The sequence below is a fragment of the Nipponia nippon genome, unplaced genomic scaffold (genome assembly GCF_047370975.1).
Source record: "Nipponia nippon isolate SJK-2023a ecotype South Korea unplaced genomic scaffold, ASM4737097v1 scaffold_1, whole genome shotgun sequence".
Taxonomy (NCBI): domain Eukaryota; kingdom Metazoa; phylum Chordata; class Aves; order Pelecaniformes; family Threskiornithidae; genus Nipponia; species Nipponia nippon.
This window is the reverse complement of record NW_028262290.1, coordinates 101,777,813-102,066,170: the sequence shown is the minus strand read 5'-3', so window position 1 is coordinate 102,066,170 and position 288,358 is coordinate 101,777,813. Positions and strand designations below refer to the sequence as shown.

Sequence of the window (288,358 nt, the reverse complement as noted above, 5' to 3'; positions counted from 1 at the left end):
CTAGAATTTACGGTGAAAATAATGGAAGTTTTGAATGGTGAAGTAAAAGAGCAAGCAAATCCTAATTCTGCAAAAGTTTACAGAGTGCTAAACAAGTACTGAATTAAACACATATTCAAAGCTTTCTACCATCTCATCACGCTCTTTAGATAAACTGAGCATTGAAGACAGTAAGATAGCTCCCTTCTCTGGACCTAACACTATATGGATATAAGGGAGCAGAATCTCAGATTTCCCTGTGTCTTGAAGTCTACATGCCTGTATTTAGCAAGGAACCATCACAGATTCATTTTTCCAAAGAAAATGCTGTTGAAGAGTGAAATCCCATGCACATCGTAAAAGACATTTGACATCAATATTTAATTTTATTAGTTATACTACAGGTACTCTAGGGAACCTGATGGAAAGCCTTCTTAGTATTGATTAGAATTCAACAATCCCACTGCACACTGTTCAAAAAATTATTCAATTACAATTAATTTTTCAATTCTGAATAATTTAAAATTTATCATGAGAAGTTAATAAAAGTACCTAAGTTTGGAACACACTGGGATTTATAATTCTGAGATGGAAATACTAAGTGGAAATTACTATGATTTTTAATTTGCATAATCAATGTTTTTAATTCCTTCTATTTGCCTGTACAAGATTACAGTAATTGTGTGTTTTTAATGTTTTGTGAAAACTTCAGAAATACCACTTTCATGTGTACAATGGTGAAAGATGACCATTAGTGATACTGTGCTTTCTCATTTTCACACAAAATAGATTTAAAAGCAACAGTAATGAACAAATTGCTAATCAAAATGCAATGAATACATAAGAGTCAATATGTCTAACTTTGGGAAAAAAAAAAACAAACATTCTATCAGCTTTTTCATGTCAGAAGCCTCTAGACATCTATCTTCCCTGTGGCATGCAGTGGGTTCCTTTGGGCTATCCTCAATTTATAAATGTTATTTACTTAATTATTTTCAGTACACTATGGTTTCAATAAGGAATAACCTAGAATGAAAGTATCTATGAAGGGATTAGGGTTCAAAACAGATAACAACGTTCATTTTAAAAGTCTCATGAAATCACAAGTAGAACAAATTACAAATTCTTTTAAGAGCAATGATATTAAAGTTCACAGTTACCTGGATTTAACCTAGTTGTGTGAAAATATTTGATGCTTTCTTGCAACATGCAATGCTGGAGTGACAGATTTAGAGCACTGAGTATAACAATAATCACTGGCATTCAAGTATTCAGCGTTGGAAATAGTTGTTTGCTTTTTCTTATAGAAAACTCAGAGAAACAGATTATTTCTATATTGCTAGCAGTAGAAAACCATATCAAGTCTTACTCTTCCCACCTATTTCAGGCAGCTCAGACAACAGATCAAGTGAGAGATCATGCCGAGTAAAAAATTGGAAAGAAGCAGGCGAGTTTTGCAGACTTCCAAAAAGAAAAGCTAGCAGGAGTTAAGAGACTCCTACTGGACACCTGTAATTTTAAATTTCTCCTTATTAATCCTGCGGTCCTACATGAAAGATGCACATCGCCCCGTGACAACATCAGCATTAGGGTAATTGTCTGAGATTTCTCCCTTCAGATCCTGCCCTGTCTCACTGCTCAGCCCTCCTGGGAGGAAGAGGAACTGCTCTTGTAAAACAGGAAAGAACTAAACTAAAATTTTGTGCAGCCAAAGTAGCTGGTCCAAGACAAATGACATAACAGAAAACGATGACCATGTAAAGCCTGTGGAATTTCATCCTGGCCATGAAGGCAGGCTGTATGCTAATTTGCAATATTTGACCAAGATATTTGGAAAATTTGGATTACCATAGTTGGTAATTCACCTTCTTTAGGCAGCTCTGGTATTTCTTTTCACTTTATTTTCAAAAGTGCTGAGTTGTAGCCTGCAAGAAGTGAAAGCAAGAGAGTGAAAGATCAGCAACTTTCAAGGAGGTAGTCAGTTACAAATAACAGATTTAAGAGAAGTACATGAACAAAGAATTTTACTTTAGTAAAATTTGCAGCAGGTAGTGAAGAACCATTGGCTCATCTGCATATTTTATTACAGCAGTTTGAGGTTTTAGGCTTATACTTTTTTCATAACTATACATCAATTTCAAATAATATAACTTTTATTTTAAAACACAAAATTTAGTTGACAATGTCTTAGGGAATAAAAAAAATCCTAAAACCTGCATTTTCCAAATACTTTAAAGTAATTTGATTAAGATCTAGTCTAAATTAAATAAAATTATTACCAGATAATGTGAAGGATTCTACTGTTGTTTTAAGCATACCCTTTAAAGATTCAGTAATTAATTGGCAGCTGAAAAGAAAGTTAGCAAATGTAGACGGGAAATTGATTCACTTTTAAGTCAGGGTTGGCAAATTGTTAGGAGGGGGCTCTTCGGGGAGTGGGGTGGTGATGTTTGAGGTCTTCTCTTTTTTTTTTTTAATTTACCTAAAGTGAACATGTGTGAAAAGTTTTTTCAAAGCAATGTTTTGGATGAAGAATTTGCATAAACCTGCTAAGCAAGTAAACCCTGGCAAGTAGGTAAAAATCTGACAGAATGTTTAAAAAGGTAGTCTTGCATATCTGGATATAATATAATGTAGACAAAAGCGCATATCAAATAGCGCAGTGGGGCAAGGATTTCATAGTGCTATTCTTGCTGTGCACTGGGCAGGGACTTTTCATTTCACACATCATCATTCACAGTTTGCTGCAGTGACTCAACACAGTCAGAACATGTCAACAACACAAAAAGTGAAATATTTCAGTGTGGTTTTCTTTTGGAAAATGAGGGACATGGGATTTTGATTTCAATTACCTTATGTTACAGTGGAAAAAGTAGGAAAAGAGAGAATCATGTTTTCTGGTTTGGCAATGACCAACCATATTACAAGCATGTTCTAAAACCTACTGTCAGCCAGGATAGACATAAGTATTTAAGGGTAGAAACAACATACATAATTAGACAGAGATATGAAAGTTGCTGGCCAGCCTTACTCCTTTTCTGATATCCACCAATACACTGGGTTAAAAAAAAAAAATGTTACTGTCCCATAATAAAAAGCAATTTCTGAGCTGACAGCAATAAGCAGGTTACATCTTGCCATTTTCACCCAGGACAATACAAGTGTTGTTTAGAGGAAGGAAAATTACAATTGCGTGAAAAAAGGTAAAAATAACCTCTAGTCAGACAAAATACAGTTTGTGTATTCTGAGTCTGAGTTCTCTCCCTTCTCACCCCCAATCCATCTCAGTCAATACCTGGTATTTCCAAGAGTGATAGTCATTGCTGTAGCACATGGAAGAACAGCAACAAATTTTTTGCAGCATGAATAGCGAGACCAAGGCAAAGGACATTACACTATGGTGATGAAAACCAGGTGAATGCACAGGCTTTGAATAAGAAAACTTCTGGCAGAGCCCATATTTGAACTGGTGTTTCAATTTTAGTATGTTTTTTAGTGAACCATTCGTATTAGTTTGTGTCTGTAGCTGACTCCAGTACCTTTGTGGCTCTTCATGCCAAAAGCTACTTAACATGCACCATGTTCATAACAACACACATTTAAACCATTGCAGATGGAAGATTATAGCAGCCTAAAAAACCCAAAATGCAAATCCAGAGCAAATTCTGGATATTTTTTTAATTTACATTAAATAAATTCTGGAAATATTAAAAATTAGAAAAGAAACCACAATGTGCCAACCTCTAGCTTGATTTAAAACTGAAGTCTCAGAAACCGTATCGTAAGAGTACAGGGAGATTCAGACACCAGAGCACACTGAATGACAATTTCTACAGAGTAAAGTATTCTGGGCATACTTTTCAGATAATTATCAATGACAGTTCAAGGAATATTGTTCTTAACCACGATATGAATCTCCTCCGGATTTTTTTCATATGGCAAGGAGGTTTTTCAAAGCATTTCAAATATTACTAATTAATCTTCACCCCTGTGGGTAAACACTAAAAAAGCTTACATACAGTGAGCTTGTTCCAATCTAGACACAGTCATAGCAAATTTAAACTCTGGCACTTCTTACTCTCATTGCCATGTTTTAGCCAATAATCTAATCTCCCATCTCTTTAGCATGAGGAATACCAATGAAACTAGCAACTCATTTAGGACTAGAATGATTTTTAAATGCATATTTACTGGACATCTCATAGGATTAGTCCAAAACAGAAATCTAAAAAGTAATCTCTCTTTTACCTTGTTAAAAACCTGAGTCTCTACCCCCTGTCCTACAGTCACTGCTTATCCATGAATCTGGTACTTATTTATTTATCAACATTCTTCAGCTCAGACTGACCATTTGAAAATTAAAAGCAATTCTGTGACGGGATCCTTGGGAAGGAATGTCCAGCCAATTTACACTCCAGCGGAGGACTTATACCAGAGAGGCATAAGTTGATATAACTCAAGAATTAAATGCTACAGTATTATTGTCTCCTGTCTTAACTTACTCTTTTCCTCTTGATAAAATACAACATAGAGTGCAATGGGACAGAATACAATTCATTAGTGTGTGGAATAATACTTTCTAATCCCATACAAGTACTTTAGTGCTACCACATTGTTAGGTAAAAACTTACTACTAATTTGGCAGGGCTGTTAAGGTTAACACTTGGTTTATGGCATTGACGAGAAAAGCTTAAATGCAGTATGACCTATTGGTTTCAAGGAAAACTTTCAAAAACTGTAGACGAATAACATGTTTTCTTTGACCCTTACTGAAAAAAAGTTATTTTTCATATGTAAAACAACTACGCATGAGCTTCCCAGAATATAAAAACATTTGACAGTAAACATGATATTCCCCTACATATGTCTCCAAACCAAAATTTACTTTAATCTGAAAAACAAACAAACACTTGCAATGCAAGGACAGTAGGGTGTGCTTCTTGCTCCTTCCCAGTCAAATTCCGTACAAGTTCACAGAAAGTGTATTCCTCTGTAATTCCAGTAGATTTTAATTTGCATATACTTCCACAGAATAATTGCAAATACACAGAGAGTTCACTTTACGATCTGTATAATTTGAGATGATTCCCTGTAGAGCCCTGCTCAGTGCAGCCCTACAAAACTTTCTATGCATTTAAGACCATAAGCAAGCGAGAGCATGCACTGCGGAGCTGATACCCAGGAATCCTCCTCTTGCTCACCACCGCGAGTTCTCAGCCCCAGACTCCCAGTCACCAAGCAGGAAGGGTGTTACGCATGTGCATTTTGCTAAAGCAGAGCCATAGCGGGACAAATTCATTGTTTCAATCCTTCCTTTTTCTCTAGCAAGCTCAGGGCTGATTTTGCACTGCCCTCTGTCCAAAGGAAGGCAGTGTGGGCATAAGCATTGCTGGGCTGATTTGATAGCACTTTCACTCTCTCTTCAGAGAACTGAGAGATAATCCAGTTTGAGAGAGAGAGGAATTTTTACATCATTTACCAGCTTATTAATTTTAAGCATAGTGTAAGCACATAAACTGGAACTATTCAATAGAATATTTTCTATTATTTCACTACTTACAAGAAAACAGCATTGAAGCTTGAATTTTTTAAGAAACTATTGCTTGCCACGCTACTAGGTGCCAAAGGTTAACAGTACTGTCTGCTCCTTAAAACACCTTGGAGATGTCAGAAAAGCTGAAGCCCTTAGAGATTTCAGATGCTTCCACTTGAAAGTCTATTCAAATAGTGATTAATTACTGGTTATTTCAACAGCGAAAAAAACCTACCTGTAACTTAATAAATGCCTGCTAGCGAAAGACACGCTTTAGCAGTGATGTTCTGAGCTTGTAATTCACATATACCACATACACTTTATTACTACAATCACTAGGGAAAATATTTTTCCTGAAATTAAAAGATCAACTTTGTCTCAGTAGTAAGTGCACATTGTATTCATGGTATGTCAAATATTTTCATTTCTTTGTATTATTTTCCATTGCATAGACCAATTCAGTGTTAAATCTGTTTGTGCTGTGTTTCCAGATTGTAGGAGCTCATTCGCGACTGTTGGTTTTTTTTTTTTTTATTTTAAGAAAAATGGAGAGAATTCCCTTCTCAGAGTCACAACCCCTTTGAGCGCAGCCCTGCTCTTCTAGGTTGATACAATGCTGCCATCACATGGTCTACACCTGGTACAGCTCTTGGGAAGGAGAAGGTTTCCAACCCAACACAGCCGCGCTCCAACCAAATACTCAATTGTACAGACCCTTACTACGCACACAGATACTTAACAGCTAGGTACCAGTGATGCCTATCATAAATCTAATAAGAACTAGTGTTTTCTTGTGTCATTCTCTGGACACATGGGAACCCCAGCTTTCAGAATTTAGAAATTTAGAACGATTTCTGTCTCTTATGACTGCCAAAGGAAAAGTTGATAATATGACAAAACACACACCCCAGCTCCTGAAAGCAGAGCACAGGCAAAAAAAAAAAAAAAAAAAAAAAAAGCTTTTTCTTTTTTAAACCTATACTCAGTAACTTTACACTGACAGTGAGGCAGGGTTAACAAAGTCAGAGGATTATAGACATGATAACAGGCACATCCCTCAATATCAAGCACTCGTAAGGTTATACCTAGCATGAATCTTTTCAAACATATCTTACCTAGTTTAACAGACCATTTAATTTGTCTCAGCATGACCACCCATGCCTTTAGGTAGCATGTCAAATTTTCTTTATTCATCACACAAATAAGAGAGAGATTGAATCAAACTAATCAAACCTTTGTAAAACAACACTAAGTACTGTAAATGTTATTAATCCTGAATTCACAGGAAGATTCCAACCATAAGAAACTAAGGGTGTGTCTATTTGAAACAATGATCCCCAATCCCTCTAAAACCATTTGCAAGACTGCAGGCAACTACATGAGGATGAGAGAAATTATGCAACAGAGCATTTCTCCAGAAGGAAAAATGAAGACTAAAGAAAATCTAGACAATCAGCTCAGGTATCAGAAATGAGTATTTGATCAAATAGATCCCATCCCTCATCTTTAGAAAAACTAATTACAAAGCACATAAAGAGATGATGAAATGTTCCTACTTTGTGCTTCATGTCTGATACTTTCCTTGCTAAAGATAAAATTACCACAAAAGACTTTGTGCCCTTGTAACGCAAGTGAGGAGATACTGCTGCAAGTAAGAAAAGTTGATGTTTGTTAATGGATAGGTAAGTTTGCTACACGCATTGCTAAGTGTACTTTACAGAGAGCAGTATTTTCTGTTACTCAGAGGAAATTGTCTGACGTAAGCCAGGATGGAAATGGAAGAGTTAATAAAGTATTTCTATTTTAAAATAAAATATCATAGCTTCCATGAGCAAAATTCTTGAAACTTTCTCATTTCTTGTGTGTTTTTGTGGCAGCTGCAGAAACAACTGTACAATTGCCACAATATTATGGTAATCCTTCAACTATTCCAGCAAGTTATATGACCTTGTGTTCCCAAATTCACCAACAATTTTATCTTTCCAGGACATACAGCTCCTATTTCACATTAGACAACAGTTAAAGACTTGGTTGAAAGAGACATTTTTCCCCTGTGACCATTGTTGCTGCAAAGCATAGAAATGCCAAGATGTTTCAAACAGCTGTTATTTTGAAGTTGAAAGGAATATAAACCATTGGCTACTTGGTGATTTTCAAGGCAGCAATTAAGCTGCATTAGGAATATCTGAGGGGAAAAAAAGGAAAATCTGCACTAAAATCAAGTGGTCTGTACTTCAACAATGTGCCATCACTTGCTTGCGGTATCAATAACGTTAACTTTCACACACATCACTCTGTCTACGAGTTAATGGAAAATGAGAATTGCCTAGCACACCTATTGGAAACTGCGGCCAGAAATGCTGTAATTGAAGGTCGAGTCGCAATGCTAACAAAAATTTCGTTCACTTTTTCTAATCTGTCACAATAATTTTATCAGCTTCAGAAACATGTTGATGGTCTTACTCCATATCCAGCAGTGAACAGATCAAGAAGATATTTTCAGGGATTATGAGTTGCTTTGTACATTAGGTGAAAGTGCACCTAGGCAGTTTCCAAGTTTTTCACAGGTGATTATGAAGATGGAGGAGAAATGCCAGTGATTGACTACTGCTTCTACTTTCTTCATAATTTCTACTTTCTCCATAAATTGCTCTAAGCTTTCACAGTCTTAAATTTTTGTAATCTGTGCTTACATGTGCTATAATGTATTTGTAAAGCTTAAGTTACAATAAACTACTGATACTTCTTTTTTCTGTTGTAAATGCAACCTATAAAAAGATACCACGATAAAGTAGAACAAATTATCATGGATTTCATTCATATTATACATGTAACTGAGTAGCAAGGAGACTTGGCTGAGATTGTGTGAGAGCTTGCTTCAGGGCTTGTGAATAAGGCAGTGGCCTGCTATTCCCAGATCAATCCCCCAATTTTTTTAGAGTTGGATAACTTATTATGTCTATTCCTACCTCAAACAGAGCAGTGAAAATAACATTTTCTTATGTAAATAGACTGGACAGATTACAGGAATCTTGCTAAACATTGATTCTGTGAAGGCAGAAGTTCAAGACATAGTTGTTTGAATTGTATTAAGTAGTGACTTATACATTGATTTCAAAAAATGAAGGTGTAATGGTATGTGTTAAAATAATATGCTCTATATTAAATAATGATTAGGAGCATAAGATAACTGGATTGTATTTCTGAGGGCAGGTGGAACATATCTTTGAGAGGAAAAATGGATGATATGCTAAGGCAAACACTGCTTCCCTAAAACATTGCTTGAAACAAGTCTTGTCCTGTATTTCCTTCTTCTAAAACAAATGTTACTTACACCAAACATACCAGCAAATCCAAAGAGCGTCACTTAATGCATATTCTAGGTAAAGATCTGTACTCTCACCCATCCCTGTGACCCCATTAGGTGGCCCCCAGAATCCAGACGCATTCACATCGTCCCATTGCTCAGTGCTACATCTTCAGGTCACGTGTCTGCCAAACACCCTATACTAGGGCCCTGGCCCGATGCAGGGAGAAAGGGAATAAATAATCTGTTTCAGTCTTTCAGTGACTGTTCTTCTTTTATCAGATAAGCCCAGCAGCAGGTGCATTGATAAGTGGCCTGGGCCACGCTCCATTCCTGCCTTCCTACTGTGAAGAGAGATAATAGATCCATTTTATTGTAAACTACCCTGCACAGTCTAGCCTTTAATTGCCCAAAAGAAGTAGAGGATCTTGTTTTTCCTCTCTTTCCTTCTCTTTCTCTCTCTCTCTCTTTCGCACACACGCTTTGATCCGATCCCATCTTGTCTTGAAACAGTCATGTAAGTTGGCAGCTTCCTATAATATCAGCTATTGTCATAAACAAAATGTTTTAATCCACAAGATTTTTGTTCATTATCACCATTATTTTAGTACATTTTGAGCAATGTAATTTTGCCATGTGGGATAATAAATCTGGTTTTATCTGTCTGTAAATGAATACTGGAAAACTGTACTTACGTGAATGCACTCTTTTTGGAAAAGAGTTGTGAAAAACATCTTTAGATTTCCTTCCTTGTTATGATGGAAATAAAACTATACAGATAAATGATTCATGAAAATTTGCAAAACTGTTTTAACTACCTGTCTCTCTAAGTGTTGCAGCTCATGCACTTTTCACGGAAGCTGCTGTCCCTGGCTACCACAGCATTACTTACGAAAGCTGTTGCTTTCTTATGTGTATTCTCATCTCTATTATGTCTGTTGTTGTTTTTTGGTAGGTTTAGCTCAAGCCATAATGTTAAAAACTGTTAAGCAATGTTTGGGTGGGGGGTTTTGCGTCTTAATACATACTCCTATCAGGTAAATGCACTTCCCATGATCAAATTCAATGGTTTATAATGACTTTTTATCTTTACATATACAGTCCAGAATATTTTCTAACAGAAACTTTCATCAGTCTTTAATTGTCTTTGTTGAATGCCTTTACCACTTCTATTTTTCCTCAAAGAACCATTTTAGAGGGGTCAGGATACTTGTAGCAGTTGAAGATGACGGAAATGGCAGTATTCAAATTCTCCAGCTCCACTTAGCACTGTAAGCAAAGGTAGCGCCATTTTCACTTTGGTATCCCACAACATCCAGCCTCAAAGAATTGCTTTAAATAAATCTCCAAGAAAAGTCTATCAGTTCTGACTTTCACTAAATCAGCTTGTAAGTCTTTGTGTACTGTCTCCGCTTTAACACAATGCACTACAACAAGCACAGAGACCACCTCCTTTTGACAGTTTTTAAGAAGCCTTTGAAATAATAAGTGATGAAAACCAACGGAGTCATGAGTCATTTGAACAGGAAGCTATACATACCTCTAAAGAGCTCTGTATAAAGCCACTGCTGCCTGTACAGAACTAAAGCATGTCACTTCTGTTCCTGAAAATATTCTGAATGTTAAGCATGTGATAAATGAAAAACTGATAATACGTAACTTAACAGAAGCCTTTCCTTTGGCAGAACACTAGAGAGGAACTCAATCCAGGAGACCTTCCTTCCATCCAAGCATTTGCAGGAAGGGAGTACTGGGTAAATGCTGTGTTCCTTTGTCTCACAACAATGCAGAACAAATACTTTTGTTCTAGGTCACAGTCTTTAGGAGAGTTTTGTGGGAATGTCATGTACTTCCAAGTTTTCTGGGCATTCAAAGTAAGTTTTAGGTATTGCTCTTCTGTTCTTGCCTTTCAGACCCTGTTCTACAGTAACTAGATGCTAAGACACTGGTAACATGCTCTAGCTGAGTTTATAAGGTATTTAGAAAACCAGTTGTAATTGTAGCAGTTTAAAGGCCTTGACTGTTACTATAAGTATCACTCCAACTAAATCTGGTAACACTTTTTTGAAATAAATATTTTGAGAAGGCCCTGCGGTGGAGTGCATCATTCTGATTAATTTATACAATGAGACAGGCTTTTTAATTGATAGTGATTAGTGAACTTTCTAAATCTGTGAAACTTCAGTAGGCTTAAGCTTCCAGTAAATACCAGTCTATTTTTACACCACAGCTTCCATTTAAAAGCAAAGCAAATACATCAGCCTGCAGCTGCTGATGCTGTAAACACCAAAAAAGGGCTTTCATTCCACCTACAGTGCAGTAGGAGTGTGTCCCCACATTTCTTGCTTAAGTCCTTGCTTAAGGACTATATGTTGTAGGCTTTTTTATCTGGCCTGCTCCAACCAGAAAGAGAAAACTAAGATTTTTTTTTTTTTTCATCAGAGCTTTATCTAGAGATCAACTATTTGTCTCTGGCTAAAATCTTGAAACAAACTTATCTAAAGATCAATGATCTCACCAGACAAGAAGTGAGAGAGAGTGAGAAGTAAGTTTTACTTATCCTTTCATTTTACTGTCTGATTATGATCACTGCCTGTTTTGTTACTAAATTTGATTAAATATGGCTTGTGTAAGGTACAGTGACTTTACCCGTTTCCTAACACAAGTTGTGAAAATTTGAAAATTAAATACAAACAAATTATGTGATGCCACTATGCTCTCAGCTGGAGCTCCTCTTTGCTAGGCTGCTGGAGTACACAGAAAGAGCACCAAGCATTGGCAGTCTGAATGGAAAAGTCAGGGGGGAATTGGTATGACATCAACGTAAAAGGCAGGAGGACTAGAGCTTTTTGGTACTTCCATATCCTGACCATATCCTTGTCTTTTCATACCTGCTCCACATCTCTCTCTCTGAGCAAATTTAGGTCATCATCAGCCAGAGAAGCAGGGCTCTCTTCAGAGCTGGATCAGGCTGTTCAGAGCCTCCTGCAGCTGTTTTAAATGGGACTGAGCTCCCAGTCTCCTTGGGCAAATTTTCCCAGTGCATAACCACTCTTAACATGAAGATATTTGAGGTTAAATCCAGGTGGAACTTCTCTAGCTGCAGCTTGTGTCTGCTGCTTGTCCCATCACTGTGCACCTCAGAGAAAAGTCTGGCTCCACCTTCTCTACAACCACCCAAAAGGTCATGTAGGCATCACTAATGTCTTCGATTTGGCACCTTTTCTCCATCCTGAAGAAATTCAGTTCTCCCAGCCTCTGCTTGTATGTTGTGTGCTCCAGCCCTCTGACCACCTCGGTGGCTCCCTCCTGCAGTTTGTCAAAATCCCTCCTGCACTGGGGGGGTCTGAAAGCGGCTATACTCCAAATGCAGCTTCACAAGTGCTAAATTCATGGGAAGCATCACTTTTCTCAACCTGCCAGCCACGCAGGTCCAGATAGCTCCCCAAATCTTTTTCTAAAAAGCTTATTTCCAGCCAGTCAGCTGCCGCTTGTGTTGTTGCATGGGACTATTTTGCCCCAGACGCAAACTTTTGCCTTCATGAGGTTGCCGGCAGCTCATTCCTCCAGCTAATAACAGATAATTTTATTCTAAAATTCGATTTGCTTCCATCCTCTGCTCCAAATTAAAACAAACAAACAAAAAACAACAAAAAAAAATCAACATTTTCATTCTGTCATTAATCATCCAGACTTTTCTGTGAATTTGAATTGTTTGACAATACCAGCCATAGTGAATAAGAAGATCAGAAGAGACTTCATTCATACTAGCAGCATGTACAGATTTGTATGAACAGAGCTATTGAGCATGAAACCAAAACAATAACTTCCTTAATACAGGCTGAATTCTATGATATTTTCATATTCAGTCAGAAACTTCTTTACCTTAGGTAAAATTTTGCTAGAACATGGATTTTGTCTATGCCAGTGGCAGAAGCTGCACAATATTCTACAATAATTTCTATTTTTTACCTACATATTTTTGGCTTGATAATCAGAAAAGGGTTTCTATACCCTTTAATACTGCCTCCAGCCACACTGACAGAAACTTATTTATTTCATGTTATAAAATTCCACATTAAATTCAGATAACTCCTGTTCTGCTTGTGATCCCTGAATATTCCTACAGAAATCATAGCAATGAGTAAATAATAAGAGAACCTCAACACAATGCCACTGTGCACAGCGAGCACTGAGTGGATGCAGCAAGCATTCCTTCTTGCCCAACTAACTCCAGGTTTCACGTCTTGAAGAGTTCGTCTTTTGCAGTCACAGCTACTCTTAATAGGAACAGCTGACTCTTCAAGAAAACCGCAAGACTTTAAAAAAAAAAAAAGCATACAAAACTGTTTAAAATCTAACTCAAATTTCTGAAGCAATTCTTTCTTATAAAGCAGAAACTGAGAAGGCAGCCTTAAAATTAGCAAAAGGATATCCTGGAAACTTATTTTCACATGAGAAGTGGAAGCCTGTAAAGCTATATTCAGGGCAGCACCTGTGACAAGCTAAAGGAATAAACTATGTATACTCAGAGCTATGTTGCTGGAGGTTGTCTATGAAGGCAGAAAATGGATGAAAAGAATCAAGTAACGGCAAGAATAAAGTGCTATCAGAAAAAGTGCTGCAGAAGCTTATGGAAGGAATTGGTGAGTGTCCCAGCTTAAGTCCACTAAGACTGGAAAAGGATACTTTTCCAAGAATAATGCTGGAATCTAAAACTACATTAAAAGCTAGCTTAGGTTTGAGGAAGTTGTCAGGAGTTGCTGGTGAAAGCTGACTGACTTACAAGTACAAGGGGGCAGTGAATGATACAGAAAAAATGCTGCAGGATGGTCGGCTTCTCCAAAGCCTTCCAAAAGCTTGCAAAGTAAAGGTTAAGTGTTAGGAAAGAGAAAATGTGTGTGCGAACCTTTATTGCTTTTGCCTTTCCTTTTGCATGCTATGTACCTTTGGGTGAATGAATAAATAATGCTTTGTTTTGAAGATGCTGTTTTTGACTCATTTGAACCAGCCACTGTCAGAAGTCCCCAGACTAAAAGGGCTTACAGGTGACGAACGCACCTAAGCCTGTCCCCTTAACGCTGCTTGGAAGCAGGGGGACTGTGGGACCCAAATCCAGCCCCAGAGGGATGTGGATATCAGGAGAGAGGCTCACAGAGATGGATCCTCAAACTGGGATAAAGGAGCCTAAAGCACCGCTCACCCCTCAGCTCCCTGATGTGCCCTTGGACCCTGCTGAGCCATAGTTTTGCATTTAGAATTAGAGATATACACCCTTGTGAAGAAGTTTCTTCTCGTTATCCTCAGACAGGGCATTATCTTCAGAGGTTAATGAGCAAGAGAGAACTGTGATGACCAGCCAATATCCTGCCTCACCAGGAAAGCTGAACTAGTCAGCGGCATCGGCATATCATTGTCATAGAAAATATAAAATTCAAGCGGAAAAGTAAGCCATAAAGCCCTGTATATAAAACTGGTTGCTTAGCTAGTACTACAGAAACAACAGCCATAGGAAGCTGTTTTTGGCAAGGGATCCAGCTGCTGGGTTAAAAATAATCTCAATAAAAGATAAAGAAAAAGTAGCGGGTTCCAAAGGAAGAAATCTGATAAAATTAAAGTGTAATAGACACTTCAAACTGTGTGATCTGACCTAATAAGTTATTAATAGGGAACCATTACTCCTCATACATTTTTTATGAGGAAGGCATTGCCTTTTTGTCAAGATTAGTGGATTATAAAATATTTGTGCTACACAATATAAATGACCCTACCTATTAATAAGTCTCTGGAAAGATATGCTTAAATTGAATTACATTAAGAAGAAAAGTGCCAACAGAAAATTAGGCATAATTAATGGAAACACATAAATAAACCAGAGATAGAGGGAAAAGGACGTTCTCTCCATTGATCATTTTGAGGATTAATTGCTGATATGCTCTAATGACATACCAACTATTACTGTTTTTATAAGGACCATTTCACAGAAGATGAAATCCATGTAACTATGAATATGTATTGCAATTTATTGTCAGAAGATAATTACACTGATCACATAACTCTAATTAGACAGTATAGTTTTGAAGGCTAAAAGATACAGCATAAAATGTAATATACAATAAAGGCTCATTAAACTCTTCCAGTAAAATAGATTTTTTTTTTTTTTTTTTTTTGCTGATATTCAAATATTCAGCCTTCCCTGCATGTTTACAAGACAAGCCACACTGAAAGTGAGGACATGGGAAACATCGCTGTTATTTTCCAGATCCTTTCAGAATAGCCATACCTTGGAGATGCAGGAAATTATTTTTCACGTCTCATTCACATAATGGACAAAGTGAATAGAGTTACACAGTGAACGAGCACTCCGGTCTTCTCTATTCGCCAGCATATATAAGGTTTCCTTGGATATCACAGCACTGCCTCCAGTGCGTGCAGCCACATTCTGGTTTTCACAGACTCAGAGAAACTTTCAAGGGCTTTCATTATTAATCAGGAATGTAAATATGAAGCTTTATTGCTCAATCTTTTAAACAATATCTTAGAGATTGTAAATAGAAAAATGATTTTGCTCACAAGTCCTCTACATAAAACAGTAAAAAAAAAAAGTTAAATAAGGCCCTTTTTTCTAAATGAAAGAAAAGAAAGAGGACCCATTCACTAGAAATAATCCACCTGAAACAAAACATCTTACACTAATCCCCTAAAAAACTTATCTACTCTTTGACACTGTTGTAACAAACACTTCCAAAGTACTGTGCCAACATTGCTCATGTGTTCAGTGGATTTTAATTAGAGCTCTGAAAGCTTGGGAAAACTGGCCGAGCGAGCAAGCTTGCTCTTTTCAAATGGCAGCACAACTGTCCTTTTACCCACCTCCCAATCATAGCATATGTTTAATTAAAACCAGTGCAAATAATGGAGACAGAAGAGAAAAATCTCCTTCCCACAAATTAGTGAGGAAAACATGATTAAGAAGGTGCACAGCAAGCTGAAGAAAGCAACCTATGTTGTTCCTTAATTATACTCTGAACTGGATGCCTATGGATAGGTCTTGGGGACCCATTCTTTGTGAATGGTATGAATGGCTTCATGTACGAGCCTCTTTAAATGCTTTAGAGACAGCAGAAATATTTAAGGATGATTAGCAAAAGGAAAACTACAGCAGATAAGGGCGCAGAGAGAAGCATAGAGAGTTCTGACTTGTTCTGCTGTTGGAGTAGTAATCGCCTCAAGTATTTGTCAGATAATATTTATTTTTCTAATTCACCATGAGAAAATGCCTATCCATTTGTCACCTTTACTAAAGCAAACCAATTCCACAGTCCACCTCTCCAAGTGAGTTAGTGGACGGCTCCTGCTCCTACTACGGCATCAGTCTCCCAGCCTAGCAAAAGCTCTCACTTTGCTCTGCTCTTGGATCCACGTGAGGTGTGAGAACAAAACCCACAACAGTTAGGGGAGGAGAGAAAGGGTCCAGCCGTAAGAAAATGCTGCAAGAGCCAAGGGAGGAAAACCCTGGGCCAGTTGTGTTGTGATCACTCCAGCCAGGAAATTCAAGCTCATTAGGAAGAGACATAAGATGAAGATTAACTGGAGCACAGTACAGAAAACACACCAGTGAGTAGAAAGAATATAAGAGAAGGAAGATTATAAGCAAAGGAATAAAAGGAGGGGGAGGTGGTAAAAAGGAAAAAATGAAACCCAAAAGGGAGAAGAGAAGGATGACAGTCACAAGAGCAACCATAAATCAGTCACATCCTATAGGTTACTCTGAAGCCTAGTTATTGAAGCAAGTTAGAAGATTAAAAAGATCAGTAAAAAAACAGGGCTTCTTCACACAGTATTTTATCAGAACTTAAACCTGCACAAGTTAACAATGCTGAGCCTAAAACTGTTGTATTGCTTTTGAAATTAAAAATACGGAAAAGTTGATGTTTCAAGGATATCAACCACATTTATTTTTGATATAATGATTCATATAATTACAAAAATAAGCATTATAGAGAAAAAAAATAAATATCAAAATAAATGTAAAGAGACCTAGACAGTATGTGAAATACTTCTAGAGGACTTTTAATTAGTATTACCAGATGGTTCCTCCTACTAAATCACACTACAAACAACATATACTTAAGAGCTGGGGTCAGGACAGGTAATACTGAGCACCTCCGAATGTTCAAAAAGTTCAACAAATGCTGAACACAAGTGCTAAACATTAAATAACTTTGTGATGAACTACTGTGCAAATGAAGAGAAAAGTCAAGAGAAATCATAATTTCTTTTTATACCTGCTGAAAAGCGCAGATGAGGTCTCTCACTGAGGTACAGAGTGAAATAATAAGTTCTTACAATGTTATTTTTAAACTGATTGCAAGGTACACCCAAACTTCTCTGTTTGTGCATTGTGGTTCTTTGATCTTTCAGCTATATTTAGCAGACTGAAAAGAGAGCAAAATAAAATCTGAGAGATGATGTTGATGCACAGTAGCAATTACTAAAAATCACAGCTCTTCTGAAAGAAAAAAAAAAAAAAGTCTGGAGTCTCCTCTCCTGACCTTAGGGAGTAGCATATTGTAATGCAGATTTTCTACAGAATCTCAAGATTTCTCTCATCTACAGGCTCCACTGAAACTATTAAAAAAAACCCCAAAAAAAACAAAAAACCAAAAAAAAAACCCAACAACACACATACGAAAAGAAAAAACAAAAGGGGAGTGATTTAAATCTGGAGAGGAAAGCTGCCACCTGCAGTTTGCGTGCCTACCAGAGAATAAGTAACAACCTGCATAGGAAGCAAATGTTTCATCAAGTTGTTGGCTATATTAGCAGGTGAAAGATTCTTTTGAAGTGCCTGGAGAGTTCAAAGCCATGTTTTCAAGAGCTGTATTTGGTGAGCTACAGAAACTTTACATGTTATCACTGGATAAGCAGAAATCAAAAACTATTTGCTAACCAATTACTGAAAAGTAGTTGCAGTTTTTGAAATTGTTTTTCAGGTTTCTCACAGAAGCAGGATAGCTGCAGGGAGGTGGCAGATACCACACACACCTCTGGAGGCAGCTATCAAGGAAGAATCAGAAAACTTGTTCACATCCCTAAGAGAGATTACTCTTAAGTTAGTGGTAACTGCTCTTTCACCCACAGTATTGAACTTATAATCATCTATAAACGTAGTTCAGTGTGTCCAAAATGTATTACTTATTTCTCTTTTCAGCTTGTGAGAAGATAGAAAACTTCTGTCCATATAAGACATCTGAAGTCCATCTAAAAAACCCCACAACCTTCATACTACTTATATTACTCTTTACTACTCTACTCTCTGCCTTACTCTTTTAGCTTTCAATACTCACAGCACAAAACTATGTAAAAGGAGGGGTTTTTTCCCTAATACCATGTCCAAATTATTTCTATGTCTTTTGCCCTCTAGTGGCTAGGATAAGAAAAAAACATGAGGCTGTGAAATGCTTCAAAAACTGACTGCTCATACATGAAGCATTGCTGCCCCTACAATACCTTCTTTAAGAAACTGTGTTGCTGAATTGTGATTTGCATGTGAATGTGGCTACAGTTGGTAGGGGAAGCTACTAACCGGGAGAAAAAAGTGCAGAAGTGGTAATCAGTAAGGACACTGCCTCCATTTAACTTTGCTTAGTACAAAAGTTGTGATATTCAAAATGAGCAAAATTCGGATTCTGTTTTTGTACATTGCACAATCAAGAGTAGTTTGTCTCTCACAGATTAGCCCCTTTAGTCATGTCCATATGGATCAGGACCCTGGATTTAGGTGTAGTAGAATAGTTTCCAAAAGTTTGAGCAGTTTCAGGTTTGAATCTTGAGTTGTCCCTGTCTTTAGGACGGAATGACTGCTCACTATTTTTCAGACGCATTTTCGTTTAAAACTGTATGTTTCAAACACAAATAAGTTGTGTTTTAAAAATTCTTATGAGAACTTGCAATGGCAGAGAAAACACATTTTATAAGAAGTATAAGATACCCAGTCTGACAATACCCAATAGACTGTTTTGGTTCTCTAATTTGTGAAAGGCATGGTTGCTTACAACTCTGAACGGCTAAGTTTTGAGATGCAGCTATCCACTCTCTAAATAATGTTCTCTTCTATCCCTACTCATTCAGAAATAATTACCAATGTAATAATTACCAGTGTTAAGAGATTGGGTTGTTTATCATGGAGACTTTTTAAACCCTCCTCATTATCCTCTCGTGTTGTTCTACAACTCCCAAGTCCTGAATTGCATTAGTACTCATTGATCATAAATCACAGTGTCTGTCACAAGCAGCTCTGTTGAAGAAGAGGAGATGCAAAAAGATTAAGACAGACAAAAGGGAACTACAGATAGAAAACTTAATGTTGTTAAAAATGATCAGCCAATTATTACCTGATTTATATCTGGTGGCACCCATCACATGCCTAGCAGGAAAGTGGAATATCATTAAACCAGTCATTTCCAATACCACTAACGAGCAATGTTACTGACAATTTCAAACACAAGAAGTGCCCACTAGATATTAATCCTAGCTAATTCCCAAACACCAAGTCCTTTGCATGGGTTAAGCCTGAGTCACAAAGTCTGTATATATCTTGGTTTTGCTATGCTGACTCCTTACTTCTCACAAGTGTCAATTTGGTTACTGACAAAAGTATGTCACCTATGTAACAGGGTTTTGTATATTTTTTTAAACTTGAAAAGTACCTGCCAATCATTCTACAATTTTTCACATCTCGCTCCCACCAAGGGCTCTTGTCCTCCTAACGCCACCAGCTTCCAGCCTCCATAACCTCAGCCTCAGCAGCACCCAGAGTAAACAAAGCCCCAGAGCTGCAAATGCTGTCATCCAGAAGAAATGGCATAAGGAAGGGGGATTGCTCTAGAATACGTTGTCCTCCTAAACCACATGATGCATTCAGAGAATTAAATTTTCAACAAGTCATTTACTGATAGCCACTCTGTGAGTGCTACTCCACCAGCTTAAGTTTCTTGTGGTTCCACAGGCATTTATAGGACAGGGCTTTATTATGGAAAGATGCTATGCAGAAGCATTTCTGTTTGTCTTTCCCTGCCAATGTTTGTTCTTGCCGAACAAGGTCAGAGTTAACAAAACACAAAAAAATAATTAGTTTAATAACTGCGCCCTTCAGTTTTCATAACAATTATGAAATAGCAACCGCCCTCATCAAGGGGGGTAGGTGATTAACTGAAGTGCATTCACTATTGATGGGCAGCAAGTGTAAATGAAACTGCAGCAGCTCAGTGCTGTGGGATTTTAGAGCATGTTTGTCACTGACCAGGTTTTTTGAGATCGTTATCATTTCTCTGAAGTGAATACTCTTCGGTGGAACATTTCTTGCAATGGAATATATTTACCATGCAAGTGTAACAAGGTGGTATAAGTTCCACCAGGAGGTAATATCATTATCATTTTCCTTTCCGGAGATATCAAGTTTTCCTTTTCCCTTCCTCTTTTTTTTTTTTTTTTCTTCTCTCTCCTCTCTTCTTGTGGAGGGCAGGAGGAGTTGTAAATAGTCACTAAAAGAACAGAGATCCCAGCTAATTGCAGGCTTTAGATCACTGCAATTTTAGCTCAAACTATGCACTCACTCAGATATAGCTAAAATACCTCTCATCTTTTCTCAGCTTTATTGTAGCACAAATCAGGTATTTTCATCTGGGCCCTTCTTTCAGCTGTAACTGTTTATTTAATATCTATAATATAATGAATACATATATATGCATTCACACATTTTTATTTTTTTTAAAATCTTCTCTATCCTTTACACTTTCTGTCTCAAAGTGGGTTAATTACTACTTTGTGAAAGTTGGTACTGAGTCTCAGAGTTCTAGTACTACAAATCAAGGCAATGATCTTTTGTGTTGAGGACTAATCATTCTAAATATTCTTTCCATTCCTGAGACCCCAGGCAAAATCAATGCAGAGCCAGGAGTACAGGCTCTATGACAAGAAGCCATTTATCTAGGTCTTGGGTAGTTTTTATTTGCCTTATTAAACATATAGAAGATCATCTTCTCTCTCTGAATTCTATTATTTTCTTTTAATCCTTCCATGTGTCTTTCCAACTTTGTTCTGCAGCTGTAGCTTAAAACAGGAGCTGGGGTCTGGTAGAGAAAATCCTTGATATTATATTCAAGATTATTCAGGGATTTTAAGTAGCTTCTTTTGCAGAAGCCTGCTCCAGACATCAGTATCAACATTTTTTTTTTCCATCCCTTTTATTGGTTTGGGAACCTCAATAACCTGAGGAATCAGAAAGTCAGCAGGAGTTAAGAGAAATTTATGGAAACTACCAAGCAGAGTGGGATTGACATGTAAAAGAAGACATTAGGGGAGGGACAAAAAAGAAAACATAAGACGACTTCATTTGGAATACAGGATGTAATTAAAAGCAAGCAGATTAAATCACCTCACACCACCAGCTGAGTGTAGGAATTTGCTAAGTATCAGTAATTGAAGTTACATAGCCATGAGACCTATGGAATAATCTTGTGAGGTTCATGAAATGAAACACATCAGGTATGGTTTGTAGAGTGCTAACAGAATTGCCCTGTTGAATCATCCTGAAGTGGGACAGAAATTTGCACTGCTGATTTCCATGATCCCTAAGGGGAATGGAGGTAAAATTCTGCTCTGTGGAGAGGGGTAATTGAAAACATGGTCTTTATTTCTTTCATAATTCAAGTGCTTCACGTAGCACAAACTGGCACAGCGCCGTTCCAGTCATTGAGATTTGCATCAAACAAAGGTTTCGTTGCCTTCACTATTCTCACTCTGTCTCATCCTATGACTGAACCGATGACCCATTTGCGATGAGTATCAGTCACGTTACTTAAGACATTACATTACATTACATTACAATGTGCTCAGATGACAATATAAGAAACAGAAGAGTGGAGAAGAAGAGAATGAGTCTGGCCTGGAAAGAAACTGTGGGTAGCCTCCAAGTTATAGGACACTACTAACTGGAAGAAGCACCCTAACAAGACACGCACAGACTTGGTGTCTCTGAGTTCCTTGATCCCTTTCCTATTATCGCCAATGGTCCTTCTTTATGGCTGAAAACTATGCCAAGTGACAATTACATCTTGAATTGCTGCCTTCTGAAGTGAAAATGAAGAGGCTTTATGCCATCTATAAAACACCTTATGCAGTCCACTTTGTGAAATGTCCCTTGCTTACGCAAGGTCAGGTGCAAAAGGTGCTATTTGACCACACTGGTCCTGCTGTGCAAGATATCCGCCAACAAATGGAGAGGAGACAGTATTGCAATTTTACTAATTATTAAGCATTAATAGAGAGTCCACTTGATTAGAAGTGAGACTCCTTCATTATACATGACCATTACAGTTTATAGAGGGGTTTTTTAGTTCCATCCTTCAACTTGATTTCTCTAACGATATAATACAAATGAGTACTCTGACTGTTCCATGACAGTTACCTTCTTCCCCAATCATCTCCCTGGCCTGACCTTGACCTATATATAGACTTTAGCATTTAGTGATAATGTGGTTTGTGGTAGCAGTAACCGCAAAACAGGATCTTCCCAGTGGCTTCAAGCCAGAGTGTTACTCAGTAGCTAATGGTTGGAATGGAATGATAACAGATATGGGTGAAAAAATCTGAGATTTTGCATTTCTGTTAGTTCAAAATAAAAAGAAAAATCTACATTAGAAGTATCTTTCATCTTGCAAAGTGTCTTTGATTCTGCAAAGCATTCCTTTGAGAAATTATGGTAAAGTGTACTCAAATATTTTGTCCATGTATCTAACATCCATTATTGTCTCAGTTGTGTAAACATGGAAAACATTCTACCTAGAAAAAAACTCCATCATATGTTCTTATTTTTCTTTTTCTTAACACCATTTCATGACAAGAAACCCTTTATGCAAAGCGAGGATTTAAATTTTGCCTTAGGAACTGCAGTAAATTCAGTCATAAAAGCAAAAATCAAGGACAAACTTTAATCTGTTCATACAACACCCTATCTTCTAGCAAGCCAATAAACAAAATATGTACTCAGCTGTCATTGAAATATACTCTTCACTCTGTGTAATACCTTGCATAATTTCCCAGGTAGGAAACTTCACAAGGTTCTGCTACACTTGATCATTTTAACCATGCAAGCACTGATTGTTAATGTGGTGGTGCAACCTGACACTTTTGGTAAGCTTTTGGTGCATGAATGTGGTAATCTTTTTTCCACAGTGGAATTTATGATCTGTTCATAGCTCTCTAATAAACATATTATCAACACTACATAGCTAGCATACAGATGATTTCAGTCCTAGGCCTCAGTCAATTAAGTGAAGTCCATCACTGTTTTAATACACTGAAATGAGTGGTGACAAAATATTAGGCTGATGCTTATCGTGATTGTCTCCATTCTGATGGCCCTGCAAATTCTACTGTTCTTAAACTACTGTTGCCCTTTGTAAGAAAAAACAAAATGCTCAATCCAGCATGTGATAGTGTCTTCCTTTCACAGAAGATCTGCCCAGTCTAAAGCTTCCCACTTTATGACTGGTATACTAGCTCAAAACAAGATTAATTCCCCTTAGTGATATATAACTACACTAATTTTTAACTGTACACTATTTTGAATTTATTTTCTAAGTATTGACATAATGATAAAAAGTTAAATTACCTCCAGGACATGAAAAAAGACTTTGATTAAATATTTTTGAAGGATTTTCATATGCTATAAAAGTTGTTCTTAGGCATTTTCTTTACCCATTATGCAAATATGTCAACTCATTAATAATTCAAAATAGGCAATACATTAATAATTAGGATCCCCCATTACAAATCTGACCTTTAATTGAATTCTATAGAAAGACACTGTGAAAAATGAGCCTCTTGATTTATGCTAAGAATAAAGGTTAAAAAGCGTTTTCCTAGTAGATCTAATTTTTATCATTATTGCCTAAGCAGAAACATTGAGATAAGAAACTTTTTTCCCAGTTCAAACTGTTTTTTTGGAAAGGCTACTTCTAGGAAAAAATATTTAAAAATATTCATTTATGCACAGTTTAGTACAATGTGCCACTGAACAAGTGATATAGCAATCATAGATACTTCAGAGGTTTGAAAAACGTCAACCCTTTTCCTTCATTTCTCTTTGCCAAGTGACCCATGGGTTTCACAATTACGTAATTCTTCACACTTAACTAATTCTTCTTCATAATTCTTCTTGTTAACTTCGTCATAATGTTTAAAGGTAAAAACATTAACTGACTATATAAAAGAATGATTACTTGAAGTTGTAGAAAAACTGACAATTAAACTGATACAGACTGTTGCAATGCTGCAAGAATGCTGCTGCTGCTGTAATTATTTGGCTTTCTGTTCTTAGTCCCTCCTAGAAAAGCTGTGTCTGCAATGCAGTTACAACTTTCCAGACAGATTTATTTATTGTAAATCTCAAGTAAAAACATAATCTAGATAGATTAGAATACCCTTAAGGAAATGGAAGAGGAATGAGGAAAATGCCTAAGAACAAAACAGAGAATGAGTAAGGGTTTGTGGGGTTTTTTTCCCCCAAAAGGACTAGAAGAACATTTTATCTATTTAAAAGAGTAGTAATAAGCTTGGAATAAATCTATTATACGTCCTTGTTGCAGACACCGAGCCTAAATGCATATAGAGGGCCTTTGCCTGAAAGCCATCGTATCATAAGAAGTGTTCGGACTTTTTAGTTCATTTCGTAAAGACCTGAAGTCCAACAAACCCTTGAATGTCCCAGCAGAAAAGGTTACACGTTGGCTGGTACGTTAGCCACTATTTGGTGCTGTACTGCACAGCAGAATCAGTTATTGCTATACAAGATACCACATTGGTACAGTGCCCTTTAAAAAGTGCCACCTTTGAGAAACTATAAATATATCAAATGAATGGACACCATCCATTCGAACAGTTAAAGCAGTTTTGTCACAGACATATGCTTTGAATATAATCAAAAGACCCCAGCTCCTCTAATCCTAAAGGGGATAAGAATAACCAAACACCACATTAACTCCCACTGAGGGTATGCACATCCAGAACTGGAAACCTCACAATCAGCATTTGGCTAACTGTAAACCTTTGTCAATACTCTTTCTAGTAATATTAATTTTTCCAAGTCATCAGTCTGGATACAGAACAAACTACCCCAATCGCGACCACGTTGAACAGCAGCTTCGCAGGCCTTTTGTCAGTCCCCCATATAAAGAGCGAAGGAGACGCACGTGTCTGCATTTTCATAGTACAAATTCAAAATCAACCTGAGTAATACAGTCATCAGCTTAACCCAGAAATACTTACATGCCACAATAACATTAATACCATTATAATTTGTCAGCTCTTAGAAAACACATAGAAAGTAAGCAGCTTTGTGTCCAAAAGGACTGGCACTTCTGAGCTCACCTGCAGTAAAACGCTGCTGCGAGGGCTAACGATCTGCTTGCCTGAAGGGCTGCTAAATTTGTTCTTGCAGTAAAATATACATTATATGGACTTGAACTGCCTATCGCCTGAAAGGCACTACAGCTAGTAGAGATTCAATTATGGTGAAACTGAACTACAACTAATGTTATGAAAGGGACCAGCAGCTCCCTCATTAATGGGCACAGCATGAACCTTCCTACAGAGGATTTAACATCATCACACCCCCAACTGTACCAGAAGAGCTGGAAAGTGAGTGTATGTGTAAGGGCCAAGATGCTCAGAGGTCTTAGCACACACTGCACCTTAGCTGGGTACATTGGTCTTTGTATGGTCATGAAATGAAGAGGACTCCTTGCTTCTTAAAGCCAAGTGCACTCGTGCCACCTTCTTAACAATGGAAAAGTTTGTTGTGTTTATTTTAATTTCCATAAGTGGAACAAATGGCAACGCAGCAGAATTACAGTGTTTCCCCCCTTCACCTCCTTTATTTTATTGGCTAACTACCTGCTTAGGCTTAGGATAAAGTTTATAGGTGGAGCTCATCCATAACTCAGCCTGGAGCACTCCCAGTTTCCAGTGAAATGCCAAGACGCCTGGGTGCCAGCGCTCACACCACGCTCTTCCCTCCTGCAGCCAAGCTCTGCCACAGCCAACTCAGGCAATTAGCAAAGAGCACCTCAGCACAAATTAAAAAGTTTTCTTAGTACTATCTGTCACTATTCACCAACATTAAAAAAAATTTGCTTTTCATATATATGTTCAAAAAAATTGCAAAAATACTCTGTTCTAGCCTGGAAACTGAACTGTGCATGTCCACAAATATGTTGCCACTTACTAGCAATATGGCTAAAGTTTTATGTCTGCTACCATGGGCATATACAGTTATATGCACATAATATTTTAGAGGGTAAACTCCTGAAGTTGTAGTGTGACTTGGAACATACCTCTGCATTCCAAGACATCAGACCAAGATTTTTTCCTACTGTAACAAAACTTATTCTTACTTTTTCACATCTCTGCCACCACTTAAGTTACAGCAAAACTGCAATGAAGACTGTTCCCTACAAGTGCAACAAGTTCTTCATGATGTCAGAAGAAAGACAGCATTAGAGTAATTGATTTCTTTCATGGATTGGAAGAGTGTTTTCAATATATTTTGATTTTTCTCAAGCGATTCCCCCTTTCTATTTGATTGTACCTGTACTAGATACAAGTCGCAGACACCATTTAAAAGGAAAGGGTGGGGGGCTGTAATTGTCATTATTCTGGTCTGTTGCCATCTCTTCCACCTATGGAAGAAAAAAACCTTTTATTTCATTATGAAAAAGGTTGCAGAAGTGCAATTGATTTTGTTAAGAAGTAAAGACTCATTATTGTTCTGAAGACTGGAATTGTGCTCATTCCATCGGACTCTCTATATAACGAAGAAATAAAATTTAACCCAGCAATTCCTCCACCAGCAAAATTACTTGTAGCTAAAGGAGATCATCCTTTAGAAAGACTTCAAACTGAGTTAAAGTCCTTAGCCAATGAAGAATTTTCTATGACTCCTGGAAATTTACCCCATTACTTAGTTACTGCCATTGTTTAAAATGACCATTTTATTACCAGATTGAGAAATATTTGCCCAGGTATTTCTTCATAGACCTAGATGTAATTACTTTATTAAGTATCTGTCCATATTTTTCAAATGAGAACTGGGAAATTAAGTATATCATCAAAATTACAGAAGCAACATGAAAAAACAAAATGATAAAAAAACCTTCAAACTATGCATATCAGTTCCCTATACTGGAATACAAAACATGATTTCAGTAGGATTAGCTATCCAGCTATTCACACATTACTGCCTCCATCATGGAAAAGTTGGGTTTGGTTTTTTTTGCAAATGCTTGCACTTAAAAGGGAACAAAATATTTAAATATTTTGTATTAAAGTGAAGACAGATTGCTTTGTAAAATTGTCCCCCAAAATATTTGAGCAAGTAAGACAATAAGTCTTGTACCCACAAAACAGAAGACACTTAAAATGATTTGTGCCTCTGAGTAGAGTATTTCACTGTTGTTCGTAAGTGAAGTCAATGGTATTAGTCTTTTGAGCAGAACAATTTTTGCTACATACCTTAACATTCCCAGCCTTTCTCCACTATTTAAACATGACGTATTTGAAATTTTAGGACTGCAAGCAAGCACAGGACTGTGTCTGTGATCTGCAGAGAAGGGAAGGATGGAGGGAAGGAGAGATGGATGGGGGGAAGGGAGATAAAAATTTCTCCAGTTACTAGTAACTCTCCTGGCGGGGAGCTGAAACAGGTGGAACAGACCCTGCCCTTGGCTGGCAGGTGCATGTGAGCAGGCACCTCCTTAGCTGAGACGCTGAGGTATTCCCAGCTGGTGCTGTGTGCTGCTGCAGCCTCAGGCTGACAGGCAGCACCTGCAGTGCTCGACCACTCTCCGGTCGCATCGCTCCAAGTCCAGCCAGGCAGCATGGGAATTATAACCACAGCCAGCTGGGAGCTGTTAGATCTGTTTGTTAGACAGGTGATGTTACAGCTTAGGCACTGAAAGAGGGGATCGGTGACCAAATCAAGGGGTGTAAAGGGTCAACGTCAATGAATTGAAATGAGGAACATAATCAGAAAATAAAACTGGTATTTGAAATTTTTAAAAAATTACACTTAGTGCAGTGTTTCATTTAAAGGCTTTTACAGTCAGAATACTCTGCTTCTTTGCCAAGAATATTTACCTTGATTTTGCAAATATCCTGTCATGCCTCCACAAGATAAAACTAGTGAAATAAGTCATACAACAACACTAACAATATTTGTGATGTGTTTTTCAATGCTATTGCGTTGCTTATTTTCAGTAACTTGGCTGTTCAGAGCTATTGCATTGCAGACCTGACATTTTGTAAAACTGCTTCATGATTCTGTTAAATAGAAACAAGTAGAAGCCCAGAAAATTAACTGGCCAATTTAGAATGGGTGGCTGAGATGACAAAAGCAGAGCAAATATTAAAATGGAAACTAACTAAAGCAATTTTCATTACTTCACCAACACAGAGAGACATAGAGGAAACTTCTGTTACCATGACTCAAATAAATTACAGAAATAGCTTCATTTTAAGCCAGCAAGTGTGACTGACCACATGAACAGTTATTAATGGAATTTCTTCCAGACATAGAGCAGTCTGCTTGGAGAATGAAACCCAGAAAACAAGTGGTGATGGAGCTGAAAAGGGTCTTTCAGAAAACAGTTTAAAACACTCCTGTCTTTCTGCATCCATGACACTGCAGTTCCAGGCAGAGGAAAATGCAGCTCTGACAATCCCTAGTGGCAGCCGTGACATGACGAGGGGCAGATCCTGAGCCACTACCCCTTGCACTAAAAGATCCCAGCAGATACATCCAACTAGTTGTCTCTGAACAGGCAATGATGTGACCCATTGACAACAATTTTTTCCTATGCTTTCTGACGTACATGTCATCAATATTAAAATAATAGAGTAGGATGAAGGCAAGAGACCTATTTCATCTCCAACATAATGTTATGGGCAGCTAACTGAATTTTTATGTTGTTCCAACTATTTCCAATATTCTTCCACAAAAATAGTTTGAGCCTATGGTTAGTGAAATACAAAACAAAAACCTTTGATTCTTCACAAAAATCCCAAAACAGGACATTCTTCTCACCACTTTGTGTGAGGTTTTTTTTCCCTATCGGGTTTTATGTTCATTTTCAAACATCTGAAATGTAGCTGAAAGACTTTGGTACCAGAAACAATTTTGTTCTGGTAACAAACTTTGTTCTAAAATGTAAAGAGTGGGCAGAAGTAAACCTTCGCTGGTTAAGGAGCATTAAGAGCATTACAGAAACTTCTAAGAACCTTGCAGGTATGGGAAAAAGCAGAGATACTAGGGACCACACTAGGACCATGGCTGCTGTGTGATTAATTGCTCATAAAGGCTGAAAAGACAGGAGTGGATGAAGACCACAACCGAGACAGAAGCAGCTAAAATACTCAAACCTGGTAGGGAACCTGATAACCTGGTAACACAATTCTGCATGAAGTTACACTCATGCCTCACTGCACTCAGTGCTCAATTCCAGCACTGCTGGGTTTTTTTATTGTTGTAGATTTTATTCCCCACTCTAATTATCATGAATAAGGTAATGATTAATGCTGCAAAGCAAAGACTGATGTTCAGTGCTGACACAACATCAGCATGTGAATCCCTGAATCTGTCAACGAGGAACATGGTAAGATACAAGTGACTGAATAGACTGATATAATAATAATACACTAAAACTAAAAAATGGGATTCAGAACCAAAACCTGTGATACTACATAGATTTATCACACCGTACTTTTGAAGAGCTATTTAGACCTTCTCATGGCTCATCTCTATTCCATAGTTTCATCGAAACGGTTGGGGAGATTTTCATATATGCTGCAGGATCTATATCACTGCATGCATTTCTCAGGATATTGGTAAGTAACAGTTCAGGAACTCCTATATTTGGGGTACGAAGACTCATTTTGATAGAGTTTACTTAAGGCCAGGCTTTGTACACCATCTCTTAATAGCTCCAAAAGATGAGCGTCCCATCGCCAAAATACTGGTTTCTTTACTAAAACCTTTGTGAAGCTTCAAATTAATTTTATCTCTTATCCCCAGATTTACACAGACTTCTTCCCATTCTTTCCCATTCCTTCCAGGGACATTTTTCTGGATGCTAATAAGCATCTCTATTCCCTTTTATTCTTAGGTCACTAGAGTGATCCTTGAATAAAACTCGCTTTCAGGTTGTGTAATTCTAGATCAGTTTTATCATTTCTCAAAACTGGTGGCTACTTTTTCCTGAATTTCCTGAATCATAATTGATGGTTTTATCTTGTTTCATTCATGTATAGGCTCTAAGCTGTTCAATCTCTTCAGAATATGTCTCAACCTGAAATAAAGGTCAATATTGTCTAAATATCTGTTGCAGGCAGTGATGAGCTACGAAGATGTATGTTAGGAAAATTAATGAAACTGTACATAATGGTCTGAAAATCACATCCCAGAAAAACCCTGTAAAATCTTGCATTTTTATTGGAATCTCAACAAAATTCAGCAGCTTACTGAAATCTTAAAAAGAGCTACTACAGCTAGATAATTATATGGCTCTTCACTACCATAAAAAAACCCTCTGTACCATGCCTATTCAAAAAGATTGAAATCCTTCCTTCAACTCTAAGTGACACTAGATCAGGCACAAGCTAGAAAAAATCATATAGCTCACAGTGTTACACACTTTTTCATCCCTCACTGTGAGATGGACTCAACAGAGGGCTTTCATTACAACACTGCTTAAAGCAGAAGCTAGCAACCTTCCCTTTCTCCAGCTGTTAATCTGACCCACAAAAACCTTTTCACAGATGGCCATCCCTCCAGCTGATAATGTACCAGTGAGTCCTCAGAAAGCAGCAACAACTAGGATATAAGCTCAGCTATGAACTCATGCTCCAGTATTTCAGAATGGGCTTTGCACATATGTCATGCTGAAAGAGCTCTCTCTGAGACACATTGGAGAGAAAAAGGCAGTGACTCTTGAAGATCAGTAAGCACTCTGGAAGTATTTCTTCAGTTCAGAAACTTTGCTCGCTTTGTCACCTATCATCCCATTTATTCTAATGCCTTTAATCATGCTGTGAAATGCAGTCTTTCACATGTCACGTTAGCTCTCAGAGAAAACCTAACAGCTCTAAAAGTAGCACTCGAAAAGCCTGTAGCCTATTTTAAATTGTAGCTCTCTTTCCTCCATCTAGACTTCCCTTCCTCTCAGATCAAGCTGTAAACTCTTGGGGAACCCTGTTTGTCCAGTGCCCCAGAGCAACATCCCAGCCCTTAGCACCAGCATTCAGAAATAGCAAAAACCCTTTAAAATACTGCTCTTCCTCCAGGACCATGGTATGCTTTAATTTCTCAAGCTATACGTTTCCGCAACCAGCACATCCTGCAGTTATTACTTTGGTATTCTTTAATGTCATCAGCATTCACAAGCGTTTTTTGAGTAATGCAGCAGTTTGCAAGATGCGTGTGTCATTTCAGTGGCTTGTGACAAGGGAGTCAGGAACTGCTGTAGGTTCTGGGAAAAACAACATGGATATTCATCCTTCCTCCCTTCTCACTGCCCCCCACTATGCATCCCACCCTTCCCCATCCCACACCCTACCCATTCCAGTTACCAGAGGCGCCTTGAGGCACTACTGCGGGCACCAAGTGGACTAGCTGGATCGCACCAGGGAAACTGTCCTGGCCACTGTGCCAGAAGCAGGCCCTGCAGATGCTCTCATTAGCTAACTGATACCGACCCACTTCTAGTGGCGGGGATGGCTGTATTCATATAGCACACTCTGACAAATTGTCATAAAACAAAAACCATGTTTACATAGCACCAAAGACCAGCTAAGGCTGCTTCTATTTCCTCAGCAACAAAAAGCAGACGGGACAGTGGCTATGCAACTCACAAGCAAGGAATCATCTTGAGACTTTATGCGTCTCTGCACAGAAAGCGCCATACAATCAGTGCATAGAGGTAAGCAAAAATATTACTTATGATACCATCACACTTAGATACTGGATTTTTGTAAGTCTCCAGCCAGGGGCAAGCCCTGCTTCTGCAACACTTGCGGTGACAGAAAATTCCTCTGCAGTCGTTAAAGGCCCAATATGTGTGCAATAAAACATACTTCATAACTAGAGAGCTCTGACCTACCTTGAGGCTGTTTTTCAGGAGCAGCTCGTTTGTGACTATATGAGTTTGCACTGGTGATCTGTTAGTGCGGTACATGATTCTAGCTCTTTTTAAGAGAATATTATCAGTTTGTTAACTGAGGAGAAGAAATTTTGTGGGAGGAGGACATCTAGTGATATGCTATATATTTACATGCTTAGCTGTTTCCATGCACAGCTGAGCTAGAAAGCTAGTGAGTTACAGAGGATTGTAAGAGTATTAAAAGTGTGCAGGTGTGCAGCTGACTTTGCTAGAAGATAGTGGACTCGGGGATTTGATAGGACAGCATCCAAAACAACAGCAGCAATTTAACCACATGATTCTGAAATCAACCTTTTCGGAATTAAATGTTGCAAAGATTTAGCAATTATTGCCACACTTCCCACCTACAGTGATGCCATCTCCAAACCCGGATTTATACTGGCACTAATCACCACCTACACAATTCATGCAGAATGACCATTAAAATCACGATACATTTAGTGGCAAAAGCTTCCCATTGAACTACACAGATGCTCAGCGCAGCAGCAACTCTGAAATATCGTGATAGTTCTCTTTTTAATTTCTTTTTTAAATAGGGTGGTTTTTTTTTAATTCTCCTGAAAGCAAGAATTACTACATCTCAAACTGATAAAAATTCAGAGTAGCTATTCTGCATTGTAACTCACCTGAACTAAGGTTTTATCAGTGAAACACTGGAAATTCAAAACTATAGACAGACAAATACAGTAACAATCATAATAGTCATTGTTAGTACATGCTCTTGAACTGAATATTACTTGGAGAAAAAAATGCCATATATCACCAATGTAAAACAAATATCGGTATCAAAGTCATGTGAAACCATTAACATCTGCATTTATACCATTTCCAGAGCGATATCAAAATATCCCTTTCGTATTTTTCAGAATAAAACAAAGATATTATGGTAAAATAATAAAATAATTAAGGAAAAAGAGTCAATTAACCATTTACAAGAAAAAAAAATACTTTATCGCAGATGTTGGTTGAATAAGGACTGATATCTTTTTATAGCCATAGAGAAAGTCTACAAAGACATACATTTGCTTATATATATTTCTTTATTGTTTTGTAATTTAGGGGCTAAAACTAGCTGCACCAGTAAATCTATAGATGCATCTTGAACATGCTGTTTTTTTCTATTGTACTAGCAGTATGAATAGCATGTCCCACAAAATCCACTTCCATGCCTGATACAGAAGGATTGTCTTCAAAGGATATTGCCAAAAATGCACTTGCACTGTAGAGGAAACAAGAGTTGTTCATTGAGATTGCTCCCTTCAATGAGACGTATAAAAAAGAAAGTACCCACAGCTAAGATAGCTTCCGATTTCAGCTTTTGTATGTGTGTGCATGGGAGAATACCTCCATAATTCATATTACTAGCATTACAGAAAGAAATTATGATTAAAAAAATAATCAAAACACCATATTTAGGAAACAGCTCCTGGAAAAGCCATGCCATAGTGGAAATACCAGAACATCTGAGCAGCTGTGCTGCACTGCATGTTGCTACTAGCAAACATCTCTCTAGCCTGGGGATCGCCACCTCATACTCTGTTTTGGAGGGCAGACACATTCTCGGGGTCTTGCCCAAATTCACTCAGGAAGCTCATGACTGAGTAGGAAATAATGAGATAACCACCGAGTCTGTCCAGCCTCTTTATAGTAAGCTGGATTTCTCCTGCACAACTTCAGTTTGGGAAAAAAACCCTGCTGATAGCATACAGTCCTTTGTGAATGTGTTTGCACTAAGCTGGTAACTGTCTGGGTTGCAGTTATGTATGTGTGCTACAGGCAAATACCAATACAAGCAAATCTCAAAGTCACGGGGCACATCCAGAAGGATTAAAACATTTGTTCAAGTCATATTAAGTAATCACAGCCCTGACTCTGGATTGAAACCCAACCATTTGTACTAGAACAAAACCCAAACTCAAAATGGACTTATTTTAAGAATAGCTTATATTGGCAAGTCCGATACAGTATGAACATTATAAACCTAGATATTCATGGATAATATCAGAAGTAATAAAAAGTCATATCAAGGCAAGAAATTACCTGCTATCTACTTTGATAGTTAGCTGATTATTGCTATAGCTATGGACTTACACAAAGACAGTTCTCAGTATTTCAATGCCAACTTAACACTTCCGATAAGCAGCACACGTGGGTTCACTGCTTCAGTCTTCTTCATAAGAATCATAAGCTGATGGAATATTCCTCAGGAGTTTTTCAAAACCTCTTAGAAAAATCTATTTAGTAACCATAGTACTGAAGCTACTGTGGTTTTTATGCAAATAATTCTATATTGCCTGATACAGCTGTGAAAATCTTCGTTATCCATTGAACTAGAAAAAAAAACCCATTATTCATTTCAATTCTTTCCCTTACTTCCTCTATTTCAATTATTCACACACTTTATACACCTTTCTTTCAGGCTCTGAAGGTGCTGACCCAGAACCGGGAACAGAAGATTTGTGGGAAGGCAAGTCCTAACGGGGCTGAGCTGGTTAGATTGCACAGGATTGCACACAGCAGAGCACAAAACTGATGCTGTTATGACAATATGGTAGTATTAATGACTGAATTTGTGAATCAGTTTGTACTGCATACATTTACCATGATGAAAAATAAATTAGGTTTTCAATGAGAAGATATGGAAATGTGAAAACTTTAGAGGTTTAGGGCAATACAATGAATAAATACAAAATAGTTTGCTTTTCAACATGTTATTTATCGAATTTTTTTACTGCTTTTAATTACTGTCTTCATATTCAGAATATCTTCTATTTTCGCTAATAGCAACATTTTAAATGGAACAGAAATATTTGTTGTATTTTATTCCAAGTCATACACTGAAAGAATTAGGAAATATAACTTCAGTAGAAATAAAGTCAGATAGAAAGGAGACCCTTGTTTTATCCCATTGCAGACTGCAAAGCAAGTGTTTTTCTCAATTTATGCTACTGGAGTTTATTAGCCTGGAGACCATCTGAAGACATCCTTAAGGAAATCAGTTGAATCCTGTACTATTGCCTATTGTTGCATTTCCTCAATAATTAATACTGGTATACAAAGCATATGACCATTTTTTATAGAGAGAAAATGACTCTAAATTTAGTCTAAAAGACTAAAATTCTTTCATTTTAGCTGACGTAGCCCACTAAAGTTGGCAGCAGCAAGAATACTGAGCAACTTTTTAAGGTAAAGTAAGGCTGGGTGCCTTTCAGTCTTATTACCATAAATTATTCTTAAACTCCATTGATCACTGAAATAAAAATCCCATTTCCCTTACACACTGACAATTTCTTTCAGGGAGAGGGGAAGTTTCTTTGTCATGCAGAAAATTTTCATTCCAAAGTTTTCCAAACAAAATTGGCATTGACATTGCTGTGATTATTACAGCCAAGCTTCTGATTTTTAATATTTTCAATCTGACAGATTTATTTCTTCTCAAATAAAAAAAAAAATCCTTCTAAGAATAAAAATATATAGCTTCCTTATATTTCCTGATTCTGAAAGGTGCCAGGTGCCAAGCTGTGAACATAAGGAAATTGAAGACCCTTGAGGGTGACCTTAAGAACCACAAAGGTGGGGAATTGTGATATAGTGGTTTAGGCAATTTCATTGCAGCTGCTTGGCGCTAGAAAAATGAGAAATGGGTTTTCTATTACTAAATATAATGAATTCCCTTTCTGTCCTGTCACAAATTGTCAAACTTCATTAATGAGAAGAAAGATGTGGTGCATACATATATAAGGGGTAATATGAATATACATATTTAAAATGGAGAAATGCTGCATATTGATACAGGATTCTTTCTCTCTATCAGATATTGCATAATTCTTTCTAAATAAGATATTTCAAAATTAGCCAACATAGCAATGTAACACAACTTCTATATCTTCAAAGCAATTTGCTATTATTTGCAAAAAACAGCTACATGTTTTTCAGGTGCATCGATGCAGCTCAGTGGCTGCATTTCAGAGTAATATTTAAATCACATTTAACTTTAAAGTTGTGGGTATCCAATGGAACAAGGCAACTGCTTTTAGTCAGAATTAGGTTTAAATATTTTGGTTAATCAGGGCATAAAATACATCATCATTTAATAATAAAATGGCTTGCACTTTTAATTTTCTTTGCAATTACATTAAACTCAGCATGGCTCAGTTGGATTTTGAGGAGAGCAATGGCTGTCTTTTATTCTTTTATGCAATATATGAATAAATGTACTGTCAATAAGAAATGCTCAGATTTCGTTTGATAATCACTGTAAAATACTCATAAATAGCATTAATCACTGTAAAATACTCATAAATAGCATTATTATGACAATAACAAAACTGAAGGAACACACCCCATGCAAATTTCGATTTATCCCCATCCTTAAGCCTAGACTTTTGCTAGTTAGACTATTCTGGGGATGAAGGAGATGATGGGAATCATCCAGGACCCTACATCTACATATTCCATAGAGCTCTATTAACCCAGCAGACACCCTGAGGGACAATATGAGGCTTATGCATATCTTAGAGGCAGGATGAGTTCCCCTGCAACCCACAACCCTTTCTGGCACAAGACCCAACTTACATTTCTCAACTCTATTGAGAACAAATTATATCTCAACTTTCGAGAATGTAAAAGTAATATTTAGATATTTAGTAATAGCAAGACTGCTGCAACTACAGAAATGAAGTATGTCGTACACTTCTATGGTCCTTGTTGGCAAGTAAAACATGGTGGATTTCTTCTGTACAAAACTGTACAAAAAAAAGGGATGCTGGAAGTCATTGAGCAATGAAAACATCTAATGTCATAGTAGAAAAAGTGTTTCACAGCAATTCAAAATATCCTACTGATAGGAAACCTGAAACTGCAAGCTCTGAACCAGAGGCAGCAGAGAAGTCTGACCATCTGGAAAAGAGTTTTTCTTTATGCTTCACTTGGGTAGACTAACATAGCTCATTTGCAGTATGTGCTCAGAAACCCTGCAGCCCCAGGTCTTGTATCACTGTATTCTGGTCACGTCCTCTCCTCCAACAGACCCTGCTCACAAAGTACCAGCTCTTGAGGTTCGCTGAAAGTATCTGAAAGTGAGGACTTCTTTCTCTCTGAGCTGTTCTGCAATCACAGACTCCACAGGAGGTTGTGTCCCTGTATCTAACCTCTTTACTCTACCCAAATCCTCCACAACATTAATTAGATTGATGCTGTATTAGAAAGGATTTTTTTTTTTGTCTTCTCTGCAGTTGCCTCAGAAGTGTCAAAGCTACATCAAACCTGATCACTGGATGTGCTCCATGGCCTCCCTCAGGGCTTCTGAGGTCCATCTGTCCTCAGCCTACACATCCAACCTTTCTTCCAGTGGAAACCAAGGCAGAACAGACGCAGCAGGAGGTTGTTCAAATGCACCCAGCTGTTAGTTGTGTGCAAAGTCAGCGCAGCAGCCTTCCGGTTTAAACATAGCCAAAGGGGTTTTGCAAATTACTTATCAACTTCAGAAATTTTACGTTAGTACTTTTCCCTCTGTTATGCTTAGAGCATTGCTCTGTCCCATTTATGCAGGACATGCTTATTTCTGCTGCTTACTCAGCAATCCTGAATTTGGGAGACAGTCTAGAAAATCTAGTAAAGTTTTAAGTTCTGAAAATTAAAACAGAAACAGAATATTTGCATGCAGTAATAAATAGGAAATCTAAATTTCAGTTCTGCAGAGAAAGATTATTCCATCTTCCTGAAGCATGCAGGAGTCCATTGCTCTTTGTGCCCACCTCCACCTAATGCTCTTTTAAGCAAAGCAGGCTTAATTATCTAAATAAGTGTCAATTATGTTAGAGTGTGTATAATGTCAGGTATTTTTCACATATGCCTAGCCATATTGGAGACATCACACAAACAAATGCAGTTATACAGGTCTGAGAAAGGGAAGACCCGCCCCCCCCCCCCCCCCCAGTAAATCCAGTTCAAGTCACCAGTAACTCCACTAAAATTAACAGAATTGAAAAGTAGTGAAATCAGGATCTATTAAAGGTAAAGGACTTGTTCTTAGACTGAATGTCCTTAGGAAACCAAAGATGCCTCACTATTAATTTTTAAGAGCGGCTATTGTTTGGTCCTTCTGGTTTTCATATACTCATGAAACTGAAATTAGTCCTTTTAACTGAAGATACCAGCCAAGATTCTCACCTGGTACAATACCACAAAAAGCAATCATCAGCCACATTTAAACATTACTACCTGTCAATATTAGGGGAATTGGATCTACTTACATTACGATTATAAAGCAGTAGTACAGCAACTGTCTTGCATGCAGTTGTGTGCATACAAACAGAAACATCAGCAGCCGTTGTCAGTGGCAAAGTTATTTTCAGACGTGTCTCAGTGTTACCTGTAGAGACCTCTAGCGGAGAAAGAGCAGCAAGGCTCCAATTTCTTCCAAAACCACGAAATTGGATGGACTTTTAATTTTTTTAACCAATCTGCTAATCCGTCAGTGCTCTAAACAGATGACTGCTTTTTAGCATAACGCGTTCAAAAGAGCGGTGAAAGAGAAGCACCAGGTGATGAGCAGAAGTCGGCAGTTGGTACTGAGCAGGATGGAAGTCCGCTGGTGGTACACCCATGCGTGCAAGGCGGATCTCCCCAGCAGCCGGGCTCAGATGCTCAGTCTGCCTGGCAGTTGGCCCCCGGATCCCAGTCTCCCCTGTTGCTGGTGCCTGAACATAGGAGACCCCAAGGCCACAGCCCCACTCCAGTTGCTGGTACAGACCGTTTCACCAGCACGCAGGTGTGCGGATGTGCAGACACCCAGAGCTGGCCAGGACTGCAGATGCTATGGGTCTCTCCAGCAGCTGGCTGGGACTCTCCTGGTCCCCAGGAGCCCACTCCACTGTGGTCTCACCTTTAGAGACACTGGCAGCTCCCAGGCCATTTCACCTACTCCCTGGCTGGTCACGCTTGATCTGTGCTAGTGCTCACACACTCACTTGCACATCCATGCTCACTCCAGCCGCTGGCACCAGGGGAAGACACACCCCTGTGGCCCGTGGTCCTGTTCCAGGGGCTGGCACTTGATTTCACTCACAGGGGCAACTCTGACCCCTGGTCTGACTCCAGTCACTACCACTCAGGCTCCCTCGTCCCCCCGTCCCCTCCCCCCCAGCGAATGGAGAGTCCCTCATCCAGGAGAAGTGTTAGAAAGGGATTTAATAAGAAGACAGGACAGACTGCATTGATCAGGCACAGGGCATGGCCAGAGAAGCATACATGCAACAAGCCCTTTTACTCCCTTATGTCTTTGTTTTCCCCACACTTGTTCCTCCCCAAATCATCTAAATCCCTCCTTTTCCTCACCTTTGGTTTCCCCTCTAAGCATCCCATAATAAGTCCTGTGCAATCCCAAAATGCTCTTGCCTTGCATCCCATAATGTGTGTCCCATTTCCTTAGGCAGCAACCTCCCTTAGTCCAAAAGGTGCTCCAGGGTTGATTCATCACGATGGGTGTCACACCTGGGACACCAGGGCTGAGGGTCTCCTGGGACAGCCCTGAGAGGGACCAGACAGGGTGTCCCCTCCTCTGAATCCGCAATTTTCATTCCTGTCTGCCTTTGTGTATCCCTGTGCTTCTCTGGGCTTGTGGAGATGGGCCTTTGATGGACTGATGGCTCCAGTGATGGGCCTGGGAGCAACCCGGATGGGTATTATTTGGGCTCCCCCCACCCAGCATTGTCTCCCTCTGCTCCTTTGTGGCTGTGCACAGGAGCTTTTATTGCATAACCTAAAAGACAATACATTTATACTTGGACTGTATTTAGAATTACTTACAAATATAATGTCTCATCAAAGTCCTTTTAAGAAATATCAAAATAAATGTTGTCAGAATTTTCTTCACTTTTTTCAAAAATGTCTACACTAAAGTAAAATAAAAGTTTATGCTGAATTTGTTAAAAGCAAAAAGTTAAAGTATACCACATTTTCTAAATGGAGTATTTTGCTTGTTTAAAAGTACCTTGTTCAAAACAAATACCGTGTTTGGAACTCATCAGATATGTAAATCTGAAAAAACCCCAAACAATTATATCCATTTTTCCACCCTTTTGCCTTGATTTTTTTCCATTCAAGCAAATAAACCAAGAAGAGACCTTGCAATGTTCCCTGAATATGACTGATCTTGGCTGTATGATATCCTCTCGCAAAAATGAGGCTCCCTATTGGGAAACCAGGACTGAGACCCCACGTCCTGTAAGAGCAGCTCAGGCTCCATCAGCCAGACCATGCCTATCAAGTATAACTACTTCTGTGGGGTAGCAGACAAGCAAGGGGTGGCACTCCTGAGGATCTGCTGCTTCTGAGCTACTGTGATCTATTCAGTGAATTTCAATGATTTTGCTTTCCAGTTCGAATATCCTTTTCCAGTTATACAAAACTGAATAAAAGAAAGAAAGACCATAAACATTTCTCTGCTACACTAAATGTGTGTCTTGGTATTCTTAGAAAGTAGAGAGCTTTCTAGGAATAGGCATATATTTATGCATACTTGTGTTATGCACTATACTCCTATGAACAGCTCAAAGGTCATCTCTAAACGATCTTACAGACTACATCTTCCACTTGGAAACAGAAGTACAGTGAGAAACGACGTTGCTTTACTATAAAGATAAGAGAACATGTTGGGACAGCCTGAAGCAATAAACTCCCCTCCTCCCTGTAAATAACAATGGTGCCAACATAGTAATAACTGTTCAAAACATTAACATGAGAATGTACAGAACAGTTTTGCGTAAGAGTCAAAGGTAACAAGTCAATAAATAATTCACACTGCTACACTTATTTAAATTGTATTTCATGTTTCCTAGGGACACAACATAACTTGGGTAACACTTTCTGACAGATGACAGATTGTCTCCATAGACTTGTGGAAACAGCGGTCTGCCAAATACTGTTCGCTACAGCAAAATTAGTGCTTAAGGTAAAAACCAATGGGTACTTTTTTTTTTTTTTTGTCAAAGTTCTCATGTTAAACCAACCCAATTTGACATAGTTAAAAATGGAGCAAGTAGTGTAAATGCAGAATTATAAATATTGAAGAAATTCTGTATCAAATAGTGTGCTGAAAGGACAAGCACAGAAGACTGATTTTATTTTCTGTGGATTTTCATAGAAATAAAAATTTAAGTTATTTTCATCAAAGCTTGACATAACCCTGGGATATCACAAATAGCAGTTCTATACTACAGAAATTGCATCACATCACTAATAAACTACCTCACTTGGAACTGCCAGGTTGTAGCTCATTTTAGCTGGTACGATAAAGAAACATACAGGGACTTTTAACAGAAGGGGATCTTGCTAACAGTTAAATGTTGCCCAGACCTTGTCCCAGATTTTTATTTTCCTTAACTGTTATTACAGAGTGGTGTATTTCACTGACCAGTTATCACAAACTCACCCCCAGATTACCTTCAGACGCTGTAACAGCTTTCCTCTGCTGTCTCACCTGAGCATCTTCAAGACCTGGGGTTATTTCAGCTGACCCAACAAGTGGATGTTCTTAGCTGCACCAAGAGTATAAAATCATCTTTTGTGAGTGAGAGGCAGTGAGTGGCCAGAAGTAAAGTAGATCCTTATAGGAACAGTCAGCCTCAGGAACAACAAGATTGATGGCCAGTATTAACAGTAAAGATAAACCCAAGGCAGAGTGCCAAGCATTATACAACTTGCATGACACGCAGTTGGTAGCTCTGTCCCAAAGGCCACCTGAGATCTCATATATCTTGCTGTGCTGTGGCTAGACAGCTGCAGTTTTTCTCTTACCACACACCCCCAATGGGCAGAGTTTTTGAACAGGTAATATTTTGTATTTGTTTGCTTGCACTGTCCCATCAAAGAAGCCCAGGAGACAATCAAAATTTCTGGCTAGGAGACATGCCAACCTGAAGTGGAGAGAGTATGGGGATAAACTGGTAAAACTGATGAAAACATCCCAGGTTTACCTGGGCTACCACAGGTTAATATTTAAGAGAGCAGGCAGAAGCATTGCATTCCTTCAGTACCAGGTATATGGATTAAACAGCCTATTCTAGCAAGACCTTAAGGTTGGGCAGGGGTTGTAGTTTGTTTTTAAAAATGAGTGTTACACCACTTAGGAATAATTAAGAGTCCTAACTGTATTTATTTTCTGTGGTCCTAAAACATAACCTGTCCCTGAGAAGCCTGGTGCTACTCACCTTGTTTTTGCTTGTCTCCTGATAATGAATTGCATTCACCTGAGGAGACAGCAAATAATTATTTATTGTCGGTCACAAGAAAACCAGTCATAGCTTACATGCTGAGTATTGAATTCGTATGACATACTTTTCTCTTCACAGTTGTTTCAGAGGATAAACAAGCACATGGAAAACACAGTAAGTTTAAAAAAAAAAGAATAAATTAATCTACCTGTCTTGCTGCTTGGAGCCCTTCACAAAGCAGAAAAAGCCTGAAATATGCAATAAAGTTACTACAAAATGCACCACACACACACACACATCTACTGAATTATATGTTTGTATTATCACAGTACTGCAGTAAGCCCTAATCATGAACCATGACGAGCCACTTCAATCAGCATGGTATAAATGAAAAAAATTACACTATTCCAGTGCAATTACTCTGAGGAACATCTCAGAAGTAGAATGCAACAAGTGCTTATAAGCATCTTCCCCACAGCTTAAATTATAGGATTATAATTTCGCTGCACTTATAAAATTATATTGACCTAGTTTTTAGAAGTCAAATATGAAAATGGTGAGGAACTGGATTATGGTATGTACAAAAAACCATGGGCGACTGAGCCAGCCCTCAAGAATTTCTGATTATTCTATATCGAAAAAGCTAAACCTCTTCTGCTCTTGCAAGTAGAAGCATTTCATTGTGTAGTACTGACACATCTTTGTTTCACGTCCCAGAAGATGGCAGCAGTTCCACAGTATTTCATGGATTTAGAGACACTGTTTGCTCTCAAGCCTAGTTGTGCTTTTTTATAGCTAACTTCCTCTATTTAGCCACTAAAGAAGTAAATATTCCTTATCATCACTTTGCTGCTAACATACAGTTTGTACCTGACAATTTACCACATATTCACACTTTTTTTAATTTCTTTTAAATGAAACTAAAATGAAACTACACCCACTTGTTTTAAAACACTTTATTAATGGCCTCCTAAAAGGACATGCAATACTATTTATTTACTACTTACTGACACTGAGGAGATATTTAAAAATATTAGAAGCTCTGTGCTCATAGAATCATAGAATCATTAAGGTTGGAAAGGACCTCCGAGATCATCGAGTCCAACCTGTTAACGTAACTGTCTAGTCCATCTCTAAACCATGTCCCTAAGCATTACATCCACATGGTTTTTGAATACTTCCAGGGACTGTGATTGTACCACTTCCCCCTGGGCAGTCTGTTCCAATGCCTAACCACTCCCTCTGTGAAGAAATTTTTCCTAATATCTAACATAAATCTCCCCTGGCACAACTTGAGCCCATTTCCTCTCGTCCTATCACTTGTTACTTGGCAGAAGAGACCGACCCCCACCTCGCTACAACCTCCTTTCAGGTAGTTGTAGAGAGCAATAAGGTCTCCCCTCAGCCTCCTCTTCTCCAGGCTAAACAACCCCAGTTCCCTCAGCCGCTCCTCATAAGACTTGTGCTCTAGACCCTTCACCAACTTCGTTGCCCTTCTCTGGACACGCTCCAGCACCTCGATGTCCTTCTTGTAGTGAGGGGCCCAAAACTGAACACAGTACTCGAGGTGCGGCCTCACCAGTGCCAGGTACAGGGGCACTATCACCTCCCTGGTCCTGCTGGCCACACTATTCCTGATGCAAGCCAGGATGCCATTGGCCCTCTTGGCCACCTGGGCACACTGCTGGCTCATGTTCAGGCGGCTGTCAACCAACACCCCCAGGTACTGTTCTGCCGGGCAGCTCTCCAGCCACGAAGCATCTTAAGCATTACATTCTGTTTCTCCAGCTCTTCCACAGAGGTTTCACAGAAGCCTGAGAGAACTATGAATACCTAATAAAAACACATTTTCTCAGATTTGCAATGACAGAGCATGCACTTTGTTTAAACAAAGCTGGTTGGTTATTTTTGTTTAAGGAGGAATAGTTTAGATTAACACAACATCTATATTAAAGCAATTACACTTTTCATATGAAAGAAGGAATAAAATGTTCATACCATGTATGACCTGTAACTAATTATGACAATTTTAGCACTGCTTATATTTCACCAGTGCTAAATGACACATACTGAATGCTATAGAAGAAAAGTGCAATTCTCATGACAATCTGGTGTCCTGAAACACCTTGCTAACAGGCCAGACTGACAACAGAAACTGATGAAGCCCAGGACTGTATATGGGTTTAGTGTTAGAGACTAGAACTGCAACTGCTACCTTTATATTCTTTCATCAATTTTAGGACCACGTCTAGGATCTCTTCTGAAAATCTGTTCCTTGGTTTCATAAGGAGACTTCAGCACATCTTGGGATGCTCTGGGCACGAACTCAAGACTCAGAAAGACTCTTTAACACACTCTGAAAATTATTATTATCTGTAAAAAGTGAATAAAACTAAAAAGGTGAATAAAAAGGTGGAAACAGACAACTTCAATACCTGAAAACTCAGTTCTTACTAACTATCAACTATGAAGAAGTCAGATAGCAATGGTTCCCATTTTTACTATGCAAAAAATGTATTCTCGCAATGTTTTCTTCGTATACACTAAATATTTCAGAGCTTAGAATTTCAGTTTTCAAGGATCTTTTGACTGTTTAAGGAAAGTTCTGGACTAAATAAGTGCAGAGAAGGCTTTGAAAAATGTCTGCCAAAGGTTTAAAAAAGGTATATGGCGACCTCTGCTGTGCTCTGGCATCATAGAATTTTTAGGCAACTTGTTACGTTGGGGGTCTGATTGGCAATTTTGAAAGCTTGAACTTGGCAATGAATGAAGCAATCTGAATTTATGTTTGGGACTGAAACCAGAACTTTAGGGTTTATGGTATTTATCTCCTTTTTCTTTGAATCAGCTTCATTTAGAGAACTTGAAGTGAATATGAAACAACTGATCAAAATCTAACAGACTTCAATGTTTGCTTTCAGTTTCTCCTTTCATTTCATAGCTTCCCATAATACTCCCTCGTGCATCTTTGAGAGCCCTGATTCCTAAAATCTATACTAGATGTGAGGTACACTAAAAATCAATGTTACTTCCTTCCTAGTACTATATTCTTTCCCTTAAATGAACTGGCATCAATGAAAAGTGACAAAACATACCTTGAAACATATTTACAACAAGGCTTTCAAACAAAAAGTAAGCAGGGACTTTTGTGCTTAGTTCAAGTAAGCCAGAAATCAAACATCTGCCAGTATGCCAAGCTGGATCTGCTCCCTGTCCATCAGGGAAGTTTTAGGCAGGGATGGGAGTGCATGACTGGGAGAAATAGAGAAACGAAGAAATGGAGAAATGAAGACATGGAGAACAGAGGAGAACGGAGGAAAGGAAGAGAGGAGAGGAGAGGAGAGGAGAGGGGAGGAGAGGAGAGGAGAGGAGAGGAGAGGAGAGGAGAGGAGAGGAGAGGAGAGGAGAGGAGAGGAGAGGAGAGGAGAGGAGAGGAGAGGAGAGGAGAGGAGAGGAGAGGAGAGGAGAGGAGAGGAGAGGAGAGGAGAGGAGAGGAGAGGAGAGGAGAGGAGAGGAGAGGAGAGGAGAGGAGAGGAGAGGGGAGGGGAGGGGAGGGGAGGGGAGGGGAGGGGAGAGGGAGAGGGGAAATGAGACAGGAGAGGAGAGGGTAGAATTATGAAGCCAACATAGCTGAACTGGTGTGAAAATTGAGTGATTTAAAAATAATGCAAGATTAGCTTCTAAATGAGATCATAATCAAGGTGCTTTAGCTTAATTTTCTCAGACCATATGCTCAGCTGTAAATAAAATAGAGTTATGAAGTTATATGTTTCATATTGTGGATATGGTTTTGAGGAACCTTCTGGGAAGAGACAGTTCACAGGAGCTGCTGTGGGTTTTGATTACCATGGTCCTGCTGTCCCCGGCACCCCTTTTCTCTGCCATGCTTTCACACGGCCTCCTTCTTGTTGGCTCCAGCACTCATCAGCCTGCAGTGAGCCGTTCCAGATCATTAACCCAGCAGAAAACAATTCATTATTCTCTGTAGCTAGATTTACAGTGCTTAGAGATGGAAAAAGAACTGAAATAAGCTTCAAAGCTTTAAGAACAATACTCACAGTTCCATCTCATCCATACCAGAAATCTAATTTTAAACCATCCTTTATAGATCTGCAGAGAAAAACCCACTGCCCTACCTGATTTTAGTCGTTGATAGGCTGCATTCCATAGCACATGCAGAAATAGAGAACTGTTGTGAATACATGATCTCTTCATAACCAAAACCCCTCAAATAAACAGTTAATTTTTCAGCTTAACTACAAACTTCATCACTTATATTAGACTTTATTTCTGAACACTGATAAAATCATTAAGCAACAGAGGCCGAAGAACTGATATCTCCAGGGTGTCAAGAGAAACACAATCACTCAGTAATGATTTCTTATTTATAATTACTATTGGGACTTGTCACTTAATCAGTCCTAAATTCATTAATGCCATGTTGATTTGTATCACTCTCGATAATCGATCAAGATGCCATGCAACACTAAGTCAAATGCCTTACAAGAACAAGTCTGCTACAACAAAAACATAGCCTTTATCAACCAAACTTGCAGTCTCATCAAGAAGTGACTCCACAAACAGCCATTCTATCACTTTGTCCAGGATCAATGTCACAGCTGATGGACTAATCATATTTTATATTATCTTATCCAATCTTGTTGACTATTGGTGCAATACTAGCTTTCTGCCAGCTCAGGGAGCTTCTTGGCCAGCTGTTGGATGAAGCCCTTCTGGAACTGCTGGTTTAAAAATCTCCGTCTTTATTCATCACCCTATTCTGAGTGGCAGTTTAGTTAGAACATATTTATTCTTCTTTTTTCATCAGGAACACATCATCTGTTTGCTTTTTCCCAAATGGAGAACATCAACTTAATGGAAAAATCTAAGCTTCTGAATTGTTCTTGAGAACTCCACAATACCTACCCAACGATAAGCCAATACTACTGGTACATTACATTTTTCTTAATCCTTAGAAGTTTCTTTGCATTGTCCTTAATACTTCTGATATGCATTTTTTTGTTTATCCATTTTCTCATGCCTCAGAAGATCTATGTGGGGCAGTGGCATTATATTTGCCACAGCTGTGAGCAGAGCTAGTTAGTTTACATGCATCGTCAGACACAGATCTGGGGGAAACTAGGCTTCCTTATTTCTTGTAGTCACGCATGAAAACTACAGTTTGTTCAAAAAATATTTCTCGTACTTGATTTGATCATAATTGCTTTCAAAATTGTGAATTGGCCACGAAAAGCACTGAGAATTTGTATTTCCCCCTGCAACGTTTACTAGAAAGTTGCTTATTTAAAACCTAGCAGCTTGGTTATTTTAGCTAAGCTAAGATTTGCATGTAATAAACACTTTGGTAAAATAAGCCAGATCAATCACCCTCAAAAAGTGCCTTTCTTGTGCCTGAATATCAATGAAGCTTAGACAGCTAGCTCAGATCAGACACCTAATTTTTAGATAGCTAAAATCAGTGAGATAAAGCTGGGCAAAAAGCCTGGACTGGATCACTGGAAAGTCCATTGTATGTGTCTGCATACTTTAGCCTAATGACAAAACCATCAGAACCTTAAGAAGGACCAAATTGTTACCCACAGTCCCTCTGTCCCTCTACTAATATTAGGTTTAATAGCTAAATAATTGTTAGGTCTGAATCTAATAGCAGGTCTCCTGCAGGATTTATGAAGTCTTACAGATCAATCAGTCCCATACTGTTCACACCTATCAGTATGCATGGAAGCTCCATACAAAAATAGAGAAAATGATCCTAGCATGCAGGGTAGTGCTCCACCATGAACTCTAAAATACAATACACCTTTCTTTGTCTACGGGATTCAGGCAGGAGTTAAGACATGGACTGGAAATAAAGGGCAGAGCATTATGGACACCAGAGAACAAAAAACAATGGAAACTGGTGTGACTCCTTTCTTTCTACAGTGAGATCTATAGTGAAAAAAAATATTCCATTATAAGTGTAAAGGACATACCTTGATGCAAACAGTTCTCTACCAGAAAAAATACATGCGTCGAACATGTAGGCTGTGCGATTTAACCTATCCCTGACCATAAACAAGGGGTGCTCTATCTGCAGTAAATAGTAGTACAGTAACATAGTATAGTAGTCGTACATTTGTATATATGTATGAGCCATTCAAAAATGGGCAGGCAGTAAAAATGTCGTCTGGATTAGGTCGAAAAACATCCAGTTCTTTCTGTAAACCCAGGAGGCCAAAAATTATAGTTTCCAATTATATAAAACTGGCAGATTGTGGGACTTTTGCCATCCAGAGACAATTCTGGATTTCCTGATGAAAAAAAAATATAATGGCTTATATGACTAAGAAGATTTATGGAAACATACTAGTTGATTAGCCTGTATAGTAGTAAGAATGAATTGGAAAACTAACTATTACCTCTACTGCTATACATCGAGATGTGAAATTGGACCCTACAATTTCAAAGGGATGTTAAGGCCCTTGAATGTGTGCAAGCAAGGAGCCAAAGATGGTGAAGGTGCTGAGAGGTATGTCCTACAAGGAGCAACTGAGGACACTGATTATGTCTGGTTTGGAGAGCCTTCTGCCTTTCAAAACTTGCTCTGCTGTGCTTTTTGGCCAGTGATGCATGAAAAGCACTCTCATGCCTGCCCTGCACTTGTATTGCGTGCAGGGAGAGCTGAAAAGTGGCAGTTCTGGATGGTGCAGCAAGCCTGGCGCGCTTCCAAGCACAGCCTGTTTTGCACAAGTGAGAACCCCTGGGGAAATGGAGCCAAGGGAAAGCAGAGCTCGCTCCCGCTACAAACGTGCAATGGGAAAGAGAGCCCGAGAGAGCCAGGGCACAAGTAGCGCCTTGGAGGTGCAAGAGCAGCAGGCAAGAACCTCACCAAAATGGCCCAGAGGAGCCCTGACAAGGGGCTGTGCTCAATGCTACAGAGGACAAGAAGCAACCCCTGGGGGCCACCCTTGGGGCCCGCGCTGGGGCTCTAGAAAGCTTCCTCCCCCTGGATGCAGGGCACGAGGGCCACCGTCGTGGAGCAGGAGCAGCAGGCACCTGGCCAAAATGGCCCAAAGGAGCCCTGGCAAGGGGCCATGCTCAATGCTGCAGAGGAAGGCAAAAAAAACCCAGCGACACTTGCTAGCCCACCCTGGGGGAAAAAAAGCTTTCCTCCCCACTGCTGCAGGGCACAAGAGGCCATCTTCGTGGTGCATGAGCAGCAGGCAGTAACCTGGCCAAAATGGAGCAGAGGAGCCCTGCCCTGACAAGTCGTCATGCTCAATGCTGCAGAGGAAGGCAAAAAACCCCCAGGGACCAGTGCCAATCTGCCCCGGGGGAAAATTCCTTCCTGACCCCAGAACCAGCAATCGGCTAGTCCCTGAGCATGTGAGCAAGACCTGCCTCCTCGTCCCCGCAGGCTGCTCACGCCTCCCAGGACGTGCCCAACCCCTATTCTCCCTCAGCCTGCAGCCATCTCAGGGGCTTCCCAGAGTGGCCAAATGCCCCTGGCCTGATCCACCTTGGGGGCAAGAATCTTTCCTGCACCTGGCTGGACACCAGTGGGTGCTCCACAGCATTGGGAGCCCTGGCAACGTCTCTGCATCCCATTTCTTATGGCTGCTGCCACTGGCTCCGCAGGGGATGAGGATGGGTGCTGGCCCCGAGGCAGTTCCTGTGCCCAGGGGTCCCAGGGGGCTGTCCCTGCCCTTGGTGGCCATGCACTGGGCACAGCTGCTGCACCTCCCTGACCGTCCTCTGCCACTTGGCATAAGCTTAACTCTCCAGGAGTGTCGAGACAGGTCACCTGGTTTTTAAATGAATTCTGCAGGTATTTAGGGAAGAGGAAAGTTGTTGCTGATCATGCTGCTGTGGGTGAGGAGCTGGCTGGCCAGGTGGCCATCCGACACTAAAAGGCAACTGCCTCTCTTTAAGAGTACCTATGTGCCTGGAAGATAGCTGCCAAGAAGGATGGAGGATTTTGCTTTCTATACGCCCACCTGAAACCACCTGAGAATGGTGGTGTGATGAAATTACTGGTGACGTTGTTCAGATACAAAGGAACTTCTTTTTTTTATTATTAATTAATAAAAGAAACAACAAAAAACCACTCTTCTTGCACACACTTGGCAATGAGTTTGCAAAACTGGTGCAATGAGTGCAGAAGGCTGCCAGACTATGTCTATTCCCTTCAAGAATTTCAACATTTTTATACCAGCTCAGTGTGCGAGACAACAGGCCCTTGCATGTGCCCAGACATGGATCTGGTGGACCAGCAGGCAGAGTGAGGCTAGAGTCGAATTCCCTTGCCAGGAGTGCCCCCTGTCCAGAGGGCATTTAGGAAGAAGACAGTCTTTAAGGAGCAAGGATTTCAAACAACATGGAGTTTGTCTTGTTTGGATAGAAGGAGGCTGAGGGGCGACCTCACTGCTCTCTCCAGCTTCCTGAGGAGGGGATGTGGAGAGGGAGGTGCTGATCTCTTCTCTCTGGGATCCAGTGCCAGGACACGTGGGAATGGCTCAAAGCTGCGTCCCTCAGGAGAGATTCAGACTTGACATGAAGAAACATTTCGTTACCGAGAGGGTGCTCAAACCCAGCAACAGGCTTCCGAGACAGGTGGGCGATGCCCGATGCCGATCGGTGTTGAAGAGGCGTTTGGACAACACCCTTATTAACATGCTTTAACTTTTGGTCAGCCCTGGTCAGGCAGTTGGATTTGATGATCATTGTAGGTCCCTTCCAACTCAACTCTTTGATTTGACTCGATTTGATTCGATTCTTCTTCCTCCCTCCCTCTTTCCCTACCAGTACATGCTGAGGAAATCTTGGATGACATTTTTTCCCAGCCCTGCTCTAGCAGAAGGGATTGAAGGGGTAACCATGTCTCAGCCTAGGCATTGGCTCTGTCATGTTGTGGGAAGGAGGCATGTACCTTCTGATGGGGGTGAGAGCTGTGGATCGTCTCCGGTAATTTGACCACCTGAACAAATTTGCAAAAAGCATGTGGGAAATGTGGTTTTTGAAAGTCTTCTCTGTTTGTCCAGTTTAGCTGGGTTTCCACAGGATAGCAGAAAAACACATCTCTGACACTAGCGAGGCTCAAAGATCAAGGCCTCAGTCTGAAGGAGGAGTACTAGTATATGAAGTATACTAGAGTACTAGTATATGAAGATCTGAAACTACAGACTGATGGAAAAAGTAGAAAAGAAACTAAAAAGATGACAATGAACAATTAAGCTAAAAAAATCTTCAGCCTGTTGTCTGCATTTATACACAGCACCGTTAGCTATATAAATGTTACAGAACTATTCTGGCACTTACAGAATGTCACATAGTATATATGGATAAATGCAATAGGACACTTTCCAAATATGCTGGAAGAGAAATGTGAGAGAGAGATTAAACATTTTCTAGCTTGTGGCAGTAAAACATACAACCTCATTAAATTCATTTTGTGGCCTGAAGTTCATCATTCCTTTTTACTACTCAATGTCGCTGAAAACAGTTGATTTATATACACAGATTTAAATAGACTGGCTTCACTCTGTTTAAAAATTCATAACTAAAAGTTCTGAAATTTTCCATTTATGCAGACTGTAAGAATTCCCCATGCTACGCATCTGGAAAAAGACAAGAAATTCAATGGACTAAGTGGTGAAAGCTAAGCGTGAATTTTACAATGAAATAAAGGAGGAAAGAAATGGGGAGAAAGAAAGGAAGAAAAAGGGAAAAGGGGAGGAAAAAAATATACTTACAAATACCAAATTTCTTTTATCTAGATTAGCATACCATATTTTAGAACACCCTTTGCAAAATACTTTAGACTCCGAGGCATCTGTGAGGTAAAGCTGGTACTCACTGGGAGAGAAAAGACTTGGCTACATCCCACTGGAAATCTGGCCAGCTCCCTTTGCATGGATGTGACACCACTACCAATACCAGCCAGTTCCCAAGGGAAAGAAAAAAATTCCCACTTAATATTTTTTTTATCACTTAGTAAGCTCCTAGTAATTTGACATGTTTTAAGTGAAACATGATCTGTCTCTATTTAATCCCCGTTTATGAATTAAAATTATCAAGCTTTTGCTACTACAATGATAAAAAAAAAATAGTCCCACTCTGCTGAAGCTGATATGACTGTTACTTAGGTACTTCTGCAAGAAACAATTTCCTGTTGTACTACACTGAAGGAGCTCAACAATTTTCTCTTGCTGAATGAACATTACTCATAATTCCAGACCAAAGAGCATATCCAAAGTGGGCTCAATCATACTGTTAGGAAGCAAAAATTTAGATGCCAAATTAGTGAAAAAGGGCTTTAGAGCATAACTATAAAAGTTTGACTATTGCTTAACGCTTATCTAACTATTGTTCAAGATGATTGAAGCGAGGAGTCCTGTAATCTCTCAACAAAGGACAGCTCCTGATAAGAACAGAAACTTATCTCAAGAACCAGTTGAAACCCACCCTGCGGTTTGGACCAGAGCCAAGGAGCAACTGAGTCTGCGCAAGAACAAGGAGTTACTAGCGGTGACGAAGAGGAGTCATCAGCCTTCACCCCCACGACCGGCGCGACCACCACCAGGAGGCGCTGCGCAAGCGCAGCTGGGAGGAGTTTATGGAAACGACTTCCTGGGGCTAATTTTAATACGAGGCGGGGACAGGTTGTGGATATGTATAGGCGTCTTGGGAAACCTTACGTATATGTAACACGTTGCTGCATAAATCCAAGCCAAGCTACCACACGGGTGCGCACGATTTTGGCGGGATGACCCCCCCCCGTGCTGCCCAGCGCTGAATAAGCATACCTACTTCACAGCCCTGCGGGTTGTGGAGTCTGTTTCCGCCCGTCAGTTGGGCGAGCCCGGCAGGAGAGCCTCTGCTCGACCGCGGGATCGACTGCGGAGCGGACGCTCCTAGGCGCGCCCCGAGCACCTTCCTCGGAGGAGCCTCCGCTGCCAGCCGCTCCCCGCGGGAGCAGACAACCACCTCCTGAAGCCGCGGGTTAAGCGGTATGTTTTACAAGAAGGGCCAGTAAGTCGTAGGGGACGCCCACGCTTGGCCGGGGCGGCTGGTAAACCTCACAGAGACGTCTGGCGTACGGCATAGTCCCCGTACGGGAGGAGGGTACCCTGCATGGTAACTGCTGACCGATAGAGCGGCCGCTAGCGATCTTGGGGGTAGATCGAGCAAATCTGAGGTCACCGCTGCATCCCGGTGTCGGGAGCCAGGACGGACCTGCTAATGACTGTGTAAGAAGCAGGAGAAGGGTAAGCGGACCTCTCACAAGGATTATTTGAATCTTTGCAGCTGCTGAAGGGATATCAACTGGAGCGATAATTATCTGTTTCGTTTACCCGGGTATTGTATGTATTGTATGTTGAAAATTTGTGTGTATGTGTGTTTGAGACACAGCATCGCTGTGAAGTGAGTGGGAGTCCCGATTTGCCGTTCCATAACTCCACGAGGAGCAGGGCCAGAGACGGACAAAGCACCTGGAACGTTTATAAAATTTGTAAATCTTTTGATGTGTAAATTGGGCTGCCGTGGTGCTTGGCCATTCTCCTAAGTTATCGGGGAACTGGCTAACCATCAAGGTGGCAGAACGAAGAGAGTCACTCCTTCCATGGTTTGGGCTTGAACTTTGGGAATATTTAAACGAGGGAGGAAATTGGATAAGAAGGGGAAACGAACGCTTTTACTTGAAGGGGGCATATTTAACTCCCGCGGGACAGAAAGTGGCTCTGGATTGGGAACAACCTCTTCCGGACGCTTTCTCAAATCCGCACATCGGCAGGCAAGTAGGGGTAATTCCTTGCTTTGCGCGTGGATTTACCACTAGACTGCATGGCAATTGGCATCCGACTTGGGTGCTGCTAAAATGTAAATCTTGTGGGAAAGGGTGGTATTGTTTATCTAGCAGGTGGAAGGCAGAGTGCCTCAAGTGCCTTCCCCAAACCCCACAGTTTTATGATTGGGAAAGAGCCCATCAAAATCTGAAATAGTGAAGTTTGTGTGTGGAAAGAAACATCTAATCCTGGAAATTTGGGACGTGTGGGAGGGAGACTGGGAGAAAACTACAGAGATCTGCAAGAAAAGGTTTGCGTGGAAGCTGAAACGAAGAACTAGGGTTAACAAGAAGTAATATAAAAGACAGACAGAAAAAGTTAGAGAAATGGGTAACACTCAGGGCGGCATTTTAAAGAAGAGTCCCCTGGGTTGTATATTGGCTCATTAGAAGGACATTGTTGGAACCGGAGGTACAGAGAGCAAGAAAACTCTTATGAAATATTGCAATCAATGGTGGCCGATCTATAAATTGGAAGATGGGGTTAAGTGGCCACTTAATGGGTCAATTGATTATAATACCCTCCTACAATTACTGTTGTTTTTAAGGAAAGAAGGAGAGTGGGATGAAGTATCATATGCAGATATGTTTTTTCACCCTCCGAAACCATCCGGAGTGGCAAAGGGACTGTGGAACGGTGCCGCCACAGGACCCTATGGTACTCGCCCTTGAGCAGGAAAATAACAAAGAACTTAAAGGTAAACTGAGACGGTGTTGCTCGGCGTGTAGTATTGGACAAAGGTGTATGAGAATGAATAAAGTCCATCAAGCACCAGAACAAGATCTAACTGATTTGCTTAAGCCTCCCCCCTCGATCACAGGAACAGAATGCGGACTTGGACGGGACCTCCACTACCCCGGACAGTCCTGTATCCTCCCGTACCAGAAAGAAATCTACTCTAACAGCCTTACAAGCACCTCTTCGAGAGGCGGTAGGGCCTGATGGCGGGACAATGCTAATTCAGGTATCTTTTTCCACCACCGATTTAGAAGCATGGAAAAGGGTTGCAAAGGATTACGGGGATGATCCGGTAAGTGTAACTAAACATTTTCAGTTTATTATAAAACAAGACAACCCCGATTGGAATGATATACAATTATTATTAGAATTCACGACAGAGAAACAATTGATTTTAAAAACGGCAGGGAATTTGGCTGAAGATCATTATAGGACTACAGGAGGGGACGTAAAGGAGTATTTCCCTCTCCAAGATCCAAAGTGGGATGCGAATAGGACTGTGCATATGGAAAGATTGCAGGCATATCAGGAGTGGATTTCAAAGGGGATGGAGAGGGCCATCCCCAAAACCGTAAATTGGTCAGCGTTATATGCAATTAAACAAGGCTCTTCCGAGTCCCCATCTGAATTCCTGGATTGATTGAGGGATGTAATGCGCCGCAGCACACCGCTGGATCCTGGGTCAGAGGTAGGGATACAACAACTAGTTTCCCTGGTTTTGGGCCAGTCCACAAGGGATATTAGGCGCAAACTCCAGAAGTTGCGTCCCACAGAAAGCAGAAACTTGGAAGTGTTACTGGATGAAGCATGGAGGGTGTTTAGTAATAGAGAGGAAGGATACAGACAAGGACAGAGAAGAATGGTGGCGGTTGTCAGGGAAGAGGAAGGAAGGAGACCTAAGCGAGAACCGCCCCGATTAGGCAGGGATCAGTGTGTGCTGTGCAAGAAATTTGGTCATGGGAAAAAGGAATGTCCACAGAACAAGGAGCAGGGATGAACCCACCAGACAGGAAGAATAGTGGCCCATATGAAGGAAAATTGACGGGGACCTGGGGAATGTACCCTAGCGGATCCACTGGTCATAATGAAGCTAGGAAAGGGACAACAACAAGAGGTAGAATTTCTGGTTGACACAGGGGCAATGTACTCGGTTTTCAATCAAGCCTTGATGCCCCCGGGAGATGATTATATCATGGTAAAAGGAGCGACTGGCCAAAGTGAAAAGGCATATTTTTGTAAGCCTCTGAGATATAAATTAGGAAAACAATGGGGCATCCACAAGTTTTTGTATATGCCCAATTCCCCAAAGGCACTTTTGGGAAGAGATTTGTTGGAGCAATTGGGTGCAAAAATTACATTTGAAAAGGGAGAAATTACTCTGGAGGTAAAAGACCAACAATACATCCAAATACTGAGTCTATCCTTAGCTAGTCTTCCCACAGAAGGAAAAATTAACAAGGAAATTCTAAACCAGGTATATCTTGGAGTATGGGCCACCGATATACCTGGAAGGGTGAAGAATGCTTCACCTGTTGAAGTTAAACTTAAAGAGGGCCGACAACTGGTAAGAATTAAACAGTATCCCCTGAGGAAGGAGGATGGGGAAGGAATCCGGCCAGTGACAGAAAAATTTTTACAATTAGGATTATTGAAAGAATGTGAATCTGATTTTAACACCCCTATATTGCCTGTCCGCACACCTGACAGATCATACCAGGTGGTTCAGGACCTACGAGCTATAAATAAGATAACTGAAGACCTCCGAATATGGCGAATCCACATACCTTGTTGACTGTATTGACACCTGAACTAACCTGGTTTACTGTTCTAGACCTGAAAGATGCCTTCTTTTGCCTCCCTCTGCATGAAGCCAGCCAGAAAATATTTGCATTCGAATGGGAAAATCCTAAAAGTGGACGTAAGACTCATCTCACTTGGACGGTGTTGCCACAAGGATTTAAGAACAGCCCTACTATTTTTGGCAGTCAACTTGCAAAGGACTTGGAATCTTGGGAAGCCCCGTCTGAGGAAGGAAAATTGTTACAATATGTGGATGATATCCTGATTGCCACTAAAACAGAGGACGATTGTATGACCTGGACGGTGAGTCTACTAAATTTCTTGGGGCTCCAAGAAATCTAAGAAGAAGGCCCAAGTAATGCAGCGCCAAGTGATTTATCTGGGCTACAAAGTCAGTGCTGGACAAAGGACTTTGGGACAGGCCCGCAAAGAGGCAATATGCCAAACTCAGAGACCGCAAACAGTGAAAGAATTACGGACCGTTCTGGGGATGACTGGGTGGTGCTGACTGTGGATCTATAGTTATGGACTGCTCGTTAAACCACTCTACACACTAACGACCACTGAACAGAAACACCTTAAATGGAACCGAGAGACCACACAGGCCTTTGAACTGTTAAAAAAGGCCTTAATGTCGGCCCCAGCCTTAGGACTCCCAAATGTGAGTAAGCCGTTTCTTCTTTTCTCCCACAAGAAGCATGGGATTGCCCTAGGAATATTAGCACAAGATCTGGGCCCATATCAACGAGCAGTTGTCTGTTTTTCCAAACAATTGGATGCAACTGCAAAGGGTTGGCCTGGATGCTTGCGAGCGGTCGCGGCCGTAGTGCTAAACATACAGGAAGCCCGAAAATTCACCCTGGGCCAGAAAATGACTGTATTGGTGTCCCATACAATATCAGCAGTATTGGAAGCAAAGGGTGGACACTGGCTTTCTTCACAAAGATTCTTGAGATATCAGGCCATACTGGTATAATAAGATGATGTGGAGATCATAGTTACTAACATTGTCAACCCAGCCTCTTTCCTCAGTGGAAACACAGGAGAAGCAGTGCACCATGACTTCCTGGAGACCATCGAAGCAACATAGGCAAGCCGTCTGGACTTGAGAGACAGTCCTATGGAAAACGGGGAAAACTGGTTCACGGATGGAAGTAGCTATGTCTTAAGTGGTAAGAGACATGCGGGATATGCCATTACCACCAGTCAAGAAGTAATAGAGTCAGGACCTCTACCCATGAATACCTCTGCACAGAAGGCAGAAATAATTGCTCTGACCCGCGCTTTGGAATTGGCCCAAGGCAAAACTGTGAATATCTATACAGACTCGAAATACGGCTTTGGGATCGTACACGCGCATGGAGCAATCTGGAAGGAGAGAGGACTATTGAATTCTCAGGGCAAAAATATCAAGCATGCAGAGGAGATCTTGAAACTGCTGGGGGCAGTCCAACTCCCTGAAAAAGTGGCGATTATGCACATTAAGGCACACCAGAAGGTGAGCTCAGAATTGGAAAGAGGAAAGGAGCTGGCGGACAGGGAGGCAAAACAGGTAGCTAAAGCACAGGCAAAAATAGAAGGGGCTTTGGTCCCGGACGGGCGAATTTCTCTAGAAGGTAAGCCAGAATATACCACGGAAGATCAAAAGCTTACCACAGATCTAGAAGGGTCGTATAACAAAGAAGGGTGGGCTTCCACCCCACAAAGGAAACTAATCATTCCCTCTTGTCTAACATGGCATCTGGTAAGTAGAAGAACATAGGAAAAGGCATTGGGGAACAGAGGCTCTATATAAACATGTAGTTAGAGAAATCGTGGCTAGAAATCTATATACCACTGTGAGACAGGTGATGCAACAGTGCAATCTTTGCCTCCAGACTAATCCCAAAAATACCCCCAGACCAGAAATGGGCCAAATCGGGAAAGGCAATGGGCCTGGGCAACAATGGCAGATTGATTTTACAGAACTCCCAAGAAAAGGGGGGTATCGATATTTATTGGTACTAACTGACACCTTTTCAGGTTGGACAGAAGCATTCCCCACCAGGACAGCCAAGGCTCAGGAGGTAACTAGGATATTAATGCAAGAGATAATACCACGTTTTGGAGTTCCAGCAACCATATCCTCTGACAGAGGACCACATTTTATCTCAAAAGTAGTACAACAAATTAGCCGCCATTTGGGTATAGATTGGCAGCTTCACATTCCATATCGCCCTCAGTCGAGTGGCCAAGTAGAAAAAAATGAACCACTTACTTAATCAAACAGCAGACTGTGAAACTGGGACAGGAAACTAACTTGGCCTGGCCTCAGTCTCTCCCTTTGGCTCTCTTGCACATATGAACTAAGCCAAGAGCAAAAGAAGGACTGAACCCTTTTGAAATCTTTTATGGACGACCCTATGGAATACAGAAAGGGATGTCCACACAAGCTGAGGATGAAATTATAACCTCTTACATGGCAGCATTAAGCAAACAACAAAATTGAGAAACATGTGGTCGGGACTCGAAGTAGAGGTTTAGATGGACCTGTACATAACATCCAACCTGGAGATTATGTCTATATAAGGTCTCTTGCAGAAAACCCTGGAGCCACAGTGGGAAGGACCTTTCCAGGTACTCCTTACCTCCTTCACTGCAATCAAGATTAAGGAACAGACACCCTGGATCCACCACGCTAGAGTAAAGAAAGCACCAGGAAAAGTCTGGATTTCTGAAGCCCAGGGACCTTTGAAACTTAAACTGCGGAGGCAGAATGGGGACTAAGACCTTTTTGCTTTTAAGTCCTATGTATTTAATCAGTGCAGCTGTTTGGCAAGAAAATCTTTATATACAATTGACACAAAATGTTAAGCAAGGTTTTTAATTTATCAGATTGTTGGATATGCACAGCTCTTCCCAGAGGCAATATGGAACTACCTCTCCTAGGAATCCCAGTGCCTCACTCCAACTGGAGTTGGCCCTATGATAACTTCAACAACTCCACTCTACCAAATGGGGAAACTATACTTTGGTCATTGAGTACAAGTTCATGTTTACCTGGTTTGGAGGAAACGTGGCTTCCAACCGGTGAGAAGATTTGTTGGGGGTTAGAAACAACTCCTCTTCCCAAGAGCCCAGCAAAAATTCCCAGTTATACCTGTAATACTGGCATTAATGGACCTAAATTTGCACTAGAAGGCTTGGAAGGTGGGAACCCGATTTTCCTAGAGCGGCGATCTGGAGGGCCGAGTGTAGGGAGATTTCAGAATATTAGTGGAACTGTGTGCGAATGTTCAGACTCTTCGTGTCTTAATGACACTAGGAATAAGAAATGTCCGCCTCAAATCTTGCTAGGACTAGCGTATGACCTAGCCTTCGAATGTGCTCCCCAAGGGCTCTGGTGGCTGTGTGGTGATGGACGAGCAAGGAAAGGATTACCTGAGAACTGGGATGGTACCTGTACTATAGGTTACCTAATGCCCCATGCAAAGATATTTAACAACCAGAAGCCATTATCTGGAATCCTGAGAACTCCATGGACTAGGATTAAGCGGACGGCAAACCCCCTAATAATAAGACCCACAGGTTATGACAGTTTTGTGAGATGGTTAATACCATCTTTAGGGGTAAGTGAGTTAGAAAAAGCTATTGTGAACATTTCAGCCACTTTGGAGCAAATTGAAAATGCCACAGTTGAGGCATTAAAGAATTTGCAGACAGAAGTCTCCTCCTTGAGCAAAGTGGTTTTGCAAAACCAATTGGCTTTAGATATATTAACTGCTAAGGATGAAGGTGTGTGCACCATCATTAATATCAGCTGTTGTGCATACATAAATAAAGAAAAGGAGATTGAAACAGATCTTTCCCAAATTTGGGAAAAGACAAAAATCCTACACCAGGTAGCCCAAGATGATACCTCTTGGAGTTTCACTGAACTGCTGGAAAAGTTGACCTCCTGGTTACCAAACTTACCATGGCTAAAGCAGTTGTTTGTCACTATAATAATAATAATCATAGCTTTATCCATAGTCCTTTGTATAGCAGTCCCGTGTGCCTTGTGGTGTTTCCAGAATACGGGGGATTCCTACAATGAATGGAAGAAGAACCAACTTCGACAAAAACTTGAATCTAACAAATATTTTAAGATATTAGACAGAGAAACATTATATTAGAATAGGGTGTAGTAAAAGAATTTACTAACTTTGTAGAAAAGGGGGGCCTGAAAAGGGGCTTTAGAGCATAACTATAAAAGTTTGACTATTGCTTAACGCTTATCTAACTATTGTTCAAGATGACTGAAGCGAGGAGTCCTGTAATCTCTCAACAAAGGACAGTTCCTGATAAGAACAGAAACTTATCTCAAGAACCAGTTGAAACCCACCCTGCGGTTTGAACCAGAGCCAAGGAGCAACTGAGTCTGCGCAAGAACAAGGAGTTACTAGCGGTGACGAAGAGGAGTCATCAGCCTTCACCCCCACGACCGGCGCGACCACCACCAGGAGGCGCTGCGCAAGCGCAGCTGGGAGGAGTTTATGGAAACGACTTCCTGGGGCTAATTTTAATACGAAGCGGGGACAGGTTATGCGTATGTATAGGCGTCTTGGGAAACCTTATGTATATGTAACTCGTTGCTGCATAAATCCAAGACAAGCTACCATACGGGTGCGCACGATTTTGGCGGGATGACCCCCCCCCCGTGCTGCCCAGCGCTGAATAAGCATACCTACTTCACAGCCCTGCGGGTTGTGGAGTCTGTTTCCGCCCGTCATTAGCATATGCACAATGTTTGGCTCAGAACTTGCTCTAACAAAATCCTCTACAATGTACACCAATAAATTAGGTCAGCTTACACTCCTTGCAAGGCACAAAGGGCAACATCAGATGCTTGCTAAATGGTAATATACATCCTTTGGAATGAAGAACCCTACTTTGGTATCGGAAGTTTGAAATAGGTTGAACTTCAAGCAAAAAATTCTTTACACTAATTCCTCAATGTTTAAATAAGAATCCTTAAAATAAAGTGTATGAATCTCTACGACCGGACCCAAAGACACCGCTTGTGTTGAACGAGATGGCTGAGAGGGACAGATGATAATTTACATAGATTCACCTCACGTTACTAGTACAGGCAACAGGAGGAATGCTTCCGACTTCTCAAAACAAAAGAAATGTCACAATAAACAAATTTGAGACCTTCTGTAGGTAACAGAAAATAGAAGAGCTGGAGACTTCTTGCTGCCACAACTGCAAAAACACCTGAGACCAAAAACAGGGTAGGACCTTTTAATTTTGCAAACGTCTCTCAGAACAAATAGTTTACAGACTTAAATAAACCATCAGGAAAAAAACCCACCTGTTTCATTATGTTTCCGGGGAAACTCTCATCCCATTTAAAATGCTACTAGACTTTATATAATATAGAGTACCACACATGGAAACGAGCTCTTTGAAGGGAATCTTCGGAGGTCTGAGGTGTGCAGTCCAGCAGGTTGGTAGTTAAGCTGGGAAATCAACAATGGTAGGAAAAAAATATTAGTGCTGACCTAAAAATAAACTCAGCAAATGAAAATCAGGAAAACAGACAAAACAGATGTAGGGGGTTCCCGGTGGGGGGAGGGGGCCGCAGGGCAGCCCCTGTGAGGAGAGGCTGGGGTTGCCCCGTGTGGGGCACAGCCGGTTCCAGCCGGTTCCAACGAACCGCCGCAGGGCACCGCTGAGGGGAGCTGGCGGCACCTCTGAAGGTGCTTTCCCCAAGTGTTTAAATATCTGCCTTCTTTGTTTCTCAATACCCGAATCAGTAATTATATATTCATGTTAATTGGCAATAAATTAAGTTAAATTCCCAATTCGAGTCTGTTTTGTCCACAACAACAGATACAGCTTTATTTAGATTAAAGATCAGTTAGTTGAATTATGTGGGATTAGGTTTGAATTTTATTTTTTACTCTAATGAGAATTTGTCCTTTAATTTGAGCTGCCTGGAATTGTCAAGATTGCTATTAATATCTTGCATTTCTACAGAGCTTTTCATACTAAAATATCCCAAAATATTTTATAAATTACAGCTACTGGTCATGAAGCTTGCTGTCAATTATAGCATAACCAGTAACAAAGGGTAAAGAAAAATTTTGGCAATGGAAATGACAGACACATTTAATCAAACATATATTTTTCAACTGCCTTTGGAAAAAAACGCCAAAACATCTGACTGCCTTCCAGGAACAAGCATTCATCACCAGAAAATTACCCCTGATGCTTTCTCAAAAGGAACATTTTGTGGAGCCAGTCCATCTAGAAACACTGGCGGGAGCTTTCTTCAACCACAAAACATCAGTCAGATTTTTTTTTTTTTTTAACTTCAGTCCAACAGGAGAAAAAGAAAAAAATTTCCTTAGATTTTCCACTTCTGGGGGAAACATAGTCCAGGCTAGCATATTTTGGGATTACATCTATCTGAAACATCTGTGATAAAAATATCAATATTTCCATCTATTTCAGAAGTGTACGATACACTTCTTAATCGTACATTGCCATGCAAGGTAGAGTTGGTCATAGTACCTGGTGAAAATAAACAAACACTTAAACCTGGTTTTCTTTCACTGGAACAGCATACTACAGAAAGTGGCAGCTGTTTCGAACACAGCGCTGTTTCCTTGAGGATTTTGGGGGTGACATTACTCTCAGATATTTGCTAGAAAAGTATATTCTTTAACAAATTTTTAATATGTGAGAATGAAGTTTTAACAGCTTGTGCCTAGCGAGTTAAGAAACATTGTGATAGAGAAATTTAATTTTCAGTTTGGTTTCAAAAAAATCTAGTTTATTGTACAGCATATGTCATATAAAACAATATATTCTGTTCCTTCTTCAAGTTCTGGACAAGTGAGAATGTAAGGAGGATTTTAGGCAGAACACCTTTTCCTTTTGGCACTCTTGGTCTATTTAAAAGTAGCAAAAAATGCAAAGCCATTGCATGAATAGTTAATACTGAAGTCATCCTGGGCAAGATTTTCAGATGCAGATTTTTCATTAGCTTCATGCTCTGGATGCAAATGTAAATGCCCTTATATGGAATATGTGTCTATGTACGCTGGTTATACGTTCAGTGGTTTCATAGAAACAGAAGCTTTTCAGAGTATTCCTGACTTTGCTAGTTAAAACTGCAGAACCTAATGGTTAAAACCACAAATAGTATTATGCAATTCCGTACCTAAGATTATTATTTTCTGGTCTTTTCACCCTGTGTTCATTATATATATACAAAATATTTGCTATTTTTGCTTCAGCATTTTTCTTGCCCTGCTAAAGTTTCTTGTCCTCTACAGATCTTTTAAAGTGTGACTGCCAAAGGATGCTCAGGCTGATGAAGAATATGTGACTAAAAGAGGAGGTTGCTGGGGGAAGAGGAAAAAAATGTGCCCATTCTCTGCTTTAAATGCTTAAATGCAGTGAGATGTCCATATCAGAATCAGGTTTATGTTTTGACTGGCTTTGAAATATAACCGTTTCTCCTCTACCATAGTTTTCAGGACATTTCTAAAAAGTTTATTACTGGACTTGTTACTATAAGCTGTGAAGTTGCAGGAAAGGAATGCTTCCCACTCCTGCTTTGTTTCCCCAAAGCTGATGACTGATGAATACAGGTTACTGATTTAAGCTATGTTGTTTTCCTCACATACTATGTCTGAATCTCTGTATTTATCTTTGGGTCCTTAAGTAATGTTTGAGTAAATCACACAAAAATTAGAGAAGTCATTTTCAACTAATTTTCAATGTTCATTTAGTTAATAACTAGTGCTTTGATCCTGATTTTCAAATAAATGACTAGGTTGCACATAGCGCTTTAATCATTTGGACAAGTTAATGCATCCTATGGCACTATGTAAATTATTTGTTTCAATTATCTGTTGATAGCCAATTAAGGGAGGAAGGGAGAATCTTTGTCAAATACGACACACTATTTTCTTTAATGATGGAACAGAAAGGCAGAATAATTAATAACTTTGAACAAAGAAATAGTGAACAACGTTCTTCCAACCCCATTAGTATCAATGTTAAATCCCTTGGGTTTAGTATTGCAGATATTTGCACCAGTGCTTCAGAGTATTCGGCTTGACAGTCACAACCATGACGACACAAACACAGCAAACCACAGGTATTTTACTCATATACACCTTTCTAACCGCTTGGCTGGCTTTACCTCCTCACTGTGCCAAAGCTAGGTTGCTCAGTCGCAGCTGGTGCTACTTCAGCTACTTTCAATTTTTTTTGTTACACAATTCTAGCATTTTTACAATCTCGTTACATACACAGACAGATTCAGACTGAGCATGACGCCCTTTACATAGGTATCATGCAGGCACAGGAATGGCCAACGCTTATGTGCAGTATTGATTTACCCCAGGTTTCCTAGTCGTTCACGACCTCTTGTTTCTCCGTCTTGAACTGGTCAGAGTCCTTGATCCAGAATGAGTCCACTGGACACAAATAAATCAAACTCGTTGTTTTAAAATAAGGTATTTGATATGGACCAGTCTCCTGCCGTTCAGAGATGCCACTGGAAAGACAGTGAAAAAGTCTGTGGAAGTACAGAGAATGAACTCACTAGAACAAGTGGCTGCTAAACACTGCGTCACTGAAATGTTTTTTTTCCAAAGATTTACTGCTAGCAGCATTAGGGGACAGGGTTAATTGGAGCGGCTAAAGGCAGAGGGTAGTTAGGTTTATCTTCAAAATTTCGTTCAAAAGAAGGGAAGACCAGAGAGTCTTAGGAATGCTTGACCCATTTTTAAATATTCTTAAAGAGTAATTTAGCTCTGAAAGAGCTCAGGAAAGAGTGGCTCAAATGTTCAAAGTCTGCCAAAATCAAAGACTTACAGTTGAGAGTGATTGCCAGCTTTAAAAATAAATGTTTCCACCTACCTGTAATGATACAAAAGCTACAGAAGAGAAAAAAAGTCAGTAAATCCATAGCTGCTTCTTCAATGTATTAAAAAAATCCTTTTAGATTTTTTGAAATTAAAAGTAAAATCTAGCAGTTGTTTTAGATTTTTGCTTTTCTGGAAGACAATATTTAGCTTTTCTAGTATTTTTATATACTAGAGTATAAGTACTGTAAGTAAGTTCTCCTTAGTGCCATGGAGTACTAAATTAGAAGATCTCTCAAACCATCTCTAAAAAAATAGCAGTGTTGGATGTTTCATAAAATAACCATTGGTGCAATTTATTATCATATACCTAAATTAAAGAAAGCTCCAAGAGAGGACAGGTGAAGCAGTTTATATTTTCCACAAGTTACAAGGTCACATACAAACCATTACTGCAGAGCAGCTGTTTACAGTCACGCTTTTCTAAGAGTAGTTTGGTTATGTACTATATTCTTACTCACCTCAGCCTCAGTAAATATCTCCTAATTGGCTTAGCAGCTCAGGTTTCATGCTTTTATGATGTGGTAATTCTCTTAGATATCCATGCCAGCATTATTTCCTCTGTTCCCTTCAGTACTCACATATTTCATTTCTCTAGCCAGTCAGTCCCATTTTCAGGAGCCATCCTTTTGTATGGCTGAGCTTTTGGAGTTTTCAAATGTCATTGTAAGTTCCTAGTAAGAAACAGTAGCCTAAAAAACCTCACCTTCATCCTGACAATAATTAAACTGTTATTTGTCTGCTGTGTTAGACAAACTAACCGTAGTTCTCCCTTATCTTTCACTTTTCAGACATTTCTTTCACCTTGCTAGTGACCTTCACTGCTGCTTTCTGAAATGTCTCCCATTTCATTAAACCTTTTTTAACAGTTAATTTGACTTTAGATATCTCAGTATCTGACTTCTTGTTGTAAAAGTCCCTGTCTGTAATTACCTTTCTATTCTTTGACTTAAAGCAGCTTTGTCTGTACCCTAAATCAGTGCTGGTGGTTTTTCCTGCAATAAGCTTGATGACATCATGTATAATTGTCATGTATTCCAACACCTTCTTCTTTCCTTGCAATTACTTTCCAGGGTTCTCTCAGTGAATATCTGCCATTTGCATTCTTTCCTTTTCCCTGATTTAAAAAGAAATAAATAAATTTGTCAGACACCCTCTCTGGGCTGCTTCCCAACATCCCTGGGTGAGCCTGGGGCAGTGAGCTAGCATGAATATACCTCCTATTGCCCTGCCGCTTCCCATTTGGATGCAGTAGCTGGCCACCACGAGGCAAAGGCAGTTTTATGTTTAATAACTCTCAGCTGCAAGTTTAATTATCTCACTGCAGTAACCGTAGTCCGCTCTGCTTTGTCCCTGCCATGCTCTCCCACCAGGCTCAGCAGTGAGGGCTCCAGACCGACACAAAAGATGCAGCACGAGCATTTAAGGTGAAGAAAAAAAGGATCAAGCCTCCCGCACCGAGTCTTAGATCTCCTCTCCTCCACGCCGGTTTCTTCTCAAAGGATGCTGTGTTGTTCCTAGACAAAAGGAATCTTTAAAAACTAAGTTAAATGTCTTTTTTTAAGGGGACTTCACTGACTTGCTTCCCCTAGCAGTTCCCCGGGTACAGCTGATGCCAGTTGCAGTTTTCTACTGCAACTGTAGAGAGCAGTCGAGACCAGACAGATCAGAGGATTTTCGGATTTCTTCTTTCAGACTGTCTTCCCACATTTCTTAGGCAAAAGTCTTGATCTGAGCATCTTACTCAAAACAGCAACAGATACCATTTTTCATTATGAAAGTACTTCATATGATTTGACTACTCTTAGTCCTTCAGAAACTTGTTTCTTGAATGACATGGGAGAATCAATAGTTTATTTCAAAACCAAATCAAGGCCAGATCAGAATTCAGTAATTCCCTGAATGACATCTAAACCAGATACTGACTAAGGAATATCCTCACGGAGCAAGGGTATTTTATTCCTTCAGAGATATACTCCTGGGGAGCTTTTGCTATGGTATTTGTATGATGCTAATCTATGTGGGGAGGTACAGGAACGTACACACATTTGGTGCGGTGAACTGGCAATATCTTCTATTGCGCAGGAATGCACAAATGCTCTGCTATTATTGGATACACATACAGAACAACCAAACCCGGTTACTTGATCTAAGTGTGATCAGGAAGGAAAAGGCTACAGAGAAGAGACATCTCATTTTTCTTTATCATATGTTTTGTATGTAGCTTTTTGCTTCATGTTTTATAACGGTAAGACATAACTCATTCCAAATGATTAATTTCAAGCTAGTGTCTCCAGGTATTAAATATCCAGTATTTCCTATGTCATGTAGGTAGTTTAGATTATCCAATTACCCAGAAGCATTGTTTTGGTCTCCATGGTTACTCAGGTGATTATGGCATTTTGCTTCCACACCATTGGTTGCCAAGGTTACTAGTTGTTATAAAATACAGCAGCTACAAGTCAAGATTGCAGGGGCATAGTCCTCCTGCATGCGGCAGTTGTATGTAATAAATCTTCCTTGACGCAGCGTTTGAATCCTGAAGGCATTCTCAGTGGAGTTCTTTGAGTTAACCAAGTTAGTTAAGTTGACTATAAAAGGAGAAAGTGCTCACCAAAGCTGTGAAATGTATATGGCATAACTACATTGCCTGAAATAAAGCACTTGCGTACCTTCTGGCAAAGATCGGAATATCCTGATCCTAACTATATTATTCGCAAATAGAATTCCAACCCGGACCAACGGAAACTGAATCAGAGCAGAATGCTTTCTACATTTAAGGCCAATATTACCTTACCAACAGGGATAATCTCCTGCACGGTACAATAGCTACTCGTTAAAAAGAATCACAAGTATTTGCAAATGTCTGCTGCACTATGTAAACTGACAGAATGAGACAAAACTGCCTGTAAACACAAAAAGGGACAGACTAGGAGGTGCACTTAGCTAGGTTTACAGTTTTCTGCCCACAAAATTGCAGAGACGACCATGCAGACATTCATATGTCTAAGTATCTGAACTGCAGGGACAATACACAGCTGAAACAGTTGAGCTGTATTCAGAAACTGAACCCTTAATGATCTACATCAGATTGCATGTAAAAAATAGATGCTCTTTGTAATTTTTCAGTTCATATATATTAAGAAATAAACCCCTGTACTTTCATTAGAACACAGTGCTCTAAGATCTAAGCTTTTCAGTTCTTTCAAATTGAAAAAATAAAAGAATACCTATACTTTTCAGACATGTGACCCCATAAAAACAACTTACAGAAAATTAATCACTTCTTACTGTGTAAAAGCTCAAAAATTGCTACAGTGTGCTGTAGCACATTATATCATCCTAGTAGCTATAATATTTACTCTTAAGAAGACAAAGCAAAATGTAATTAAAAAAAACCCTTCTGAATACTGTTGCTGTCCAAAATGACAGATCAAATTTCTCAGCCATAATGTGACTCTGAATAAAAAACACCCTTCCTTCCATGAAAAAGAAAGTTTTCTTTTTTTACAGATGTTCATTCTCTGCCTTAAGTTCTAGAAATCCTGAGTGTCAAGTATCTAAAATAAAATCTTGACATGTTTTTATTCTGTCTTGTGATTTTTTGGAACTGTTCTTGTCAACAGATGTTTCTTTTTTTTCCTTTTATAAGACACTATATTTAAATCTGATCACACAGAGACTCTTTTTTAACCTGTACACGAAATTTTTAGTCATTTCTTCATGTTATTAACAACATATTACTGACAGTAACTTTTTTAATGCACAAAATATATGCAATAATTAGAAAAAACAGAAATGGCTTTCATTTCTGAAACATAGACTATCCTTCTAAAGTCAGATAAAGTTAACGGACAGTCTTACCATCTGCTTAGGAACATAATATAAGAATAATTTCCAAACACCCAGAGTTTGCCTTTAAAAATATCACATTGCAATTTTAAATGGTTTACCATTCTTATACTGAGACATTACAGAATCTGTAAGGGGAGTCTGGTTAGCTGCAGAACAAGAAAGGCTGGTTGGGTTTTTTTTATATAATTAGGTATTTCTTTTTCTTCTGTCAAATCACTTACTTTTCTTTTTTTAAACAGATTTTACTGACTTACCTCAAAGTTTGCTTTTTCATTTTGTTAGCTGATTAAGAAATGCTAGTAGCCAGCTGATTAAACAGATCCATGAAGAGATTTACAAATTTATAATCATCATACTTTATTTAGGACCTTCTATTAACCATAGTTGTGGAATGACTTCTTAAGCTACCAGCGTTATAAACCTAAGGCATTAAAATTATGTCTGGAATTCTTTAGGAAGTTGCAAGCTTTATGTGAAAGCTAGTTCCCAAAACACCCTGAACCAAGCAGAAAACGTTCTAGTAACACTGTCAAAAGTGTTGATATAAAGCATGAAGCTAAATCTTTACTATCTTTAGGCTTGTCCTGAACATAAAAATAAGATCTGGATATTTAGCTCCAACATTAGGGAGCTTTTGAGTCCAGGATTTTGATGTGACCCATTATTCAAGAACTGGCTGAAACCACCTTTCTAGAAGAGTTGCACTCTAATCCATGAAATATGCTTCTGTGCATCGGAAAATAGCTGCGTAGACAATGCTGTAGCTCTAGTAACAGAGAAAATATACTGCAGAATTTCAGCAACGCTGAAGAAAATTGTATAAAGCAAGAATATGCTGCACAGTGCACGGTGTGGGTGTTCAGGAAATCAGACTGTTCTGAGACACGACTTTGAAAATTCAACCTCCCTATGCTTTCTATCAGCTACCAAGTTGTGGGAGTTTGAAGCTTTACAGCTTTGCATTTTCTTGCTGACAGATGGTATGGAAACTAAGAGCTAACACAGGTTCAAAAGGAACTTGGGTACTCATGGACTAGAAATACAGAGACACAGAAATACCACAGTCAGCTCACAAACACTGAGCCAAATACAGCTAGATGCTGGGCAGATGTTACGCTATTATGTATATTTTTCCCTAGCTGTCTACTTTTGGCAATGATATGGGACATGGTACTGCACTAGACGGACCTTTGGTTTGACTTTGCTTATGTAAGAGATATTTGACGTGTAACTTTAACAAGCAGCTCTCCAACATAAAAGAGAGTAAGAATGAGTGTTACATGAAAGATTCTGCTCAAGATAAAATTACACTGTGAGATACAAAACCACTTGAAGCTCAGCCTGGCTAATTGCAAATAGCTTGGATTTTCTGTTCCGGACCCTCCATCACTCCATGTAACTATAAACAGTACAGTGATATGGTTATAAAAATGGACCATGATGACACCATTTCTTTTTTCAAAAACCTCTATCCGCTTTATTATCCTTGTTCCAGTTGGCTATTCCTCTTTGGAAGGGTGGCCTCGCAGGGCCATTTCTGGTTGAGTACCTTTGCTAGCGTGGACCGGACGTCATGGAGCCAGCTGAGAAACCAGAAAGGCAGCAGGGCCAGTCATTTTACTCTAATTAAATGTGTGTAAACTACGTCAATGCGTTTAATTCCTCTGTTTCCACAGCTGACTTGTTTTTAAGGACTGATTAATACTATGGGAATCAACTATTGCCGGCAACAGCGACAAACTTTCAAAACACGAGGGAAAGACTGCTGCAGGGACCAGAAGGGAAAAAGCCCCCATCCCAGCTCCTGTGGGCACCGCGCACCCCTCCCACGGCCTTGGGGCCCGAACGCCTGCCCTGGGGGGTGCCAGCCCGGCCTTGCTGAGCAATGCGTCGTGCCCTCCAGCGCACGGTCTGTTGGGGCGGGGGGCTCATCGTGCTCATGCAATAGGTGCCGATGCCATACCGCCATGGGGCGGCTGCACGCCTCTCTGCTGCAGTAGGTCATGGCATGCGAGTACAAATGTGAGATCACCAAGAACATTCGGATTGAGGAGAGGGTTAATCGGTGTGAAGTCACCCTTCCTCTTAGGTCAGGAGCCCTGCTTACCTCCTGGCCTCAACAAGCTGCCCAGGTGTAAAGAAAAGCAACATCTAAATACAGCTCTTCATTATTTTTGGCTTCTTCAAGGGCAACCACGATATAACAATCGCAATAATACTGCCATAATATTTTAAAGGAACTATTCTCAACATGCCCAAAAAGCTTCTCAGCAGTAACACTCAGCTTAGAAACATCAGTGTGAAGTCTCCTGAAAGCTAAGCCAGAAAACTCAGCACTTGATTTATTCAGTTATGTTCCCAAATAACTAAAAGCTCATAAAATCCTAAGATACATATTGCTTTTTACAGAACAGCTCTCAAACATACCAGCAGGAGAAAGAGTATTTGGGGTGGATTTTTTCTTTTAATTTTGGAAAGGTTTTCTGTTTGCTTAGACTCTCAAGGAAATGATGATGATAGACAACAGTGGGGTTTAACCTCGCTCATGGTTTTCCACATTGCCATACTGTGTCTTTTGCACTCCTTTGGCCTGTGTGTTTTTACAAGGACTGAATCTGATGTTAAATTAAATGATTCTCCCCAGTTTAAGTGACTGGGAACATTTCAGTGCTAAGTGAATTGGACTGAACCCGGCAGAAAGAACACTTTTCTTGTACCAATATTCAAGTCTAATACTAACCCTTGCGTAGATGAGAGAACTGGGACTGTGATTTAAATGATACCAGTGGTATGGAATTTGGGAGTCTAATATCAAATCATTAGTGCCATATGATGCAAAAAAGACAGTCTAGTTAAGACTCACAATGTCAGTTCACATTTACTGGCATTTTTAAGGTGTTGCTTCTGTACCAGTTGACTTTAGACTGCAAGAGAGGTTATCTCTCTGTATCAGTAACTCTGCCGGAGCAAGTCTTCCCTGTCCTCCTGCAGCTGGCTGTGAGCGACAACACCAGCACAAGCCACTAAAGCCAGCACAAGCAAATAGTGTTCACACCTTTTGGTTTGCTGCATGCTCTCTTTTTCCTCACTAAGAAGAAACAAACGTCATGAGGTTTGCTTTCACCACTTACATCTCCTTCCCCTCCCTGGCAGTTGCAGCCAAAGGATTCATGGGGAAGGAGAAGCGAGGGGATGGCAATTTAACATTCGCAAGGATCCTGGATAAAGGGAAAGCACAATAAACTCGTGCTTTGTCAAAGAAACATCAGTTTATCTGGCCTCATACATGATGGCTACTTTTGTTTATGTGGGCACCTTCTGGACTATTTTGAAAGATGTGAAAAAGGGTAATGGCTGATGTTGTAGGATAGGTTTTTAATTTGGGGAAGAAAGAAAAGAAAAAGGAAGATTCAGACCTGTGTGTGACTTAGCACAATGCCTAAACTGCGGATCCATCTCTAGCATAGACTAACTGATCCCTCCTTTGATTGGCAGTGTTTCTTAACCTTTGAAATAGTGAGTGAGTGGGGACATAATACTTTTATTAGGAACAAGCAAAGTCATAACACCTTGTAAGGGCCAATTCATTTTTCTAATTATAAAGACAGGCAAGAGGAAGATTATATTCGGTGTAATTAGTGGGTAGTCATTCTTCCAGAATGAGGAAATCATGTGTACAGCTTTTAAAATTCTTCTTGAATGACAGTAAAAGCAATCATATTTTAAAAAATTAAGAGGGCATAAATGCTAAATGTTTTACTGACTATTGAATGCTAAGAAAGCACTACATCTTTAATTAAATACACTTTAAACCACTTAATAAGTACCCAAATTGCTGACAATCAAGAGTCAGAGCCCTTATAACAATTTGCCTCTTACATTGATGTAAAAGGTAAAATAGCTGCTGAATATGGCAACTAAAACTTTTAAGAAAACATCATAAATATTTAAAGGGATAGAAACAGCAAAGTAAAACCAACCAAAATGTTTCTTGGGCTACAACTTATAATTTGATTTCTTTTCCTGATTCAGTGATATATTACGGCATCTATGTATCCCAAAGGACTTATACAAACATGGGAATGTACGAAAATGCAGTAGTTCTATTGATAATCAATGACAACAACGGACCTTGAGGAAATCCTGTACTATCGGAAGCATTATTTTATTAATATTTTGATTCAGATATCAAGAGAAGCAACTTCTTCTGAGGATCCAGGCAACGTTTTAAACACTTCTACATCAAAATATCTTGAAATTACTAAAAGAGAAGAGATATACATAGAACAAAACAAGGAAATGTTAAACATCTGTGGAGGTAAATAATAAATAGATGGATTTAAAAAAAAAAAAAAGGAGGCAAAACCACAGTAACAGCAGAAAATCATGTTATCATGATTAAAAGTATACATCTAAAGAACATTTATGCTCTTAACTATATGGAGTAATCTGAAACCCTAACTAATAAAAATTTATTTTACAATGAGGAGGTACATGGAAGATTAAAGCTATAAATATCACACATCATATAAAGGTTTGGAAGTCAATTTGATACAAGGACAAAGAAGACATCCAAAATTACTAGATCAAAACACAAACATAATTACCTGTATTGTGGCAACAGCTGCAAAACCATAACTACTGTTACAGTTGGTGTACAAAGTAAAATTCCTTGCCCTATAGATCTTAACTGAGAATTTAAAACAATGCAAAGAGTGGAAACAGTCAACAAGGAGAGAATAAAGACGGGAATAATTACACAGAAAGACATGGGTGTGTTTTGATGAGTAAGTTTTGATGATTTTCAGCTGTATCAGCTCAATAGGATTTGAAAAATCTCCAAAAAGGTCTCGTTATCACTTCTTTGTATTTTGGTGTGGGTTTACGCCGTGGCAGGCAATCCAATACAAAATCCTACTGAAGACACAGTGCATGCAGGTGCCGTCTTGAAACACCTTGTGCAGGTAAAACCCAAGCAGGGGTTACAGAGTGACTCCGCTTACCTTCATTAGGGTAAAGGTTTCCAGGTACTGTGTTCACTAAGAGTACAAAAAAGATTAATTAATAAAGATTCATAAATAGCATCTTTCTATTTCTTGGAGACGAGGCATGTTGTGGAACATCAGCTCAGAGAAAACAGAACCCCAGCAACAGAGAAGCCGTCAGCGCAACACTGCCATTTCAGTAACGGCTGAGAAAACAGGAGGCTTAAACAGGAGATGCAGTAGGCAGGAATGTTGCTGAACTACAATTGAAATGAAAGTAATACTGTATCTGCAACAACCCATGGTAAAATCACTAGTGTATCATTGTTTCTGGATTCATGCACACCTGACAAGAAATGGACTTACTAACATAAAGAAATGTTGTAAAACTACAGTTTTGATTAAGGAAAAGGGTAAAAGTATATATCTGCCTCAATGACAGATAACATACTTCAACAAAAGAAAGAAGGAAAGGATTATACCATGTCACTAACCTTTTGCACTCTTACTAGATTTCCTGATACTGTCACTGGTGGGACAGAGAAGCTGATAAAACCTACTCAGACATCATTTGTCAAGGCAGAAGCTTTACCTAGACTGACAGTAGAAATAACATGTGAGTATAACTGACAATGCTGGACAAATACGGCCAAGAAGGGGAACTCACCTCATCGTGGCTTTCAGAAATTCTCACAAGTATTGAGGAATCAGAATAAAATTCTGTCTCAGGTGCCTTGAAGGTGAATGCTACCCTCCTTTTCAGTGTTGGCAGGCACTTCCTTGAACTGACATGGACCAAGTTTTTTTACCTATTTAAGATGGGAGGTGGGGAAAGGGTATTTTCGGAAAAGCACAGTACAATTGGTAACCAAAGTAGCATATCTCCCAGACCTCTTTCTTTTGGAATAGATGTCACATGGGAAACTTCAAAGCAGCTGGTTTAGCAAACCAGGCGAGAGGGGGAAGGAGAGCAGGGCGCACGGTGACAGGGAGGGCTTCGCCAGCCCCCTGGGATGGGAGGAACCTCCCTGCATGTCACAGTAATGTTATGCCTCAGACCAGGGCTTCCCTGTCACGGCACCAAGCTGCAAGAAGGGACATTTGGCAGTGATGGGGGGGGTTGTCAGAGGCAGACTCCAAAATGTCCCTTTGTCTGGCAGTGAGTTAGCTGTCCTGGGTGATGACAGCTTCACAAGGCTTTTGTCTGATCAAATGAATGCACTTACTGTGGGAAGGCAGCTGGAGGTAACCAGATCAACATTTACCTAGAAGGCTACATTTTGAAGTTTTAATGATTTTCAGATAGCATTACAGCATGCTGAGCCTATTATTTCATGTGGATTAAGCCTATTAGTTCATCAACTATATGAAAGGCAAGAATTGGCTCAGCAAGAAAACATCACCTTCGGTTTAGCCATCTGCAGCGAACCTGCTTCCTCGGTCTGTTCCGCCATTTCATAGCGTTTCTGGAGTTTGCAGACTGTAAATAGGCACCAGGTGCTGCTGCTGAGTTTCTCGAATGGGAGCTGTTTGCTCTGATGCCTTTGCGTTTGCATAGGACTAGCTGTGTCTTGTTCATTCAACAGAGAAGGCAATCTGCGTGCAAGAAAGTCAAGGGCACTGGATCAAGCTACTCCTGTGCAGAGAAGGCAAACAGAGGGACAGTTACCGCTCTCATCCTTTTCCCCCTGCTTTCACTAAGATGGTGGGAGGTACCTCCTGACAGGACACACAGAGGACTTGTCTCTCATGCACGGTGCTAAGGAGCCTCTTGCATACCTGCACAGATTATTCAAAAAGCTCTAGCATTGAGTATACAAGTGAATAGTCCTTCCTGCAGAAGAAACAAACAAAAAAAAAATGGTGCCACTATATCTGGTGCTTTTACAGTCAGTGAAATTAGGGTCGCACAACCATGTGAAGCATTGGAGGACAATCCTCTTCCCCCACTGGGTCAGTAAATCAACCCTCAGTGCTGGCAGGAAGGCTGCAAGGCATGAGAAATGGGGCTGCCTCACGAAGGAAAGACAGCCAGGCTTCCTCTCTCTGCACACTCTTCCTCTTCAAGTCAAGTAGCCTTGGTCAACATCGGAAAAAATATAGCAGACTTCTCATTGATCCTTTTGTGTTGTTATTAGAATAATTCTTAGGAATTCACATGATGCTTTTTACTTCAAATAAGCAGGCTTCAGTCTCCATAAGCTGGCCAAAACAGCCCACACATGGAAATCACAGAGACTGAGGAATCAAAACTAGCATAACAACATAGCAAAAAAAATATTTTTAACAATGTCAACAGACAATTCCTTTAGGCTCCTTCATATATATTCACAGGCAATCCACTATGACAGTTCAGAGATTTAATTCCTTGCCTTACAGAGCAAGCACATGAGCTATGGGCTCCCCATACCAAGGAAGATTTAAGTAGCTTCAGGAAATGACATACAGACTATTGTCAAAAAAAGTTGGTAAAAGGTGGGAGTCAGAAGAGGGGGTAAAAAAGGAGGTAAAAGCAGTTTATGCTCAAGAAATTAAATTTTTACATCTTTAGAGCACTTTTTTTTCATCGTCCTGTAGCACCTGCAAAATACCACTTACCCCAAGTCAAGCCTTGGCAATTCATTAAAGACTAAGCAAAACTTGGCAATACGCTAGCATCACTAGCAGGTGGAACACAGAATTTGGGACCTTGACAGGCTGGTGCATGAAACCTTTGCAATTAAAGTTTGAAATTCACAGCTCTCTGCATTTTATTTCACTTCAAAATGAAATTGCTTGCTTAAAATGTTGCTAAGATGGACAAACTCTCAACATTTCTCTATGGAGAGACTACGTGGACTTTGGTGTGGAGTAGAAAAATGCCTCTTCTCAAATAGAAATAGACTGATTATTTTGGAGTGCAATTGTAAAAATCAAAGAAACAAATAAACCATTTCTGCATGCTCTGACTGCAAATATGCCAGAGTCCCTCAGCAGAAAATGTGAACAAGGCAAGAACGAGGACAGAGCAAAATCAAAGACACGGAAAAGCTGAATATTTTATTGAAAAGCTGTGCTGAATAAGCTATGGGTACGCTTACAAAGGCTTCACACAAGAGATACTTGTCATTAGGATGCAGGGCTTGCCAGCTGAGCAGCTCTGGGTCCCTGGCCCAATGGTTTTCAGAAAATGGGAAAGGTAAGAATCAGAAGGAAGGTAGAAAGAGGACACGTAGACTGGGGGGCTTGCCCCCGCACAGCTTATGCCAGACGGGTGCTGGAATCCCGCCGCAGCCCCCATGCAGCCAGTCACTGTGGAAAATCCCTACCAGGAGCACCAGTGTCCCCAAAACATTGCAAGTGGACACAGAGCAGCCAAAAGCCATGCGGGTGGCAAAGGTCTGGAGGCCTTCACGCAGCATGACGATACAAAGGCAGTGGGATCCCGCCTTCGAGGCCACTCGGCAGGCCAACAGGGATACCGCCGTCGCCTTTCAAGCACCGGTGCACAAAGTTGCATGGTGCAGAGGGCTCGGCTACCTTCTCACGAAAGCTTGTTGGTTCAACATCTTAAGACCTTTACTTAAGGTCTTAAGACCTGGGAGGCTCTTGCTGCTTTATCTCCAGCAGCAGCACCGAGGTCGAGTCTCCGGAAAGATAAAACCCCTCTCGGGGTAATCCTGCGCAACGGCTCCACCGCAGCTGCCTCCCAGCGGGTCGCACTGGCCCCACGCGCCGGGGGCGCCATTTCGAGCTCGCAGCCCTGCCGGGGGGCGGCGCCATTTGCTGCCCCCTGCGCTCGGCCTCTTTCCCGCGCCCCCTCCTCAAGATGGAGGCGCGGCGCTTCCCCGCCTTGCTGCCGGCAGGAAGCCCCCGCGCTCCTGCTTGGGACGGAGTCGCACCAACCCCGCGCCCCCGCCGGGGGGCCGCTTCCCACCCCTCTTCTCCTTTCCCCGGCGTCGCTGCCGCTGCCCACAGGTGTGGCTCCCTTCCGCTGCGGTGCGCTCGGCGGCCTCAGCGCTGCGGCGGCGACGGGCGGTGTGTGTTGGGGGAGCGGGGGGGTGTCTCTGGGCAGCGATCCTGCGCGGAACGCGGCGGCCGCCCCCGGGAGGTGTGCGGAGGGACGGCGCCTGCTCCTGAATCAGCAGCGGCGAGGAGGCGGGCGGCACCTCGCCGCCCGGCCCGGCCCCGCCGAGCGCCCCCGGCCCCCCAACACCGTGCCGGCTCCCAGCCCCCGGTGCCGAGCACCCGCGGGAGGAAGGGCGGCCGTGGGGGCCCCGCCGGCTCCTGCCCTCCGCCGCCGCCAGGTAGGCTCCCCGCCGCGGCCTGGGCGCGGCCGCAGGTCCCGGCGCGGGTGGGGAAGAGGTGGGAAACGCAGTCGGCGCTGCCCGACTCCCCGCTTGGGCGGCGGGTGACTGCCTGCCCGAGCTGAGCGCTGGGCGGCTGCCCCCGGCTCCCCGGCCAGGGGCTGGGGTCCGCAGGGAAGCGCAGCCCGGAGCCGCCCCGCAGGCGGGCGCGCCTGCGGTGTGAGGGGCTCCGGGGAGAGGAGCGCTGTGGCGCGGCTGCGGACGGCGTGCTGAAACGGTAACGGGACAGCGGTAGCGGCCATCCGGTCTTCGGGGAGGTCTCCCGCCCTCCCCCGTCTGCGTGTGGCAAAGTGTGTGTCGTGTGCGTGTGCAACCTGTTCGGCCGGGAGCCTGGGGGGAAACCACGGTGGGCTGCGGGGGGGGGAGTGTGTATGTCTCTTGGTATTTAATTTGCAGTTAGACTTCTTTATACACATACGTAAAGATATATGTTCATGTATGAAGGATCAAACAGTTTTAATGGCATGTTTCCTAAGTGTGCATGTGCATTTAACTATATCAGATCTGAGCTCAGAAATCATAGCTTCATGTTGTCCTCCGTGTGTGTGTGTGTATTTGGATGTTTATATATCCAAAGAAGGTAAGAATATTACTCTTGCCAAGTTGCTCTCCAGTCTTCTGTCAAAGTGTGTGTTTGTTACAGCCTAGATATGTATTTATGTGTGACTGGTGAGCAGGGTGCTAATGTGTACTTTGTGAAATGCTTTGTCAGATTGCATTCTGACCAGTGGAGCAGAGCTTAAAACAGAAGAAAATACTATGTGTGATTTTTATATCACTGCAGTTTGGGGCGCTATCTACATTGCGATTGCTATACAAAACCAGAAGACAGTTCATCGTTCCCCTGACCCCCTTCAGATAACCTATGAATTGTCAGATAGTTGAGGGAACAAAATGAGGCACAAACTGTTTCGTCCTCTGTTCCTCCCTATCTGTGTGCTGCAGGAGCACCCTCGCGTTCCTCTTACTGACCACATGACAAGATAGTGGAGTTGATATAGGATATACTGGCTTTTAAACTCTTTGGGGTAGGTTTTGTATCTGCTTTTGCCTTTACAATATCTTGTAGTAGGAGACTGATCCTCAGCCACACAACTCTAATAGACATTTGTTTTGTTTTGTTTAATTATCCACTCCTTGTGTTTGGCAAGGTTGACTGTTACAGTTGATATTTCACAATTAGGCATTGTCTTGAGCCAAATCTGAGTTGTTAAAAAAACTGGCATAATACAAAGTTAATAGGTGATACTATCTGTACTTGTTTTGGTAGCTTAGATGATGGGGGTTGAGCTGCTCAGCATGTTACACATGAAATTGTGTGTCTGAGTGGTGCAGATAAGGTGAGAGTGTATGTGTGCAAGCTTCATGGGCTGATGCTTTTCCCTTAAGCACAAGGCAATGGAAAATGCAGTGTTTATTGAAGCTAATTGGAGTTATGGTCACGGTCTGTGGAGGAGACTGTGGTCAGGGGATGCTTGCCCGGTTTAGTCTTTCCCCACCTTTTCCTTCAGGGACTACTGTGATGGAGGGCTGGAGGTGCACTTCTGTAACTCTTCAAGTTCCACAGAAAACACATGCAAATATTAATCTGTTACATCTTCACTAGTTGCTTATCATTGAGCTGCAATTCTGTTGATTCTAATGAGCTGCATGGAGTGAAGAAGTTTTGGTGACCTGGAGATGCTCTGGTTTAGTTCAGCTTTGCATACAGCTGACCTCTCACCGCTTTGGTTTTGGATGCTGTCTGAGCATGTTGCTAATTTCAGTGGTGTGGAGATGGGGGAGTTTTCATGAACAGGTTTCTGAACCTGCTAGTGAAATCTCCATCAGGAATGCTTTAAAAACAGTTGATTCCCTCTCCTCCCCACGTGCACAGACACGGTATCCATTTCAGGTGGAGCCCTTCAGACCCCTTCTGGCTGTACCTTCTGTGATGTTGAATACAGTAGGCTTGCTGTGGGCTTCTTCACATATTGGTTGTACGGACTTCACTTATAGATCTTTCGTTTAAGAAAGCATATGATGATGCTTTATGTTTGCTAGTTTTGATAGTGGTACTAAATGTATATCCTTAGCAGGAAATTGGTGATTAAAGGTGGAGTTGTGATCAAGTGCTGTATATCCAGCAGTCCCCAATTTCAGTGCTGTAGAGGAAGCACAGAACCACTGTAATGGGTATTGTACCCATAGGGAGAAATCCTTCCTACTGTCAGGCAGTTAGCTTTCAATTTCTATCACAGAGTGTCTTTCCGTACAAATTTATAATCTAATTTAACTGCAGATATAGTTGCTTTTCCATTTAAGTACCTAATCTCTTTCTGAATGGTACCAGGGTATGACTGTTGAGTATTTATCAGGATGATATGACTTTGTACTGAGCAGATAAGAATTCTGTCAATCCAGTTGGAGGCAATATGAATGCGGTTAGCCTGGTACCAGTTTTCAGCTAGTTAACCTTGATGAAGGGGCAGTTTGGTGGTTGTTTTCTGACCTAATGCATTTGCCTTGATAAATCTGTCCTTTGTGCAGTTTATTAACTCTTCTGCATGTTACGAGCAGTTCCGCTGATTAAATATAGATGGATTTTAAAGAAATAAAATGTGCTCAGTCATCTGAGGTTGGGCTCCAGAGGTTTGGATCTTAGGGGGTGTGTACACACGCGTGTGCTTTATCTGTTTATAACAAAGTAGTTTACTGAACAGCAGAGTTAATGTTGAGATTTCTGTGGATTTGTGTCTTGAGGTCAAACAAGGATTTTTCCATTGTCTTTGCATATGCCTCTACATTTTTTCCATGTAGTCCCCTCTTTCCACAGACTGCACCGATGGTGTGACACATGGGCTACCATATTCAATTATGGAAATTGGATGACGTGTTTTTTGGGGGTGGGCCTGTAGAAGTTCAAATTGCAGTTTTGCCTTCCCTGGCTTGGCTGTTTTTACAGAAGTGGTAGGAACTTAATTAAATGCTGGTAATCTGTTCTTTTCTGGTTGAAATCAGTCAATGGCTTAAAGGGTACTGTAAGTAAAAAAAAAAAAAGGGGGATCTATTTACACAGCGGTCAAATAAGCTTTTTCTCTGCAAGAGACCAAACTAACAATGGACATAAAACTTGACGTGGTGATGGGGGTGAAAAGACTTCCCCCTCCTCCCCTCCCCTTTCTTAGCCAAAAAATGTACTCGTTTCTCTGCTCTTATATCAGCACACAAGGTTTCAAGCCTAGAAATGGATGTACAGCATCCGACTGCATTAAGAGTCTTCTTGAAGGTGATAAAATAGCAAGACACAAATGGAGAAAGTGTTTATGTACTTCACTTGCAAGATTTTGGCTTTTCTGGCTATCTACTGTTGTACCCACGCCACCTTACGCAAATTTTTTTTCTGCAGTGCATATGGTTGTGTCTCAGGCAGTGTCTGGGCGTTCAATACTCTAATCTCAAAAATGGTCAATTAGCTTTGTTGACATTAGTACTTACATTGCTTGAGCCAGTCTCTGCCAATAAATCTGTGAACAACCCTTGAAGACTATCATAAATTAGATGCACTTATGTAACTTCTAAGTCTGATTTTATAACACCATAGTCTTTTAATACAAAAACGTTACCTAAAATCCTAGCACATCCAGTTGACTTCAAGTGTAAGACTGTTGTTTCTTCTACTGTATGGTGTATTGTTGATTAATGAAGGTAATATCAATCACTTGAAGGCCATAAAACAGAAAGTTTGCTTTTCATTTTAAGTGAATTAGGTTCCAGAGAACTTTTGCAGAAAAACTTAAATTTTAGTGTAGTAGTTTGGCATTGTCTTCCTCCACAATGTTTGCAGCGTGAGTACTATTACTGCTATAATGTCAAAGTAAAATCTAGTAGTTGATTTAATTGCAACAATTCAAATTGCACTGGACAATAAATAACATAAAAGCTTTTGCTACCCTTTCTGTAGCTGGTATTGCTTTGGCTGAAGTTGTAAACTTTTGTTGTTTCAAGACAACCTCATGTTTTATGTGGCAGCTAGCCCTCTACATTTTGTAGATAGTGAGTGTCTGCAGTTCCCTTTGAACTGTCAACATCTCTGTGTTCAGCACTTCTGAGATCAGTGTCCAGAGTTCCTACACAGTATAGTTACACACCTGGGTCCTCCGGATCTGCAAATATTAGCTTTGATGCTTAGGTAGAGATCAAGTTACAAGAAGTGTTGATTATTTTTTTTTTAAAGTATTAGATATTAAATAGCACTATTAACAATTGCAGGGGTTCACATATCATAAATGACATCTCCTAAATCCTGACACTGACTTAAATGGGGCTGACTTTGTCCCATGAGGTTTTTCTTAAAAACAAAACAAAAACCCCACAAAAAACCCCAAACCAACAAAAAAACCCCACAAAAAAACCCCAAAACAACAACAAAAAAAAACCCCAACAAAAACTCAAAACAACAAAAAACTCCCCAAAAACTCCCCAAACCAAACAACCCAGTATTTAAAGTTTTGACAATCCGTGAAAGACTGTGAATCTTTGGGTTCAAATTGTAGGGCTTGCTCTGCAGCAATGAGAGAGATTTTTTTTTTTTTTTTTTTTCCTACTGGAGGTTGAGACTTTTTCAAGAATTACTGTAGTTCAAGAAATGATGCTTAAGCAAAAATTGTCAAAATCCTAAGAACTGGAGTGCAACAATGATGATTTGAATCAATTAGTAGTTCCTTTTTATTCTTCAGGGCTTATAGTCTAAGTGGAGAAAAAGAAATACTCTTAGTTTCAACCCAGTGCTATAGCAAAGCTTTTGTTGTAGTTTTATGGAATCATAGAATGCTTTGGGATGGAAGGGACCTGTAAAGGTGATCTAGTTCAACCCCCCTGCAATGGGCAGGGACATCTTCAGGTAGATCAGGTTGCTCAGAGCCCCATCTGGCCTGTCCTTGAATGTTTCCAAGGATGAGGCATCTACCACCTCTCTGGGCAACCCGTTCCAGTGTTTCAGCACCCTCATCATGAAAAATTTTTTCCTTGTGTTCAGTCTAAATCTTCTCTAGTTTAAAACGATTACTCCTTGTCCTGTTGCAGCAGGCCTTGCTAAAAAGACTATGCCCATCTTTCCTGTAGGCCCCCTTTAAGTACTGGAAGGCTGCAATAAGGTCTCCCCGCAGCCTTCTCTTCTCTAGGCTGAACAACCATCTCTTTCAGCCTTTCCTCATAGGAGAGGTGTTAGTATAGTGACTTTTGACCTTGAACAAGTGCAAAACAAATAAATTCTTGTGTTCTGTGCACTTAGGTGATCCAGCTTAAACTATGTGAATATCTTTCTTCTAACTCTGCTTATAATTTACTCAAGTTTCTCCAGAAGCATCAGCCCTCACCTGCAAATTGTACCTCTGCCGCAAAAGGATGTCTCGGTATCTAGTTGGAGTCCGCTATGCAGCGCAGCTTGCTGTATTTATTGCTTTCTGTCATAGTGACACTTGAACTAGGAAGTGGATTGAGACCACACAACTTTGTCACACAGGCCTTCAGTCAGCTGTCGGACAGTAACAACTTAAAGCTCTGCAAGCTTGGAAAAAGTTCGTACCACCTTTTCTGTGTGGGTATGTCTTCCTCTTCCGGGCAGCCTCCTAAATCTCTTTTTTCCATCCAAAGCTCAAAACTGGTGTTATGTACATCCAATGGATAATTTTCTTTTGTGGTCTGTTTTCCTGTTGTAAAAACAGTTAAATACTGGAAGAAGATAGGTAGGGAGAATCTGAAGTACCCTTCATGGGAGGGCTTAGGACAGGTGAGATAAAAATCCAAAGGAGGATGTAAGTAAGGATGCTTTGTCTTGCCTCTGGGCCGTGGAAGGGACAAGTTACCATCTTGTTCCTTCAGGCTCTCCCTTTACAGGTCTTACTTCATTTTCACTGCAGAGTACATATTTGATGATAGCAGAGAGAATTGGTAAGTGAGGCTGTGTTCTTGTGAGAATGGAAAACATATGGAAACCAGCGTATGTTGTTTTAGAGGAATTGTCCAGTAGTTTGCCTCTGTTCTGAGGGGAGATATTTCAATGTCCCTGGCCTGTCAGTGGGGAGTGCAGGGCTCTCAGATGTCTAATGATCTCACTCTGCGCTACTAACTCTTGCTGAGGTTAGTTTTTGATTAGTGGATGCCCCCTCCCTGCTGGTCTGGCTGACCTCAGGGCTGTACAAATGTCTGCATTGCAAATTAAGTAGTAACAATCCAGAATTATTCTGACCTTTTTCCACTTATTGTATGCCATAATATAATGTAAATCCTGACACTAATGATAGTGTTTTAGTTTCTCAGCAGAGCAGTTCCGCCAGTCATTCATGTGTGTTAAATATTTTTTTCTTCCCTGTAAGTAATTTTTGATACCATACACCCCTGCTAAGCATCTCACCTTTAGGATTTCCACTGTAGCTTGCTCTCTCCACAGCAGTTGTAATGAAGGCTACTTAAATCTTGTAGAATAAAATCACTCTTTCCATGAAGCACTGCTGGTTTGTTTCTATTTGTCCAGCTGGTGTCACTTAGCAGTGGACAGAGCTGTGGGTGCCAGTGGAACTAGTGTAGCACATAGTCCATCCAGTATAACACAGCAGGGTATTTTCAGCTATTCAGTTTGTTGTTTTATCACCATTAACTTGCTGTTTGTGCCCTGAACTTGACGGAGAAAATTGATTTAGAGTTGGGACTTAATGCCAATCTAATGTCGGCCTTCAACAAGACCTGTGGGAGCCCCTCTGAATAAAGCAGAGAGACATTTGCAATTATAGCTATATCCTGTAGCTGCAATAACTTTCCATCAGTAGTCATGGTTTCGTTTTCAAGTATAGGTGCCTATTGTTAGAAAATTGTGTGAGAGAGGAAGATGACTTTGCACAGGTCATAAGCATTGATGACTCTGATGTCTTCCACATCTGCTGAAGGGCTTGAAAATTATCACCTTTATTTAGATGCCTAACCTGAGTTTTTCTCTGTGTTATTAGGGACAAATGCTACTGTCATGAAGTTCTATTTTTCTTTCTTCTGCAGTATTAATACAACATTAATGCTCAGCTATTAACTAACTGTCTCGGGTATTAATGCAGGTACAATAGCTGATGAAATAACTAATTTGAATTCTTCATGAGGGGTGAATTTCCTGAAGGATTGTCTTGTATTATGTTTAATAGAAATGTTGACATACATATGTGTGTGCGTATATATATGTATATAGATACTTTCATTAGGACTGCCAAATTGGTAATGTGTTCATTTACTCAGCTATCCTGCTTTTTCTGAGAGATGCTGTCAGTTCAAAAACAGGGGTTTTGCTTTAGCTGTGGCTTGAGTTTCAGATGCTGTTTCAGTATTTCTTTTGGCATGTTGGCTAGCTGTGCTGATGACCAGAAGGGCAAGGCGGTGAGAAGCCCCTGCTTGCCTTTCCCACAGACGCTAGTGTGACTGGGCCCAGCATTCAGGGCCCTCGCTCTACTGAAGGTTTCTGCTGTCTGGCATTGCTCTCTAGCTGCTTTTCTGGCACCACTTGTTCCTGTCTCTGATTTGGTTAACGTGAAGGGATTCTGCTACACCTTTTGTAGGGCGCCAACATACTACCTTATGCTGTATTTGCTGTTCTGCAGCTCTAGGATTTGAATGTATTCCTAGATACAGGTAATTCAGTCCGTGCATGTTCTTACTGTTATAGCCCTGGCCTAATTATGTGTAGGAGGTGGCAATATAGTTCTGCTTGGCTGACCCCTTTCTCTCTCAAGGGAGAAAATTACTTGAGTCTGCATTAAAGTCCCGGTGAACCAAAATTCAGAGTGTGATTTGGGGTGGAGGAGAGGGGGACAATATAGGCAATTCCTTTTCCTTGGAAAGCTGTTGTACTTATGTGTTTTCTACCAAAAAGATGTTGTGGTCCTGATTAGCAACTGCATATGTTTGAAAGATTCTGAAGTCTAAATGCTTGTATTGAGGGATCAGTTCAGAATTCCCTCTTCTCCTGTTGGCTAGAGCACCGCCAAAAGCTGCCAGGTTGAACAGAACAACATGGCTTTCAGAGAAAGGCAATATATGTATAATACATATAGATTTTTACCATACCTGCCTGTATGCTTCTCAAGGCTGCCATCCCTCATATAGCTAAGAGTATGAGTCAGCCTTGAACTGTTAAGAGCCAAGAAATTCGAAAGTCATTACCAGCAGTGCTGTCTGCTTGTATTGTTACAAAAATAACAGGCTTTGTGATATCAGTGAAGGATAGAGATTCAGCTAGAAAATTAGTCTGGTGGCCTTAGTTATTTTTAACTGCTGGAATCTCATGGCTGGCTGCCATCTTAAATTTTAATGTCTTATGTTTGTGTGATGGAACTTGCACTTGTGGGGAACAGTACAGTATCATGGGGAAGATAAGAGGAGCATTGCATGCGTACACAGCAGCGGTGTTTATTGTCTTAACTGTTTGAGACAGTATGCAGTTTCTGGTAGTTATGTTCTCATCTGTGGATCAGAAGCTATGCACTGAATTGTCATTGAGTGTGCTTTGTGTCTGAGCTTGATCCTAATATCAGGAAATGCAAGCTAGTTTTGCAGTGAATGCAAGCTCTTTTATTATGTGGAAATTAAACATCAATAGATGTGTAGCCACAAAGAAGCATGGGAGGACACAGTGCTGCTTTTGTGCATTCACTGTGTCCTCATATGGTGTGTCCCATAAGGATTCAATGAAGATTGTGCATGCTGTCCAGTCTGGCATTTTGTAGATCTGGTAACTTGTATTTTCTTTATATAAGTTAAAAAAAAAAAAAAAGCCCACAACCGTTTTCTGCAAGTACTTGTGTTTCTGAACTCAGGATAAGTAATGCTGCAAAAATCTGGATCATTTGCACAGTCTCTCAGTGTTTTTCTTAGTGTTGCTAGAAGTAATCATGTGGACTCCTTGGTTAACTCTTCTGTAGGATATAGAAGCTGCTGCTACTTGTCTCCTTTTAGTGGTAGCGAGATAGTAAAGTTGGCCTTCCAGACGAAAAAGGCCTATAAAATAACCTAAATTATTTTTCTGCCTTCTGATTGGGGTTAATTCTGACCTTGTGATGTTCTGATACCGAGCCTAATGCATTTTTCCTTAGGCTAAAGGACTGAAAGTCTCTTAGGCATCTGGTCCATTTGGCTGCTTCTGGGAATGAATGAAGGTTATAACAAATGCACAGTATCTCAGAAACCTGGAGTTTCAGTAGTAAGCTCTTCTGCAAATCACAATTTTTGGTGGCTAACAACTTTTCTAAATCTAGACAGATTTCCATAGAAACAGTAAAAAGGCTGTGTGTGAAATTATGGTCTTACCATAATAATATCTTCCCTACCCCTTAGTCTGCTGAAGTATTTGGGGTATATGTGTTAATACGTTGGAAGTACTTATTAGGTTGTCCATCCTATCTGTGTTCCTCTGTCCTCATTCTCAAAAGCAACAGAAATATTCAAAAAGCTGTTCAAAGGTGAGGTTTATGAAAATTGTATGCTCTGTATGGCTCTCTGGTTTAGTTTGAATGTTCTGAAATAAAACACTAAATAAAAATAATCACTTTGAGTAATGTGTTAGAATAAATGTGCGTATGATCAGCATGGGCAGGTGTATGCTAGTGGGTTCAGCTGGAAAGGCTTAAAAAAAAATCATCTGTTTTCAACTGCAGATCGCTGCCTGCATAGCTGAGAGCCAAGATAAATTCACCGAGGGAATGCCATGTTTGACCAACCTCTTAGTCATTTCATTATAGAAGTTTGGCTTGGTGGATGAGTGGAGAACAGTGGATATTGCCTACCTTGACTTCAGGAAGGCTTTTGACACTGTCTCCCATAACATCCTTGTAGAGAAACTGTTGAAGTATGGCCTGGATAAGCAGACAGTGAAGTGGATTGAAAACGGGCTGAATGGCTGTGCCTAGAGTGTGATGGTCAGTTGCACAAAGTCTAGTTGGAGGCCAGTAACTAGAGATGTACCCCAGGGTCAGTCATGGGTCCAGTCCTGTTTAACATCTTTATTAATGATCTGGATGATGGGGCAGAGTGTACTCTGAGCAAGTTTGCTGATGACACAAAACTGGGAGGAGTGGTGGATAGGCCAGAGGGTTGTGCTGCCATCCCGAGGGACCTCAACAGGCTGGAGAAATGGGCTCACAGGAACCTCACGAAGTTCAGCAAGTGGAAGTGCACATGGGGAAGAACGACTCCATGGGCACCACCCAGCTGTGAAGCAGATTGGCAGAAAGGGACCTAGGGGTCCTGGTTGACCATGAGCCAGCACTGTACCTTTGCCACAAAGAAGGCTAATGATATCCTGGGCTGCATTAGGAGGAACATTGCCAGCAGGTCAAGGGAGGTGATCCTTCCCCTCTACTCAGCACTGGTGAGGCCGCAGCTTGGGTACTGTGTCCAGTTCTAGGCTCCCCAGTACGGGACAGATACAGAGCTACGGGAGAGAGTCCATTGAAGATGATTAAGGGACTGGAGCATCTCTCCTATGAGGAAAGGCTGAGAGAGCTGGGGCTGTTCAGCCTGGAGAAGGCTTGGAGGGAACTCTTCAGTGTTTACAAATACCTGGAGGGAGGGTGTAAAGAAGATTGAGCCAGGCGGTGCCCAGTGACAGGCCAGCAGGTGATGGGCACAAAATGAAACACAGGAGGTTCCCTCTGAACACCAGGAAGCACTTTCTCACACTTTCTCACGGTGAGGGTGACCAAGTACTGGCACAGGTTGCCCAGGGAGGTGTGGAGTCTCCATCCTTGGAGGTATTCACATCTGTCTGGACATGGTCCTTGGCAGCCTGCTGCAGGATGGGTAGACAAGGAGACCTCCAGAAGTCCCTTCCAACCTCAGCCATTCTGTGGATTGATTGTGTGAGTCTGCGTAGTTCATTTCAGTGGAAAACGAAAGAATTTCATTTGCATCACTTTTACAGTGAAATAAAGACAATGCTCCACATTATGGGACCTTCAGGACTGACATAAATACTCTTCCCCTCCTATGCTGAAGTGTTCATTTCTGTTCAGTTGCTGATTATGCTGTACCCTGACACTGCCCAGGGCTCGGCCATTTCAGTGGCCGCATTCTAAGTGGGACATTTGGAATGACTTGGCTTAAAAAAAATAAGAACTTTTGGGCTTTTTGTCTGTTACAAAACCAGATAACTTTTATAGTTGATGGAAGGACAGAAGAGCAAGTGGGGAATATAAGACAGTAAAAAATGGCCCTGTTGCTGAAGAGTTTGTATCATAGAAGTAGTAACTGGAAGCATCCAGACAACCTGTTGCCCTTTCTAAGGTGAAGCCTTACTAAATTAGTCCTATTCGTTACAGAGGAGCACAGCTATGTGTATTCTGTCAGGAATTGCTTCCTGAGAGAATGTCCAACTGCAGATACCAAAATATTGTCATACTAGAAGCAGCATAGTGTTGTTGTGTGGTGTATTTTGGTTTTTTTTGGTGACGGTTATTTCTTGTGATCAATGATAATTTTTCTAATTGTGCAGCATATGAATAAATTGGGAGACCAGCTTACTCGTCAGTGTTCTGGCTGCTTTGCAGCTGCCTTAGGAAGGAGACTTTTGTTGATGTTGGATAGAGTAAAGGTCACAAAAGTCAAGTTATATTTTAAATCAAGTATCAGGCTTTTGGAAAGTTAATAATATTCTTTCCTGGTTTTGCAGGGAGCTTGCCCAAAGCCTTATCTTTTTGTACCTGGGACTTGTTTTTAAATCTAATTTTTTTTTTCTTGCTTTAGTGATGTTCTGTGGTCGTTTTGCGTATGTCTGGAGCAGTGTTACTGTTTGTACCACAGACTTGAGGAGGAATTGTCAGAGTCCAGTACTCTCTGACCAGGTTCTTTTAGATATTCTATGTGTGGAGGGTGTAATGTTTAATATCAGTTTACTTATTTGGAGATACTTGATGTGATACGGGATTTCAGATTTAGCAGAGCAATACAAAATATACTGAAATCGCAATGCAAATGTACATTACTCTTGGCAAAATATAGCAATGGCAGCATACAGTTCAATCGCAATACCAATGTGATTCCCATTCTTGGTCTCTATAATAAGCTCGCAGTCGCAACACTGGGCATCCTCTGTCACTGGGAAGGAATGCATGGGTTGAAGCCAGCTCAAGCCCGTGGCTCTCTTCAAAATTCTTTGGTTAGTTGTTCAGTTTTTATAATCTGTATTGGGCTGAGCCACATATTCGCTTCCCCCATGCTGGTCTGGCTCACTCAGGGAGACATTCACACTCTTTAATGAACTAAATGGGAGAAACATTTACACCATCAGTTAAACACCTATCAACAGTTGAGTGGATCAACAACACCTATCACCTAAAGCAAAGGCCAACCTCTGGTCCCCTTTGTGTTGAGATAAATAAATACACAGCTCGCTTTGCAAAAGCTGTGGTCAGTCACACCCTACCTTATTCCCTGAGCTCCCTGGGCACATTGCCCTTGCCCGTCTCCTCTGAGCCTTCTTCCATTGTAGGGGTTTATTGGTCAGTCACAAAAATACAAGTTGCAGACCACGGTCCAGTTGCTCCTGTGCTTTACAGACATGCCATCTTTAAAAGATCCTTTTTCAGAGAGCAGAAGTGCAGCTGCTGAGCTGCTAGAGTTTCTACTCTACTCCAGTCAGCCTTAGCAAGAGTAGCATGTCTAAGTAACTTCTTTCTTCCCTTTGCAAGGGAAAAAAGCAAGATGGTCTTTCATCATATAAAATTATGTGTGGTAAGGAACCTGCCAAGAGCAGCCAGTTAGCAGTATTTCTATCATATGTAGATAGAGGCAGCTGAAATACAAAAGTCGTTACTTTTAACAAGTCACGTAATGAATATCAAAGGGAATTGACTGTGATACTCTGCTTGAGAAGGGCTATTCTCCGAAAAAAAATCACTGCCTGTGTTTTCATTTACAGAAGCGTTTTTTGGTCAAACATCTACTTACGATCCTTTACGTGGGGGGAGTTTTGGGTTTGGCTAAACTAACTTTTTTCTTTGCCTGAGTAATGTTGCTTTGAACTATTCGTTCCTTAGTAGACCTATTTGTTGCTTAGGCTGCCTTATTTGGACAATTTGGTGTCCTGGCAAGGAATGTCTCCCTAGAAATTCTGCAGAAGTGTCTTCTTGCACTACCTTGATATCTGGGAGAGAATAGCTTGAGGGCTGCCTCAAGAGCTGACTTAACACTGCATGGATTTTAGCGCGGACGATACTGTCAGTGATCCCTCAGTTAAGGGTACCTGCTAGATTCTGTTTAAAGTCAGAGCAAAACCGGGGTCTGGGTAACTGCAGACAGAATATTTGGGGGTTTTGAGGTACAGGAGCCCAAGCGTGCAAATCTTTCTGAGACATTTCTGCATCTCCAGAGAATGAGATTTCCAGGTAAGTGAATTGTTCTGTATCTTCAGCTTGCCTGATGTACTATGTCATCCATCAAGAAGTCAGGAATAATAAAGCCTGCATTTAACCTGTCTTTTGGCTTTTACTGTGACATTCTAATTAATGCTTACATCTGACCTATTTTTTCCTGTGCTGTCTGTTGCAGTGCTTCATGGCCACAGCAGGGTACTAAACAATATTAGCGGAAACCGACATTAAGACATATAATTTCCACGCAGCTGGTTGGAAAAGCAGTTGTCACTGCCTTCCTGGTGCAGGATGGCATTTGGACTTGGTGTTCTCTGCCTGTTACTATGGGCAATAACAGGTAGGAGTTTACTTTTTGTGTGTCTGAGTCACCCAGAACGAGTGAAGCAAATGCTCCTGGAGTATGTATGCAGGTCTGAATGAAATGTGAGTAAGGCAAGAGCTGGGAAATCTTATGACTCCTCAGTGCAAAAAGTTCTTGTAAGGTACACCTCCATCACTGGCAGTTTATTGCAACGGAGGAAGGCAGTTTGAGTAGCTGTTTGGAGCCAATTTCAATAGGGCTGTTTCAAGGGAGATGCATGGGACAAAAGGGGGTAGTGGGAGAGTTCAAAGAGTTGTCATTCTCCTCTTGCAGGATAACAATTTAAGAATGATGTATTGCTTGTGTTCTAAGTTACCTTTTTTCTTCTGAAGTATGATAGGATGGTTGATTTATGAGAAGCATAAATGCATTTGTTTACGTCTCTCACCTCATCATCTGCTCTACAGACATGTATTTCCTTTCAAAGACCGCAGGAAAGCCCTGTAAGTTTCTGCTTCAGCTACAGAGATAGGTAACTTATTTCCGTAATCAGAGAGGTGAAGAATGATTGTAATTCTTAATACTGCCTCTGTGTCATAGGGACACTTAATCTGGTGCAGGCAGTTTTGACATGGCAACTACAGAACGATATATGGAAACATGGGGTTTATTTCTTTAAAAGACACTGTTTGAATTCTGGCTATGGAGATACTGGCAGTATCTATATTAGCAGGAATTGAGAAAATGATACTCAGTTATCCTGTAGTATAAACAGGATTGGCTGTTTCATGAGGGGAGAGCCTTGCTAATGTGCTAAGGCTTAAATTGACTACTGAATTGGGAAATGTTGGATGAGGGGGGATAGGCATTAACTACAGCTGTGCTAGTTTGAAGTAGTCCTCAAGATCACCCTGAGCATGTCATAGTGCCAAGCTTTTTGAGGAGAGCATGGAGCTGAGGGTTTTGTTGCTGTAGTAAACAATAGGGATGCCTTTTGTAAATAAATAAAATGCTCTCCTGTGAGGTACTGAGTACTTCCTGTAGGCTCCATGCCAGTATCTTTAAGAAAAAAACATGGCAACTTCAACAGAAGGCAATAATGTGCAGTAAATACTGAATTTTGGCTGTAGAGTGTCACAGTTTTATGCTTTTGATAATGCTGTTAATTGTTAGCAGGCTAGAATATCCTCCATGTGCATATAGAAAGTCTTGTTTTCATTCTTTAGTTGCAAATTTGCTATGCTCTCTTGCTTTGAGAACAAGACCATTATACTCAGACTGCTGGCTGTATTCCAGCCCTCTCCCTGTATCTCAGGTACCAGCACACCGTGTTTAGGGGCTAATACATTCTAGCATAACATATTATTTTAGTTTAAATTTTAGTATTTATTTCCATCTCAATAATTTGTGGTATTTTCCATACAATTAGTATTAACCCTAACCAAACTGGAAGGTACTTGCTGATTTCCAGGATATGTTTACTGAAATACATCAGTGGATGCTCACCTTTAAGTGAAAAGGGCTTCTTTTTTTGTGCAAGCTTTAAGGTGAATTGACTCAGGCTCAGGAAGTTACTAGATGTTCATTCTGCAGTTTTTCTCTCCACATGAGCTTGTGCTTCTGAAGGCTACTTAAAAAAAGTTTTCTTACCACTTGTTTTAAGATAATGAGAAGGCTGACTTAATATAAGAAAGGCTTGACATTGCATCATGGAGAGAATAGAGAAACAGGCTCATTAGTGAATATCTTCAGAAGGATATTGAAGAATATGCTCTGGTTTGTCAAAAGAAATTGAGGTGGGCTACTTTCTCCTGTTTAGATGACATTTATTTGTCTTTTTTTATTTTATGCGTGGTAACTTTTGGCTAATAGTGTTTGGCTGCTTTTCATGAATGTAGTGGGTTGCCCTTGGCTGGCTGCTGGGTGCCCAGCAAGTCACTCTATCACTTCCCTGTCTCAACAAGACAGGAGAGAAAAATATGATTAAAAGCTCACGGGTTGAGATCAGGAGAGGGAGGTCACGTACCAATTACAGTCAAGAGCAAACCAGACGACATAGGGAAGTTAATTTATTGCCAGTTAATCAGAGTAGGATAATGAGAAGTAAAAAATCTAAAATCACTTTCCCCCCCACCTCTCCCTTCTTCCCAGGCTCAACTTCACTCTCAACTCTTGTAATTCCTTCCTCCAAGTGGCTCAGGGGGATGGAGAACGGGGGTTGCAATCGGTTCATAACGCTTAGTCTCTTGCCGCTCCTTCCTCCTCACGCTCTTCCCCTGCTCCAATGTGGGGTCCCTCCCACAGGATACAGTCTTTCACAAAGTTCTCCAGCGTGGGTCCTTCCCATGGGCTGCAGTTCTTCAAGAACTGCTCCAGCGTGTGTCCTTTCCGTGGGGTGCAGTGCTTCAGGAACGGACTGCTCCAGTGTGGATCCCCTGCAGGGTCACAAGTCCTGCCAGAAAATGTGCTTCTGTGTGGGCTCCTTTCCACAGGGCTGCTGTTCCTGCCAGGAGGCTGCTCCAGCATGGGCTCTCCATGGGGTCACAGCTTCCTGCAGGGTTCATCTGCCTGCTCCAGTGTGGGGTCCTCTATGGGCTGCAGGGTGGATATCTGCTCCACTGTGGACCTCCATGGGCTGCAGGAGAACAACCTGCTTCACCATGGTCTTCACTATGGGCTGCAGGGGAATCTCTGCTCTGGTGCCTGGAGCACTTCTTCCCCCTCCTTCTTCACTGAGCTTGGTGTAGGCAGGGTTGTTTTGCATATTCTCACTCCCCTGTCATGGCTGCTGCAGTTGTGCAGTGGTTTTTTCCCCGTTCCTAAATATGTTATCACAGAGGTGTTGCCAGCATTGCTGGTTGGCTCAGCCTTGGCCAGCAGTCGGGTAACTAGAATACTATTGGCTTCAGCTTTCTGTTGAGGATTTGCTTTTATGTAACCGAGCATTTTTTTTGTGTGTTTGTTCTCCTTCTCCTCCCCTTGCAGTGCTCAGTCTGCAGTCAGCATCCTTTCTGAGGCCCAAAAGAGCACTTTGGCATCCCAGATGTATCCCTGCTTTAAAGACCTGTGAGATTTCAGGGAAAGGGAAGGGAAACACCAAATAACCTAAAAGCAGCCTGTAGAAAAAGAATGAAAACACATTCATGGTGTACAGAGATGTTAGCTGTTGCTAGAGAAACTGATGCAGTGACAGTTCAGATGTTGATGAAGTTCTCAGTATAACAGCTGTTCTGGTTTCCAGGACAGTACTTTCTATAGGCCTTTACTAAAGCAGCTGGAGTATGAGCCTTTTTCAGCATTTATGATACAAATCGTGCTTTTTAGGGGGTTATAACTCTGCTGTGGAAATTGGCTCTAGCTTGAAAATTGGAGTTCAAGTTCTCCTCTTAGGGGACTGCAATTAAAAAAAAAGTTATTTTTATTTTGTTTCCAGAACGTTATCAAAATTGTTTCAATGTGTTATTATGGTGGTAGGAAAAGCAAAACTTATTTCTTACTGATACAGCATCTTTCCTCTGAAAATTCACCAAAATGAGGAAAGCGTTACTTGGATAGATTAAAAAAATCATTAACCCTAAAAGTAGAGTGGCACTAGTTTGTTGCTTGGAGAGAGTGGAGGGAACAGCCGTCAAGAAAGCAGAGACAGTCCTACCCTTCCTGTAGGAAGCTGTTGTAGGACCTTCCATGCTCACATAGTTCAGAGGTTTTCAGGCTGTGAGAATGGTGTGCCACGTGAGCTCTCAGTGCCGTGCTGCCAGCAACAAGGTAATGGGAGGTGATTCTGGTCAAACTTGAGTTTTTTTGGTGCAAGGTCTGAATCTGAGCTGCTCTTCTATATTGCACATTTCCTCTTTTCCCTTCTTTCTGCTGCTTCTTGTACTGCTTGCTGCTAGGGAAAACAAATAGACCAGCTCACAAGTGGGTAGTTCTCTCCTTGCAGGGTTTCAGACTGGGGGTAATTAGCCATGATGAACCCAGTGTTAGTACACTGTCACAATTTGCTACTTACTAACTAAAGAATATTTGCCTCCAAGTCATTCAAGTGCTCGTGGTTGTGTGAGCCTGCCAGAGAGGGGGGAGAGAGCATCTGTTAGGGTTTGGAGTTAGTCTCCATGTCCATTTGTGGAAGGGTCTCCAGCCAGTTGTGATGGAGGAACAGCTGTGTTCCTGCTGGGCTCTTGACATCAGTGGACTCATGCACCAAGATATGAAAGAGTGGTAGCGTGCAGCTCCAAGAAGGGTGTGGATGTTTCCTCACTAAAGGAAGGAATCTCTTTAAAATGAAGCTATAGTCCACAGTGTGACTATTTATTAGGGTTTTGGTGGGGGGTATGGTGGTTTTTTTTTTAGGGTAACCAACTTGCCTGACTAGGTCTCTGGATATGTCAAGTGTTGTCCTTCTGTAGACATAGTAAGGTACAGCTAAAAGGAAGGGGAGCACTTGGCTTGCAGAACTTTTAGGCTATAGATGGCCCAGGCACCAGAGGGCTTTCAGGGCTTGTAATAAAGGGAAGCAGTCTTTCTGTTGGTAACCTGAATGAGTACTTGTGAAACAATAAATAGAATTGCATGATGCTATTTTTTTGCCATTAGTGGTCAGAGTAGAACAGTGCTTTAATTTCCGAGTTCAGTTAACTAAAGGATAACAGCTGTGCTATGACCTGAGACAGCAGGTAATGGTTTAGCAGACACAAATGTTACTATATGCCCTTTCATGTGGCACACTTTCAGTAAATTTTCTGTACGCTATCTCTTACTTGAGCCCATTGCAGACTGGAGATTGGATGGGGTGAAGGGGAATATGAAATTAGAGATCAGATTAAGTTCACTCTAAGTAGATTGTATATATTTTCCATCTGAAGACAGTTAATGAACACCCTTAGTGTCAGGCTGAAATAACCTGCTAAATTAATGCATTCTTGCCCACCTACTGCTAGAATTCAACTCAGGTGTAACTCTAGCTGAAGCAAGAGATGAAACTTTGATTACTTTGATATTTGATTTACACTGTTAGATTTAATTTAGAGTTGGTGGAGAAATAATTTTCCCATTGTACAGAAATTCTGAAGCTTAGTGTTTTTTCCATTCCTTATTGGGATGAAACCAAGGCCTTCTGACATTTGAAAAAGGGGTTAGCTAAGGTCTGTGGCTACAATGCTTGCTTGGGAGATTCAGGTTCAAAGCCAGGCTCAGTGCTGGGTCCTGCACTTGGGTCACAACAGCCCCATGCAACGCTACAGGCTTGGGGAAGAGTGGCGGGAGAGCTGCCTGGCAGAAAAGGACCTGGGGGTATTGGTCGACAGCCGGCTGAATATGAGCCAGCAGTGTGCCCCGGTGGCCAAGAAGGCCAATAGCATCCTGGCTCGTTATCAGAAATAGTGTGGCCAGCAGGACTAGGGAAGTGATCGTCCCCCTGTACTTGCCACTGGTGAGGCTGCATCTCAAATACTGTGTTCAGTTTTGGGCCCCTCTCTACAAGAAGGACGTTGAGATGCTGGAGTGTGTCCAAAGAAGGGCAACAAAGCTGGTGAAGGGTCTAGAGCACAAGGGTTAAGAGGAGCAGCTGAGGGAACTGGGATTGTTTAGTCTGGAGAGGAGGAGGCTGAGGGGAGACCTTATTGCGCTCTACAACTACCTGAAAGGAGGTTGTAGCGAGGTCGGGGTTGGTCTCTTCTGCCAAGTAACAAGCAATAGGACAAAAGGAAACAGCCTCAACGTGCGCCAGGGGAGGTTTAGGTTAGATATTAGGAAAAATTTCTTTACCGAAAGGGTAATCAGGCACTGGAACAGGCTGCCCAGGGAAGTGGTTGAGTCTCCATCCCTGGAGGTATTTAAAAGATGTGTAGATGTGGTGCTTAGGGACATGGTTTAGTGGTGGACTTGGCAGTGTTAGGATAATGGTTGGACTGGACGATCTTAAGGATCTTTTCCAACCTAAATGATTCTATTATTATCTTAGGAATATGCTGGACTTGTTTCTCTCTATGGCTAATGAAACACCATTAATTTTGTGGGAGGTTCACTCTGCAGTGTGATAGCTGATGTATCAAGCTGGAAGTGGCAGAGTGAGAATTGAAGCTTTGATGCTGAGTGAGGACTTGAAGTCTGGCCTCAGGTTAGAGATTTGGATTATTCCAATTGCCTAAGTCTGTCTTTAAGACAAGAGTTGTTGGTCATTGTTTTCTGAACAAATAAATAATGAAACTTTTTCAAATTTATTTTAACAGGTTGGTCACTTTCTCCTTCAGGGATGAGGTAAAGAAGGGAAGGGATGAACACAGCTCTCAAAGGAGTTTTTTGACCCAGCTTAATAGTACTGTTCTTAAAGTATTAATTGTAATGAGTTGTTACTGACCTGATATTGCACACTCACACAGAGTCATGTTTCTGTTTTACCCTATTAAAAGCCTGTTTCTTATCTCCCTGCTGACTACAGGATTAACTAATTGATATGGGTTGAAAGAGGACAGAATGGTTAAATGGGCTGCCCCACTCCTATACTTCATTTTAACCCAGAGCTCTGCTCGCTCCCCTGTCCTAAGTCATACAGACAACTTAAAGGAAAGACTTGTGATGCCAATTCAGAGTCTCTGCCACAGTCTTATGTTCTTGGAGGTGAAAGGGAACGTAGAGGAAATATTTATGTGCAATGTGAAAGAAAAAGATGCACAAATCCTGAGCATCTCCTGGGTACAGATAAAGATACTTCATGTGTGGGCTGTGTTAGAACAGGATAGGTTGTTTTAAATTCATGTTCCTCTGGATAGATTTTTCACTGAAAGTGTAAAGTGGAAGAGTGAACAGCATCCCAGCTCTGTGTGAAGGAGTAGCTGGAGTCAGAAAAATGGTCCTTGAAGCTGTTTATCCTTTTTGTCAGCTTCCTATTCAGCTATACCTATTTGCAAGTCATTGATCTTTTTTTAAAATTTGTTTTTGTTTCATGTTTTTCCTCACCCCAAAAAAACAGCTCTGCAAATCCATCATAAAGTCTTGTCCTCTCTGTCCCTCAGTGTGTGGTGCAATTTTTTATTTTGTTTGTTTGTTTTGGGTTTTTTGCATTGAACTTAACCTACTTTGCAAGCTGTACATTCATCCCAGGCAGTATGATGCCCCACAGGCATTTCAGTAGCTGTATTCAGATCATGTATTGTGAAGGAGTGTACTGCAGTTCAGCCCAGAAGATGTGGTGGGAACTGTAGTGTGGTGGTTGGACACACTGCATGCATAGGAGAATATCTGCATCTCCAAGGCTCTAGGTCATGGTCAGATCTAACCCCTGTTGCTGGCCTATTCCTACTCTTTGATTTCATTTTTCCTGCCCGTCAGCTCAACAGATTTGAGCTGGAATACATTAGTCAAGCTGCCTTTTTCTCCTGCCATATACTGTTGTGAATAATGAAGTTTCTGCTGCCAGAACTCAACTGTTAATGACATGCAAAGCAGGCAGAGTCAACTTTGTCTTCCGTTACTGTGTTAGCTCCACAGTGGTCACATCTTGTTTTCACTGGTTGAGTTAGCAAGTCTAGTTGAAAACCATGTTAAGAAGAATGTCCTGGTTTTACTCAAGTGTTCTTTGAAGCATGGTAAGATTTATCAAGTTGCATTTTGGAGATAGGAATTCTGAAGAGCAGTTATAACCAGGAAAAAAACACCTAGAAAAGATGTTAAAAATTGACTGAGATATACAGTGTGTTGATTCATGCTTTATTTGAACGCTTCACCTCAGTCTGTGATGTGCTGTGAAAATAATTCTGATGTCATACTAAAAGATTACAGCTTCGCTGCAAAGGAAGGAAAGAGGCTCCCTACTGGAGCAAGCTCTTGGGGTTTCATGTGAACTAGTGGGTAAAGCAGCAAAAGTTTGAGAAATTGATCCAGCTTTTGTATTAAGCCCAGCAATTATGTTGGTGTGAGGGACTCTTCATCAAGTTCAAGTAAGATGGCAGATGTTTTTCCTATGTAGATTTTTGCTGCCTTCTCCCTTAAATGAAACAATGACATGTTACAGCATCTTATTTGAGTTTTGTTTTAAAACATGTTTTGTTTGCTATGCTATGGGGGTAATGGAGGTACCCCATGATGGTTTTTTTTGTGTTCCCTGCTCTTTTTTTAAGTATTGGCAACTCACTTTCATCTCTATGTATTTGTATTTGTAGCAAGGGTACTTTGCAGAGTGTATCAAGATCCTACACTGAAGAATCCTCCAAAGTACAAATACCACTGCAAAGCGACGCGCTGAAGAAAAAGTAGTGGTGATGTTAGTGAAAGGAAGTGAGCTTATTTATCCAGGGTACCACCTGTCTTTATCTTGTCTCCTGTGATAAGCCATTTTTGGTCACAGTAAACTATATTATGGCTTGGTTGTAGTTTTGTGCCTTATGTTGGTGGTGTCGTTTCAGGTTCCAGTTGTGAGCAGTGCAGAGAAGGAGCCACGTACTCAGGTGCAGTAATATCTCCCAACTTAGAAACGACGAAAATTATGCGAGTTCCTCATGCTATGTCAGTGTCTGACTGCATCGCAGCATGTTGTGATCTCTCTGGTTGTGACTTGTCCTGGATGTTTGAACGACGCTGTTACATCGTGAACTGCCAACACAAAGAGAATTGTGAACCTAAAAAAATTGAAACTGTAAAGTCCTATCTTACTTTTGTGCTGAGGCCTTCTCAGAGGCCAGCCTCGCTGCTAGGATTTGGGCAAGTGATCCCAAGCATGGTCCACTCTGTGGGACTCCAGAATGAGCCGTCTGAGGAAGTGAGCAGCTTGAAGGGGCTGTCTCTGCTTGGCAAAGATCCCAGCCTTGAGGAGATACCTGAATACATTGATGATTATAAAGAGTTGGAGCAAGACCCCTTTCAGGTGAGCATCAAACATGAGCAGAAGGAGAGCACGGATTATGCTGACTGGGGCCTGATGGTGGCAGGTGAAAACGGCTTCAACTCTTCCATGGGTGATGATGGAGATAACCAGGAAGACTTTACTGTAAAGAAAGGGGAGGCTGGGAAGGTGGAAAGCCTTCTGAATAAAAACAGCTCCGAATTGAACTCCGTCACTGAACATTCCATGGAGGGGTTGTCATCTCTCCCGGAGATTACACCATTCCCTGGGAAAACATTTGAAAGTGAAGCAGCTGTTCAACTTCTTGCACAACCTGATGATGCTTTGCAAAAAGAGGTATGTTTGCGCCTCAGAAAGCACACAGAGTATGGTGAGGCCACTTTGCAGTTTTTTTGTTTTTCAGATCAAATGAGGTTATTGCTTTGTAATGTAACCCTAACACTGAAATGACTTACGGTCCTGTTACAGTGTAGAAAAGGCTGAAGGGGAGAGGACTGTCTTAATAGGCAGATGAATTGCTGAAGGACTCTTTTCCTATCAGATGATAAGGCGCAGAGTTTGTTTTGGGACACTATGGGATTTCCTTGGAAGCATACAGATGAGTGGGCTTGGACCTGGTATAGTAATGTTATGGTATTCTTCCTTTTGACCCTTGGTGACTCATTAGAAGTTAGCTGAGCAATACTAATGGACCTGCTAGTATCCAAAGGCCAAGACCAGTAAACATAAGTTCCTCAATCAGTAAAATTAAGCCTGTTTTATGGGTTTCATGTTACTAATGCATAGTGGTGTTATAGATGTAATGGCGCTGAGTAAATACCTTTTATAATGCTTTTAAAACATATAAGAGGGGCAAGGTACATAAGGAGGGACAGTGGTGGTTTTTGACCATGATGTACAGCAGGATAAAGTGGATAAGGTGTTTTTGTTCTCAGAATCCTTTTCTTGAGTCTGGCAATAAGAAAAATAAGTTTAATACTTAAAACCTAATTTAGATACTTGAGTAAGATGCACCTGTTCTCTATTTATGCCAACCAGTTTGATCAGTTCAGACTAAAGGGGCTCTGGTTCCTTAAGAACAGTTGGAAAGTTGAAACAGGCTGTAAAGTCAACATTTACTGGGTTTGACACACACCCCTGCTAGAGGGAAGAGGAAGTCAAGCAATGTTAGCTGGATTGCTCTAAATTCCACCAGATTTTGTAACCAGCAACTACCTATCTCTTGCTGTAAAAATGATAATTTATTGCCGTTACTGTAAGGAAGAAAAATACATGTAAATAAGAAAGTTGCATGAAATCTGTGACAACTGAGGTTCTTGGAGGGGATGACTGAAATGGCATAAGTATGTGTAGAGAACAGCAGGTCTTAAGATACAGTCTAACTTGGGTACCATCGCAGCCTAGAGGTGTGGCAGTTTCTGGGCTCTGCTTTGAAATCCTCTAGATAATCTGAGAACTTCTGGGATTTGTGGAGGGCCTCTGGGAGTGCTGTGAGGAACACGAGTGGTTGCTGCAGCTGGGAGAGGACAGCTAGCAGAGACTGGGACCTCTAGCAGCTTCTCACAAGCTCTGTCAGCTGTTCTTGATCAAAGGGTGCTTTGGGCTTTTGTCCTAGCTGGCTCATGATCACAGAGGGTGATGCACCCTTTCAGTGGGTGCTAGTGGGAGGCCAAGGAGCTCTACCTAGAGATGGCAATGAGCTAGTCAAGACTTTATATGGGTCAGGGCTGGCAGGCCAACTGTGTTGGGCAACATTAGGGTGCATGTCTGCTCCAGACTGTGGTCAGGAAGAAGTAGACGAAGCCTTCAGGCAACTGGGAGGAGCCTCATATGAGGACCAGGAGCTGTGAATGGGGGATTTAAGCCACCCCAATACCTACTGGGAGGGTGAGAGAGCAGGGCACAAGCAATGCAGGAGTGCGTTGATGATAACTTCAAGAAGTTATCAGAGGTGATTGTGGAGCTGACAAGGAGAGAGGCTCTGCTGGACCTCACCCTTGCAGGCAAGGAGGGATTGGTCAGGGCCATGAGGTGGAGGAGTTCAGGCTCCTAAGAGGGGTGGGAATAAGTCAAAAAGCAGGGTCTCAGCCTTTGGCCTGTTGTGGGATTTGCTTGGAAGAATCCTGAGGGAGACTGTCTTGGAGACAAGTGAGGACCATGAGAGCAGGTTGCTTGCTTTTCAAGGATCACCTCCTCTGGGCTCAAGAGAGCCTGTGACTTTTATGATTGACCAAGTTGGTCTGGAGTATATTGGCACAAGCGAGAAGAGATTAGAACTTGTCTCCATGTGTATGGAAGAACATTTGATAACAGATAAAGTGCTGTTGCAAGTTGAAAAGTGGGTACTGCTTCTGCAAGCAGAGTTGACGACAGAAGAAGTATCTACCATGCAGACCTTGAAATGAGCATAAATTAACATGGGAGTTTAGGCAAGGGGGGTAGATGCTATTTGTTTTTTCTACTAGTGTGCAAAAAGTACGTATGGATGTACATATAAAAGTATGATACCAAAGTATACTGTTCCTGCTGATAAAACTTAGAGTGACATTCTTTCATGCGCTAGAGTTGCAGTTAATTCTAACAAATGGCAATAGCTGAGCTGTTCTTACAAAGTTAAAATTAAGGAAACCCATCCACTGCTATACTAAGCTCATCTCCCATTTTCCTTTCATCTGCTAGGGGAAACTAACAAACATCTTTTAGTTACGGTCTGTGCTGTGTGCTGGAAATTAAGCCATGGAAAGAACCTGCAGTAGCTCCACACACCACCATGTTTGTGCACTTTGGCCATGCAGTAAGACTTGAAGCTTGCCTCCATTGTATTTTGCTGGCAAATGGAAGCCACATTAGCACTGTGCTAAGCTTTAGCCAATTGTCATGATCTCTGCCGACCGAACTGCTTATGCCTTGTGCCTTAGAGAAGCCATACAACTCTTGAGATCACCTAAAGTATGTGGCAAACAGCTGTGCAAATTTGTTCCCCATCTCTGAGGGATCATGTGAATACAGCTTTATGAAAGTTGAGATTTCACACCTTGCGGTGGTAATGATATATATGGCCAAGCCTACTTTGTAAATCTCTACTTTGATTTTGCCACCTCAGCCAGAATAGGAAGATTTTGTTTCTCTTCGTGCACTGCCTGTGTAGATAGGAGTTTATAGTAAAGTGGAATGGAGAGAAACCTGTTTCTGACTGGGACACAGAGGAGGCGTTCCTGTGTGGTCTTTACATTATGCTAACATTATGCTAGCACAGCCATTGAAATTCCCATGGAAAGGCTGAGGAATCAGCTTGCTTCTTTCCGTGCAGAAGAGACGAAGCTCCAAAACTGGGTCGGTCTTTAGCCTCAGCCGGTAGTGATGTTGAAGAGCTGATAAGACAACTGTAGTTAGAAAATGATCTGGCAGTGCTCTGTTAGCAGAGCTATAGAGGGTTGATGAGCATTGAAAGCCATTCATGAAATGCATTGTGAAATGACTTTAAAAGCTCTCTGTTAATGTAGAGAAAAATTAGGAATCTGGAGAAGCAGAAGGTTTTGAGAAACTGCCAAAGCCTGTGCAGCCTCTGTTTCCCAATTGGGAATCCTTTGCATTTAGACGTTCGTAGAGAAATGAAGATGATGAGCCGTTTTGGCAAACACCTTTTCCTGGCCTTCCCCAGGTTCAACTTCAGTCCAGACACATCTCTTCTCCACTCCCCTTCTTTTCACTGCACGTTATGGTCAGTCCCTTTGGTGAGGTGACAGGTGGCACAGGATGTTGGGGTCAGTGCCTGGCAGTTTCTTTTTTGCCACTTGTTGCTTCTTTTCCGCCACATTCCCTCCTTATTACTTGTTTCCTCTGCTCCAGTGTGGGCTTCTCTGTGGTCCTCAGTCCCTGGAAGGTGGCATGAAGTGTGTCCTTCCCAGAGGGTGTCCCCAGCTCTGTGCCCGATAATGACCCCTTCCACGTGTTCCCTCTCATTTCTCCTGTTGTGCATCGCCCCCACCTCCTCCTCATGCCCCCAGTGGCTATTGCTCGCTCTTAACTATGTCTGAGTGGTTGCAATGTTGACGCGTGGTGTCTTGTTTCCATCCATTGCCAAACTGTCTGGGACCACAGAGGTGACCCCTGCAGCCAGACCCCTGCCACCCAAACCGTGCTGGTTATGCCTAACGCAAACTTCCAGCTTGGCTTCAAGTTTTTCTGGTTTGGGAACTGCACTCGTGACTAGTGAAAAAGATGCTGCCTGTGATAAATTCTGGTGATAGATTTCATTCTTATGTGTCTCGTTCTCCAGCAAGCAGACATTTTAATCAAATCTCACATGGATTGTTCAGGCACATATTTGTGTTTCCTTCTGAAAAAAAAAATGTTTCTTTGGAAACCAAATTTTGTTATTAAGGAAATCTTTAAGTTTTTATACTGGATTAAAAACGCCCAGATGTCTCTAGATAGTTTTCTCACTGGTATATGATTGAAACTACCTCTCAGACTGTGGCCTTGTATAGGTTATGAAAATGTGAAGATCTTAAAACCATTTTTGCTAATGACTTTAATGAAATACCCTCTGTTTATTGCATGTTATACAATGTTTTCCTATCATCCACTTAACTCTGCCACAGCAATTCTATAGCTCTGTTCCTAGATATGTGCTGACGCACTCCCTTCTGCAGTTTCCAGATAAAACTGTTCTGACAAGCAAGACAGAGCAGGGTGGCAAAAATGCAGTTCCCTCCCTTCATAGTAGTCAGTAGGATGCAGTGTCCTCAGGTGCTGTGTTCTTTGAGCAAGGACCTGGAGAGAGATTTTAAACTATGAGACCAACCAAACACAGGCCTCTGGAGTTTGTGCCCCAGGAGCATCCTGGTTATAAATGCAGTCAGATATAGGGTGTTTCTGTATGTGACATGGGATAGAGCATATGGGATTTGTCCGTTAACTGAGTAACCTGGCTTTTGGGTTTACATCAGAGTGATCTTACGGACTGTTACCCTCTAGCAGCTCAGTAACATTAATACATTTAGAAATCTGTGCAGAGTAAATGCTGTCAAGCTGCCCAAAACAGAAATCTGCAGTGCTGCCCATCCTTGAAGTGAGATACCTGTGAAGTATTAATTGTCTTTTTAAAATTTCCAGTTAACTGCTGGTATGTTAAGCAAGGTGAGGTTTTTCAGGTCTTAGTCAGATTCCAGCTAATGCTATATTGATGATGCAATGTTTCAAACATTTATTCAATAGGTTAGGCCTGACTTGATTCTTGAGTTTATTACGTTTGCAGGACTAATGGTGCAGTCAAAATGCATAAAGCTCTACCTAAGAAAGCTTAAGATGGCTGACAGAATATGTGATGAAGAGCCTTTTAATGTCTGATTGGTATGCCTTCAGAATTGATATTTAGAAGTTAGAATGAAGTGGAATATCAGCGATGTTCATATCTTTTTTTGGCTTTGTTTTGGCCTTGAGGCCTGTGAATGCTGAACAGCCCTGTTTGGTTAAAAATGCATTGACTTGATCCCAAGGGGATGTAAAAGACCCCTGAAAGATGTTTTGATATTTAGATTTACCTGTGAAAAATGTTTATTCCTTTCTTGAAGTCTGCACTTCGTGTCATACAGTATGATGGTTTGCTCTTTTGCAACTCCCCAACTACACGATTAACGATTTCAAGCAAGTATGATCTCTACTAGATAGATAACTGAATGCAGAAAAGGAGGGAGAAGCAGACCAGTGAAAGAGCAGAGTTTCACTGCTGACAGAGCTGCTCTCCTTAAGGTTTTCCAGATAAATGTGAAAGAGCAAATGGTACTGCAGTTATGTAGTAGTCATCTGTGCAGAGGGACATGGAGGAAACACTGCTGGGGAAGCAGTTGTATAAAACACAACACTAGCCCTTGACTCGCCAGAGTCCTGATCAGTTGTCTTTAGGAGTATTTGAGGAAGATGCTTTCTTGAGGGGGAAAGGTGGGTTGCCTTGGAGGATCAGGATGGAGCAAGGCAACATGGTTGGGCTTGTCCTTCCCATTACAGGGAGAAAATAAAGCACCCAATCTGTGGGGTCAGCCAGGGACCAGAAGTGGGGAAGGATCCCCCTTGGGCATGATGCTGTTGCCTGCACTGTAACTTCCTCAGGGAATTGCATGACTATTCTTTTGGATTATGGGGGTGTTCTTGTTTTCTGTTGGAATTCTCAAGAGATTTGCACTCAAGTCAGACACTGAGAACTGAAGGATGTGGGCCCTCGTGGTTGGTGTGTTTATTTTGTAACAAGGAGTAGTAGCTGTACAGGTGGGTAAAAGCAAACAAACCACAAAGCCCATACCAAGAGAACTGCCTACACTACTCACTCCCAGGAGGAGTCCTTCTTTTCTTTCCTTTTCCTTTCAGTTCCCAAGCTGGAATTAAGGTTAATCTTGCCCTGCACATCTGCTCCAGGATCTCTCTCAGTAATAGTTTCTGCCTGAACGCTCAATTTCTGATACTGCCCCTGCCCCAATTATCTGCTGCCTGCTAACATTCTTAGTTTAAGCTGTATGTTTTTTGGCTGTGGCACCACTTCCGACATGACAGCGCCACAGGGCAGCTTTTTTGACTGCAGAGTCTTGCCTAGGCTTGCTGACTGAGGAGATGTATGGTGCCATTGCAGAAGAGTGTCCCAGGAAAGGTACGTTTGAGGTGACTGTGTCCCCATCTGTCCTACAAAGCCAGGATGGCTGCTTTTCAGCTGATAGATTGGCAAAGGGACAGGAGAGGAGGAAGGCCAGAGGAAGCTCAGAAAAGTAGATTTCCCTCAAATTTGGAAGGCAAAGAAGCACTTTGCCAAAGTGTGGTAAAGGTGATCTTTTTGGAAGATGTGGGATGGAGTGAGGAAAGGCCCTTTGTCAGGGTATGAGGCAGGATGGGCTTGAGGCTCTCCCTGTGCGTGATAATGTTGTCAAGGGTGAGATTCCTGCTCAGGGTCTAGGGCTGGCATGCTGAAGGCACTATCGTGGGGGAGCTGCAGTCCCTGATCCCACTGTCAGTGTCCCAACTGCCCAGAGAGATCTCCTTACTGTCTGCGTATGGAGCTGGAGGTGTGGCCACAAAGCTGCTTGCATCATCTGTGTTATGGACCTATCTGGAGGTGCAGCTCTTGGTGTGGTCCTCGGCATCCTCACAGGGTAGGCAGCCACAGTCCCCAACACTGCTGTCACTGTCCCAGCTGCACAGGGATCTTTTCTCTCTGTCCTTGTTGAAGGCAGAGGTAGAGTTGCAGATGACTTCCATGCTCTCTGCTTCCTCTCAGGCTGGGAAGCAACAGTCCCTGGCATTGCTTTCATGCTCCCAGCTGCACAGGGAGCTTTTCCTGCCATCCACATCCAAGGCAGAGCTGCTCCGATTCCCTAGGGAGGCAACAAGCTGCAGAGTGAAAGTGGAGCACCTGAAATATGAAGAGAATCTGAGAGCTGGCACTGTTCAGCCTTGAGCAGAGAGGGTTCAGGGGGGTGGTGGCTGAAGTAAAGACATGAGCAAGGGTAGTAAGAGGCAAGGATTCTGTTATGTTTGTGTGTGTGCAGCATGAAGACGATAATACTCACCACATCGACTTTCTGTCATTGGCTCCTAAAGGTTTGTGACTATATTTAGACCTGTCCTGCTGTTCTTTATTATGTTGAGAATGGATAGCCTCAGTTGTATTCCAGGTTACCTCATTTTGATGACCATAGCCTATGCTGTTCTGCATCTGAAACTTGGAAAATGATTAGCATTTCTTACAAAGCCTAATGGAAGAAAAGAGAGTCCTCCTTTGACAGGTATTCTGTATATGAATAAAACCTCCTAGTAACATAAATTGGTAGGCTCACCCTACATGCTGTTTAAAAACCAGCATACCTCTAAATCTAGAAATGTGAAAAAAGGCTCACTTATGACAATTCTTTCCCTATAATTCATTTTTCAGGCTGCTACACCTTCCCCTTCTTCAGACAAACTGGATTTCTCCCTAGGTGTGTCAGAGAAAACCCAGAATCCTACAGTGGCTCCAGAGAATGTCACTGAAGGTGGGATCATGCTGCTTACCGCTAATACTGTGCCATCTGAGCCCATGCAGCAATTCACACCACCTTCTACTGCTGCTAAAGCAGGTAATGTTTCAACATAGCCAGACATCTGAGGGGTACCTGCACGTTGGACAGGGGGTGGGGATGGCTTTACTACTGTCAGGTTTCCAACGTGTTGTTAGTTATGAGCTCGCTCTTTATCCAAATGTAACATCATCCTACTTCAAGCCTGTAGACTTACAGTAACATTGCAAACTTCAGACACCTTAGCCAGTTACTTTTGAAGCAAAACTCTGACCAAGTCCATCATTAATGGGAAATTATAACTCAAGCAAATACAGCAAAGTAAAAAGCAGAGATTAAGAGCCTTTTTTAAAATGGGTTAATTTTTATACTTGGTGAGAAATACCTGAGGCTTTCTGGAGCTTCACAATAGTCTCTTCTAGCCATACTATGAATTTTCATAACATTGTTCCTTCTTGCAAACTCCTCAGTAGGGTTCCCACTATATATAATTGTTAGATATCATGCAGCAACATAGGTGGGACCTGAGGAAGCCTAGCCCTTAGGAGGGGAGAACGTGGCCTCTTCATCCTGGGGAAAAAAAAGTTTTGCTCTAATTTCAAAGCTGTGAGGAAGCTTATCAGAATTCCAGGTGCTGAGCAGAAGTTTTTATTTTGAAAAGGACATGTTTAACCACTATGTCCCCTGTAGTTGTCTTAAATTCTTTGTGTATGTTAGAGTATCTCCTTTCTCCTGCTGGGTTTCCTGTGTCCCTGTGCACCCTGACAAAGGGTTAGAAGGGCCACAAGAAGCAGAGCAGCACAGGTGTATGTTCTTCTGCACTCCTGATGTGCTGAGGGATATGGAAAGCTAAGCCCTTTGCTTCCTGGTAGAGCAAGTCTGGTTTGGGACATTCTTGGCACCCTCTGCCAAACTGCAGCCTCCCAGCCAGGATAGTGGTAGGAGGTAACAGGAAGACATGAGCTACAAGAGATCCCTCTCCAAGGCAATGGATCATCATTACCATTGAGTGTTGACTAGGCAGCTCCTCCTCCTCCTTCACAGGAGGAGGTTGAAGAAGACTCAAAAAGGAGCTTGGAAGAAGAAGCTGAAGGGAACGTTGTGATGAATCTCACCGTAAGTACTGCTTTGTGCCAGGGTTGCTTTGTGTTCTCAGCCCTGCTGTCTTGGAAGTCTCAAAGACACTCCCTCCTTCTCTCCTTTGGTCATCACCCTCATCTAGCCATTTTATTCTTATCTCATGTGGAGGTCAAAGTACAAACCTCCACTCCAGTGGTGTCTAGGGCATCTCCCATGAGCAATTACGGATCCTTGGGTGCATTTAAGTAGCAGTGACAGAAAGTGTGCTGTCGATGTGGCCTCTTCACTTCATCCATTTTTAGATCTGTCAGCTGCCACTGCTGAGTAGCCTCTTGCTCATCTATTCAGTTTGTAAGTTGGAGGTTTAGATGCTAGTGAATGTTGCCTTTGGAGAACCTTTGTTCTCTGTGTTCCCAATATTAGAAGGAAGACATTTAAAACCTTTGAAATATAGGTCTATGGGAACCTTTCCTGAAGTTGTGCTTTGGTATGTTCCTGTTGGGGACTGGATTTGTGGACTTTGGCATTTTTGGAAGAGGGAAGAGTTTTCACAGGTGAGAACTGGGAGGGTGTTCCTGGATGGCAAATAGATTGAATGTGCATTTCAGGTACAAAATAACACCTTTGCTCTGCTGTACAAGTGGAATTTTTAAAAGGGACACTGAACTGAACGTTGAGGTGTGCCTCATAAGTGCCACATAAACACAGAAGTAGTGCTTCTTGGTGAAAGAAAGTGTATGTTACTTTATTTAATGAGGTTTGTTCTGGTGCAGATGGCTTTTTTGTCTTCTGTAATTGTGTACTTTTTAATTCCTGCACTTCCATCCAATTACTAAGAAAAATGCATAATTCTTTACGCAGAGCAATGTTACCTGTTATGTATAGGAATAATCAGAATGCTTTTCTCTAAAACAGAAGTAGGAGAAATGACACTTCATATTTGGGGAAGAAGAAAAATTTTTATTTGGTAAAAGGTGAAGGAGCCATAGTCATGATTATAATAGATTATTATTTGATAATGTATTGAGGAATTATCTTTTTTTTTTTTTTTTTTTACTTATCCTTGCCTGTTCACTGTAGAGTGTTTGTCAAATTTTACTTAATCCATTACAAATAATATTTGAAGATACTAAATTTATAGCTGTCCCATCTGTTAAAACATAATGTACTCATTCTGTCTTAGATACAGTAAAGGAACTTATTGTGTCTGCTGGAGGTAACATACAAGTGATGCTACCCAAAAATGAGGTTGAACTGAATGCCTTTGTTGTTCCACCACCACCTACAGGTGAGTTGAATGGCCTTGGCATACAAGGAGATACACACACTACCAGCCTGTAAATGGAGACAAGTCCTGAGTTATGTGAACATCTGCACCTCAGGATAAAAACAGTCTTTCTCATTTCTTACTACTACCTTTTTTGTGGCTCCAACTGCAGAGGATTTCCTCCTTTGGATTTTAGATATTTTTAAGTGGCTTTTATTTTCAGAACCTGAACTCATTAGCCAGATGGTTCAATAGAAAGCCTGTAGTTTCTGCCAAAAGGCAATGATGTGGCCCAGGTTATGGCATCTTGCTGTAAAGCAGAGGAGGGGGAAAATTAGGTTCTGAATGCAACATTTAGCTTAAAACTACCAGGTTTTGAACTGCAGCAGCAAAGAATACATATTTCATAGGTAGCTATGTAAAACGCATTCACTTCACGTGAAGCTTTTTTTTTTTTTTTTTTTTTTTTTTTTTGTGAAATCAGTTATTTGTGAAGTCCATTACATCCTTGCTGGTTTACCAAGTTACTTCCACTGTGGAAGTTTAACATGTGTTCATACTGCTTCATTTTGCAGGTTTAAACAGTAGCAGTCATGATTGCCTACTGTAGCATTTTATCTGATGGATGGTGAACTTGATTTATTTGTTTCCTGGGCTTGTCTTGAAGGCCAAACAGATTACTCTTATGCTATGTTATTGCTCTTAGAAACTGCCTACACCTATGAGTGGAGCTTAATCAGTCACCCTCCTGACTATGGTGGTGAAATGGAGCGCAGGCACAGCCAGACCTTGAAGCTCTCTCATGTAAGTGAGCTGTAAGCTCAGACTCATTGTGTTTGTGTGGTCCTTTCACAGGAATCTAACCTGTGGGAAAGGGCACCTTGATTCAAGGAGTTCGAATGACTGCCAGAGTCTCTTCGCTTGTATGTGTCACCAAATCTTTGCCAGATTAGAAGTGTCTTTTTTAGAGTGCTGTAATAATTTTCTAAGATAGAGTAAAAATTCCTAAGCGTTTGCTTTGTATTCCCCACTTCTGGGCAATGACTAGTGGCCTTTTGTGTATGTGTTTATAAAAGGAGCTCTAGGTTTCAGATATCCAGATTTTTCTCTGTTTACAATATGATTGGCAGATCTATGCATACTGCTTTTGTATAATTCGACATGTAACCCGATTTGTTCTGTTTGTCTCAGTTATCAGTGGGACTTTATGCCTTCAAAGTGGCGGTTTCTGGTGAAAATGCCTTTGGTGAAGGTTTTGTAAATGTCACGGTCAAACCAGGTAAATGAGTTGGCTAAAATAATAAAATTAATTTCTTCAACACAAGTAGTTGTACAATATGCTTATCTAATAGTCTGTCAGTTACTGTCTGTCAAGGATATCTTGTAGTCCAGTCATGCAGAGATGTCTCATATCTTGGTGTCTATAAAGCATTTTAAGGAAGTAGAGTTAAGGATCTTGCTTCCTGTGTTTTAAGTGCTCTCTGGTCTTGTACGCCCCTCAGGGAAGGCCTGAGATAGCATCGTGCCGCCTTTTATGGTCCCCTTCTCCAGTACAGCAAGGAGCAGCAATTAGGTGCTGAACCGGCTTTAGCTGCAAGTTACAGTGCACAGGTCTGATCTAAATTATACCAGTTAGAAGTGGCTGCAGCGGACAAGTCAGAGCACTGCTCTTCTGTAACCTTTTCTTTCCCTTGTCCAAAAGGGACAGCAGATGCTGCAAAGCTGTCAATCCTAGATTTAAATCACTGGGGACAATTGATCTGTAGAGTTAACAAATTAGTTTTGCCTTGGCTTTCACTACTCTTTTTTTTTTTTTCCCCCCCCTCCCCTGTCTTTCTTACAGCAGTCAGAGTTAACCAGCTGCCTGTTGCCGTTGCTTCACCCAAAGTACAAGAAGTTTCTTTGCCTACAACTTCTACGTTCATTGATGGCAGTCGTATGTACTGGACCATCCTGTGCTTATATCCTGTATTTTTAATATACAGTTGCAACAGTATTGTTTGTCAGTTACAAGTGGAATTCCTTCTTCTCACTCTGCTCAGAAGTTCCCTGAATCATGATTTATTTGGGGGATTTGAGTCCAGTTATAAATTATATAATAAATAATAATAAATAAAAAAAGTGATAAAATGCAGCCTTCCACTTAGGGATTGAGATGCAATGTGTCAGAGGCTGCTACATCTGAATAGCATCTACTCTTACACTTTCTTCCTGTCCTGCCCAGAAGGCCTCTGTGCCGGTACAGCTGGGGCCATGTAGGCCCCAGAGAGAGAGCTGTCGCATAGGGTATGATGAGATGTCATAATTATGTTCATAATTACAGAGAGCAGACAAGTTGGAGAGTGCGGAGTTTGAGACTGATTTTTATTTCTCTGTGTGTGAAGAATTTTGTTTGTTTAGATAAACCGTACCAAATCTACCTTGGAATCTGTGGTTTAGCAGCTATGGTACATGAACCCTGTTTGAATATGCGTGAAAAGATAATTGTAGAAAACTGGTTAGGAATCAGTGCTTGAAAGACTTTAGTATTCATTCCAGCAGTCGCTACAAGAAACTGATATGTTTTTCTTCAATGAATGTAGAAAGTACAGATGATATGAAAATAGTGAGTTACCACTGGGAGGAAATTAAAGGTCCTTTGCGAGAGCAGAAGGCGTCTGCTGACACACCTGTCTTGCACTTGTCTAACCTTGTTCCTGGAAACTACACTTTCAGGTACAGATGCTTTCCTTTGAGGTTTTAACTGTTTCTGTGATGTCAGCTAAATGTTTGTTTCTGTTTGTGCGCACATGTACCTCCTCAAACAAAAAACTTCATTTTTCTTCTGCATGCTGTTACCCTTCATTTTGTACAGTGGAGAGACACAGGGAACAGTTTTATTAAAAAGTGCTTGCAGTGATTTTGTGATACTGGTGTAGTGATACTTTACAGCACAAAGTTATGCAAAACAAGGTATCGGAAATTAAATACTTCCCACTCCCAGCAATAATAACTGTGACAGAACTACTTTTTTTTCTTCCCAGCTTAGAAGTTGGCAAGTGTCCTGAGATGAATCTCTGCAGTCAGGCTGTGAAAGTCATCCCCTGAAGTGTGGTGGCAGATGGAACAATATTGGGAGACTGATCCTCGCAAGGCACTGTTGTGTGCTGATTTTAATAAGAGTCATTCTGTTCTTCATAAAAGCCTTTGCCTTGCTACTGTTTCCTCCCACTTATGCATTGCTGAAGCTGGATTTTTATCCAGACAATGGAAGTAATGTTTGTGGTTCTGGGTGCTTTAATTAAAATCAGAGTTCATTCTCTGACCTTTTTAACTTACAGCCTAGTCTTCACAGAGGCAGACTTCCCACTGACTGAGCCTGAGTTGTTTGGCTGCCAGTGGCTAACAGCCTACCAGTCAATACATTATGTATCAATGTCGCATCAGCAGAACAGTCAAGCCAGCGTACATATACGTTAAACATGGTGCTTTGCATAAGCTTCACCAAAAATTACATAGCTGCCAACTTTCATCCTGTGTTCTTCACTGCAATTGTTCCATATTGTGCAGTGGCAGAATGAGCATAGGATTTTTTTCTGTATTAAAAAGGGCAGAGCTTGCTTACAAGCAATGCTCTAAGTGTGTTCCAAACCCTAGGGAATTAAGAAATCACTTGCTCTATCTGTGCGCCTCTGGGGAAGACTGAGGTACTTGAACAACAGAGCAGTCTGTTCAAGCTTCCAGGAAATTAGCCGCTCAACAAAATCCAGTGCTCCTGATAAGCATGGATGTGCACCCACTGTAAAAGTATGTGTTCCCTAATGACAGAATTAGTAAGCAGTAGTTTTGCTCCCACTCAGGGAAGGCTTCAAGAGTGGTTCCCTTCCATGTGGTCAGCTATAAGCGGTTTTCACAACAGAGGTGAATTAGAGATGTAGTTGGTCACCACACTGTGGAGGGCAGTCTTTCATCACTTTCAGGTGTCTGCAGCAGTCTGATTTTAAGATGATTTGCCATTGTGTTTCTGAGAGGCAATAGTGGTTTTCTTTCAAACCCTGTAGTTTTTTAGTTTTGTGACTTGACATCTTCAAAAATCTGAGCTGATATTAAGCTCCATTAAAATTAGTAATAGTGTGCCATGAAGAAATAAGAAGTTAGGGACTGCTACTGTGCTATAAGCAGAGCTTCTGAACATCCAGAGTAGTTTTGGATGTAGGTGTTAACAGGGACTGTTCCACATTTTTTAAAGAATTTGCAGTGAAAAATGTTGGAAATGGATGAAGTTGCCATTGACTGCAGGGAAAGGGTTTCATCTGGGATCTAGAATAGCTAGGCTGCTTTTTTTCCTTAAAGGTTGAAAGCTGTGTTTGAAAACAGTCTTCTGAATTTCTTTCCTGCCTTAGTTGAGGAATGTGTGTTTCCGAAGCAGAAGTTTGTATTATCTAATTAGTGGCTCTGTTTTAGGTGGTGGTTGAAGAAGCGCCAGAAAAAGCTAAACTTTCAACTTAGGACTTGGCAGAAGTCCATCTTAACAGATTTCCAATATTGTTTTTCGTGTTGTAGACTCACAGTGATTGATTCAGATGGAGCAGCGAACTCCACTATTGCATCTCTGACTGTCAACAAACCAGTGGATTACCCACCTATTGCCAATGCAGGACCTAATCAGGCAGTCACCTTGCCCCAGAACTTCATCACGCTGAATGGAAACCAGAGCAGCGATGACCATGAAATTGTCAGCTACGAGTGGTCGCTCAGTCCCAAAAGCAAAGGCAAGGTTGTAGCAATGCAGGTATGTCTTATTTCTTCTTGCATAGGATTGGAAACCTCTTTTATCTTTGCTTCTAACACAAGCAAACACATACCTAAGTAACTACTCAGAAGCACTGAAATATCTAGAGTGCTGTTACTCTGTTTGTTGGTTTGTTCCTTTCTGATGTATTCAGCTCTTATTTTAGATACTACTAATTCCGTCTCAATTTTTTTTTTTTTTCATGCCTTGTGGCCATTTCTGATTCCTCTGTTGTTTGTTCCCTGGTGGTTTGGAAAGACTTCGAGTTCACAATGTCTGTCCTTGGACTCTAGAGCCTGTTCCACAGGTTTCTGTCTTCTGAGACACTGGACATGCTGAAAATGTTTTGGGGAGAATGTTGGGGGGTAGTCAGGGTTTTCTTGTAACACTTTCTTCTGGAGAAAGGAGGACTCAAACAGAAACTTAATTTTCTGAGTGAAAGATGACAAGGCTTTTGGCAGTGTTATGCAGCCATGCTCTGTGGTGGGTTTTTCATGCTCACTAAAACATGGATTTCCTATGAAGGCTAACTGAATTTATTCTCCTATTTTCATTGCTGTATTTTTTTTTTTTTTTTAAATCTGAAAGAAGTTAATAAAAATTTTCAGTGGACTTGCACTCAGTAAGTTGGAGAGTCTTGTAGCTCTGTAGGCAGTTGAGGTAATTCATGTAATGAAGCCAGTTGAAACTCGGAAGCCATTTTTTACAAGAGACATGATTTCTGCTATGTTGCAAATGCTTTAGACCTTCAAAACTGGAAAGAAATCACTTTGTAGATCTGTTTAGGAAAGGAGTGATATTGATGCAAGCATATACTGTAGAGGCAATTACAAAACTACGGAAAGGCTTATAGCATAGTGGTTTATTTCTGTTCATTTACCAAGGCAAACACTTTCAAAAGGATCCATGCAATGTGAACTTGTAGTTTTTAAGAACCATTCAATCTTAAAGTAACCTTCCTGAAAGAAGGGAATGACTGCTTGAGATATCTAATGGGATCATTGGGTATTTAATGTGGAAATGCAGGAGCATTTTACGGTTTTGTTTCAAGAGCCCAGTAATCTTTTTCATATCCCTAAAACTGAGGATGCTGGTCTCAGGTGTGTTACATGGTATCCATGGTTAGAGTGCAGTGTAACAAGTACCTCTGCTGGTTAGTTAATCACTTATCAAGTCCCTTAGTTCTCATTATCTTTGTCCAAAAAAACCCCAAACGTAATTGTGATTTGTTATTCCTCATATGAGATGCTACAAATGTTCATTTTATTAGCAAAAGGACCTATAGCTGGTCCCACTCATTTTATGAGCTTATATAGATATCAACTAATACTGCTAGAAGAGTATACTGAGGACAGAGTTGTCTTGTTTAGTATGTTTTTTCCATAAGCCTATCTGGGATCAAGTCAAGCTTGGTTTTGCATTTAATAATTTTTATAAACATTATATTAAAGAATGTCATGACGTTTGCTTTTAAAATATCTCTAGGGAAGTGGAATAAGCTGTAGTAATTTCCATCAGTGTTTAATTTCCTAATTGAGAAAGTTAATGTCCTATGTGTTTCACAATTATTGTTGTTCAGAAATAATGCAGCAATTATACCAACATAAGAAACTAAAGTTTATTGTCTATAGAAATTTCACTGGGTTGGTAGGGATAGTTGCAGTAGTAAATACATTACATCTGTCTGTGCATCAAATGTTAGATGTCCTCTTTGTCTGCAAGGTGCTTAAACTGTTTGCTCAAACACTGTATTTAAGAATTAAAACAAATTTTATTTTTTCTTCACATTTACTCTGTGACACCTTTCATTTCTGTTTTATCTTGCTCTGCCTGTCTTTATAAATGCCGTGTAGGGAGTGCGGACGCCGTACCTCCAGTTATCTGCAATGCAGGAAGGAGATTATACGTTTCAGCTGACTGTCACAGACTCTGCAAGGCAGCAGTCCACAGCTGAGGTCACACTGATCGTACAGCCTGGTAAGTCAGCTGCAGGCACGTCTGGGTCCCTCAGGGGTGGGCCAGCCTGATGCCTTAGCCCTGTCCTCGAATGCCTCATCTCCCCGCATTGCACCACTGAGACAGCAGTCTGAATGTCCGGTATCCCTGCATCAAGGACTCTTCCACCTCCATTTTCTGTCAAAGCAAACAATTAAAACAAGTGTAGAACCATAGAAAGTCCAGGTGGTGATCCTGAGGGCTCACACCGGCCTGATTATGTAAGGCAACCTGCACAGAGATGTGTTCGAGTGTACTTCTAAAAGCTAAAATGTAGCTCTTGAGTTTAAGATCCTACAAAGTCTGTTTTGTAAAGCTATTCAGAATCAGTGCTTTGCTCAGCTTGCTTATTGTTTTGCAGTTCTCCTTCAAGAATCCTTGTGTGATTTGAATTCTGACTAGAATTGCATTGCACTTTCTATGGAAAAGTGTCTAGCAAGGAATTTTCAAAAGCTGCATCTGTCACATGTTTAGATTTGGGAGCTGAGTGATCAGTGGGCCCAAATGGTCCAGGCCTCATGAGATGTTTTGTTTTATGCCTTTTTTTTTTTTTAATGCATTTGCCTGTTACATCCAAAGTGGCTTTTTCTGCCCATCTGAAGGTCTCGCATTACACCATGGGGCAACGTTTTATCTTCCTGTTGTTGCTTATTACACATCTTTTTGTAGATGGCCCCTTCTGGGGAAACTTTACAGCGGGCATTTACTGCAGAAATCAAGAATGTGAATTGGAAGTACAGCGTGTGGCGGTGCCTTTTAGACATCTTATAGTGTGGAACTAGAAAGATGCTACTGCCAAAGTTGGGTCCAAGGGTAAATAAATATTCAGGAAAATGGTAGCATTGCTGGTTTTACTGTGCCACAAAAGAGGTTGAAAACAGAATAATAGGTTATATGTTTCTGCACTAAATCCTCAAAGGCTCTAAACTGGCATTAACTTAGTGGTGTCGTGCTGACCTTGAGCAGCAGAAAACCTGGGCCAGTTTCTTCGAGGGCAAAGAACCACATTCGTGTGGGTGGTTTTGAAAGGGATGCAGTGCTGGAACCAGGAGAATATACCAGTACCCTCGTTATAAAACATTTCATACAATGCATTGAGCATGCTGCAAAATTTTTGGAGTGTGACTGTGCCTTCAGATATGACTGTGAAAAAGGGGAGTACTTGCTGTGGGATTTGGCTTGTTGCAGAGCTGGTCTCTCCCACCTAGTATTTTCTGCTGGCTTGTGCAGTTATACTTGTGATTTGTACCCTTGAACCAGTAGATCAAATTTTTAATATAATATTCTGTGTAGAATCTTCCTTCTGATTGGCAGTCCTTGCCAGTGACTGCCGAGGACATGTCATACACTAAGTGTTATTTTTACAGAAAATAACAGACCTCCAGTAGCAGTGGCTGGCCCTGACAAGGAATTGACCTTCCCCATAGAAAGTACGACACTGGATGGAAGCAAAAGCCAAGATGACCAAGGCATTGTCTTCTATCATTGGGAAGATATCAGGTATCTAGAGATTTTACTAATCTCCAGTGAAATAGAGAACAAAGTGAAAGTGGGTGTGTGCCAGAGTCTTTTATGCAATTGTGTTGGGTGATGCACTGTTCGAGAACTGCTTTGAGGATCTTCCTGCTCAGGCAGTAATAGGGTAAGAGGCAGGAATTTTGAGTTCAACTTGGAAAGCTTAGGCAATCTCTGCCTATGTTTTGCAATGTGTCCTTTTGAGGCCTACTGTTATAAAGTTAAGAGAGAATGACAGAAACTTCCATGTCTCCTGTTAAAAAGCAAGTTACAGGCTTGGGTACCCTCCAGTAATGTACAAAGTTTTCCCATCAGTGCTTAGAACTAGGGTTTCTCAGTCACTTGTTTGTTGAATAATAAAGTAAATTGACAATCTGTTTAGCCTGGGCTTTCAATAGTAGGTGACTAAAGCACAATGATGATTGAAAATGTTTTATAAAAGTTTGTAATTGTATGTTTATGTGCAAGACTAATTGATCCTTAATAAAAGGACAAGGTATTAGCTCATGCAACTATCATATCTATGGTACAGGAAGAGGCTTGCTGGCACCCTGTGCATGTGAGTGGCTCTTAGAGCAACAGTGTTTGCATGCTCCCATGAAAGAGTAGAGAGGAGGTTGAACTTCTGGGGTGCGTTTTCTACTCTTCTAATAACTGGGTATGTGATGCTTGGGTGCTTTGAATGTCTTGAAAAAATGGATTTATGAATTCTCTCAGATATAAACTCATGTCTCATATGGTTCTTTAACCATCAGCGCTTATAGCGGTGGTAGAACTACAATATATGTAAAAGAAAATGGCATGAGTGATGCTGCTGAAAGAACAATTTGGCTGGCTGTGCAGGATTATTTTTTTGAGATGTTTTGTTTCAGTGGACCAAGCTCTGTACAGATGGAAAATGGTGACAAAGCAATAGCAACTGTGACTGGTCTTCAGGTTGGTACCTATCGCTTCCGGCTGACCGTGAAAGACCAACAGGGCTTAAGCAGTGCATCTGTGCTGTCTGTTACTGTGAAGGAAGGTAAGCCTAGTTGCTGCTTCTTAGGTTATGGTAGGCAACTTGCCAGTTAATTCAATCACTGACAGAACGTAAAGGAAATCGGAACAGAAAAGGAAAATGTATTTGTTGTTGTATTTCAAGGGTATTCAAGAAGAGTTACTGCTATTTTGTAATAAAGTAGTATTGTGAGTGACAGGTAGAATTAACTTCACTTACTGCAAGCTTTTTTGAAGTTAAATATATGCAGAATTAGTTCTAATAAAACTGCTTCAAAATACTATTGTTGACCATGGTGTGTCTACTTTGTTAAGAGGATATGTTTTTATTTTATTCTCAAAGTTAAGCTTTGAGCAGAAAAGCAATTTTACTGTGAGTTTTAAGTAACATCCAAGAAGTGAGGTCTCAGAGTATACTGATTTCCACTTAAAAACTTAATGTTAAAAGACCTGTATTTATTTTGGTTTTTTGATACGGAGAAGCAGTTGCCGTGGTGGTGTTTTAATTTTATTTTTTTTTCCCAACATGCATGCTGTAGAAGAGACTTTAGGCTAATAATACCTATTGTGTGAGATCATAGAATCATTTAAGTTGGAAAAGACCCTTAAGATCATCAAGTCCAACCATTAACCTAACACTGCCAAGTCCACCACTAAACCGTGTCCCTAAGCACCGCATCTACCCATCTTTGAAATACCTCCAGGGATGGGGACTCAACCATTTCTCTGGGCAGCCTGTTCCAGTGCCTGACTACCCTTTCGGTGAAGATTTTTCCTAATATCCAATCTAAACCTCCCCTGGTGCAACTTGAAGCTGTTTTCTCTCATCCTATCACTTGTTACTTGGGAGAAGAGACCGACCCCCACCTTGCTACAACCTCCTTTCAGGTAGTTGTAGAGAGCGATAAGTTCTCCACTGAGCCTCCTTTTCTCCAGGCTAAACAACCCCAGTTCCCTCAGCCGCTCCCCGTAAGACTTGTGCTCTAGACCCTTCACCAGCTTTGTTGCTCTCTGACAGAGGTAGTCAGGTACAGACAGATTTCATAGCTTTGACTTATGTTTCATCCTCAAGTTTGCAGGTGGTGATAATCCAACCATCTTTTGCCTCATGTTGTTCCTCAGGGAGTGGTTTTAGGAATCTTCATGGGCCTATGCCTCCTTTTAAAGAAGGTGGCATAGTACATTTCAGATCTTGTTTGGCCCAGAGTTTGCCTTTCTGTTGCATACCTTGTTTTCTGAGGGGAGCAATGCACTCTGGCTGTGCAAGTATGGTACCTATACCACTTACAAAATGATGGTGGAGTTGCATTAGAATCTTAGCTGCTGACTTTCTTGGAAACAGTGTAGCCTTATTTCTTTTTCAGTTAGTGTCTTTGCAGAACGAATGAATCTTGGAGAAGAAGGTGGACTCAGTTTTACCTATGTGTATCATTGGTTGAACTGTTTCAGAGTTTCCGTTAGGTGTTTAGTCAGAAACACACGGCAACAACTCTGTCCAAATGTGTCTCATGGTCTTATTCATGCTGTAAAGTGTAGTCACAGTATGTCCTGACTACAGTCACAGGTTCAATATTAAAAATATTCAGTGCTCCAATAGCCAAGTTTAATCGACTGGTTTATTTGGAAGAGACAAGAAGATCACTTGTATCACAGAGAACTCTCTGCTGTTCTAAAGAATAGAGTTACAGCCAATGCCCTGGAGATCTGCCCAAAATTGAATTATTTATATCTGACCTAATATTCAGACCAGTGAGATATTTCACTCAGCCTCACAGCTTCCTGGAGCTCTGTCTTATCAGTTGTGTTCTAAGCAAAAGTCAGTGATGTCTGGTTTCTGGAAAGAGAATGTGTTCATGTTTCTTTTGTGGTTTTCGGCTGTACTCCCAGTGCATGCCTTAATTTCACTGACAGCGGTAAGCAAAAAGCATTCGGTAACTGGGTTTACTCTTAAGTTTCCTGATTTCACTTTGCCTAAATACAGGCATTGTGAAGATATAAGACCTTACACAGCTTCTATTAGCTAATAAGTGATTCTCGAGACGAGAAGAGCCCAGCAGGGTGATCTTGTGCTGGGCTGTGTTTCTAAGGAGGCAGAAAATGTTTTTGCTTGACTGAGAAGATCTGGCACTTAAGTTATTGTGAGACTGTAAATAGAGTACCCCACAATGCCTTTTGAAAAAGATCTTTTTGGATGGTACCTCTTACTAGTATTCTCCTCATGGTGCAGCTCTGCTTTTGTCAGGTTGTAATAATCCTGGAGCCAAATTCTGTATACCCACTCATCCTTTCCCTGTACCTTTGATACAAGATTCTGTTGTTACTGCTTGTAATCATCAGGTAAAGAATTGCTGTGTGGGTGTATTGGCAATGGCATGTCACATTTCACATGTTTTGAAAGCAAATCCTTCTCCTCCACTATTTTTATGGCTAGAAAACAACAGTCCACCCCGGGCGCACGCTGGTGGGAAGCATGTTCTAGTGCTTCCAAATAACTCTGTTACCTTGGATGGCTCAAGGTCTGCTGATGACCAGGGGATTGTGTCGTATTTGTGGATTCGGGATGGTCAAAGCCCAGCAGCTGGGGTAAGTTTCTTGAAGGTTGTAATGGGTCAGATTCGGCTCTTGTTATGCTTGTAGCGTATGGGCAGGGCAAGCAGGTACGACCCATAAGATACTACGAGGCATGGTGTCTCTAATGCTTTGGTTCAAGTGGCTTGTGATATTTTCAGTACAGCTATAGAATATAGTAGTCAAGTAAGAGGACTGCAGCAGTGTGGACTTAGTTGGGAAAGACTCGAGACAGAAGAATAAAGTTGTGTCTCTTAAGGAGTAATTGGTGGTAGTACCAAGCTAATGTGTTCGAGAGAAAAATCATCTGAAATCCAGATATTCCAAAGGAGGAAGGGTCTAAGAGAGCAAGAAGTACTGATAAAGACTAAGGAATCATGTCTGATACCAGATGAGGTGAAGCTTGCAGTTTAAGATAAAAATGGTGTTTGGTGCTAGATGTATAGATACCTTGCCTGGCAGACCGCAATGAATAGCCTGGGTCGTTAGGGCAGTGGAGTCTGCTCTCTGAGTGGGGGCAGACAGCAGAAGTACCTCATGATAAACTGAAGTTTATATGTCAGCTACTAAAACTGTAGTAACTTCTTTTGCTTGTCTGCACAAAGTGGTGTGGACAGCTCTTCGCAGTCAGGAAGATAGTGGCAAATCAGCAAGAACTGGGAGAGGAGAAGCAGCAAAATGATAACAAAGCTTTTAGAAGCAATTCACAGGAGAGTATGAGAAGAATTGAAGAGATTTAGCTTAAGTGTAGCTGGCAGAGATGATAGTTGGAAATACATGAACTCCAAGGAAAGGAAATAATGTGGGAGTTAAGAAAGCAGAACTAAGGATACTGGAGTAAAATTGAGAAATAATAATGTAACTGTCTCAGATTTTCAAGCAGATGAGTACTTGAGAATGTCAGCTGTTCTGTCTTTTTTTTTTTTTAATGAAAATATCCATACTGTGCAGACATCCTCATTAACTGCCACTTCCAAATTTGCATTACTCTGCTATAAACTGTGGGTAGGTCACATTGGTCCCAAAAGCCAAAGCAAGAACTCATGCTGTCATACCAGATACCCGACTTGATAGTCACACTTGCAACTTTCTCTGAGGTTATAATCATCCCGGTACCTTTTTTTTGCAGGATGTGATCCATGGCTCAGACCACGAGGCAGTACTGCAGCTAACTAATCTGGTGGAAGGAACCTATACTTTTCACTTGAAAGTGACAGATGCTAAAGGAGACTCAGATATTGATTCAGCAACTGTTGAAGTGCGGCCTGGTATGACAATTAAAAGGTCATCGATACGTTGTGAATACCTCATCTTTGTTCTCCTTTTCACTTGCTTATTTCAATGTTGACAATATTCTCTCAAGTTAAAACACAAAGCAAACGGGTTGGTCTCTTCCTGCCTTCTTACTGTTGTCTCAATAGTCCTGAGTGTGTTGGAAGACATGTCGGGATTCTTAACTACCAATTACACCATTGCCTTACTGGAAGCATAAATAAACAAAAATCTTGCTTGCTAGTTAATATTTTCATTAGCTTTTTGTTGCTTTTCATTCATTGTAGGTTTTGGGGTTTTTTTCTGGTTGTTTATCAGTTTGGCCAATGGAAAGAGATGGGAGCTGAGCATTAAGTTTAGGTACAAATGCTGCGATTGTGTGTTTGATGGTTGAAAGTGTGTGTTTGTGCTTGTTTTCCTTCTTTCATCTTGAAGGACAAAAAAAAACCTCAAAGAATTTCAGGGGTTTTTAACTTGTCTTTTCATGGTTTGATATTGCTTGTATATAGACTTGTTTTCAAATGCAGGATAAATGGCTATGTAATGGAAGCATAAGTTGAAGTTTCAGGAAATAAGCCTGAAATCTTGGGTCTGTCAGAGATTTCTTGTTTGTCTGGTTCCTGGGCAATGATTTTATTTCTGTTCCTCACTTTATTGTTGAGTGCAATCACAATAATTGGCTCAGGATTCTCATTGGATATCTGTGAAGGTTGTTTTGTTTGCAAGGCACTCTAGAAGTTCAAGTATTATTTAACAGAACCCTCAGTTTGTGAAGGTAAACATACTTGATATTTCTCAAATTGGCCATCCTCATTTAGACTTGCCCACACAGTCTTGCATGCTACCATATGAGTCCATCTTTGCCTCCCTTTTCCTGTGTGGTAGCCAGTAATAGATAACTAGCAGGAAACTTAAGAATTACTCACCTAGTGCTACCTCTGACCTTAAGATGGCAGCATTTAGGGAACCAGAAGTTGCTATTCTGCACAGAAATGTGTTAATGCTGAACTGAAGTACACACTGAAGTGCTTTCTTTCAGCTGATAAACTGGGTTGCTATCTTGGGACCCACTAGATTTGTTTCAGAGGGAATGTGAAAATGTAGGCTAAGTACTTCTCTAAGAACACAAAAGGGCTGGGTTATAAGGGATATGGGTCTTATACAGGAAAATATAATATTAATAAATACTCTTCAGTACTGCATGTTGTCTTCAGTTGGTACTGAAATATTTGCTAGGCTCTGAAAGAATAGCAAGTTCTTCTTCTGTCAGATCCCAAAAAGAGTGGTCTGGTGGAGCTGATTCTGCAAGTTGGAGTGGGACAGCTGAGTGAACAGCAGAAGGACACCCTGGTGAGACAACTGGCTGTATTGCTGAATGTTTTGGATTCAGATATCAAAGTTCAGAAGATACAAGCCTACTCAGATATAAGGTACAAAGATATCCTACTGTGCCAGGAAGACTTGTGATTTTCATTGACTCTTTCACAGCTCATAATTAGTTGCAAAATAATCATCTCTAAGATGACAAAAAATGCTATAGCTCTCAACAGTGTACACTTTAAAAGGTGAATTTCTTCTGCTGTGGTAAAAAATTGATGAGGTAAGCTCTCTGGAGGCTCAGAACTGTTTTGTTTTAAAAAAAGTAATTAAAAATTCTCCGTATAGTGGTTTTTTTTTTATTTATTCCTTTAAAGAAAGCGTCCTGCATATATTTCAGTGTCTCTGTTCCATACAGTGCTATTATTTTTCCTAAATGCTGGATGGAGTGAGACAGACTTTATTACAGTGAAGCAAGTATTGTATTTCAAAATAAGGTTCCAGCTGTACCTGATCAAACCGGTTTTATTCCCCTTTTCTTCTACTTCCTCTCTAAGGTTTTGATATTCTAAGTATTTTATAAACATTTTCCCCAGGTAACTTGTGACAAAAATCCATTTTTTGCAGAGAAAACTACACAGTGGATACCAACTGTGGTATCTTACTCTGAAGTAGAAATACCCCCTGTGCTTGGTGTAGAGGGCTAGAGATGGCTGTGCATACCTAGAGAAACTCCTCAGCATGATTGGTAGAACCTGTTGACATGAGTTATCTTTAAATTACTTCTTGTTAACTACTTGGTAATTTAAAATCCATTTTAGTGTCTATTTAGCTCTCGGGGAACCTTTTAAAATTTAAAAACAAACAGTTTGGAAAATACAGCATTTATAGGTATGATGTTTTTAATCACAGCTTCCAATTACTGCTTTTCAGATAAAGATGTTCCCTGAAGTGGCTGATACAGGATGAGATCAACACCACCCAACTTAAAAAGGGGGGGCATGGGGAGGGGGCGGGGGAGAAGAGGGCTCCCACGTGAAGTTCTCTGTCTCCCTTGCTTCTGAGCTTTTCCTCCTCTTAAATTCAGTTTCCTAGTTACCCAAACTACTTCAGAGTGCTTTGTGCCATGTTCTAGATGAGAGTGGGGAAAGCAAATGTATACATACTTCTCTTAAAGCGAGAGTTGGGAAGACCTAGGAGGGAATTACATTTGCTGTTGTCCTTACCTTTCTTCTGTGAAACTGAGAAGCCAAAGAACTGTTGGTGCTCCTGGCTCAGAATGAAGTCCATGGCATTTGTATGGAAGCTAACTGATCCATGGACAGAATTCCCTAATTTTTATCAGATTCCCAGAAGCAAACAAAACCAAAGGCTGTAAACTGAATGCCTGACAAAAGTGATCTTTGGCAGCAGTCATGACCGTAGCTGTTCTTTCTGCAGCACTGCAGTTGTGTTCTACGTGCAGAACGGGCATCCTTCCAAGGTGATCAAGGCATCAGATGTCTCGCGAACTCTGCATGTGCAGCTTTTGAAAGAGAAGGCTGACTTTCTGCTTTTTAAAGTCCTGCGGGTTGACACGGCTGGTATGTTTTGGATTGTGCTTGCTCATCTTGGAACTTTGTAGGCATTTGGCTAACACAGCACCTGGAAACAGTTCATGAAGGCCTTCTGCCTGCCATCTGGTGTCTGGGCTTGGATGTAGCTTTCCAAAAGATGACGTTGAAGACAATACTTAAAATGCTTGTTCATTTGTGGTAGACTGGTGCCAGTTACTTGTGTGGTTTTTGTTGTTGTTGGTTTGTTTGTTTGTGTTTTTCTGTTTTTTTTTGTTGTTTTGTTTTTGTTAAGACACTATCTGTAACAGCAGGCAAAAGCACGTCTTAATCTGGTCTGCATCAGGAAGGCCTGGGGAATGAGGATAAAGATACCGCACTCATACCATCTTTTGTTGGAAGATGGGCAAAACTTAATATAGCCATAATATAGAATGTTTCATGTCTCTGGTTCCTTCAAGGCTTTTAGTGTTTGGTAATAGGCTTGTAACGTAACTCGGTTTTGCCTGTCTGTATCAGGCGAAATGATCAGGTGATCACTGTGTTATAACCTAGTCTTCTAATATTTGCAATGTAGACAGGCTGCTGGGGTTTCTTATAATGAACTTTTCCCCAAAAACATGCTTGAACTTCTAAGCCTATTTTAAACTTCACTAGTAATGTGAACCTTTTGTGATACTCAGATATTACAGATATGACTTCTCCATAGGACATAATGATCCAAATGCAAACAAAGTGAGCAAGCTCTGGCGATAAAATAGTCATTGATTCTGTAGGTAATTGTGTCTTTATTTACCTGTTGAAAAGGACTGTTGTTCTATTATAAACGTACTTGGATTACTGAAATGCATAGGTGTCAATTGAAAATATGCATTAACATTTTTCTTGACATAGCAAATCTGCTACTCTAAGGGGAATAACTCTTTATTTTAGTCTGATATGACCCATTGATCTAGTAATGGCTACTACTGTAAGCGTATGAGAGATGTAAACATTCTGACCTCAGATGCTGTAATTAAGTTTTGAAATACTGAAATACACTCTAGTTTATTGGTATGATGCTTGTCTTCTAGTACCTGAGAACAGTGATATTCCTCAGTTCTCAGGTACTTTAGAAGTTCTTACAAATATGTCATAAAGAAAGAAGCAGGTCTGAATTCCACAACTTCAACTCATCTTTATTTCTGGTTAGAATAAACTGTTCTTGAGTTGCATACAACTTCAATATTGTATGCATAAGATACATTCTTACCTTTCTCTTCACAGCCAGTGGTCTGCTGAACTGTAAATCTATTTAACACATAACACCAAAGGAAAGGGAGATGTAAAAAATACCAGAATGTTTTGAACTAGATGCTTTAGTCTAGTCACCAATCTAGTCTCACAGTAAGAGGATGTGTGGCAAGTTGTCCATTTATACAACTGACCCTGTGTTTGGTTTTGTTCTTAGCCTGTCTTTTAAAATGCTCTGGACATGGACACTGTGACCCCATAACAAAGCGTTGCATTTGCTACCAGCTGTGGATGGAAAACTTGATTCATCGTTATCTAAATGGTGGAGAGAGTAACTGTGGTGAGTTTGGGTGTTGTGGGATGGATTTCAATAATAGCTCATCATCTTGTGAGACTGTTGATTATTTGCTGTTAGAATGGGGAGTACTTAGGAGGTAGATGCTGAGGAAGACTAAAACAGTCTCTCTGTTTTCCAGCCCAGCAGTATCTTTCTGTAGAAAGATATTTGAATAACATCTTGAAATGATAACGTCTTAACAGTAGTAGTCTATATTTAAAATATTTTTGAAGTTTAAATTTTAAAAAATCACTATTTGAGGGGAAAAAAGCATGGAAACTTGGGAGGGAGATCTGGCAACAATTTGCGGCCAGTTGGAAGGGTTGTTTAATAGCGTGGGCATTGCAAAGCTTTTGAGTAGCATTCATCTGATTGTTGCAAAGCTGAGAAAGAGGCAACAACTTAGATTCTCTGAGTGAGTGGTTGATGGTTCTGTGCCAGAAGTATGATCTGACCGAATAAAAGAAAACACTAGTGTTCTGGACTAACCAACATAGTCACCTTTAAAACCTCAGCTTTTTAGCATGATTAATTTGTCTGTTTGTTTCAGTTTGTCTGTTGCATCTGGGAAATGCAATTTAGTTTCACCAGCTTAATCATGTCTATATTCTGTTGCACTCCTAACTTAGCTGATGCTAAGCCTCTCTATTTCAAATACTTAATAGTTTTAATTTAACTAATTTGATCTTATACTTAAGTTGAAATAAAGCTCAACTCTTAGTCCTGTGCAGGCTTGGAGCCATTTGCTGAGCAATGCACTAGTCTTCAAGCAAATCTATAGAAATTTATAAGGAGGTTGCTAGAAGCCACTAAGTGACCATGGGCCATGTGTCTGTCTGTTAGTGAGCAAAGACTAATTGGCCAACCAAGATAAGACAGTAGGTATTAAGCCTGGGGCTGGGACCTCCTGCAGCCCCGCCCTAATGCTGTGTTGTTCCATAGTGTAATAACAACACTGAAATAGTGAGTATACACATGTTGGAGTTCACGTTATTGCACGTGTCTCTGTATCCTTCTTGTGTTTTCCTGGATTTACAAATGTAAGCATGCAAGTAGAAGGATCTGTCTCTAATCAGCTGCTCTTTTAATGCACTTCTAAAATGCCAGACCCAGAGTACACCTGTGTTTATTTGAGTTAGAGAAAATAACTGAGGTGGTAACCGTGCCCTCTTGACTTTCAGTTCCCGCATAGTCTTCAGGTATCTTGGGATGGTAAAAGGTATTGGAGTGGAAGAAAATTTGCAGACGTGCACTGTCAATCTGGAAGCTTAAGAGTTCTTCTGAGAATGAATGTGCTAAGTTTTCCTAAGTTCCTGTTGCCACTCCCATTCCTCAGGATTGGTTATTTTAATAGAGTTGTATTAGAAATTATTCTATTCATACTACTCTACAAAGCACTGTTGTGTTTCTTTTTTCAGAGTGGAGTATACTCTATGTGACTGTATCTGTTTTTATTTTGGTTGTGGTCATGGTAGGGCTTGCCTGGTTCTGCATCTGCTGCTGCAAAAGGTACATTATTTGTTTCTTTTTGATGGGTTATATGCAAAAACTGCACACAACTGCCACATTTTAGTCCAGTCCTTAGCACTAAACCACTGAACTCTTCAGGCATGTGAGGAACTTCCCGTAGCTATTTCTGCACGGACACGCTTTCATTGCAAAAATGAGTATCCATTTGTGGCTCTGTACTCTTCTGTATTTTGAAAAACAAAAAGCCGATATTGGAGTATCCTCCATATTAAGAGATGATTTATGTTTAAATGCTGAGAGTATACTGCAGATCTTCATGGTCTCCCACTGAGTCCTCCAGGTACGCCATGGTAAGAAGGAAGAGGCACACCCTGAAGGTCACTGACGTAGGAGTGTTCTAGGCCGTGGGAAGGGAGTTTCTCCCAGCCTGGTGCCTCCCTTGGACAGGAAGGGTGGACACGTGGGCTGCATCTGGCTGACAGGCAAGGAGTACTCCAGTGATCTCAGTCACGCAAACTTCTGGCTTCCTCTTTCCTTAAACAGTTTTGCCTAGTACTCTATGTCGTTTCCCCCTCTGCCCCCGCCTCCAGTCTTTCCTAGTGAGCTGATAAGAAATTCTATTTCAAGTGACAAGCCCCTGCAAGTTCTGTCACTAGAGCAAGTGTTTTTGCTGCTGCTCAAAGAGCCCAGCAAATAGAGAGCTTGTTCAGGTGTTAGCAAAAACGAAATGCCGTCAAAATCTTTCTGGATTTTCAGCTTTTTCTAGGGTGTCTTTGCAGTATGTAAAGGGTGCTGTTTTAAACGTGTGGGAGTTGATACTGATTTCCTTTTTATGGTTGAAGGAACAGTGCTGTTGGTAGAAAGATTTAAATAGAAGTGTGTCCCACTCCACCCCCACAGTGTGGGGTGGAGCCTCACAGGCTTGTGTGGATTTGATGAGAAAGGGATTCTTTATGGAGTTCAGCTGCTTCTGTCCTTTGTCCTCATGTGGCTTGTGGTGAGGGCTGGTTGCTGGAGATATATGTAAAAAAGAGGAGGGAAATGCTGCACAGGACAGAATGGCAAGAGATGCCCTTTGCCTTGTGGAAACTACAGGAAGAAGATACACTGTAGTCCAAGATTTGCCTGGAGTTTTGCAGGTTTTAAAGGCTTTGTTGAGTTGCCAAATGAACTCCATTTTTTAGAAGACTGTAGAGGAGAGGCAGAGTGGCTGGCTGTTGCTGAAACATTGGCTGAGCAGTAGATGGCTTCTGCACTGTGAACTGTGCAATCTGGGTGGGAGTGCTTCTCCAGACCTTGCCTTGACAAAGAGCATGTCCCACCCCCCCATCCCCCCACCCCCCCCAAGTTATGAGAAAGTGGGTTGTATACGTGAATGCCCTTATTTCTACCCTGAAATCCTTTGTTTGTTCCCTCTCGATCCAATACAACAAAGGGTTCTGTGTCTGTTCCTCTAGCTCCAGGACTTTTCCTTCCATATTAGTGAGCAGATGAGTAACTCCTGCAAATAGCTGAAACTTAAGATAGAGATGATGATGTTTGCAGCATTGTGGAAGTAGATGCTGGGAAGGATTTATATGAAGAAAGAACAGGTGGGGATTTGCCTACAGACCAGAAGGGCTTTGTCCCTTTTGTTGGGAGCCAATCTCCATTTTTGTCTGGTCTTCTCTGTAAGCATAGCCAGACAAGCACCACTTAAATTCTCTCAGGTAAAAAAAAAAATAAATTGGGGACTAAGCAATTCTTAAAGCAATTTTATTTGGAAATAAATGAATATATGTCTACCTCGTGTCTAGTTACTATGTTGAAATTGAACAAACTGAACCCTTGTGGCCTAAGAAAGCGAGTCAGTCTTTCTTGTTTTCTTCATTTTGTATATCAGAGAGAAAGTAAGCTATACCCTCTGGTCCAGATTGTACAACTGCTTTATATAGGTATAAACTGGAACCATTCTTTTTAAGTGAAGGTGAAGCAGTACAATGAGGTTCTGTATATTGGGGTGTGTAGCTATGTGTATGAAAAGGGAGAGGGAGAGGATTTATGTGTGTACGTGAAAAGTAAATGTCTTTGTGGTAACTTTCTTTTTAGCAGAAAGAGGACGAAGATAAGAAAGAAAACAAAGTATACTATCTTAGATAACATAGATGAGCAGGAGAGAATGGAGCTACGACCCAAATATGGTAAGTGCTATCTTTCAGCTGGGAACTCACCCACCAAGCTGACAGTCAGTTGGATGGACACCTGCAGTCAGGAGGAGCCCAGAAGCTGGCCTACAAGTTTGGGAATGGCAGAGGCAAGCATAGACAATGAAATGGTTGAGGGAGAATAACTTCACTTCTTTTATGAGGCCTTGGGCTCAGCCACTGCTCTGAGTGTCTTTGTTAATCTTAATTAAGAACATCTAATTGTCTCACAGACTTTCTCCATGTAACCCCTCCTCCCCTGCACACACTTCAATTTGGAGCTGTTTTTATTGCTGCGCAGCAGTTCCCTCCTGGCCCATAAGTGTTCTGTTAAACATCAGTAGACTTCAGCTGCTACCCTCTGTTCACGTATATTTTGATTTACCTGAGTTTCAGTTTTTAGCAGGGGACATACTGAAATCCAGGGAAATAAAATCATCCTAAGAAATTGCTGTCCTAGGAAGACAGACATAACATTTCTGTAGAAACTGTGACCTTTCATTGCCACTTGTGTTAATCAGATAGTTGAGTGGACAGACTAGTTTCCAGATTCAAGCTATTAAAAATACATTAGCTATGTACTAAGATCATCTAATTGTTTCAAATTTAAATGCATATATTCACATTTCAGAGCCATAAACTGATGGGCTTGCAGTGAAATCGGAAGAGTATCTGCCTGATAGTATATGATAACCTCCTAGCCCAGTTTTTATATTGATGGTGGCAGTGGATTATTACACTGTTATGCTGGATTGCAGAGAATGTTTTCACTTATCTTTCATCTCTCACAGCAGAGGAGAGGATGGTTAGTTGTTACTAAAAAGTGAAACCTTTCTAATGAGCTTATTTTGCTTTTTTTATTGTCAGGTATAAAACACAGAAGTACAGAACACAACTCCAGTCTGATGGTCTCTGAATCAGAGTTTGACAGTGATCAGGACACTATCTTCAGCAGAGAAAAGGTTGAAAGAGAGAATCCTAAAACCCTCATGAATGGATCCATCAGAAATGGAGTTTCCTTCAACTACACCTCCAAAGACAGATAACTGAATGAGGGTAAAAGCACAGACCACAGTGGTTCAACACATCTGAAACATGTTGGCCCACCTCTGTTTTTCCAGAACCGAAAGCTTCCTAAAATACCAACTAATTGCAGATGAAAGGGTAAATTTCTAGCACAGTTAGTGGAAGGAGGGAGGAAGGATTAGATGGTCAGCTAACTCCTCTTGTCACCTTTATAGGAACAAGGAAGAGAACATCTTATTTCTTGCATGTTCCATGCTGAATGTTTGTCTGAACTTCAGAAGGCCTTTTTTCTTGTATCACTGCTACAAAACTAGCCAGGGCTGTTATGCTAGTAACGATGGTAACTGAGATGCGTACAGATTTGTGTCCTGTGCTCCTATTTCTCTCTTGGAGAAGCAGTGTGATTACGATGCAGACCTAAACCAGCGAAAGCCAATATAGATAAATTCCCGTACAACTATAGAGAGCAATATGTGACCACAGGCTCCATCTTCAGTTTAGGTTAGGAACACAAAGAGAGAGCATTTTTAGTGCATTGTATTTATCTCCAACTATGCTTTGTGGCTTCCTTTTCTAGGGTAGCGCTCATCAAATGGAAATGTCTTTGTTTTCTAAGGACGTTTACAATTAGTAGTTGCACTTAATCAGCTGTAATGTGATACATCTGTGTCCTGTAGGATGCAATGTTACCTGTATTTGCATAGAAAGTATGGTGCCTGCAGGAAGTCCAGCATTACGTTGCTTCTGTAAAGATGAAGATGCTTTGGCTCTCTGGAGTCTGCCGTGTCCAGCCAGGGAACAGCAGCAGAAAGGCAGGAAGGACTCAGTGCATTGCACCTTCCGAAGCATTTTGAGCATCCCAAACAACCTTTTGCTTAGAGAGCACTTTTAAGGAGCTCTGGACCTTTTAAGACTGAACCCTTAGCTGAGATAAGTTTTCATTTGTCAGCCTTGGTGCTCAGTTAAAGAATGTGCCAGGCATTTGTGCAGTGAAACGCTTGTGGCAAAATACCCTATGTGGAGCAGGAGGTTCAACACCTACCTTCATTGTTATGGGAATTGGTACTGAGAAAGGCTTTAGCTTGAACATAAGATTATTTTACTTTTTCCTCTGTGGCTATTCAGTGACTAGATGTGTTGGCCTAAAGAGATCCCTTTAGGTGTTTGTGAAGGGTAGGTGTGTTGGAATTCTGATGTTCTTGTTCACAATCTGGGTAATTTCTTTACAGTGTGCTTGTTAGCCTTTGAAGCCATGCCCCCAATACTGTTCTTTAAATCCCAAACTGAAGACCTGGCTTATATACATCAGTCTCACTTGTGGGGGCATCTGTGTTAGTGGTACTGTCTGGCCATGATGTCAGCCTTTCCTGGGAGTCCTTTACTGATATGCTGGAGTCTTGGGCTGAGCTGGAGGAATGATGTGTTCTGATACAGAAAACATTCCTCTGGGAGCATTTTGGATGGGGGGGGGTGGGGTTTAACTTTTTTTTTTAAATCTGGTGGTGGAGAATCCATTAACAGAGAAAGGTGAAGCAGTATAGAGATCAAGGGGAGCAGATGACACATAGCCCACCTCCATCATGAAGAATAATTTGGTGGAGAATTTTGGGGCTTTCTCTGTCCTTTCATAGAAGTCCAACACAAGAGAGTAGTTGGGTTGAACACTGTGGCTTCTATGCTTCTCTTGTTAATGGAGTTGGGCAAAACTCGGAGAACTGTCTAGGTTGGAAGGAATCGGTAGTCAAAAGTTGAGGCAACATGGCATGCTCGTAACTGGTTTCATACCTTTGATTCTTGAATGCAGCCAGCAACAGTCCCTAAGGCTACTAATGCTGCACTGAGGAGTGTTAATCCTGTGCCCAGCCCTGCATGTTGTCTCTCAAGAGCTGAGTGTGGCTGCAGGAGTCACAGTGGTGGGAGAGGCTATGAAGAGCTAAAAAGGGCTAATGCAAGTGTTTTCCATGTTTTTCCCATACCTACCAGCAAGATGCAGTATAAGTGGTATGATTTGCTTTCTTCAGAAGCCAAGTTTTAACTCTACTTGTATGGGGGTTTTAGGCTATTTATTGAAAGAAATCTACTTTATCTTACCCTCCCCCTTCTTGAGTGTGTGCATATATATATATATATATGTATTTTTAAATAACTTGGTCAATAAAAGCAAGGTCAGCTTTTGATGTCTTTCAATTTCTGCTCCAGATGTGTTAATAATAACGCAATGTTCACTTTAAAGCATTCCTGAAGAAAGTTAAGGCCCACTCAAAATATTAATTTTTTTTTTTTAAATCAAAATGTTGGGCTTAATCCATTCTGCACAAATTCCCAAAATGTCCTAGCAGGAATTATGCTCTTGGAAACATGCAGTTTTTAAAAAAAAAAAAAAAAAAAGGCGGGGGGGGAGTTGCATAGGCAACTACAACTTTGTGTTGGCCACACTGCCATTAATGCTTCTGCTAAATACTGTATCCAGTGTGCCTTTATCTATAAACTTACCTTTTAGGACATGTAAGCACAGTCAGCAGCATCCTTCAGTTTTGTGAAGTCAGTCACTTGTGTGTTTTGGGTTTATTTTATGTTTTTAAAGCTGGTGCTGAAGCTTAGGTGGTTGTTCTTTCAAGGAATTAAAGTTCAGACATCTTTTTAAAAAAAAAAACCAAAAACAAACAAACAAAAAAAAAAACCCTAAAGATGGATTCTCTAGTATAACAGCTACGGGAACCATAAGCCTGCTTTCCTTAATGCTGCAGAATTCCCAGGGCTGTTCCCCCTCCCCCACACACATGCTGTGGGCTCAGATCTTTGGATCAGTGGTAAGCTCATGTGCCATGAGAACGTATGTATGATTTGGCTAAGTATTTCTTACTCTAACAAATAAGAAATATTAGACCAATTTCTTATTGCATAAGGCCCTAACAAGGACATTGCTTACTAAATTCTGTTATCTAGATGATGCTTTGACATCTTTGTTGCTAACAGTATTTTAGGGGTTTTTTTGTTGTTGTTGTTTTGTAAGTTGAATATAGTTTAAATTTTTGAGCTGCTTCTAATTCTACTAGTTTGATTCTTCTACCTCCTTGTAAGAAGTCATTCCTCTTACATAAGATCAGGTTTGCTCTTAATAGGAAACTTGCACAGAAGTTGAAAATAGTAGTTCCTGGCTCTGTGAATTTGTGATATCACATGTTTGTGTCACTTGGCCAAGCATGATTTTGTGAGAAATTTAGGAGAGACTGTAGCAAGCCTTGTATCTTGATTCAGTGTAATTTTTATTTCTGGAACCGTTGCTTTCTTGCAGAATGTCAGGTCATACCTGGAATGAAAGGGTCAGAAAACTAGCTGTTAAGGTGCAAACACAATGGTAGAATTCTGATGCTAGCCTTCTAGTTTGGGTTATGATGGGTTTGAAGCAGGTTCTCAGTCCTCATGTTTACTTCCACACACTGTTTTCCTTCATATACAGAAAGCGTGCTGGCAGCTTCTTTGTGAAGTAGGGTTGGGGATATTCCAAACAGTCTCATCTGCACTGAAAAGCAGAGGAGACCAGATATAGCTTATCGTGTATGGCTGAGAGTCCACTGAAAATAAAGAATGAATTCAGTTTGGCACTGATAAGACACTGCCTCTCTTTGAAAGCAGACAGTGTGCTAATACTTCCAGTGCCTCATAGCCTTGATGTGAGCACTGGATTTTCATTTGCATCTTGGTTTTACATTTATACGTGGCGATACATGCACAAGCAGAGATTGTCCAGCTATGTAAAAGGACTGCTTGTTTGCATTTTAAGTAAGGAGTATATTTTGGAAAAAAACTCCGTTACTGTTACTGCCTGAGGCATTAAATAGGTTCACTACTCAACTTCAGTACTCAGCGCAGTGTATGCGCAGCATGAAACTGCCACACTGTGAACAGGTCGTTGGCTTGTGTTTTTAATTTTCTTAACCAAAATGCCACTGCAGTACGAAACAAGATTTACCTTGGCAAATCTGCTGAGATGCACATCCAGATTCTGTGTCCTGTGGTTCAACCTTTCATTTGAACTGAGTAGATTGCTGAGAAATTCAGGTAAAATGTGAACAGTCTAATTGAAGAGGATTGTTTACTTGGGGAGGGGAAAAAAAAAGTTATTCTGGTTTCATGTGTAAGAATACATTTTCAACTGCGTCCTTTTATGTAAACAGAGTCTTAGCAGTATCCCTCTGTCAGATTCATCAGATACAGGTACTGTTCAAGCATCTGTTTTGTGCTGTCACCTGTGTTTGCTTATACAATGCTGATTTTCCTTTTCTTTCTTGGTCTCTTATGGGTGAACAGAAGTGTGCGCACATGCAAGGAATTTAAAAGTGTGTGAACTTAACAGAGTGTGAGTGCATGCGTGTCTTCTCTATGCTGAATTTGAACTTTCCTTAGACAGTGCTGATGTTCATGAAATAATTGACCTCTTAGGCAAATGTCCTATTCCTGTTTTAAGCCTGAAGTGAAATAGTTTTGCCCCTCAATATACTGATAATGGGCTGTAGTTATCTGGGGCTTTGGGATGGTGGTAATAAAATGACAGCTACTTTAGGCTTCTGAGCCATTTATGTGAGGTTTGAGAGAGGTAAACGTTCCTCTAGAAGAAGGGAAATGGGACAGAGGTGAGTTAGTTTCTTAACATCAGCTATTGCTTATCATTGATCCCTAACTAGAATGCTAATCCCGTATTTCTGCAGCAAAGGAGAAACCCTTTCACATACCTTTTAGGTCCTGAACTCCCCAAGGCAAGGGAGGGAACCTTAAAGCTTAGAAATAAAATTTTAAAAAGGAGGGAGAAAAGGCAAACTATTTTTAATTTTGCAGAGGCTACGAATCAAGTACAGATGAGCCACACACCAGTAGTTTGTCTCTGTATGGAAGCACTTCTCCCTGTGGGTGGATGGGTGAGCTGTTACAGAATTTATATTAGGAATCTGTTTCTAGAAAATGTTATTTATTGCAAATGATAATGTATTGTAACTGGAACCATTTCTGAGCTGAAATTACTACATTTATGTAACTACTAATAAAGTTCTGTCTTTCCTTCTAGGAACTTGTCAGGTACTCTTTTAGACATGGTGTTCTTTATTGGACTCAACACTCAGGTCAGGCTAATAGAGATGTTTCGTATACCATAGCTTATGTCTGTACTCAAACATAAAAGCAGTGCAATATCTGATCCCTTCCCTTGTTACTGACAAAAGCAAAACAGTATCTTTTTTCAGAGGTAGCGTAATTCAGTACATCAGAGAGCAGGAAAAAAAAATTACTGCAGTTTACAGTAAGAGTTTTCATGTGGTGCTTGTCCTTACTTGGTTTAATTGGCTGTGTGTAAATATTCACCAGCTGTCATGCCAAGTGTGGTGATTTCACAAGTTTTGTGGCTTAGTCTATAGCAAATCCAGTACTTTAGTGTTTGTAAGTACAATGGCTGCTTGCAGTAATCAGAGATACTAGTGTGCAGTATAACCCAATACACTCCTGTTAGCTAGGGGTGGATTATGCTGCCTGTTTCTGAACTGGAAAAGAACAACCCATGCATCAGAGTGTGTGTAAAGTTTGTGCTAAATCATGATAATAAAAGGTACTATGAGATACAAGTGTCTTTCTGTAAGGAAAAAAACATCCACCATAAAAGCAACTTTAAGTGTATTTGGATACATGGTGCCACAGTCTGCATGGTACCTCTTACTTTCATACTCAGCTCCTACCAGGGAATATTGCCTGCTGAATGAGCTGCCAAGATACATAGTGTCCTTTATTGAAGAATAAATAAATATTGTGTACACTTCGCTAACAGCAGTAGCCTCCCCGCTCCCTCGGAGTAGGCTGATGGAAGCCTCTCGACTGGTGCAACAGAAGATAATCAGTAGTGATTCCTGAACAACTTAAGCCAGTTGTGCTAAGCTAGCTTTAGCATTCACTAATAAAATGAATAAACCACCAACTTCTCGTGTTGTGGAAGCTCCTAGGCAGAGTTTTGACATTGAAAACACTTCAAACAAGTGCTAAAAATTTACCTTAGAGCTTCTGAACAGCATACTTAAAGCTCCTCCTTTCAGATAGTTCAGCCCTTGAATAAGCAGTAGAGCTAGGACAAAGGGCATGACTAGTTACACTTACGACTCCGCCAGTTACAGCGAGACAGTTACTTCAATGCCAAGTCAAAGCATGGAGCTTCTTTTACTTACAGGATTGCCCAGCTCCCAACATGTGCCTGCCTGATTTAGAACACTAAACACTATTTTACTCTGTTCAAACTGTTTAAACTGCTGTTTATCTTCTGTGACTTAATCTTGAAAGCACAATTAATTATAAAACCATAAAATATGTCTAAAAACACCAGTGTCTGGGAATGGACAGGCTGCAGAACACTAGCCTGCTTAAACATTTCCTTGATCCTGGTGACAAGAGATAACAAAGTGCAATCTGCCAACTACTGTAAACAAAATTTAAGTACTAGACATTGGTCGGGCTTGACATACTTCTCAGTAAGACTGATTGTCTTCACTGGTATTGGATCAGTGTTCCCAGCAGCACGAGCACTTACTCTGAGCACCCAAGGTAACTTTGCCAGCCTAGCATACCAATGGACAAGCATTACCTAGAATGACTTGCCAAAAAAAGCTTGTGCACTGTGGTTGGAGATAATCTCTGCCTATTTAAGCTGGAAAAAAAAAAGTTAATATCCAGTAGAACAGGTGAACATAGTTTCTTAAGAGTTTATTACTCTTACAGAGAAGACAGGCGGGGCGGGGTCAAACACAACAGCTGTTTAAAAGGTAATATAAGAAAATAAAATGGAAATTGGCCATGATTAAGTTGGGTTGGAAATCAAAAGACAGTTTTGGAGGCTTCAAAACTGTATTAAATAAATGGAAATAAAGCTTCCAAAAATCTATTTTAAATCTTCATAAATGAAGTAAAGCATTATGCGGGTAGTCATATCCTGAAAGCGGGGAAAGGCACTGATCCACAAAGCCTGTAACTTGTAGTAAAACGTTTGATTCAGCATAAAAGACTTGCATACAAAATGACTGATGGCGTATTATTATGTTGAAGTAGTCTCATCTATTTGATTTAGATTCGAAGGACTGTAATTGGGGAAACCAAAATCTTAACACCTCATGAACATGTGGATGCAAAGAAGTGTCTTTTTTTCCAGTGCTAAGGCTGGCAGAACAAAAAATTCCATGCAAATCTGAGAGACTGAACTTAATGTGGCTGCTGTCAGTTTGTCAATTCAACATTGCGTAAGGTAATAAACCACAAAATCCAGTGCTTTCACAGAAGTTATTTATTAACTGAAAACATTTTTCCATCACAGTTTTAATATCCAGAAATTGCTAAACTATCACAAGTGTAATCAACATAACTGAGGTGTGAGAATTCAAGTATATCTTTTGTTGAAGAATCACAGCTTTTTCTATGAAGACAACTTTAAGATTATTCTGTGCTTAATGGATATAGACCTTACTGACACAAGGATACTATGCTGGAATCCAACCACAATCCAATCTAGACAAAGGTATTTTTAAAGTTTATTACATACCCTATCTTTAATTATGTTTTGTGTTTGTTATCAGGCATAAGGTATTATTTGCTAGGAAAAAACGTAAACTTTTACTCATTAACTGCTATTCTCAGAAAAGACATAAAGGTTTTAAATGCACCAATGCATCAGATCAATCACTTTCCAATAAATAGAGCAGTGGGTTAAAGAATTTGTTCTGCAGCTGCACTGTCCCAAGAAGTATACCCACATTCAAGACTGCACTGCCACACAGCAGTAAATGAGAGAACTTTATACTGCAGTTCACAGGCAGACATATTTTAAGCCTGTGCAGTTTCAGTGGCCAATACTCTACCTGTCTTTAAGCGTGCCTGCATCAGTGTGGTGTGGTACCCAGCCACCAAGTTACAACCTTCTACCTAGCTACTCTTTCCAGTAAGAAATAAACATGTATTGGCAGCCAGGGCTGGTAAACAGCTTCCTCTTCCACAACACTGCATTCCCCAAATTTAGGCAGCCTGTGCACTCAACAGCGTAAGCTTCGAAGTTGGCTATAACGTTTCTTGCTGCTAGTGTAGAAATAGGCCGTCCTTTTTTTGTTCTTGATAACAAGCACATATGCTGCAACTGATAATGGTATTAAGTCCTCACTATCTTAAATATGCATTTTTGGTGCATTGGAAATTACTGGAAGGGCAGTAAGCGTCCTTTAACTGCCCTTTGGTTGGCATGATGCACGCTCTACGGACAGATAATATGCTCCAGACCCACCTGGTCTCAAGCGCCACACAAATATAACCATAAAAAATATGTGGAAATAATAAGTAGCAGTCAATGCTACCTTTATGTGTGCTTTAAAAAAACCCCATGAAACTCAGTTCCGGCTTGCTTCCCCCCTCCCCACCCCACCCAAGTCTGTCTTGTGTTACCTGGTACCTCCTTGCCTGATTCGATAAAATATTTTAAAATATCCCGTTTCACAGGGTACATTCATTAGTGTACAGGAAGAAGAGCTCTGTTGCCTTCTTTTATTTATTTTTAATAATTAATGAGTAAAGCCCCACCAAATAAAGTTAACGAACACAGGAAACAAATTTTGTTTCTCTTAGCCTCTGCAGTGCTGATTCATTTGCCAAATAAACAGCGCACATTTTTAAAGTGCTTCTTTTGACTGCCATTAAAATAATGTTTAAACAGCATTGTTTATTTTGTATTAAGGAAGCTTTACATCATCTTTTGAAGATGACAAAATAGTGAGGTGATGTGTAGAAGTCTCACCTCTAATCACGTCTATTTAAATCTTTATTAGGTCACAAGTTAGCCAAGTTCAAAGGTTTTTAAACCTTCCTCCCTAATGGACATTCACCTGTGTAACCACACATCCAATTCAAGGCACAAAGCCCGTAGAAACGGAACCATCTATCTGCTCATGGTCTTTGGAGGTGGTGAGTAATGTTCTTTTAGACACTGAGCAACATTTACATCAGTGACTGTACTTCTACCCAAGAAGAGTCACAATCTGTTTATGGAAGGCAGTTTATCTATATTATCATGTCACCACTTGTGCTTCCTTTACACAGCCCTTATAGTGGCCCCTTATAATTCTGCACGTTATTCCTGCAAGTAAGCATCCCATCTTCCTCCTGCTACTCACTAAGCCAGCAGCTCCTTGTCCTGGACTGTCCTGTTCCCAGGACCTCTCTTACAGCTCTTTGCTCAGAAGACCAAAGCTGTACAGGTGGCAGCTCTGCAGCCAGCATTACCATGCACTGAAATAGCTGCCCGTTTGCGCGCACGGATGCCTAGCTGTAGCTAAAAGCAACTCCTCACCTTTCATAAGCATCAGATTCTCCCACAATTAAAAAAAAAAAAAAAGACACACCTGCTTCTAAAAGAAGGTCACATCGTAACCACATTAGAAAATGAGTATTTACACAAAATTCTAAAGGGAGACTGCCATCCCCAAAGCCTCCCATATCCACACTGAAACATTGGAGGCAGTAGAAAATGGTGGTGTGGTTTCCCCTTGCTATAGGTTATGATCTGTTTTCATTATACACAGGTCTCCCAAGTCCTCCCAGTTACAGAGGGGTAATCCAAGCATAATAAATGTGCGTTATTCCCTACTCCTTACTAAAGATGATGGACATTGTGATAACACTGCTGAAAAACTGAACGTATAAAGAAAGAACATGTAAAAATGTATGGCAGCACAGAATACTGTAAATATCTCTACACATACAGAACAGGGTTGCTTAGTTTTGAAGAAGGTAAAAGATTCATTCATACATATTTCTGGTTCAAGAAGCTTGTTAAAACTACAGTGCACTCTTCCAAGCTGTTGGGATTGTGCTTTTTGAAGATTTTTATAGGCCTCCAAAGCAGACATATTTTATTTCTAAGTATTCATCGATGCCATATTTTGAACCTTCTCGCCCTAAGCCAGACTGTTTCACCCCACCAAAAGGACTCTCCACTGAGGAGACTATGCCTTCATTAACACCAACCATTCCAACTTCCAGCTGTTCTGCGACTCTCCAGATCTGAGCTGGATCTTGGGAGTAGAAATATCCTGCCATGCACACAGATACAGGAATGAAAATTAAAATCAGGAAGAACAATTGCAGAAGACTGTGAAAAAGAAACTTCCTGACATTAAAAATCATGACCCCATAACACTTAAGCTCATAAACCCACAGAAATACATTTATCTGACAGAGAGGCATACCTGCTAAACCCACATCAGCCGCATTTGCTATAGCAATAGCTTCTGCTTCAGTCTCAAATCTGTCAATATAAAAAGAAAATATACAAATGAGGCCTGCAGTTCATTTACTGTCTTGCTGACTTACTGAGAAGAAACAGCCTTATCAGAAATAAAAAAGTCAAGATACAGTTTTTTTCCAAAAGTGTAGTTTAAACATCTAAGTTAATTTTCACTTTGAAACAATGGAGGAGTTTCTACCGCTTAACTCTTAATTTAAACTACAGTTAAGTACTTAAGATTGCCTTTATCCTCCCTAGATACTGGTAGCTAAAACATTTACTTTACATGGGTTAGCCCACCAATTTCCCCAACTTCACAAGTACTCTCAACTATAAGAGAGGACTGTTTTTCCATCACATCCAATTGCTCTGGACAGAGGCAGGGAAGGTTTCGGGGAGAAGAGAGAGCTCTAAGTCATCCTCTGTCAGAAAAACTTACAACTAGCAAATCACATTACAAACTGCAAAGTCCTGCCTCCTGCTTCATACCACAAATCATGAAGTTGATGATTTTGCTGCTATCTACCCTTGCTTACCTGCTGATACAATTTAAAAGAAAATAATTTTCAAAAAGTTGCAGAGATCCTAAACTGGCAAACTGTCATTCGAATCGTACTTATTCAAAATAATCTTTCATTGTTTTTTTTATTTGCTATTTTTAATCTGGAAAATGCATAATCTTACTTGATAACTGGTGCTAAAGGGCCAAATGTCTCCTCTTGGGTACAAAGCATTTTTGTTGTAACATTACTTAGTAATGTTGGCTCAAAGAAATTCTTCCCCAAGCTGTGTCGTTTCCCTCCAGTCACAATAGATGCTCCTTGAGAAACTGCATCATTAATGTGTCTCTCTACCTGCGGTATGCAAAACAAAAATCTCAGTGTCAGCCTTTAGGAATGAACAATAGTATATTTTCCACTGAAGAAATAATACTCTCCAGTATTAAACAGAAGATTTTGGAGAGAGGTTTATACTTTGCAGAAGACCATTTGCAATATTATTTAAAATTTCTCTTGAATTTTTATTTCTCTCAGTCTGACATAATTTCAGAGGGATGAATTATGAGTGTGGCCCCAGTCAAGATGCTACTGGCAAGAACATTTTCCACCCCCTGCATCTACAATTCATCCAAAGACAAGAAAGTAATGAGAAAACTGAAGTAGCAGTCTCCACCTAGAATACTGTCCTTTGAAATTACAGAAGGGCAGTTAAGTGACTCTATACAGCGCTTGCTTATTTGTATATAGAGATGTATATGATACACACACACACCATTTGTGATGCACAAAGGGAAGGCATGAAGGAAACAAATCAAAGTACTGCATCCTTTGTCTCCCAAATAACTCTGACTATTTTCATATTCTATTATTTTATAAACAGAAAGAATCTGGCAGCATTCAAGTATAATGGGATTCAAACCAAGCCTGCATATAACTGAACCATAGTATTTTAGAAAGTATGAACCACATAATTTAATAATCTTTAACCTTAGGAAGGGTGAAATATTACAGAAAATGTGACTTACTGCGATTAAAAAAATAAAATAAAATTTCCTGGAGTCACAAGTCATCCAAAACAGAAGACCCAAACCATGCATGTAAGGTTTCAAGTGATTACAACATCCAGAGCTCTGGTATTTTTAACCTCAATGTATTATTCTGCTTAGCTTTTGCCAAACAGAGGCACTGTTCTTCAAAATAAGTTGTCATTTACAGTGCTTCGGACTTGCAGGATCGCCACAGAACTCTCACAGTGTATCCAATTTCAGTGTATGTTCTTGACAACCGCTAAGAAGTAATCAATCAGGAGGAATCAGTTTCTCCTAAAGGAGGAATCCCTTTTTTCCCCTTAATGGAAATGTAGGGACTCCTACATTAAGTGGCCACATCCGTTTGTCTCTATTATACATGGACTTGGAGGACAGAACACACTTGCAGCCACATTGCAAATACATTCTAACAAAACAGCGTAAAAAAAGTGAAATAGAAACATAAAGTTACTTTATGGATCATAAAAAGGAAATAAAGATGTCAAAAATGAAATCTTTTATTTATACCTTCTCCACTGCTTTTTCGTTAATTAGTGGCCCTTGGGTAGTTTTTGCATCAAATCCACTTCCGACGTGTAGTTCTCTCTCTATAGCTTTAGCAAACTTTTCCACAAATTTGTCATGGATTCCCTTTTGTACCAGGAAACGGTTTGTGCAAACACAGGTCTGAAAACAAACATGAAAAGGAAAAACAAACAGTGGATTATATTGTATTTGATCTATCCATGAATTCATTCTGGCCTTCCTGCCACAGTATCCAGCTACTGCAGTGATCTGTCCTCTGCCTCTTCTCCATCATCCTAAGCTGTTACCTAGCTTTGCCGTTTCTTTCATCACCCCTCTCACTTTAGAAATACAACTTCAACAAGCTGTTAGTACATGTGTGAAATATGCCACACTGCCAAATTTAAGTCGCTTATGCCGGTAAAAGGTTTCGTGAGTTCTGTGGACTCTGATATACAGATCAACCAAGGTCCAGAAGCTGCAGGAAAGACCTTCTAATTAGGCTGCAGAATGCTGGACTGCGCAGCAGAACCTCAAATCACACTTGGTGATGTGGGGTCTTCTTTTCTAACTCCTTCATTAATTGAGTTTGAGTTTGCTTTTTTCCTACAATTTAAGTGCTTTCAGTGGCCTACTTATTTGTGCTACCCCTTTGCTCTAACTGCTTCCTATTTTGATTGCTACAGCTTCTCAAAAGTAACAGCTACTTTATCCTTCTGTGCAGCAGCAGAGGTGCCTTTCATGTTAGATCTTGTGCAGTCTGCGTCTGATCACTCAGTGACCCTTGTCCACATGCCATTCTGTTTTGTTTCCTTTCTTTCTTCCCAAGATCAGTCTTATGTTTTCTTCTTGTGTTATTCAAGCAACATTTTCCCAACCAAATGACCTCCCAATCCCACCAAAAACTTGCTGCTTCTCCAAAGCTGGAGTTTGTCAACTTCATGTTCATGTGTAGAGGTAATACTCATTAGGCTGGAACAGTCTCCACACAGCCCTGCTCAGCCGACTGTTCTGGAAAGTGATGCTCTTAAAAATTTTTTGACTCTAAGTAGAATACATTTGAAGCAATGTACACTTGAATGCTGTCTATCACTTTTTTTAAGCTACTCGTTATGGAAAAATCTAGCTGTGAGTGCCTTAACGGATGTCAATCCCCTTAACTCTTGCTGGGTGCTTTCAGAACACAAAAAAAGACTTGAATCGAACACACAATCTTACAGATGTTGTTGCTCAGACTTGCTGATAACTGGCTTGAGTGCCCAGAGCCATGTGTGACTCCAGCATCTTTCTCTTCACAATGAAGTGTTCTAGGCTTTCCTTTTACATAAAATAGCTTTTTTTTACAGCTTAAACTATATGTACAATGCTTCACTTGCCAGAAACAAGGACAAAAAGGTTACTCTTACCTGCCCTGAGTTTCTATACTTAGAAGCAAGGGCTCCTGCAACAGCACGGTCCACATTGGCGCTGTCAAACACTATAAAAGGAGCATGTCCTCCAAGCTCCATGGAAACTCGCTTCACAGTGCCGGCTGCGTGTTTCAGCAATATCTGTAGGCAACAGAGGAGACACAGAAATTTGTACCTCTCCCAGATGTGAACTAGGGAACCACAGATGGAAGGCAGTGAAAAACTAACTCTGGCAGGGCATTAATCTGTATCTTCTCTATAATGCTAGACCATCTGTTTTCTCCTATGACAAAAACAAGGACTAATTTCCATCATTAAAATCTTCAGAGATTAAATTCTGGCCAAGAAATAATGAAGAAAAGGATTTTCATCCACTTCAGGTCAGGCAAAAGTGTATAAAAATACACTAATATTGTCACTCTTGTTTGCTTGTTCTTTTCTTTTTTGGTAATAAAAATCTTGACTACTCTTACAAAATTTTTCCAAGATCTGACAGAATTTGGGATTAAGATTTGCCTTGATATCAGACTTTTTCTTCATTCTGCATACGGCCATCCCACAGAATTTTACCATCATCTAGCCTGTTCTATTGATTTCCTTAGAGATGGTGACGAGTAAGATGATTGCTTATTGACTAAGGTTGATAGGAAAGATGCAAGGGCCTCACTTCTCTTAACACTTTCTCTCAACTGCAGAAGCCATTCCTGAATAGTAACTTTGAAACTCAATTTCAGTGTTCTTATTAGTACGTATGTTGTCTCCCTATGATAGGAAACAAGAGCATCTTGTACAGAGCTGTTCATACTATAATTTAATAAAGGGCAATTATCCAGAAGTTGCACACAGGCATCCTGCGAAGTACTGATATTAAAGTAAACAGACAGTATCTCAAGAAGTACACAATTATTTGGACAATCTGTGTACAGCAGCCTGAAAAGAAGAAGGCTCTGTATAAAGGCACACACTTTCCCCCTACCTTTCCAGTATAACCACAGTAATCATCTTCAAGGATATTCTGTGCACTTATGTACCTTTCCTGTTGCTGTGGAGCCAGTAAAAGATATTTTGGCTACCAAAGGATCAGTGCACAGAACTTCCCCTACAGCTGGTGTCTGTTGTCTGGAACAAGGAACAACATTATACACTCCATCTGGAATTCCAGCCTGGTTTGCAAGCTGCAACAAAAGAAACACAGAATTTGCATTATCAGTAGATTTTGTATGAGGAATAGTCACTTAATGTTTGTTTACTGTTTTGAAGAAACCAGTCTGTACGTCAGCGGAAGCCAAAACTGCGCAGCACAACTCATAACAGATGCCATGGTGTCAAGACAGCAGCTTCGCTCCAGTTTAAGCTGGCTGTCATTCAAAGTCACCAAAGGAAAGATATGAAGTTGTTTTGTGTAGTTAATTGGCCAGGTCCTCGTTGAGGCTCTAGACCGTATTAGAGGCAACTTTCAAAGATTCTTACTAAACTAAAACCTCTGGATCAATTCAGCCAACTTGTCCTTCCTTCATGTACGAAGTTGGCCAAAGTTATCTTCGAAGCCCCATTTACAGCTTCAGTCCGCTGCTAAGGTAAAGCTTAGCATAAAAGCTCACCTCCCCAAGAGCTAATGCTGATAAAGGTGTGTCCTCTGCAGGTTTCACTACCACCGTACAGCCAGCTGCCAGCGCTGCACCAACCTTCCGGGTAATCATAGCGCTGGGGAAATTCCACTAGGATGAGAGAGAAAAGTACCATCAATCAAACTTGTGAAAGTTTTGCCTCCTGCCTTTGCAGAAATAGCTGACATTTTCTGTAATTATGTGATAACCTAAACAGACCTGCGCGATGTGCTTTGTCCTAAGCGAACATTACAAAGCAGCGCTGCCAATCCAGCAAGAAGCGAGTACAAGGCAGAAATGAAACTTTACAGGGGTGTTTCCTGGGCAGGAGGAGCCATAAGGCCCCATGCTGTGGACTAAGCTGAAAACCTTCATATGATTTGAAAAATCCAGCTATGCTTACTGGGGTTATAACGGCTGCCACTCCTACTGGCTGCTTCAGCACCAGGATTCTCCGGTCTTTTGCGGACGCTGGAATGACATCACCATAAACCCGACGAGCTTCCTCCGCAAACCACTCCAGAAACGAGGCGGAATACAGAATTTCACCCTGTGCTTCTTTCAGAGGCTTCCCCTTTGATTAAATCAGATTGAAAATACACCGTAAGCGGCAGACTGAAGCGATAAAAACAAATACAAGTCATTTCAGAGTTTCTGTTCTTTTCAGAGTACTTCACCATCCCCCATCATGTACACTGCAGTCTCCAAAAATGATCATGCGATTGCAGCAGCAATAGTGGTGTGGCTTCAATACACCGTCATTGTATAGTCAACATCTTGTACGTTGTGCCTGGATTCATACCTGCCCAAGGCAAGGAGCTGGAATAGCAAATGTAGCGTGTGTTTATTTACAAACTCTGCAGTTAGCTGCTATGACCATTCTGAAAAAGACGCAAATCATGGCAAAAACAGGCACAAGTTTATGCCAGGGACGTTTGTTTTGGGGAGTATGACTTTGGACTACCTCCAGGTCTGATCCCGTGGACTGAACGACCATTAGCAGCCGGGACACCAGAGAGGAGCTGCTGAAATATATTCTAGCGTGGTTTTATCCAAAAGGACACCAGTCTGTGACGCAAATCAAAGCGCATGGAGTGACTCCAACCTGGAGACGTGCTTTAACAGTACTGCAACTTTTTCTGAGTCAATGAAACTGATAAAACACAAACGTTTCTGCCATGAAGACCGCGGTTAGGCTGATGTATGCCTTTGCACACCATGAGGCACAACGCGGCTCCGATTCCCGCTGGACTGTTAGGGACTATTGTCATCGAAATAATGGATTGTATGTATGCCAGAAACAGGAAAGTGTGAAACGTTATCCGCTGACCTAACAGAGCGACGCGAACGCACAGCGCGTCCGCTAGCCTCAACTTTTTTAAGTAACAAAAAAAGAGATGGTGGCTGACGGATGAAACGCATACTGGGCGTTCCGGCGGCTGTGCGTGTTTGCTTCAGTGTCAGCGTGCCCGTGTCAGGCTGCCGGCAAGGCTGGACGCCGGCAGAGCCCAGCGCCCCCGCCGAGAGGGGCAGCCGGCACCGCGCCGCTCCCCGGCAGGGCGGGCCCCGCCGCCGCACTCACGTTCTCGGCCGTGATGATCGCCGCCAGCTCCTCCTTGTTCTCCACCATCAGCTCGTACCATCTGCGGAGGCGCACGCTCCTCTCCTGGGAAGAGAGAAGGCTGCCGTGGCCGCCGCCCGCAGGGAGGGCCCGGCGCCTGGGACGAGCTTCTCCGAGGGGGAAGCCGAGCCCCGGCAGACCCCCGGGGCGCACCCGCAAGCCCGCCGGAGGACGGGCGGCCCCGGCCGGACCGGACCTCCCGGCCCGGGGCCCCCTCGCCGCTCAGGCGGGCGCCATCTTCCGCGGCCGCTCACCTTGGCGGGGAGGCGGCTCCAGGCGGCGCCGGCTTCGTGCGCGGCCCGTACGGCCGCCCGCGCCTCGGCCGGCCCGCAGTCGGCCACCCGGCCCAGCTCCTCGCCGCTGGCCGGGTCCAGCACGGGGAAAGCGGCGGGCGTCTCCACCCAGCGGCCGCCCACCAGGCCGCCCCGGCGCACCAGGGCGGCGGGCAGCGCCCAGCTGCCGCGCCGCGCCGCCGCCGGACCCGGGGGCGGCGAGGGGAGAAGCAGGAGGCGGCGGCGGGCGGCGGCGGCCCGCCCCGGCAGGAGGCTCGCCATGGCCGCGCACTAGCGACAGGCGGCGGAGCCCGGGCCGAGCTCCCCCGCGCCGCCCCGGAGGAGGAGCTGCGGAGGGGCCGGGCCGGAAGCGACCGCTCGCCGGGGCGCGGCGGCGGGCGGGCCGGTGGGCAGCCGGGCGGAGGGGCTTGGTCTGCCCCTGCAGGGGCGGGGGGAGCTCGGTCGGTGGCTTCTGCTTTCCCCAGCCCCAGCGAGACCCCGCTCCCGAGGGAGAGGGGGGACTTGTGCTTGATGGCTTGGCCCCGGGGGCGCCGGCCCGCGGGAGGCGGTGGTCGCACTGGGCCGGCGGCCCTCGCCTCCGGGTCCCGGGGCGGCCGCGGTCGGCGCCTGGCCGGAGGGGCCGTGCGCGGCCCCTGCCCGGCGCCCGGCCTGCGCAGTCGGGCAGAAGCTGACAGCGGTGCGTGTGGCAGGAGGGCTCCCATGCTTTCCCCCAGTGCGTCAGCTCGCCTCTCCGTCTGGGTCCTGAGACCCAAACGTACGTGCGCAGCGGCCGCTCAGCTCGCCGAAGCTTATGAATCCGCATTGCCCACGGCGCAGGAGCTAGTGTGTTTCTACTCATACCGCTTTGGCAATCGGCTCTAGTTTTTTGTGAAATCCGACGTAGCTGTTGTAAGGCAGGTGCACCACGAGCTAGACGGACTGCGGGAGGACGCTCTCCTCTGCCGCCCTTTTTGTATGTTAGCAGACCTCACTGCTGCTGCGCAGGGATGGCAGTTACACCGCCCAGACCCCAGGGATACTACAGAATGCAAGAGGGGAGAACACCTATAGGTTATGTCTTTTTTTATAAATTACTTTATTTGAGGTAAAGAAAGCATTGGTGTAAAAGAGCCGTTCAAATACGGCAGTCGTTTACTTGCTGTGTCAGCAATATGCCTGAAAGAAAAGGCATGCTCCGTAACCTACATTTCAAAGGTCACAGTGCTACTGCTCCAGCCTTCTGAAAATCACAGTTCGAGCCAGCATCATGGCTGGTTTGAAGATTTGGTCTGTTTTGCTGGTTATGCTATACCATTTCTGTCAAAGATGTACCCCAAGTGGAATTTCAACACATGTTGAAATAGGTAAGACATGTTCAGAATGAATTTTTGTGTCTTTTGAGTTGCTTGGGAAGAGAAGTAAATTCAGATTCGGCTGGAAAGCAGAGGGAAGAAACAGTGTTAAAGTAATGAGCACTCTACGTAATTTAAAAAAAATGTGAATAACACATAGGATAGATGAGTAGTTTGGTTTCGGAGTTTGAAACTTTACTGGTTTTATAAAGCAAAATACTTGAATGGGTTTGGTTGCGTATTTTTCCGTCTTCTAAAACACAGGCATTATGTAACTGGAATGTTTGTGTCTGTGAGTCTCAGGCAGACAGGGTTTGGTTTGGAGAAAGAAGAGGAATACTTTACGCAGTTTACGGGATTGTTATATTTAAACTAGAGAATAACACAGATCATTTGTGGTAGCTCTGTTTGCAAATCACCATGTCTTAATTTTGCCATACCTGCATAAAATGGATAAAATGCTGTAATGTGTTTGTATATGTGACTAACAAAATGAAAATTTTGTTCTGTGTCTCTTTCTGGTAGGTTGCTATCTGTAGCCTGAACAGCCTAGATTTGTAGAGAATGAAGGAGAGAACTGAGTGGACATCAAAGTGGGGATATATTTCTGGTTTTAATTTCTTGTTTGCATGTGTTATTTTTAAAATCTGGTTTCTGCTGTAGTTCTTGCAAGAACACTCATGAGTAGTGTGAGGTTATTCTGAAATGTTTACTCATAATAAATGGACAGTTTTGTTTGTTCTTCTGTTTCTGATTCTAAATCCGTTGCTCAAACAGATAGTAAAACATATGATGTTGTCTCTATTCAGGTAATTTTTTCAGACTTTAAGTACTGAATACATGCAACTTCGAACAAGTTAAAGGCCCTTGGTCAGCATCCTGCAACCATTCGCTTTTCCTAATGATATGTCAAGAAACCCACAGTAATCAGTAGGAGAAGTCACACTGCCCGAGGTTAGGCAAGCGCATACATCTTTGCAAGCTCGGGGCTCTAATTACTGAGTATGAACTTCTGAAAACTTGAAATAACAGATTTGGCAGAATAGAGTATATTTGCAAGGAATCTACGAATAGAAACAAGAGCTTATGGATCTGTTCCAAAGCAGTCATTTTTTTCTAATCAAGGAAGCATGTTGCAGAAAACCTGCATTTATATGATTTAAAGGTCACGGTTGTCTGAGGAGTAGTGTGTACGCTGAACTGTTGGGTCATAGTTTACAACAAATTTTGTCCATTTATCTGAAAATGACATTAAACTGGGCTCCGCTCTGATGTTGCTAAAATCAGTGCTTTTATTAATGTGCAAATAAAAGTCCACGATGATAAGATACTGAAAGTTATTGCCAAATCCGAACACTGAGTATTATGGGGGGGCGGGGGGAGACCTGTAGAAAGGAACTCCTCCGACTCAAAACCAGCACCAAAGTCTATCCTGGGCAGACTTCTGAAAGTACTTTTAAAACGGTGAAAAGCTCTGCCTGTTCAAAATGTTGATCATGTTCGGTGTGCTCGGCAGAGCCGCACTGTGTCCTACTTGCCACGGCCTTGTTGCTGGAGGCAGGTCTGAGCGGGGAGGCTCTTCCCCCGCCAGGGCTCCCGTCTGACCCACGGGGCTCTGTGGAACTGGGGTGATCCATCATGAAATTCACTGTCAAGGTGAACTCCTGTGACCTGGGCCCACAGGAGTAGTGAGAGAAGTCGGGGGGGGACAGGAGACAGGAAAAGCAAACTGCCAAACTGAGAGTCTCCCGCGCTGGAACCAGAGATGTGTGTTGAAATGACTGAGCCTTAAAATGATAGGCTTTTTAATTATTATTTCTAAGTTATTCCTGTTTTGGTGCAAGATTGGTTCTTAAGGTATCTTAGCATATTTGTGTAAGGATGGTTTAGATAAGTGGGTAAAATTCAAAGTTAATGATCATTCAAACCCACACAGTTTTGTCTAGATCTTATTCCAGAATGAGTGTGGGGTTTTTTTGTGGTGTGATTTATCTGGTAAGGACCAAATTCAATTCAGCATGTTCTGGGTTATCTTGATCAGTCTTAGTTTGTAAATAGCTTTAAGTGAGGAGTAAAGCTTTGTGTGGGAAGGCAAGACAATAACCTATGCATGCAGTTTCAACTGAATAATTTCAGAGGCAATGTTGGGTATTTTTAGAAGAGTGTTAATAGATTGTCCCTGGGGGTCTAACATTAATTAGAAGGAGACTTCATTAAAGAAAAGTGATGTCAGTTTGTTTTGTTCTCTTGTTACGCTTGCTTAATAAATATTTTGGCAGCGAGAATGTCTGCCTATTCAGTGAATAAATAGTATGCTTTATCTTGCTGACTTTAGATTTTTGTTGGGTTTCATACATGTTAAAAATTAATCAACCTGTTAAACATCTGTGTTGATTCCTGAGGTACCTTTTTCAATATTAAGGGCAACAGTGAAACTGAAATACAATTCACCTGGGTCCTTTACGGCTAGACTTTTATGATCCGTACTCTGTGTGTGCTGGGTGCGATCGGTGTCAGTTCACTGCTGTAGCTCAATTCTGGACACGGGGAGTTCCTTTTCCCTGCGATTAAGCACTTTCGGTTTTGTTGGTCAGCTCGGGAGCTGGGGGCTAGAGAGAGACTGATAAGACTTCAGTGTCCAGATGTGCCACAGAAGCAGCGTTTCCTTATTAGCTCCCTAGGTGAGAAAACACACCCTCTCACGCGCATGGCGTTTTCTGAGAAGTCATGTTTCATGCACCTCTGCCGCTTGGTTTGGGTATGATGATGCGATGTATTCTGCTTTTGATAATGCTTCTAACAAAACATGGGCCTGGCCACAGTACCTATAAATCAATACTTCAATATGTTGTTTTTCAGCACATAGAGCTCTGGAATTTTTCACTAAGCGCGAAGGGAATATTAATTATAGACAGGTAGGAAACATATTATTGCTGAATTGTGCATGCCTTTCTTCTGAATGTTTTTCTGTCTCTTTTCTTGCCTTTCCTTTCTTTATTATTTATTCTCAGTAATATGTGTGTAACTATTGTGCCTAGACTGTATTTTTACCTTGTTTTGTTGAAAATCGTTTGACTCCTCCTGAATACTATTGCAAATATGTAGTAATTATAATAGTGTGTATATACTGTGTGTGGTTTCTTGCATTTTTCCCCATCATCTTTAAGTCATACACTCCATGGGCAGTTGTCTTAGAAGAATCAGTAGAGGACTTTTGGAAAGGAGATTTAGTAAACATAAGGACAGCAAAATGACAGCAAGGTTTTGAATGTAGTCCACCACATATATAATTTAACCAATTTCTGATTGGTGCAAATAGCTTTTTCTTTCATGGGCTGTATCTAGCAGAGCACTGTAAGCGTGCGGACAGTTTTCATAAACACATGAACAAAACACATATGGTTTTTGTGTTTAAAACATTTTTAATATCCTTTAGCACAACATAAAGACGACCTTTTTCTATAATTTGATCTTTTATCAAAGTAGGAGATCACTCAAGGGAAGTATTCACATTGTCTGCTGTAGACAGCTATGCTGTGATTCAGAGGATGGAAGACAGCAGACCAGGCTTTGTGTCTAGTCCAAGAGGAGGAGGGCACCTTCAGAAAGTGAATTCACCAGTACCGAAATTAGATCATATGAGTGCTTTCCTAAATAGCCTTTCAAATTACAGTGCATACTGATTGGTTTAGTTTTGCTTACAAGTATTTTGGCAAGGGGGGGAGCAGGGCGGGATGGTGAGGGATGGTGACAACACTGAAATAATTATATCTTGCAAGATATTTAAATTTTATCTTCAGTATTGGCAGTGAACTGTGGTTTTGTGCTGTGCAATAGCATTCTGATTACTTTTTTCCCCATCTTTTTCCCAGTTATTACTAAACCACCAAGATGCATTTCAGGCTGGGAGCATTTATCCTGATGCCTTTTATCCTTCAATCTGCAAAAGTGGTAAGAAAAGCTTTTTAAGTCCAATATTGTAACAACTGTATTTTTATGTGAAAATCCTACAGAATTTAGTAGGGTTGAAAATAGTTATGTTGAAAGAAATGAAGTATGGCCAAAAATACCTGCCTGCAAAAACATCCACCATTTTTGTTAGTATTTTGAGCCTTTTTGTAGAACTATATAAGAAATGATACATTTGAAAATGTTTTAAGAAAGTAACTTTTGGGTAAATTTAACTATTTAATATGTAGAGCAATTTGATAGAAGGATGCTGTTTGACTAAATTAGGTCAGATGACTGACTACTGTCTTGGGGAGAAACTGAGAGGACAAAATGATCTTTTTGATCTTTTTTCCTAAGTCTTAGGGAAAGCCTAGGGTTAATTTCTATATTAGAAAGTATTAGTTTCTATCAGATCAGTCACCAAGATGATAGAAGAATATAAAAAGCTCACAAAAACAAAATAGTGCAGGACTTCCTGGGGAGGGAGGAAGCGTAACATCCCAGTTTAAAGCCTTTCTTTCCAGACTGCTGTCTTTTGCCTTTACTTGTTTGAAATTAATGTTGCAATGGCTGTAAAGAGTATGTCTTGACTTGCAGCTGGCCCCCTGATTTTTCAACTCTGGTAGGTCACCTCTTGATCATAATCAGCTTCTGCAGCAACACCAGAGCTATAAAACAGCCAGCTAGGGCTTGCTCCAGGATATTTTCTACTAAAGTGCTAAATCTGGATAGTGAGCAATTAGCAAATGGGACAAAGGCAGCCTGTCCTCCAGCAAACAAGCTATTAGGATGTTTAGGCAGATACCAGAGACAAGGCAGTGATATGTAGTTTGTGTGAGGATATCTGGCCAATTGATTGTTGAGATCTTACTGAAAGTCTAAAGTATGGGAGGTTTATTTTAGTGGGTTTATTTTAGTGGGTCATGCAAATTCAGATCCGTTAAATTCAAAGTGTTCTTAGGATCTTTGTTTGGTTTGCCTCATCTTTTACATGTTTTTCAGCTGAGTGCCAGTGCCTCCACTTATCTCAGTATTTGTTTTTCCTGCCTCAAGCTACAAAATCCTTGTTTGTCTTTCCAAGGACACTTTCCCCATCTTTTCTCATCGCCTGCTCTACTTAGAGTCTTAGATCACACAGTGGCTGCTAGACTTCTCATTGTTTCTCAGTCATAGGTTGTTGACGCTGACTGTTGTTTATGCCAACTACAAGGCTGCTTAGTTTATATCCTTATAGGCAGATTGCCCAACCCAGATTGCCTAATGGGAGATCTTCTCTGCTGTTATGTCATGCTGCTCAGTTCACATCCAGGTTGCCCCTCTGCTCTGGCATTTAATACTGGTTTTGTCTCCTGTCACTCACCAGGTCACTGTTCCTGGTCTTTTGCCTGGCTCTGCTAACATCTTGTCCCAAACTTCAGTCTCGCTTGCCTTGTTTTCAGGACTGATGTTCTCCTGGGATTTCTTCAATTCCTACCTTAACGTAGTTATTTCTATCTGCCTCGTCTTTCCCTTCTAACAGTTTTGACTTCTGCCTTATACCGGGTCAGTGATCAGAGTCTCTCTATCCGCAGCCTCCAGCCCACATTCCTGCACTGAAGTTGGGGTCCATCTTGCCTTGTTTTATACTTGGGCCATTTGTCAGCAGTCTCCTTAGTCAATGTGGAAGAAATAGGTACCTCTACAGATCTGAGCTGTTTTAACTATGTGCCTCTAGATCAAGAACAAAGCCATCCAGACTGCCTTTCCAGGCAGGAGACAAACTTGGATGTAGAAGTCTACTCCGTGAATGTTTAATTTTGGTCTAACAAATCCCATCCTTATGTTATCTAGTTCAGGTGAACTGTAAAATGTCAAGAGACCAGGAGGTGACTGAATCACCCACAAGGTCTGCTCTCTCAGTTTCAGCATTTAATATACCTTAATCTTCTCCAGTTTCACAGTTCTGTCTGAACAAACATACTCTTCCCCCAAGTGTATTGATGGTCCGGACAATCTGTCTTCTGCCTACCTTCTTCCCCCGTAGAGAATTTAATATTGTGCTGCTTAGACTCATCACGTCAGCATCACTTTGCCCTCAGCTTTATGTGGGTACACAGAAATTTTTAGGCAAGGTCATTGTTAGATCCTACATAATCTCTTTTGCATAAATCTGAGTGAGAGCAGTAGTTGATGCTTCAAAGGAAAACCTGATTTTCCCTGCTTTCCTCTGCCCCTCTTCTGCTTCTACACTGACTGTATCTTGGCAAGTTTACCATTCTGTTGAAAATGATGGTGATGAGGATGACGTAGCCCTCCTCTGCCCTGTGGAGACTGCTACCTGTCCCATAGCATGATATTTTGAGTTGGCTGCTATGCCCATCGGCTTTTCTGCCATACAATTTGATGCATTCATTTAGTCAACAGCTTCTCTGGCAGCTGTCTTTATTCTCTCCACTTGGGAGGCAGTTTTTCATTGTACTGTACCTACTCACAGGCACAAAGAAAGGGAGCAGGCACAAAATTTTCAGATACTTCAAACCAAAATCAGGGGAGGTAAATCTAGTGTCTCTTTTGACAGAATAAATCATAAAAATAATGTCATTTGGCTCTTCTCATATAAGTGGATTGCAAAATGTACACTACGAAATTGAACAAAAGTCTATGTTTTTTTAATGGAGAAAACGTTTTTATTTTTTTCCTTTATTTTTTTTTCCTTTTTTGTTCTTCTCCTTTCTTTCTCCTTTCTTTCTCCTTTCTTTCTCCTTTCTTTCTCCTTTCTTTCTCCTTTCTTTCTCCTTTCTTTCTCCTTTCTTTCTCCTTTCTTTCTCCTTTCTTTCTCCTTTCTTTCTCCTTTCTTTCTCCTTTCTTTCTCCCTTCTTTCTCCCTTCTTTCTCCCTTCTTTCTCCCTTCTTTCTCCCTTCTTTCTCCCTTCTTTCTCCCTTCTTTCTCCCTTCTTTCTCCCTTCTTTCTCCCTTCTTTCTCCCTTCTTTCTCCCTTCTTTCTCCCTTCTTTCTCCCTTCTTTCTCCCTTCTTTCTTCCTTCTTTCTTCCTTCTTTCTTTCTTCTTTCTTTCTTCTTTCTCCTTCCCTCCTTCCTTCCCTCCTTCCTTCCCTCCTTCCTTTTTCCCCAAAGAGAAAATCAAGTACAATATATTTATCAAATACAATGTATTTATTTAATATATATATTGCAATAATTTTATTGCAATAGGAGTATTCCATGATGTGTCTGAAGACACTCACTGGTCACCATTTCTCAGTACAAGCATTCACTACATCAGAAGGAATTATCCTCAGCCTTGGGAAGAGGTAAGAAAATTTCTTTAACTTTTGACTTTGCTTTATACCATTTTCTTGACCTTCACTTGTTGCAATTTCATCCTTTGGGAAGTGTTGAAAAAATACACATTTTTAAATTAAAGTCTCTGCTGATATAGGAAAATTTGAAATCCTATTTTCGTCTTTACCAGACAAAAAAGTTATGGTATCCATATCAGTTATCTCCAATGTGGTCTGGTGCTCATGATATATTTCATAGGTCAAAACTTTCAAATGTGATTGGTGGTCTTGCATTATCATCAGATCTGGTTGAGTGTTTGCCACTTGAAAACCATGTGTCTTTTAGAATTCTTACTTGTGAAATCTTGGACTTAGTCCTGATTTGCTTTTGTTTATGGTATATGAGCCACATAGGAGGAAAGGAAAAACAAGTTGTCAAATTGAGAATGATTTTAAAGGTCATATTGTTTTCTTTTCCTTACTGGAGAATTTGCCATTCTCTCTCTGCTCAGGAGAGTCATACAGGTGGAGCAGCACTTGAGAGGGTGCACTCTTTAAAACCTAAGCAAGCCTGCCTGCCTTTTGACTGGCCATTGGTGATACTGATCTTGTGAATTATTAACCCTTGGGAAGTATAAATTCATGAAAAACTGTGATTCAGTTACAGATTTTTAAAAGACCTCTGGAACTTACAGTGATTCAATGCAGAGAAGTCTGTTCTGGAGAAACGAAATTTCTGTTGCTGATAAATTTATTCCAAATAACTTTTCTGTTTGTAGGAATAAGGTGAGTAATTTCATACCTGGGCTTTAATCAGGTACTTTTACAGTGAACAACACTTGCACAGGAATGTCTTTCTCTCCTCTGTGTGTATGCCCAACACCCATGGTAGCAGAAAGGGTTCGCTCCTTGGAAGTGGAAGTGTTTGTCCTCAGTCCAGAAAAACACTTTAGTACACATCAGACTTGAAGTACACAAGTTGTCCTGACATCAACCATGTAATTCTGTAGCCTTGGACTGTACGAAGTGCTTAAAGCTTCTCAAGTCACAAAAAGTGACTCCAGCATCAAGGAATGAGTGCTCAGCACTTTGTCATGCTAAGTTCTTGGGTTGTAAGAGTTTCTCACCTATATTCTTGTATAATGCGCTAACATAAAATGCTTGCCTCTTCTTAAAGACAGGAGTAAAATTATTGACATTACTACAAGTGAACTGTTGTTGTGTAGGCTACAGAGAAGCTGGTGGCTTTCCTGTTTGGAATTGCCTCACATATGGTGGCAGATGTTAGCTGGCATAGCCTGGGCATCGACCAAGGATTTCTAAAGGCCATGGGAGAAGTAAGCCTGTATTTTTATATTTATTGATATAAGTGGATTTATTGGAATTGATAGTTTAGCTTTGGACTCTGGTGGGGAGGGGAGAGAAAAACTGGAGCCCTGTTTCAGGAAGATTTTCAGAGAGACATAATGTCACAAACTCCATAAGAACAAAGTTGGACAGGTTTGGGACCTGTAAACTTCAGGGCTGCTTGGACAATTTGTTTCTGTTCATATGTTTGTATGGAAGGATGAGTAAAATAAACAGACAGTTCTCTTGTTTTTCTCCAGATTGATTTTCATGGTTCATACTCAGAAGCTCACAATGTTGGCGATTTTGGTAATGTTTCTGTTTGCTGATCATAGATCCTTCTATTGGAATACCTAGTCCCCTTCAAAACCACAGTAGGTGATGCTGGCTCTTACCCTGTGCAATGCAGGAGCCAAGAATGAGTCATATGGACACCATATTCTCACTCTTCCCCTATGGTTTGCAAAGCCCTGCTATCCCTGTCCTCAGGCTCCATGTTTCAGGAGATGTGATAGGGCATATGGACACTCGTATTAAAGCGAAAACACAGGCTGAAGGATGCTAAAGTTTAAATGGAGTCACTACTGTGATTTTAAATTTTACATTATTCTTATTCTCTGGAAGTATCAAATATGCAGCATACTTTCAGGTGAACCATTTATGTGTTCTAAATATACAGCTGGAGGATCTACCATATAAACATAGATAGCTTCATACATAGCTTCATCTGCACTGTTATCCATGATAGATACTTAACGGGTTTGGTTTGTTGGCTTTGTGGTTTTTTTTCATTCTTCCATCTGCAGGAGGAGATGTACTGAGTCAGTTTGAGCTGGACTTCAGTTATCTGGCATCAAATTGGTAAGATAATGAGGTTACCTTCTTTAACAGTTATTTCTGCTTACTCTGTACACTCACTGTGTTTTAACAAAATGCTGTCCTTCTTTATCTTTCTTTGAAAAAAGAAACTCTTTTGGCTATTGGAATTTTTCTGAGTTTGGTATTCCTTATATGAATATTAACTGTTCCCTGACACGAAAAACTGGAAGGACAGAAGAAAAAAGAGTTTTACATATAGGAACACAGCAAGAAAGATTAAATTATTTATCTCTGAAGGGAATTATAAGTGATTATGTGTAAAATAATCAGTGAAAAAGGTTTGCTCGAATGTCCTAGCAATTAGTTAAATAACTCAGTTAAATAAATCTCACTTAGATTTCCATTTAAAGTTTTGGAAGTTGAGGATGTTAATGGTTATAGATGCTGTGGAATTCACACAGGTTTTAAAAGCATAAAAAGAAGCAGCAGTTTTAGATATGCACAATTCTTTTTCTCACAGTTTTTAACTGAAATAAAAAAGCTCACATGCCTCTTTCTGCTGATAAAGTAGGTCATTTGAGTTGTTTTGTTTAAGTAGGATGTAGTTCATCTAGGTGTAGAAGGCACAGTTCATTAATGAAACTGTGGCACAGCTGTGGGAAATGTCTATTTGGCTAGGGGTAAATTTGGCACAGCAGAGAGCTGGAGGATGTCCTCCAAGATTATGTGATCACCAAGCCAGGGAATCAGTGTAGGGAGCGTGGAACTACCAGCAGTAGCCATAGGGGCATGGTTCTGTGGGTTTCTGAGTCTGAAGCTAAACAGGAGGAGAGTGTTGTGCAGAGAGTAACTGCACCTGCAATCCTGGTCTTTCTGGCATTTGTAAATATTAGTGACCTTCTGTAGTACTTTGAAATTTAGAACATTTTAAAGCAGGCTGTTGTTATTACAGAAACTGTAATCTTTTATCAGGTGATGTGGAAAAACTCTTGTTATAATACTTTCGTCTTGTTTTTAGGTATGTACCTGTCAAAGACCTAGCAGCTATCTATAAGGAGTTTTATGGAAGAGAGATCATAACTGAAAGCACAATTACTGACTGTACTTACCTGCTGTATCTTGAACTGTAAGTTGAATAGCTTTGTCTGGGTTTTCATAAGTGAAACATATGTAGGAAAATGATGATAATCCTATTTGAAATGCTAGCTCAGAAATTTATGCATTGAGGACAGCAATATAGACTCCTTAGTAGACCCCAAAATCATGAAACACCTGAATTTTTTTAGTGGCTAGAATACAAATTTGGACTGCTTCATAACTGTTGAATTCATTATTACACCACAGATTCAGCATCTTAGCTATTTAACACGTTTATGCATTTAATGTATTTATACCTGTTTATGTGAAAACAGCTGTGTCTTTAAGTACCATTGCATTCTGGCATGTTAGCCATATAATTTTCATGTACTGAAGGAGTAGTATACATACCTAAGTATATGGCTTACCTACACTTTATGTAGATCCTTTAAATTCCAAGAATAATTCAGAAGAGACTTTTGATATCTGGCAAGAAGAGGCTTTTGATATCTGGCTTTTGAACGTCCTAAACAGCCTAGCTGTATCCTTTATTTCAGTTAATTATCAATAGTCATGCAGCATTTACAAACACTGTGCGTGCCTCCAAATTCAGGGCAGCAATAAAGTTAAGATCATTACTTCTCACATCACAGCTTTTAAAAGTATATTAACAGCCAACAAGGAAATGTAATGACTTGCATAGTATTTACCATACAGAAGCCTTGAAAAGAACTGTTTAAATAGTTAAATATTGTTAAATGAAGCAAATTTATTTCTGAAGATTATTTTTTTTTCAGACATGGAGAAAGGCTTGCTGTTGCCAAGGTTGGTCTTCTGGTTTCTTTATGAAAATGAACATATAGCATGAAGACAATGTAATCCATCTTACTAAGTATGTTGCTTGTCTCTTAGCTTTTTCCAACATATGCTAGCAAATCTCCATTTCTGGTGGAGAAGTTCCACGAGTATTTCCTCGGAGGAGTGGATGACATGGCGTTCTGGACAAACAATATTTTTGAGCTGACAAGCCATATGCTGGATAATGGAACCAGGTATAGCTGTGTTTCCTGCAATATAAAATGCAGTAGTCAAGTTCTGACACCCATTTAATTGTTCTTCTGAAGGCAGGTTCTTTCCTAGAAGAGGTGCTGAGCTTTAAATCCTCACTTGGACAAAGGGATTTCTGTGGCTGTTTTTTACCTGAGTGCACAGAATTACACAGGCCTTGAGTTCACATTTGTTACATCTTCACAGTCCTTTCCCCAGGCCAGGCTCTGGCGTGCCCAGCTGATACGCGACAGGGAAAATTTGGGGCGTTCTGTAAGATGTACTCAAGGGCCAGCTTAAACGTTGCATAGCCATGCCCTGAGGTTCTGCCTGGCCTGGCAGTCTGAGCTGTGGCGGCACCTTCTGGCTGCTGTCATCAGCCAGCAAAAGATGTCCCTTCCAAGGGGAGGGCAGATGTTGCCTTCAGACACTGAAGACAGATAGGATTAGAAAGACTAAGAGTATATATTCTAGTGTTGGAAGCTCAGGCTTGTACTCAGAATATCGTATTTTTTATAGAAGTTCTGGCCCTGTACTGCTCTGTTGCAAGTGTAACTGTACTGTAAATAACTTAGTAAGACCAACAGTGGCAATTAATTCATCCATTTATATGGAAAATATCACTGCAGCTATTTTGGGAAATGATGTTTGAAATACAGTATGGCATAATCTGTTGTGGTCTTTGTTCCAGAATGGCACTTTCATTAAAAGTGCTTTAGATTATTAAATTAGCAGGACATGTTACAATAAGTTTCCTTTAAGAGCTATATAAAGACTTGTAAGATGTCTTTATAATGACCTAATCAAGGTCATTAAAATAAATATCAAAGGGGTTTCTCAGGATTATAATGATGCTCCAATTTTGCATAAGCAAGGTTTCTTGAGAAAACTGATGACTTCTAACAGACGAATCAGTAAGGATAAAAGTTGTATTTTTAGTTTCACTTCCATTATGGGAAAATGTTTAAAATTCCTTCTGCATATTTCTTTAGTGGCTGCTTCCTGCCTGAGAACCCTCTGTTTATAAACTGCACAAGGGAGCACAAGGACACCTATGTGTAAGTATAGCTCTGAAGGTTCAAAGATTGACTGATGAAAGGAGAGTCCTCCACTAATGTGGACAGTGAGCTACTGAAAATTAGAGATCTTTTGCTATATCTTTTTGTGTGTGAATCTGAGATTCTCTTAACATGAATAAATAAGCTTTGTATAGGGGAACTGTGCAGAACCTAGGGGAGACTTTTACCTTCCACCCTAAGGACAAGAATTCTTACCTAGCACTTGAAGTGTTAAGAATTCATACTTTATTTGGTTGTCACTCTTTGTTCTGCTAATCATGAAACTGCTGATTCATGTTTACCCTTACAATAGCTAAATTCTCTTGTGATTTATGTACAGAAATATGCAACTCAGCTGTTCAGATCACAAGTGTATGCATTCCTCTAGCAAACATCTCAAGAGAAACCAGCGTAACTGGTATCTCTTAAGAACTCCCTTTTATATATGGGAGAAATGGCCACCTGATTGCATGCAAGATGATTGCTTCTCCTGGCTTTGTCATAAAATACTCAAGTCATGAATTCAGTTACATTAATTGTTATTGTTGCTTTCTTCATTTTAGCAGAAACAAACAAACAAAAAATGAACGTGACAAGAATACAGCTTCTTTGCTTACAAAAACACTTGAAAAGAATATAAATTATACCGAGAGAGGAGTTCACTTCAACATACAATCTTGGGCAACAGTAAGTGAGAAGTGACAGACGTGTCAGGTAAAATTCAGCTCTGTATAAAGTTGTTTCAATTTCTGTCTAAGATGCTACGTGTTGGAGCAGGGTCTCTGGATGTTAACAGTAGCCTGTGACTTCACTTCATGGAGATTCCAGCAGCCATTGTTAATCTATATATTTATATGTACATGGTAAATATTCAATTTTTACGCTTTGCTTATTGTATAGTGACGTTAGAACACATCTTGCAGTGCCAAAAATGGCAAAATGTATCTTTAGTACTTACACTTTAGTATTTACATCTTAGAGAATCATATGATCACTTTTTGGGGTTAAAGAAGTCCCAAAAAAGCATAGCAGTGAACAGTTAGCATTGCTCCATTTAGAGCATACAGATTTGTATCTCTTTCTATAACGGTGCTTATGACCTGAGCCAGGGTCCACTTAGATCAGTGTGGTGATTTCCACTGTTGGTGACTTGGTTTTGAGGTGTTCCATAATGCTCTAGAGTTTCAGCCTGTGTTTTAACTATTCTTGTGTCTCTTTATTATTTTTATTTCAGAATTCCCTCCACTTGATAAACCGTGCTTTTGCAACCAATGTCTGGAGAGCGTTAGCAGCTACACGTCAAAAATCTTCTAAGTACATCTCCAAGCCAGCAGCTTCATATTTTCTGACTTCACCCTATGCTAGACTTGGATGGTTGGTAGTTTTTTTTCTTCACACCTCCCTCTTAATTTTTGAAAATTTTGAGTACCTGCCAAAATATTTATGTTTATTCTTTGGATACTCTTTAAAGGTGACAGTCCAAATCAATTAGTGGTACAAATCTGGCTGAATGGCTTATATTGACTGGCCAGAATAAGAAAATTAACGCACAAGACCTTTCTTTCAGATGTTAGCATAAGCTTCTTTGTGTTGGTACTGAATAAAACTGTATCAAGAGCAAAATTTCCATTCGGATGTGAATTCTAGTCAGATAACCTCTTTCTTTGAAAGGGTTGTCTTGTCATTTTTTTACATCTTCTCCTTAGTGAAGGAGCTCAATGCTCTGTGTGTGATCAAGCTCAGAACAGAAGAAACCAAAATTAGAACCAACATCGGCTCTAGTTCTGAACAGTATAGGAACATTGTTACCCTTTTTTGGCTATTGGTTGATGTCTGTGCAGAATTAATTGTCTGTGCCTAATTGATCCCTGATGGTACCTAGGGAATGTTCTTGGAAACACTAGTAGGGAGTTCAAAGATAGATTCAGGACACAGAAAGAGGCATATTCACTCTCCTTGCCAGAGAGATTCTAGCTTTACCTGCAACAGGGAAGAGTAATGAAATAAATTTGCAGTGTTGCTCATCTTGCTTTATTTCTTCTGACTCAAATATTGAAGATTTAATTCTTAGTTTACTTCACACCAGCCAAATGAACAGTAGTTAGTTCTTTTCTCTCCATGTTCCCTTTCTAAACTCCAACATGTTACTGAGACCTGTGATCCCTTTGCTTATCATCTACTGTTAAGTCCATTGATTAAATCAGAGGTTCAGTTAAAAAGATACTTAATTTCATCTTTTGTATTGTGTCATATGCAAGCAGCCCTTTTTCATGTTCCTTGCTCCAATTGCTCTCAGGTGCCTTGTGTCAGTAAGTAAAAAGCAGTTCTTGCAGATCTCAGCTGCATTAATGGAAGATGAATCTTCAAGGCTCTGTTTTTATTTAATTCAAGAAAACAAAAATCAATTATATAATATGAAAATTGCTGAGTGGATTTTTACAAAAATAGGTGGGGAAAGACAGGTCTTGGTTTACCTGAAAGAAGTAAAAATATTATTTTTCTGCTAATGTTGTGGTAGTCTGGAAACTAATGCTATGATTTTGTTGACTCCCTTACTGTACAGGGCAATGATCTCAGCTGACCTAAACCAGGACGGATATGAAGATCTGGTGGTTGGAGCACCAGGATACAGCACGCTGGGCCGTGTTCAGATAGGACGGGTGTATGTGGTCTATGGCAACCAGTCAGGTTTGCCACCAGAGGACATGGATCTAGATGAGAAAGCTGACCAAGTACTACAGGGTCATCAGGTGAGGGGTCAAGTCAGATATTTGTCACTTAAATTTTTTTGCCTGAAAATGTGGCAAATTTTGACTGATCAACAGTATCATTAATATGTATGAGGATTATTCCTGAAATGTCCCTCCTGGTAAAAGGATGTCATATGCTTTTCAAGAAAAAGAACCGTTACTTGAGTCACAGGAACAATTAAAGCAATGGTGATCTGTAGGTTCACTTCTATTACTGTGCCAGATAAGTGGGTGTTAGAACATAATTTGCCCTTGAATAAAACTGAGGTAGTGTCTCTGTAAGTCACAAATATAGCTCATTCGTGTCCCTGCATTTAAGAAAATATTGTGATTTTTCCCTTCCTTTTTAATCTAAAATTATTAATTCAATATAAGCTTCAATTCCTTTGAAGCTACATTTTTTTCATTAGTTGGTAACTACTCACAAAACCATTGTTTGTCTTTACTAAGAGTAGACGTTATTTAAAAAAAAGAGAAAACTATGATTTGACATGATAGTGACTGAGATTGTAACAAAGAAGCAGGATCAAATTATCTTTTTGAGTAATAAAGATTATCCTCTGTAGAAAATATCTTTATTCACAAAGAAGAGAATATGGAGAGATGAGATACATTTCCTTTTAATCTGTTTATGTGATTATAAACTGTGAATTAACAGCTGCTGTCTTCTTAGAGTGTTTTAGTGGTTCACAGCTATAATGCTATTAACAAGAAAGATCATAAGCTTAACATCAGTTGTGCGCTAGGCTCAGAAGAGGAAATAACAAAGCAGTGCCATATTGTGTTGAGTTATCTTATATTTTAACACCTCCACATCCTCAAACAGAACAGTTGACTCCGAGTGTGACAGTTATTACTTGGGAGAACAGCAACGCTAAGAAAATCTTAAGAATTATTAGGATAGGTTTTTGTCATCTCTGTTTCCAGTTCTTCCTTGTGCTGTGACTGCAGATGTGCATTAGGTTTTGATGGTTTTGTCTTGAAAACATCTGTTATTTTCATGAGAGCAACCCCTCTTCTTTTAGCCTTCAGGAAGATTTGGTTCTGCCTTGGCAGTCCTGGACTTCAATGAGGATGGAGTGCCAGATCTGGCAGTTGGAGCACCTTCTGTGGGATCTCAGTTTCTTACTTACAAAGTAAGTCACACACATGGGTTTACTGGCTTTTTTTCCCTCCAAACAGAACATTTTTATTGATACATATCTTTTTTGAACAGCGGAATGAGAGAGAGAATTTCTGTTGTTGCTCAAAGTGACATTGTAATTTAAACACAAACGTTTATAACCTTTGTGGATACTTTGACTAGAGCAATGACAGCTATCTGTATTTCTCTTTTTGGACATTAGAAATCCAAATCCAATCCAATCCAATCCAAATCAGATTGCAGCTTTGCAGCACTGATGTGCTGGAAACGTAAGGAGCCGTTCATGAAATACAAGTGTACCCTTTTTATTTAGGAACAGAGAGTCTGGAACGGACCTCATGGGTCCGTGAGCCTTGTCATCTGCTGTCACAGGCCAACAGATGATATCTAAAATGTGATATGAACACAGACACACTTGCTAAAATAATCAAGTTGCAGAGGCTTAATGACTTGCAGCCTACCAGATGAGCCTATGTAATGGTCCCTGAGTATTTTTGCCCACACAAACTGAGAGGCGAAATGTTTTGATTTAAACCACATCCATTAAGCTTAAAACTTTTCAGAATTTCAGATACTAACTTAGCTGCCTAAATAGGAATTTAAATGCTTTTATGTAGACCCACTAGCTTGGAAAATGGGATGCATCTGTTGTGCCTGGCACTGCGTACCATTGCATTAAATAATAATTAACAAAATTTGAGCCACCTGAATGTGTGTATAACAAATGTAATATACAGTATACTGTCCTTGCTCCTTACCCACAATATGATGAAAATGTACTTCTCTGTACTTCTCTAGTTTGTTGCCTGGTTATAGCAGTACCCATTACAGCATGGGTATTCTTAGGTTTGGGGTGGAAAAGACAGTATTATGAGAAGGCTCCGACAGGAAAAATGTGTTTGTTTTAATAGCCCTTGCAGAACTGTTTCACTGCCTGTGCTTTGTCTTGGATTTCATACTTGGTGCTGACATGCAGATGCTCTCATGCTGTATTTGTTTTTCCTGCTGTTTAGGGTGCTGTGTATGTCTATTTTGGCACTGAGGGAAGAAGCTTGGCATCTCAACCAAACGTTACCCTAACATGTCAGGTATATTGATCAGGCTAACACAGGGCTACACAAGCAGGAGGTGAGATAAAAGGGAAAGGGACTTGTGGGCTTAAAAAAAGAACATTAAAATCAAACTTCTAATTGCAAGGGAATTTAGACTCATGGGGATGGTGCAAGCAGGTGCTTGCCTGCGTTGGTTGTATGTGGGAAAGACTCCAGTGCAGGGGGGGCAGCAGGGTGAGCAGAAAGATGCATAGCCCTCCAAATAAAGCAAAGAAAACAAAATTGAAGTCAGGAAATGGGAGGGCAATTTGATCAGAAGCGAAGTTAGCTCTTCAGAAGCAAATAACTTTATTTTTTTACAGAATTGGTGGTTTCAGTTCCATTTCAGGCTTAAACTGTTTATTGCAGTATTCCTACTGTAATCTTGGTTGGTCCCTCCTGGCAGCTGATGTTGATGGGGATGGAAATGCTGATCTGGTTGTGGGCTCTCCCTATGCACCTGGTGGTGGGCAACAGAGAGGATTTGTGGTTGCATTTTACTCTTATTTCAACAGGAGTGACCAAGGTAATATTTATTGAGTAAATTAATCCTCCCATATTTTATGTGACTGTTCATTTGTTCCTAATTAATCATGGGATAATTCAGGTTCGAAGGGATCTCGGTGTCTAGTCCAGCCTCCTACTCAATAAGGGGACAGGTATGAAGTCAGACCAGATTGCTCAGGGCTTTATCCAGTCAGGTCTTAAGAACCTCCAACGACAGAGATTGCACAGCCACTCTGGGCAGCTGTTCCACTTCTTGGCTATCCTCATAGGGAAGAAAAATGTCTTGTTACAGCCAGTATGAACCTCTCTTGTTTCATCTTATGCTCCTTATCTCTTGTTCTCCCACCTCCATGCATAGTGAAGTCAGAGGCACAGAAGGCTTTAAGTACCCCAGTACACTGGGAAGAGCCTGGCTCTATCTCTTTGTTAACCTCCTCATAGGTACTGGCAGGCTGCCTTTAGGTCCACTCGAAACCTTCTTTTCTCCAAGCTGAATAAGTCCCCGTCCCTCAGTCTCTGCTCACAGCACAAGTGCTCCAGCCCCCAACTATCCTGGGGGCCCTCTACTAAATTTTCTCCAGTTTATCAACATCTTTCCTGTTTTGTGGGGTCCAAAACTGAACAATGTATTATAGGTGTAGCCTAGGGAGGAGTAAAGGGGGAATAATCACTTCTCTCAGTCTCTTTGCCGTGCTCCTGCTTATATAGCCTGGGATGATGTTGGCCATCTCTGCTGTTGCAGCCTCACGCTCGGTTCTCTGCCCACCAGGATCTCCAGGACCTTTTCCACACGGCTGCTCCCCAGCCGGTCTGTCCCCAGCCTGTATCGCTGCCAGGGCGTCTCCTTTCCCAGGGGCAGGGCTTTGCATTTGTCCTCGCTGAATTTTGTGAGGTTCCTGTCAGCCTGCTCCTCCAGCCTGTCTGGGTCCCTCTGAATGGTAGCACTGCCCTCAAGTGATAGCGCCCCCCCCCCCCCCCCCCAGCCTCCTGACATCTGCCAGCTTCATGAAAGGGCACGTTGTTACCTTCTGCAGATCATTTATGAAAGTCTTTAACAGGATGAGTCTAAAGATAGACCCCTGAAGGCACTCCACTTGTCACAGGCATTCAGAGCATAAGCCACTAACCGCTGTCCTGTGAAGATGATCATCTCAACCAGGTTTTTCCCATCTGATTGTCCACCCATCCAGACTGCAGTGTCCAAGCTTGGATACAAGAACACTGTGGGAGACAATGATGTTGAAAGCCTTGCTAAAGGAGTGGATTCAACTGTGTATTGGTGATACCAAGGCAGACTCACTGGTCTTCCTTGGAAATGGGCAAATGTACCTCAAAAGATGAATTTTTATCATTCTGTATGCTTCTTCATGTGGCTAAATAGGAATGCTACCAGTGAATACAGCTAATGAGTACAGGTGATGAGGACTGTTGTGAATGAGGGAGGAAAGGCCACATATGGAGCTAAATAAAGTTAATAGGGGTTGGACAGGATACGCAGGTATTCAGAGCTTTGTCAGAATCATGTAATTGAGATTTCCAATAACGCTTAATTTTTGTAGCTTATTCTACTTCATGTAAAATTAGAAATCACAAGGAAAATGGGTTTCAACACACTGCTGACTGACATTTTTGCAAAACCAAAACACAGAATGAATTATTTGAATTAAAGCCAGAATTGTTTGAAGCTCCTCCATCCACAACCCTTGAAGAATTACAAGTTCTGATAAACAGTTTCAATGCTGTCCTATCCCTAAGAAGGAGTCACTAGTTTAGGGCAGGCTTGACTGATAGCTTTCATGTACTTTGTGTAGGCCATTGCAAGGATTTAGAAGCAGGCTGTGCTGAATAAAAGCCAGTACAGTTGCAGACTGAGCAAGGGAAGTTAGCAATAACTGGTGCCATACCGTGGATGGTGTAATTTTGCTTATAGAAACTTGTTGTCATAGGATGAATCAGTGGAGGATTGCTAACAAATTTTTCTATGCCAGGGTACATCAAGACTTAATTCGTATTTTTCTGGTCTGTCAGGACTTCTGTCAGTGGAGGATGCCAACTGGATGGTGAAGGGGGAAGAAAACTATGCTTGGTTTGGATTTTCCCTTGACAGCTGCCAGCTGGAGAACGTAACATTGCTGCTGATTGGTAGCCCTACGTGGAAGGGTTGTGCTGGGTGTGTTGTACATGACAGCTTGCTCTCTCCTCCATTCTGCCCTGCTTCTACAATGGTTAAGAGTTATAATAACTTAGACTTCCAGCTTTTCGGGAAGTTTCCTCTTTGTCCTGCTTAGAATATTTTTATGCCTTCATCCTTCCTCGTGAAGGGGGGGTGTGTCTTTAGACCCTTTATAGAGAGGGTCTTTGTTATTTAGAGACACTTAAGAATTTGTTGGGTTTTCTTTGGGAGGGGGAGAAGGGGCACAAAAATGCTAGCAGGTAAGCATGCCTAAAATAATCCTATAGATAGCACTTACTTTGAGATGGCATTTTTAAAAGCAAAACGTACACAAAAATATATTGGGTAATAAAGAAGTGGATGGACAGACCAAGTCTGTGCCCTAAATGTCTTGTAACTAGTTAGAACAAGCATGGGAATTACTACAACAGATTTCTAGAATTTGGCAGCTACTGTTATTCCAAATGAAAACAGGAAAATATGGTAAGAGGAGCAATCCTAGATGAATGTATAAAAATATGTTGTTACATACAAATATATTTTGCATTGTAATTCAAGCTGCAATCCCTTCTCATCGGATGTCAGACAGAGCGTTGGGAAGGTGTATGGGTATAACCCACCAAGCACAACGGTCTGGTTTGCAGTAACTGGAGACAAGGTAGGGCTCCTTCTATAGTACGGGACCTTATGACTAATTTGAAATAAAGTGACGTTCTGTAGAAATTACATAGGTCTTTTGAAAATCTAACAGGCAATGGGCAGGATGGGTTTGTCTCTGGCCAGTGGTGTGATGTCTGTGGCTGGGATCACAAGGACAGTTTTGGTGGTGGGTGCACCTACTGCAGGTATGTCCTTCTGAAATTGGGAAACCATTTCTGCTTTGGGACTTTTGTTTCTGTATGGCCAGAGGATACAAAATTAAAAGTCAGAAAAGGAACCTTTTAATTGCCATGTAATTTAAAAAAAAAGGAAAAATATAAATAATCACTGTAATCACCTATAAGTGCCTTACCTGTAGAGTCCTCTGTCCTATGCCTCAACTTCAATGGGTTTTTTCCTTCCTTAAAATAAGTTTAGCAGCATTATTGCTTTGCATTATTTATGTAGAAGTGATTTGCTAGTAGACTGCATATTTCTTGGAATTAAAACAACACAATATTTTGTCCTTACTCTGGCAGTAGGTAATAAGGAATTAGGAAAGTCAAAGTGTAGCACTCTAACTTGAATGCATTTTCCCCTTCTACTATTGCTAGGAGATTGTTTCTGTGCTAATTAGTGTTAATGGCATATAATATTTGATGTTATTCATAAATTATATTAATTTTTTCCATGTTATGTAATGCCAGTATTATCTGCTGTCAATGTATTGCAAGTACTAAACCTAAGTTCCTATGTCTGATGCTCAACTTCTGTTACCTCTTTTTTTTTTTTTTCCAGATAGCCTGTCTAGGGTTTCATTTATATCCTCAGTGCTGCACCAAGCTGGACTGGCTCTAGTATACGATCTGACAGACAGCACCAAACCTTCTTTGCTCAGCACATTCAGTGGGGACAGGAGCTTTTCTCACTTTGGAGGAGATATATACTTAAGTGACTTGGATAATGATGGACTAGGTAAAACTCAGTGAATCTGGATCAGCGGTTTTTAATCATCAAACAAATGTTTTACTTTTGCCAACGGGAAGTCTGGTCACCTACATATTCATACAAGTGCTAAATACAGTCTGCTTCCTCAATTGACTTGTACAAGTATTCTATTGTGGCTTGTGGGGAGGCATCTCTAAAATCCCAAGCAACTTAGAAATTGAAACATTTTATCTGTCATCATTAATAGGAATTGTGGCATCTAGAGGTATGTAAATGCCAACTCTCTTGTGTTTTGGTTTAGCATTACTTCACTTCTGATGTGTTATGTCATCCTTGTAATATTTGCAGATGAAATGATTGTGACATCCCCACTGCGAACTAACGATATCACAATACTGTTTGGTGGGGCAGCTGGCCGTGTTTACATTTACAACGGAAAGCAGGCATCCTCAGGGAATGTGACAGGCCACTGCAAATCATGGATATCTCCCTGTCCTGAGGACTGGGTAAGAAAAAAATAAAAGTGGAAAAAAAGTGAAATCAGGACATGAGGTCATAGTGACAGCTAATTAATGACATCCAGTGCAAATATCATCTGGTGCATTCTGACTTGGTTTCAGAAAACAGAAGGTTACTTATGTTTCTGAATCTGTGTGATTTGGCTTCTCCTGTTCGTTCTTGAATTACTTTGCTGTATAGAAACCAGGGTTATTGCACGGGTCTTCTACTCTCCTAGTGTGGTTCTCTCCACTGACTTTTTATTTTCTCCTTTTTTTTCTTCTTCAGGCACAGTATGTCCTGATTTCTCCTGAGGTAAATAACCAGAAAACAAACTACTGAGAGAAACAAAAAAGTCCCACTTTAAAAAAAACTAACAGCATTATAACAAGCAATGTTATTTTACAGGAACTGTCAAGATTTGGGAGTTCCATTATCACTGTGAAATCTGAAAGAAAGGTGAGAAAAATTACTGTTATTGGTTGCTTCGTAACATCTTTCTACCTCACTTGCATACAATAGCCAACACCTCACATATGTATCTATATCTTACTCATTTGCAGAAACCTTAAGTGCTTTACATAGTTAATTCAGTTTTCATTTAAGTCACTCTCTGAACTGATAATTAAAACCATTTTATAAGTGGATGAACTATGGAGTTGTCAAAATTTTGGCACCTGACACCTGAATTGAAAGAGATCACTTTAAAACGGCCTGAACTCTAAACTGCCTAGGAGTTTGCAGAAGGGCTGCATGGTAAATCAAGTGTAGGTGCCAGCTGGCTTTCCTGTTCATGCCAACCTGTATGCGAACTGGATGCTCAGCTATGGGGTAAGCCAGGCACCGAACCACCCCTCTCATTCAATATTTACAGGCTCGCTGTCCTAGCTATCACTTGCAGTGAATGCTGTTCGTATGTGAAGCATTTCCAAGCACAGGGAGGCCCAGTTCTTTCTTACCTGAATCATTTTGGATGTGTTTGTGTACCTGTTTCTCTTTGGTTCCCTCAGATGCCCATTATTTTTACCAAAAGTCAATCCGTATGTTTGTGTGATGCACTGAGGAACCTTTATTCCGGCTTGAAGGTTACTTAGTGCTTGTTCAGCTGAGGGGAGCCCAATGTTCTGCTGACTCTGCCTGTGTGAGTACTGAGAAAGCCTCAGCGCTAGGCCGAGGTGTGCGACTGGTCTTCAACAAATGGTGTTTGACTTCTTGCTGTTAAAACATGCAATGGAGAAACACCTGGAAACGTCAGTGCTTCTGAACTAGGTTAGGGCGCATAATCCGACACCTGAAACAAAGGCATCGCTGATGGTTTCCTCACGAGTGCAAGTGAGGCCGTGCTCCAAGCAGTTTCGTTCCTTTGCTGTGGCACCAACCCAGTCCACGCTCCAGCTTCATCTCTATTGATCTTACCCCTGAGAAATAGTTTATATTGGCAAGATTTATCTGACTGGTTCCAGCTTCTTCCAGTTCCCCAAATGAAATAAAGTCTGTTTGACAAATCGTTTTGTTAACCGCTATTCTGATGAGGCGGGTTGCTCTCTTGTTTCTCCTCATCACGTTTCTGTACGACACTAATGACACGGACAAAATCTGGTTTCCATTAGGGGAGCTTAGGGCAATCGTACACCTGCAGTTGCGTGTTGCTAACCTTTGTTCTGTGTCTCTGCAGAAAGAAGTTGTCGTGGCAGCAGAGAGAAGTTCGGCAAAAGCTCGACTTGGTGGAAGGCTTTTTGTCTACTCGCTCTAAAAGTTCATGGTAGCCTTTCAGACCAGGGCACAGCTGGTCTTTTAGTGAAGAATCTCCGTAGTATCTGTGATACTTTCCTTAACCCATACAACCCAAGAGACCACGTGACAGCAAACTTTTGATAGAGATGTCCCAGATAGCTATAGGGTCATAGCCAGTATTGAGGGAGGGAGGGATGGTCACTGTTTTTAAGTGAAGGGGAATATGAGCATTCATGGTGGTTTGACTTACAAACCAACCAAAACTATGTCAGTCATGTAAAAGCACAAATTAATCCTGTTGTGAGCAGTAGCATCACTTAACCTAGAACAAGCAAGCTGATCTGAAAACCTTTGAGAGGCTAAAATGAGCAGAAGGCTAGATTTTGGCAGTAATATTCGACAGTATAAGGAATGTTCAGTGGTCACCTTCTTTACTGATCAGATTTGAGTATTTTCTTGACAAAATCAGGAAATAGCACATAATTTACAGTTCCTTGTTCACTGTGATAGACAGGGCTTCTAAGATATCAAAAGTTGCTGTCAAGAGGAGGGGCAGCTGTAAGCCAGACAGAAAGGTGGGTGCCAATCAAAAGGACTGCTTCGGTCTCTAGCAAGCCTTGAGGCCTGCGTTCAAGGTGTAGAACAGCTGGGATCTCCCAGGGAAGAAAGCGCAAGCAAGACTGATTAAGTTTTAGCAAATGCTTTTGCTTTTGCAGTCATGGCCAAGACTACTCACTCTTTGTTTTCATGTAAAATTCCATGACCATGGTAACTTAGAATTGTTAACAGCTTTTATTGTTAACAGTATTGTCTTCAACTAATTAATGCTAATTTTGTATGATGCAGGTTTAACAGAGTGTGCATCAATTATCTATTAAACAACTTGAGCAGCAAGATGTGATGCTATTATTACCAACACTAGTCCACAGACACACATGTATATGTATTTTCTCTCTCTTGCCTCCTTCACAAACATGAAGCATTGTTTTTAATAACACAAGTCAGTGGAATAGCACAGAACTCTAAAGGCCATACTGCAAGATGGCGCACCTCAACTTACCTTCTTAAGAATTCTCTCTCTCGTGGAGGTTGTTTTTGAAAAAAAAATGGCCAGGTGAACATTAGCTTGATGTGTAATGCATTCTGACATCTATTTGGGGGACTTTACTTGCCCAAACAGCACAACACTTAAAAAAAAAAAAAAGTTTAAAATCTGAACTTTATGGAAGAAGTAACTGGATGGAACTGGGAGCTCGGTACTTACCTAACCAATCTCTGAACTGTGGTGTGATGCAAAATGAGCAGTGTATTTACAAGGGCAGAATAAAAAGTGTTTTCCTTTTTACATGAAAATTGATGAAACCAGTATGTTCTGCAGCAATTCCATTCTGAACATACAGCCTCCACCGGCTTTGGTTTTTTCTGTGTATGAACTCAGAGTCATTTTAGTGCACATGAATGCATTTTGATTACTTGAATTTTAAGAAAACCATTAAATGTTGGCGTAGGTCTGTAGCGAGAAAGGCAGTCTTGTAAAAGATGTGTCTTTCCCTCCGTGCTTTTATTGTGCTTTAGGTCAGTTATGTACAGGAAAAGGAGTCAACACAGTTCACAGAAACCTCTGCACAAAAGACAGAGCTTGGAAAGCTTATGCAGAAGCTTCCCAACGAGCTGCACCAACATATTTTAGTCCTGGCCTAATGCAACTACAACATGGTTGAAAACATCAGCATCCATATCCCTTCACGCACAGGGCTTTCCTGGGGTTTATCAGCCAAGGTATGTGAGCCATTGTTTTTTCCACTGGATTGCTCAGTTTAAAGATTTTTTTTTACATCTCTACCTGCTAAGCAGGCTGCAAAAAATTCAGCTAAAAAACTCAAAACCATTACAAACCCCATTAATTTTCTCACCTTCTCATGCCTTTTATATCCCAAGTCACATACAGAGCAAGAACAACTGTTTGAAAATAATTATGTACAACTGATTTTAACCAAACCAGGATCACAGGCCTGCATAATTTTATGTACCTTTTTATTTCCATTTTTGACTCATTAGTCCCGAATAAAAATGTTCACAGCTACAGTTAGTATCTTTTCAACCCCTGCCAGTACAGTGATTTACCTGGTGGCACCTAAGGAGCTACTCACTATACATTACAGAGAGGTTAAAAAAACCCCAAACAAGAAATACGAGTTTGTGACCTGACGTAGAAGGATTTCATGCTCCCTCTACAGACTGAGAGAAACCAGTGGAGAACTACGCCCTCAGAGTTCAGAGGTAAGTCCTAAGAAAAAACACAAATAGTGGGCAGAAGAATTTTACTCCTTCCTTCAGTCCATCACAGGACACCAGGCTTCCACACCCTTTACTAACCCAGCCGCTTGCTGTGGCGCAGGCTAGTCCATGCTTTGTCTCGTCTTCTTGGAGAGGAAAGAGAGAAAGCAGAGCCCAGCTTAAGAGAAACCAACAACTGCTCTGTTGACTTTTACCAGCATTTGAATCCGTCCTTCTGACAACATGAGTTGTTAAACTGCAGCTGTATCAATGCGTGTTGACATAGTGGCAGAAAGCAAGCACAAGTGTGCATTATCAATAAGCCTACTTTTCCTGTTACTAAAACTGCGTATGTTTTGGGCCTAAATTAATTGTTAAGGAATACCCAAGATAAATAGCTACATTTCAAAGCCTGTTATTGCTCACTTAAAATAAGGGAAACTATTATTTCTGGTTACTGCCAATGTAGAGGTGATGCTTCACAAGAGATGCAGGTATGCTTTTTGCTTTGGAAAATCTGTTCTCTGCAATTGAATAGGGCCTTAAAAAAGTCCATTAAAAAGGCCACTTTTGGGGTGGATTTTTCTTTGACATTTGAAGTCAGATTCCTAAATCTGCAGCTCAGAACCAGAATTACTGATGAATGCTGACTGCTGTCATCCTTAAAGCTGAAAATAGTGCTCTCTTTAAGAAAGGCCATTATGTGAAGAAGTATTTGACAGAAACACTTGAAATGAGAATGCCCCAAAAATAAGTAGTTGGATGCGACAGAGAAAACTTACGGAACATACGTGGGGTGGAGGCGAGACTACTGTGGAAAGCATGTCGCTGTTTTCCCTTGTGTTTCTCTCCTTTCATGTGTGAGCATTAAAACCTCACCATAGGTTTTTGGCACAAAATATATATTAAATTATCAAGTTTAGAAATTCTTGCAGTTTTCAGTAAGGAAGAACAAATGCAAGGAAAGTGTCCAAAGTCCACCCTGTAACGATAAAAGTCTCTTCCTTCCTGCTGTTCCTATTGGTTTGTTAATGTGCTTCTGCTCAGCCCAAATGTTTCTGCTTTAAGGTGGTTCTTTATCTCCACTCTTCCAGCTGTTGGTTGGGATTTTTTCAAACCTGCATGAACCTAGGCAAGATAAAAAAATAGCCTGTCATTATCAGAAGCTGCTCTATTTGCAGCAGAAGGAAATACAGCTTCACAGAGGCCTCAACCCTGATTTTTCTCCTCTTATTTTCAGAACACCACCTCTGGCTTCTCCCTCCCTAATCCCTTTCAGTACATTGCTCCAAGCCAGTGTCAGTATGTGCTGGAATTGGTTTTGAGCAACACTGGAGGATAATCCAGTTAGTTGGAGCCATAGTCAACAATCCACAACAAACTACTTCCACCTGCCTCTTAGTGGCAAGGGAGGGGGGTAAGAAGGGGAGTTTATCTGGGTCTCCCTTTCTTTCTTTTGTCACTTGTAGCAACTTAACTTTTGAATCCACTGATACTTCCCTGCTGTAGGAGTGCAGAACAGAGGTAGACAATACAGCCCCACAGACTTTGGCAGGAAAGGGTAGTCAGCGGGGAAAATGACCCACACAAAATCTTGCTCATCTGAAGATGGTCTCCTTGGAAATCTTCATACAGCTTGGTACAACAGGGCTCTACTATGCCATCAGCACCAATAGCCAAGAGAGCTGGTGTGCATGCGAGGAGCTAGTACAGACTCTGGATGGGGAGTCACGACATCACAACGGTGGCATCATTCTCCAGAGAGATGTTACAGCTAGTACCTGTCCTCATCACCCTTTTATCTTTACCTTCTCTTTTACAAGACAGGGACTACAGATCCGTCACTATGAACAGACTGCTGCAGCAGCTGAGAAGGCAAATCAGGGCTGCTTCCACCATTAGCCTCAGCTTCCCTTGGGCTGCCACGTGCAAGTACGTACAACCTGTCTCAAGGAACAGCCTGCAGCTTCACTTCTGGCAACGGTGAGCAGTATCGTACTGCTCAAGTGTATCTTTGCCAGTGCTGGGGCTTCCCACCTCATCCAATCTGGCTAGGGTGAACCTTCTCCATTGCCAAGGAGCAGACACTGAGCTGAATTCCCCCACGCTCTGCGGCCCACCCCTCTACAACAGCTTGTTTCCTGCTTCAGAAACGGACTGTATATGCAGAGTCTGAAGCAGAAACCCTAGCCAGCCATACGTACGTGAGGAGGTAGTGGAGGTTCGAGGTGCCGCCCAAGGAAGGAAAGCAAGCGTCGCCATATCAGACCGCTTCCCAGAAACATAATCCCCGTCACCAGCCAAAATATTCTGGGGTCCTACCGACAGAATGTTCTCATTAGTCATGCGGCTCTCTCTTCAGAAGAGGGATTATCCAAAGGTGATCTCTCAGTCCCCACCAGTGTTCTCCTCGTTTATGGGAGGAAGTGGTAAACTCTCTACCATCAACAGCCAAGCCCTACCTCGGGAAAAAGGCTGTTTCATAGCAAAGCGTTTTATTTAGGAATCACCCTAGTGTATTCTGTTACTGTCCCACGCAATTTTCCTTCCTTCACTGGGAAGTTTGGAAATTAAACCTTCTATTTAATGGTTTTGGAAAGGAAGAAGTCTTTGCTTTGTTTTTGGGGTTTTTTTTTGTTTTAAAGATAGCATGTGCAATTGTAAATTTGTACCCCCGGCCTGTGCCCCCACCAGTCTAGGTATAAGCATGTAATTGACTACAGTAGAGTATTTCCTCTGGTGTGCTGGAAATGCCCGGGCTGCTTGCCAGACACCCTTTTCTCTGGAAGACACAGCTGGTCTTTTCAGAAGAATAGATGATCATCAAAGAAACCTTAATACTGCTTTACAGTCAGTCCTTACACAACCATAAACTTGTCTTCCCATTTCTTTTCCATGGACATTACATAGAAAAAAGGCTGCAATACCATGCAGTTAGCCATACAGTACTTTGCTTACAAAAAAGTGACTGCATGAACACATGAATCGCCAGACTAAATTATGTTCACACACTAATATAAATCTGGAGCTTTATCTATGGGAAGAATGAAGTTGTACTGAATATAAAATGCACTATAAGAGTAGGGCCCATGGTTTATGTCAGTGATAAAAGCAGTACTCGTTCCTTACCTCTTCAAGAGATGACTCCAAGTTCATACCAAATGCAACCCCTATGAGTCCAAAGAGAGAGAGAGAGAAAGTCCCCATCGTCAGCTGCAAGTTCAGTCTCATCATCACATTACGGTGGCTAAAGAAGGGAGAAACATCTGTAAGGGGAACCCAAAAATTGATTTGCTGCCTAAAGTCTCAAATTCCATACAGCATGTGCTAAAACCAAATAGTGAAAGAGACGGAGTCATGCTGGAATGAGGCAACCCAGTGACAAAGCTCATGAAACAACAGTATAAAGAGGCTATCGTTTTGCAATTGCTGCATCACGATACCTCTAAGGCAGCAGGTTCTGCTTAATCATCAGCAGACTTCCCAGCATCGCTCACTTCTTAGAAGTGTATAAACACAGAGTAACAGTAAATTTCCACGGAAATTTGTGTTCTCTCACCACCAACTGGCTGGACTTTATATGTCCATATTCACAAGAAACAAATTTACTGTTACCTTGCAAATGATATAAACTTGAGCCTGTTTTGGAGAATTCCATATTCAAGTCTTCCCCAAAAGGATTTTTGTGGTTTCCTGATGCAGCATCCACCAACTGCTTCTACAGATAACTCCCCAGTGAAGAGGAGAAAGAATATTAAATGCTGACCTCAAAGACAGAGTGGTGTGCGCTTGCAAATGCAAGCTACAATTATTTTTCAGTAAGAAAGCTGACCAGTAGTGAAAACTGTAGCATACAGAGAGAGAAAATACTCACTCCAAAGTTATTCATTCTTCTATCACTCCCCAGAGTGATAACACAACTTGTACTGAACACCTGAGTAGCGTAGCCAGACTCTTAAATAATTCAGTTTTGTTGAATTAAAAGTAAACTTTCCTGAGTAGAATTTTATTTTGCCCCTAAATTTGCAGACATTTCCGTTAGTGAATAGCTCCCCAGAAGCATCTAGGAGAAGCTTGGTTCCTCCTGCTAGGGAAAACTGATGCCTAGCTAGAGAGGTTTTTACGCACACTGTCTTGTTGCTTTGCTTTATCCAGTTCACTGGTAAGAAAGGTGCAATGCAGCTTCTTGTGCTGTGACTGCAAGCCCGTTCAAACCCTCATGAAGATGGAATTCCCCAACTTTCCTTGTAGGCAGATTTGAGAAAGACTAGGCAGCGTTAAATTCCGCTCAGCTTTTGGCAGTCCAACAGATAAGGTAGCTGACCTGTCCAGGTTGATAAAGACTATGCTTTCTGAGTCGTCAATCAGTACTCTGAGTTCACGAGCTTCATTTGCAAGATCTTCTGCTTGTCTGTAATAGTTCTCCAGCAGCAGCTCCATTTCCTCTGCATGGTCAATCCCAGATGTACTCTCCTCACTGTGTGCAACAATTTATATTTTTCTGGTTAGCTACGTGTTGTATAGAAGCGTATTACTGATGTGTTAAGACAAGGCACATAAGAGTTGTGGGGAACAGCCGACCAGAGTGCTGTTAGACACTAGATCTCAAAATCCAATCTCTCCAGTGAGGAATTTCCATCAATACCAACAGCTCAGAATAAAAGGCGTATTTTTATATCTAGCAGCTGATCAGCACAGGCAGTCAATTATTTTGAGTACAGCAGTTAGCATTTGATGAGCTCAAGGCATGCACAACACCACAAATCTTACTTTTTCAGATATTAAAAAGTTGTGAAGTTATATAAATTTTGTATTATTTATCATGTTTGTATTACTATAAATGTTCATATTATTATTAAGTTATTATAAGTGCCAACAATTTTGAAAGGAGATGCTTAATTTCTTGGTGCCCTCAAGTGGTGGAAGCTGGTGACAGCGCAGTCAAAAACTCTCAAGAATAAAACGTAACCAAAAGTCAACACACAAACAATTACACGGCAAGGGAGATGCTTTAGGTGTATATTGAAATAGTTTAGTTGTAAGGTGTTTCAGCTATACACAGTAATTACTGCAAAACGTTTTGGGAGCATGAAGCAGCCAGAGTGAGTATCAAATGGAAGATGCTGCTCTCCTACGTGAAGTCTGTCCGAGAGACTTTCATCTTACTTCATGGTCCAACTGCTGGTGCAGCAGCCCTCTCTGGAACAGGTATGTACGTTTCTGGCAGTGTACTGGATTGTTCACTGCCCAGATGAAAGCTGAGGCACCCGAGATCCACAAGACCTTGGCAACTAGCAGCAAAGCCAGGAAGATTCTTCATCATTTTTTCTTTTGTGGTGTCGCCTCATTTCTCCAGAGAGACTAAACTTTTTAAAGAATCTCCTCCTGGCATTGCTGACTGTTAAAGGAACCTCTCTGAAATGTTTTTCCAAGAAAATAAGTGACATGTCTTAAGAATCAACCCACGTAAGCTCCCTGAGGACCTTTAACAGAGCCTCTAGTTTCTCCCTTACGGGGCAGAAACTTCGAGTTAGCTAGGCTGATTTTAAAGCCCTTCAGACCTTGAGGTCTTTATTGCATGCAGATGAGGAGTTGGAGACTTGAAAGCTTTAGAGCACTATCTGCTGTGTTACAGATTCAGCTCGAAGTCTTATTTGATGAGTATCTTTACATCAGCTCCTCTGAGGATATACAAACGGAAACAACAGGCATACAGACTTGAGAATAACTGCCACCTGATTTGCTTTACCTAGCCTCCATCTGGCTCACGAGTCTTCAACAGTCTGCCATCCCTTCACACAGACGATGTCTGCCTCGTCTTGTCTGTCTGGCCTCAGCTCACCATTCCTGCTGCAAACGATCTCTGATGGCACCTATGTGCCTAACTGGGTTCCTCCATACCTTCTCAGGCTTCACATCACCTGCCTCAGTCCTGGAACCAAAAGGGCTGTCCACACACTGCCAGCCTGCCTGCAAATGTGCTGTCGTGGCTAGCATTTCCTGGTGTGCCTCATGCACGGACAGCCTCACTGCACCCTGTAGCATGGCTCCAGCGCTCTACACACAACCTCCTACCACCTCTCCTACCCTTGTGCAATGGCATCTGAAAGAAGGGATGACTTCAGGTTTCTCCCGACAGGAGAGTGTAACCTTGGTATCTTTCCTAGATGTTCCCTAAACATTGTCTACCCTGAGGCGCAAAGAGATTTGCCAGCAGCTTCTATTAGGTTCAAAAGAAGGCTGTGAGCAAAACCAGGAGGAAGACCAGCTGCTGGCTGAGGAGCAGCCTGGAATTCAGAGCCCTCCTGACACTGCTCCAGCGGATGCATTAGAAATGCAAACTACGCCCCAGTTCTGGAATACTGAGTGTCTGCTGCACACTGAGACTAAGCTCTGCAGGGCAAGGAACTATCTCCTGATTTCAAACCCATGCTACTGCGTGAGCAGTATTAATATCCACATGCAATGTGGTTAGGCAAAAGTATTATTCAGCAACTTTGCAAAGGACCCTGAAAGGCAGTTTCTGTTATCTGCTGAAACATAAAACATGTCTGTATGCCCAAGATTTAAATACAATTCAGCCCAAAACATACTGGGATCTGATATACATTATCTTTTTGCTTTTTAGTTTTTGTTAAAGCCACCAGTGCTGCTGCTGTGTGCTTTCTCCAGAATTTGAGAGAGTGCAATAGGACTATTTCTACATTTTTCCTGAAACGCTGCTCTTCAGGTGCACAAGATTGCTCCAGGGCCTCTTTCCTTCAGGTTCTGCTGGTGAGCAAAAAGCTAGAAGCAAGGTGTTCAGTACACTAACAAAGGAAGTGTGGTCTCTGACCTATGCCAGACAAGCTTTAAAACCTGCCTCTTTGGGTTTTTTGGTGAAACTGCAGAAAATTCTCCAGAAAGTGTTAATTTGTATTGAAAAATAATATTTGCTTTTTCTCGTCCTGCCATCCTGATCCCATCCCATTACATACTAGATGAGCTGGCCTGTTATGCTGAGAACTATTTGAAACTGCATAACATGACTAGTGCTAATGGAGTCCATCTCCAAAATGGCAAATACAATCACTTCTGAAGTGGCAAGCATTAGGGCTTTAAAAAATTAGAAAGTCTTCTTCTTTCTGCTTTTTGGCAGGGAACACCCAGTTTAGTGTTCAAGTTCTCATTAAACAAAACACACTGTTAAAAAAGTATGTGGTTTCGAAATATACATACAATACTTGTGGATCAGTCCATTTAGATAGACAGAGCTCTTCTATTAATTCTTCTTCATCTAAGATCTCCAAAATTGTTTCTTTGAAAACTTTAAGATCTGTTTCCAGTTCTGACAAGCTGAAGAAAGAACAGGCAAAAGGTCAAGTAATCCCCACTGGCACCAGTGCACAAAGGTAATCTCTAAATGAGTTTGCCAGCCAGCGCCCTCGCCAGGCAGAGTGGCCAGGGAAGATTTCCTTGCAGGATTCTAAGAGCTCCTTCGAAAAATTCTCTACAGGCCACACACTTAGCAGTGGCAGTGATCTGCCTGGGGACCAGCGAGCTACAGGCACACACTAAAAGGGATTCAGATGTGTTTTCTCAATATATTCGTAAGTCAGGAAAAACAAGCGCTCCGTGAGCATGTAGCGAGTGCATATTTGCACTGTCGTATCAGAGAGGCTAATACACGGAGGTACCAGTGTATTAGTACTAGTAACCTTAAAGCATAGATCCAAAGGCTAATTCTGTTTTACATTATGGGGAACATTTTCATGATGTTATTTTGTTCTCTTAAATAGCATCTGACAGAACAAAATAATACCCAAGAAGCTCGACTGTATTTCTGACAACTTGGAACAGATTTCCCTTTTTCTGTTTTTCCCCCGTATCGCTAGGTATTTCATATACCGATTTTTACATTTACAAATAAGATGCACAAACCAGCATTACAGTGATCTAGGAAATTAGTATTAGATACCATTTTTCTAACATTTCATTGCACATCATTTTCTATGGTCATCTTCTAGTCTCTTCACGGCTTACTCTTATTTACCTCTTGCCATTTTGCAGGAGAATGTGTAGTTTACTCCTATCCACAGACAAAAGCTTGGGGTCCACTAGAGCTTCCAGTGTCTCAAGGATCTGAGGCTGCAAAGTGTTAAGTCTCCCCTGCAGTTTGCTGATCTAGATAACAACATGATCCTTCATAAGAATTAAAGCAATCCCTTTAGAATGACTTGGGCAACTGACTCCTGTCTCTGAACACAGAATTCACAGTAACAGGCAGTTAACACAATCTGCTTTCCAATGCCTGGGAAATACTTGCTATAGGGATATCACTTACAAGGTAAAGCCAGTGCAAAATACAGTATTTTCTAAAAGTGATTTGCACTGAACCGAAACCCAGTGACAACCACAGCCATAAGGCTGATAAAGCTAAAACACTATTTGTCTAGAAATGTCATATTAGCATTAGCAAGCATAGATTTTTAAGGATAGCTAGAAATCATTATCTGACTCCTGCCCAAGAGGCCAAAAACCTCAGCGCTTTTGTGTGACTTCCATTTCAGCTACAGCATGTCTCCAGAAAGGTACTGACTTATTTTTTAATTGTCCAAATGATGGTGAAGCCATCGCATCCAATTAGCACTTTCTTGGGAAGGGGATGGAAACATACATACACACAAAACCATAAAAGCTAAAGCAACAAAAGCCAAAGCCAAAAAAGAGCTCCTACAGTAAGTGTGGAATACATATACAAATGTGTATGTATAAATATCGACACAAGAATAAAATCATACTGTCCTTTCTATGAAGCAGGAACTTCCACAACAATTTACATAAGAAAGAGATAGCTCACCCGGTACTGCAGGATTGCTTCTATGGCTCGGAATTCAAAGGGCAGGGAATACGTAACTAGTTGACCTTCCCCAGCCAGCTGAGACGCTAGTTCATTGAAGAGCCAGTGCTCCAGATTTAAATTACGATAATCTAGTATCAGAAGAAACTCTGGTGTTATGACAGCCTTCAAGAACTGAAAAAGACAGTACATGTAGGAGTCTGAAAAAAAACCCTCTGAAGATTTCTCATAACTCTGTAGTGCATTTGATAATTTAGGATTCGATAAAGCCACTCTTCAAATATCTTTTCAGGCAGGAAAACAACAGAATCTCATGCTAACTGCAAACTAGTGGATTCCCCATGGGTCAGACACAGCACTGTGCTAGTGGTGGTGTGATTGAGAAGAGGCTCCCCGTAAGCCTTTACTTCTATGACCATGTTAGTAACGTTTCTCCTGTGCTCAACTAGGAAAATGGTCATTAATATGTACTGTTGGTAAACCGCTACCTCTGATTGCCAGGTAGAGCTCCAAAGACACATTTACTGCTGGACTACATGTCACAGAAAGCTGGTATTAAAAGAACCGTGAAAGAAAACCCAAGTGCAAGGATAAGATACGGTTCAAGTTTACACTTGGCTATAGGGAAACCATTACCTCCATTCTCATGATGATCCTGTTGTTCCTAGTTGCAATGCTCATTAGGTGTTGAAACCTTAGATCTCGAGCTTGAAGACCCAATTCCTGGTACAATTCTGTTTTCTTCTTTTCTATCATAAAAATATTTTTAGATGAAGACATTTAGGGGACAAGCATATATGTTCTGAAATTACATTTTGGTGTGTTACTAAGTCCCGCAAAATAAAAAAAAAAAAACAAACAACTGTGCTAGCTTTAAAACAGTGTTTCTCCCATTGATTCCTCAATGTAATTTATTTTTTTACAAAGTTTAGAAGACTGTGCCTTGAGTGGAAAGAGAAAAATTCTAGATGTAAGTGAAAAAGTTGGCCATGACAATTAATTTCATGCCAGAAACCAAGTGACTCATTTGAGAAAGCATATGTAATCCTACAGGAAGGGAAATACAAGGCAGGGAAAGTAGCATGCTGGTCAAAAAGGGAAAAAGCAAGGTAAAAATTACCTTCCTGTAAGAGATGGTATATGTTATTTTCAAAATATTACTTAAAAATATACAAAAATTGTAACAATAAAGATGCAATGAAGAGCAACAGAAGGCAGCAAAACTGAGGAAACATTGCAACATCCTGAATAAACACACTGAAGTATCCCAAATCTGATTTTCTACCCCATGCAGATTCCCAACTGGCCTTTTCTGTATTGGACAAGGAAAAAAGACAAACAAAAAATAAACAAGCAAACAAAACTACAATGAAAACTCACCAAAATAGGTAGTATTTCCCTCTTTGTCAAGCTTCATCTAAAGGAGTGGAAAAAAACATGTTTTTTTTTTCACAGAACTTCTATAAACCAAGAAATCAATTTCTAAAATTGTTTGCACTTGCCTAGAAGTCAAATGGAAAATACATTATGAAGAAAAAACAACTTTTTATGCCCTCTCTTCACAGTTCATCCCAATTAAGAAAAACATTGCACCAAATTGCCATATATTTCACTGTGTTTGTATACACACCAAACAAAACCAGTGTCCTCTGCATGACCATGTTCCTACACAAACTTTGGGAAGGAGGTGATTTACAGAGGATCAAACTTAGAATAGACTAGACTAGACTAGACTATTTCAGCTGGAAGGGACCTACAACGATCCTCTAGTCCAACTGCCTGACCAATTCAGGGCTGACCAGATTAAAGCGCCTTAATAAGGGCCTTGTCCAAATGCCTCTTCAACACTGACCGCCATGGGGCATCTGCCACCTCTCCAGGAAGCCTGTTCCAGCATTTGACCACCCTCTCCATAAAGCAACACTTCCTAATGTCCAGTTTAAACCTCCCCTGGAGCAGCCTTGAACCATTCCCACGCATCCTATCACTGGATACCAGGGAGAAGAGACTTTGGATTACAAATTTTGCTATTTCCTCTGGAGGAATCTGAAAAATTTACAAACAAAATTTAAAGAGTACCACAAACTGGGTAGTTAGGCCTTGTGCCCATGTCAAGTATTGCACTAACATGCTACTCACCTAGTAACCTGCATCTAAATCCTTCTTGTCTTAGTACTTGTCATTCAGATCATTCATTTAACACTTGTACCTCCCAGTAAAATGATTTTATTGGAAAAACTGCAATGTCTGGTTCAATCAGAAAGTTTGCTGTTTTGCTCATAAACCATGTAGCTTAATTCCATATTGCTGGCTTTAAAAATAACCTTCCATGAATTAAACATACCTAAGCATACATTCCAGCACAGCTGTGACAGGGGCTACCTGGCCACAAGGACCTAGCTGCACGCACCTTGTTGCGGAACAACTGCTTTTCGTTCTCAACAAGGAGATCTTACCTTTCCTCGCATGAACTAATAACTAATAAGCAGTTTGCAAATGGCTTTCAGACTCATTTTAAAAAAGAATATATAGAGAGCTTGTTTTTCCCCGAATCCTACATTTGCTTAGAATTGCAGCTACCAAGACATGGGAATACTTCTAAAAGGCATCAGCAAGCCTTGACAAGCTTAGCAAGAAACCTTCTGACTGCAGCACTTCTAGGAGCTGACCTGCCTTCACAATGGAAGCAGGAGAACTTCCAGCAGATGCTAGATTTTAGAAACACATCTTGATGAACACTGCATACCGTAACGGGTCCTCAAGTCAGAATACCTTAAACCAACAATTTAGAACTAGGGATGTTCTCCGAGAGACGAATCCATCTGCTCTTATGATGCTTTAAGAAAATAAAAAAAGAGCACTATCGTCTTGCACAAGCTGCCCTTTTTGGTGGAAACGCCTGCACGTACTTACCACGGCAAAAACAGGGGACACGCTAGCTAAGGTGGCTTGGGAGGCCTCTGTTGTGGCATGTTGATAAAATTTACCTGAAGAAAGACAAGACATTTCTACTTTCAGCACACTGCACTTTGATTATGCGGTGCCCTGCTACAAGCCACCCACATAACGCACTTGCAGGGAAACTCGGCAGCATCCACCATGAGCAGGTCCCTACGAACCTGACAGCCGCCCAGCAGAGCCCGGGCAGGAGGCCGATACCGCACCGACTGCCGCTACCGCCGGTTTGGTTTCCCGGTCCCGGGCCGGGTGCCACCCTCCCTCCCCGCCTCCCCGCCGCCCGCGGGCCCGCACAGCGAGGCCTGCCGGGCCGCGCAGCGGGGCCGCCGCCACCGCGTAGGACCAGGGCCCGGTGGGGCCTGCCCGCAGGGGCCGGCCGGCGGCGAGCCCGGCCCGGCCCGGCCCGGCCCAGCCCCGCCGCTTACCCGCCCAGCGCAGCCCCCGGGCACACGGCGGCACCGCCGCCCCCGCGGGCCGGCCCTGCCCCGGCGGCAGCCCCAGGGCGGTCCGCAGGCGGGACCCGCCGCCCGCCCAGCCGCGGGGGCGGCCCAGGGCGCGGGGGAGCAGCCCGGCCCGCAGCATAGGCAGGCGCGCAGGCCCCGCGCAGCGCCCCGCACGGCCCGGCCCGGCCCGGCTGCCAGCGCGCAGCCGCGGCGAAGGAGGAGCCCGGGCGGCTGCGGCGTTACCCCTGCGCAGCCTGGGCGGAGCGGGGCCACAGCGGCTGCGGGCGGAGCCCGGAGCGGAGCCGCGGAGGCGTCTCCGCAAGGCCCGGGCGGTCCCGGGCCCTGCTCCGGCCTTCCGAGGCGCCCCGTAACGCGTACGCCTCGTGGTGGCTGGGGTTTGCCCCACCGCCTTCGGCCACTCGATGAAGATTTTACTTTTAAAATTGTGGGTTTTCCAAGGGTAGAGCAGTTCTGCCCCCAGTAAAGGTCTTGCAATTACATTTCCTTGCCCTGCTTGTGTATCTAAAACAGAGAGACACGCCGGTTGGTTGAGATCTAAAAGTTTAATTAGTAACATACCAGCTTCCAGTACCGTATGTTATTTTTAAACTGCTGCCGTCACGCGCGAAAGGCTAACGCAGATAGCAGGAGCGTCCTTCCTTCGGTGGGTTCTGCTGGAGCGGGTGAACCGGCGCGGAGGCAAGGCCTGTGGTCAAAGCCCTGCGGTGGGGTGCCTTCCCAGCGCGCGCTCGCAGCCCTCACCGCTGCGTAGCGGGGAAACACAAGAGGAAGCGACTGTGCCGCTCGTGAAATGATCGGTGCAGCGCGGCCGCCGCGACAGGAGCGCGCCAGTCTAAACCCCGTCCTGAGCACAGGCCTTGAGTTTTGAAGACAAGGGGGTCGGGGCCAAATTCCGCTCCCGGCTGGGCTGTAAGTGAAAGGGAAGTCACCCGAGGGCAGACGCTGTCCCCTCCTTTCCTACACCACGTCACCTGCGCGTGCGTGCGTCTGTCTGTATGCACATACGTTAACGCGCGTAGATGAGCGTTTGTTCCCAGTGGATTCACATGCACAGCATCAGAAGGATGGTTTACGCACACTTTGCGCAAAGATAAATGACTTCACAAGGAAGCCATTAAATAAAAAAGTTCCTTCGCAGTTACATACAGCAGGTATGTGTAGACTGAAGCCATCAGAGGTTTTCAGTTCCAGGGTAAGCACGCCTGAACGCAAATGTTGGCCCCCTTTACACTTGATAAAAAGCTGAAATGTACTTAAATGGAGTATTTTAGCTCTAGTTTTGGTTAACCACAGCAGGTGGCAGTACGTACAAGACTAATTTAATACTCTTGGATGTCAGAGATACTTAAAATTTGGAAATACCAGACAGCACAGAAAATACTGCAGGAGAGCAGGAAACAAGCACGCAGCGTTGCTGGCGACTGACGGCAGCTTATGTTGACTCTGCATGTTTGGAAGGCAAAAGCTAGGGAAGCATCTGAAGAATATCTGCCAGAAATTTACATTTAATGAATTTGCAGTAAGCCTCACACAGCTGACATTTCACACTCTTCAATAAAAAAGGGAGAAGATACGGGGTTGATCTATTTGTTTTCCTTCGTCCATCTGTTATTCTGGCTGCTTACGCAACAGAAGTGTTGGAAATAAGATGACATAACTTCACACCGAATATATATTGATAAGAACTTTGATATGTACGATACAACAGGCCAGAATACCAGTAAGTATTGGTATTGTATCTCATTAGAGCTGCACTATCAATCAGCCATCATCCTAATTGTCTGGAAGGGATAACCAAATACCACCTCTGTCTTCAGAGGCGAAGGCAACACATTGGTGTGAACTGGCAGTTAAGTGATGAAGCACGGATGGAATGTCTCGTTTTATACGGCCACTGACAAAAGAGAACTGGGGATCTAGAACCGCCATCTATTTATTGCAGCTCGAAATACCAACGAGCTGCTTGTTGCTTGTGCTGGAGGCATGCGTCAGGTACTCCATCTGTTCTGCAGGGCCAACCTTTGGGAGCAGTTTGCTGTATTTTATCAAAAAAATAATGGGTCGAGCTCATCTGCTGTTTGCTGAAGCTCATTGACACAAATGGGCACGACGGCGGTTCTCCGTTCAGCCAAAATGAGAGGATAGCTCCTGCACAGGCTTGCTTAGCCATGAAATTGCCATCTCAATCGGATGTTAGGTTGGCTTACGTGAGCAAGTAGTTCCACTGTCAGCTGAATGTCAGTGCAGGCACGAGGGACTGGTCCGATTGCAGCTGGGGTATGTGGAAGAGAAAGAGCAGAAACACCAAAGAAAAACACACAGAAAGAGAAGGAAATCGTAGGTATCACCAGAGGAGTCCTTATAGATCTCTACTGAAGAAAAGCTCAGAGAACTTTTTGATAAAATTACTGTAGAAAGTCATATAGATGTCTGTCTACAGAGAAATTTTCTCCTAGTGTATTATTTGTACATTTAATCAATCCTGTTTATATACAAAGATGTGCCTGAACCTATTACCTGTTTCTTCGCCTAAGAGAAATGCTCACAGGAGCCCCATTTTATTCATGTTGAGGAAAACAAACCAACCAACCAATCAAAACCCAAAAAACAAATTAACCCAAAAACCATGTTTGCTTCCAGACAGTAGATGAGTGTCCAGTGGATGCTGAGTGCAGCTGAGTAAGAATACAGAGAGAGAAAAGGAAAGAGCCAATGGAAAACTTAGAATACGTAATATTCATATTCAGAATAATTTCTCTTATGTGAACTCAATTGATAATCTCAGGTGCCGTGATCAAAGGTAGCTACAGTAACACACTGAGAAATCTTTGCCTAGACAGGTCAACTGCACTTTCATTAAAAGACCACGTGGAAGACATTTTTCAACTTTTTCCCTACTTGAGCTAACCACCTGGAACTTGTTTCTCCATGGAGAACCATTTCCTCATGTGCCTCTAAGAGTCTGTGGAAGTATTTTCCCTATGTAACCCTTTATCATCTCAGCTGTCTCAAGAATACTGTTACAAAACACCTGTCATCAAAAGCTGTAGCTTAAACTGTTGATTGTCTAATGCTTTTTTTTTAAGCAAAAATTGATCCCGGTAAGAAAATAAAATGTATTGTTCTGAAAAGGTTGGTGTGACATCGTGAGCTCTGTAGCCCACGGTGGACTGGACAGTCACGAGTGCTTTTCAGGGGCTGAATTTGAAGGTGTTTCCTTAAGAGTAAGGAAAACAGTGAGATTCCGCTACAGCACAAGCAAAGGGAGAGAGGGCAGAAACGCAAGCAGCTCAATTTGAAAGATGAAGTCTTCAGAGGCATAGCTATTAGCTATGTAAAGGTTAAACTATGGGCAAAATTCTGCATTGTAATTCTTCAAAGGATTCAGAATGTACTCCCAGTTTTGGACAAAGATTTTGCCCACCAGTTCTAGAATGCTTTAAGGCTAGCAATGCGCTGATACCATTTAAGGGGTATTTTATTGCAGTCTACAAAAGTGATCGTAACTAGCGTGGCCATAGGTAAAGACCAACAGTATTTTGGAGTAGCACAGGTGTCAAAATGGGTGCATGAGTGAAATGTGCAGGGGCTTATTCCTATGCCAAAGATGTGCGACTGCACATTAGGCCTAAGATCACCAAAAGTGGTAGAATCTGGCACAAAATAGCAGAGAGTTGATGTGTCACTACTTGACTGCAGAACAGCGTGAAGGTCACCAGCATTTCTACATATAAGCATATTTTTAATACAAATTTTCATTTCAGGTTGCAATAGGTCAATGTTAAACAGTATTAATTCGAGGACAGTAAATGCTCGGTTCTCCCCTTCTTTAGCTAGAAGAAAACCAGCAGCAAGTAGAGAAATTTAACTGTTAACCAGTAACAGTAGCATATTTGACTTCCCTCACCCTGAAATTGCTCTTTTTGTAATGGTTAACTGCCCTGTTGTAGCTCACAGCAGGGGGGCAATTTTCCCATCAAAGGAGGTAAGATAAAAGGAAAGAAAAATTCCTTCCATCACATGTGTTGAAATCCATTTGGAAGGACAATCATTACTGTACACTAAACAACTCCAGGTAGGAAGGTCTAGACCAGTTTTAGTCTTGCAACAATCACTGGGGAAAAGGAGCTGTTAAAAGAATTCAGTTTGAATTTAAGGCATTTTCTGTTTATCTTCTCTCAGGTTTTATGGCTTCTTGTACCCAAGGCGTGGCAAAAATCCAGTGGAATCAAAGTCTCTATATTTTATTATGCAGCCTCCTGGAAAGAGCAAAGCAGATAGATAGCATTAAAAAGTATAGACAAAAGTCATGTTCCAAGCATGCCTAAAGTGTTTTCAAGTAAAGAAAACTTATCTGTAGTCAGAATTTGTTTGGACACATCAGAGACTCATCTGTTTGTTCATTGAATAAGCCCATAAGATGCATGCTTGATTGATTTTTTTACAATTTTTAATAATCTGAGACTTAAAAAAAATTACTATGTAATAATGCAGTATCCAAAGTTACTTCCTAAACATTGGAGAGTCTGGAGATGTTTGGCTCAGAATTAGCAAGGAAAATGCAGCTTCAAGTGGATCATTTGTTCATGAAGTTTTTAAAATAGTTTAAGATGAAAATGGTATCAGGATGACTTCATGATCTGATATCTGTGAAATCTAAGCGAGTTTTTGATGATGGTAGAGATTGGACCTGGTCCTTAATATGTATATTAATATATTTTTTATATATGCTGTATCATATCTACTATGTAGAATTATAGAAATTGTCTTAGTAAAGACTGCAACATTAACCCAGTCTGACTTTATGTTATGTTCTTTGAACCACAAATGGGTTATTTTACATTTTTTGTCTATTGTTCTGTTTTATTCTGTTGATGTATTTTTGTTAAATATAAATTGTGCCCAAGGATATTCTTCTGATTTATCAGGCTACTGTTCATAGTGTATTTCGAATTTGAGCTTGGTTCAGTGGGCAAGTCGCCTCCGAGTCTGATGAACTGAAATTATCCAGACAGAATTGCACGTTTGGGCCAGCTCAGCAAAAGTGCTATTAGCTCTTGTGATAGATCCTGGATTCTTAAGAGAACAAATCATAACAGACTCACTCAACCAAAGAATGATGGGAGTACTGAAAAGCATTTAAATATTTCAGGAATGCAAATAACTAAATAAACTTACCGAAATACTGGGGGAGGGCAGTTTAGTTTTGTGTTACTAGCAAATTTCACCCATTCAGGTGATAGGATGGGGGAAAAGCACCCAAACAGTGTCCATAACATTTACCTATCTGTCACCTCAAAAAGAGGTTCAGAGGGCATCGTGTTAGTAGGCACATTAAAAAAAAAAAAATCAATTGCCTGTACATACATGCCATGAATTCACGTAGTCCAAGAGCCTAATTTCAACCCTACTGATAATTTTTTTCCCTGCAAGATCATGGCCCAGCTTTATTTCTGAATTGCAGCAAATGTAAGCAGCAAATGGCAACAGGTGACCTGCAGCAAAGATCCAGTTTTCAGGTGGGATTTTTAATAACTGACAAGAAGGAAAGTAAGAATGGAATAAATAATGGTAGGTATGATTTTTCAGTGGTGCGTTTGCTTCATACATGGACCATCCTGCACACTCAAGTGGTAATCGTTAGAGGTTAGCAATGAACCAAAGGCAAAATCAGGCACCGCATCTCCAGTGGAGAAAGCATACATCCGAATCGGCAAAGGAATACGGAAAAGAAGCCAGGGCTGAAGCAGTCACTCATGTTGTAGAAACTGCCTTTGGGTGTTGGCTGTGGCTTGCCCCTGCCCCCAGGCCAGGCCAGGCCAGGCCAGCTGCCTAGCATTTTCGTGGAAGGTCTAGAAAAAGTCTGGTTTATTCTTGAGAGGGGAAAAACTGACCCCCTTAGTAAGAAATCCCAGGAGGAGCTGGCCAGATGTCAATGAAATGCGTGTTTTTCAGCCACCCTCCTCCTCCGCCCGCCCCGGCGGGGCAAAACGCGGCAGAGCGGCGGGGCAGGCGCCAGGCCGCAGCCTGCCACCACCTCAGGCTCCCGGCCCTTGACGGCGGGGCCGGAGCCCGCCAGGGGACAGACTCGCGGGTGGCGAATCCTCTACTCACCGACACCCGTGTGAAGGGCGGCCCCTCCGCGGCGGGGCGGGGGACCGGTACCGGCGGGTAACGGCCGCTCGCCAGCGGCCCGCCTCGCGCGGAGCCGCCATGTCACGGCAGCTCCGCCTGGCCCTGCCCGCCCCGGCCCGGCCGCCGCCGTCTCCCCGCCCCGCCGCCCGTGCTCGCTCTGGGGCAGCCGGGCCGGCTCGGCGTCTCCCCGCCGCCGCTGCCGCTCCCCCCTCAGGGCAGCTCCGCCGGTCGGCCCCTGCCTTGTGGCGGGGAGCCCCAGCGCGCTGCAGGGGAGAGGCGGCGGCAGGCAGCGCCTCGGCCGCCGGGGAGGAGGAGGCGGAGCGGGGACTTCCCTCCCTCCCTCCCTCTCTCGCTCGGTTGCGGGGCCCTTGGTCCGGTTCCCTCTGCCCCCGTTGCCCCCGCGTCCCTCTCCCTGCCTTTGGGCACGACGCCTCCTCGTCCTCCTTCCCCCAGCCACCGCCTGGTGAATAATTCAGCCGTGTTTTGTGCTGGCCCCTGCGCTGTCCTGCCCCTGGCGCGGCGGCTGGCTCCGGGTCTGCAGGCTCCTGGCAGGCTCCCGCCTGGCTGGGCAGGGGGGAGGACGAGCACAGGCCAGATAAAGTCTCCCGAGGAAAGCAGGGTGGTAGCGGCGAGCCGCTCTCCGTGATGGCAAAGCCGGAGGATAAAGACCCTGGGAGGCCACGGGTCCCCTGCTGTGTCGGATCTACTCCCGTGCAACGCCTTTTTTTGCCTGGGTTAGTGTAATCCGCCTTCGCCTCGCCAGGCGCCAGGGAGCAGCAAGAGCCGGTTGCCTAGGAGGAGCCGCTCTTGCAAGGCTGCGCAGAGCGGTGCCGCAAGCCCCGGGGAGGCTGCCATCCCCCCCGCGGCGCCGGGCTCCCTCCTCTGCCTCCCTGGAGGTGGGCCCTGGTGCCCGGGCCCTGGCGTGGGTGTGGGCTCTTCACCCCTGGCAGGGAGTTGTCAGGGCGGAGGTGAGAGGGGTGCCGAGGCCGGAACCCTCTCCTGAGTGCACAGGTGCAGGCAGCGCGTCGGGCTGGCTTGCACAACAGGAGGTCGGAAGCCACCCAGCATGGCTAGTCCTGGCGCGAAGGCGTCGTGGCTCTCGCAGCCGATGGTGAAGAGCGTGCGGGTGTATCGCAACGGGGACCCTTTCTTCCCGGGGCACCGTATTGTCATCAATGAGAAGAAAGTGTCCAACTTCGAGGTGTTCCTGAAAGAGGTGACAGGCAGGGTGAAGGCACCCTTTGGAGCTGTCCGTAACATCTATACCCCCCGGGGTGGGCATCGTGTCCGGCAGCTGGAGGAGCTTCAGAGTGGAGAGCAGTATGTGGCTGGTGGCGGGGAAGCCTTCAAGAAACTCAAGTGAGTCGCTAAAAAGTAACATAAGATTTATATGGAACTTGAATATCAGCCTTTGGGGTTTGGCACAGTGGCAATACTTAAGAGGACCCCCCACCCCACCCCTCTTATTAGGCATTGCACAAAGTGGACTTAAAGGCTGTGACCCAAGGCAAAAAGAAGGGTACTTTTAACAGATAAAACTGCAAAAGAGCTTTAGAGGTGAGCCACAGAAAGGCTGCTGTTACCATCAGTCGCATGTAGCCATCTTGACATGATGGTAGAAAAGGAGAAACAGCCCTTTAACCCAAACGACTTGCGGCAATGGCATGTTGTTGTGGTGCGTGCTTCACTGATGGGCGAGTGTCAGTATTCCTGCTCAGTGGTAACAGGGAGAAAGCTGTAGAAAGGTGGAGTGTTGACAGTCCTGCTGTGAAGTTGATGAGCCTGGGAATTTAATTCCCGACACTTCCTTTCTCGCTTATTTTTAAAAAGCAAGACATTTTATTTTTAAAATATTCTACCCAGCTATCCATCTCTCCATCACTTCTGTTCATTTTGGGTAGGTATATAGCCTTTTTATGACCAGAATAGCTCCCTCCTGTTATTTAGAATATGACTTTTGCTTTATTTTCCCTGCCTAGACACCAGGAATAAAGCTGACAGTTTCTCTGTTTTCTAGTGAGTGACTGGGAGAGTATCGTGGAGGAGATCTGGGCTTTTAGGTGTGTTTCCCAAGTGTCTCTGCATGTGATCAGTAATGGTTCTTAATTCTGGCAGTGAATTTCATGGTCTCAATTGCCTAATTATATGATTTGTTCAGTCTTTGTGGGCATTTTTCCTACAGCTGAATTAAAAAAAATCTCAAAATTAGCAGTTCCTTTCTGGAGGTTGTTGGGAATTTGTATGCGAAACTACCAGCTTTACAGGACCTCACTCATCTTGTCTGTGTCGAGTTGAGGACACTACATTTTTCAGGAGAGCTCATTATGTTTCAGGACAAAACTCTCTGTGTAATGAACAGGATCTCTGTCAGCACTCTTACTTTTTTTGTCACTGTCTGCTTCTGAAGATTTATTGAAGCTTCTTGCGCTTCAGTGGCAAAGCTAGAGAGTAAGATGTATGACAGGCTAAATATAAGCCCCTTTCCGTCTGTACTCTCTTCCATGTCAAATGCAGTGCTCAACTCTCAAGAAAGATCTACTGTATCTTTTTGGTATTAAATCCTGAGATTCTGTGGATGGCTTAAAGTTGTTAGTTGTCAGCACATCATGTTTCACCTCCCTATATGTGTTTTATGTTCAACAGACAGGCTAAAAGTAAGTAAGTGTTTGGCATTAGCATGCACTATGTAGAGAACTGGACATTCTGGTTTTATTTTGGGTGGGGAAAAAGCATTTCTTTTTGTCATTTTGTGTTTTATGGCCAGAGTTTTATGGTGAGAGATTTTCAGACTTTTATGGTTGCAACATGCAACAAGATACCTAAGTATTTAAGGTCAATGAAGAGAATACTTTAAAAAAAGCTAACCTAAAGGGCTCTGTAAAAGCAGGCTGTTTTATATATCCCTTGATAGTATGCCATAGTCCTGTGCTGTAGGGAGGATAAATAGGATGACTTGAGATCTTTTCCATTTCTGCGTTCAGAGTTAGAGTCCTTCACTATTCATATTTATTTATATAGTGCTGTAAATGTTGGCAGTGCTTTTACAAGCATTATTTAAGACAGGCTGAAGGGCTTAATGTTGATCTTGTTGTTAACTCGGTTGTAGACTGAATGATAATTAGGGAGATATCTTAGCCAGAAAGGTCAGAGGAGAGGAGGGGTTAATTGAAAGGGACGGTTTTCTGGAAGGAATTGAAGGAATTGAAGAAAAGAGCATATGTTTGTGTATGTGTCACAGGCAAAGATAAAGCAGTTGCAGCTGTGGGAGACCAAAGTATCTTCCCTAAAGGATCTGAGTCTCGTCTGATACAGCAAGAAGTTTGTACATTTTTTACAGTGTTTTTGCAGTGATGCTTGTTGGACACATTCATTGCTATGATAGACTACGTGGGGCTGAACTTTGAAATGGAGGCTTGTGGCACTGATGTGTGGGAGTGTAATGGAAAGGAGAGAGTATCCAAGGAGAAGGAGAAGCTGAAAGTGTCATCGCTCCACTTCAAGCAATGCATTTGTTTCTTCTCAGATGCCTTACACTGAGAACTGAATCTTTTTCTTCCCTGGCCACAGTGAACTCTAGACTAAACTGTGCTCACCTTTAGCATGTGAACCTCTGTCATTCCAAGCCCTGAATCTTAACATCTTCAGATACATACTTCTGAGGGTATATAGTCAATATAAACCACTGATATGTTTCATTTTTAAATAAAAATAAAGTAACCAGCATTTACAAATTCTTCTTTTAGAAAAATACATAGAAATTTTCTTTAAAGGAAGAATTATTAGCCCATGTTGGGAATTCCCATAAAATATATCAAGGTTCCCAGCTTGTTTTGTCATTTACAGGTGTGCTAAGTGAACACAAGCTTTTTTGGTGTATATGCAGTGAGGTGTGTTGGTATATTGTAGTTGCTGCAGTTGTGAGGAGAATGCACATTCAGGCCTGCACCCCTGTGGAGTTCTTCCCTGACTCTCAGCTTCCTGAAAGAAAACTGTCTATGCTGGAGCTGGTTTCAATTTTTAGCTTTTTTTCAGCCTGCTACTCTACCCTCCTCTTTCCTTTGCCCATTTACTTGTATCTGTGCTCATTAATTAATGGTAGATTGTCCTCTCTCCAGCAGTGTCTCTTTAAACAACACTGTAGTTTCATCGCTGGCTTGGATAGTCATTGGGTGGAAGTATTTCTGCTTTCTTAGCAGTGGGAATATTTTTGTAAAGTTTTTGGTTTGGACTTTTTTCAGATGCCCTTATCCCAAGAAAAGCCTTTGGCCCTATTTAGACCTTTTCAGATTTGTAGATCCCTGAAATTTGATAACTGAATGCCCAAACCTCTGCATAGTGAATTTAAGCCTTTGACTATATATTTGCTTTTCTTCGTCACTTTTCTTGGTTCTCCTTGAAGTAATTCATAGATGCCCAGAAACAAAAACCACAGTCAGCAGCTGTTGTTATAGGCCGTTGCAACTATTTTGTCTGAAACATTTATTTCTTTTCAGTCTTGTAGGCTTTAAGACTTCTTTTTTTTTGGTCTCAAGAGAACTCCTTTTCACATGGAGAAGCTTGCAACAGTTGTTTTTCTCTGCTTTTAAACATGAGGTTTGGACACTTGTTTTTTAAACATTGTCCTACATTGCTACATTTACCTTTTCCAAAGCATTCGCATGCCCTTTCAAGCATTGCCTGGAAGCCTTACTGTGTCTTACTGTCCCTGCACACTGAAGCCTTGAAATCCTTGTGGCCATTCTGTGGTAGCTTGATAAATGAGTGCCATTTCTTCAAAGAATGAATGATGCTTTTTCTTTCTCTTTTTTTTTTCTTTCTTGCTTCTACAGCTTCATTCAGGTCTCATGAATTCTCAATTTTGGCCAGGCAGAAAGGTTTCCCCTGGCAAACAAATCTTATCCTAGTCATTAACTACAGAGCATGATATTACTGGAGGGCTGCAGATGCATTGCGGGCTCTGAGGTCTTCTGGTGAGCCTGCACTGATGCTTGCCATCAGGTATACCTGACGTTCTCAGATAGGGTCTTCTAGTCTTAAAAGCCTGCCAAAGCACCTGTGGTTTCCCACTGAAAGTGGGAATAGGGAGAACCTGTAACAAATGCTGATCACCTAATGTTGGATTAGATGCTCCCGGCACAGAATAGATGCCCCAGCCATTTTTGTTCTCATGTTTAGCTCTTGGCAGAAGGTGCTGAAAGGTGCTGCTGTACTGATTTATAACCGCCCATGAAGGTGTCTCTTCCTACAGCGCTGAGAACTAGAAACACTTTGCAGTGCTAGTAGCTACTGAGAGCTGCATTCATGAGAAGAGCCGCTCTCGTGGCTCTCAGAGTGCTGACAAGGCAAATGAGTTAGCATAGTCTGGGTACCTGGACAGTTGCCTGTTTGCCAGTCTATGGGTTACTCATGCTTGAAGGCTTATTTAATTCTTTGGAAAGGCAACATACAGCTGCTCCATCACTGTATGTTTTAACTAACACTTTCGTGTTAATACAATGTTTTTGTGGGAACATGCACTCTGATGGAGAGCAGTATTGTTCAAATAGATGTATTTTTTTTTCTTGTCCAGTTGAGGTATTTTGTCCATTCATAAAATAGTTGTGAAGATGCTATTGGTTCATCACAACCACGAGAAACCAGTATATACAGTGTTCAGATGTGTCCATGTCCCGTTGAAATACAAGTGGTGTAGATCCTTTTAAACTGTAGCTGATGCCCTGGGTTAAACTTGGGTACGGAGGAAAGCTTTAAATGTATCAGAGACTTACTGTGACAAACTAAGAGGCAAGATGATGACTTTGAAAACTCTGGTAAGTTGATATTGTGCTGAGATTTATTGATCCACCTCACAGTAGTATGTGAGCTTCTTTCTGACAAGGGGATTATTGATGGTCTGTTCTAATCACCAGTGACTTGAAGGTAGATGGTTCTACCCTGTGTTTTGTATTAGCCCAGAGGGCTAGCTTGCAGTTTTATATTAACACCCCTTTGTTAAAATCTTGAATTACTTACTTTTTATGTTATTTTGAGGCATGATAAATTTTAAAAGCTTCATGTATGAAAGAAGTGTAGAAATATTTGTATTGTGTAAGTTAGATACTTCTTTAAATAATCAATACTGTTTTCCTTCCTCAGCTATTTGGATATTGGAGAAACAAAGAAAAAACCTGCTGAAGTCAATAATGAGGTAGGATGTCTGAAATATTTAAGAATTAAACGTGCAGTTAATGTTAGTGACATGCCTGCATTTATGCTTGATTTTTTAATATATATTTATTATGTTTAATAATAATACAATTATCTAGAATTCTGAACATATTATTTCAGTGATTATTACTCTGATGATTGCTCTGAGCATGATGCATTGATTGTTTTCAGCTCAGCTTTCTGAATTGCTGCATCCAGTTAAAAATTTTCAGTAAAGAAAATCTCATGTTGTTATCATTGGATCTGGTCATAAACCTAAGGGAGCTTTTTCATGCAGAAAAAGATAGTGGGAATGAGACTTTTGGGAGTTTCTTCAAAATTTGGTATTTTCTCTGGAGAAGGGATATTTTTGTTTGAAAAAATCACACTTAGTTGAAATGCTTTTCCCAGTGACTGCCAGTGTCAGTTGTAAACTTCTGACTACTTCTAGTCCATAATTCTCCAAAGTCACCTGTTTCTCTTGAACAGTGCTGCGCTATAGCCTGAGGAGATAACTGCAGGTTTCAAAAAACACTGTATGTGGATTTTTGTGAGCTGCATAACTCTGCGTTATTTTTACTGTTTTATTCTGTATGGAGATAGCAAGGATTTCCAACAAACATTTGAATTACCTGATAAGAAGCATCAGCTCACTATTTTTTCAGTTTCTTTTGCCTTGTGCTCTCGTGCCAGGTTTCCAGCAATTTAATTGTTTGTGTAGCAGGTATCTCCAGACAGTAGGAGAGTGTGAGGTGTGACTGATTTCATATGCCCTTTGCTGAGAAGGTAGTTGTCTTCATGGAAGACACTTAACCAAATCTCCAGTTATCAAGACAACCACAGGCTTGCTACTTTAAGGCTAGTTTTAAGGGTGATGATTTTGCTGAAAATCCTTAGAAGATTCTCAATATAATAGAAATTCTGTGCAGTTGGAGAAGTAGTTGTAGAAGTAGTAGGTTTTTTACTTACAGTTGCATGTTTGATAAGAGAGGCTTCTATTATTTCTTCTGGAATCAGTGCTCATTGTATATTAACACTTTCAGCCACCTCTCAGTGCTTTGAAGTAAACCAGTATAAACCATCCATTATCTCAGCTTGCTTTCTTCCTGTTAGACTTAATGTTTGCAATTTCCACAGTCTCTGTGGAGAGCTTAACTCCCCATGTTGAGTTTAACTTTATGTGATTGATTTATTTGAGAAGAAGAGTCATAAAAATGAGATGAAACCTAGTAATAGTCTACAGATTTTTACCTGGGCTTATGAATAACACAATTCTTTTCATGCCCTAATCATTTAGTCCTAGGAATGAACTTTCAAGGGACTATTAATGGAAGCTTTAATGCCTATTTATGTTAAAATGGTTTGAAGAAGAAAGTTCTGGTTTTACTTTTTTCCAAGCATTCACTTAGAAATCAAAAACCTAGATGTGTTTTAGGACCAGGAAGGCAGCAGTGTTGCTACATTTTTATTCTCTTTGATTCTGCTGGATTTGCATCGGCAAACAAAAAAATCGTATTTTTCCATGGAGCCTTGTAGCAGTCTTTGATGCTAGTCCACAAAGGTGTTTTGCTTTCATAAAGCATTATTTTAAATTGAATTTCAGAAATAAATTCCTCCCTGTTTGTTTCATTAGAAGAAGAGAAAAAAAATAAAATCAGTGTATGTGTGAGTGACATCATCATTGCTAAATAAAGAAATTTATGGCTCACTCCTGCAAGCACAGCAAGGTGTAGTTTGTGAATCATCTCAAAGACTTCAGTAGGAAGATTACCATGGAGTTATGCATGTACAGAGAAATTTGTGGGTCAGGTCTGAGTTTCTAATGTTCTAGTGGGCTGAGGTGGGGGCAGAAGGAAAGAAATGAATAAAATTATTTTGTTTATTATTTGGCTCACTGCAGCTTTGCGGGCTCCTCGCAGATCAAGGACCAGTGTGCTAGGTGTTGAATAAAAAGCTCACTGATGGCCTCACAGACAGCTCCAGGCTAACATTGGGGTGTGTTTTCAGACTGATCTTTGCCAGGGCAATTCCTGCTCTCTTTGTGCTGGTGCTGAAGTATTAACCTGCTCTCCTTCATTAGCTTCACCTCTTTTTTCTTTTCTTCCTTCCTTCCCTTGCTTCTCTTCCTTCTCTTCATTTCCTTCTTTCCCCTCCCAGCCCCCCAAATGATTTTATAACATGATACAATTTGTCAGGACTCCCACATTAATGCTCCAGACGCCAGCCCATTCTCATGACCTCAGTAGTGCTGCTGTTACCCGGCGCCTGGAGACAGCAAAGACTGTTCCTCAAGTATGCTCATGGGGACTGCCTGCCACCTTTCTCACCTGGCAGCTGGCCTTGCTCTGCCCATGGCCTCGAGGGTGAGGAGTCACAGCAATAAATGGCCTTGTGCCCCAGTACTGCTGAGTGCTGGTGGTGTGTTCGGAATTGGTGCAGGACTTTTTGTTGCCCACGGGAGATGGTCTTGGAGCTATTAGAGCTGGCTTGCCCTAGACCAAGTTTTGGAAGTGCCTGGTGGTGATGACAGTTTGTCTGTACCTGTAGAGTGCCGTATATCAAGGATCTGAAAACTTTAAAAAGGTAGCACAGAAATAGTATTTGAGAAATTCATGTTCAGTGATTAAGGATGCTTAGGTACAAGGGTATCAATTCTGGTTGTATGAAGCACACTTAATTTGGCATTTCCTACCTGATGAGCGTTTCTTGGTACAGTTTTTTTTCCAGTAAAACAATTACAAATATCTGTTTCTGATTCTGGTTAGTGAGGAGGGAGGCAAAAGGAAGCAAATCTTATGCAGCAGCTGTATTTGTACACAGCTGTAGGTTTTCTTTTGTGTAAGTTAAACTGCCAAATGTTTGACATCTGGTTGTGGGAGTACTTTAATGTTATTCTTTGAAGGCAGCATCTCAATTACTTTAAATTTGGATAAAACCAGAAAATGTGTGTCAAACTAGAATTAAACAACAAAAAATTCATGCTCAAGATACAGTGTAAATATGGTGACCTACATTCAGAAAGAAGACTAGGTGGGAAGTGTAAAACATTAATATTTTACTAAACTCTCTTCTCACTTTTCTCATGGAGTGACAAGACAGAACAAGTAGTCCATCAGAAATAGATTTCCCCTCTTTACTGAAATCTGTGAATCTGGTTTTGTAAGGAAGGTGTTCCAGGCTGTGGAAACAAAAAAAAAAAGTTTAAGGAAAGTTTTCCGTCTCATTTATTCTGGGAACTTATCTAATGAAATCCTTTAGCATCCATTCTTGTAAAGTGCTGAGATTTAACATTTGGGAACAATTTCTGTCCCTGATCAGAGCAGTTTTATTTCTCTCTGTTATACCCTGGTTCAGTTTTAGCTGGAGCTTCCCAAATACCACGGTCCTGTTGGCCTGTAAGGTGCACCTTGCCTTGCGTGAAGTTTGGCGACAAGGGTTTACAGCTAGTAAGCGCCTGTGTTCTCTGTGTGTCCTCTGCAACTGACAACAGGAGCTCTGGGGAAGGTTTCATCAAGAAGATCTTAATGTAGATATGTTGTTACAACACAACAATGAACCAATGAAGTAATGTTGTGTAATTCATTAAGCACTATCCATCTATTTCATGTGAGAAGTGGAACTTGCAAATAAATGTGGTTTCTGTAAGATGGGTTGGGATAGTCTGGGAGGACACATTTTTTTCTGTCTAAACAGCTAGGTTTATAGATGAGGGTCTATGCCACCAAATACCTTATTATAGTATCAGTAGCTGATTTCACCACAGGCTGTCTTTGGTGAAAGATCGATGAGGTAGAAAGAGTGTATTACACGTCCCCCATCAGTAGCGTCAGCATCCAAAAGCACATAAGCAGAGCAACACAAGAAAGCTTGTATTTCTACTTTTTTCTAGTGTATCAACTGCATATAGCAGTTTAATTTCAAGGGCTTTTCTTTTAAAAATAAACGTTGTTTTTAAAATAGTTGAAGTATGACATTAATAACAGTGCTCTTAAAATTTTGCAAAATAACTGTAGTCTTGGTCTGTGAGTCCCAACCATCAGAGTTGGGTCTCTTAAAAAAAAATATTGTTTTAAAAGCCCTTAGTCATTCTACCACTGATATAAGTCAGGTTTCAAGGTGGTCTTCAATGAAATCATCTCATTATCAGTTAGTATTTCTGATATCAATGCTAGATTTCTTTAATCCAGTGTCTAGTTTCTTAAAATCTACTCTACCAGTCTAAGGCCTCCAAACAACTGAAATAAATGGGCCAAATGCTCAGCTGATGGAAAGTAGGTATTTTTATTGACCAATCTACCCCAGATATGGACTTGAACTTATAGCCCTATTCTTCTGGGTGAAGTTTTGTGTATAGACCACTGTCAGTATAGGGTGATGAACGACGGAGAGCCACTCTGATATCTTGTTGCAGGATGATATAATTTATGATAGAAGCAAAGTGCATGAAAATGATACTGAACATTTTTTAAATGTTTCTAAGCAGCAGGAGTTCCAGTAGTGTGACTTCAAGTGTTGTCTGTAGTTCAATGATCATTGACTTCAGTAGACTTTGAGCCATGCCCAGGGCCAGGAAGGAGATGGGATGCTGTTGGTTTTGCAAAAATACCAATGGTAGTTGTTGTGGTTGAACAGTCACTGGATTTCAAAGATAGTTAGGTGCCTTTTTTGCTTTTGCAAATCTTCCTTAGGCTGTCAGGCATGTGCATGTGATGAAGGAAAGAGTTCAAGAGAAAACCAGTAACTGTGCAGAGGAAAGGAAGGAGTTTAGAATGGGAAAGTCCTGCAAGATGCTTTTCACTGCAGAACATCAGTCTGCAATTTGTTTACTTTCATATTAACACCTGATTTCAGTTCCCTGCTTTCTGAGATAATCTTGATACAGTAACATTTGAGCAATTATCAAGCACATCCTTACAAGTTATCTCCTGCTGCATGCTGCTAGAGCTGGAGGGATTTGAAAGCAACGTCTCTGTCTCTTCTTACTTCATGCACTGTTATGTGTATTGGGCACTTCCTTGCCTGTTTGTACTTTGCTCTCCTTAGCAATGGGAGCAGCGCAGCAGTTTAGGAAAAGCCCCTTAGTTCTCATGCTGCTGTGACAACGGATTAGTGTGCCACTCGGCTGATTTTCATAGTGCCACAAATTCACTTGACTAGGAGTGTGCATGATGGTCAGAAGGGTGAGCTGCAGGTTATGAAGAGGGAGAAAGAAAAGACCAAATCAGAGCTAAAGGCAGTGAGCAGCAGTGGTGAAGAGAGAGAGACTGCCTGTATGAGCAAATTTGTATCTGGCTCAAGCATTTTATTGATACGGCAATACTCTTTCCCTTCTGTTTTGCTGTTTATCTCAGCAAGTAAGTGATGACATGTCATTTGCACTGTAGCATTGTGGTAGTTCTGCATGGAAGGCTGGAACAAGTTTTCTAGGAAAAGTCTGATTTTTCAATTCCCATTTGATGGCCTCTGCAACAAGCTAGTTCCCCAGAATTGTCACATCCCATCTTAGTTTAGACTTTTTGGGGAGAGAGCGAGGGTAGAGACTAAGTTCAGATTTCTGCCTTCTCCTTCTTTCAACCAAGGACAGCAGTAAGGGTGAAAGAAGACATTTGTCCTAGAAACATGGGAAAATTATATGTCAGTCTCAGTAAATGGCAGCCAGGTTCTTGGCTGTTTTAAATCTTCTGGCAGAGCCCTCACGCTGTAATATGTCTCAAAGCTTTTTATGGTTACATTACTGGTAGAGAAAGTAGTAATAGGATTTCATCGTAACCCAAGCTAAAGCTTTGATACAAACTACTCCTCAGGTATGTTTCCATCCATTACTTCTTTTGGCAACTGAGCTTCTTGTTTTGCAAGAGAGATCCCTTTTGTACTGAAGGTGATCTGCAAGTACAAATACGTTTTAAACGATGCGCTTGAGGAATCTAACAATTAATCTCTTGAGGGAGTATGGACCAACAGAGTTACCATTTGTTTATTATAAGCTTAATTGTTTGTAAAAGGTACTGAACATGATTTTCCAATTGTAATGTATAGACATTTATAAAGTATAAACAAAGTATAGACATTTATAAAATATATACTAAAGTATAGACATTTATATTTCTCTAGGCACTATCTCTGATCTAGATGGTCTCTCCCTGTGCACTCAAAAAGATGAATTTTACTTGTCATTGGTGCTGGGTAAGCTGCTGGAGAATTAACTGAGCTTTTGTATTTGCAAATCCTGTGGGCAACCATTTATTTTAAATTGTCTTTGTTTACAAAAATGCGTTCAGCTGAAAGCTCCTTTCTTCTTTGACTTCTTATGACCGACAGTTTTTTAAACACACTGAAGTAAATGGACTTTGCAATGTGTTATTGTAAAAGCAAAGAATTGCAGGCACCTAAGAAAAGCGGATGTATTTTGATATTGAAGAACCAGTCTCTTGCAACTGAAAGAAAAAAGGAAGGTTATAATGTCTGTATGAAACAGCATCTGTTATCAAAAGTTCATAGTAGGCCTGCATGAAGCTGCTTTATGAACCATATAGATAGATTTGCCCTTGGTTGATAGCAGACGGATTTTCTTAGGTAGTAAAAACATTGAGGTTTTTTTGTCTGCACTTCACTTTTTCTCCTGGGCTTCTAGGACAAGGTGTGGCAAGCTCTGACACAAGTAGTTTTTGTGCTGCTCAAGATTCATTGTCATTTGTTTTCCACTTGGATTTTTTTATGGACTTATATTCTAGAAAAGCATTTATAAAGTTATTTAAGAAAACTCTACTTATACGTCTTACTCTACATAAGGCACATCAAGAGTTAGCTCTATACTATAGAGAGATAAGGGTGATGTAAACTCCTTTCCTTAGGTTCACCATTGTTTTCTATGATGTTTAAGCAATGAAAACATCCTGGTCCATATTTTATGACATTTGTCTACTTATGGTGTGTTTATAACATTATTACCCATCAATTGGGAACTGCTGTAGGGCAGTGAGAATGAAAATGGATGTTGTAAGAGCTGGTTGGGGCAAGAGTGTGGCTGGTTGAGGAAGGGTCACTTTACTCAATTTCTTTCAGCGACGGGTTCATTCCGGAGTGCTGTTGTTTAGCATTACAAGTGGCTGTGTACGTCTCTTGGACTGCCGGATTCAGTGATGCGTGTCAGGGGCCCTGGTGCGAGGATGCACTGGGGACTCTCTGCCTGCTACCCACCAGGTCTTGTCATTTCCAGCTCCACGTTCCTCTCATCTTCAGCCTGGGTACCCTTCTGCAGTTCTGTTGCCTCACATGTAGTAGTTGTGTCCTGGTCATGTTTTTTCAGCGAGTCATCACTTTTTTTCCCACTGTTTTACATAAATGTATTTTATTGTTCCATAGCTCTATTTCAAATGCAGTTTCTTCTTCTATCAGGTGGTTCAGGTGTGGTCATATTTGGAGGAGTATTTGTAGAATGGAATAATCAATATTTTTACTAATGATTCTTCAGAGGATTAGCCAAGATTCCTCAAAGCTTTCATAAATGTATGACCCAAATATTTGTATCTGCATGCAACCCCAGAACATCTCTCCCCAGTGAAAACACTTGATAATTACGAGGATGTGAATGAGTGTTTGAACATTTTGAGACTTTTTTTGATTTCTGTGCCTGTCAGTCCTCACATTGGTCACATGCTGGGTGACACAGACATGTGCTAGAACATAGAGTAGAGCGCGTTTGCTTGCTAGGGAACTTCACAGGGTGTGTCTGTTCCTGTGATGAAGCGTGACTGCAGAGTGAAAGTGTGACTGGCAGAACGTGCCTTCTGCTGGTGGTCTCCAGCTGCAGCACATCAGCTTAGTACCACTCCTGCTGTGGGGTCTTGTGGGCCAGACCTAGTTAATCGGCAGATCACAACCTAGGTCAGTTGGCCACTGCGTTCTTGATGAGATCCTGGGCCAGGAAAGGTTCCCTAGTTGTCCAGTGCTGACAGAAGAGGCAGGCACCATGACAGGGGGATGTGAGGTGGAAAATACAATGTTTGAGACTTGGTAGATCTGAACTTACAATCAGAATTTTCCAAAAAAGCATCTAAGATGTTGCTATAAAAGTATTTTGAGTAGCTGCCATTTCCATGTTTCCCTCTGTTCCTCCATAAGTTAAAATTAAATTCTTTTAGTATCATTTGTGGAAATTGTTTTTTCTGCGTCCTTTAAATGCATTTTTGTTGCTAGGCAGTGGAGTCACCACTCATCTGTCAGCAATGATATGATTGGATTAATTTGTAAAAATTCAATTTTGGAAGTTCATAATGTTGTCTTGATTTCACAAATTATTTTGGTGCATTTATGCTGGATATACCTTGTCCCTAACATACTTGCATATTTTTTCCAAGTGCATTCTAATGAAAAATCCCAGTATTTAGAATTATTGTTTATTTCAAACCTAGCATTTATCATATCTGACAAATAATGTACATGTCTAATAATGAGAAAAAACTTGTCATTTTTCAATGAGTGGACTCGTGATTCACTTTAACTTTTAACTGTCAATTAGAAATGGTTCATTGATATTTTCTCTGTACAGGAGATGGTTTTGTGACGGTAAGAGAGTGCTCAAATAGATATTAGAAATGATCCCAGCATGTGCAGATTACAGCCATTTGATGTCAAAACAATCTGTCTTCACAGGGTATTCTTTCCTAACTCTTTCCTAAGAATTAGAAAGAAACAAACAATATTTGTGCTGCCCAAAACTACTGTACACAAAATATTTGTATGTCTGGAAACCAGTTGTGTATAAAGGTCCACTGCATATTCCTGTGCCAATATGCAGAACTAAACCCTCTTGCTACTCCGTATCTAACCAGTTTATTTCTTCTACTGCTGGTGTCACAGACTGAGTAAGGAATTTCTCATTTTCTGGTGCCAAATTAGTTAGGAATTCTACCGTAGGTGTAGTTTAGGGAATAAGACTATCAAAATGCAAAGATTAAAAAAACGTGCTATACATCTTTAATCTCCTGAACAATATCTTTAATAGTTAAATTTTATATGTCATTGTTTGGTATTTAGTATCCTGGTAACATAATTAGCACAACAAGACATACAAAACAGATACTCTTCCTGAGTGTTCATAATCTAATACCAGGAGGAATCAGAGAAGAACATCCAGTTAAAACATAAGCTGTGTCCTTTTTTCTAATTGGGCCTGTGAATTAGTAACATTTCTCTTTATATAGTTCTGTATATTTGAATTGTGTAATTCTGAGTATTTTAATTAATAGCTTGCTTACAGATGGATTTAGTGGATTTTGGAGCAACAGAAAGACTTATAGAGGCTTTTGTTCCTACCACTGGAGATTTCATGGTCTGTATTGAGTTTGATATGAAACTTGAAAGTTGGTCTCTTCCTTGATGAACGTGCCTTCCTTGTTCTGTAGGGTAACTGCTCTTTCTGGGCTGTGGGGAGGCTGGGAGAAAGGGAAGAGATGCCAGTACTGAAGCTTTTAATGAGGCATGTTAGTCTCATTAAAAACTTGTTGCTGCATACTAAATTGACTTACTGGAAGCATTAACAACTTTTACTTTTGATTGAAAATGATGAAAAAAAAATATTTTAGGGGGGTTGCTTTTTTGTTCTTCAGCTGTCACTGTTCACAGGTTCAGGCCCTTCTGATCAGCCATGAAGGCCAGAGACTTCCTTTTGGTTTAAATGAGTCTAAGGAATTTGGGGAAAATACAGAAATGATGAGAGACAAAAATGGTCAGAATTGGCAGTATTATGTCAGTGACAAAAAGGAGCATCAGGATCTATTTTCCTTTAATAAAATGTACATTATCCATCCCATCATTGTGTGTGTTGTAAGCAGTGTAGGGTATAGCATCGTGCAACTTGGAGAAGAAATAGGAGCTATTCTTGGGATCCAGACGCAACGCAGGTGTGATCTGTTTTGGAGCACTGCACAGGCTAAGTGCCTGGGCAGATAAGGCCATGCCATTGTCTAATTTATCTCAGCTGAAGATCTGGCCCCTAATCCAATGCCCCCAAACTATGACAGATCCCAAGGGAAACATTTTTCTTTCCAGGGCTTAGGTAGATGGGGTGAGACTTACCCTCAGATGCACAGGGCATATGAACTCCGTTTTACTTACCATGGCTGAAAAGGAGGGTGATTTACCTTGGAGGTGAACAGAGTGGCTTTAAATACTTTGGGAATTTTGTAGGAGCTTTGTGGCCTAGAAGGCTCCCTGAATCAGTACATAACCGTTCATTCTGGCATAGTTAGTTTCCGCTCATCTACACTTCATGTGGATTCAGAAGTTTGTGTACTGCCGTGGTGTCGTGACCTATTTATGTAAGCTTGGAAATCTTGGAAATCCGGTCAGTTAATAGCAGTTTGAGTGGTGCTTTGTATCCACACCAGTAGAAAGGCTAGTAGTCTCTTGCTCAAGGCTGTTTTGTACTATCCAGTGTACCATCTAGCAATGCACAGTAGCCAGGGAAACGTAGATTATCCAGGTTAATTGCTGTGTAGGATAACTGAAATGGTTTTGTACTGACCAAACACCTCAGTGAGTTTGACTCTGCATCTTTCGTCAAAGTGTATAAAAATGCCCATTTAAAAAAAGTCGTGTGTCTATGAAATAGGTAAGATAAGATGTTTCCTGTGCTGTAATAGCTTTAGAAAACTTGTCGTTCTAATTTGCTTTTGATCGCTGAACCTTGAACATTCCTTTCTTTCACATCGCAGGGTGGTGATGGTGTGTATAAATGGGGTTTTGGTTCTTTTGACCCCAGTTCTACCCTAGGGGAATGCAAATATTTGTTTTCAATTTTCCTGGGCACATTGATTAACAAACAGGCCATTGTAACAAACTGGCAAAGCCATGGCTCATTGCATGAGCTGATAAATTTGGAATGTGACATTGTGTTGAAATATTTAAAACTTCAAAAGGTTAGTTATAAAGTGACATGAGTAATGAGTGAGATGTTCATAGCACCCAAGACCAAATTAATACAGTAATAAGAAAGGCCAGCTCTTAAACCTGTATAAATCAAACCAGCATAGAGCATCTGGTTCAGGGAGGTTACGTTTTTTGGCTGTTGTTTTGCTGCCATCCAGTATGGCTTTATAAATACATGTAAACTTGTAAATCTTGCAGTTGTTCAGTTGCCCCCTTTGATGGGCACTTCTGGTAAGAAAAGGAAATAAATTAGATAGTCATACCATTTCTTAGCTATGGATAACTAGCCCGTGTCTTTGTGGCAGCCTGTGAAAGTACTGCCAGACCTCTGTATTTAGCATGTCTCCAATTATTTAATATACACTGCAGCGAAAAGAAAAGCTAAGAATGGCACGTTTCTATTTGAAACTATTCTCAAGTGCATAAAAATCACCTTTTTAGAAACTAAATATGCAGCATGGTATGTTCAGAGGACAATTAAAATACTATGTAATAAACTGTAAACTTTTCTGATGTACAAGGATTGATTCTCTGAAGTGTCACACACTTCTTGCAAGTCTCAAGTAGCCAACAGGAGGCTGGGTAGTTTGCTGGGTCTGTCCCACTTTCCAGTCTATATTTGAATAATAAGTGTGAAAAGTATAATGTAGCATTTGTCGAAGCAAAAACTCTATGCATGGGGGTCAGCAAATAGATTCACACCAACTGAAAGAAATACACATCATTTTGCTACATCTCCATTTTAGGGATTATGGTTTTTACCTTTTACTGGTTAACACATTTCTGAAGAACGAAGTGAAAACCATTCTTTTTTATCTGAGTATTTCAAACCAATGTGTGGGTTGCTCAGAGTCCTTACATGAATAGCCATTCTCAATGGTGATTTCCCTCTAATGCCATATATGTAACCTTCTCTTCCCAATGTAACACTTCTTCCAGTTAGAAGCATTGCATGAGCAAGCCCATCCATAGTGTTCTAAACAGGAGTAACATGTTTTTAGTTGATCTTCAGTCTTTCATGTGGTCAGCTGAACATAAACATAATAGGAATTTTTGTATGAAAATTGTATTAAATTGGCATATATATGTATGCATACACACACATTATATACATGTATACACATGTGGATATGCACACAGTAATTCAAAATGGCTTTCTTACAAAAACTCTTTTTCATATGTGTACATATGGTAGTATACCCGAGGTAATGGTTTGTCTGCTGATCATTTTGTTTTGGTTTTTTTTGCCAACAGTCAACAGTGGAAGATGTAAGTACCTAAAGTAGATTGTGCAATGTGTTGTATGTGTTTGCTAAGTGTTTTGTCTGTGTTTGTTAAATTTTGTTAATATTTAGCATATTGTTTAGTATAAGGGAAAAACATATAGAATGTTGTTGTGAAGCAGCTGTGAGGGTGTGGATTTTTTACCATGTTTCAGTTAGATGCTGATCTACATCTTGGCTTTGTATTTTCAAAGGGACGTTAGGAGGCACTCAGCTGCAGCTAACATTCAGCAACACAAATTCAACCACAGGGAATTACGACTGAAGATGAAAGCTGGGCTCTAAGAGACTCTCTGTAGAATGTGTTCTGAAATTCGAGTGTTTACAGAGATCTCAAACACTGCAGATTGATCCTCACTCCCAGAACTTCGCTTGTGTTGAGCTTAGCTGCTTTGTTTTTCCCAGACTCTGCAAGGTGCTTTGCAAAGTTATTTCACAGGTGGCAACTCCTCTCTGAAGGTAGAAAGATCCACACTGCTGTTGGTATAAGAAGCACTGTAGGAAATAACATATTCTTTGTAGAATAGAAAGGTAAAAATTATGGTGGTTTTGAGTGTTTGTGATCCCATGGTGTATTTCCAACTGTGTTTAGCTCTTGTTGCCTTGCAAATTCTCATTTGATTGATTGCCTCCAGCTTACTTAAAGTTCCCTCTGAGTTTCAACTAATATAATGCTTTCTTCTTCCTCCTCTAAGTGTTTTGTGTTGCTGCTGTATGTTGTCATGTAATACCTCAGATGAGTATCTCATCACAAATATGAAATGTTGGCAACATTTGTCAGTAGAATATGGAAGCTGCCCTCAAATGGGTCTTTTCAAACAAACTGAAAATGTATGAAATTTACAGATAAAATCATAACAGGGCCAGACCATTGATTAATGTAAATCTCCTTATAATTGCTGACATAAATGGGAAAGTGCTGATTTACATCAGCTGAGAATGCAGCTGGTGAAATTAAAAGAAAATAAAGGGTTTAGGGGGCTAGTGATGCTGGTCTCTTAATGTAAGCACAAACTTTCACTCAAGACCATGTCATTGTTAATATGTAACTCTGCAGTGCTACAGGGGTCAGGCTATTCCAGACAGTGAAACGCTATGGTACCTCCTACAAAGAAAATAGGAGCAGAACCAGGTATTCTTTAATTAAATCCTGGATCAGGTCTTCCGCTGGGGTGGTTTGGCATAACTCCATATACTTCAAAGGAAATAGACTGATTTACAGTGACTGAGCACTTGGTCTTTTATTAATGTATACTTCTGTATATTGAAATTGTACAGCTTGCTTTTCATAACCATAAATAGTTCAACATTGGTGAGACAGAAGTTGTTCTAAACTCTATGAAGTAGTAACTTGAAGACTGTGCCAAAAAGAATAAATTAACAGGAAAGTTAGGTTACTTAGAAGAATGGTGTATAGGGTGGTTTGTTTGTTTGTTTGTTTGTTTGTTTTCTCTCCTTTTTTTTTTTTTTAAATCACTGCAGTATAGATCTAGCCAAACTGTTTTTTAAGAGTGGCTTCAGAGCAGGCTAGGGTAGCTTGTGGTGAGTTTTTGCACTGCTGTACTTGGAGAGCTCGATATACTATGTTGTAGCCAGAACATACATTAGGCATCTGTAAGAGTTATCTCTTGTGCATTGTGGAATACTATATTATACTATATTGCATGTCTGCGTGCTTGCCAGATTCAGAATTAAAGGTGTTGTACACCAGTTATTTGCAGCACCCCTGTGCAGCCACTTTCCTCTGGTTTTTTTAAGTTTTCTTATAATTTATATACTTATTTTCTCCTTTCCTCTCTCTGATTTGCAGCATCAGTGTCCCTGTGTCCTGGATGAATATAAAGAGTTTATCTTTCTTTTGGCCCCTGAAGCAGATCAGATGTAAAACGTACAAGGAGACAAGGAGTCCTAAAGACGTTAGTTATCCCTCTCTTCCAGACAGACAGCGATAGCCTAAACATCTGCCTAAGAACATGTGGGACCCCAAGAAAAGATGCAGTATGCTTGCCCCCGCTGTTCATGTCGGGTATGGCAAAGGACTCCTCAGAGAGTTCTGTGCCACTGTGGTCCAGCATCTGCTTAATTTAGTCTGGGCTACTCTGTTCCAAGCTCCCAGAAACTGAGCTCTTGTCTATGCACTGTGCTAAATACTTGTGGGTGTTTTAATAGTGTCATAGTCATCTTAGTGTTTCCATGCACTGATTTTTGTGGTGTTACATTAGCAAATATAATATTGCACTAACATGTTCTTTTCACCTCTTAATATAGGAGGTACATTTGATTTAAACATGCTTAGCAAAACAACGCAAGATTGTATTTTGTTCTGGTTTAGGACATGTTTAGGTAGAAAAGACAAATATTAAGTCTCTGTCCAAACTGGTCCCATCTTACAGTCCCCTGCAGTTTACTTGTTTAAGAACAGGGCTGACATGTTAGGCCACTGAAGGCTGCCAGAAATATTAATGACGCTTTGAGAGAGTAACCCAAAAGACAGACTTGCAAGCTGATGCCACAGTATCTATTATTGGCAGAAATACAATCCCTCGAATAATAAATGAGCTCTTAACATCTGTCAGGTTGCTTGTTTTCTCAGGGGCCCAGTGACCGGGCTGCATGCAACAACATGAAGGCCTTCTGAGGAGCCTACATCAAAATTAATGGTTTAATCAGCTTGCAGGGACAACTAAATAATTGGGCACACCTGGGACTGTCCTAAAGGGCTCCTTTATGCTTAGCAAATGCTTTCTAACTAGTTTCAGTAAAGTGTGGATCATTGAAACCTGAGTGTTGCAGACTGGATCAGAGAACTTAGTTTGATGGACTGTTTGGCGTGTGTGAGAGCTTGAGCATAGGTATCGACAGCATAAGTGAGTATCAGGAATAGATAAGGAATCAACTTTTAGAAAAAGCTATAAAGGCTTTACTAGTTATATACTGAATACTTTATAGGGTTTAGCCTGGCAAACTAGCAGCTACACAGAAAGGTGTAAGGGCAGCCTAAGTCAAGTCATTCCCATTTTAGATGCAACCTATGTTTGGAGCCTAAATATTAGGACCTGATGCTATGCAAGGAAATCAGTATTGCCTCAGCATTCAGTAGCACACTCTTTAGAAAGTTACCCTTTTTTTTCTGTATTCTGAAGCTCTCTATTAGATTGCTTATTGGGCAAATAACCCTTAATGGCTGATAGCAGCAATAGAAATGTTTTCAGATGTTGCAGTTTAAAGTGTGTTTTCTTTTTCTTCCTAGAGACTCAGTAAATTTTCATCTCAAATTTAGGTGACATAAATGACAAGTTATGCTCTGAAAAATGTGCTTTAACTATTTTTGCAAGGATGGCTGAGCTCCTAAATTATTTGGCAACCTCCAAAAATTTGTCTCCCCTAATGAGCTGTATGATAACAACCTCTTACTCTCTTTCCAAGCCTGTAGTAGTAGGTGTGAATCTTCCACCTGCTGCAGAGCACACTGGAATTAATAGCAAGGCTGTGAATTGCAATTACCTTAGGCATTAAGGCATAGCTTATGTACAGTCTAGTATAAAATTTGTCATCGTATGAGGCCAAGGCAAATATGTATCTATGAAATAGATCTTAAGGAGTAAATACACTGCCTAGTAAATTGCTTGCGTAAAGGGAAGGTCCCCAGCCATTCCAGGAGCCTGTTTCCTAGCTTGGTCTGCAAGCACTGCTGGCACAATGCAACAGTAACATCTTTCTTGCTGTCTCTCTTGTAGAAGTCTCTGGCCAAAATATCCCTTTGCACTGAGCTTCAGGTCATCATGCTCCTACTGCTGCTGATTGATTGCTTCTGTTTAGTCTCTGTGCTACGCAAAGGCTAATTCTGCCTTCCTCCGTCCGTGCCCAGCGTAGGCTGTCACATCCTCTGAGTCTCTCAGAAAGCAGAAGATTGGGAGGGCTACACTGCTCACAACGGCCTTTGAGAAAGGCGAGAAGCTGAAGTGAGTTGAATTCAGACTAGATACGCTTCTTTTTTAGCAGACATTGAGAACAGGTATTGTTCAACAGATTTACCTGTTGCTGACTTTCACTTGAAGTGATTGTACATCAAGGAATGCCAGTTTTGCTTTTGTTTTGTTGGTTCCTTTTTCCCTAGGAGAGCTATTTTAGCTCCAGAATTTATGTCCTTGGTGCAGAATTTGCTGTGTGAGGTTCTTTAGGTTATGTGGGAAGTCAGATTTGATTATTTTAATAATAATTTTTAGCTAGTTTGAAATATCTAGTAGGATGGGTGCCTCTCCTGCTTTTTTCATTATATACAAGAGAAAGATCTGGAGAGCAGTCCTGTCAGTACTAAATGAATTTGTGTGAAAATCCATGCAAAGACTTAAAGCACTAGAGCCCAGACCATTTTCCATAAATTAAATGAGAAGTATTGGTTAAGTTAGCACAGAGTGTGATAAAGCTGCAACAGATCACGTCATGAGACTGCTTTACATAGTGACTGGAATATTGCCAGTTTAAATAAACTTTGTACGTTTATTTGAAAGCATATCTCTGTGCATGCTGACTATTTAATCCTTTAAGCTTTTATAGTGTTTTTCAGAAATGTAGGCAACTTGTTAATGCATATACTGTGACTTTTGAATGTTTGTTTGGGTTTTACATCTTATTTTGATTTGCTAATTATGGAAAATTAAAAAAAATCTTCCTAATGATTCTGGAGTTTGGTTTTATCTTTTTTTTTTTTTTTTTTTAATTTAAAAGTGTGTTTATAAATGCAATAGGGAATCTTAGCTAGGCAGTATTGCATAACTGTCTGTTCAGTATAATGGCATAAATGTTGAGCTGACTGACCTCCATGCAGTGTCTGTTCAAAAGAGTACAGGGAATAATGCTGGGAATTAAATAGCCCACATTTTATTCTGAGAGCTAAAAACCTGCAGTTCACCTCACTTCACAGAATCATAGAATCATTGCTCTAAAATGAGGATAGTATTCAGCAACCTTTATAAATCAGTAATGGATTTGAATGTAAAGACCTGTACAAGAGCAAAAGTACTTATTACATAATAGCAGAGAGACCTAGAGATAGCATTTATTGTTAAAGAGAGAAGATGGTTTAATTGCCTGGGCCATGGTTATGAGCAGTAAGGACTAAGAAAGCAAGAACAGCATTTGGGAGTGTTGCTTTGTGTCTCTAGGAATAACAGCTGAGAAGTCACCAAAGATGTCCATACAGTTCTGAACTCTCAGTGGAAACCATACGTTGTGCTATGCTGCACTGTGGTATACTATACTTTGGCATTGTTATTTAACATGTATGCGAACCTGCAGCAGTAATTATGTATGCTCTGTAGAACATGAAACTGGAATGGAATAAAATGCACGTTTTAAAAACAGGAACTTCTTTCTGCAGATACGCTGCCCCCCTTGCTGGTGGTGGTCAGGGCAAACTCTTTCCCAATGTGAAGACCGAGTAATTTCAAAGTCTTTTTGTCCTTGCAGGTCAAGCCGGTTACTCACAGTAGAATCACTGTGTCAGCACGGTTCCGAAAACCACTCCAGGAGCCCTACACTATTTTGTAAGCAGAATTTTCAATTAGTGAACTGTCATTTTGGGGGGCGTGGTATCTTAACTGCAGATGAGTTTTGTTTAAAATGCTCCTCCAAATTATTTTACTTTGCTTTATTTCAGCCTGATTGCTAACGGAGACCTTATTAGCCCTGTAGTGCGCCTCCTCATTCCCAGGAAAACCCTGAATCACTGGGATCATATTCTCGAAATGGTTACAGGAAAAGTTACTCTCAGAAGTGGAGCTGTTCACAGGTATTAGGAAGCTGAATATTTGCAAGATACATTTGATATGCATAGATATGTTTTTAAAACTCCATAGGTAGATATAATGGATAATTCCTGCTTCATGGGAAATTCCACTACAAGAAGATCAAAATACATCAAAAAGCCACAAAATGGAAATACGTTGACTCCAAGTAACCTTCAGGTTTCATTTCAGCTGCTACTTAAAAAAAGAAAAAACTCAGTTTGTTTCAACTGTTATTTCTTGATTAAAGATTTAGTGAGCAGGCATGTAATAATACAATAGTAATGCAATATATTTAGTATTAATAATTAAGTTACATGTCAGAATAAAATAAATGAGCACAGTAAAGTTGGTGAAAATGTTAGGAATGTGCAATAATAGATGCAGTCCGTGTTCCTTTTAATCATAGAATCATAGAATTGTTAAGGTTGGAAAAGACCCTTAAGATCATCAAGTCCAACCGTTAACCTAGCGCTGCCAAGTCCACCACTAAACCATGTCCCTAAGCACCATGTCTACCTGTCTTTTAAATACCTCCAGGGATGGAGACTCAACCACTTCCCTGGGCAGCCTGTTCCAATGCTTGACCACCCTCTCGGTGAAGAAGTTTTTCCTAATATCCAACCTAAACCTCCCCTGGCGCAGCTTGAGGCCGTTTCCTCTCATCCTGTCCCTTGTTACTAGGGAGAAGAGACTGACCCCCACCTTGCTACAACCTCCTTTCAGGTAGTTGTAGAGAGCAATAAGGTCTCCCCTCAACCTCTTCTTCTCTAGGCTAAACAACCACAGCTCCCTCAGCTGCTCCTTGTAAGACTTGTTCTCTAGACCCTTCACCAACTTCATTGCCCTTCCCTGGACACGCTCCAGCACCTCGATGTCCTTCTTGTAGTGAGGGGCCCAAATCTGAACACAGTACTCAAGGTGCGGCCTCACCAGTGCCAGGTACAGGGGCACTATCACCTCCCTGGTCCTGCTGGCCACACTATTTGTGATACAAGCCAGGATGCCATTGGCCCTCTTGGCCACCTGGGCACATCAGCCAGCTGTTGACCGACACCCCCACGTCCTTTTCCGCCAGACAGCTCTCCAGCCACTCCTCCCCAAACCTGTAGCATTGCATGGGGTTGTTGTGACCGAAGTGCAGAACACAGCACTTAGCCTTGTTGAATCTCATGCAGTTGGCCCCGGCCCATCGATCCAGCCTGTCCAGGTCCCTCTGTAGGGCCTTCCTGCCCTCCAGCAGATTGACACTTCCACCCAACTTGGTGTCATCTGCAAACTTACTGAGGGTGCACTCAATCCAGATCATCGATAAAGGTATTGAACAGGACTGGCCCCAACACTGACCCCTGGGGAACACCACTCGTGACTGGCCGCCAACTGGATTTGACTCCATTCACCACCACTCTCTGGGCTTGGCTGTCCAGCCAGTTTTTTACCCGGCGCAGAGTGCACTTATCCAAGCTGTGAGCAGCCAGCTTCTCCAGGAGAATGCTGTGGGAGGCTGTGTCAAAGGCCTTACTAAAGTCCAAGTACACAACACCCAGAACCTTCCCATCATCCACTAAGCGAGTCACCTTGTCATAGAAGGAGACCAGGTTAGTGAAGCAGGACCTCCCCCTTTCGTTAACCCATGCTGGCTGAGCCTGATCCCCCGGTTGTCCTGCACGTGCCGCGTAATGGCACTCAAGATGACCTGCTCCATGACCTTCCCCGGCACCGAGGTCAGGCTGACAGGCCTGTAGTTCCCTGGATCCTCCTTCCGTCCCTTCTTGTAGATGGGTGTCACATTTGCTAACTTCCAGTCATCTGGGACCTCCCTGGTTGACCAGGACTGCTGATAAATGATGGAGAGTTGGCTTGGCAAGCTCCTCCGCCAGCTCCCTCAGTATCCTCGGGTTTTAATAGTTCTTTAAATTCACTGGGGCAAACAATTTCAAGGAAAATATTATAGATTCTTTGGTTTTTGAAGACCTGTGCTATGACTAGGATGTGCTGAGCTAGCCAGCTCAGCCTCCTAATAAGAGCCAAGACCAAAGTTGTAGTTGAGGGTTTGCCAGTTCCAGTAGCTTGACTGGTCTGAGTTGTTGTGGTATCCCAGGAATAGGATGTGACCTCTTTGATAGGTAAGTTTCGGTCCCTTAAGGCTTTTACAATGTAAAATAAGCTCTCTAAAATAGGATTTGGTGGTTGTTGCAAGTTTTAGAGCAAAATGATTTATGCAGTTTCCATGAGAAACATTGCAGTGTAAGCAGCCTGCCAAGGTGTGTACTGGCAAATTACTGACATTCCAGTGTTACCCCATGCAGAGCACATTACAGAAATCTGTTCCTCAAATGGGAAAGGGCCTTTTGTAGAAAATCATTCTTCACAGCCTACGCAATGTTTGAGGCTAAGCTTGCAAAATCTTTATCAAATCGGTGAAGATAAAATAGTCTTTCAGTTCTTCTGATTGCCTTCCCAGAGCTGATCCAGATGATAAAAGATTAAGGTAATGCTATCTGTTGGCTATGAGCTCTCATCTAATTTTTCCTCTCAGCCTTGCGTTTTTTTGTTCCTGTTATCTGGCTGCTTAGCACTTTTACTTGCAGTAAAGTAAACCTACACACGTGTTAAAGCTTTCTGGGTCTGATTCTCAGCTAGTGTAAATTGGAAGAGAGCAAAGTAACAACTGTGTACAACATACCAATTCTTTCTGCTCTCAGGTTGTTTAGCAATCTAAAAACCTTTCACATTTTATTCTCATTACTTGGTGTCACTCCTTGGTGAAACTGAATGATGTACATGAAAGCATAAATCATTCTGTACATAGCTAGGACTGCTTTTGAGAAGCTCGCTTCAGTGCACAGTTTTAATCCTCTGAAAAATAAGATAATGTACATGACATTTTGAATTATTTAATGTTTTCCTTTTTCTGGTTTTCTATTAACCCAGTTTTCATTTTCTTTTCCTTAAAATGCTACAAATACGTATTAAATACGTTAGTAAAGTGATCGTTGTTCTTTAATAAGTTACATATTAATTGCTGGGGTTTACTGAAACTGTGTTAGCATTAGGGGAGGTTCTGAAAGACCACTGATGCTAAGAAGATATAATTTCTCATTAAAGAAGGATAAGTGGAATTACGAGAACCTGCATTATGTATACGGCAGTTTTTCTTTTCTATGTTATTAAAAGACATACAAAGCTGCCAAGTCTTACGCAGTTTCACATGTGACTTTAAAAAAAAAAAACAAAACTGTTGATCATCCCCATCAGAATAGGGATGTAAGAAAGAAATATGAGAGAGAAGACAATGAGAAAGTAGTTTTTCTGCTTGCCAGATTGTGCATGAGGATGGGGTAAAGCAACCTGATGGGCAGGTACCTGGTGCATGGGCAACTGGGAATTTGAAGAAATTGGTCCCGCAAGTTGTGTCTTTGCTGTCTCCCTTGTCAGCCTGTATGCTTGCTTTGTTTTGGCTGCCACTTTTTGGCTTGGCTTCAGGAGGGAAAATGGAAGTCCACTGACATCCCACAGGACAAGCCCTGGGTCATCCCCCAGTGACCAGAAGAAGTGACCACAAGGACATTTTTATTGCATAATACTAGCCAGAGAGAACCCAGCCGGTCTTTCTTTGAATGGTTGTGGCCAGGTGGGTGGGTAGAAGACTTCAGAAGTAAATGTCACAAAATCTGTGTGATGCTTTTTAAGTCAATAGTCATTTATTTGTTTGAAGTTCCATTTTTTTAAAATACATTTTTAATTTCACTTTCATCTTCAGTGACTGATTATGTTTGATTCAGTTATTATGGTTATTATTTTCAGGGTGAAAAATACAACTAGAGACTGCCAGATATTTGTCCATAACATTTTCAGTAGTGCTATTAAGCAAACAGCTTTTGAGAATTAAATATAATATTGAAACACAAGCGAAGTGAAAGATTGGGAACAAATCCCACAGTCATGTTTGTATGTATCCCTATATACCTACAGCACCATACAAATAGATAAAACAGTTCTTAAACTGTGGTACACTGGTTTGCTGTTTTTTCCCCTGAGTTCCCCAAAGCAAAATGTAATCTAGCAAAACACAGTGAGATTAATTCAGAAATAGGCTTCTTGCTGATTTTTAGATTGCTTGTTTTATTTTCATTGTTTGTGTGTAACTGATGTCGTCTGTGTGATAGTGAAACATAAATTGCCCTTTAAATTGCTGGCATGCCTGTGAAATGTTTCTGCTAAAAATTAAATATGAGTAGTACAAAGGAGTATAGCTCTTTGCAAGGAAGCAGCAATGTGATCAAGATTTTAAAAAGCTGCAGTTTCACCTTTGAGAATGTTCAGTCTTTGTGCTTAGAAAACCAAGGTAGAAGGCACCTAGAAAATCAAGGTACTTTCATGAGGGGAATATAAGAAGGACATGAACACACTGGAGGAAGTGCAACGAAGAGCCACGAAGATGAAGGGCTTGAAGATACCTGTCACGTGGGGAGGCCTGGGAGAGCTAGGACTCTGCAGCCTGGAGAAGAGAAGGCTCAGAGGGATGTTGTTAATGTGTATGAATACCTGGTGGGAAGGAGTGAAGAAGCTGGAGCCAGGCTTTTCTCAGTGGTGTCCAGTGACAGGACAAGAGGCAATGGGCACAAACTGAAATACAGGAAATTCCACTTGAACAGCAGAAAAACCTAACATTTTTACTGTAAGGATCATCAAACACTGGAACAGGTTGCTCAGAGAGGTTGTGGAGTCTCCATCCTTGCAGTTATCCAAAACACAGCTGGATACAGCCCCGAGCAACTTACTCTAGTTGCTCTTGCTCTGCACAGGGCAGTTGGACTCGGTGGTCTCCAAAGATCGTGTCCAACCTCAGCTATTCTGTGATTCCTGGTTCTATAAGCTGCATCTTTTTTTTTCTGTGTTTATTCAAGGTTGTGCCACCATGTGTATGAATTTAAGCAGCAGCTTTTTCTCTATTAAACTGAGAATTTTTGCACTTTATAAGTCAGGGGTGTTCTCAAGGAAGGCTCTTGATATTCTTCCTAAAAGTTTCATCGTATAGGTGTATATGTCATTTTATACCTCCTTGCATTGTGTTGAAATTTATGAATCACACACATAGTAGCTCCTGTAGAATGCTTCTAGAAAGGCAATTAAGTCGACATTCCTGCACTTAAGACTTAAATGCAAAACTGTTAATGTCAACTTTTTAATTAAATATAAATATTGTTGAGTTTTGGAATATGCTTCATAGGAAAGAGCTTATTTATTATTGAATATTTCCTCCTTCCTCGTTGTTTTGACCACCCTTAAATAAAATCATAAACTCAACGATTACTTCATTTACAATTACGCCCCCTCCCCCCCACCCCAGTCCCTAATGCATTTCTTCCTTCTCGGTAAAGTGTACAAACAGAAATTATTGTGGTAAAAATCTACCTGGTGTAATAGACATTAATTATTTGTATTGTAGGTGCCTAAGATGCACAGCTTCTTGTTAGAATGTATTATTGTATTTCCAGCCTTACCCCACCAGGTACAGCCATGTTCCAACCTTGTGATCTATACAATATAACAATAAAAGTGCAATATTGGTGCAACTTGGTCTGTGTTAGGTGGACAGGTCCTTGGTTTTCAGTCGTGGGGCCATGAATGCCCTGTTCTTCCCAGATCACTGCATAGTGCCCAGAGCACAGATGGGCAGTGGAACTTGGTATGAGAGGGGTCAGGAAGTCATGGAATAGATCCCTTCCAAGGTATAAGGGGAAAGCCGTTAAAGACCTTCTAAGTACAAAGCAATTTATTTCATTTTAGAAATTATGAGAATATTTAATCTGTCATAGGACTTCATACTTCATTAGTTTTATATAAACTGTTATTTAGGTCATTATTTTGCTCTTTCTTTCCTTGTCTTCTGTTTGTTATGCAGCGACTGATCATTATATGATATCCACTGTACTTTATTGGGTTTCGTATCTGCAAATTCAACATGATTTAGTGAGTTTAGATTAATGTAGCTTTCAATGCTCTTAGTACACCTAACGGAATGATAAGGTTTATAATATTAAGCATTTTCATATTTTTCAGACTTTACACTTTAGATGGAAAACTTGTTCAGAATGGGTCAGACTTGGAGAACGGGCAAATTTATGTTGCAGTGGGTAGAGAAAAGTTTAAGAAGTTGCCGTATGGTGACCTGCTGTTTAGCAAATCTACAATAAGAAGGCCACAGGGGTAAGTTCTATAGGCGTGAGATATACTTCTCACGTGCTTCTGTGTGTCAATTTGTTTACAAAGTACCACCAGTAAAGCATCAAATCATCATTCGAAGAACAAGGGATGGATAGATGTGTTCGTATGGATGCAAAACTTTATTGACAACTTCTGAGAAAGTTGAGATAACAAAAAAAAAAGAGAAAATGGAAATTCAGAAGACTATTTCACCTCATAAACATGCCATTGATCATATATCACAAAATTAGTGTCGGAGAAAGGATTATTTTTTTACTTGGCTTATTTTTTTTTTTTTCTGGGATATAAATGTGTACAGCTGAATGAGATTAGGTGCAGCTACACCAATCTAGATCTACTACTGCTTCATAATGTTTTGTGGAATATATACTCCCTTAAGAATGCTTTATGTTTGGATCTATTTTTTGTAGGCTAGAATTATCACATAATAGAGTCCTAAACCTGGTCTCTGTAAGGAGAAACTTGGGCTTTTAATGTCTTTGGAAAACATAAAAATTGGGGGCCATTTCATTGAAATAAATGGAAAGAAATGGAAATTTGTCCCACAAATTGGTGTAATTTAGAGAATTTTTCCCATATTCTGCATATAAACTGGAGTGTAATGTAGACAATGTGAATAATTTGAAAGTATTTTGGGAAACAGCATTTGTAACTAAGGAATTTAAGGACAGTGAAAAGCTATGTGGATCAACTGATGTAAACAGAATTTTATTAAAATGCTGGAACTTTTCATTATAATAGTTGTAAGGATCTTTCACATAGTAATTCACTGAATACTACTCTGCAAATTTTCCATATATAAAATATGCATTGTGGGGAAATGTAATGTATTTGAATAAGTTAATGATTATGCATTTAAATATAGCCTAGTGAACAGAAATGAGTGATTCTTAGTAAAATGTGCAATGAATAAAACAATTAACTGTGTTGCCATAGCCAACTTAGTGTTATCTGACTTGGTTATAGATGCATAGCGTGTATGATAGTGACAGTGTACACAATTCTAAGATATGGTTTATTTCTGCAGTTCCAAAACCTCTGTGCTACCTCCGATTGTGGGATCTCGAAAGTCTAAAGGCAGTGTAAGTATTAAGTGCTCTAATAAAGTTTGTTTCTAATTTCGCTTAATTCCAGCAGATGGAAAGTCCCTGTCCTTTGGGTTTTAATTAAATCTGAAGAGAAAAAATCCACAGCCACCTGGTGGTATGCTTATTAAAGCTTGATGAATCCGTAGCTATTTGCAGTGTCAATTAGACAAAAGAAATCTGAGAAAATATTATTGCAATAATGGCTGCTTTATTTTTTATAAAATCTTCCATAGCAAAGATCAACTGCTGCCTTGAGGTCTTTCCCATAAACCTTGTCAGCGATCTTTCTTTATTTGTTAAATTATTTATTCAAATTATACACCTAAAGGAAAAACACAGGACCTTTTACAAAACGTCTTGCAGAAAATGCCGACTCTGAATAAGGCCCTAAACCAGTTTCCTTCTGATGTGTTTTGCCCTAGCTAACCATTAAGTACAGAGCTTGAGCCTTCCCTGCTTTATATCCTGTATAGCTGTTTATATGTGTACAAAATGAGTCCACTGTGGATTTAAAACAGTGCCAAATCAGAATATAAGTATCTGTTTGCACCGATTCTTTACAAGTGCAATTTACAGTACAAGTACAAGACAGCGGAGAGTCAGACTCACAGTCTGTCATTATAATTGTGGTAGTTGATCATGTCCATTCACTGTTTACAAAATGAAAAAGCCTGGAGCCACTAAACAAAATAAGCAATAAAATACACAAGTCTCTGTTCCATTCTGTTGAAATTCAGTACAAGATAAAATCTCAGTAAAGAACATTATTTCAAGTGGTGTTTGTTTTTAAAATGTGAGCTTTGCAATTCTAGCATTTGTAAATATAACTCATTGGCAGTTTTAAATTCTTGCCTCTTCTACTATTACTTAACAGCCTATACAGAAAATTATTTGATATTCACTTTTATTCCATTGGGATTGTAGCACACACTGATAACAAGTATCAAAACTTAAAGAGGCAGCAATATGTACTCCTGCTCTTAAATACCTAATGCAACACTTGAACCAGTATAAATCATGTAATTGTTTGCTTCCATTTGATATCTACACTTTTTCACTATTACTGCTTGGGAGTAACAGTCTCCAGTTTGAATTAGAAGAGGCTGAAATATTGACGTGCCCTCATTTGTCTCTGTAGAGAAAGGATAAGTGGTAGATTTGATGGTATTGGTAGATAAAAGGTAGATTAGATGGTAAAAACGAGATGGTATTTAAGTAAGATATTTTAAACAGAACTGATTTCTACTGATTATGTGCAAACGAGAAGAATCACATAAAAATATAATAATATATGCAGGATTTTTTAAAGAGATGCAGGATTTTGTTCAGGACTTATTTTTCTGAAAGATTTTAATTTTATATAGTATTACCTTTTAGCTTCAGCAGTGAGGTGAAAAGAATTGACCATGACCATTGCAGAATGGAAGTCCTTTCCAGTGGGCAAGTTCTAAAATGGGATGAATTGTTCATGCAGCTACACCAAGTGAAACAATGAAGTAAAATGTATTTGTCTTCCGTGATTTAACTAAGTCTGTGATAAGGTGAACAGTTCCAGATACTGATAAGGTTTTCTGCCCTATCTGCTTGAGTATTTTTTTGTTATATGGAGTGTTTTGATAGAACTGGATTAGGAAGAAACTACACATACTGTTAGACTGGCAAAAGTAGGAGGCTGACAGCCTCTAATGAGAGGCAACAGTGAGGGTGTTTAGTTGGTAAAGTCTTTACACAGCCTAGAATGATATAAAAAGCACCCTAAAGGGCTGGTATGTACAGTTCAGGTTTTTATGATGTTGATTGTGAACAGATTTAGACTGAAGAAAAATGTGTATAAATAATAAACTCTCTGGCTAGTACACCCAGGGTCATACATACGTCAAAGCTGTAAAAATAAGGAGTAGGTTTCTGGTCCCATTTCTAGATACGCCACAGAGCAAGCAGAGGAGCTGGCTGATGTCCTTGGAGGTGATTCGGAGGTGATTCAGAGGTGATGTGCTGGCAGACCACTTTCTTAGTCTCCACTTGGCAATCAGTGTTACTGCCACACGAAGACTGTCATCCTCTCCTAGCTGCTTTTGACACTTAAATTAATGCCCATGTCTCATTTACACAGGCAATGAATTATTCACAAGTTATGTTACTTCTTGTGACTTTCCACACATGTGCATAGATGAGATATAGCAGTATATCATATGCATGCATGTATAGATTCACCTAGCTATTCTTTTCATCAAACGAGGCACTATTTCGTTATAATAAAGGTGTTATTTTCCCATGGGAGTTGTTGAGGAGCATTTAATCAGTTGGATCATATAGGAAGTTGATGAGATAGTTACAGTTTGGCTTAAACTTTTGCTTAACTGTGCTGATTGTAAATTAATATGCTTCTTTAACACCTGATGCTAATCCTTAGTATTAAAAGGTTGAAATAATATTGAAATGAAAAAAACAAACTTTTTCATTTTCATCAGTGATAATTATGTACACTTCTTTTCAGGGAAATGATCGGCAATCTAAATCTACTGTTGGATCCAGTGACCCGGGAGAAAACAGTTCCTCACCTCAGCCTCCCAAAGGAAAGGACAAAAAAAGCCAGAATCCAGAGGATTCTGTGTCCAGACGACACTTTTCTAACAACTCTACAAAAGTAAAACAGACAGTAGGAGTAACAGCTTCCACAGGAGTCTTTCAAGATAATGGTCAGTACTGAGATAAACACTATCGTAGCATAGAGGCTTTTGATCTTCACTTAAAACAGTGAAACAGTGGCATAATATGTTTGTATAGCTCTTGAATTGTCCGTTTACTCTGGCTAACTGAAATTACAAAAGTTCTTTCTGCTTCGGAAATGTACCTATGCATAACTGCTACATTCCTGGCTTCATTTACATACCACAGGAGACTGTATAAGATATTTAGTATACTTTGTAAGTTAAACTAATATGGTCCTATCTTTATGCTTTTGATAAAAGCATAATGGAAAACATATTTTGACCATTTTCCCACTGTTCTGCCCTGCAAAAAAGTGAAGAAAAGGAGCTGGTCTGCTCAAAGGACATCTCGCTCTCCCTGAGGATCCCTGATTAGCTGCCTGGTTCTGTATAACAAAATGACTAGACCCTAGGGGAATAACACAAACACAAGCTCCAGTTAGCCGATAGCTGCTGAGGCTAATCATAGAGCAGAGCTGCTGGAGGCACTTTCAGAATTTCTCCCCCACTGTGCTGTGGCAGCAATTTAGAAATTTAGTCATAAACATCCTCTTTGAGAAACTGCTTTTCTTGTCTTATGGTGTGATATTCCCCCTCCCTCCCATTTTTTAATGGCTGGAAGACTGTCTCCTCACTACAGATATTGCTGACGTGCTGGGATGGCTGTTTTCCTCATTAGTAATAGTTCCAAAAGTCATTATTACAGGCCAATTAATATCTGTCAGGAGAAATAAATTATACTTTTCATACCATTTGACATTTCTTCTCACTGCTCACTTAAAGTTAATAATTAAGTGTGCAATAACAAATCATGGTCTAAAACTTCAGTATATGTCATCCAACAGCACAGTTTTGTACCTCTGTTTGTCTAGAATCATGAGTTCTAAGTTTACTTTGAATCAGGTGCAGATTTGTAAATTTGAGTTTTAAAAGACCAACGAAATACAATCTTGTGTAATATAATTGTCTTTTCAAGAGTAAGCTTGTTGAACTTCAAGTTTATTTGAGTCTTAATTCAAATACCATTCTATCCTTTTGCTGGTAAGTGGACATAGTTTTAGCCAACTCTTTTTCAGTCAAGTTTTTTTTCTTACTGTAGAGCGACAATTATATTATAATGAAAGTGACTGGAAACATTTGTCCTTTGTAACTCATGAAAGGACTGAATATATTCTCCTTGAAATCATCACGGCATATCCCCACTTTTTACAGATTGAGTGGTGCATGCTAAAAACATACAAGGGAGAGACTACCAAAGCTGACCTCTCAGAGAGGGCGTTTTACATTTAGGCAGTTGTCTACCCTGGATACCTTCAATCGCTGACATGTTTCCTTTTTTTTTTTTTTTTTTTTGAAACAGATGCATTGACTTCTGTTGGGAAATGCTGGCATAGAATTCTTTATACAGAGCTCAAAATCCCCATGTTCTGATCTAGTCTCCTGTTCAGAGTACTGAATTGCTCTGAACCTCTATTATGACTGGACAGCTGTCAGTCAGACCTCTTACGTTAAGAAGAGCCAAGCCACATAGCGTTTTCTGATAGGTATAGTGCCATTGTGGTGATTTTCTATATGCTATTTTTTCTGGCCTGAGGATTTCTGTAAGTAAAGTTCTACAGATGTGTTGTGGAACAAATGGACCCCTCTTGTCAGGGTGAGAGAAATTTGTTCTTTGCCTTTGTCGGCCTTCCATTAGGTTATCAGAGGTTTCTGATTGCTTTCTTTCATTTCCCGGTGGAGGGAAGAGCAGCAATAGTTTCTCTGTCCTTTCAGCAGACAGTGACTAAGAGACAAATCTTACTTTGGCAGATAGCAGACAAATATAGGGAGATACTTACCTCTCCATATTTAGTGCTGCTGCTGCTCCACCTGCTGACAGAAATGGCTGGAAGTCCATGAAGTTTATTGAAGTGACTGGCAGCTTCTCACTTCAGCTTTTCTGTGCTTTGTGAGTCTTGTGTAACTAGGAGAAGCTATTCAAGGCAGCCAGTTCTCTGGTTTGAGCTAAAGTGTGTGTTGGGAGAAGCTCTCTGTTCTTTCTGTGCTCCTCTATTTGTCCTCCGTGTATGAAGCTGTGCTGGCAGAAGTGGGAACGGGCAGTTTGATGTGTGTGCTGTTCTGCAACTCTAGATAGACCTAGCTGGTCATGCAGGCAGTTGCTGAGGGAGATGAAGTCTTTCAGTTGAATTCAGACAACAGTAGGGGATGAGGAATCCAGAGCCACATAATGGATTTCTGTTGGGGTGCAATCCCTGCTCTCAGTGGGTCTCTGTTGATGAGGAGATGTATACTAAGCCAGTGAGTACTGTTTTCTTTTGCCAAGCACAAAAAGCAAACCATCTCATGCTTCTGTAAGTCTTTAGGCCAACCACAGTGACAACTGCAGAGTTGTGATCATCTACAGACTTATCTTTCCCCAGTTAAATTCCCCAATGTTTGTTCAGCCAGATCAAGTGGAAAGTATTCCAGGAAGCAGTTGCCTTAGGATTGTCATCACAAGGCTACTATGCAAAGTGATTTTCAGCCTTGCTTGTATTCTAACAAGAGCTGCATCCTTGTTATTACATTATTCTAGTTCTGCTTAAATGTATTTCTTTGCCACATGATTCAAACTAGATTTAATGATGTTGTATTTATTTATTTATTTTCTCCTTCCCTTTCTGGTTCCATTTTTCTTTCCGGTATTTTGCAGTAAGTATGACAAAATTTTTTCTGTTACCAAGAGCAAAAGTAGGGTGTCCCATTTCCTGCATTTGCTTTACAAGTCCTCAATAATATTAGCTATATTCACCATTTCATGTGAGAAACCATGTGCAGTTATTCTGAGTCTGTTAGCTCGTAGTGGAACACTTTTTTTGATATGGCATTTTTTTAAGTAAAAGTGGTTTATCGTTGCATGGAAAATATATGAAGGGTGCACGGAGCACTGGAGAGAGATCCCACTTTTCCCTTTTCTTTCCCTTTAGTCATTTTGGTTGAAAATTTGCAATTTTTTGCAATTTGAGGTTTTTTTGTTTGTTTTGGATTTTTTTCCCCTCTCCAGAAGAGATACAACTGTGCTTGCTGCAATAGTTTTTGTCATAGTAGCCATCTGAACCACACTCTGAAATAAGTGTGTCTCCTCATAACAGAGGGTAATTCAACCTCTGTGCCCAGTTTATTTTCTGAATTGTCTGAGGTCTACAGACTGGTAGAGGTACCCAACATTTTGACAAGAGCTGATGCTGTTGACAAAACATCTGAGGTTTCTTTTGACCCGCTGAGGCAAGTGGCGTGTGTCACCATTTAAAGAGAAACAGAAATGTCCTTAAAGAGAAACAGAAATGTCCTGGAAGTGGATGGCGTTTGAGGTGCAGTGTTGGAGAGGAGGCCAAGCCAGGACTAAGGAAGAGTGCTAATAGCTGCTGCTGCTTCTACTGCAGGAAGCAGGCAAGGCATTCATATCAAGTGATACATTTTTTTTCAAAATCACCCTGTAAACCCAGCCAAATTGAAGACACTACACTGAGTACAGTTTCTCTTTGTTTTGTTCTGAAGCATGGTGAACTGGGTAACTTACCCATATAGTGGCAAAATCTAAAAATTCACAATGTTCAATCCAGTGATAACTGTATACGAGAACTTTTTAATGTGCTATTGTTGTGAATGTGGCACAAAAATATAGGAAACTGTATCATACTGAAATAATTCACATGCCAGAAAAAAATTAATGTATTTAATCCTTAACATTAAGCGCTAAAACACACCTATAAGATTTTTAGTGGTACCTAACACTACTCAATTACTTTGAAATTGAGTGCTTCAATGTACTTAGTATACACTTTTCCCGAGGATGCAATAATGCGTTTCAGAGAGATAGGAAATGTCTAGATTTATAGCTACAATTGTTTAAATTTACCCTTATCTTTGAGAATCTCTGGAGACAGCATTTCTTTTCTAATTTTTTTTTTTAATTATTAGTGTGATGGTAGCTTTACGGCTGGAACTATTCTTGAGCAATGTACTCATAGTAGGTTGTGTGTTACTCAGATAATAACTTTTCTAGATTTTCTGCAGGCAGACAGATTTTTTTTTTCTATTTAATCCTAGGAATGTAAGAGGAGTTAACACACCATGCCATGTTTGGTAACTGAAATCTATCACTCTATGTTCCTTTTCATTGTTCTTTCCCATGTAAATGAACAGCAGGCTTCTCTCTGGAGAGTCAAAAGCACTAGGAAATAAACATCTCCATGTGGGATGTGGAGGATTCTTAAATTGCTCTTGCACTTTTTTGCCCGTATTTGTCTGCCTGTGAGAGACTGTGGCACTTACAGGCAAAATTTGGGGAGAGAAGACAACTGTTGAAAAATCAGAGCAAAGGTCTTTTCATTCAGGTCTGACCCTTTGTGGGAGCTCCACTGTAGTCAGAACATACATAGCTTGTAGTGAAGTAGTTCAAAGAAAATATACTATACTGACTTCAAAGGGTCATCTTCTACACAGTTGTTGTGTCCCGAGTGTTTTTTGTGGTCACGCCTCAAGACGGAGTGACCTGAAGCACAGGCCAGGCAGGCTGTAGGAGCTGTGAGCTGTTAGTGTGGAGTCCTGCAGCTTCAGTGTCCTCCTGCCCAGCCAACCCTCTGTGTCAAAGACGGCCCTTGACAGAAACCCAGTTGGATCATAAAAGTATAGGGTTGCAGGGGTCAGCATTACACCATATTTCTGTCCTTTATCAGTTAAAGGACTGAACTATTGTGTGATTTGTGATGATGTTAAACTTGCTGCCAAAGGCATATTATTTTGTGACTTGATAGCCTGTTTTGCTATCAAGTTTGTTTCTTTATTTCTCATCAACTGAATATATTTCACCTGCGGGACTGTCTATTGAGTTAAATATAGCACAGGAGCTTGATTAAGTATTTTCACCAAATTACCTATCTGCAGGTGGGAAGCGGAAGTTCTTAGCTGGTTGATGTACATTTTAGAACAGAGGTAGGCAGCGGAGCAGTCCCCTTGAAAAGCTTTCCCTAGGGAGCCTCATCAGTCAAATCAGCTTTAACAAGCCCACTGACTACAACTCTGTTAGTGGGGGATCTGAGAAACAACTAGATGCGTTGAAGTAAGCAAAGCCTGAGACATTCTGCCCTCGTCAGCATTGGCATTGTTTTTATGGCGCATCATAGGAGAGTCATCTGGCTCAGTTTTGACCTGTGCAGTTTCTCTACCAGAAAAAAAGCTCACAGCAGGGAAGTTGCACTACCACGTTTCCTTGCTAACCAAAGAAACAAATCAGTTTGCCTCTTTCAAACAGACCAGGTTGTGTCTGGCTTCTCTGCTTGCTTCTTTTGACACACTAAGGTGACCTTTAGCATATCAATGAAGCAGGAAAGAAAGAAATGTTAGAAATATGCAAACATTGAAAATATTTTCATACCCAGATGACCTAACCTCTCTCTGTCCTACAGTTTGTTGTTCATGGCTCAGTAGGCTGCTTGGATTTAACCTGCCTGCCCATCTCTTGTTCCCATGGAGTACACCTGAATGAACTTACCTCCTTGAAATAAGAACGGGAAGTGTGAGGACCATAATTTGCCGTGTTCTCTGGAAAACGTGTTCTGGTACATCATCTGAGGCACCAGATTCACCAGGTGGCCCATTTGGTGCTATTTCCAAGTTTCTGTATGTCAAGCAACAGTGTTGTCATTGTTCTTGTCTAAGTGTTCCCAAACATACCTGCTACTGAAGTTGGATTTCAGCCCATTGTTATAAACTTCATTTCTGCTTTTTGCAGAAATCAGTATCCTGAGTGGATGGGTCTTCAGGCAAATCTGTAAGCTAAGCCCGCTTCTTGTACCTATGTCCTGCAGCGGTCATGGTCCTGCTGCAGGAAAAGGTTTCTCACCCAAGCCAAGCTGTCTTTGACAACCTTTGTTCTGATTAACCCCGTGGAGAGCTCCTAGTAGAGAAGGTGATCTGCAGGAGAAGTTCCCAACTCCATTTCTACTTGTCTTTTTTTATCCCTATGGGACATCTTACAGGGAGTCACTGCTGTCTGCTATGCTTTCCACACTGTTGAGGTGGTGCATCAGGGAGAGGGTTACTTCTTGCTGATGACTGAACCAGTCAACCTTCAGCAGCTTTATAGTTTATACTGTTGGGTGCTGTGACACTTTCATACCTGTGTCATTGCCAGTTGCTCATCTGTGAAACTGAAGCTGTCAATAGTGTATGTGTACATTTTTTCTGTCTTTTTTCAAAGAAAATTCATAGTGAATAAACTTTTTTGGACCCTTTCACATTCCCTTGTTATTGTAGGTTTCATTAAGACTGAGGGGGGAAATAGGTAGAGAGCATCTAACTTCTTTCCTAAGGAAATAAACCCATTTCTGAGGAAATAATTATTTTTTTCTCAGGGCTAGAATTGTTTGAATGCATCAATATGGCAAAGATAAATAATAATAAAGTGCTGAATAAAAGGGTGCTCAGTGGGGTTGCAAGATTTGCTGCTGAAGAATTCATTGTATATTCATAGTTTCTAAAAAAGTCGAAGTTTCTATGCAGAAAGCTAAGAAACCATCTAGATGATGCGATATCGAGTTAATGTTGGTAAAGCAAAAACAATGCAGAATGATAGGTAAATGGTGAACTGAAATACTTTACAGGGTGCTACTTTAGTGATAAAGGTTTAGAAAAACACTGATGAAGCCATTTTTGTGAAAATCTCTTCTGACACTACAGCAGAGGTCATTTGAAGGTCAGTAAGACGTGGTATGTAGAGATAAAGAATAGTGAATATCATCTGGTATATAAAATCAATGGTTTGAACTCATCTCTGATTCTTTGAAATCGCATCTCAGAAAGAGGCATTGTAGAGTTAGGAAAACCTCATGGAAAGAAAAAAAATGTTTAGGGATCTGAAAAAATACACATGAAACAAAAGAACCTGGGATTCTTTATTACATCAAAAAGGAAGTCTTTTTATTTAAAAAGACTATGTTGAATAATACCCAGTATTATGATAGATTTTCCTAACAAACTGGAGATCTGATGTAAATATTGACATATCAAGTTCTGAACCAGTTGCTAATTAGAAGGACTATTTCAAATCAAAGCATAGATTAGCCATCGTCTGGCTACTGCTTGGTTTTTCTTTTCTTTTCATTCTTTTCCTTTTTTTTTTTTTTAATTTTATCCCCCCCCTGCCCCCCCAGGCATCCCATGCTGGCATTGTCAGAGGTAGGGTACTTGCGTGGAGGAACCACAGATCTGATCCGGTACAACAGTTTCCGTTTCTTTTAAATAGTCATCAGTGGAGGCTTAAAACTGGCTAGAAACACATAGTGGTTAGAGCATTCATTTTTATTTTTGCACGAACAGTGTGACAGTTTGCACATGGCACAAATGGGAATGAATTGTCTTTTCTTCCTTTCTCCTCCATCTTTCTAGCTCTCTGAAATGAGGCTTTTAGTGTCTACCATATAATAACTTTGTTTCCATATGAACGTGGTGGTAGTCTGGTTTCCCACAGAAAGATTTTCTTAATGCTTTTTCACATCTCTGATGTTGTTTTATCCCTATAGTAGCTGGTAAGTGTTCTTATGAAGGGTAAAATCATAGGAAATTAATTTAAGGAATACTGGCAATAAATTAGAACGACTGACATTAAGTGTACCATGCATTTAGTAATGAAGAATACTCATAAATCAATAGGTTTTTCAAGGCAGAGTAGAGATGTAAAGTAGAAAATACTCTTTTTTTCTTACCCTCTTGATTTGTTTCCGGTCAATTATTTAAATAGTGCTAGTCTTTATAATTTTAGCTGCCAGAGTCTAAATATGCTGCTGTCTGAATATATTGATGAATATAAGTTTTATAAATTTTGGTTCATCTGGGCACAAATGGGAATATATTTATTTATATCATAAGACACATAGCCCTCTAAATTTCCAAATAAGTTGAGCCAATTTCTTCTGCAAGTGTACCTAAAGAGGCGGATGATACTGTGATGTCTGTTCTTCTGTTTGTTTCACTTTATTTGGCTTGTGTTTTGAATTAATCCCTGAGTCCCACAGCATGTCTTTCTTCTGTTAATTCACGGCTCAGATAAAGGTTTCGTAACCATCGTCAGGTCTGAATTTTGAGATCTCAGTGGAGAAGGGTGCTCCATATGAATGGTTCTTGCAAGAAGAGGTGTGTGTTTATACATTCTTTTTTACCAAGTTGCGCCAACATGCATGCTTAACCTTTTTAAGCATACAGTCTAGGTTTTATTTCTTTTACTGAGACTCTGGTACCTGCTTGCTTAAAAGTAAAAGAGTGTGTTCATGAAGAGGCCCAATCTGTCAGACACATACTCACTTAACTGTGTGTTTGTTAGACTCACACATGTGCTTAAATCTAAGCATGGACATGTGAATTTGGAAGCTCAAGGCTTTACACATATTTACTCTTTGAAGAAAGAGCTATTATCCTAAACCTAAAATATATAAATCACCACACAGATCATTGGGAAAACATAGGATTTTGTTCAGTGCTATTATTTAATATTTAACAGCCATTTTCACAAACATGGTGTTCTCAGTATCATCATTAAACAATGTGGATAAAACAATTCATATTTCGTATGACACAATTTATAGTCTCTGTTGCAGGAAGCTAAAAGCTAATGATAAAACCTCAAAGAAGTATATAATTCTTAACTGTATGAATTACTAGTGGCTGATACATCTTTCACAGAGACATTTTCTGGACCAAAAAAATTATTCAACATATATGTGATCATATGAGTGAATGTGCATTACTGTATTAAGTGAAAGAATGTATTAATGTCTGTGATATTGATAAAACAGATTTTAAAAATAATATATAAGCCAAGACTTATAAAAGCCTCTGATATCTACAGTGGTCGAGTGTAAACATGTGCCCGTTGCACCTTTGTGTTTTATCCTCTTCTTCATTTACCAAGTAACAACGTTGTTAAGGATGCTTCTGTCCATCATAAACTGCAGAGTTTAAAATATAAAATGTGCACACAGCTCAGATGAAACAGCCGTGGAAGTATCTGAATATCCTGTCCTTCTGATAAGGTGGTGTGAGTGTTCCATTAGTTCAGTAGGAGGCTTATTGCATTTATTTTTTTCTTTTGATGGAAATATTTTTAAAAGACTTATGGTTAAAACACTGGCATTTAAATAGTTCCTAGCTAACATCTGAAGACTCTCAAGCTGAATCAGACTTAATGGAGAGGATTGGATTAGTCCAGAGCCAGGATCCTGCTTTTTGTGGAAAGAGGAAAAACATACAGCGTGTGTTAGTACTTAGCAGTACTTGTAGCATACTTCTATAATTAAAGTGAGGAATGCAGCCAAGCTAGTATAGATCAATTTACTCCTTAATGCAACCATCGGTATTTTCTGAGTGCAGCAAAATTGTCAGGTGACCCCAAGTTTGTGACAGATGCATTTCATACCTGCAGTTTTCTCCTGTTCCTGATACTGTTATGGAAGAAGGCTTTATGTGTCTGTAAAACTTTGTTTCTGTTTGTTTTAATTCCTCCTGTGGCACCCACAATAGCTGTGGCGAGCTTATCCTAACAACTCTTTACTGCTTATCAGTCTGGCCTCCCTGCACACTCTCCACCTCCTCTTCCCCTCCCATCTCTCCCCACCTTTGACTGTTCTTCCCTCTGCTCTTTACACTACTTTCTTTTCCAGTTATTCTCTGATGCTTTTCCTTGGGTCTCCGTGGCACGTCATTCATTTTACCTGACTTCATCGGTTTTCTTTCCATGTCATTTGTTGGTCTTTCTTCAAGTACTCCTTTCTGTCTGGCACTGATTCACCAGGACCTGGAGGTCTGGGTTCAACCCCTATTTCTGTCTTAGCCTTCCTGTTCAACTTTGGGCAATTGCTTGGACACATTCTGCAGCCAGCGACGCACCTACATGGAGAGAAATGTGTGTAACAGGAGGCAGTTCGGTCCTCCTTAGCTGTTCCCACCACCTCTCTGAAGCTTCCTCCGTGTGGCTGATGGGTGTGTCAGAGAGCAGCTGTGGAAATGCTCGGTTTGCCAAGGCTCTTGTGGAGTGGCTGCGTAGGGTCAGAGGTGGTGAATGGGAAGACAAAAGCTCTCCTAGTTTCCCTCTCCACCTGGTTATCACAAGCCTTTTCCTTTAATCAGCTTGGGAGCTGAGAGGACATGCCATTCTCATTTGACTATATTTCTATTCCTTTTGTACTCAGCCGTGTGTAGCTTTGCAACAGGTGGTGACACATGCTGTGGTTTTGAAGAGTAAACTTATCAAGAGGCTGCATCGGCTGTATAACAGGCATCTCTATGAAGTAACTTGATAGCTTGAAAAGTTTTCTTTAGACTTTATTCAAGTCATAATTCATAGCTTTGTAACTTTCTTTTGGAGTGATTTATAGCTCCAAGTCATTATGTGAGTGTGAAATATAACTTTTTTCTGACTAATACAAAGTTATTCTTTTGAATGTATCCATTAAATGTATTTCCTGATGCTCTTTAAAAAGTTCTTGTGTGTACTTCTGGTGGTTGATTTATGGCCTATGACTTTTTAACGAAAAAGTATTTTTCTGTGCAATTGCAGTGTACTTTGTATTAAAATAATGGAAGTGTGACGAGAACTCAATGGAGCAAACAATATTGGGTTTTTGCATTTTTAGTATTCATTACAAGTTAATGTGAATGCTGGGCTACAACTGTGGAACAAGAATCTTTAATTCAGTTAAAAGAAAAGAAAATCAACAGGGAAACGCTGGATAAATTTTGTTTAAAAACTAAAGAACTGTTGCTTAATTTTACCAAAAAAGCTTTGTTGAAGTTAGTGTTTAAAATACTAAGCCTCTGGGTTTCAGAGCACAAATAAGTGACCACAGCTTACACTGGCACTCCGACATGCTGTGTGCATATTTGTACTTATCCTGTGCTTATATGCTTTATTTACATGCATGCTGAGGACCCATCGTGCTCCCCTTTGGGTGTGAAAGGAGTTTATACTGTTGGGACGGTATGTTAGGATCCAGAGGGCAGATTAAGGGTACGTGCCCTTTTCTAAGGGTACTGCTTTTCTTCACCTGTTGTTTTCAGTCCTACTTCATATATCGAAGACCCGCGTTAACATCCATTCCAACCTGAAAGGACAGAATATAGGCTGTTGCTCTGTGTATTAGTGCAAGCTCTTCCTCTTCTCCTAATGTGTATGCTTTTAGTGCTCTGAAATGTCTCCCTGTCAATATGATCTTTCCCTCACGCTGTCCTGGTTTGTCACCTTGTCTCTGGGTGAGATGGACTCCTGCAGCAGTTGTGTGACTAGTGGGACTGAAATGGATGATAAAAGGGCTTTAAAAGCTGGCAATGGGGGTGCTTTATTCTATATTAAGGCCCTTCTGTTACACCTGGAGGTGACTGTACGAGATGCAGCTTCCCTCTTTGGCAGGCAACTAGTACCATACAGTCGATTAGCTGTAGTATTTCAGCTAGATTCGGTTAGTGGAAAAGGAGTATTGCAGCTTTCTTCCCAGTTTGCTTGTGCCTTTTGAAGACTGCTTCAAACATATGTTTGAGGAACAGAAATTGAGAAGGAAGTGTGCAAGTGGTGCTTTTTTCTCTTCCAACATTTGCCCACGAATGCCAAGCTATAAGCTCTGCCCTTGCCAGGGTGAAGAGCAAAAGTAGGAGCAGGCATGAGCACACCAGACTTCTCAGCACATCTGTTGTCCGTCTGCATTACTGGCTGTTAGCCAAAGCGCTGCTCGGGCTAATAGCATTCAAACTCTGCATAGGAAGAACTAAAAGAGGATTATTTGCAAAGACTCCAGCTGTAGTGTACTTGGCCTCACCTCTGCCTTGCCCATTCAGAAAGCATAACCAGAAGTTCAGAAAAGGCTGTTTATTTGGAGAGGCTGTTTGTTTCAATGTTTCCCCATGGCAACAAGAAAGAAGCAGTAAGTCCTAAAGGTTTCTTGACCATGGTACACTTTCAGAATCCAGCTGGTCCTGGAAACTTGTTCAGGACAAGATGCATCTTGCCTACCTCCCACTGTATAAGGGTTAGAGGATTAATTCAAGCTGGGCTTCTAGACTTCTAGGCTCCAGCTGTCAAGTGTGTCTGGAGATGCCCATTCTCTCAGTTGACAGTGAAATTGGAAATCTAGCTTAGACCAGATGCTGAAGTATTGGATGTATCATGTATGTAATTCCTGCCTTGAATTATGACATTTTCAGTTTCATTTTAGAGTGAGGAGTCTTATTCTGAAATAGAGATGGATTTTTGATGGAGAGCTAGAAGCCAACTCCAGGAACACGGTGATAACGATTGTGTCCAAGTACTGTTTTGATCAGTATAGCTCCACTGTCTACTCTGAAGGCTCATTGCAGTTCCTCAGTTGGCTTTGCAGGTTTATTAGGTTTATTAAAAAAAAGTTCCTTCAAATTCAAAGGCTTTGGATTGGGTAAGGGAAGCACTTAACACCATCTTACAATTTTTATTTTATTTTTTCCTCATGGACAGTGAAAAAGACTCTTGGCATTTTAGTTGGCTGCATTTGACTGTCACTGATGTGGGATTGATTCATTTTAATCTGAAAACAATAAACTGCACAGTGAGTTTACATATGCACATTTTGGAGTGTACTGAAATAGATAAAAAGAAAATATTCATAGTAGAAAATGTGTCCCATATTCTTTGCTGTCCTCATCACTGCCAATTTAGCAGTTATGTGGAGTCTTCTCTCTTTTGAGTGCCAGACTGAAAGTGATTGTTTCCTGGGACTCAACATCTGAAGAATTACGCTCATAGCATATTTAAAGCTTAACCTAATCTTCCAACAGAGTTTAGTTGGGCTAGCCGTGTATTTGCTTTGAATGTTTTTTTTTTTAATACACTGAGAATATCACCAGCACGCCATTCATGTTACAACTGATCCATGTCATAATCCTCTCAAATCAAGATGATTAAAGAATTTCTTAGTGTTGAAAGCTCTTTGTGCAAGATTTAAATTCACCACTTCTTAGAGCAAATCCAGTAAACTGTGAACTGGTGCTTTGGTTTTTGTAACCTATAAGGCATTTTATTAAAGTTATGATTGGACTCTCATTGCACTGGTAGAAATCGAAATAATATTGAAGGTATTATATGTAACAGTAATTGCAACTGGAAATGTGAGATTTAGAGCTTAGACTTGTGCAGCTGTTCGGCAGAAAGTGGGCTTATGAAAGTGACACCAAAGGCACATTTAATTATCAGCATCTTGGTTTCAGATAAAAAAAACCAAAACAAAACAAAACAAAAAGCAAACCTACTTATTTTTTGGTTTGCACCACATTCTGTAAATAGTATAGTGTAGGGAATTGAACAGGAAAGTAACAAATTCAGAAGCGTAGTAGGAAATTCTTGTAAGGGAGCACCCTCACTTTAAAGCCTATTCCATTCAAGTACAGTAGTTTAATTGTGGTCACACGACTTGCAAAGTAACCCCCTACCCAAACTATAAAACAAGTTCTAGAGGTAATAGAATGTGAAGTTTGAGTTCTTGCCATGATTTGGAAAAGTACTATACTGGAGATGGGCTAAGCCACTCCCCAGTTTTTCCAGTCTAGTTTTGAGTATTATGAGGTCTTAGAAGTTAGCAATCATTTCAATTTCCTGGTTTTGCTATTGGCTAAAAAAAGGAAGAAAAAAGCCAACGCTTAATTAAAGGGAAAGCTGCACAGAACATCAGGTATGGCAGCCGCTCCTGCTGTCATACTCTGCATTGCTTTCAGTAAAATTATGAACTTGCCAAAGAGTATAAACCTGGACTGTGCAATATCAGCTGTGCATTGTGAGCTGAAACCGTTGTTGTCCATGCTTTCCTGCTGACAACTTTTAGGATTAAAAAGCTATCTGTACTTAAAACATAGACGCGTAGACCATATCATCGCTGTGTTGTCAAAGCAGGCAAAAACTGTGCTGAAGAAAGAGAGATCATCTTGTTCTTATTTGCAGAGATTTTACAGGACCTGTAGGTTTATTCCTCACATAATAGGAGATAAAATTGCAATCTATAGTAAGAAATGAGAACTTTTGTTGCTGTTATTGTGTATTGTTACAGTGCTGAATCATGATAGCCAGAATATATTAATGCCAGTGGGGAACTAAGATGATGGTAAACCTTGCATCCTCTTTCTTTGAGCACACGGTGAGTTTCTTTGGGTTTGCTTTTGGTAAAATGAATACATTGCAAAACTTAAAACGGGCAAATAGTACTTGGCAGCAGGAAAGCCACGTTGCTTAACTCACTGCAGGATGGAGTGTGGGTGTACTGATGGAATGTAGGTGTACCAGTTTGGAATGACTGGACCAGGACAGAGATTTCAGGGCTTTTGCATTTGCATTGTGACAGTTTAGCCCTTAGGACGCAGCTATACCCAAGAGAAGCCTGAGTTTTGGAACAGGCATGGAATTCAGAAAGATGTGGCTGAATGGGAGCTGCTTTATTAATTTCAAAATGCAAATGATCTTAATGATCTGTCATTTAAATAAATGAATAAATTAGATGCTTAGAAACACAGAGAATAAATGAGGTGAACGACCAAAGTAGGGAGAACAAAGAAAAAGCCTCATATTATGACATGCAGTCGTTATTTTTGTAGATGTTTATGTATAAAGATAACTGAGCTATTGCAGCTGACAAAGGCAGTTTTTCCTTTGCTCTAGCATTACCACGTTTCCTATCAGTAAAGGAGACCGCTGCATACAAGGTCAACCTCTAGAAGCACCTTCTGCAGTTTCTGTTGAGGTAGTCAGATGTCAGCAATCTATAATGATGGTGTGAAATGTTATTAGAAATTCAATATTTTCTGAAGAGAGGAACTGATTGCTTAGAAGCATGAGGCTGCAATAGTATCTGGTGAAGAAAAATACATATTTCTTAATATTTGCAACAGCTCCATATGTACATTGCTACCATTTTCTCTTTAATGGAATTAAATTCCATTAAATTCCATTACTTTTTGGTGACAGAAGTCACAGGCATGTACACACATGCAAACCGATCACCAAGGCAGTGGCTTTTTGTAGGAAATGGGCCTTGTACAACACTGATACTTTGAAATGAAAAAAAAAAACAAAACAAAAAACAGAAAAGAAAATTATGTTTTAGACAGGCATAAACGCACATGTCCTCCCTATTCCTCATAGCAATCTATTCAATTTAATGAGCCACAGATTTTTTACATTTTGTTTTTAATTTGACTTAACATTTTTATGAGGCAGCCTCTGTGGTAAGTCACATTAAATTTTTTTTATAGTCACATTAACTTCCTTGCTTACATACGGAGCTTGCAGTTAGTAAATGCCTCTGATTTCCATAAAATATTCAGGGCAGGCTATTATTAATTTTTTTTTTTTTTTACCCCTACTGCTAAACTTCAATCAGTTTAAAAATTGAAATGTGTTAATGACTGTATAATGTTGTAATTTGTGTTGCAATAAATGTTTTACACTTAGTGCTGGTTAGGAAAGGAGCTTATACAGGAGCCATTAATTGCTATGCTTAATTATTTAAAATATATAGATTTCTTATGAGTGAGTTCAATGTATAACTCAATTACTATTTAATAAAGTCATGTAACTTTCTTGTTTATCAAAGCATACAAAAGGATTCCAGCTAAAATATTGAATGGCATCTGACAGAAAATGATCTTTGTGCTTTAGCCAAGGTTTGCTCAGTTATACATGCACCAATTCATTGCTTCTTTCTGTACCTACTGAACTGAGTGACTACACAATAGACTGAACATCTGTGTATTGAGACAACCAGTAACATGTATCAGGTGAAATGTTGTTAGTGAAAATGTTTTGGGCATTTATAAATTTGCGGTTGCTGATAATTAATCCGCTCTGTATCTATCAGAACAACAGCCAGAAGTATAAAATACCTAGAAAATTCCCCTGAATGGTCAGTGGACTCCCTTTCACACAAAGAATTCTCAGGGGCTGCAATGCCAGCATTGCTGGCATGGGTAAGGGGACAGAACAGAGTGGGTAACTCTGACGATGAAGATCCTTGGCTATTAAGGTCCATTATGCAAGAAGCATAATTTACAGCAGTCTTAACATCATTGTCTTAAATTGTATTGGTTTTATTTGTCCATTTGCAACAAAGTCACAGAGGTGAAAAAGTACTGTAGGAATACAGACCACTTTTTCTTATCTTTTGTGAAACCAGCTGAGGACCGAGCTGCTTTATGAAATAGACCTTGGGCAAGTACAAAATCAGAAACCTCACACCGTATTTATCAGTCATCATCCTTTCTAACATTCTGATCCAAACTTGACCACTCTGCCTTTCTCCTATCCATAGCCTCTGGACCTGATTTCCAAAGAGCTAAGCCTTCTTAGAACATCCTCCCTCACATAATTTCACCACCTTTTTCTGCTGAAAATGTTCTCTTGTTCTTACTGTTTGTGTGGCTCCATTGCTGCTAGCTGTAGAGGTTAGCCATAAAGTAGGTGCCAGTATTTCAACAGCTGTATCATTTGACTTTGCTTAGGGCAGGTGGAGTTGGTTCCCCACTTTTTTGAGACACTAGCTACTTCTCTTCAGTAGAGCTGTTATCAGGCTCCAAGTCTTTCTCTCTGTGAGATTACAGAGCTGGAGAGGAGGTGAGATAGAGCGTAACTCTTGAAGAAGCTCCATAGGAAAGCACTTGCAGTTGCAGTTTTCATTCATCCCTTCAGCCGGAAGCCAAAAAATGCTGTAAGAATTCTTTCCCCAGACTGTAGAGCCACTATCCAGAGTCTTACTAAATATTGTTTATTGTAGGAATAAATAAGAATAAGAAATAAAGAAAAATACTTGCCTGATAACAATGAGCATTTTTTCATTGTTGGTTTTTGCTGCACCTCTGTCACAAATGAGTATGTGTGGGAGCATCTGAATATAGAAATTCAATTGCAGATAGGTACTAATAAAATGACATTCCTCTTCTCAGGCTTTCCTGAAGGAAGATTCCTTTAAGAAGCTTAAATTGGCATGGGTACCTTCTGGCTTGTTCTTTCTTCCCCTCTCATTCTTTCAAGCTTCTACTCTTCCGCTGCACATAAGCCATTTTTTTGCCTTCCTGCCAGTGTGCTGGACCCCATTTCGTCCCTTAATTTCCACCCATATTTCCTCATCTTCCTATTTGCTCTTGTACTGTTCCTCTTCTACACATTCCTTCTAACATTGCCGTGCCCTCATCATCTCCCTCTGTGTCCACATCCTCCAGCCTCTGCATATCCTCTCACTCCAGTCAGCTGCTCCTCTTGAATGCCTTTTCCCTCTTGTAATCTGTTCTTTGCCCTTCCGCGGGTTCTTCTTTCTCCCTCTTGCCAGAATTACTGAACGTGACCCTGCTTTAAAATAATCAGGAATAATGGGAGATGTTTGTTTAGGTTACCTCCCTTCTCTCTGTATAGGGTATAAAAACCAGTGGTGATTTTTAGCTCAAGACAGTCTGTTTTCACACAGTGACTGGCAAAACCTGAAAAATTACAGTCTCTTCTGGTTGTCTGGACACCACAGAAAAATATCCTCACAGAAAATCAGGAGACTCTCAGTAATACTTTGCTTGGCCTGTTGACTGAAGCAGCACTTACTGTGGCATGGAGAACTGAGAACCTAGCTGAAATAAGTCCTCTGATTTATAATTGTCAGTGAAGCTGTAGGGAGACATTTTGGAGTTCAAAGTGCCCTTGAATGCTTTGCTGCCATCATCTTCTTCTTAACTTGGAGCAAACAGGTAGAGGATGCCACAGCTTCACTGTAAGGCTTGGACCTACCTTCCTTTCTTACCCCCTTTTAGAGCTCTTCTGCCCCAACATTGCCATGACCCTGACTGTGGCCAATTCTCAATTAGTTTGAGGCACAGAAAGTCAGAACTAGCTGTTGTATGAGGGGCATGTTTAATCTAAAATATTTTATGAACCATTTGGGGTAGGCATAAATGTTCCATCTAATGGAAGTGCTGGGAATTCTCTTTTTCAGTAAGATACAATACAATTTCTAACTTTAGTAGAGATTGCAGTATAAGCCCATAACAATATAGAGTGAAGACTTACAAAAATGTTTTTTCATTTAATTTATAGCGTTTTCTAAAATGCCTTCTTGTTTTTTCCTCCCTTAGAGATAATGATTCAGAGACAGAGATGTGAAATATTGCATCAATAAGATTTTTTTGGTGCTTTTTTTTCCTAAATCCAAAAGCATTTCTGAAATATTACCTATAAAATATGAGGCAATATTACCCAACCTAACACATTTGCTTGGCAGGTGCTGAGTAATTCACAGCCCTGATAACAGTGATTAATGTGGTCTGAAAACTCCTGCTGACAAGATCTTGACACAGAATCACATAAACAAGGAATATGTTGGCCTTTCACTCAGCTGCCTTCCTCAAGATATTTTTAAATTCACATGCAAAAAGTGTAAATACTTCTGGCTGAAGTAGAGTAGCAACACTAATAATGTTTACATTTTCAGCTATTTTCTTAATGGTCCATTTAATCGAGTTAATTTTTTGTAAATTATTTTACATGTTTTGTATTTCTTTTCACTTTTGGTGCCAAAAGACAAGAAGGGTACATATCCTAATGTAAGACTAATTTCATTCCTTGCCATTTTCTTCAGAATTTTTTATTTGTTCAAGTGTTACAACTTTCCCATTTTTCAGTTATTGTCATTTTTTTCTTCACCTGTTTTGGCACATTTCAGACCTAAGTGGTTTTCTTCCTTCCCTGGCTATTAATGGTACATGTGTTTTGGACATTTGTCTTCCATGCTCTCAGGTTTGTGCAGAGGTAAATAATTCATTTCCCTTTTGATGTCAATTTTCTTATTTCCTTAAATAATTTTTTCTTTTCCTTTTCTGACAACAGATCTTTTCTGCCATCCTTTCAGAAACCAACTAACAATCTTTTGTGTTGTATGCATTTGCAATATGCTATTCTTTAACTACGTGTTTTCTTCAAAGAATATAGCTGTTCTGAAAATGGGATAACTTCCCGTTTTGTCTAAAAACGCTGTCCTTGAAGTTTTCTTGGTGACTTCTGTGGTTGCTATTCTTTCCCATTGCAGCCTGCCATGTAGTTTTGGCATCTTCCACTCTGTGGAAGAGCAGGAATGCTATTTCGCTTTAGAGTGCTTTCCATGCAAGGCAATGAACAATGTTATCCTTGAGAGATGCTGGAATGTTGTGCAGAGCTCTTTTCAACTAATCCCTTTTCATTTATGACCAGCTTTCTGAGCAAACACCTGTTAGAAAGTGCTTGGAGGAAATCCCACGCTAGCTTTTTGGGTACACTCTTTTGAATGGGAAAGTTGGTTGCATAACACAAATAATAGAAATGTATTGTCTAATTCCCTCTCCCTCACTCCCTCCTGGTTTCATGATTAAGGTTTTTGAAAATCCTGCATGTCTGTCTCCTTGTATGGAGTTTAGTTGCTGGGTTATTCAGCATAGCCCTGAGGCTGATTTATTCTTCTAAGGAGAGGTGCTTTAAAATTGAGAATCCTCAACTCTTGAGATGAATTTTGTGGATTTGACCTCCAGGGCCAACACAGGTTCATTTCCCTTGTACCTCCTCTTTTGCCCTGCCAGAGAAAAACCTGACAAGAATTATCTCTGCACCGAAGTTCTTTTATCTCTAGAGGCCAGACAATCCCCATTTTGCTTGAAAGACCTGGGGATCTTGAAGGCAAAGGTGTTATTACAGGATCTAAATGGAATGGTGGTGATATTAAATGCAGTTCTCTCAGAAACTGATTTGACTTTTTATAGTTCAGTGACCCAAGGAATCTAGGACAAGGTTATTTTCTGAAGGTACTTAAGGGAAGGCCTTGAGTTAGGAGAGTCATCACGGTGGTTTTCAAGGAACACATTACATTTTCCTCTCAGAATATGGTGGTGATCTATATCTCAATCGAATGTCTATGATGAGAGGCAACAATGATAATATCAGGTAAGAGAAACAGAACTTTCTGTCCCTTAGAGAGCTCAGAAAAATGGGAAGTGTGAAGTGCATTGATTATTTGAAAAAGTACATACATTCAAATGCATTTTGTTGCTACTCTCAGCCACTCCATGTTCTTACTGCTTAATTTGTCAGAACAACCTGTCTCAGCAAAGGGGGTCTGTAATGAGATATGTACACGTAGATTGTCCAAGATTTATCATACTGCGAGCAAATATTGGGTGTCCTTAGTTGGTTTCAATGGAATATACTACAACATTATATTTAATAATCCACACAAGAAGAAAATTAAGAAAAAAAATTGCTTATTTCCATGCTAACTATGAAGATGGGACCTTTTTCAAGATGTGTGAGATGTTTAGGATACAAATCCAACCAATGATGCTAAGAACCCTGTGGTATTTCCAGCACCGGTACTTTCAGAGGACAAGTAATATAGATCTTGTGGTGGGGTGGGGAGGTTCCAGCAGGACTGATGGTCAGGCATGCAAACTGCTATGTCTATCAGAAACTCTCTCACCTAAGATGCAACCAGCAGTACCACTCTGGAATATCACTGTGATATTCCATAGACTTCCCCATTTCTGCCACTTCATTTCAAACTGTGAGAATGGTTTTCATTTCTGGTGCTCTGGTCAGTGGCCTGTCAGCAGACATCTAAGGTCATCTGGATGAGCTGGCATCTCCCCTCCAGTTAGCCACTTTCAGTGGTATGGTATGCCTCAGAATTTTGTTCCCAGGGTAAACTCTTCCTTGGCTCTCATAGTGACGAGAAAGTAACAGGAAAACTAATTTCCAGAGTAGTCAATGCTGACTTTTCATGCAGGTGGACTCCGGATTTCCCTAAGTCTTGCTTTTTTATCCATTCTTTTTCCTCTTTCTCAATGGTTCTGTGAATGGTTCAGTGCTTCACTAGGGCTGTTTATTTACCAGTGTCCAGCAATGTAGATCAGTTTGCATGGTCTGTTGATATTATCAAGTTCACATCCTTTTATGAAGAATTAAGAGACAATCCAGAACAGCACAATATTTTTTCCTCTTTCTTAGTGTAGTTACCTATTATGTTGGATATGAACATGTCAACATAGGACCATCTGTCTTTCCTAGGTAGACGGAGAGAGAGGGAGATGATGTGGGGTAACCTGTGCTTTTAATTTCTGGACTGTTTTCAGTTTGGGGGGAAGGGAGAGAGGAATGTGTGTCACTTGGAAATTGTTTGTTTTCTGTATGTACCTGTCTTCACTCTCCTAGTTAGCTGATACTGAAAGACCCACATTAGAAACCTCGAAGACCCCTAGTTATTACTTACACTTGGGGGAAAAAAATTACTCTAAGTGGTGTAAAATCTTTGCAAAATTGAACATCATTGTAAACATTAACCTTGTTAGCTAGAAGTATGTGCTTTTTTTTAATGTGGATGTGAAGTTTCAGGTATAATTCTACTTGCACGTGCCCAAGGGTAGGGATTAGCATTAATAGCACTGTTTCTGTTAATCTTTTACTCCTTTCCTGGTTCACCATGTTTACTGTTGATTCAGAGCCTGAGATTTTTGCTAGATGTGTGTTATAATGCTAATTACTAGAGGGTACTATAAATGACTATAGAAATAGAAGTAATATGTTGTTGTAATGTATTAAGTTCAGATTTACTCCTGACCTTCACCAAAAGTGAAGGAACTTCAGATCCAGGGCTTTGTTCATTCTCTGTTTCCTTTCCTTTCCCCAAATGGTGTAGCATGTAAGTATTTGTTATTAAAAAGGAAAGGAAGACAAATTAACAACAATGGGACACTGAAAACTTCATTAAAAGGACTGTATAGTGAATGGTGGATCAGCTCAGAAACCTGCTCTCAGAAACAAAATTGAATGCAGTTCAGTAGCTGTGCCACACAGTGTCACAATTGCATTTCACTTCCTTCCACTCTGTATCTTTCCCATTGTAGGTGAAGGTATTTACAAAGCCAGAGAAGAGCAGTCTGAAATGTGGGGGGCAGCTGAAGTGCAGGAAGATGAAGATACTCGTGTGGAAGTTCCACTGGACCAGGTATTGATCGAGCTTTAGATAAATGGCTTTTTTTAGGATCAGAGGTTGTGTGTTGTTTTTCTTTCCCCGGTTTATTTCAAGCGTACAGCATAATTCTGTGGGGATGAGCTCAACGATATGGCTTCTTATGGCAGCTTTAGGAAATCTTCCTTTCTCTGTCAATGTGTCAATTATCAGTTACTTTTTCATCATACCATACGTCACCTTGAGAACTGCTCTGAGAGCCCTTATAGAGCCTTAGAGAATCAGGACTCCCTGCCTACCAAATAGATCCACCTGGATCACAGTCCCTTTATACTGGTGGAGCAGTGTAAAGGGACTATGGCACAGAATCAAGGTCAGAATTCCTGCAGTCGTGAACCACAAACAGGTGTGGCTTTGTCTGATTTTTATTAAAGCTGCCAGCACTTTCTTCTGTTGGAACAACAGGGTACATAGTTGGCCAACTTTTTCATCATTAGGCTTACATGCTATAAATAGGTCTTGACAACTAAACATAAGATTATATCCTCTTTGTTTCATTTTGATTTGTTTTTAAAAGAAACTCCTGTGAACTGAAATAATACGGGAAATAGGTAAGCTGAAGTTAATCTGAAATAATACGGCAAATAGGTAAGCTGAAGTTCATTCCAATGAAGTGGAGAGTAGAACTGCTTAAATTATTTGCTGAAAACTTACCTTTTATTTTTTCTGCTAATGAATTGCTCACAAGACAGTCCTCTTTTTCATCTTACGTGTTTGTAGGAATTTGCCACCTTGTTCAACTTTGTGTCCAGTCCACAAGATGTTGCATTGTGCTTTTGGTGTCTGTTGATAATGGCTTGGGGCCAGCCACCTAGGCCACAAGATAATATTTCTGATCCATGCTGCACCGTAAGGAATCACAGTTTACCCAATAGATTTCTCAGGCTAAAAATCATCCCAACAACATAAAGGATTCTTGAGCATTTTTCTGACTTCCTGGTGGTTAGATCGGTGCTGAGGAACAATTGTTAATGTGAAATTGTAAACAAATGGGAGGGAGGGAGTTAAAAATAGATGTTTTGAAATACACTTTAACTACCCAGGGTACAAGCAATCTGGGAGATTTCTGGACTGTGTTGGAGACAATTTTTTGATGTAAGTAGTAGGTTACATGATTAGGAGAGGCATTCTGCTGGATTTGCTACTCATGAATAAAGAGAAACTGGTTGGGGATGTGATAGTCAGTGGCAGCCTCATTGCGGTGGCCATGAGACGATAAGGTTTAAGACCCTGAAGGAAGTGGGGATGGCAAATAACAAAATAAAAATCCTGGAATTCAGGAGAGTGGACTTTGGCTTCTTTGGGAAACCGGCAGGCAGGATCCTGTGTAAGGTTGCCCTGAAGTGCAGAGGAACACAGGAGATCTGCTTGGTCTCCAAGGGCATCTTCCTCAAAGCACAAGAAATATCCCCATATGCAAGAAAACAAGCAGGCATAGCAGGAGGCCAGTTTGAACAGAAGACTCCTGACCTCATACTAAAAGAGGTAGTAGGTACACTAAAAGTGTAGTAGGTAGAGGAAGGGATGGACTGCTAAGGAGCAGTATTGAGACATTCCCTGGGCATGCAGGGATGAAATTCGGAAAGCCAAAGCTTGTTGAGAAATAGAAACTGATGCTTGTGATTGGGAATAGCCAACATGGATTTCCTATGGGCAAATCATACTTAACCAACCTCTTTGCCTCAGTGATGAAATAACTGGCTTTATGGATGAAGGGAGAGCAGTTATTGTCATTTATCTTGCTTTCAGCATAGACTTCCATATTTGTAGGAGAAATTGGAAGAAGTGTGGTAGATATGGGGAGAAAGATATCCTTAAGGAAGGCAGGGACTGGATTTGTGGGCTACAAGGTGGATGAAAAACTGGCTGGCTTGATGGAACTTAAAAGGTCAGTTGGTTGAAATTTAACTGGCACCTATTTATGGATGGTGGGTTTGATACTGGGTCTGATACTTCTTAATGCGTTCATCGGTAACATGGATGATGGCACAGGATGCAGTCGTATCCAGGCTCAGTAGTAAAGCCACACTGTCGTTACCAGGTGATATGCAGGGCTGCCTTTCAGAGCGATCTCAACAGGCTGAAGGAATGAGCTGACTCGAGCCTCATGAAGTTCAACAAAGAAATATGAAGGGGGGTCCCTGGGACAGGGTAACTGTGCATTGGTACAGTTGGCGTGGGTAGGCTAAGGAGCAACTCGGCAGGAGGGGCCATATGATGAGTCAGCAGTGCTCCCTTTTGGTGATGAAGGTTGACTGTGCAGGCTGGGCTGCATTTGTAAGAGCACAGCCAGCACATCAAGGGAACGGATTATCTCCCTTGACTTGGCACCTCTGAGGTTGCATCTAGAATATTTTGTCCAGTTATGAGTCCTTCCTAGTACAAGAGGTATTTACAAACAGGAGAGAGTCCAGCACAGCAACACACTAAAACATTTAGGGGGCTAGAGCCTATGACACAAGGAGAAGCTTAGGGAACTGGGTTTGTTTCACCTTAAAGACTAAGCAAGAGAAGGCAGATCAAATTGTTCTGTTCAGCTACAGATAGAGTTACAGAGAAAACAGAGCCAGCCTTTTCTCTGTGTTGCACAGTGAAAGGATGAGGTAATGGTCAGAATTTGCAGCAAGGAAGGTACTAATTTGACATATGAAAAATGTTTTCAACGGTGAGAACTGTGAGCACTTTCCAGTCCATAGAGAGTGGGGAATCTTCATCTTCAGTGATTTTTAAAACTAAACTGGACAGGTCCTCAAACAACCTATTTTTACTTTGATCCAGCAGGGCACTGGCCTAGATGATCTCTAGAGCAGTTGTCTCCAAAGTGGAGTGTGCACAGCGCAGGGGGTATGAAAGACAATCCATTGGAGTGCAGCAAGAAAATGTTAGAACTTCAGTAGTACATGCATATAATTTATAAATAAGTAAATATACATATATTGGGGGTACATGCTCAAAATTTTTTTCCTGGTAGGGGTGTGCAATCAAAACAGTTTGGAGACCAGTGCTGTAGAGGTCTCTTCCAAGCTAATTTTTCTGTGATTCTGTATTTGTTCATCTTTGATTATTTCAGTCCTATAATCAATTTTTCTTTTTAGTAAGCTTTTGGGTTTTGTGCTTACTATTTAGCTGGCTGATTTTTTCAATTTATTTGAATTGGGTAAAAGAATACTAGACATATACATTTTTCTTGTCTTCTGCCTTTAAAAAATGCCTGAGGAGAAAGTAGACAGAAGTTTTATGATCTTGTACTTTCTTTTAATTTCTGCCTGCAATACCAATCTGTACATTAACAAAAGCCACATATGAAGTTGCTTCTGTGGCCATTTTGAAGAATGGCACCATACACATCTGAAAAAAAAAATCTGGATCTCTCAATTTTATTTTAGGCTGCTGTTTCTAAGAAGGATCATTCTCAGTGATTTATTCACTTTAATGGGAAGGAGTGTTGCTCAGCTATTTTATAGATATTGTTCTTGAAGATGCATGAATCAAGTGATTGAAAGAGACAAGAGCATGACTGTCTTGATCCCTGGTATATGGAATACTACAGCTGTGTCTTTTCACAGCAAATACCTGCCCCGGCCTCAGAGACTTATGTGCTAAACACCACTGGGCTCATCAGCCCTGTTAATTGCAGTTGTCCTTGTGAGGTGGTGTGATAATTAGGATGTGTTGGGTTGTACTGATAGTACTGACATTGGGGAAGAACATGCCGCCTGTCGTCTTAATCTTTGTTTCTTATGACATCCTGAAGTATATCCTGCCCTGGTCTTGATAGCATAATAATCAAATTGAGAAATGATTAGCCTGTTTATTGGCCTCTGAAGGTGCATAAAGAATTCCTCTGGGTACCGTAAAGCATTAGACAGTGTAAATTGTGTTGTCAGGTCTTAGTTTTTAGGCTGACTGCAATTCATACGAAATCCAAGAGCCCTGGAGGTGGCAGCCTTAGTTCTCCACAGAGATGCTACGGGCAACCTCTCTGCCAGTGGGTCTCACCAGTTTGCCTCAGCCAGAAAATGGTGACTGTCACTAAGGAGGGGAGAATAGCTAACTCTCCACTGCCACTTCTGTACTTGACAGTGGTAGCTGTGGTTGTTGATAGAGTTGCCAGTGAGCATCGGTTGTGCTGGCAAGCTTGCAACGCTAGGAGCTTGCTTAATACCTCTAAGCTCATGTACAAAGGCCCATGCATCATCCTCAGATGGAAATATTTTTCAGTTGCTACCAACTGATTTTGCTACCTGGACAAGGAACTGGAAGCAGGTGTGTTTGGGGGCGGGTGGAGGGGAATAAAAAAAATCAGAACTGCGCACTATTAATAATCTGGTTTTCATATTTTCAGAAAAGCCAAATAAAGCACCAAAATTTATTACAACTCAAGCCATGGTTTATTTCTCATTTTAAAGCTTCATGTATAGTTTCCTAGGTAATCTGGCAAGAAGCCACGTCCTTCTGAGTAGCACTGAGTATTTTTTATTCTCAGATAACTGAGGTTACTCAGACCTTGGAAGCATTTAGCATTTTACATGTTCAGGTTCTTATTAATGACCATTTTAAATTGTTTTAAGTTCTGTGATGTAAAGCTTTATAGCTTTTTCTTATCTGAACTGCAGTTTCTGTTATTGCTAGAAATATGGAAAAGGACAGCCAGCCAGGGCTTGACTATCTTGCATAATGCATAAATATTTACATGTCAGCTTTCACTAGAATGCTGACACTTCTGATATGCTATCATTTCCATCAGCCACATAAATGAGGTGGTGAAGACAGAGCTTAGTCTTTTTTCTTTTTATGCACCTTCTCTGTCTTGCCATTTGAAGTGCATGGTTGAACAAATGCCAGATTAGCCATTAACTAAACTTAGTGTAATACTGGCTAGACACCCGCTTATGTCCTGTTCTGTAAAATGCTGTCTGCCAGCTGAGAACACATTAAAAGAACAGGGTTTGCTTTACTCCAGACTAGCTGACAGTTGTAATTGAACATCAAGGAGGAAAAATCAGTGTTTTGCCTAAAACCAAATCATGCCCTTCTGTTCTATATTCTGTTCCGAGACTTCAGCTTCCAAATACAAAATGGATAGTTTCTTCTTTTGACGTGCAGACTTACTCCAGGTTGGTTGTTTACATCACTGTGTCAACATCCATGGGAACTGATGACAGTCTATGAAATCAGTTGTGCAAATAGCAAGGGAACAAGGTGTGTTTATTGCAGTTCTTGGTAGGGAGGCAGCAAAACAATACAAGTTTCTTATTTGAAATGGTAATTAAGTGTGTCACTTTGAGTTTGCTGATAATAATATATTCAAAGTAACTCTTTCTGAGACAGAAAATTTTCTAACTTCTAAAGCTTTCAGAACAAATTACTACTTTCTCTTTAATTTTATAAAAGTTGTGAAATACAAAAGCAGCAGTTGGTAGTAATAGTATTAAAATAACACTGCAAGTTTGCATTGGTTCATCCATTTCCATAAGCATGGTGGTTGTTCTCCCACACTGAGCCCCTGGGAGGTGGGGTAAGTGTGAGAGTTACAAGATACGAAGTTGTCCAGTGCGTGATCCCTACAAGGAATGTTGTTGTGCCAGCCTACTTTGTCATGGGGTATATGATATTGGCTATTAAGATGTAAGTGATGTAGAATGAATCGAGGCGGGGTGGAGGAATGTTCCCCTCCACATTCATCATCTCTATCTCCCTCTCTCTTTCTGTATTTATTTGGAAAAATCACTGGATGATAAACTTGTCTAATGGGCACTGATTTGGGTGTTTTTGCAGATGTTCACACTCTTGGTTCTTTCAGTTGCCATTTGCTTTTCATTATTACAGACATGTCCTCTGATTAATGCAGTCCTGATGCCACTCATTATTCCCCATTTCCTGGGCTGTGATGTGATGTGAGATTGCGTAGCTCCCCTAGGTGCTCTCTCTGTAGCTGGAATGTATCATCAGTAGCAGAAAATTTGCACCTTTCATTTGCAGTTTTCATTATGGAGTATGCATTTTTCTTTAGAGACTCAAGATTCACTTCAGTGAACAGAACAAAATGTTTACCTTCCCTGTTGCTAAAGGCAAAATGTTAAAGCTTGCATTGATCCAACATTAAAACAGTCTGACTGCTTGAAGAGACATTCCTTGATTAAAAAGGCTGGAACTTTTCATGAGGAAACATTTTGCACTACATCAGTAAGGATTTCAAAATGGCATTTGGAAAGAATACATGCAAAAGTTTTTATGCTCGAACTTCACTACAAATGATGGAGCTGTAATTTAAGCCTTCTGGATTTTGAGTGTCGACAAGCAGATAAGATTTTTCCCTGCATGTTGTTCTTTCAGCTCCACTGATTTACACTTAATTTTTTTATTGTTTGTCTTTGTGAGATAGGGAAACTTATTCTGGTTGGTTCCTTGCAGCTCAGCATGAGAACAGAGATCTTCCCTTAGTTTCTGCATTGGATGACTGTGATTTCTGAAGCTGTAGCAGCAGGATCTGATCTTTTCTTTAAAGGCCTGTGCGGCCTTCACTTCTTCCGAGTGAAGCCTGCAAATGCAGTTCTGTTGTAAAACTGGTGTTGATATCACTTTGAAAAAAGTTACCTCTCTCTGTGTGTACCTATCTTGAAAAAATCTAGCAATTGAGAGCAGACAATTTCTCAAACTGCTTAACTTTTAAGGCATTTTTCATTCACTGTAGAAGAGTCTGTTTCTGAAAAAAGAATAATTACTGTATTTTTGCAACCTCAGTAGGGCTTCTTTTTAAATGCTTATCAATCTTCTCATTGTCTACAGGGATGCTGAACAGATCATACTGTATTGTAGGGTGTGAAGTTTAGGTAAATTTTAATGTACACGTGGAAAATGTTATGGAAAAACTAGACATGATTGTCAGTGAAATAGATGGAGAAAAATATTGTTGATTTAGGTACATCTTTAAAAAGCAAGGATCTGATCAGATGTTTTCTTCTCTGTCGTGGCCATCTTGTGATTAAGGAATTGTGCATGCTTCCAGTTACCACACAATGAAACTGAGGAATGGAGTTTGAAAAGTTGTTTTTTCTACTCTTGAAGTTACATTGTTTCCATTCATTCCAGTTAGATTTCTGAGTGCTCTGATCTTATGAAAAATTAGACTCTGGACTCCAGTGCTGCATTTGTTGTAAAAAAATTAAATAAATACTGCATCCAACTCATAAAAAGGCTGGAGTTTAAATGTTGTGGGGATAAAGACTTTTTTGCCTTCAGGAACAACAGCGCATTTACTATGTGGGATGTGTAAGACTGATGAACCCTTAACTATTCATATGCTTGTTTTTAAGAGCCTGGGTTTTGTAAATGATGTGGCAGAAAAGAGGGCTGCTGTCACTTAGCAACCCTATCTGGTTCGGGAACAAAATGTTTTGCTATTGGAATCCGTGCAGTGCAGATACAAAGCGTTCCTGACTGGGTAGGAGCAGGGGCAGCTCTGTTCTGGAGAGGTTTGGTGCAATCAAAGTTAAGTGTTCCTGATGCTGCATTTGTGAGATGTATTCATGTCGGTATTTGTGACCATTAAGATTTTTGTTGTCTACCTCATTGTTTGTCTGTTGTGACCATTAGCCAAGTAAACATTGCCAAATGTCTTCAATAAAGCAAAATTATGCTTTATGTTAATGGTACAAAATAATTTCTGCCTTAAATGATTTGCGATACTTCACTTTTCAATATTCTAGTATCAGTCATGTACAAACCTTCTGAGAGGTTACATTAGCATCCCTAGAGGAAAAGCAGCCAAATGCTTCAATGTCTGAAGATTTCCTGACTTATTGCTTTTGAATGATGATAGCATTTGGTAATGTGGCTCTTAATGAATGATAGCATGATGAGTGTAATTAGAATACATCTTTCTTTTTTAAACGCTCTGTTTTTGCTGAGATTAAAAATACCATCAAGCAGTCATACTTCTTGAATGCAAAATGAAATTCAGTCTATTCCTCATCAATCTGCTGGTAAGTCAGGAGATTTCCAGAAGGCAAGCTGAGTCCATGTTTCACATGAAGTTGAGAATGACTTCAGTTGTTCTACGTGTCTTTGGTTGAATATGCCTTTCAATATATACTTACAAGTCTTTTGTCAGTGAGTCTTTTTATTGCTAGTCCATGACAAGCAAAGAATTGTGCTCATAGTCATGAAGGAATGGTTTGAAGACTAGTTATTCTACGTACTGTACTTTCAACTGGGAAACTGCAAGAGCATCATCTTCACTTAAAAGATGCAGCCAGCAATACCAGAAAGAAGGTTACTTCCTATTTTCTTGCAACCATACAAATGGCAAAATTACAAACCTTACTGTGAGTAGTTCTGACTATAGGAGGAATGACGGTAATCCATCACATCCACCAGAAAGGTGCCCTGTCCTAGAAGTCACTTAGTTCTCCATGAGAATTACCTCAAGGAATAAGAATATAATCACCTCATGCTTCTCCGGTCCTAGGTTTATTGCTGTCAGGTTCAAGTTGTGCTGCTGTTTTTTGTGATGTGGACACAGGACTAAAGTAACACAGGAACACTTATTCTGTAGTTCGTTACAGTATACATGTTTAGTTACCCTGGGCTACAACTGGCTGGATGCTCCCAACATGAATTTTTGAAGTGCCCCTTGTTATCTGTTATGGTCCTGGAATCTCTCATGTTGACATGTTGGTATTAATATTTGATGCTCATGTTCATTTAGTTGTGTTACAAAGTGGTGAGAGACCTCAGTCACTCAGGCCTGGAGATATAGTTGGTTCTCATGATTTGCTATGCCCTGAGCTTTTACCGAAGTCCCAAATGTAATATACTTGTACGACTCCTTGTGAGCCAACATGCTGGCTGAAAGCCAAACTCTGACTTCTTGAGTGCAAAGAGGAGCAGCAAAGTCCCACATCTGTCTTGACTATCCAGACAATGCATTCTGTATAGGAAGCCCTTACTGGGAATATTCTCGTTATTTAAAAGATGACTGATGAAAAGCTAAAAACCAAGATGTGAAATGTCACTGCTTTTCCTTAAGTATACAAGATCATTGCTGACTTCTAAAAATGAGTCTGATAATTTCTGCAAGGACATGTAGGTCTGAATCGGCATACCTGTTTTGCCCATCCTGAGTTATTCTGACTGAGAGAAGCAATTTGCCGTAACTTTGATGTATACATAGTAGGCATTTTGTACAGTTGTAGGTGGAGGGATGGCTGGAGTGTATTGAATTCAATGAAAAGGTTCCCATTGACCCCAGGGGACTTTGAATTATACCCTGACCCAGCAAGCACTTTAATGTAGGCTTTAGCTCACTATTTTGGGTTCACTGAAATCACTGGAACTGTTCAAGAAGGCAAAGTTAAGCACGTGCAGCTTTTACAGGCTTTGGACCATAAAAACCTCTGGTTTTATCCCTTTTTCTGTTTTCCTCCCTGCATGTATATATGCACATAAACATTCTCTTTCCCTAAATATTAAAAATCTAGCTTTTGCTAAGTATATATCTTTCTCAGTGAAGAAGGTGTACTTAAAATACAGAATGCTAGTTTATGCATAGCTAGTAGATCAATAAGATACAGTAGAAAGTATCATGCTTTTTATGTAAAAAGCAATGTATGATTTGGTGGGTGATTTTGGCCTTCACTTCCCTCCCTACAGTCCTGTCTTCGGTCTGCTGTGCATTCTGAAGTGCATCGTCTGTGGTCATATTCACATTTCCAAGCCTACCTATGACTCTGCATGCAGTGGGAACCATACTGCATTTTAGATTACCTTGCAGAAGGTCTTTTCCTCTGGATCAATGTTGATATTAACTTGTTTGAAATGTCCATTCTAATGTAGTGCAGCTTGAAAGGAGATTAAATGAAGAATGCATTTTGCTTTCCAATTATTATCTGTAACATGACTTTTTTTTTTTGTTTGTAGTAGTAATAACCGTTGTAGTAATATGCTCAGCTATCTTGAAATTTTCAGTTACTATAAAAACATTATACCTGCACTGATGGGATTTGTTTTACTGATCTTGTTTTGTACTATTATTTTTCAGGCAATTTAGCTTGACTGGCCAAGTTAAATTAGTTGAAATTTGAATGTTATTTCATGCCAGTTCCCTGTGAGCTTCCAGTGAGTTTCTGTGTACGGTTCAATAACGCTGTGTTTATCTTCTGTGTTACTCAGTTTTGACTCTTAAAAAGTTTGCATCCACTCTTATTTTAGGCAGATAAGGCCTAATGAGTCTAGCTAGCACAGCACCTTACGAAGTTACTGCCCCTCAAATGTCCGTTGTGCTTCTACACTGGTGCATTTAATTTGTCCCACCGTCCCCTGTTTCTGGTCAGAATCCAGAGCTGCTAATTTCCTTAGCAGACTGAAAACGAATTAGCAGGTCACATGTGTAAGACTAACAGGTAACTTCTGAGAATTTATGGATCTACAGATTCTTTGCTATCTTTATGTGCTGGAGGTTACCAAAGTTGGCTCAAGTTTGCTCTGGATGGTGCCTTCTTTGAAGGTGTCTGTAAAGACTTGGCTTGTTTAATTTTTATTTTAGTGGTAATAAGGCCAGTTTGATGTTACCAGATGAAAGTGAGTCAGGAAGGCTTGAATAAAACACACACAGAGACTACTGTACTTCAAAAATTACTTATGGAGCCATTATTTATCTGGTCAGGTAACAATGTAATATTTCTAGTAATTTATCATTCTATGGATTATTACAACACAATAACTTGTCCTTTTTGAAGCTGTGTCAATGCGGTATTGTGCACTGGCATAATAAAGTTGTCTTATGTTGCTACTTAGATATGAAAGCAAAAGCAAGGTGTTTCATAAAGAGTCTTCAGTCAATTGTTGGTATTGCAGAACTGGCTTTTACTAATATGTTGAAGGTGATGAGAGAATTCTTTTGAAATGTTAGTATTAGTGAGGGAAAGAGATTTTTTAGAAGACAACTTACAGGTCTGTAGCAGATAGCTGCCTGCTTAAAAGAGCTGCTAATGATAGTAAAATTCCAAACACTTTTGATTAAGAGAGAATCTATTGCTCTCAGCTTGTTTGCTTTAGATTTAGAGTCTGATGAGGCTGTGTGGGAGGTAGACACCCTGTTACTCCTGTGGGATTTGCTTTTTCTCTTTATTTTCATTCAAACTTTAGCATGAGTGCATAAGTCATCTTGGCAGCAGGGGCATTGGTTCACTGAATAGTCAGGTGAATCTTCAAAGCTGAAACTGGAAGATAAATGACAAAAACTAGATAGTATGTGCATCAGTCTTCCAGGTTGTCATGAAGTGATGCTGCTAGCAGCTTTATCTACAGTGAGTTTCTGCTTACTGTTCTTCAATATGGGACAAGATCCTGTTCCTCCTGTCTGCTGGTCCGACTCTGTGTAGGAAAAATGAATTGCTAAATGTCAAATAAATCCTAACCATGCCACCCTACATAGGGGTCTTTGGGAAGGGGAATGATGTTGTGGAAGTGACCAGTAGGTCTACCTCATCTCCCTTGATACTTTTCTGTGGATGCAAAGATGACAGGCTGCACAACAGAGCCAATTGGCATGGCATGGCTTGGTCCATAGGTAAAATGCTTCCTGGGGAACAGTTTGTGGGCTAGTGATGTATGATATTTTATTGTGACAGGATTTTATAAACAAGTGCATACTAAATGCTTGAATGTCGGAGACCCTGGAATAGCTGGAACAAAATAGCTGTTGCTGTGTTAATTAAATCTAGCTCATTCCACTTGTTTTGAGTATGGTCAAATGGATTAACCCAGTGCAATACATTTAAATCTCACTAACACACTTTTTAATGTAGAATAAGAGTGCGTTATGGGGTGTTAGTACAGGAGCGTCATTTTCTGTCCATGTAGACAAACCTCAAATCAGCACACTTACTCCCCAGTAATGATGTAATTGTGATTTTGATGTCTGTCACGTTTCAGAATTGCGTGGAGCATTCTGATTAAAAATGCCTCATAACGCTGCTGCTTTTCCTTTCACCAGAGGCCAGCAGAAACTGTAGATGAAGAAGAAAATGCAGAAGAGGAAAATGACAGGGGAGAGGAGGCATATAAAGGAGAGGAAGAATATCCAGCACTGAATGGAGAGGAAAGTGGGGAAACTGTTAAAGAAAGGAGTGAAGTGGAAGAAAACAAGAAGAAATTAAATGAGAATTATGAAGATGAAGCAGAAGAAACAGAGAATGTTGACCAAGCAGAGGAAGAGAAACTTATGCATTTAAATGGCAAGAAAAATGAAGAAAATGGTGAGGGAATAGAGCACTTGAACTACCAAGGTGAACTTCAGCCTGAAGAAGAAATAAAAGAAAAGAAATCTGACAGTCAGAACCAGGTGAGTGTTTATTCTTTCACTTGTTCTCAAGTTTTATTGTTCCTCATTCATCTCAGCCTTCTCAGATAGACTTCTCAGCTAGTTTCTAAGTAGCTCACTCGTGATAAGGTCCTGAGAGCATTTACGAGAACTTCAGTTTGTGGGAAAAGCTGTTTTCCGTCTGTATAGATCAGTTACATCGTTAATTACATTATATGCCCTCCAACTGAGAAAGCAGATGTTTCTTGCTATTTGATGAATCTGCATCTCCTGCTTTCCTGAGTATGCTGAATTTTGAAAAAAAAGTAATAAAAAAAATTCTAGCAATTTCCAGAAAAGCATAATCATTATATATTTCCATACTACATTGTCCTTTAGGACAGAGCAGAAGGGTGTGTTCATGAAACCACAGTGCCTCATTATTTTGATGAATTGACTTTCAGAGAAGTTGCATTTCATAAAGGGCTCTTGCCATTGCTTTGTGGAAGTTTCATCTCCTTTCTCAGAAATTGGAAAAGACAGTGGAGATGAACAAGATCCTCAAAACAAGATCTGGGAAGAGTGGGATTTTTTGAGCATTGGAAGCAGAACAACTTGATGCATATTGCCTGCTTATAGGCTGCTGAAAACCAGACTCTTCTTCTGCTTCTTGTGATGCTGGGAATGGTTTCTTGCACCTTGCAACTGGGCTTTCTTCTGTTTCTGTATGCCACACAAGAACATTTTTCCAAGAGAGTGGAGTAACGTGACATTTTCTTGGGCCCTGAATTTATTCTGTGCTTGATATATTGATTTTTTTGTTTGTTTGTTTTTAGAAAAGCTGAAGTTATTTATGGAAGTGGAGAAAGTGAGTGAGCATTCACTTTAAATAGATATGTGGGTAACTGGATGTTTGATGAAAGAACTGGGGGGGAACCTCTAATTTAAGTACTTTCTCCTTTGGAAGGTATATAAGTATAAGGTAAATAAAAACGTTGATGTGATCACTCTCAGAAAACATTTTTTCACATTAAGAATACCTTGTGGAAATTTTAGGATGAAGTGCTAACACTTTATGGAAATGACGTGAAATCTTTGTTACTCAATGAAGTTAACAGTACCTGTCCTTTTTCTCTAGGTTGATTCCCATCTTGAAAAAACATCCACAAATCCAAGGGTGACAATCACCAGCCCACAGGAAAGTGAAAAAAATGACCAGAGCAATGACTATGCTGCAGTTGCATAGATAGAAAAAATGTGATCAGCAGAAAATGAAAGATTATAGTACTTTAAATATAAAGCATGTTATTTTTTGTGATTGATAACTTACAATGGGAAGATAGGTTGAGTACTCACATATTGAGTCTTGAGGTGGTAATGCCATATGGACTGATATAGAAAACAAACATTGATAGCTACTAGAAGAACACTGAATTATTTTTACAAGGTGAGATTTTCCGATAGAATTTGAGGGGGGAAATACAAGAGTACTGTATACTAGTATTAGAAATAAATGAACTATTCTGTGGTATAAGATGGTTAGCAGTAATAGAATAACCACAAAAATGACACTGTTCCTGAAAAAGGAAAAAAAACCTACCCAAATTCAAAGTCAAAACATCTTTGCTGATTTGTTCAGAAAAGAGAAACAATTTTTTACTTTTAATGAGGGCATATGTAGTTTTTCCTTTAAAATGCCACATAATATATATGATTTCCAGGCATAATATTAAGGTATAATCAGAATATGTTCCTCACTTAATGGACTTATGCCCACAAAAAATGGTCTACTATAATGAGATGTCAGTCCTAATGTTACTAAGTAGTGGATTTTCAATATATTAGTTAGATTCATTAGTTTTTACATTCATAAATAGCACTTATTTAGCACTATGAGTGTATGTAGACAGCCTCCAATACTGCAGCTTGTTCCCATTTACAGAAAGTTTTGTTGATTGCCCTGCACCGATTCACTAAACAGTGAATTGTTATCATAGTAAAAAAAAGTAAAGGAAGAGTATGTAGCAGGTTAGTTTCAAAAGTTGAGTTTGGATGGATTTGTAATTCAGTCTATGTGAAATTTAATTTATTAACAAAAAAAAATGAATAGGCCTGGATTCAGACTGAAATTGCCATGAAACCATTGCTGTCAATGGAGCCATTTTAATATGAAACATGTTAGGATGAGCCCACCAGTTTTCTGTAAAAGTCGGCAACAATTGCTGCATTTATGAATCCTTCACATAGCCTTAATGGTTGGAAGTGTATCATCATCTCTTTGAGCAAGCTGGCTCCTGATAGGCTGCAGCTTAATTTGCATTAGTAAATAAGGCATTGATCCACAGTATTAGTTCTCTTAACGACACCAATTCCATTGCTCTTATGGTTTCTCTGTTGGTAATGGGAATAATTTGTAGTTCATAGAAATACAGCCCTGAGCATAATTTCATTAATTATACAAAAGAAATAGTGGGTATCCTTATAGTTAATGCTGGTAAATTATTACTATGAGAAACTAAATGTCATTTTTGTTGATTTCATGCCATTAAGACAAAAATTACATTTATGCACAAATTGAACTTGAAGCACTGTTTGAGGAATGTGAAGAACCACTTGTCATGACTGAAACTCATAAAAACATCTTCACTTTTTCTACTAACTATTAAATATATTTTTCCAATGGAGTAGAAATACGTAGAGATCCTTCAGCATGTTTCTGAGTATTGGCAATGTAAGTATAAAAACCATAATGTTAAAAACCATAGGGAAAGGGTTAGAAGAGTTTGCCCTGTGGCATCTCTGAATTGTCTATGATTTGTGTGTCCTTCGTTGAACTGACTGACAAAGATCTGAGGGAATATTACATTTGTGATCAGTTCAAAATAAGCTCCTAATTTAGCCAAGCTCTTAAGCAAGTATGTATGCTTCTTTTATTTGATACAGCAATTAAGTCTATGCTCAAATATCTTTGATTTACTGGGATTTAAGAAGACATTTAAAGTTAAGCAGGAGTAAAAAAAAACCCAACCCTTCCCCCACCCTCAAACAGAATGAATAAAATAACTGTGCATGCTAGTGAGGAAAAATGACATGCAGGAATACTCTAGGTACGTTTATAGATAATCCTGCACTGGAGTAATATATGCAGTAGCATTAAAAGCCCTCAAACAATACTTAACCAGCCAGAGAAGGCAGCTCCACCTCCTTGGGGAGCTTAGGGGAATTTACGCACTGAACCTTCTGTGGAAAGCTGACCAAGGAAAATTGCTAATGCTGCGTCTTTGCTCACTTAGAGCTGAATAGCTCATATGCTTACCAGTAAGCATAGGCTTAAATATGTTGCTGAATCAAGACAAATGACAGTAATCTTGTATTGACATTACTATGAATGCGCTCTTTGCTAGAAGTTAATGGTGTACCAAACACAGGACTCTACTTGCTGTCATCTTATTGCAGATTAAGACTTGAATAACCTCTGAGATGTTCTTCATCCTCAAAAGTTTGAAGTTAAATCGACACCCAAAAATATCTGATGGATATACTTAATTTGGAGAACGATTGCCTCAAAATGTTGAACCTAGAAACAACATTTAGAAGAAACTGAGGGATTTGTATGATGATACTTTTCTCCCTTTCGTTTCTATTTATAGCTTCTGTCCGCCAACAGTTTCTGTCATTTCTTCCCTTTTCCCCAAATGTTCAGTGTCTTTCATGCTTAAAAGACTTACACATATCAATAAGAGTAATTTAAAAGCTTAAACTAAATTCTAGGGAAATATAATACGATCAGTTTCTTTCATGGGAACATGAAATCCCTATGAGTGTTATTCAGCCTTTAAAATGTTTTGCCCTCTGTTTTTTTCTAAGAAAGACAGGATATATTTCTTCAGAATAGCAAATCAGACTTTTTGGAAATAGAGATATAACCATTTTATCATTCACCTTACAACACTGACAACATGAATTTTTTATCAGGTTCTTTTATATAGAGAAATTAGTTTATGCATAACAGATAATTCTGATGTTAAAGTAGAAATTAAACAAGCAGCATACAGGTAGTCTTGCTAATAGTTTTTCTGTCTGGATTTGCGGTGCGTGATGCCTTAACTCAGTTTTACATGAGAAATACATTATTTTGTTAAGCTTATATAATGTTATTTTATTAAGCTTATATGCAGCAGTTCTGAGTTTTTTTTAAGACTTGTTTTCTTGTTTCAGTTTTATTTTTAAAAATAATTTGCTATTAAAGAGAACTAGCATACAGATATTCCTGTGTTTTGTCTCATATCGAGGCCTGTTTGATGTTAAGTCTATCTTTGGGTGACTGTCTTTATAAACGTGGTGATTTTACAGCTGATAGGATTCTCCCATAACTAGAACTTAAAAAAAAATAATCAGATTTGGTAGTTTTCGTATTGCAACTGTGAAAGAAAATATGCTGACAATTTAGCTGTTACATAGTTATAAATCTAAGAATAACAGCACAGTTAAACTGGTGACTGGTTTTTAATGTTATCATTCAGGTTAGGACTGGATTATTGGTATGTATCTATCTACTTTTCAGCTGATACTCAGCAAATAACATGAGTTTTATCTGTTCACTGGCAATGCTTGAGAAAACTACCAAAACTTCTAGATGTCTCCCTGCTGAAATTCCGAATTTCAGCAAAGCTTTAAAGCATATGCTTAAATCCCATAGGATGGCAGTTTTCATTAAATTTTACATAATGCTTCCATTCTTTGACATATCAGAGCTAAAATAAAGTTCGTTTCCAGAAGGTAATAGGTAAAAATAAGGAAAATGTAATCCCCGCTCAGTCTCATCGAAAGTAAAGCAAAATAAGCCTGCGTGCAGAAGGAAAAAAGAATAAGTGTAAGTATTCTGATTACTTGAAAATATGGGGAAAGGATGTTGCTTGGGTATTTTGATTGACTATCCCAAAGGTACATTGAAATAACCGTTAGATAATAAATGTAAGTACAAAATAAAGTATACCTCGAGGAAGGGTGTATTTATTAAGTAGTAGCAATCAGAATGATTTAATGAGATGCAGCTCAAGGATGTATTGTTTTGGGTGGCTGATAGCCTTCAATCTAAGTTTTAATCAAAACAAGTGCTTTAGACATGGCAGTAGACAGTGAAGCCGTCCGCGATCTTTAGATTATTGTGTGTGTGCGTAGTTGTATGCATTAACTTACAGACATGTGTGTGAACACTGTAACTGAACGCATTTGCTGTGTGTTCACACGTAATGCACATGTAAATAATATGCATGTATAATAATCTAATCTTGTTATGCTGTTAGTGATGGGAAAAATGTTACTGATTGTAGCTGAAATTTGCTATAATTATACAAGAAAATATAGCTAAATCTAGTAACGACTAGCCTCATAAAAAGGGTGACATATCTTTTTAAGTTATGTGTATACTTTGGTGCTTTGCTGAGCCAAGCTCAAAGTGCTTGAAGCCCTGAAGTGAAATGGAAATAGCAGCCTAAAACTGACTGGGAGCTATGTTGGGTCATAAGTAAATGGACAGGGTTTGGAAAATTCAAGTAAGAAAGTGCAAGTCTTTACTACAACATGTGCTACCAAAACTTTCAAAGGTCTTTACTACAGGGAACATCTGATTTAAAGAAAGGGGTATTTTGAAACATTAGGCAGACTTCCAACAACCTATGCAGTTACTAGGAATGCCTGTAAATGTTCACATTTTTCTTGCAGTCACCTACAGCTGTGATGATACTTAGCTCTAATATTTTATAAATGAATCCCTAATTCAATTACACTTTTCCCGAAATCTAATTCAAAATACCGGTTTTATTAGTTGAGAGCTTCTACTCTCTAATCCTAAAAAGGTTTCAAAATCTCTTGTTTGATATAAACTAGAAGGAATCTAATCCTCTATAAAATGATTCACAGTTCTGTATATCAAGAACATGTAGACTCATGATTATGGTTAATAGATTTTCAAAGGCACAGGGTTTATGCATACTATTTATACTGTGAACTCTCTGATTAGCGTCCATGCATTTCAATGTAAAAACCAATGTCGGGTCTCTCCTCGGTAAGAACTGTTTGCCTGGACGCCCACTCTCATATTCTGGACCGCAGCCTTTGTGCTGGCACTGATACACGTGTGCAGCAGTGAAGTCAAGCTCCTAATCCAAGCTCCCTCTGTAGAACAATTTTTGAAGGCATTTACTTTTTCCATACAAAATAAAACATGAAAAAGTTTTGTCAAAGGCTAAATTCCTCTCCTGAACACCCAAGTTACAGCCTCAGCACTGGGGATTTCCAGAAAGCGGTCCTGCCCTGTTCCAGGCTGCCAGGTGTGCAAAAAAGCAGCAGCCAAGTCTTCAAACCACCGCACTTAACACATTTGGCCTCGGTGGTAATGCTGGCTCCGGTCCTCTAGGCTCTCCAGGTCGTGACTGGAGAAAAATTGCCCTCTGGAGGATGATACAAAATATCTGGGATCCTGGCTGAGTCACCCTTAATGGAAGAGGCACCTTAAGAATTAGCCTAAAATTGGATGATGTGGAAGGATACTGTCCACTTGGGATCGGGTTCAAAGTCCTTCCCCTTTCTCTCCTACTTTGAAGAAGCTGACTTTCACAGAAAGGAGAAACTTCGGCTGGCGCTTGCAGAAGGCAGTAAGAGCATGCAATGAAGCGTAAATATCATAATACCAAAGCACTGTTGACCCTGTAACAACTTCGAGTGGCGTTGGATGAATGCTGGACCATGTCCAAAATGTCGTTCCCTCTTCAGCACGGTCTGATTTCCTCCTGTCTGTTCAGAGAGGAAGAAAAGGAACACCAAGAGTTATTCTGTAGCTGCCCTTGCCACACAGTTAGGCACTTATTTTCTTTAAACAAGCGTGAAATAAAGTGTAGCTTGCAGAGGTGGTATGTAAATGAAAACCTCTACTGTAAAGTGGCAGGGTGCTTTTGTTAACAAAAAGCACGTATCTGCAAAGAGAGTTGTGTGCTTTTTTTTCACTGCGCTACTTGTGGTCTGGGGTTTTCCTCTCCTTCAGCCGTTTCCTGAGGAACACTGGACGTGTGTGGGGAAAAGTTAGAAAGGGACTGGGAGGTAATTGGATTGCGTCAGCTCGATTAAAGAGGACGGTGCCAAAGCAGAGAGAAGGGCCCTAGCACCACCAACACAAACTTTGCTACAGTCAGTGGATCGGCCTTCAGGTGTCAGGGCTGCGGAGGCTGCAGTGGTACCAGCAGCACCCTCCGGCAGGCTGCCTGCAGGAAGGGAGGCAGAGTCAACGTGGGTGGTACAGATGAAATTGGTGCTGGAGTTCTAAACTGACAACGAGAGTGACTTTTGCCCCTGCGTCTAAAACACTTCAAGCCTCACTATTTGGAGTAAAATCACACTGTCCTCATAGTGGGAGACTGCGTTGAGGTGCTGAACGAAAGATTTCATAAGAAGAGGCTAAGGGAAACTACATTTCTTAAGACTAACTGCATTGCTTTAAAATCTTTTTAGGGCTATTCCTTCTCTCTTCTTTCTCATACTATCTGTACCAGAAACCAAAAAAACAACTTGTCAGCTTTCAAATATGAAAACATTTGAGTTTCTTCCTCCTTCAGAAACTATTCAACTCCACAGAATGAAAAAGCATTGCTAGAAGCTCATACTCCAAATCCAATGCATTATCTGGTAGGATAGATCCTGTTGAGCTGAAAAACACTAAGATTACATCATTTATTTTTAAGCAAGAGTTAAAAAAAAAAAAAAAGGTCATCTCACTGAGATTAGTCATTAAGAAAACTACTCCCAACCCCCCTTTTCTCCTACAGCTGAGCAAGACTTGCCCACACTGTGAGCACGCCTGCTGCGTGCTGGCAGCCGATCCAGCTGCTCCCCAGGTGACACCTGCGACACGGCGACTCTGGCTCTCGGGGGTGTGGGGTCAGAACTGGCCCTGGCAGCGTGGCCGGCACCGCTGGCTGCAGTCTGCCCTGCTTCTCTCCCTTCCCTTCCCTGCTGGGGGAGAAGCAGCCTCCTTCACCCTCCAAGCTTCAACCTGTACAAACCCGTCCAAGCTATGCAGCGTAGCTCCTGTGGGGCTGTGCTGGCTGGCTGTGCCCCTTACTCCTGTCCTTGGCTCACTTTCCCAGTACAGGTGAATTCTGTGAGTGAGGCTCAGCCTCCCTGTTTCATTACTGCATACCATCTCTGCGTCCTGCTGTTTCTCTGCTGCGTTTGCTTCTTCCAGCTTAGTTGAGAGAAAGGATATTTCTAAAAATAACGCCTGTGCTCCACATTGTTTCTCAGTTAGAGATTGTTGGTGCAAAGCTGTCATCCTTGGAGAAGCCTGAGCTTTACACCTTCCCCTGCCATTCTCCTATTGCTCCCACTGCCCCAGAGTTAGCACCAAACAGGAATTAACTTGGTAAGCCAAGAGCTAGGATTCACATCCACTGTTTAAAAGTACTCTCTGTCTGCAGAGAAAGAGAAGTGGATGAAGGCTATTTCTCCTTTTCGTGCAACACAAGGCCTAGTTCAGGATGACCAAAGAGGTCATCGTTCAAAGCATCCTGACCACGTGGTTCTAAATGGCTTATCCCAGGACAAGGAAGGTAGGGTAGCTACACCTCTTGGGTGCTTTTGGCTGGGGACCTTGCCCTCAAGCACATCTGATGCTTGCGGTTGGGCCCATGTCTGCGAAGGGAGGCAGCCACCTGCTGCAGTAGCATCGCACCTGCTCATGGGGATTAGAGCCTTTCCCTGGCAGAGCCTTCTCAAGTGCAAGTTTCTGTGGACAAACTGAAGCAGAGGGTTTTTTTGCGTAAAAGGTGCGGAGTTTTTTTTGGGGGGTGCGGGGTGGGGTGGTGGTTCATCTCAAAGGCCTTAAGGCTAGCATTAGGCTTTTTTCACTTACTAACCCATCCATGCTCGGATATACTGCCGCAGCTCTGCAGCGGGGAGAGCCACCGTGCTGCGAAGGGCCCCTGAACCGGGCTGCTGGGGGTGGGCCGGTGCCTGGCTGGGGGGCAAGGGATGGAGAGCGTGGCGTGCCGACTGACCTAGTAATGTTTGCTGCTGCTTTCAGGCAAACGCCTACTTCTCTGGAAGCTTGTTGCTTCCACCAGGAAATGAGAAGGACTACACATAGCCCTTCCCTCTCAGGGCTCCCGTACTGAAAGGAGTGAGGTGTGTGTCAGGCGCTCAGCAGCATGTGCGTCCATGGGTATTCAGCTCCATCCACCCATGGCTCATTTCCTTGGCACGTGGTGCTCCCAGCAGCTCTGCCCTCTTTATTGCTCATCCCTGCTTACAAGCAACGAGCCTGTGCTATATGAATTCCCTTACACGTGGGATGCAGATTGTAGTCTTTGACACCTCTGGTTTCTGCGCTTTGCTGTGTATGTGCTTGAACACAGGTGTGACACGTGCAGGAGACCCAGCCAGCAGCCTCCTTGCAGAGCAGATCTGGAGCTACTTTGCTGTATGGTTTGGGGTTCTTCTAAACCAACATCTGTGTGATCCACAGCTAGGTGTTTTGAAGGTGAGGACTCTGGTCTGGTCTACATTGCTCTTGGAGAGTGGTTTGGGAGCTGCCTTCTGTACGCCTGCCTGCTGGGTTGCTTGCAGACAGCCCGTATGGATAAACTTGGCAGCATACCAGACAGTGACCAGAGCCCTCTCAACATGGATGCCATGCATGCATCTGCAGAGAGAAAACAACCTGGCTATCATCAGCTCTGGAGCTACTTTTGAGCTGAGGCCTTGGGTTTATGCCATTGGTTCAGGCAGGTGAACTTCTGCATGATCTGGAGGATGCTTTCCTGTTGTACCTTAGGCTAAGCATGCGTAGTGTCTGGAGAAAGAGCAGTTTGGTTCGGAGGGCAATGCTGGGGCACTCCTCAGAGGGCACTCCCTGCTGCTGGAGGGGTGGTGGTAGGGCAGAGGACCCAGAGGATGCTCCATGTCAGGGCAAAGATTTGATGGCAGCTCATGTAGACATATGGTTAAACACAAGACATGTTTAAACCAACTAACTCAACCTATTGCTTTCCACAGTTACATGGTTGCCTGGAGGTCAGCACAAGCTAGCTTCAGGCCATGCTTTTGTGATTTTTGAGCTGCACAAGGGCTGGTTACATGTGCTGCAATCATCTCTCTAGTGGGTGTTCACTCTGAGGGACCAAGCTCCTACCACAGCCTATGTCATAAGTAATCCAAGAGATGGTGATGTCTCACCCTGGGGAAATCTGAGACCTTGGCTCTCGGGGTACGTGGAAGTTGACGTAGCTCCTATGGTGGTTTTGGCAAAATGCTGGAGCTGCCCCTACCCTCAGAGCTCAGCTACAGGACAGAGCTGAAAGGAGCTGGCACTGGCTCCTGTGGCTATGCTGGGTCTCAGCGACTGCCTCTGCAATGCTTTGCGTTGCTGGTGGGCCTTGCTCTGGACCAGCTCAGTCACCTCTGCTTTGCAAGGGGAGATGCAGATGGAGATGCAGATGAGCCCACTTGGTTGTGGCCTTACAAAGCAGTGAGACAGAGAGCCAACCAGCCTCTATGTGGTGGATACTGGGGAACTCTCTGATAACCTGTGCTTCTCGCAGGTAGTGGCAAAGTGTTCAGCAGTCTTTGAAGTGTTTTGTTGTTTTTTTTTTCTCGGCACAAACTTGCTTTGGTTTCAAGAGAAATCCCTTGGAAGGGGTCAGGTGAGAGCTGAACCCAGTCTGAGCAAGAGCTATCAGAAGAGATTTCTTTATTATAGTATATTAAAGGGAAAAATGTTTTCTCACACAGGGGACAATGCACTTGTCCAAGAATCAGGTCCTCATGCTTGTCTAGCCATGTGTGATAAGCAGAATATTGATGTTAAAAGCTGGTGGTTTGTTTTTTGGTTTTGTTTTTTTTTTTTAATGTCTACTTCCATGAAGATTTTGGCCACCGTATTTGTGTTGCTCTGGTCACAGGCTTTAGACCTGCAGCAAGTGCTTCTGTGCTTTCAATATTCACTGACTATCTTTCCTGATCTTCATTGACAGATGACCAATATTGATGCTCAAAATGCTGTATTTTGCCAGATCTCCCCCAGGGATTCCTTCCTGCTTGCCTCTCTCCCCCATCCTCTCCCTCCTGCCTGTGCTGCAGACCTGCCTCCTCCATGCCGCTGTTTCAGGCAGGCACGTTTTGCACCCCCTCCAAGACACGCCTGGGGCAGGGGTCCCTCTCACCTCACCCCTGCTGCTGTGCTGAAAATAGATGCGGAGGCTGAGGAAGGAAATAGCAGGGTGCGAGGTTCCTGAAGAAGGCAGGGAGAGAAAGGGCAGCAGATGCTGAAGTCATTAGGTGAGGAGACACAGGGAAATAATGACATTCCAGAAAGGCCTCTCGCTGGCCCAACAAGTATCCTCCCGGCCTCAGACTGGGGGGTGCCTTTAGCTCAGCAACGGCCAGAAGCCGTGAGTCTTGAGGCTGAAATTGCTGGAGCAGCATGTCTAGTACGTTGTTAAATTGACTAGCTTATTAGCGGCGTTTAAAAATGATCTCCCATCTTTATTTGCAAAACTCCATGAATGGTAAATTATGGAAAAAGTGGGCCTGCAAAAAACAGCTGCAAATGATTAGGCGAACAATAAACCCAGTTACTTGCATGCTGTCTCTTCTCTTTGCAGGGCCATTAGAAGTATTGGCCTGACTTACTGTTAATATGCAGAGATTATTTTCCTAACAGTCCCTCTGTAAATTATCTGACAGCAAAACTGAGCTTTGCCCTGCTTAATGTATATCAAGTGAACTAATGCAGGAAACGCATGCTGTGTGGTCTGTCGTGCGTCCAGATAAGAGCTGAAGAAAATCAGGGTGTGGAAGGCTTGTTTGCCCAGAGATCAAAAGGCTCCAGAAGGAGGATGCGTGGTCTCTAAATATCGGAAATAGGAGAAGGCTATGTGGGTCTCCCCATTTGCGATGATGTTCCCTGGGGACAAACTGAGCCATGGGGATGACCTGGCAAAACCCAAACATGGCTTCTGTAAGTGGTGCATGGGCATTAACCCCAGACGGGCAGCGCGAGGTAAAGCCCTGTCGAGCTGCTGCTTCTCTCTGCAGTGGAAGCGGTGGGGTGAGGCAGGAGCGAGGCTATGCCTCCGAAGCCTGCTCAGGGAGCATCGTATCGGCTCACTGCACATCGGGGTACTGAGCCGAGAGGGCAGCCTGCTGTGTAATGGCAGGATGGCCGGTCAGTGCTGAATGAACCCAAGTGCTAATTCCTTTATTTTGCCAAAATTGTTGCTCTGCTATTAGCCCTTTGATAGAAAGCTGCTGGCAAACTCCATCCAACTAAGGTTCTCGCAGTCCTTTGCTGCCTCACTTGGATTTCATGTCCTCGGGGCCTGAAGAGCCTCCCCGGCGTGCAGGTTCTGCTGCTGCTTTCCCCCTGCCAAACCTCTCTCTCTGCTGGCCGCTGGTCAGGACGCTGCAGCCTCCCCGCTCTGCTGCTGCCACAGCTGCTTTTGTGAAGAGCTGTTGGCTTGCACTTGCGCGTGATTAAAAATCTCATACTTGGAAACGGCAGGCTGAGGCTGTAGCAGAAGCCGGGAATTAAATCTGCTTACGGTCAGCTTGGGAGGAGGGGACGTTTCTGCGTCTCTGCCTTTGCCTGTGATTCACTGTGCACTGGAAACAAATGGAAGATAGAGGGGTCAAGACAGCCTGGAGGGGGGAGGACAGAACGGATGCTAAAGAGAAGCGTTTTCTGCACAGTGTGGTAGGGGAAGCAGACCTAACGTTCAGGAGAGCATGTATTAACAAAAATGAAGTCAGTGATTACCACTCAGACTGAAAAATGTGACTTCTTTCAGCACAGTTGCAGAGAAAATGGTGTTGGGCTATGGTTGCATTGCAATTTTAAGCCAAATGAGGCTAGAAGAGGGCAAGAAATAAGGCGAGCATGAAGAAACTGAAAGAAGCCTCTTGAGCAGGGAGGTCAGAGGGTTGGAAAACAAAGAGCTTGGCTGCTCAAACCATATTTGATTTGCACGAGGGAGTCCATTAATGTGCCCTTTGGAAAGGTGATGGCAGCTAGTGCCAGGAGGAGAAGTTCCAGGCAGTCCCAGAGCGGAGCGTGCGCTGCAGCTTGGTGGGGATGCAAAAAGGGAAAAAGATACATGGTATGGAAAGGATATGTGCAGGGACAGACTGCCCTCGGCCTCACTGGAAAGTTCCCAGAGAGCTTGGCTGCCCCTTGCTGCTCCCCAGCTGGAGGCCATATCACAGGCATTTTCCATGAGAACAGCAAAAAGCACACCTCCACTGCTCTTTTGCTGATGCTCCAGCTCCTGCACCAAAGGATGAAGGTGTTAAAACATTACAAGGAAATGGATCTTGAAAATGTTTCTTGTATGGCATAGACTTTCCAGTATGTGGCTTCTTAACAGTAGCAGAGTAATTTTCTGCTCGGTATTTCTACAAAAGCCCTATGTGCCACTGGTTCTCTGCTGTGAAGGACTGCAGCCTCCGGAGGTCTTAATTCTGGAAAAGCTCTAAGCAACTGAAACAAGGGTTTAATGAAGTGAAATGTGTGTGGCAACGTTAGCCATGACAGCGCTACCAGCTTTGCTGCTGCTGCTGCTAAATCCCAAATGCGTTTCCTATCCCAGCAAGCTTCAGTAAGATCCTCAAGGGTTTTTCTTTTTCCCTGACACCTGGGTAATGCCATGCATGACTCATCCTCTCTCCTACTGTCGAAGCATGTTCAGTTCTGCAGCAGCAATGCGCAGTGAAAACCCAACGCCTGGTGCTTGTATCGGCTGTATTCGTTACCTGTTGGGTCAGCTGTCCTCTGGACAAAAATTTAGCAACGGTTGCACGTGTGTATCTACATGTGGGGTGTGTTTTAAGGAGAACTGCATACCCGTATAGCTACTTTGGGTAAACAAGCTCAACCTGTGCTTTCTTTTCCAGCTGGATTTGCAGTCAAACTTCCAGTACAGTGTTAACAACAGGTATGTGGAGAGAAGGGACTCGGTAATAGCTACAGGAGCCCTCACTCTCATCTCCTTTGGTGAACTTCACTGTAAAACTTAAAATGTCACATTTCCTCCATGCACAATTTTTAATTAAAAACTCTCCATTGAAAAGGTCGGGACAGCTTGACCCTCTGCTGCCCATGCACCAACAGCAGTGAAAGCTAATAGCAGTAAACAAAATTCCTCCCAACCTGAAAAGCAAGCCCCGAGGACCCTCTCTACCTGGAATAACTAATGAACAGCAGCAGTGATGGCCTGGCCTCGTGTCCCACTCCTGCCAGGTGCCATCACCCCTGCCCCTGCTGGCTTTCTTTATAAATAATACACAGCTCCTCACCTTACCAGTCTTCTCATCTTTTCCTCTTTAGCACTGCTTCATTTGCTTCTCCCCTGAGATGACAATCTTATTTTTAAGCATTGGGTGCAATGTGCTTTTGCACTTCTAATACACGGGTGCCAGTGAATTGTCAGATGCACCAAAACCCACTTCATTTCATTCTCTGTAATTGCACACATGTGATGAGCTCTGGATTGTTCATCTTTTCAGTGCTAATGTCTGGACACTGCAATTGCATTGCTAAGACAGGCACTTTCTTTTCAGAAGAAAATTTTACTTCCAATGCTGTTGTCAGCCACGATAATTATCGCAGATTCAGCTGAAATTTCCAAACAAACATGTATGTTCTGGTTTATTTAAGTTGTGGAAGTATGAACCGAGTCACAGACCACAAAATGTTTTATCAGCAAGGGAAAGAGCACAGCTGTTACCACGTACCTGTCGTTAGTGTGCTGGAATCTTTCTTTATTCAGCACCAAAGCGACTTCCTCACCTATGAAAGCTGAAAACACAGACTGCATTAAGAGACCAGTGTTTTTTGACTGCCAATTTCTCCTTTCAAACTGAAATATTAGATTTATAGAGAAACCTCTTTGACTAGAAAGAGACTTTTCACGAAATCCATGGTTGGCTCACGCCTAGAATTTTATTCAATCCGTTCAAAAAATAGACAGAACTATAAGGTGGCACATATTGTCAGAGAGTACAAATGTCACATCTTTCTTTATACAGTTTAATTTAAATCCATAGATTAAGACAGTGAAATAATTGCCCTGGGTGGGAAAATAATTAAGGGTCTTCTGTGAAAGGACAAGTCTTTAGGTAAGCATTTACACAAATGTATCTGGTTAAGCATAACTTTTTCTATCCTCTATAAAAATATAAACAGCATTTCAAAATGTCTTTAGATAAGTATGTCAAGGTCATCTAACATGGCATTAATGTACTGACAGACTATGGGGCCCGGGCACATCAAACCACCTTTAGTAATCCATGCCCAGCCAAAACTGAAACATTTTGTGTAAGCTTCAAACATAATACAATATAACGAAAGAAATAATATCAAACCGAAGATACACAAGTACGATGTTCCTCCTCCCATATGAATTCTTTATTTTTTTATTTTTTGTTAATACGGCAATGACTAAGACAAAAGTGGCAGTTTTGCACAGGTTTGTTGTAACTCAGGATCAAGTATAACTTGCGTTTCCCAGAAAGTAACATTGCTGGGAAGAGACATGTGCCGGGATCAAATTAAGGGCACGCACTGTCACGTATGCTTTCCCTGTGCAGTATTACTTTGACACAGACTGTAGCATGTGACGGGAGGACAAGTGCAAATTACAAGGGCAGAATCTTGGCTTCCCAGACAGCAGAACCAGGCTGTAAAAGTAAGACTAAACAGTATTTTAAAGGCAAGAAAATGAAACAAAAAGCCAACTCATCTCAACTTTAAACAGTGGGATGTAGGGTGTTCCTAGTACAGCTGTCATAAACACACCCTATGTTTTCCAGGGATGCAATCCGATAAGCTAAACACTTAATCGTTGTCGCAAGGACATATTGGTTCAACACAGATTAAAATGTGCAAATACACTGAATATATTGGTCACAGGTCTAATCACATAATTTCCCTTTTCCCAATCCTAAATTTGTATTGGAGCAGCTTCCCCATCAGCTGTGTGTTTGTATAGCAGAGCACTGGATGTAACGGACTAGCACGTATGCCAACAACAGCTGCTATTTTCCAGTTAAAGGGATCTACAAGTGAGAAACAAAACCTAAGGAAAGGGTCAGGTTTCAGATAAAGGTTGGACACTTTGAACTTTGGACAAAGTGACAGGTATCTTTGATTCTCCTGGTGCTGGCGCTTTTGTGACTGGGTTTGCATGGGCTTTTATATCAGCTATTCTCTCTTTAAATCTTTGCTGGAGGTACTTTTCTTCTTTGGAGTAACTTTTAGCGAAAGCAGACATCAGCAGACATGCTGCCACGGTGGACCCTCCAACACAAAACAAGATTGCTCCTGCCAGCTTGCATATATCAAGGGACCCATTAAACTGAATGGCACGGGTATCCACCACAACAAAATCATCTTTCCCGAGAGCTTCGATTTTTGGTGGCACAAGAAAACCCACTACCAGAACCGTTAAACCTATCAGCATAAAAGCCGTCCCAGAGATGAGTCCGACCTGGAAAACAAAGAAACAAAAAAACCCAATTAATACGCCTTTCTAGTTTTTAGTTGGTAAGTGGTCCTAGGAGGCATTTAGCTTTCACAGTGTCTCACAGGTACAGTTCTCTCTCCTAGGAGAAGGCTGATATTTTTCTTTTAGGTCATATGTGGCCCTACGAGAACTAGAATATATGGAGAAACTGTCTTTTTACAACTCATATTTATATAATTCAGTATTGACATTTCTGGAAACAATGGAATACGCATCTATACGTCTAAATAGCATTTCATGTCCAAAGGCTCCACCACAGAGAGCATCGCAGTTTAACCCCAGTGCTGTGTGACTGATTATTTCTTTAGCTTTAGGTGGTGGTTAGCACCGACAGCTCAGTCCCTGCTGACAGTCTGTGTCGTATCCACCACTTGCTTTTACTCCATGAAATGTCATTCCTTTGCAGGGATTAGAAGGAAGTTGCTATCGCAAAGCAGAGGGGTTGGATTAGAGCCTCACAGGCCCCTTCCAACCTCTGGTGTTCTCCAGTTCTGTCAAGTTCCCTGACCTTAATGGAGATCTTGCTGTTTTCTTGATCCCTAGGTCACACAGTCCCAGAGTTACTGCTGTTAACCTACCAGTCCTATTCCCAATAATCTGGCAGGACTATTATGGGTGCAGGGCAGAGGTAAACTACACTTTCAAGCTATAAGTGGGGTTTCCCAGACAAGACTTTGATGTTTCAGTGACATGGCTCCTTGTGACAGAGAAACTAGAGGATCCAAAGGCCCCAGCACTCCCTTGGAACCTGCTGTATCTTGGTAAGAGCACCCTGCTTTCAGACAGATTGTTATTCAGTCATCTCAGGGAAGACTGAGGAACAGAAGGCCTTTCTGGATGAATACCTAAACCCCTTAATTACACGGGAAAGTCTTGAAATGGGAGTTTCTCTCTCCCGTAAACAGCAATGGGCAGTACCTTCCAGAACGTAGAGCTCCACCTGCTAGGCGATCTCTGGATCTGAAAATCATCCTCATACTCCCAAATTGAAGCTGTGCAGTCCTCATAAAACTGATGCAGGTAGGACCGAACTCCGTAGCGTTGGTACCCTCCCTCAGTGCTGCCCTGCGCATGCTTGGAACCGCAGATGTCAGCATAGGAGCTCATCCTTCCTGCCTGCAAGGAGAGGTTTCAGACAAAGCAGATTGTTATCGATGTGGTAGGAGAGCAAAGCTGGCTACAAACTCTCCAGGTGACAGGAAGAAAAGCAACCCAGGAGAGACCTTTCCTTCATTTTTTTCCAAACCAAGAAAGGAGCCTGGTAGAACTGCCTGCGGTGACTCAGTTCAAGCGTACCCAAGGCACCCAGCGTCTTGGCACAGCACAGCCTAAAGGTGCTGCAGGGAACGTTCCCTCCCATATGCAGGGTGCCTGCTCCCCATCTTTTGCACTAGCGTGCCACTGTGTTTCCATGGAGATTGAAAAAAGCAGAATATATCAGGTAACAAAAGCCAGCATCCCTCAGGGGCTCATGTTGCCTTTCATCCAGACTGCTTCTATCAGTTAACTAGAGTTTGCAACCTTAGAAACTTTCCAGACTGGTGGGTAAGGTTTTTTTAATGTCTTTGCCTGAGCTTTTGAACTGCACACTAAGCACTGATATAACATTCATAGCCATAAGAAGTAGAGGCAAAATAAGTCCTAAACAGATTGAAACTGTACACGTCCTGTATTTAAATATGGATAATTAAAAATAAAAAAGATGGAATGCCATAACAGCAACAATCTGCTCACTGAAGAGAGTGAAATGGAAATACTAAACTTGTGGCAAACCATTGCTCCCTTAGAGAAGTCAATGCCCAAGCTCCTGCTGACTTTAATCAAATCAGAATTTTGCCTGCTATGAAAACTACCAACAATGTTCCCTACTCTTTCCATCTCACGGAAGTTCTCCTAACAAACAAAATTTGTAGTTAACTATGCGGGTCCTGGGCCTGAACTTGCTTGCACAGGTGCAATGCTACTGAATTCATTGAAGCAATACTAGCCCCTAAAAAACTTGAGCAACAGGTCAATGTTACTTAAGCTGACTAACTTCTCTTTAATGAAGTTCAAAAAGTCTTACTCCAAAGGGAACTCTTAATCAGTACTTGCATCTGAGCATCACAGCTCAATTTATATCAGCTTCAAGCAGTTCATCTGATTGCCACAGCAATTTTACTTAGAGGGAAGGAAGGAAGGTTTGACATGCTCATGGCAGCTAGGACCTCCCAATTTTGCAGCTCTACAGCTGTTTGCCCTTCAGGAATGGGTGATCTTGCTGGGCTTGAAACACCCAAGCATGCAAGAAAAACAAACAGTGTTGCATTTAAATTAAGCAGAAGCTGGAAAGTATTGACAGGGAATGGCAACAGCCTGAATGAAGCTCTTGGCTGGCTCTGAAATCACTGCTGGTGTAACAGTGATCTTCCAGCCTTTCTGGAATCTGGTTGCATTCTTGGCTCAGGGATAATGAGGAGTTTGCTTTACCTTCTTTATAAAAACCAGTAATCTTATTTCTGGTTTTTTACTTATTTTGTCTATCTAATATGTATTAAGTTTTGGCAGTGATACGTTAATGGCTGGACTCGATGATCTTAAGGGTCTTTTCCAACCTTAATGACTCTATGATAAGTTTGGGATTTCATGATCTCAACATCTTATAATTGCAAATATCTCTCTTGCAACTCGTGATGAGGTTTCTGAACTCTCACAGAAGTCATGATCAAGTGGAGGAGGAGACCGGCACGATGCTGGGGCCCTAGCAAGGGCCAGAGCTCCCGCAGGGAGATGGGGAGGGCAGTGCTGGTGGCTGACCTTTGCAGAGCAGCAGGAGTAGCGTCAGGCACAGCTTTTGGCAGGACCCCCTTCTCTGAACCCAGAACGGCCTTTGCAGGATTGTCTTTTCCACTGCAGCCACCGTAAAGCGTTAGGAAATCAAAGAAGTGCTCTCTCACTCTGTGGATGGGCTTGCTCTCTGCTGACGGTACAGCATCAGTGCCCTCCGGAGTGCGCTCAAGGAGCTGGCCTTCCAGGCAAGGCAGAGAAACCGGCAGGGTGGACAGAGACCTTGAGACAGCAGCAAACTCCTGGGCAGCACCAGCTGCTCACCAGGTGAGCAGGGAGAGCCTGGCACCCGGCCACCCCGTGCCAAGTTGTATGTCGCCAATACTGACGTTTCCCACTACAGTTAATACGTTGAAAAAAAATAGTTTGTTGTGATCTTTTACAATGCCATGAGCTTTTGAACACTATTACTTTGAGGTACAAAAAAAAAAAATAGTGGTATGGATATAAGTATATAATCTGAACTCTTGTGGGGAAACACTGAAAGTTATTCTACTTTTGGAGCCTGTTTCTTCTTTTGCAAAAGAGCTCTTTTTGTTTTCCTTGGGAGTCCTTCCTTCTGCTGTTTATTGCCTACCTGAAAAGAGAGTAAAAGAAGTCCTCTTTTCTCACTGCCACTATTTCTTCAACAGCTAGCTGCCACCTTCCACAGGAAAAGCACTGAAGAGTTCTCATAAAAGCAGAGGTCTGCCCACCTCATAAAAATGCTTTAGGGTGAAAGGAGAGGATGAAGCAATGGTGTAGTTTGCCATAGCTGCCCCAGCTCTCACACACAGGGTCACACAGCCTATACCTCAAGGTAAGAGCAGTTTATGGCCATCTCTCTCATCAACGTGTCTTTTGGTTATGAGTAAGCAAGCACTCCATCTCGCACATCAGGAAGAGAAGAAAGTCAAGAGGCCAACCAAAGCTCTGCGGAGACTCATTCTCTCGCCTCCTTATTTAGATCTTTATTCTCACATCAACCCTACCTCCTTAAGTAAATTATGCTTAACTCCTTGTCAACTTAAGTCATTCAGGTAAGCATATTTAGCATCACATAATGAGCAGAAAGGGAGGTATTTTCATAAGGTGTAAGTGACCCCATGAGGTCAACACAGGGAAGGACCAGACCTAACATGACCAGATGATGTGGCCTGCCAAAGCTCGCCTGCCTTACTCCAGCTGCCCCCAGGAGACAATTTTAGAGGTTCTTTGGTTTCTCCAGAATTCAGAAAGCAGGTGAAGCACATTGCTGAGTCTGAACCAGCAACTATAGTTATTGCAATTAATTTAAGAAAACTCAATGTAATGCGACAGAAAGCTGTATGAACGCTATCTTGCATTCACTGCACTGTCTGTAGGTTTGGTCAAGAAAGGAGGGTGTAGCATTTCCAACAGCTTGATGAAGAATTGCCTATAAGAACCACACAGCCTGGAATCACTTCTATTACACATAGATTCTTTTTCTTTAGCAATCTAAAATGCTAATAGGTGGTTTTGGTCAGGCATATGAGCAAAATGATAAATAAGAGCTGGGAGGTGGAATAGAAAACAAAAGAATGATCTTTTGCATGAAAGAGTTGTGATAGCATCAAATAGTATGACCTTTTAAAATGGAAGAAAAAAAAAAAAAAGGACTGCCAGCATTATTAATTCTTTTCAAGCACTGAATAATATTAGTCCTACTGAACATTTTCTTTATGCTCAGACTCTTCCACTGATAAGTAATCTGCTATCTTTTGCAAAATATCTTGTCCCTTAGAGAGAAGAGAAGAAGGCTTCCCAGCCCTATATGACTCATTGAAGCAGCCTGGTAATTTGGCCTACGATGGTGTCCTTTCTCAGCTGCAATGTAAACATAATGTTGTTCTTGCTACTTACAGATGGGGCAGAGGAACTGAAACAGTCAGAGTATGGTGGGAGAACACAGTTCTCCATAAACGAGGAGAAAACGTGTGTCACAGCACCAGTTTACATTGCATTAATAAATACTGCAGCAGCTATGCTCTCCCGAGTGTTGATGTGTATCTGCATGTCTCACCTTCATGGCTGAGAAACTAAATGCTGAAATTTTGGGAAACTTTTAGTAAAAAGAGAGAGAGTCACTGTTACCAAAACGTGTGTCATGCACGAGCTTAGAACGTGCATCCAGGCCGCAGGACGTGGTTTAATCATTAAAAGTTTTTCAGTGCCTAAACCTGAGGTGCCTAGGAACACGTGGGATGTATGATCACAGCTTCGGAGCACACCACTGCGTAGTAGCAATCCATCCCCTAGCAACTTTTGTTTCCATGGCAAAAGCTGTCCTGTTTACTTTGAGCTTTACTATTCTCCACTGATCTGGGGAGATGTGGCTGGATTGGTGAACAGGCAGATGAAAGGATGAGCAAGCGCCAAGAAAAATTACCCAATAAATTTTCCAACTACTTTGCTTTCTTATTGAAGGGTTGGACACATTTTAAAAAAATGTAAGGAACTGGCATCTGAAAGGCAGGAGAAAACAAATAAGGATGCGCCACTGCTCTGTGACACCTCACGGCCACCAAATGTAAGCCACAAATGCCGATGGGTCCGCACAGGCAAAGTCTCCCTCTCCCTCCTCCAGATTTACACGCTTTGACCCCTGTGCTCGGAGGGCCGCCTCTCCGGTCCTTACCGGCAGAAAGCGAGACCCCTGTGAAGAGCCAGCACCGGAATAACCAACCTGCGGCTGACGGCGGTCTCCGAGGCGGCCCTTCTGATGCCTCGGCCACCCGTCACGGCAGCGCCCAGCACCGGGCCAGAGGCCGGGCCAAGCCCTACCCGGCCCGACCGCCCCCCCCCCAGCCGCCGCGGCTCCCGCCCAGCGCCCTGCCCTCGCACGGGCCGGGGGGAGCGGGGTCGGGCAGCAGCCGCCGTTCCCCCGGGGGCGTCCGGGGCGCCCGGCTGCTTTCCGGGGCGACTCCCGCGGCCCTGCCGGGCACGGGGGAGCGAGCGGGGCCTCCTCCCGCGCAGGGGGGCAAGGCCCCGCGGGGGGCACAGGCCGGGGCCTCCCCCCCCGGGCGCGGCGGCCCCGCCCGCTTCCCAGCCGCCAGGTCGCGGCCCCCCCGGCCAAGGGCGGCGCAGACCGGAGCGTGGTGCCCCGCCGGCCGGGCAGGGGACA

At 41.0% G+C, this 288,358-nt stretch overlaps 7 protein-coding genes across 17 annotated transcripts in view; 4 read left to right on the top strand and 3 right to left on the bottom strand.

The window, feature by feature from the left end:
- Nucleotides 1-59,421: 59,421 nt before the first annotated feature.
- On the top strand, nt 59,422-60,941 carry LOC148057523 (endogenous retroviral envelope protein HEMO-like). The gene has a single exon (XM_087737562.1). The coding sequence runs from the start codon at nt 59,540-59,542 to the stop codon at nt 60,845-60,847; it is 1,308 nt and encodes a 435-aa protein (XP_087593688.1). The 5' UTR covers nt 59,422-59,539; the 3' UTR covers nt 60,848-60,941.
- A 17,485-nt stretch (nt 60,942-78,426) lies between these two features.
- KIAA0319 (KIAA0319 ortholog) lies at nt 78,427-138,996 on the top strand. Of its 3 annotated transcripts, none has more exons than XM_087764958.1 (21): nt 78,591-78,728; nt 92,349-92,510; nt 100,874-101,646; nt 109,229-109,412; nt 111,616-111,720; nt 112,406-112,503; nt 112,891-112,978; nt 113,543-113,635; nt 114,282-114,414; nt 116,242-116,470; nt 118,324-118,447; nt 119,833-119,965; nt 120,853-121,001; nt 123,408-123,559; nt 124,674-124,812; nt 126,087-126,246; nt 127,574-127,716; nt 129,137-129,259; nt 130,675-130,765; nt 132,818-132,906; nt 133,777-138,996. In XM_087764958.1, exons 2-21 carry the CDS (start codon nt 92,462-92,464, stop codon nt 133,953-133,955), a joined length of 3,234 nt encoding a protein of 1,077 aa, XP_087621084.1. In that variant the 5' UTR covers nt 78,591-78,728; nt 92,349-92,461; the 3' UTR covers nt 133,956-138,996. The 3 variants fall into 3 exon arrangements, with proteins under 3 accessions (XP_087621093.1, XP_087621084.1, XP_087621079.1); XM_087764953.1 differs by having other exon boundaries at nt 132,815-132,906; XM_087764967.1 differs by lacking the exon at nt 92,349-92,510 and having other exon boundaries at nt 78,427-78,728; nt 132,815-132,906.
- Nucleotides 138,997-141,226: 2,230 nt separating this feature from the next.
- On the bottom strand, nt 141,227-151,499 carry ALDH5A1 (aldehyde dehydrogenase 5 family member A1). The gene is made up of 10 exons (XM_087764866.1): nt 151,171-151,499; nt 150,878-150,961; nt 149,699-149,869; nt 149,290-149,406; nt 148,720-148,863; nt 147,686-147,829; nt 146,283-146,441; nt 144,911-145,080; nt 144,189-144,247; nt 141,227-144,032 (listed from the first exon to the last, which is right to left on the bottom strand). The coding sequence occupies exons 1-10, from the start codon at nt 151,468-151,470 to the stop codon at nt 143,827-143,829; spliced, it is 1,554 nt and encodes a 517-aa protein (XP_087620992.1). The 5' UTR covers nt 151,471-151,499; the 3' UTR covers nt 141,227-143,826.
- An 81-nt stretch (nt 151,500-151,580) lies between these two features.
- Nucleotides 151,581-177,473, top strand: GPLD1 (glycosylphosphatidylinositol specific phospholipase D1). 2 transcript variants are annotated; one of them, XM_087764844.1, is made up of 25 exons: nt 151,581-152,552; nt 155,400-155,455; nt 156,413-156,491; nt 159,680-159,777; nt 160,974-161,084; nt 161,355-161,403; nt 161,901-161,955; nt 162,932-163,039; nt 163,788-163,815; nt 163,903-164,042; nt 165,030-165,095; nt 165,659-165,782; nt 166,330-166,469; nt 167,659-167,845; nt 168,871-168,981; nt 170,003-170,077; nt 170,450-170,606; nt 172,616-172,757; nt 173,319-173,418; nt 173,512-173,605; nt 174,198-174,374; nt 174,696-174,853; nt 175,134-175,160; nt 175,254-175,304; nt 176,521-177,473. In XM_087764844.1, exons 1-25 carry the CDS (start codon nt 152,456-152,458, stop codon nt 176,596-176,598), a joined length of 2,508 nt encoding a protein of 835 aa, XP_087620970.1. In that variant the 5' UTR covers nt 151,581-152,455; the 3' UTR covers nt 176,599-177,473. The 2 variants fall into 2 exon arrangements, with proteins under 2 accessions (XP_087620970.1, XP_087620978.1); XM_087764852.1 differs by lacking the exons at nt 151,581-152,552; nt 155,400-155,455 and adding an exon at nt 160,409-160,533 and having other exon boundaries at nt 156,474-156,491.
- A 611-nt stretch (nt 177,474-178,084) lies between these two features.
- On the bottom strand, nt 178,085-197,372 carry MRS2 (magnesium transporter MRS2). Of its 5 annotated transcripts, none has more exons than XM_087764922.1 (12): nt 197,232-197,372; nt 191,676-195,376; nt 190,609-190,682; nt 189,076-189,112; nt 188,332-188,444; nt 187,696-187,869; nt 186,889-187,019; nt 186,075-186,191; nt 183,181-183,333; nt 181,986-182,103; nt 181,061-181,174; nt 178,085-179,984 (listed from the first exon to the last, which is right to left on the bottom strand). In XM_087764922.1, exons 4-12 carry the CDS (start codon nt 189,110-189,112, stop codon nt 179,874-179,876), a joined length of 1,068 nt encoding a protein of 355 aa, XP_087621048.1. In that variant the 5' UTR covers nt 190,609-190,682; nt 191,676-195,376; nt 197,232-197,372; the 3' UTR covers nt 178,085-179,873. The 5 variants fall into 5 exon arrangements, with proteins under 5 accessions (XP_087621048.1, XP_087621057.1, XP_087621066.1 ...); XM_087764931.1 differs by having other exon boundaries at nt 191,676-193,389; nt 197,232-197,371; XM_087764940.1 differs by having other exon boundaries at nt 191,676-192,024; nt 197,232-197,369.
- A 297-nt stretch (nt 197,373-197,669) lies between these two features.
- On the top strand, nt 197,670-270,102 carry DCDC2 (doublecortin domain containing 2). Of its 3 annotated transcripts, none has more exons than XM_087764896.1 (11): nt 197,670-198,611; nt 203,388-203,439; nt 221,120-221,196; nt 221,310-221,441; nt 227,503-227,649; nt 228,695-228,749; nt 231,253-231,454; nt 253,409-253,509; nt 265,532-265,885; nt 266,679-266,705; nt 266,976-270,102. In XM_087764896.1, the coding sequence occupies exons 1-11, from the start codon at nt 198,319-198,321 to the stop codon at nt 267,081-267,083; spliced, it is 1,548 nt and encodes a 515-aa protein (XP_087621022.1). In that variant the 5' UTR covers nt 197,670-198,318; the 3' UTR covers nt 267,084-270,102. The 3 variants fall into 3 exon arrangements, with proteins under 3 accessions (XP_087621022.1, XP_087621013.1, XP_009473672.2); XM_087764887.1 differs by having other exon boundaries at nt 265,532-265,879; nt 266,674-266,705; nt 266,976-267,082; XM_009475397.2 differs by lacking the exon at nt 266,679-266,705 and having other exon boundaries at nt 265,532-265,879.
- A 10,698-nt stretch (nt 270,103-280,800) lies between these two features.
- The window catches only part of NRSN1 (neurensin 1), an 8,275-nt gene continuing 717 nt past the window's right edge, over nt 280,801-288,358 (bottom strand). For both annotated transcript variants that reach the window (XM_087737543.1, XM_087737550.1), the window contains exons 2-3: nt 283,327-283,524; nt 280,801-282,372 (exon numbers count right to left, since the gene is read on the bottom strand). In XM_087737543.1, coding sequence (XP_087593669.1) covers nt 281,974-282,372; nt 283,327-283,515 — 588 coding nt within the window. In that variant the 5' untranslated portion in view covers nt 283,516-283,524 and the 3' untranslated portion in view covers nt 280,801-281,973. The remainder of the gene's footprint in view (nt 282,373-283,326; nt 283,525-288,358) is intronic.

Bases quoted from the DNA above. Each gene is read 5' to 3' on its own strand.
- LOC148057523 (XM_087737562.1), top strand. From the start codon at position 59,540: ATGTTAAGCAAGGTTTTTAATTTATCAGATTGTTGGATATGCACAGCT.
- KIAA0319 (XM_087764953.1), top strand. From the start codon at position 92,462: ATGGCATTTGGACTTGGTGTTCTCTGCCTGTTACTATGGGCAATAACA. The intron at 101,647-109,228 runs GTATGTTTGCGC...TTCATTTTTCAG, and splicing joins ATGATGCTTTGCAAAAAGAG to GCTGCTACACCTTCCCCTTC. The intron at 124,813-126,086 runs GTATGACAATTA...TTCTTCTGTCAG, and splicing joins AACTGTTGAAGTGCGGCCTG to ATCCCAAAAAGAGTGGTCTG.
- ALDH5A1 (XM_087764866.1), bottom strand. From the start codon at position 151,470: ATGGCGAGCCTCCTGCCGGGGCGGGCCGCCGCCGCCCGCCGCCGCCTC. The intron at 147,830-148,719 runs GTACATAAGTGC...TGTTGCCTACAG, and splicing joins GCTCCACAGCAACAGGAAAG to ATATTGCTGAAACACGCAGC. The intron at 144,248-144,910 runs GTAAGATTATGC...TTATATTGACAG, and splicing joins CCTTTAGCACCAGTTATCAA to ATTTGAGACTGAAGCAGAAG.
- GPLD1 (XM_087764844.1), top strand. From the start codon at position 152,456: ATGGCTGGTTTGAAGATTTGGTCTGTTTTGCTGGTTATGCTATACCAT. The intron at 156,492-159,679 runs GTAAGAAAAGCT...TTATTGCAATAG, and splicing joins TCCTTCAATCTGCAAAAGTG to GAGTATTCCATGATGTGTCT. The intron at 161,404-161,900 runs GTAATGTTTCTG...TTCCATCTGCAG, and splicing joins TCACAATGTTGGCGATTTTG to GAGGAGATGTACTGAGTCAG.
- MRS2 (XM_087764910.1), bottom strand. From the start codon at position 191,235: ATGCTGCGGGCCGGGCTGCTCCCCCGCGCCCTGGGCCGCCCCCGCGGC. The intron at 190,683-191,078 runs GTAAGCGGCGGG...GTCTTTCTTCAG, and splicing joins CCGGGGGCTGCGCTGGGCGG to GTAAATTTTATCAACATGCC. The intron at 182,104-183,180 runs GTCAGCTACCTT...TCCCTTCTTTAG, and splicing joins GTCTTTATCAACCTGGACAG to CCACCGTAATGTGATGATGA.
- DCDC2 (XM_087764896.1), top strand. From the start codon at position 198,319: ATGGCTAGTCCTGGCGCGAAGGCGTCGTGGCTCTCGCAGCCGATGGTG. The intron at 253,510-265,531 runs GTATTGATCGAG...TCCTTTCACCAG, and splicing joins TGGAAGTTCCACTGGACCAG to AGGCCAGCAGAAACTGTAGA. The intron at 265,886-266,678 runs GTTTATTCTTTC...TTTTTAGAAAAG, and splicing joins ACAGTCAGAACCAGGTGAGT to CTGAAGTTATTTATGGAAGT.